Genomic DNA, 242,651 nt, shown 5'->3' on the forward strand with positions numbered 1-242,651 from the left:
CATTTCTCACCCCTCTATGATGCTGCGGAAGTCGGTATTACCGGTGTTATATGGCGTTAAGCACATATCAATTACATTAAGAAAGTATAAAAAAGAACCTTCAAACTTAAAATAGCACTAGGTGCTGGACAGAAGTGAAATGTAATTAGCTCCCAGATAATGTTTCCAGAAGAAGTGTCTGTGGCTAAACCGTTACCCTAGAGGTCATTAAAAAGTTTGTAAGAGCTTCAACTAATGTGCAGACAGTTTTTGTCTTCTACATACCGATTACATAACTTATACACCAGCCCCACAATCTGTTGACTTGTCTTATAGACATAAGACATATCTTGTTTATTTTTGAATTAGCGGTCATGCCCACATTTAGCAAATAAAAAAATCCTAATCTATAATTTTTAAAATACAAATTATCAATTGTGAGTTTGACACTGCAGTTATGAAATGAAATGTTGTGCTGCACACAGCTCTACAAGGAAAAGACTGTAAGATGGGGATTTTATATGTTGTTATGAGAACTGGACAGCCACACTCTAATTAATGGGAAACACTGCAGACAACTTCAAGTGCAATAAACAATTTATGCTGCTTGCAGTGAAATCTAACTTTACAGACCTTAGTAAGTGCTTCACAAATACTGAGCCGACGGGTCTTTTCTTGTAAAATGTCCTCTGTAACCGGTAACACGAGTGGGTGAGTTCTTCGTAGGCCTTACTATTTCCTGAGGAATAAAGGACATCCATAAACACCCACCATCTTTTCCTGTCTTGTGCCCTTCAGTCAAGTTGTTGCCATGACAGCCCTAGCCAGTGAGTGCGGTCACGAGTTAATTAGACACAAACTCAGTCAAAGCTCTGTGCTTTTTTTAAATGGCAAAACAATAGGTTGATGCATAGAATGCACAATCAAACATGATCTCAATAAAATCAGTGCAGTTTAAGTGAGTAAATTCAGCAATGTCAAATCTGACCATTTGAGGTCATGGTAACAATTCAGATGCGGTACGTGGTATTGTGAGGGACAGACAGTAACGAAAGAGGAAACATGATGGGTGTGTAGATTCTTCCTGTCAGTGATTTGGGAGGAGAAAAGCAGTGGCACCGATGTTTTACAGAAGATTAATGTCAGCAGCTTCATAACATGAAAAACATGATACTAATGTTTCTTTGCTGCGGTGTTTCTGCCTCACAGAGTTCATCTAACTGGTTTCATACGTGTCTTTACCACATCATTAACGAGTCAACGAGGCAAGAAAACTGCCGTAGCCTCAGACAAGCTGAGACATGAAGCCCAGCTCTGAAGGGAAAAAAAGGGAAGAGAAATATTCCCTTTTTTTTTTATCGTCCTGGCCATGATTTCTCTTTAAATGAGGGTCTGACTTTCTCCCCAGATTCCATTTTCAAGGTTTTGTGTGACTGTGACCCCTTCAACACCTCTGTATCACTTTGAACGCATCAAGGGTTGTGTTTGTTTTCACTTCCCAATTTCCTTCGATCACCTTTTGCCACTACCACAAACATTCTTTGTATTTGAGAAGTTTTCCTACTAGCATCAGTACCTGGTGCCTGAATTTCACTTTGACAAATAACAGGAAGCCTTTATCGTGGGTGATGGGATCCTTCCCACTCTTCCAAATCCACTCTGGAAATCAGGCAAATAAGATGCAAGTTTGCACTTGTATTTTCCATTTCACTGCAATACAGATTATGATTTTTTACACGTGTCTGTGTGTTTGTTGGTTTGTTTGATTGCCAGCAGGAGTACATAAAAAGTACTGTACCAATTGGTGGAGGGATGGTGCTTAGACCATGGACCCTGTTACATTTTGGTGTGGATTACGTTAAATGAGAAGATTCAGTTATCTTTTTATCACATTCCCCAACATCATGAAATAGGGTATTTTACATCATTTTCATTAAGATCTTTCTCTGTAAACGATTAGACATTTATGGTCTTGATATATAGGAGGTTGTAAATTTGATGTAAATTATCAGACTCCTTCCCTTTTCATTTTGTTTTTTTATATTATAAAAGCTACACTGACCTCTACACAAAGTCCTAGTTTCCATTGCAAATGTGTTAACTTTGTATTTAGCAGCTCAGTATCAAAATGACACATTTGTTTAATTTCTCATGTTTAATGTTTAAGTTAGTGCCATTTTTTCTGGAAACTATTAACAAAGAAAAATGTTAATATTTAATGTGGTGACCTCAGATATCTGAAAGAAAAGACTAATATAACTTTTGTAAAATAAGCCACTTGAGGTCGTTCAGGGATCTGATCAGGATGCCTTCCAGATACCTTCTGCTGGAGTTATTCCAGGCATTTCTAACTGGGAGAAGGCCCTGAAGTAGACACAGAACATGCCGGAGGAATTACATGTCCTCTCTAGCTTTACAAGACCTTGGCATCCCTCAGGAAGAGCTGGAGAACATGGATGGAGAGAGGGACCTTGTGGGTGCTTTGTCTCCTGCCAATGCTGCTGACAGCACTCCTGTGTAGTTCTGTAGAAAATGAAGCAGAACAATTGCATGGAAATTGCTTTTAACTGCTCCAAAATGAACTCTACGCCTACTGCTTGTCCTGTTTTCTGCTTGAAATGCTGCCTGCCTCCATGGATGATTTTGGGGAAAACCACCATGTGAAGCTATTGGAACAGAGACAAGGTGCATTTGTGCAGGTACTTGTTTGCAAGTTTGAGGTTCAAGTTCATGTCTTTTTGTCACATTTAAAACAAAGACAGGACCTGTATAAGACAACCACCAAAATCTAAGGAACACATGGCTAAGCTGAACACTCTTCATAGGGAAATATTCGCTGCCTGAGACCCACCTGGTCATTCAGGTTGGTTGGTTGATAGATACTGTCTGGGTGAGGTACAGTTTGACATTCTTCACCTTTATAAACTAAATTGATTCTCATCCTGCAGCCTCAAGCCTGAAGACAAAATTTTGGGTGCTCTGTGGAGCCATAACATAAACTGCAGCTTATTTCAGCTGTTCAAGGACAACTTCATGTGTTTAACCTCTGTTGTTGAATATAATAAAGCATTGTGCCTGTGAGTGTGTGATCCATGAAGGAGAGAGCATTATAAAACCATCATAAATGAAAAAGAGGCTGCAGATAACTGTCCCTAAACACTGCTGCTGGTCTCCTACTATCCATAATCACTGGAGAAACACTGCATTATCAAGTGTCCAAACACTATGCAGCACAAACACTTGGTCATCTAACCTTCACTTTACATCTAATTCCAGCTACAGAGGATAGATGCAAACTGTGTCATCCAGAGAGGAAAACAGAATTAGTTTAAGATGAGTCATTTTTTCTATTTTCCTGGGGAAAAGCTGAACATCACATCAAACAGCATGTTGACATTCAGTTAATCTCATATGTACATATTCTCCACTCATTTCTAATTTGTCTCACTAATTTCAGCTACTATAAATAATCTTCATCTAGTAGAATTTCACTTTCTCAGTATAGTTCTCTCCCTTTAAGTTGCACTGCTGTTCTTTTTATTTTTACACCATCACGATGGTGCAATTATTGCATATGCATTTATATTCTGACTGAAGCAGCTCATTTGAGCATTTGAGAAATGAGGGCATCTCTACAGGGTCCCAAAGGCCAGATGGGAAGTCTTACTTTACAATTTGGGCTGGCAATTGTAATGTTATATAAAGAATTTGAGTCACATGTAATGTATTTATATTATAATTTTAATTTGATTGTTTTATTTTGTATTTATTTTAATTTCAACACTTTTAGGAATAATTAGAGTTTCATTGTCAATAGTTTTTCTCTCCAATCCAGCTACTAATTCCAAAAACATATGTCTGTCTTTCTGTGTGGAGAAGCCTATTGGTTTCACACATGGCCTGTGTGTTGTAAATTGTCTGAGAAAGTGCAGTGCCTAATTTGTGTGATTTGGACATGCAATGGGGCAGTGTGCCTTCAGTCTGTGGATGGAGCTGAACATATCAGGCCAAAACTATTGTGTCAGCATTAATATTTGGCTTGCTCAATAATTGTGATAATTAGAGTATTTTCATTTCACCATATCGGATTGGCACAGACATTCGCTAGACATTACTTCAAGGCAATAATATTTCATAGAATCACTCCCTCTTGAGCAATTCCTCTACAAAGTAAAAACATGTTTGTTTTGTTGCTGCAATGCTTTAAACTAACATAATTACAGAGCTGTTTTAAATATTGTAAACTATCTGACGTGGGTCTAAAACACCGACATGCAATGTTTGAAAAAACACCAAGTTCATTCAGACGTATGTATAAGCCACATACATGAAGAGGAGTAGCTTACCGCACTGCGCTTGTATGCCTCCAACAAACAAAGTGCAGTTTCCATCTACATTTCCATGCAAAACATTTTTTTCCAGATTCATATAAGGTCATTGCGACATTTGACCACAGAAACATTATCCCTTTATCTTTGAGTCAAAGTGACAAATGTTCAAAAGTTGAAGAAATTCCCCCAAGCAGTCATTCAAAAGGCCAAAATCATGTTTTTTGAGGCTGACTACTGAAATCCAATCAGTTAAGCAGTGAGTCAAAGTGAATTGTGCCAGATTTAATGAAATTCCCAGCAGGCAGTCCTGATATATCACATTCATAGGGATGTGAGGAAACCGTGACCTTTCACCTCCAGGCACCAAAATCTAACCAGTTCAACGTTTGTCCCAAATGTGAAAATATTCCCTCAAGCTGATCTTAAGATATCACATTCAAGATAAACACAGATATTTTTGAGGCCGCTGTGACCTTTGGCTACCAAAATCTACAGATTCAATCCTTGAGTCCAAGTGAATGTTTTCCAAATGTGAAAGTATTCCTTGACGATGTTCCAGAGATATCACCTTCACAAGGCAACAAATTTGATTTGAGAGGTCACTGTGACCTTGAACTCTTACCACCAAAATCTAATCAGATCATCCTTGAGTTCAAGTGAATATTTCTATTCAATTTGAAAAATTCTCTCAAGGCATTTTTGAGATGTGACCTTCACAAGAATGGGACGGATGGACAACTGGTGCTGAGGCATAAAAACAGAATTTGGTTGATCATTTTTTTATTGATTCAGAAAGAAAGCTGCAACCAGTTTTACCACAGGCCAAACCAACAGGTTTACAACAAGCACTGTACTTGATCTTACTTGAATAACTGTTGACGAATAACTGCAGGTTGCTGAAAGACATGCACATTGAGGACTGGGTGTGATTTTGGTTAGAGGAGCTCGGATAATGATTTTTTTGTTGCCGATTGGCTGTAATTGTGTGACAGAGTTGTGGCCTTAGAGTGGGCTGCCAGACCGGCAGGCTGCACGGTGCTGGCCAGTCCAGGCTGCAGATAAATAACAGATGTTGGCTGACAGGCAGAACCATTTGTCATTTTAGAGTCCAAGCAAAACAGGCTAGGGGGTGCCACCATAAGTCAATGTCACAGGGTTGGACAGAAGGTAAGAATCCAAACATTTCAATACTGTTTAAGCCCTTTCGGCTTTGTACCATTGTGTCTCACACAGCCAGCACCACAGCTCAGTGTGACTTGCTGTGTGTTTGCACAACAGCCCCCGCACAATCACTGCGGATACTCACTCTTCTTCTATGATCCTGATAAATGGCTGGATGTCTTGTATCCCTAGAGGGTCCAAAACAGAATTCATGAAACTCAGTTAAAAAGAACTTGCTGGGCATGTATTGCATTGGACAGATTTCTTAAAGGGGACCTATTGTATTTTTCCTTATTTTCTATCATAGATCATTTATTTAATGCAGCCAAAGTTTCAAACAATGAGGTAAACATATATAAATATGTTCCCTGTGAGACAAAAGCTCAGGTGTCTGCTTTCAATACTATTTCTACTGTCGTGACAAGCTCACATCATCTCGTCAGATTTCTTTATACTCATCCTCATTAATAACAATCAATCAATAAACAAAATAATCAGGTAATGGATAAAATATTTTACTGAACATAGACGTCCTGATTTAATCTTCTTGTTGACGTGGATGTTTATGATTCAGGCTCAAACATTTATGTATGGATTTAATACATTTCCATTTTCAGAGAAACTGTGCCCAACAGCAGAGGTTTCCAGCTTATTGTCCAATCAAATGTAGTAATATGTAACAATTCTTCATTAAAATGTCTAAAAAACTCATTTTATATACTTTGTTAACCTGTGTACTTACATTATCCAAAAGCTTCCAACAATATTCAAACACAGATAAATTGCCTTTTATTTGCTGTACCCATGGCTTCCAAGAGGGTCTGTCTGCAGACCTCCACTGTGCTTCTGGTGCAGGCTAGGCTTTCAAGATACCTCCACAGTCAGGACAGGAAATGTACACAAAAAATACAAATTGAAAACTCACACATCCGGTCTAAACTAATTGGTCATTGATTTATAATTACTTAGCCTAATAAGTAAATATTATAAGGGGGAATCTACCCCAGTGTAGCAACGTATATTGCTTCAACTAGCAACAGTATCTTATTTAAATGTGCTATTTATTTAGTGAATCAAAATAGCACATAAACTCAGTCCAGCAACATCAGTCTGTGAAAAACATTGATTGAACAATTGGAGCTGAAGCCTGTCTGTCTCAGAAACACTTTTCATAATTTCCCTTTGAAAAAAAAACAAATATCAGAATTTTATTGCAATCAGCATCATTCAATATGAAAAACCATTCTGCTGCCTTTCTGCACTATCCTGGGCTACACATTGTACTATAGAAAAGAGACAGAAAAAGGGTTGAATTCATATGCTGCTCTATCTATGTTTAAAAAAACAATCACTTGCATTATTAAAACACAAAACAATAAAATTAAAATATACAAGCAATATACCTTATCAGGGGCAATTGTTGCACTAATCCACACTAACTGATGACGTTAACCAGCTAAAAAAATGTCAATGTTTTACACAAGTCGTCATAGGAAATTCAATTCAATTAGAAAAACAAAGTGGAACACACCAGCCCCTGAATTTCTATGATTGCTGCTCTGTTCATTTGTGTCTGAAACATGCCAGTATTATAGAGAAAAACTTGTCTTGTCTGTGCGTTCAAGCCAATATTATAGGGCAAATCCAGCTGGCACCGCTGCTTAAACTCTTAAAAGAGCCAAACACGCAATATAAAAAACGATTGACAGAAAAGCGCTAAGCCTAGCATAAAACTTCAGGAGCAAACGCTAGCCACTGTTGGTGTTACGTTAGCTACCTTTTAAAACTATAGCCTACCTACATGTGTAGCATTTTGTAATTACTGCAATTTAGTGGTACACTTATTGATAGCAGTATCTACTTGAGGGCGAAAATACGCAAGACCCACTCAAAGTTATTTTCAGATAATGCATGTCGGTCACTTGCCGCTGTTACGAATGATGACTGCACCGGAAGCGACCTCACAGTGGAGGTCTGCAGACAGACCCCTTGGCTTCAGGCAACAACTACCATGATCCCACTCTGTCATCAAACTAGGTCTTCTGCTATTGTTTTGATTGAGAGACCCCAAAAGCTGAAGTTATATATCATAGGTTAAAAGAAGCCTCTTAAGGAGGCCTGAATTAATATTGCCTGTTTCAGTGGCATGACTGAAGAACTGTGTAACAGGCAGTTTGAGATAAAGGAGGTCTTTTTTAAACTGTGAATCATTCAAAGCCACTGTAGTGGAGTCCCAGAATATAAATATAGAGCTCCCTTTTGTTGGCTGAGATCCCCATTTCCTTTATCCACCAATTTATACCTGTTCTGTACAAAAATAAAATTTGCTAAACATTTGCTAAATTGTAATATAAAAAAATAAGTGTTCTATTGTATGCTACACTGTTCCCCAATCACTACAATGTTTTAAAATAAGGTCATTGTCAGTTATCTTGGTATATATTTGTTTGAGTCTGGTTCTTCAATCCTTCACCTTTCTGTTAATACTTTCTGTCACCGCCTGCAAAGACATGACTGGCATCAGTGTGCAGCACGACAGCGATTTTAACTGCATACTACTTTAAATCATGTTTTCAAGCAGTTGCTTTTCCAACACTGAGATTTACCACTGCAGTTTAAGCGGATGAAATGCAAGCATAACTGTAAATCGTGATATTTTACTGGCGTGAAATGCATATGCAGTTAAATTAAACCACATTATGCTCAGTTCTTCCCCAGCCCCCACTTCTAATAAACAGCTGCACTGCCTGGAGGGAGTTTAGAGCTCCAGCAAATGTCAAATTGACCATTAATAGTAAACAATAATAAAAAGCTCTGTTGTCTCATGACGGACTATATTTTGGTCTTTTCGTTGCTTTAATAAATGTCAAAACGCACACAGAGTTATGAAATGCATACACCTCTTTGAGCTTCATTTCTTCAGGTTGTTAGGGTACAGGCTCACTGGTGGCATTGTTTTTGATGTTCTGCAAGAATGATGGCTTCTTTTATTACCAGACAACAGCACTACAACATTTCTCATGTTGACAGGAGTCCATATTCACCTCAGCATTTAAGGGGCGCGGCTCAGCCATTTCTTACAGAGCTCATCCCAAGGTCACCATCTCCACTTGCACAAAATCCTTCCCAGTTGTTTTGTGCAACTGCAGCCAGATGAGCTTAACTACATTTGGGTTTTGTTCTATCCCCTCCCCACACTCCTCACAGCATGATTGCATGTTATTTTGTGTTGCCATCATAAAGCATCCTGTGAATAACTGTGACAAAATCCCCACGGGGGAAAAAGGCGGCAAGACATCACGCCAGAGGAGCAGTGACGCAAACAGCTGAATCCCTGCGAGACGGTGAGCCCTGCAGCCACACAATCCACTGCATCAGTCAAATGTCTCCAGCAGCTACATCGTACCACAACTGTCCTGTTACTGTACACATGGAACGTAAACACAGCCAAGAAAAACTAACAATATTATCACTTCTCAGACAGCTGCAAAAAAGGGACATTGATAAAATCAAATTACAGAAGAGATTAGATACAGATATCTTGTTGTATTTGGTTAATAAGATGTACACTCTGCCCAGGAGGCTCTGATGTAGTACTATGAGGAGAAAAGTTCAGAAGACGGAGGGAGAATAGCAGTCATAGTTTGGGCATTGATCTAACACCATTATCCAGGGTGACATATAGTGAGTAAGGGACCGAAAGAATGAGAGACATTATGAGTAAGAGTGTGAGAGTGGGATGACAGCAAACAAGAGTTAAAAAGACTTTAATGAGAGAGAGAAAATGAGAGGGAGAGACAGATTTCAGCAGCACATCACAGTTGGGAATTGGTGGCTTCCTGAGGCTTACAGTTTGAGAAAAAAAATCTTTGAACCGGTTTTTCAAAATTTCCCAGTTCCCTTTATTAAATTAGTCTAATTTACATGAGAGGAATCAAGTCCGGACCCTGATTGAAGTGCTGAAAGGGTGAATACTGTATTATCTTTTCAACACAAAGAGAAAAAGTTGTATTGCAAAGATGTCATGGATTGGTAAAAAAAAAAAAAGAAGAAAAAAACCACAATTGACAAACGCCGGACAGAAATTAGATAAAGGATTGATACCACAAAATGTGTGATAAATGTGAAGCTACTTCCAGCAACGGCAAAATCGTATTAATCCCTAGAAACTTCAAATCTTTTTTTATCCTGTATAAACATCAGACTGTGAAAAGAATTTTAAGCTTTGGAATCTGTACAAAAACAGAGGTGCAAAAAAACTATTTGCTGTATTATGAAGGTTTTTGGTCAGGACTATTTCTTGGTGACAGTCTTGGTCCACCGTAAACAGCTAAACAATTAGTATTTGCAAAAACTTTTGCAAATGGTCAGTAGATCCCTGCTGCCAGCAGCTGCAACATGGTGACAGTGGCTTCAATGTAATCTTATGGGGCAACTGCAGCAGTACAAGAAAATGTTTTTCTGCCTCTTTGCTATGAACCTGGCAACAGTACACATCTCTCTCAACGAGAAGTATAAATCTCAACCGTGCATCAGCTCTGCATTGTGCCTCTCTCTCTCCTTGTTTGCAACCCAAGTCTCGTGTTGCAGGAAGTTGTAGGGAGATGGAGGTGGAAACAAATTCCCTATGCCAAGCGAAGTTAGCAAGCTATTGGTGGTTGATGTGAAGGGGCTCCATAAACCAATAGGAACACTAACATTTTAACAATGTAAAGTACTGCATCAAAAATAAGTCAACAGGTAAAAGGCATTGTACTGCACTGAATAACAATGGTGTTCTTATAATTGCCTCCTGCAGCAGCCACTTTGTGCTCACCTTGCCTCTGCTCGTTGAGAAAAAGTTGTGGTGGTCTGAGAGACGCAGAACCATGTGAACAAGTTCCCCGGTTGACCAGACTGCGAGGACACAAAGCAGAGAGAAGCGCGTCAAAGCAGAGGTCAGGAGGTGACGCTTAAGCCATCATTATTTTCAACTTTGGGGAAATGATGTGCAAGGTTTAAAGGGGTTTACTCTCCTCTCTGTATTGTTTAACAAAGCTGAGAAAAAGTTGGCTTGTTTGTGAGATTAAGGGAATCATTCACAGGCAGGATTACAGCAAGTTACATCAACAATAACATATTAAATCTTCAGAAAATAGGAAGGCAAGATGGTAAACCCAACAGCATCCACCACCTCTGACTAATCATAATAATAAAACAGTTTATGCATCAATCATCGTGAACACAAAACTTCAGGTGGATCCCCATGGCCCCTCATATTCTGCAAACGCTGCAGTCAGAACAGATATCCTCACCCAAGTCTGACTGTGAGCATGGCCAGGGACCTCTAAACAGAATTTGCATATAAATGAGGTTGGGAATTAGTATCAGTTTGTTCTTTAATGTAAGCATTACCTCTTAGAGCGTATCGGGTAATTGCCTGTTGATGACATGTCTTCAAGGGATTTAAATATTTGTGGGCAGGGAGCTATATGTGTGTGTAAGGGAGTAGAGAATTGCACCTGTGAGTCTGAGTAATAAAAATATACCCAGCATATGTAAAATCTAAAAACAAACACCTCGCTTCGACTCATCATAACAGCCAATTTCTGCATCAGGGCTATTTGTTTTCTTGGTTTCATGCCATTCTGTCATCTTTTCATCTGTATTTATACTCATGTTGGGATTTTTATTATTTGTATGCACATAACTAATTTCGCTAAATGCTTGGTATATGATCAGGGACTGTTCAATATTTTCTGGGGTATAACTATCTCATAAAAGCCCCTCTAATTATCCACAGAATAGTATCTCTTTACCAGTATAATTGTTTTTTTTCAGTGTCTGACATAAATTTACTGTATAGAAATACTGACACATTGCTTCAGAGCATCTGCTCTGAGGAAATGTAGTTACTTTCAGACCTGCACTGAACTCCAGATGATTAAATTGTCCAGAGGGGCTGTGTGTGAGAACGCACATGTCCGAGTCAGTTGCTGCAGACTTTCTGCGTGTCGGTCCCCTGGTAAAAACTCTGGATAATGTCTGAGTGAGCCCATGAGAGAATATAACAGAGCTGTGGTGACGTTTCTAATACACAACGAATACAAAACAGAAAGACAAACAAAAAAGAACACATATCTCACAATGAAAAGGAAGCGCTGTACATGTACATGCCAACAAATATGTCAACCAAGATGGACAACAAGACTTGAAAGCATTTGCTGATGTACTGTGAACAAAAACATGTGATCTCCACAGTTAAATCAATATGTTACGTCCTGCCTCCTGCATGCTGTGCCACCCCTCACCTGAATGCTCCAAAGATTTCTGTTTTGTTGTGAACACGTCTGACTTGATAATCACCTGCTGCGTTATTCATATGTGAAAAACAAAAGTTTGGAAAAAGTGCGGACCCCATTGTGCGGGCGTTCTCTGAAGTTCATGTCTGAAAACAGCTACGGCCTATCTGTGTAATTTCGATCTCAGCAAGCAATCAGTTGCTACATCTGGACATGTGTTGAAGATAAAAACATGGACTCTGGTCATTGCATCTCACAGATGTCGTCACCTGTGAGCTGTGTTCTAAAATAGGTACACTCCCTGATTGGCATCAAAAGCATTTAGTGTCTCAGGACTTTCAGGACAACGTAACAAATCAGAAGTGTTGTTTCCAGTGGTGTGTGTGTGTATTATAAAGTCAGAGCCAATCAGTGCTGCCTTCACTCAGTGTGGTCTCATGCTACATGATGAGAACACTCAACATGTGCCTCACTTGAGGCAGGATGATCAGTTTGAGATTTACACTCTTGAAAATAAGGTTGAGTGTTGTTGTTTCCTCGGTCAGCTCCGATCTGTGTGAATAAAGTTGGTCTATATTTATATTTCACTCTTAAGGTAACGATAATAATGATTAAAAAAACTACAAGATCAAATCGACTCATCTTTAGTGAGTGTGTGATACATGAGATCACTGATTGATTTTTCCTTCTCGCTGGCAGGAAACTAATGAAATATGTGATGTCTTACAAATGGTTCCATTATGAGAGACATCTCCTTTTCTCCCCACTTCACTTTTTTCTTCCCAGGTGTCAGTAAGTGGTTCTCAGGCCTATGAGTGTCATCGGCGGCTCTCATTAGAAACCCAGTTGTGACCCTGTCTTAAACATCATCTGCAAACGTCTCTGCAGTGCCATGCATTACTTAAAGAGCTCATTGATTGCCAACAGAATCACTAAGCTTCTGACAGTCAGCCAGACTGATGAATCCAGAGGGCCACGGACATCCACTGACTCCTCCAGCCTCCTGCAGTTCAATCCCCTCCGCATCGGTGCACTGGTCAATAACGCTTTCTATCGATAGGACACTGAGGAGATAGGAATGGGTTTTCATCGCTGAACTACCTGCTGGTACTGACATATGTCAGCCTCTTCAAAGGTAAAATCAGAATTGCAAGAAATAATAATAGACCACACTGAAAATAATATACAGTAGCCCACAAAGACGTCAGAAACCCATGTTTTCCATAAGCCAGGAGTATGGTTACTTACAGGTGATTGGCAATTAATCGAATCAGCAATTGATCATCACCGATCGGTGCAGAGGAGTGCATCGCTTAACAGGATGTGTCTGTGCCTACGCCAATTAGGATCAGCACAGCTCTCTTTTCTTAAAAATACTTTATTTTATTCAAATGTATTTCCCTTTGTGTGCTTCTTTTGCACAAATGTGTGGTTGGAGTGATTGTTGGGTTATGTCTCTATTTAAATTCATCTAGGTACTAAGGTGCCGCTAATAAATGAATATGAAAAAAACCCTGACTTGCTATGAGAGGGGAGCACTGTGACTTGGTGTGCACACACAGTGCAACTGATTGGAGGAGAATGCCACTGATGGAAAATGTGCCAACTGCTGAAGGAAGAGAGCAGTAGATAAAATGGGAGAGATAAATATCCCATCAGCCCCAGGCATGGGATTTAATTTTCCTCTATGAGCATTTCTACTTCAGCTTGGGAAATTGATCATTTATATTGCCATACCAGGTGGAAAAGTGGAAGGGCTTGTGTGCGTGAATGTGCGTGTGTGTGTGTGTGAAATTCAGTGTGTGTGTGACTTGGGCAGAGACGTAGACAGAGAGAGAGAGAGAGAGAGAGAGAGAGGAGGGAACACATAAGATCATAACTAACAACACCGAGCCCAGAACAACGATTCACGGTGGCAATACAGTTGTTACTCAGTTAAATGATTCAGCAGTAACAGGATAAACAAAACAAATATCAAACTGACAGTCAGCGTCGTAGCCGGGGGAAAACCAACAGAAAGTGACAGGTAGATTAACGCTGTCCCACAGGCTGTTTAGCTCCAAAAAACACTAACATGATCATATTAATCATGGATATTGAGTGATTGCCACTCTGCGGGTTGACGTCTCTATCATGCATCACATACTGCTGGACATGCGCGCACGCACATTTCATCACACTACATCTAGTCATGACTTGCTATTCACCTGTTCTGTCTTTCTGTAAAACGGGTGCGTACACACACATTGTTCAATCATGTTCTTGTCAGCTCGTTGTTCATAAATAGACATCAGCTCCTGGTCGGCTCTGCGTGGTGATGTACAAAACAATCACGACCATGCAAGGTGACATTAAGATCACTTGACAACAACACACAAACACTCCCACCAGGCAAAACATGAAAACACATTTGCATTGACTTGACTATTCAGTTGAAATACCTTAGCCAGCTTTAGGGCCCTGCTGGGGTGCACAAGTGCTCATTGTATAGTTTGAGATAATGACCCTGATATACTGTGTTTTAAAACAATTTTACGGCGATGGTTGGAAAATAATTCCTATTTTGAAAACTGCAAATCGGTGTGTTAAAATACTAACTGCACTTGAGAAAACTGTCGGCACATCTTTGGCTGAAGTTGCTGTTTGTTTTTACATCCTGGATTGTTATGGCAGTGAATGAGCAGGGAGCAGATGCATCACGTAAAATGTAAATATCAAAAAGGAAAGAGCACAGGAAGACTAGAGGGAATATCTATGTAAACCCATGCAATTGGCAAATTAAGGTTTTCAAAACAATACGGAATATATAATTAAACCAGTTATTTCATACGACACGAAATATGTTCGCAGTTTTGCAAAAGGTCAGGAGCGCAAATAAGCACATGTTTTTTTAATAGATGATTTACAATTGATTCCATTTCCTTACAGTACAAAACATGTATGAACATTAACTTTTATTTAACTTTATTATTTGCTTCAGTATGTATTCACATTACCAGCAATCTGATGTTTACAGTGTGTGGAGACTGCACCGGCTCTAACTGTGAGACTCATAAGATAATAATGGAAACAGGAAGCCTATGTTCAGAGGGAAACGTCTCTTTGAACAGCAACGGACCAGAGAGAAGTGGAACAGCACTGATCTTGGTTTGGAGGAAAAAAAGATTAAGAAGCATAATTTGTCTTTGCATCCTCTGATTGCAATTCAAGTGATGCCCTCGGTGGTGGCTCCCATGAGAGAGGATCCCTGGGAGCTGGGCTAATCAGATCACTTCATTCTAAATTAGACCTCCAGGGATTAAAATACCCAAACAAGCTGAAACATAAAGTGTGTTTCTCCCAACTAGGAGCGGCGAAGGCTCACCCCAAAGTGCTGATACAATTGGCCTACCTTGTCTCCAGCTCGGCTCGTTCTTATCTTGTCCTGGAAATGTTTTTGGCACATTTTTGTCCTCCTGTAACCTGTAACTATTCTAACTACTTAAAACAGTCTTGTCAGGCACGAGCACCAACAGGAGGCTCCCAGAGTTCTGTTGGTCCAGCTATGAGAGCAGACTATCCAATCAGCTGTCTGTCATTGTGTGGCCGATACTAACGGAGAACCCGGCTTTCCTCGCTGCCACTGAGCGCAGAGGGAGCCGACAGCTCTCATATCTAACCATCCCCACTCAGGCAAAAGGTGTAATTAGTTTCTACAAATTGCAGGATCCTGTTTCTAATTATGTGGGAATTTTTGCCCCCATAAAGGGCTTACATATTAAAGAGAAGACTTGCTGTTCTAATGCATATATTAATGATGTCCAAAAGTTACTTGTTAGAATTTATGCCTAACTTTGCTAAGTATCTTTGCTATGCTAATCACAAGGGATTCTGGACAACATGCAATTTGAATGATAAGTACTGATGAGAGTGAGGGCCTCTGCGATGCGTAGGACCTTCAAAGACAGCATAACCTAACAAGGCAAGCTCATGAGTTGCATTATCCAACACAGATGAATTAAATATAACCTAAGAATCTAAACTTAATCTGTTGATCTTTTAAATTTCACAAAACTGCAGACTAGTGCCAAGATATCCAGTGTTGTTTTTCTTTACACACAGGGAGTTGTACAGCTGTAGATGTTCAACTTGTAGAGTGCAGGGCACACAAACATGACATCAAATGGACATTTAACTTCTGTATATGCTTCGTTATCCTCTCAAAATATTAAGCAGCATGGTATGGAGGTTTTTTCCTATACAGTATGTATTCACGAGGGTGGTCTTTCAGTTCGAGCACATGACTTGTCCCGTCAACTGGGTTCATCCACTCCCACCCTCCACGGCTTCATAAGATGGACTTTCCCTGTCCTTTTATTCCAAGAGGTCATAGAGAAAGCAAGGGGAAGTTCATATAATAAATAGAGCGCCATGGGATGCTCTGAAGTAACGCGAACGCACCCGCAACAAGGCAGGGATCATATCATTCATTTCATTGGTTGATCAACACGACACCTGGCATTCTATTGGTTGGGGCATTTTAACAGGGTTCTAACATTTATATACAGTCTATGGCTGTAACACAACAAAATCCAACAGCAGAGGAGAAATCTGTGAGCAGACGATTCACGAGCGCACAGAAAACAGCCCGAGTGTGGAGAAGGGCTGAAGCTGGAGCGCAGGAAATCCGTGCGAGCAACAATATATCTGAGTGCAAGCACACAGTTTGAGCAGAAGCAGAGCAAAGAGCAGACAGGGGCTATTTTAGTGCAAGGGCAGGGTTTTGATGATAATAATTCAACAAGTCATGTGCTCGAACTGAAAGACAACGCTCTTGAATAAAGATAGGAAAAAACTTTCATACGTGTTAAATGAAAGTTATTAAATCAATAACGTTTTTGTTTTTTATTTGAAAATACCCAGAGCTGTACCAACATGTACAGTAGATATATAGAGCGACACATGCAAGCTGGTTCAGGCAGTCAACTTGAGCTGCAGTGCACCTGTCTCACTCTCTACAATCCTCTGTCACACACACCTCTGTCTATTTAAGCTGCAAAGATTTCTCATTTCTCCATTTGCCTGTCCATTCAGCCCCTCCACCACCCCAGCCCCCACCTTTAGGCTTCAACACGAGGGTATAAGATATTTGCTCATCAGTCCCCATGATATTAATATAATCTCATCTGGAGAAGTGAAGATGTCGCAGTCTAGACACCAAACTATGTTTCAACTATGTTTTGCTGCTGCAAACATTTCAAATGTTATTTGTCTGACTGAATAGAATAATGACAGTGGCAGAAACAAAATACAACTTGGAGATGATCAAAGCATTTAGAAAATGCAAAATCAAAAATATAATTACAGGCACAGCACTTAAAGTTGTGAAACTTAACCGAACGGCAGCAGTAAGTATCTCCTAAGTCTGCAGGCATCAGGAATAACATCCACAGGCTAACAAGCAGGGAGTCTATTGTCTTACTCTGGTACATGAACAAATCCGACAAGCAACGAAGCTTTCAAGCATCTCTTAAGATATTTTGGTGTACGCGCTGCAGTACAGCGTGTTTGGGAAGAGCAGAGGGCCATGCATCTGTGCAAGAGCTGGTATCAGCAGCAGCTGAGTCGAGTATATGGGTTTTGTAGCGCTGAACGGTCTCAGTGCCCACAGCTATGGTAAGTCCCATGGGGAAACATGTATCACTCAGTCACATACCTACCCTGTAAAAAGCTAAACTTTGGGTATGAGCACTTATTCTGCAGAGTGAAACTCAGGAAATCTTTACAAGACAAGTTGCTACAAGGATCAAAAGGGTGACACCTCTATAGACCATATTGCCGCCATGTTGGCACAGTTTTCTGCAGAGTCTTGCAGATCTTCAGCCACCAACTGCTGAGTTTCCGTGTAGAACGGAGGTCAGGACAATGCCTCGGGGGTTACAGGCTTAAACATTTGGGAAATTGGCCTTGCTGCTCTATGCATAATTTACATCAGGACCAGTGAGCACAGATATGGTGAGGAAGAAAAAAGGTCCAGCAGCTCTCACATAACCTGGCTCGAGAAAAAAAAAAAAAAAAAATCGATAATCTCAAAGCTAACATTGGTTGTCAGACACGGCTAGAGCACCTTGATCTTCATAATACTTTCCTTTTTTCAGAATCGGTGGCTACGGGGCTCGGTCCCATGAGTGTTCAAAGGAGACCAGGTTTGATATGATAATTCTGCAGCTCGACTCTCCACTCCATATGCCCGACCTCTCTGTGGGGAGAGGAATGCAGCTGGCTCTTCTCACTATTAATCAGCCTGATGGGGGAGGTGGAGGATGGTGGCTGTGGTGGTGTTGGGATGGGGAGGTACTAGCAGCAGCCAGGTGTGGGCCGATATTTCATTACACACAAACACACAGCAAACTTCTACATGTAGGAAAAGGCTTGTTCAGCATTTTTCTCCTCTCCTTCTTCCACCCTCCATACCTCCTTTAGTCCTCATCTCTTCCTTTTCTCTCCTTGCTCATCTGTCCTCATCTCCTTTCTTCTTCCATTTAAAAGCCGCTAACATCCATCACCCGATCCCAAATACACTCAGCACCGAGAGCAGCGGCTAGGGCCCAGCAGGGCAAATCTACGGAGTGGACAAAATATGAGGATATCAGGAGCAGCTAGTGTCTCCATCAATCAGCCTGCTCATGTGAATCCAGGAGAAAGATCTGATCCCAGATTGATTTAGCTGTTAAATCCACTTTAGTCATGAAGGAGAGATGGAGTTGAAGGAGAAAAAACTGTTCAAGAGCGGTATGAACCAGCACCAAACTGAGATATGGATGGTGCTGCTATGATGCGGACATAATATCAGGCAATGACATAATCAGTCAATATGAAGGAAAAATATGAATGACAACGTCTCAACTAGTGTTGGGAGAATGTTGTGATTATGTGTCAACCTAAACTAAAGTTCATGTTATCACAGTAATTTGGCTTCTCCAAAAACTGGTGAGTTACCTGATGATTTGCTTATCTAAACTGCCCTTTAGCAGCTATGTTGAAAATCAATAACTCATGAAATATTGGGTCCTATGACAGAATATATTACTGGAGCCCACCCCCCCGGCAAACCTAAACCACCCAGCCTGGAAAACCAATTTGACGATCTGTAGTTTAATAATAGAGGAAATGAAAACAAGAATGAAAAAGAAAATGTGCGCTAGAACAAGCACTTTTCAACAGCCCAAAATGAACCACTCCACATATAAGTAAACATTATCAAAGTGACTTATGGACTTTGTTGTGCAATAGAGATGGACAACAGATATAAAAATATGCTGCCTGGAGATAGATACAAAACATGCTAAAAAGGGTAGTTGGTTTAACCTGCTAATTTAAATAGATCTTTTAAAGATGAGATAAGTTACGTTGTTTACCTTTTTCTCCTAGCTGTTTTGCCATATTTCAAAAGCCAGATGTCTGCAACACCCCCTGGACCAGTTATAAAAAAATAAAGGTCTCCACCTTCTTGTTGACTCAATCCATTCAATTTTTTGTATAACTCTTTTATTCTGAAATATTTGCATGAGATACACAGTTTCATAATGTATAGTACTGGTATTTATTTGAGTATATAGAACTAGTTTTATACAAGGAAACACGTTAGTCACACCAGAAACCTCAAAAAGGCTGTAGCTATAGGCTGTTGAAAGTTAACTTAAAGACCTTCAGGTGAGCTTTCTCACAGAATTGATGACACAAAACTTATGGTGGAGACTGAAAAACAGCCTGAGCTCTGTGACCCATGCTGCTGGAGTGAACAACAGACATCCGAGAAACGCAGCCCGCCACCGCAGCCAGTGTGTCCAGGGCGACAGTACACCTTCTGTTCTGCTTGTTGCACCCACTGGAAAGCAACAGAGAGAGGGGTGAAATATAAAGGCTATCCTGATAATTTTGCCAAAAATGGAGAAACAAGTTTATTTCATTTATAACTTGTAAAAAGATGAAATATTTTAATTACATTAACTTAATAATAATAATAGTGTTCTCTGATGGCCCCTGTCTGTGCTGGGCACTTGGAATTGCCCTAAGTTTCCCGCACCTTACGGTGACAGACAATACTGTCTTCAAGTCATACTGTACGGATCATAATTACAAAAGGTGGGTTGGAGGAATGTTCAGACCTACAGGATATGTCCTGATAATAAATTTCCCTCTGGATTAAGAAAGTATCTATCTATCTAGAGGATTTTCTGAGACCAAGACATTTCTCACAACACAACACTTGACAAGAAGATGCTACAAAATACATAGCACAATAAAAACTGCTAATTAAGCAACAGTGTTAATGTTGGATTAATGCAATGTTTCTTGAATGAGAGGAATAGGAAAAACTCAGAGCGTCCATGTCTTAATGAAAGAGGTTTCCCCACTCCTCGCCTTGAGGCCACATCATTTAATGGCCTAAATTAGCACCTTACGTGGCTTAACGATGAGTTTAACAAGTGAAATAAGAGACAAAAAAATGATCCGAAATTAGCAGGATTAAAGGTCCAGTGTGTAAGATTTAGGTGAAAAGGAACTATTGTCAGATATTTAATGTAGAATAATCCTCATGTTTTCACCAATATGTATGAATATAAATCGTATGAATTGTACTTTTCTTTAGCCCCGAAAAGGCCCTTTATATTCAAATACTTTATATTTACATCAAGGGAAACCTCTCTACGGAGGCTGCCATGTTTTTTACATTAGTCCAGACTGGACAAACTAAACACCTTTTAAGTTTTTATTACAACTGAAGCTACCACAGGTTCTTTTTCATGTTTGGAAGGAGAGGGTGACGTGAGGGGTAATTTTGCAAATTATTTTCACAAATTGGGAGACATCATTGCTCTCAGAAATTCCTGATTATTTAGACAATTTAGAATTCATATAATATTGATGCTATTTCCAGGGGGTGTTGGTCCTAATAAGAAAAGCTGGTTCAACATGTCCCCATAATGTATCATGGGCACTTTAAAGCTATAGCCTCACAGCATCAGTGTTGTGATTTGTCACAAGCCTGTTGTCTTGTTATGTCTGAATATCAGTTTACAGGCACTACTCCAGAGGCCACCCATGAACAGACATGGTGGCTATAAAGCAGCTGTGCAGCCTCTATATGGATGAAAGAGAAATGCAAAACAGGTTTATTGCAGAGACGCTTGGTTTCAAAATGATTGAAATTTAACAGAAAATTACATTTTAAGTCCCTCGCCGTGTTTTCTGTTTTGTTTAATTTAGCTACTGTAAGCCACATGAGGCTCATGGCTCAGTGCTTTGGACCCTGCTTCAGTCTGTAGCTGACAGCGAGGCATCAAAACTGATTTAGCGGACTCCTCAGTTAATTTTGTACAGACGGACGGAGAGAGATGCAGGACAGAAGGATTGTGCTTTTGGATGTGTTGCACAGGCTTTTAGAAAAGCTCCCTGGTGCTTTACCATTGGAAATATTTGCTTTGGGAAGGTGGCCTCTAACAGGAGGACACAGCATGAGCCCAGGGGCATAATATGGTGACAGACAGATGGTCTGTTGTGGTTTGTGTGTTGGTGTGTAGATACCATAGCTTTAATGGAATTTGATCAGAGGAGATGATAAGTGTTCCAGTTAGAGGGTGCCAGTAATAACCAGTGGCAATCACTGTGCTTCTTTGTAAGAGTTACATGACCCTTTAACCAGGGAACGTACATCCTCACAACAAGATTGTCTGAAGGTCTGTTTTCTTAGCTTTTTCATTTCTGCAATGTAAAGCTGCTTTCAGACGTGCACTGAGGTCTGGACATTTTCCAAAAATGTTCTGGTCTGGATGTATCTGAGAACGCACATTTCTGAGTTACTTGCTTCTGTCTTTTTCAAGAACTTTTTCTCTCAGCAGCCTAGTAAAGTTTCTGGAAAAAGTGAGCTCAAGCGACAATACAGCAGGAAAATGTCTAGAAAATTCACAGTGAGCAAGTAGATGTGTTAATGATGTTTCGAACACATCACAGTCGCAAAACTGGAGGAATACAAATGTCTCAGTGTGAAAAAGAGGTGCCATAAAGTAATATGCTGAGTTGTCAACTTGAAAAGACAAGATTCAAGAGCTTTTGGTGAACATGGCAGAATGTATGTGTTATGTCCTGTCTCCTGCATACTTTACCCCTCACCTGAAGGTCCCAGAAATCTCCCTGTTTTTGTGAACGGGTCTGATTCAGACATGTGCAAAGGACACAATTTTGCAGTTGATGTCAAATTTTAAACTTGACCCCTAAAACTCAGAAATGGGAAAATGTATGTGTCCTAGCCTCAACACATTTTCCATGGCAGGGTAAAATGCTACATGATGTGCTTGTTTTTGGGGGGTGAGCTGAGCCTGCATTTGACTCATTATATTACTTGTCATTCCCAACTTTTGTAAGTATGGTTGTGTTTTTCCTTTCAAAACATTTTGAGCAGCCACAGCAACAGCTCGCGTGTATTTAAAGCCAAATCGTTTCCATGAATGTCACCTCCTTAAAGGTGGCACGTGGCTGTGAAGGAAACCGAGTGAAGCACATTGCCAGGCGTCCGGACATGGTTAGGATTCTTCTCAGGGGATGAGATATGAAATATTAACCTTGTTTTCCGTACTAATTGGCTGAAGCTTCCGAGAAGGTGAGAGGTGAGGTTGAGAAAGCACTTTGAACGCAGCAAGAAATAAAATAGCAAGGAACATTCCTCCTCAGCTCAGTGGGTTCACTTACGTTAGGATGCTTGGTCTGTGGATACCAGAGAGCACATTAATGAAATTTTGTTCTTTTTCAAGCAGTTCCCACTCTTCATTCATTAGGCTGCTGCAGATGCTTCAGTATCACTTTTCTTTCTGTGCCTGCTCCTGTGTCTGGGTACAGCCCTGTTAATCTACCAAAATATACTCAAGAACAAAAATATAAAGGACTGTTAGATAATGATAATGTGAAAAATGATGCATGACAGCAGCAGGCTGTTCTATCAAAGTTCCTGTAATTTTTTAAAATTCAGATTAAATCCAAAGTCATTGATATCTGTTAATATAAATAATTACTTAGAAGTCAAATACACCATACAAACACCATACCTTTCACTTTCCAACCTTTTCTCACTTAGTGAACACAAACCCACACACAAACTAAGCGTAAATGCATCCGCCCACACACCATTTAGTTCATTTTTTTATTCTTCCCATTCCACGCTCTGTATCCAGATTTATCACTGCTCTCATTCGTGTAGACTTAATATCTTTATGTTTTCTATGTCCGTCTTGTTAGAAATGTTCACCATATTCGGGGGCCGGGTGTATCGGCCTGCTAGGGTTTTTCTACAACATTTAGTATTTCTCCACATTGTCTCTAAAGGGTGTTTTAGTGAAAAACTAAGCTATGACAAAAATCGTCTTTAAATATTTAAACAGCACCATTTCTGTTACAGCACAACAAGATGAAAAGACTTCAGGTAAATATGATGTCAAAGTTGTACATTTAATTAAATTATCCCTCCTTTAGACAAAACCTGCGCCAAAGCAGCACCAGTTATTTATTGTCCTTCATGCTGAATTATTACAGGGGGGAAGGACGGAGACATTAATTAGACAAGGATGTAAGATGTCTCAATGCCAACCATTTGTCTTGCAAATGATTACTTGGAGAAAGGCTTTTTCTTTAAGATGTGGCTGAAAGCCACAGTATTCTCAGAGACTTGAACAGGAATGGAGATAATTCAAAAACGTACAAACCCAAGTTTTGTGTAGCCACAATACCACTTATCTCTTAGAGAAAACAATAACTGCAATCCAGTCACTTATAGCATCATGTATATGTTCAGATGGTTTAACAAGTATTTCTGGCAGGTGATTGAAAACTTTGAACATGCATTTCTGACCTGCTACTACACATAAGCTGCTTTCAGAACTGAACTGCCTATTTGTGGAGGGGCTGTATGTGAAACAGCAAATGGCCAAATGAGAGGCTCCAAACATTCTCAAAAGTTTCTGGGCATGTTGATGTTTCTAAAATGCGACAGTTGTAAAACTGAAAAAAACAAAGGAATTCAAATATATCAGGATGAAAAAGTGTGCTGCAAACAAAAGCAAGCAATCTCTGTAGTGGAATTCATACATCCTGCCTGCTGCACCACACCTCACCTCAAAGCTCTAGAGATTTCTTTGTTGTTGTAAAAACGTCTGATTGGAGAATCTCCTGCTGCATTCTCTGTCATGTGTGGGAGGTAAACTCTGGAGAAAGACTGACTTTTACTATACTAATTCTTGTTTTTTACATATTCTATTAACCCTTTTATTTCCTAACTGATGATTCCTGTCATACTGTTTCGGTATCCAGGGCAGGAATGGTCTTTACCAGCTGCTAACACCTGGGCTCAGTGTTATAGTTTATAAAGCTCTGGCTGTTGAGGCCAGTCTCTCAGTTCCCTGTGACCAAATGTTGGGTTATGGTGCTTTCATTCTGAGTTCGGTTTTTTTTCCGTCGTGTTTCTTACTTTCCTGCAACAACGTCTGTGCACACACTCTCCTCTACATCCTTCACTGCTGACTCTACCAACATACACCCTCCATGGATTCAGTGCTTTTTGTTGTGAATTTAAAACTCTTCAGTTTGTTTAATACATTTAACTGTTGGAACTAGTTTGTCTTCAGCTCTTAGTAATGGCCTGATGAACCGGTTTGGGAAATAACTAATTGTTATTTTAAGTCTTACAATTAAACTTGCATTATGAACTACTGATTCAAGTCTTCGATTGGAATTGTCAAAAGCTCTTCAAATAATACATTCTTGATTTGTTTTATAAGCTTTATGCCTTTATCTGTAATCTTTTTACATAACAAAAACATTTAAGAATAGAATTGTTTCGTAAGACAACTGTTCAGTCAAAAATACTTAATTAGTGTGATTAATGATGCAAATCCTGAAGCAGAAATTAAAAAAATTTAAATTTGCAGACAATACGAGAGGTCTCCACTGCAAATAGAGAGATGTGTTTAGCTAATATATTCTGCAAATTGTAAAAATGTTATTTAATTAAACATGGTAAAGCAAAATATGATCTAAATCTCTAATTTGTAAATTTATTATGATGCAAAACATTATCATCGTAAAAATATTCAATTGCTTTAAGCATCAACATTTAATAAACCACAAATTTATACATTTTGGTTCCGTGTATAAGTTAGTTTTCTATGGAAAAACGACTTAAAATTATTTATTCACATATGATACAATTTATTCATATTATATTTTCACTTAAAAACTCTGGTTGGTGGAGTTGTTCTTTCATACATGCAGTACACAACAGGAGACGGTCTGTGTGAGATGTGTTCACACAGACTGGATATATTCGTTTGGTGGAGGAGAGGGATGGTGCCTGAGTAACATGCCCGTTCACAATAAATTCTCCACTCAATGACAATGCTCTTGTCTGTGAACAATGCTCTGCTCACACAACGGCTTAATAAGACATTAAAGAAACTTTTTACGAAGGAGCTGGCAGTGTCAAGGCAGTTTAATGTCTGGTTCAAACAGTTGGGACATTTGTGTTCACACATACAGCTCCTCCGGGTAATGTCTAGAAAAGTTCACAGATGCACAACATGTGTGAAAGCAGCTTTAGTCACAGAAATGAAACATCAATTATGCAGGTAGTCTTTCAGCCTCATTACCTTACACTCAAATCCCTGCTTCCCTGTGGATCAAAAATTATTTTTGGCTGAGAGTGGTTATTTGTAACTTTGATAGTGCTGTCATTCTCAGCCTATAGCTCATTGGTAAACAGATAGAGCTTCAAATCAAATGCATTAACATATTTTTAACCGAGGAAGCACTTAAGTGTGTTTTTGATACTTTTACCTTTAATTGAATCTTAGTTCCTTTGAACTGTCTTTTTAACATTTGCAACTATTGCCATATAAATCTGATGATTTTGTTTTAATTGCCCTGTGAAGCACTTTGTAATCTTGATTTTGAAAAGTGCTCTACAATAAGAGAGCATTATTATTTGCAAGAATCCAAGGACAGTAAATACAAACAATGTGATTCATCTGATCACATGCTTCCTTCAGTCTTTCAGTAGAACAGGGCTATAATTCCTACGCTGATTACCTTATATATGCACTCTCAAATTATGGCTGAGAGTCTGCACTTTAATCTGGAAATAATAGTCATGTTCTATTATGTTACTATAGCACACCGTATATATTGTCATTGTTATTTGACTGCGTCTCTGACAGCGTTCATGTCTAAACCCCTGCTTGAAATTGGCTTTTCAGTCATGATTAGAACGTGGGCATGGCTACAGAGCAGGAAAGCTATAAACATGCTAATCCACTCAGAAACATAGGTTAACAATGGTACTGCTTTCTCATAGTGTAGTAGACAATAAGAGTGAGATGATGTACTGTACAGTTGGCTGCGTTGTGTGCTTGATACCAGCCAGATTTCTCCCTACAGCAAACTAAATGTGCTTGAATTGTCTCAGATTAGTTCCAAACATTTAAAAAGTTGCATGAAAAGAACTGTCATATGCTCATAGATTAAATAATTAATGCCGCTCTTCATTTATCACCTTCTGTCTGCGTCAGTGTCTTTGCCTGTCTTTCTCCGTCTGTCTATACCTTGGTTCTTTCTTGTCCATCTGTCCGTCCATCTCTGTCTCCTTCTGGTTGCTGTATTGCTATGAGCACCAAGTCTGAAATGTTCCTGTTATTGATGCACACCAATGCACAGCCTCTGACAGGAGCAGACAGCATGAAAAGAGAAGCTGCTGAAATAAATACATATGTAATGAGGTAAAAGGGGCCGCCAAATGGCTTGCCAATTTGTGTTGTCAAAGGCTGAGCTGGGGCTTCATTGACGTATAGATCTATAATGGAGCCACTTTAGTCATTTAGAGAGGTCTACATAAAGCATCACACCTTCCCACCAGCACAGTCTCTTCAGAGAGGTACTAAATTAGAGAGGTGCCCAATCTTCCTTATTATAGAAAATTGTTTTGTCCAAAAGAGACTTGAAGTAATCCCAGCTGTCTTCATGGGGAAAATTACATGCCATTTCTGCCACTGGCTTTGCAAAGGTAAAAGATACAAGGTGGAGTTGCCAAGTTGAAACAGCAATTTCTGGAGTGCTGAAAAGTAAAGCAAATGCACTCACACCGAGTAAGTAGTGCTGCGATTTTCTGGAGGGTCACAGAGCATTACTGCTACAAATTTCCGCATATATCGTTACCTCTTAATCTCAATAGGGCTTGGTCACATGTTTATGTACCCATGAGAGAAAAATGGCACTTGTGTACCTGTATTGATCTGATACAAATGACTCAACTATTTTTAGCAGCAGTGTAGAAATCAGCTTCCTTTAATTTGTTCTATTCATCTAAACTTGTTAAAAGAAAAAAGGTTCTTTCAAAATATACTCATTGTTGCCTCTTGTGGCCATTAGGGAAAAACGCAATACATTGATGGTTTTCACTAACCGTCAAGCATCAGAGTGTTTTCTGCCCAGCCGTCTCAATAATGATCTTATTACTCGGTGCACCACAATAAGGTGATGAAGACACAGCACTACAGGAAACTTACTATGAAAAGCCAGACAGTTAGAATAAACACTACGAGAAAGTTCAAATTTACTAAATAGACTAGATAAACTATAGAAAGAAATGTTCAATTTAATCTGTTGTTAAAAAATATATATTTGTTTTGTTCAAATGTTTCATTGACTAATATATGGTGTTCTTTGATCAAGACACGCCCAGAACTTTTGTCAAACAATTATGGCTAAGAACACTGGACTAAGACTCATTTGACACAGGACTAAGACTTAACACATTAAGACTGAATATTAAGGTAGGACCATATAACTGGCATTCATGCAGTGATGAGACAATCCCAAACAGGGCTTCTTCATTTCAAGCATACTAAACTGAACTCATGACCCATAGTCGTACTCTGGTGTCAAATAGGATATAGAAGTAGAAGAGTAGAAGTTTCTGTGAAAACAACATTTTACAAAGGTGTGATATTTCTGCACAAGCCTGTAGATAAGGTAATGTGTTCAGTGGTGTCTTGTTGAGGAAATGACTTAGATACAGCATAAACTATTGTTCTGTCAGTTTTTGGACATTATTTTCTGTTTGCTGAAATCCAATTACGTAAGCTTTTAGAATGGTAAAAATCTTGGAGCAGAGCCCTTTCTGTTTGAATTATGGAGAAGTGTAAACAAATGAGAAAATGGGCACCATTTAATCAAGAGCGAAGCACCTATTTGTGCATGCTTGTTGGTTATTTGAGAGCTTACAACTTGTAATGATGGCAAACAAGCATGGCCCAGAGCAGGGCTAGGGAACCTTCAGCCTCCAGGCCCTCAATCAAACAGGACAATTATATACTCAAAACCCAACACAGAAATACAAAAAGGATGAACGCCTGTGAGGTTACAGTCAGGGTGAAGGAAACACACACATAGCTGTTTGGTGTCTGACAAGAATCATGGCGACTGTCAAGTAAAGAGAAGTCAATACATAAGCTTGTGTGCATTTTCAAGAACAATGCACACACGATTATTTTTTTGTTGAGTAAAAAGCCAGTGTGTCCAGTTTGCAGCGACGAGGTTGCATTGATCAAAAAGGCAGATCTCAAGCTCATTACTGGAAACATTCAGCTACACTGGAAGTGTTGCAAGGACAAATACTCTTGGATAAAATGAACACTCTTTGGCAGAGTTGGGGTCCAATAAGCAGCTTTTATTTAACCATACTCTGTCAGAGACAAAGTTCTAAAGTCACGTTTTCTGGTAAGTACAGGAAATGTGTAAGTATTATTTAGTCGTTCAGCAGACACTTAAGATCATCATCACTACCACTTGACATCATACACATCGTCAAAGGGAATCAGTTCCATCACATTCGAGAGGTTAGTGTGATATATGCGTCCAATAATTTAATAATATACTCTATAGGGAAAAAAAGGCTCCCCACCCCTGACCCCGAGGCTGCTCTCTGCAGGGGACAGGGAATGGGGAGAAATAGGTGAAGGTCACAGAATAACCAAACAATAACAGCAATGCAAATATAACTTCTGCCCTCAGGGACACTGGACGAAGCTGAATGATAATCATGTCCTTGGCTGTACCTGCATCTTGGCTGAATTTTTTTTTTTTTTATTCCAAATTCAATTATTTTATTGGCATGAATGTTGATTGGAAACAACACAACACTGCCCATGTGGTTAAGAAAAACAGAGTTGCACTTATTGTTCAAAGCTCTTACACTATTCTGTTGAAGGCATGCTGTGCTGCATTTCCCCAGGAGGGTTGTTTGTAAAACAGAAGCTCGCCTCTCTATTAAGCAATGTGACATTAGCCTGGAGAACAAATGGCTCAGAGATACATGAGTTTTATTTGGTTGAAACGTACTTAAGGGCATCTATTGTTTATCCACTGTATGTGTTTGCTGGCCTGTGAGGTGACTGACAGGCGACAAATCCAACATACTCAAGGCATTTAGTCTCAGTAGAAATTTCCACAATAAAAAACGCATTTCTTACATCAGATTGAAAAGACGTGTTCCTGCACATGCATGAATGCTGCAGGCATGTTTAGCTTAATTCGGTGGAGGAAAGTGTTACAAGACTGTTTTTTCCACTTACTTTTTCCACTATATCATTATGGAGCAGCAGCAATTGTTCTCGTTGGAGCCTTTGTGTTGCAGGCAATTTCCTCAAATCTGTGATGAATCTTATTAAGCTTTGTTTGACTATTTACAGACAACTTGTTGAGAAGGAGTGGACCTCGACGTTTTTTTCCCCAAAACTATTTCTTTTGAGAGTGGAGGAAAGACACTTTTTTCCCCAAGTCACAGCAAGAATATAACAGAACATCTGTACGATATGATGCTTATACGCCATCACATAACACATCTTTGTTGAGTCGTTTAGTGCAGTTATTACTTTGGACAGTGATACACCCCCTCCCCCAGAATTCTTTGAGCAGCGGATGAGAATATTAGCAATAATAAAATTACCTAATGGCAAAAAAAACCTACATCTCACATCTTTTCCCAGCATTCCATGTTAACAGGAATCAAGCTCAACCATTTAACTTCTTTACTGGTGGTTTGTTTTATTTACTCAAGTGACCATTCGTTTAAGTTCCTCCAACTATCATATGAGGAGAATTTTTTTGTTTACACTTCAACTACTGCAGTTTACACCTGCTTCCAGACATAAACGCCCACATTTCATTTTGATTTTGGTAGGTATAGCGTTGATTGTATATCATAATTGCAATATTGAAAATATAATAATATTCTCTCTGTATTAGTAAGTAACTGGGGGCATGGGGACATTGGGACGTGTCTAGTGAAGTCATGCTGTGTAAGAGGGGCAGCCTTGCTATTTCATCAGCCTGACATGTGAGAAAATGTTTATTTATTTATTTTGCAACAGGAACCTGTGTGTTCTCTCTAACAGCCTCATTTTGTTCATGCTGTCAATATTCACAGCTGATGTAAAGTGCCTCTCTGAACGCTTCTCACAGACTTGGTACAAATGAGCTGATGTTAGAGTTGCCAGGGCAACAAGCACCATGATCTCTGATTGCTGAACCACAATCTCAACCCAAGTATCAGGAAGTAGCTGGTGTTTATACACATCGGCAAAGATTCTTTGCTCCTTCACTAATCTGCTTACAGCTGCTGCACATCCTGGGAATTCAAATTATGTGTTGTTTTTTGGAGCAAATGGTAATTTCTCAGAATGAATACAGTGAACGAGGCTGTGCATTTTAAGCTCGTAGATAATCAGTAAATCAGAGATACATTATACAGTTTTTACACTGTAGCATGGTCCGTCTGGAGAATTGAGTGTGCATGGTTTACAAACAGCCTGCACTTTGCTTCAGTGGAGAGCGAATCAGATCCCTGAGGACAGGGTGAAAGACAAATCACGCACACACCAAGTTCATATTTTTGGCTGTGCAAGAGTACCTAACATGATTTTTTTTTCCATTCCGGTAGCTTGGAGGCAAGTAAAATAGAAAACCCCCAGCAGCATTTCCTGTTGACGATATTAGCATCACCCTTCAATCCCTCATCCACCCACACCCCCCAACTCTCTTTCTGGCTGTCTGATTAATTCAATTCACTATGCTTTATTGGCATGAATGTCAGGTGAACAATACTGCCAAAGCAGCAGGGATGATACAATTCAATAGTAACACAGGAGAAAGAAAAAAGGGCCATAATTCATCGAGTAAAATAAATATAGACAAAAAAAAAAAAGAAAACTGTCCATCGCTCGCTTTCTCTCTCCTCTTCTGTGTCTTCAGAAGCATTGCAGCTTCACCAGAAAGCCATGCAACAATGTTCACTGACTGAATATCACGCCAACACATGCACACACATACACAGACACGTGACCACTCACATTCTTGTGATGTGTACACATGCTTGACACCACATCCCTGTTGTCCCAGTGGAGCAAAGAGTGCAAAGCAGGGGGTATTATAGGAGATCTGGGACCAAACTGTTTTTATTCATTTCCTCAGCCTGATGGTAAAGCCCAGATGCTGGTTGGAATCCCTGCCTTCCACTCTGCATGTATTCCTCCTCATCAGTCGCCCTTACTGGCAAGTCTGTGCATTGAGCGAGCAACCTCCCAACTCCACCACAACACTAACGAGAAGGGGCCTTTATCTGGAAAGGGAACAGGATCTCATCTACAGAGCTGCCCCCCAGCTACGGTACACACAGAGGCATACATTAAGCCGCAACAATACACTCAGAGAAAAGGAAACAGAATTACTTTTAAAGGGAGCTCACACAAAGACAATGGGAAGGCCTGATTGTGCCTTTGTTTGTCTCTCCTCCTGCCATGTTATGCCGCATCTTGAATGTTGAAATTAATAAGAAAACACGATTTGCATTATGGTGGTCACTCACCGAAAAAATAAGTTTGTTGATAATGAGCAGAGACACAGCAAAGCATCAGTGTGTACAACACACAGCAATATGTCACAAGTTCCATTCAAATTTAGACGTGCTGGGCTAAAATGATTGGCTCTTTAATTAATTGCATTATCATCAGCAAACACAGTGATTTTCTCCAAGCTGTGAAAGCTCCTGAGAGAAGACAGATATAATGTAGTTGAGGCCACAATCCACCCAGCCACTGCAGGAGGAAATCAACAGGATGCAAAGGGCTGCCACATAGTCACAGTGCCCCCTACTGTCTGACAGAGTATCGACATCCTGGGAAAGCACTACCCTTGGTACCAGATCCAGCAGGAAAAAGGCGAGGGGAGGGCATTTGTGCACACAGCAATGGGACACTCAAAGAATGGCATCCCCTCAAAATATGAAAAGGATTTTCCGCCAAGTGTTTGGCAGTCCGTGCAGTGCTCATGCATACTCAATTTCAGGGTTGCATTTGATAGAAAACAGCTTTACATGACAGTGGGATGTGAATGTGTACAACTGAGATGGAAAATATTCAGCCTCCAGCCTCCCAAGTAAAGCATTTGTAGGATGCCAGGCGGAGGATCAGGAATAGAGCGAGAGTGTATCCATGTTTGCTCCACAAAGGTTCAGAGGTTTACACACCAACGGAGAGAAGAGGGTATTAGCATAGCCCAAGCAATTTCAGACTGAATCTACATATTCTAATGTATGTATTACTACATTCTTTTACTCAGCTTTATCAAACTATGCTCAACAAGTTCTCCGTTATTGCATTTTAGTAATACAATCCTGCATTAAACCAGATTTATAATATATTCATTAAGCTGAAAAGCTAAAAGACCTTGTTTACAGGTCATGCAGAGAAAAAAGCTGAGGCGGATCCATCGAGACTGAATAATGAACAACTGTTAGGAAACTGTAAATGAGCAGCTGTGATGAGGTTTTAGTGGGATATCTGGACATTTTGGGATTCACAGCTGGAAGCTACTATTGTATAAAACATGGGTGTGTTGGCTGTCTCAAACCACAACTTGAGAAATCGGTTAGGAATTCAGAGTCAAATACAGAGCATGAGCCCAGCAGTGAAATGAATGTTGTTATGCTGTGATCTCAAGCACTGCTTGTGCAGCATAACATCACTGTCGTGGGTCATTAACTACTGTACAATGTTAATCATGATTTAAGGTGATTCCTCCTTTAACCTCTGCCTCCCAGGCTGTGTTTGTAACACAGTGACTGTCCACATCAATACTACTACAAACAGACTACTTGTGCTGAAGCAATGATGTTTGTTGGGAAACAACAGCAGCAGAATGGGCATATGGGCTGATCTGAGCATATGTTCCCAGTGTTCATGCTTGAGTCTATCTCGACAAACATGGCAGACCCAGGCCAACAACCCCGGGCAAGAGATCTGCTCCTTGCCTCTTGCAGACTGCTACCAAGTGTTAAGAGTGTGCATTGCAATAGCAGCCAATTGGAGGGAGAATACTGGTTAATAGAAATGCTAGAAACACAAACATTACTGTGAATTAAAAAAACAGTTAATTGTGCAGATATCTGTCTGACTTACGGTTGAGCTGCTTTTAAAAACAGAATGCATTTTTTACAGTAATATTAAATAATGGAATACTCGATCTAGGTTCCAAAAAAAAACTAAGTCAATTAATGTAGAAATGTTTTTCTATTTTACTCAATTTTTTTTAAATCTCACTTCTGATTCCATTTATATAGCGTTGTGTTTCTTGAAAGGTGCTACATGCAGCTGTGGCAGTTTGTCTGTGTATTTATAGTGTACTCTAAATGCAGATATTGACAATCACAATAAAGTACATTTTTCTATAAATGTCAGGAAAAGTTAAAAACGGATGGGCCTGCCTGTGTCAAGGCACAGCACTCTGCAATTTTAAACAGTGAAAGAAAAGTAAGTACAGTGACAATTCATTTTTCCATTTTATGGATATTTAACCAAAAAATGAATATTCACTCATTATCTACTCACCACTATGTTGATGGAGGGGTGGCTGAAGTGTTAGAGTCCACAAAATACTTCTGGAGTTACAGGGGTAAACAGTGTGGCAGCCAAATCCAATACAATTGAAGTAACTGGTGAAACACTTCAAATGTGAAAAAAACCTGAAAATGCCTCCATACTGCTCCTGTTGTTTCATCCAAGTGACCGTAAACCCCGACATTCAAATCCCCCTTCAAACTGTGTCATTAACACCAAGTTTTTATTCTAAATGTCCTCTGTGTTCCACGTGCGACTGAGGCTCCAGAAGATGATCACATGAGCAGTATGGAGGCATTTTGTTTTTTCCTGTTCAGTTAAATTTGAAGAAACGTTCACCACATACTTCAATTGTATTGGATGTGGCTGCAACACTGTTTACCCCTGAGACTCCCAAAAAATGTTGTGGATTCAAACAGTCACACAGCCCTTCATCGGCATAGTGGTGAGTAGTGAATTTTTTTGGGGGGTGAACTATCCCTTTAAGCTGTCAATTAAATGATAAATCTGGCTGCAAAGTTTTGCGTAAAAAGTATGAATAAAGAAGCCTGCAGCTTTTGTTTGTCCAACAGGTGTATATTGTTATCATTTTATCTGTGTTGATACCAATGTTGTGACCTGTATTGTGTCCTGTTGTTTGCATGATTATTGAGATTCTCAGCCATGACAGTGACCTGATTATTCAACACAACATAAAATGAGTTTAGCTGGCTCCTCACATTCCCTCATGATTTCTAACTGCACTTGTGATAGAAGCCTAACGCTACCATTATGAATTCTTCAAAGTCAAATGTACACAATGTATCGAACAATATGATAGTTATTTATGTGCCTTATACACATTAGCCACACATCCTGCCCGAGGCACTTAACTTGTGTTGGTTCATTATTTATCAACTGATTGTTAAGTTTGTCAGAAGCTGTAACCCTGTTTCTGTCGTCAAAATTAAATGGACACCTTTAATTTTAACAACACACTTTACAAGTTTGGCATTTGATTATATTGTTGCATTAAAAAGAATATAGCCTACATGGAGAAAGATTAGAAATGTATAAAAGCATTTGCTTTACAGATCAATCCTTCTACTGAGCTGTTTGACCTTAAATAAATCAGAAATAGATGTCATTCTATTGTCCTTGCTGGCAATACTTCAAATGGTTGTGCAGTTTTAATTTTCCAACTTGGAATTCATCTGGGTTGTACAACTTTTTATATTCTCATACATGGAATAAACAGTTTGAAAAGTGTATGAAGTGGTCAGTTTTTAAATACATACAACTACTGATCTATTTATCATCTTTAATCAATCAGGTTTAAAATTTGTTTTTACAATAACTCTGAAAATAACCAAATAACTTGAAGAAAAAAATGGTACAGAGCCTGAAGAAAAAAAGAGCAGCTCTGCACATTGTGCTACACATTGGCTCTTTAAACTACTTCTTTTTTCTGACAACAGTGCAAGCACACTTGTGAAACCAACAAAGCTACCAGCATCTATCAGTTATCTCCTCCTCCCTGGCTGAAAGAGGAGCATTGCCTCTGCTCTCTATGCTCGTTCCAGTCAGCAGGTTCACATGGACGCCATCCAACTTCCCTGCAGTCTGCGGGGGGAACAGAAGGTCTCTGCAGTAATCTGTTGCCATTTCCTTTACAACTCGGCAATTAACTTCACCTGGTGACAAAACAAAGATTATTCTCAATGTAATCCAACTAGCAAATGATTTTCGTTTTGTTGAAAAACACCCACACGGGCCCCCATGGGAATTCAAATGACAGGTAATTGAAGTTTAATGGGTCTCAGTGGCAATAACGAGCAGCAATGAATATTAATATTTTAAAGGACCAGTGAGTATAATCTAAGGGGATGTATTGGTAGCAATGGAATTTTCATAATTATGTTTTCAATCTTGTACAATCACCTCAAACTAGGAATCGTTGCATTTAGTTACCAAAGCTTAGGAGCGAGTCCTCTTCCGCAGAACCTAGCATGATGCGTCATGTTTCTAATGTAGAACAGAACAAAAACAAAAGTCTTGAGGGCCACTGTGAGTTCTCGTGAACGCCCTGAAAGTGAGGGGTGATAGGAGGCGTATTCAGTCAGTTGCATGTACCCCCTTATACAGAAGGCAGGATATGTTGTTGGATTGCTTTCCATCCCTGTGCTTTTCACATTAACTTCCAATTCACTAACATTCATTATGCAGGGAACTAAGGCTATATCTTTTTGTTTAAAAAAACGCATCAGCTCTGCTATGGAGACAAAAAGGTAATAGTATGGATTAGCAAAAGAACAGCATTCTTCATCTGCTGCTCACACTTTCCTCATATATAGCTAGCTACATGTATAAAAAGTGCAGCTGATCATGCTGTAACAGGGTAATTCAGTTGGTTTATTTATTGCTGTTAAACAAACTAATATAACAGCTGTTTACACCCTTGTCATCAAGGTCTGCCGGATCATGTGCATGAAGGTCAATTCGCTGAACTGCTGAGGCTCAGACTGCTGTCCACACTGCCAGCCCCATCTTTAAGTTTGTTTTTGATAATGGCCATCAGTAATTCAATATTTAATTTAACAAGTAGTCATGCAAGTTTTGTTCAACAGAGATTACACAGGAAAACTACCGACCATAGACGAGAGGTCGACTGCCCTTCACCTGATGTTCTATTCACATACAATCAGAAGCTATCACAATCACTGTCAAAATATATAGCCCGTCCTCATTTTTTACTATTCATCGATTTGTCAAAAAATATTCAACAATTTGAATACAGAAGAAAGAAGACTATATGCGCCATTAAGCCATATCCTAAATATTCCATATAGACTATAGTTACATTATGGTGATACAATTACAGAACAATATTTTTCTGGCAACATTTTTACGATATCAAAACTGAACCATATAGTTGTTCGGTACTAACTGTGCCATTTTAAATTCCCATGCCACTCATGGTGCTTTGTATGTGTTTAATAGTTGCACTAGTGTAACATACCAGAGGCTGAAAAAAGGTGTCTGCACACAGCAGCAGCAGCATGACCTGCTGAATGGGAGCAGAATCACACAAGTTTATTCAGACTCAAGTTCACAGTGCAGCCAGATTCAATGCAGAAACAGATGGCGCACTTAGAGTTGAGGCGACACAGAGACACATAAGCCACTGCAGTAGCCTTGCTCTCGCATTCCTATTCAGAGCAGACTGTAATTATTCAGGGAGGGTCAGCTGAGCTGCATGCTGTTTGTCAGCATCACACTGCATTATGCTCACACACTTCCTCACAACAAGCTGGTACCTGTCCACAGGCTGCACCTGTCAGACAAAGAGCAGCCTCACTTCAGAAATAGGTGTTCATGTACCTTGCTTAGGAAAGGGGGTTTAGTTCTTAAACTGAAAAAATCTTTATTTGAGTTGTCTGGGATTTGCACCAGTTGCACTACTTACAAATGTGCTTTACTAATCTTTACAGCAGTTCCTAATCAGAGGTACTTGTACCTGAGGGGTACTTCAGCAGTAGCCATGGGGTACTTAGGATTGTGGAGCAGCTCAACTAATTTGACAAACTAGAAATTAGTGTATTATTAGAAAAATATATCTACATATTGAGTCAGCTGAAACACCTGAAGACTATGTGCCATGATTGAGTCTTAAGTCTATACAGCTTATTAAGTCTAAACAGCTAAAAGTAATCTATGAACAGTTGAAATACATTGATTTATTTAACTGTTCCTCCAGTACTTTCAACAATATTATAGATATGCAGCACAGTTGGCTTAAATTATTGGGGGGAAATGTGTAAGGTTAATAAGCAATTGCATACACAATAAGTTAGCTACAGATTTTAGAATACAATTGTTAAAAAGCAAAAAATTAATTGGATAAATTATTGAAACAGTTTGCTAAGCAAACAGAAAACCCCATAAAAAAGTGAAGGACAAAAAGCTAACGGCATTGGCACCAGAAAATTATGCTTGAAGAAACTAAACTCTTCACATTGCTGTTTTTAACAATTTAATAAGTAAGGCTGTTAACATGATCCCATTAAAAACTCATACTTTTTCAGTCTTAACTATGCTCATGTTGTCAATTGTCACATTATAAACATTATTCAATATGTTATGCAGCAATTTTAACATTTTAAGACATTTCAAGAATAAAAATAGAATTCATGATGCACAGGATTAGGGAGCAGAAATGGAGTGGCCAGATTAATTGATTAAATATAATTAACATGTCCTGCTGCATAGATTCAATGACTTGAAGAAGCAGCCTGTATATAGTACTGTTGAGCGGGTGGTGCAAATTGAATCATCATACTGGGCGGGTGCAGGTATGAAAAACTCACTACGCTACTCATTGCAGCCTTTTAGCTTTTGCATCTTAATAACAAACAGCACACCTTGTTAATCATGAAAAGCTTCACTATAATATTTACATAATAATTTCAGCGAAGCTTAGTCCCCTTTAACTCGTACACCACCTATGGCTAGCAGCTAACTGATTAACAGTTGAACAAGGTAGCAAAGTTATACATATACAGTAAAAGGGGTGAGCTGGGAAAAATGTTAAGAAGCTTAAATAATACATAAATGATTGATATACTTACATTATTCAGCTACAGCCACTAACTGGCAGTCTGACTGCACACTTGACAAAACTGACCCAAACCTTTCCAGTTCAATTATGAGAAAGAAATGTTGTAACAACTAATGAAATTAATAGTTAAATAACTTCCAGTTTAAAACCAGTCACACAATGGGGGTCTTGTGCATCTGCACTCATTGCACAGTTAACGCCCACAACCTACTGTGTGTTTTCTCAAGACCAGGATTACTTGAATATTTAACTTTGGCAGACAGTGGGCCAGGAAATTTCAAAAGGCCTTTTTTTTTTTTTTTTTTAACATTTCATTCTATATACCCATCTCCCGCCAGGCAGAACCACCTTATATGCAGTGAACTCAATTAAACTTTGCCGCTGACCCATTTCCCTGGCAATGAGCTCAGGGAAGAATATGACAAATGGAAGTTCACGCCTGCATGTGCCCAGAGGATTGCAGCTTCAAGGAACACGATCAGATCAAAAGTCTGAGGTAAGCATAATCACATGCAAATGTCGTGCATGCGACAAGCTCAACTAGACAAGGAAAAACATACTTTCACTCACATCCCTTTAAATTTCTATAATATACTAAGGTGACCAGTCAAAACTGCAAAGTTAATGCAAACAGTCAGAATGTGTACTGTCTGCCAAGACAACAACCTGCACCAAGGATATATCTGCTTGCAGAATAACTTGCAGGCTTCAAAGATAATCTATTTGCAGATGAAGCTGTAACGATTTTAGGACACAAGTTCATTAAAAGCCATTTTCTTTTAAGAGTGGAAGAGAAAGCTTGTGGCTCTATGGAGTCCAGTACCGCCCCTATCAACTCCAGTGTGGATAAACAAGTGCACTGGGCCACTGGGAAATTCTTACAAGCCTTATCAGTGCTCCTTAACTATTCTAAACTGACATCAATTGCTGTGCCAGCTTGATCCCAGGGGACCTTGTTAGCTCCATTTAATGGCAAAATGAGAGAACTTCTAAGACCTGCTCTGGCACTTGGGGCCGCAAGTCCTGGCTGCAATGTTGTATTAGGTGGTGAACGTAAAAAGTGATCACACTAATTACTGAGGGGACACAGGTCTGGGAAGGCTAAACACTTGTTAGCGCATGGGACTAGTTTGTCTTGGCAGTCACAGACATACATTTCCATACAGCTATTGCATTGTAAAATACCAATGGCATCTGGCATCACTTGAGTATGTATCACCCATGATTATTACTATGGTGGTCTTTTACATTAACTGTCTTAATGGCATACAGTAGTATTTCCACAGTGTACTATATTTGTCCTATTTTACATTACACAATGTTTTGTTAAATATTCAAATCTGATTATGATGCAGTAACAAATTTGCTCATCCCCAACAATCAGTCAGTGCCAAAACTATTCTTGTGACAGTAATAGTTTGCTAATACAAATGATAAATGCAAAGTGACAAGTAGCACAAATTGAGAGAAGAATCATAAAGTAACTAACTCTGCATACGAAAGCAGATGAATTGAAAGGCTGATAGCTGATGCATTTCAGTGACTATGTTCCATCTCTTTTGCTCTCCAAACAGACTGTTTCCCTGGAGGCAGCCAAAGCCTGCTCAAACACGATTGGTCAAACCAGAAAGAGAAATGAGAAGCTTTTAGCCCCAGAGTCATGTCCCTCGCCTACAGATTCTGCATAATATTATTACTATAAAAGGTAAATAAAGATTTAAAAAATCTTATTTCAAAGTCATCTATGAATAGTCTACACTCATATAGTAGAGATACATGTTGGCTTTAAGTAGACTGCACTGCATCTATAGCATTTCTGGTGAAAAGACAGTGACGATGAGTTTTGTATCTTGCACCAAAAAGTTGGACATGTAAATCTAAAGTACTTTGAGATCAATGAATCCCAGGCACACTGTCATAGGGAAACTATTATGTTGGAGGCTATGTCTGTGTTATCCTGATGATTTACTTAAAAAGCTCATTGCCTTAACAGGACACTTGGCCAGTGTATGCTTTCTTTCCCAGGGGCCAAAAATAAAACATTACAAGTAACACATTTATTAGTTGCTGCATGATAGTTTCTCAGTTTGAAGAACCCCTAGTTTATAATAACAGGGGCTAATCAGGGCTCCAGACAAACTTTTTTTTTTTTTTTTTTTTGTACCATATCTGAACCTGCTCTGCAAAACATTTTAACTGTTTCAAAGTGAATTAAAATCAAGGATGTTTCTTGACTTTGTTAGTGGCATAATAAAAACACAATTAAAATGTTGAGAAAAAATCTTATTGCGCCATTCAAGAAACATGTTTTACACTGATTATGACAGACAAACTGACAAAACATCAGTTGTCATCAACTTAACTGAGATATAATAAATTAGACAAAAAACGTACAAACAAATCTATGTCCTAGTCTTTGTACTGAGGTCTTCGTGCTCTGAAGCCACTTCTCCACCACTAGGTCACTGCTTTCACAGGGTCATAGTCCTGTGCAGGAGGGCCATGAAAAGAGATTTACAGGAGGCAGTTGAGCATCACATTGACAGGCAGGGCCTCCATTCTGACTTGATCAGTGGTGTCTTCTGGCCAGTTGGACAGGTCAAAAAGTGTGGAAGTTGCCACCAAAACACCGGTCTCCAGTCGTCATCAGCATTGGACCTACTGATCTGGACACCCTGCCAGGTCCTTTCCAGCCCCAACCTCATCCTCATCCATGAACTGGTGTAGCCTTGGGCCAGGGTGTGTCTATAAACATGACATGAGCTGTCACAATATAAAATGAAATTATGTAATTTTGAAATATAAATGTATATGTTTAATGACTAATGAAATGTTAATTTATAAAACTGTATTTTACTATATATCAACCTTCAACAGCCCAGCCAGAATGGCATCCAAAATGCCCTAGCTATGGGCATTGTCCAGAGAAAGAGTTGGTTCATTGGTTTGCCATTCATGAGGAAGGTGCTGTAGATTATCTCTTAGTCCTTCACTGATTCAACTGAAATGTCAGACCAGATAGAAAAGACCCCGGCTGAAGACAGCTTTTCCTGAAGCTCCTCAATAAAGCACGAACCAATGGCTGTGATGAACATGTGGCCTGCTTGGTCATTGCCATATGTCGTGCTGAAGTCCAGGCCATTTGTGTGATGGACAGCTTCCTCTATAGTAATGAAGTAGGCTAAGTTGAAGAGTTTCACCATCTTTTATTGCTGGATCCATTCTGTCAATAGCTGCCATTAGCACTGATCTTTCTGGGGGAGCTCCTGCTTATACCGCATCTTCAGTTGATCTGTGTGCAGCTGTGACTGAATGGTCTTTGATGGTCCTCACTCTCGCCTTCTCTTCATTGACCCTGTGAAACAGGCTGTTCCTTGACATCTGAGCAGGACAGCTCCCGCATGTTTTGCAGTTCATTCTGTAAGTTATGCAGTTATTCTAGGGATAAATATAACTTTTCCCATCCCAGAAGTTCTTTTACATTTGGTTTCATAGCCACAGCCCTCCTTCTGTAAAGAAGTGGAAAATAAATCAGTTTGATTCAGTCAATCAAGTGGAAATATTTCACATGAATCATTATAGCATTCTATTATTGCTAGCCATATAGAAAAAGTCACAGCAAAAAGACCATAAAAAGCTTTATCCATTTTTTTGAAAGACATTTCTCAATTTATATTGTCCTTACCTCAGACTCAGGTTTGTGGGCGTACTCTGGCTCACTGAATGTGATGCAGTGCCCTCTTTGGTCTTGGCTTGTGTCTGTGACTGGGGCTAGTAGATGGACCAGAAGCCCGGGAAAATGTCTAAATCTTCATAGGTCTTGCGCCAAAAAGTCAGCCAGTGATATTTGTTACAGCAAGAGACGCTCCATTGTTGTCAGTGCGTGACTTACTAAATGATTATTGTACAAGCATACAAAAATCCTCTTCGACCCAGAGACCTCGAGGAGAACATCTCTGTCCGTCCCAAACATATTTTCTGCCGTCCTCATGACAACTTTCGTATCGAGCCCTGATAATTATTACCATATTCCTGTTGTTAAAGGGTAGACAAAGTTGGAAATAATTGTGGAGATGATGAAGATCTAAGGAAGAAGACTCATCACTGCCCTTTGAAAGGCTTGCTGACATTTACCCCCCATCTTATCAATCAGATCTGCACAATCATTTCCTGGGGGTGGAAGCCTCTGTGCTTCTGTCAGTTCTAACTTTAAAAAAAAAGTTTTTTTAAAAACTGTTATTAGACAGTTTGTCTTTTTGGACTGTGGACAAAAAAAAAAAAAAAAAAGATAAAAAGTAACCAGAGGAAGCCATGATGTAACCACTAGTTGCTCTGGTGTCATTTCATGGTGGATGACTGCAAAGGGCAGGCTCCTAGTCATGGAGGATAACATGGAGCACAGTGGAATTGTAAAGAGGCAAATAATGGCCATACAGATTTGAATCTTATAAGTCACTGAAGACCTCATTGTAAAATTTAGTCAATACTGTGTACTTCAGGAACAGCTTACCTTGCTATCCCAGGTGTTCAGCTTTAAATTCCATATCGTGAATTTTAGTGTCTGAATTTTGCCCAACTAATTTGAGAGGGCTTATTGACTTTGAACAGTTTACATGTAAGGTTTTTATGTTGGTCACTGACTCAATCTGTGAACAATAAACACACACACACACACACACACATATATATATATATATATATATATATATATATATATATATATATATATATATATACCCACACACACACACGTATGAATGTGTATTAAGAATTTACACATCTTGAAATTCAGGATAGAAAATTCATACAATAATTTACTCTGTTTTCAAAGTAAAAATATATCAGTGCAATACAGTTTTCAGTTGACATGAATAAATCGGGTGTTCAATATCTTAAAGGATTCATTATTACTGAATTTATCTTAATTTAATAAGGAAAAACAAATGCATATACAGTTGGGGCTGGGTAATTAACCAAAAATGTATGATCAAAATATATATTTATAAGCTCCAACAGACCCAATCTGGCTTGTTTCCGTTAATACTTTCCCAAATGAGAGCATTCACTAACTGTCTGGTTTCTGCTACATTCATGTTGATGTGGCGGCCCTGGTACTTTGTACAGGGCCTCATGACCATGCTGCATATCGTCCCTCCTCACTCCCCTGTTATGCGCAACGAGAGACAGCTCAAAATAATTCTTCATTATTCAAGGTAAAAGTTTGAAATAATCAGGATATTTATTTGAAGTCATATCGCCCAGCTCCATGCAGAGTAAAAAGAACAAAGGTTATATTTTTCATCCCTGACTTCTCTGTCTGATGAAATCTGTGGGGAGTTGATGTAACACAAGCAAACGTGTTGATCACAGCTCGATAAGCAGCTCTAAGGTCATCAAGAGCCTTCTTTAAATGAGACAGGCTAACTGTTACCAGGGCAACACGCTACACCAAGTGGCAAATATGAGATCCCCAGACAACCTCAACATGCATGTCTCTGTACATCTATAGGATTAGATGAGTGGCTCTGAGGTTGTGTGTTTACTACTGTGCTTTGTGAGTGTGTGTCTGCTAAATGGGTGGGGATGGTCCCCATGTGTCTGTGACAGTGCTCTAGTTCAGTGAGTCTCAACCTTTTCGAGTCACGACCCCCCCAGAATAATCACGTCGGTACAGCACTGGGACATTTAACTCACCATCTGTCTGTCTGACACTTCACCTCTTCAGTAGCTCTTTTGGTGCCTCATCATCTGCCTGTCGCACTCTTCATCCCCTCCGCTCTCTCTCCTCCTGTTCTCCCCTGATGATAGAAAGATGCAATCAGTGTAGTACAACCAATATAAAATCTATTCTTATTTGATTTTATTTATAAACATCTTATGTATAGATGTATATGAAACATATACTGTTATTTGAACATTTCATTAATGCACTATTCCATCCCATAGAGCTAAATAGACATTTCATATGGACTCACAAGCAGCCCAAATGAAAGTAGCTACAGGCCAGTACCGAACAGATGTACATCAATCAGCATTATATTGCTGTTTCTTACTCACTGCAGTGTAATCAGTGGATTCTGTGTTCTGATAATATCCATCTACCATATCATATACCCTAATCCCTTCATCTTTGAGATCTTGTTGCTCTTTCAAGTTCTCTCTCTCTCTCTCTCTGTGTGTTGCATCATAGTTGGTCTCTTCCATCACACACTGGTGCTCCTTAGAATTAGTTTTATTTATGGTAATTCACAAAGCTATAATCATATGTAAATGTGAGCCTCCGAACTGTGTTTTCATAAGTGTTGTCCCTTGTGACAAAAACGTTTGGGAACCACTAACTAGCGAGCAGAAGAGGCCTCCTCTTCACCAGCCTGAGTCCTGACTCATCTGCTGCTACAGCAACAGGAGGTGACTCTTCCTCCACCTCCCCCAGCTTCACCTGCACCTGTTGCCTTCATCCTTTTTGAAAAAGCCTCATATATTCATATCCGTTTAATCCTGCCTTGGTATCTTGAGGTAAACAGTGATCCAATTCACTAACAATAAAAAGTAAAGAAACTGATTTGATAAGCCATATCCTATAATTGTGGAAAGCTTTAATGCATGACTGGAATGACAGATTGATAGTTCCCCAGCTATGTTTAGGTAGTTGTTGTTTAAAGTGATAACAAATGTAGTGCAGAAGACTATTAACATCACAGAAACCAGAAAACACCCTGTATTTTAAATCAACAAGACTCATACCGTCTATGTTACACTGTCCTCCAGAGAGTCTGATATTTTGAGACATTATGCCATGTGATATCTTGTAGGTTAGTGGAAGAAAATCCAGATCAAGGGAATTTAAATGTGGTTCCATAATGGGGACCTGTGGGCCTTGGCTGAGGCTGATGTGCTCTACCGAGTACCATCGTGAAGATTTGTTGTGGCTTTATATTCACTTCTGAAATACAAATCATATTCTTGGTCATTTCAGTTTAAAGGTTCAGTGTGTAGAATTTAGTGACATCTAGAGGTGAACATGTTGCAGCTGAATACTCCTCATCTCACCCTTCCAACCTGAAAGAGAACCTGTGGTGAACTTCAGTTGTCATGAAAACTCAAAAGGTAATAGTTTGTTCCAGCACTAATAATAGTATTTCAGAGGTTGTACTAAAACATAGCGGTGCTTTGAGCTGCATGCTAACATCTGCATGTTTACTTCTTCACTTTGGTAAGGCTAATTTCTAAGTTAAAGGTTTTACATTTATTAGAATTAGGGATACTACAATGTGAGCATTTTTCCAGTGCCATTGTTTCTCATAACACAGGACCTTTTACAAGAAGACGTGTGTCTGCTCAGTGTCTGTGGAGTGCTCACTGAGATCTATAACATCAGATTTTGCTGCAAGCAACCTCGCTCTTCTGCTGCACTTAAGCTGTGTGTTTCCCATTAACAATAAACGGTGGGGGCTCACTTCTCATAATAACACAATATCTATAACTTGGTGTTTGCTGCTATTGCTTCATTGTAAAGCTGTGTGTTTACCTCTGCTCACTCCCATGCTCTCTTAAAACACAAGTCTCTTAAACAACCATAACATTTTCACTGTCCTTTGACGTTAAGTACTCAATAAGTAGTATTTTACAAATCAGATCTTTTTAAATTTGATTAACGTGGACACTAACACTGAAACACTAAAAAAATTGTTTCTATGTCTGTAAAAAAAATTAAACAAACAATGGGGCTGGTGGGAAAGTTAGGTAAACGGTATGTTAGTGAACATGTAACATCGGACACATTAACTGCTGCTAGATTAATTAACATGACAACATTTGCTGATTAGCACTAATACAGCTGAGGCTGAAAAGAATGTCATGTCATTTAGAGGTCATAAACCAAAGGCCTGGACACATTTGACATGGTGCCGGTCTTAGATCAAAAGGTGGTGATCCCCAATTCAACCAGAGGGACACACATGAATATCTTAATATATGTAATGGCAATTCATTCAACAGTTGATATTTCACTCAAAGCAACAAATGTCAACCTCATGATGGTGTTACAGAAAGGGTTATGTGATCACCAAAGTCAATGCATCTACTCAGCATCTGTACCAAATTTCATTGAATTTATCAAATGTTGTATTTCCATCAGACAACCTTTACACAGTATAACAGTGCTTTCACTAAAAAGCATGACTGACAGTTTCACAAAGTATCGACATAATGATCATCAATAGTGAATTTATATCCAGTGTGTATATTTTGTGTAGGGAAACCTTGTATTCAGGTTTGTGCAAGTACTTCACCTGCTGCTTTTTGTGTGGTCTTCAGGTGCGGTAGGGACGTGTTGACTTGCTGCTGTGTGAGCCACTTGAAAAGTAAGTGTGTGTATGTGTGTACATGCATTAGGGCAGGGTCACTGAGGAGTAATAGGATTGCTCGACCCCGCTCCCTCTCGACACCGTGGCAAAGACAGGCCTCCTAAATCATCCTCACATCTCTGAGCAAGATGGAGGACCTGGCATCGTCTCTCCCCGCCCTCCATCCTCGCTGCAGCCATAACCACTCTCCCCACTGTGGCACAGACACATCTCACAGACATGATTTCCCCCAAACCTCCAGGACAACTGGAATAATATCTGCTCAGCATTCTGTAAATATCCAGTGGAAGACTAGTGTACTCTAGTTCATTGCAGCTGTGCCACAGATACTATATACAGGCCCTGCTGCTGATGCTCATCTAACCCTCTTTGACTTCATCTTAGGATTCTTAAGAGGAAGCAGCGAAGTGAAGAAGCCTATTCTGCTGTTATTCATTATTCATGCTCGGCTCTTACTCAGGGTCATGAAGAGGCTCCTACAGTCATGTCTGCACATGAAACCTTTTAGCAGGTAAAAGTTCTAAACTTCAAAACAAGGATTTGTATTGAAAACTTGCTTATACTTTTATCTGGGACATTGAGATGGTCTACTAGAAGTCCTCAGAAAATGTGCCCACAGACCTAAGCCAGTACTATATTGATAGAATCACCATAGTAAAAAGAAATTGAAATTGATTCAACTGTCATGTCCCAAGACCAACAGTGTGTTTTTTATTATGTATTTTATGTGCATTTTATTGTTTCTGTTCTTTTAAATGCATTTATACTTTTTATTCTTCTCGTATTTCAGTTTTTTTTTTATAGAAGAACAGAATTGCCTCTGTATACACCACTACATAATTAAAACTTGCCTTGCCTTTAATATGAAAGTCCCTAACAGGGATATGGCAGTATAGTCACAGCACAGAGCACCTATTGCAGACCATGAAAATAATGGCCAGGTTTTGCTTTTTGACCTCAGATGAGGACAAAGAGACAAAATTTCACCAAGAACAACAACTTATCATAGGATGCTTCAGAAAGTGAGCCTGATTATCTGTCCTTCCCAAAGCAGATGAAAATAAAGTGGGCAGCGGAAAAGAAAAACAAGGGCCTGACCAGACTGACACAAATAACTATTCCAGCCACTCAGCAACAGGGGGCGCTAGAGGTCATACACCACAGGCATCCATTTTGTGTTTGAGTTTACATCCAAATTGTCAAACCCCACTTCAGACCATGCATCAATTTACCATTACAGCATTAGAAAAACAGATAATACAATTTAGCTGCAGTTACAAATTACCCTACATGCAAAGCCAACAGTGGGTAAAATACAATATCACCTGAACAAGCCAGTATGAGTGAAACCAGTCAAGCTCTACAGCAGTGACACCGACCCATTTCAAATCTACTGATCACAGTGGAGCTATTTGCTGCAACAAATATAATGACCCAATAGAAAGAAAGTGTAAAGAACAATATAACAAAGGGTCATTCTGCACAACCAGCATCTTTTCTCCTTTAACATTGTTTTGACTGACAATTCAGTTTCTTTCAGTCAATTTGGTTTGTGCCTACAACTTCACTGTCAGACATTCTTCTTTTTGCCATGGATTTATTTGTGAAGCACTTTGTTATCTTGTTTAGATAAGTGCTGCACAAATAAAGTTACTGAGTTTCACCCTGTTTTCATCACAAATAAGCAATTAAAACCAAACTTACTGGACACATTTGCACTTTGACTAATAATGTGCCAAGGACTACTTAAAATGACAGAAACCATCTTTAAGAAAATGTACTTAACGTTTACTTTCCTAGTTTTTAGTTTGAGCCATCCACCAAAAGGGTGTTGATGGAGAACCTGGCCATGAAACATGCTAGTGCTGCTCCTTACCTGCTAAAAAAGGCAACACTTAGCATGTTAGCATTAATGTTAAAGGTGCTGCAAGTGATTTGGTGTTTTATTAACAACTACTTTCTGCTAGCCACAAGTTGCCAGATAACGCCGGCCATTGAAAGCATTTCTAGTCTCACCTGAGCAAGAGTTCTTTCTCGACCTGTGGCAAACCCGGGCATGAACACACAACCTCCTGTGCAGGAGCACATGTTGGGTCAGGTGTGCAACTCACAGAGGAAGTGATGACACCATGACCAACAGGTGCGACAGAAAACTGGCGGGAAACACAGCGCAGACAGGAAGCAAAGTCACAACAGACAGAGGAGGACAGTCATTTCAAAGTAAAACAGGAAACACACCCAGAGCCCATGCAGACAGTCACTCCAACAGGCAGCGTGACTCCAACAGTGTTTCTGTGTGTATAGAAAGAGCTGTATAGGTTGATATCTATCTCAATATCAATATCACAGTATTATTATTATTATTATTATTATTCCTTGTATGATTGTTGTTCCTGAGTGAAGGTTTTAAACTCTAAGAGCAGAGAATGACAAATACTTGAAGAGCAAAACATTGGACAAATCTGAGATAGATGAATACTGCGTTATACCTCCTCACTGTGCAAAATGCTTATGGAATATATCAACATACATCAGCTTATCTTATGCTACTTTGCTATTGATGGAATGTATTTATTGCCTTTAGTAGAATAGTGATCTAAACTGGTGATGCACCTCATAGCCTTCACTATTTGTATAGCCCATATTCACTCATCACAATTTGTCTCAGGCCTTAACAAGGTACAACATCCTGTGTCCTCAACCCTCAACAAGAGTCAGGAAAAACTACCAAAGAACTATAAACAGGGGAAACATAGAAACCTCACAGAGAGCCACACGTGAGGGATCCCTCTCCCAGGACGGACAGAAGTGCAACAGATGCTGCGTGTTACTGAGAACATCAGCAACATAACAATATTTACAACAGTGATTAGAAGAAACTGTTTTTAACATAATGGGCGAGTGTGTCAATGTTTACGTATTTATACATGTCGTCTTTGTGTACAGTGGATATGTGGGACTAATAAATGTATTTCTCATCAGATTGTTGACCTGCTAACCTCTGACCCCTGTGACTGCAGATTTGAAGCTTTAACACTGTGTCAGTCCCTGTTTCTATTTCCAGCCTCATTTAATTCAGAGCTGTTCTCCAGCTCTGAACTGAAAAGATTTAGTCAATTGTGATTCAACAATAATTAGATCAACAAAATCAAATCTTATCTTACGGCAGGCAATTAATAAATCTGAGTGTAATATGAATCTGCAAATGTTAATCATTATTGACTGGAGCATTACAGACTAATCAGTAGAGGAAGCACTTACAGTCTTTTATTCTTCTCGGACATGTTGTGTTGGTTTTTAATTTGCAATAATTACAGGCAGAAACTCGTGTTGTGATTCTCTCAGTCTCACTCTCTGTTTGTCTGTTTGCAACATCAGCTTGCCCTGTGTGTCTCAGGATCACCATGACAACCAGGAGCAGATGAGAATATCTAGTTTGCTGTCTTTGAATCTCATAAACTTATGACTACACAACTTCTATTTGTGGGAATAATCTAAAAGCAGATAAGGGAACTTTTACAGTTTACTCTGCTCCCTATCAAGCTGCTGTTTCCTTGTTTGGTCTTATCACGTTTCGTCTCTGGGGTTTTTTTTTATGGTGAATGAGCACGATGGAGAAATACTTTGAAAGGGCTGAAAAGAAATCCCACGGTTCAAATGATAAGTTGGAGCTGGACAGCAGTGTGGAGTGATGGGATAGTGATGAATTTGGCGTGATGTACAAGATCCTACAGTTAAGGGGGGGGGGGGGGTGAAAACTCAACAGAGGAGATTTCCAGAGGTAAAACATTGCGGGGTGAGCAGGCAGAGCACTGTCGGCTGAGAAGAGCGTAGAGATTAGTGCAGCTGCTTCTTTATCTACCAGTAGGTACGAATGCTGCTGTGTGCCCGCACTGCTGTCAATCCATCAAGACTGCTGTCTGCATTCTCCTCTGGCAGCGGTGCTCCGACAGCAGCCCGGCCTCTAATGGGAACAGGACATCAAACCATTAGCACAATTGAATGATTACAATTTAATTGGTTCTGAAACACAAACAGTGGATTTATGAGAAGAGTTTTTTTTAATAAGGCAACAAAAACACGTCAGAAAACACGTATGTAGACTACCAATTAGAATAACAGCACTAATTGAAGATTCGCGCAACTGCCCCAAGTCCCCAGACCCCAGGTTTGTCACACAGTTTTAAAACTGTGATTATTCGAGTTGATGAGTGATGATGTGTTGGACTTCCTGTAGTCTTAGTCCAGATCTCAAAACATGCAAAGAAATGTGGCTCATGTGGCTTATTCATCATTTTGTAAAAAATGGGAATGACCAGATGTGGAAAATGGTGAAGTCTCTACCTCCGTAATGCTCTGTTAAGGTATCACAACACAAACATACATTTTGTATTTTATATGGAATTAATGTTGTGAAAATATGTTTACTAATTGAAATTAACGGGTCATTTCAGTTTTAAAAAAGTTGCAATAAATCTTCTTTAATCGAAAATGATCACGACAATAATTCTTGATTTTTTGGTTCATTAGATTTGGGAAAAGTTTAAAAAGTGCCCATCTGTAAATTCTAAAGGATAAAGATAATGATATAGAGAAGATAATCAGGTTACTATCACACAAGACATTAAAAGCAAATGAGCTGGAACCAGAGGGAGGGGATGCTCTTTACAGGCTCTGTAGTTTGTGTTTAATGACCATCACCGCATGAAGACATGAAGTATTCCAGGAGAGGAATACAGCAGATTACTCACTGATCATGTGGGTTCGACATCCCCTCTATGTCCTGTACATGTGGAAAGAAACTGACCATAAAGTTGACATTGAGAAATCATGTGTAAAAAACAACCATACGCACTTTGTAAAGGCCGGGCAACAATAATGGACTCTAGAACAAATACAGTACTGAGTATCTTGTATTTTCAGTCATTGACTGCATTTGATAAAGACATGACATATCTCACATGTCAGTGTTTCAACCACTGATCGTCTTTCTCAGGGAAACTGAAGGCTGATGGGATTAGAATAATCAAACTCAGTACCATTCATTCATCTTCCTCCACTTATCCTGGGCTCAGGTTGTTGATGTAGCGGGCTATAGGGTATCCCAGACGTCCATCTCCCTGGCTACACTTTCCAGCTCTTTCCTGGGGGATCCCTGAGGCGTTCCCAGGCCTGATGGGATATGTAATCCCTCCAGCGAGTCCTGGGTTTACCCTGAGGTCTCCTCCCAGTTGGGGGTGCCCAATCAACCTCCAAAGGTTTATACCAGCAGATTATACATATATAATGCATGTAAGTAATATGTCACAAAGTGAATATGAGAAGCACTGAACATTGTGCACTCATTGTAATGGCAGCTGAGGCTGAGGGGGCTGTCATCTACCCAGAAGGTCGGCAGTTCGATCCTAGTCTTCCCCATCTGCATGCCCAAGTGTTCTTGGCCAAGTACTAAACATTGAATTGCCCCTCCTGGAAAAAGTGCCTCCCATGTATGAAAGTGTGTGTGAATGGGTGAATGACAATAAACTGTACTGTGAAGCACTTTGAGGCCATCAAGACTAGAAAAGCTCTATTTAAATCAGACCATTTACCATTGTAACGTAATAACATTTTGATTACAATCTATCAAGTATTAGTAGATTACTGAGACAAATGATGACACAGCCACCATTTAAAATGTTCATTATTATTTTTTTTATTATGAGTGAAATGTGACTTTACATTGTTTATCACCCAAACGGTGAGAATAAAACATAAATAAAACATTCTTACAAAATGTTGCATTAAATCACAAATGGAACAATTCATTTTTTTTACATTTGATTTGTTTTATACAGAAATCATATTTACACATTTGCCCTTTTTTTTTTTTTTTTTTTACAATGTTGAGAATAAAACAGTTATGTACCACTTTATTTTTATAGTACAAACATTTCCTTCGTTTCAAAGCCGAGGTATAAAAGCTCTCCTCTCTCCTGAGAAGATGCTAGTTTCTACTCTAGTGCATTTTATTGTTAAGATTTAAGGCTACGCAGGGTTCACCTGATGGACACACTCATCTCATGGACAGGCCTATCATCATCGGGGAAGGAGTTCATTTTCCTGACTCGCGTCTACTGATTGTCCCTTACAGAGAGAGGTTTGTGGTTCCGCCCGGTCGCTCCCTCCAACCGTTAGTTCTTCTTTTCCCCCCTCCACATTAAAGCTGCTGCTGACTGGTTTCACTGAATAACCAATTACAATCTCTGACAACTTATTTGTTTCTGCAGTCAATTATAAATGCCGTGGGGAAAATGTCAGAGTGTGAGAGCCCACGCTCATCACATTATCTCTGTATGGCAATGACCCGCTGAGAAAAATATGTCAATTTTGCATAGTAGGGAGAATATAAAAAAAAAAGGAAAAAGAAAAAAAACCCCACACTTTTAGTTGTTATTGTTGTGTAAGAGATGGGTCTCATTTAGTCATAGGTGCAGTGCTCCCTAGTGGTCAAATGACACCTAAAGCTACAGAGGAAGAAAGAAGCCCATTCCTCTCTGTTTCTTTGTAAGGATTACACCAAAGCCATAAACAAAAGACATGAAGCAACTAATTGGCTGGCCCTGTAAGCCTCTTAGAAGACACACTATAATAAACTGCCTGGACATGAAGTCAAATCCTCAGCACGGACAGCGAGTTAACAATCAAGCACTTAAACATGAGACAAAAGAGGCAGTAAAGAAGCAGATCATTGATGCTGCTCTGTAATTCCACAGAGAGAGTCGTTTTTTCCCCCAATCATGTTCAGTTTTTATTTGCTACCTGTCCAGCAGGTAGTTGTGTGGCCCACTACGGGCTCAGTGGGGCTTAAACACAGGCGTAAAATGTTTCCCAGGTCACCTTGGAAACATTAAATAAAAGCTACAAGCCCCATTTTCAATTCTACACTAACTGCATCATCCTTAATGTATTTTAACAAATTATCTCACTTTGGATCATTGTTGCTTTTCATGAGCGTCAGAGCGCTCTACTATACTCCATACTATACAATGCAGATCTTTCATACTGATAAAAAACTAAATGTATCAACATGTTAGGACCAAAGTGCTTAACAACACTGATGTGTGTTGACTCATTTGAAATGATTTTTGTCATTGAACAGGAACCGGTAACATGTCTCTTCTCATTTACGCTAACCAGCTGTGGCCTCCAGTTCCTAGAACTATCAGATGTGTGCATCTACCGGGTTTACTGAAAGAGAAAGTTAAACTATTTAACAGACAGAGGCCATCAGTATGCTACCTGCAGAGTCACATGCAATTAAAAAACATGAAGAAAACCCTGCACTTGTCTGCACTCAGATGAAAGATGAGGGCTGCATAAAAGCCCATTGACAGGCAGATAAAACGAGGATCAAGCTAATATCCGTCCAAGGCTCTACAACACACTAAAAGATATGAATTGAGCCATTAGACACAGGCAGATATGGCTCAATCCTTTCATTGCTGTTAAGTCTGGGAAAAACAGACACGAACATCTGAAGGGTTTCACTCCAGACTGGAGATATCAACAATTTGAATACATTCAAACCTCATAGAGGATCGTGACTGATGGCATCAAATCATTGTCAACGAGTGCTGAAGTTATCATCGCTCAGAAAACTGGAGACAAAGTTAGAGCCCCTAATCACATCTGCTTTTCAAATTGCATGTAAAGGAATGTCAGGCTCCATTTTTCTTTCTTTCTTCAGTGAGGATTTATACAGAAGCACTTTGGAAAGAATCACTGGAACAAACATGGGCAAATGTTGCTAGGACACAGAGTTTCGGCAGATGTGGTTTCAGCCCTCTGTGATTAATGAAGGTGATCAGGACAGAGGCGTTTTCCACTGCAACGTTTACATTCATCTGTTTCAACTTGCACTTAGATGTGTCTGCATCTGTTTATGAGAGGTGAAATCCCCATGATTCTCCAACTTATATCAACAGTGATTTGCGGTCGTTGCCAGGACGGACTGCTGAAAAAAGGCTGAGGAGTTGAGAGTGATGACAAGGCAGTCAGGATAGTTGGTGGAGATGTGGAGGCAACCCACTGTGAGACGTTTCACTGTGAGTTGTCATTAAAAAACATTTTTTTCTTCAAAATCATAATGACTTCTTTGGAAAAGGAAACAGGGTTTTTGGACAAAGACTATCTAAATGTGCACAGCTAATCCATGCTTCCTATTTGAATAAGCTGTGAGTGTATGTGGGCCTATTCTCCTACGATAACAGAATCCCAAAAATATTCTTCTTTCCAGAAACGAAAAAATGTGGTGTTTGATTTAAAAACCTTTTCCTGTGACGTTAATCTCTTATATGATCTAATAGGGAAAAGTAACCAATGAGTCTTTTTAATGTAAATTCAAAGGTGCTGAAAAGCCTGGTAGTACACTGCAGCATTTTGTGTTACTACTGCAAGAACATGTTCCTCTGGATGTCAGAATGGAATGATGGGTTGATGATGATGATGATGATGAGGTACCGCTTCTCTCAGCAGAAGAAGATCTCTCCATCGAGAGGAGGCTCGGGGCGGTGCTGGGCGTCTGTCAGGAGGAGAAGAGTACAGTCAGTGTCATTGGCATAAGAGACGATTCTCCCAGAGAGTGGGTTCTGTTGTAATGTTTATTCTATGGGGGTGTTTAGTGAGCAGCATCAACCTGCTTCATATTGATCAAACCCTAAGCAGAGCGGGCTGCGCCATCATCGAGCTCCATTAAAGAATTGACAGAAGCCGCCTCAGTGAGCAGCTCAATGGAGCTGTTCTCACTGCTCATATGAGAGCCAGAGTCTCATATCCACAACTGTATTTATTCTTTCATATTTATTTAAGATTTAATCAAAACAAATAAAAACTGCTGCTGTTGATCCACAATATTTTCTCTATGATGGAAATCACCATGACAATAAACAAGTGACTCAAATCAGGAAAAGAAGAAAAATACTTGTGCATGGTGGTGAAAGAGATGCAGAAACACTCAAGTAAATAAAATCAACTGTTTGTTTTGTCTGCTGATGCAAAAAGCTTATAAGATATTACTGCCAGACTCCAGACAGGAGAGAGGAGGAGAGTAGTAGTGGTAGGAAGTAAGTGTGTGGGTCATTGCTTTTATATAAGGACATCAGGGGGGGTTCGTCTTTATTTCTAATGATCAGCACAAAGTCTCCTCATGTCACTCTGAGCTGCAGTAATCATGGGAAGAGTAAAGAGTAAGAATGGGAAAAGCATCAAAACTAACTAGTAAAATAATCTTGAACTCAAATCTATGGATTTAAAATGTATTTATTGGAACTAACTCTCCCTCTTTTTATTCAAAACTCTATTTTCAAACCAGAACATCATTTTAGTTTTTGTCACCTTAATTTCAATTCTTATTTCCCTATTTTCTTAACAGTTCAACAGCGTGGTTCTGGAAGTAAAAATCCCACTCATCTTCCAAAAAGAGGTTTAGGTTATCAGCCATCCAATTGTTAACCATCCAATGTATACTTACCACAAGCTACGGTATTGTGAAACAATATTATGTCCTCCTATAGAAGCCACAAGTCTATATATATCAAGTGCGTTTTGAGAAGAAACATGTTTTATTAGCGATGTCAAGGAGAAGTCCTACACTAATCCTCAGGAGTAATTGCTCTGATTCATGGAGCTTGCCGTTACCATGGAAATGTTTACCACAACCATGAAAAACATATCAGCTACAATCGGATGTTTCAGCGTTACATTACTTTTATCACAGAGCAACCGTGAATTTCTGTGCTGTGTTTTTTAGAGATGAGGAAAAGAGTTTATAGGTGAAAATCACAGGTCATGTATTGAAATACAGTGTAAGTGAGGGACAGCTTGTGGTTTTGCAATGGTTTATGGGATAAAGGGTGTATGTCCTTCACTCTTAAAATAACTATGTACAAAGTCTTGCACCTTTGCCATTTTCTTTTTGCTCCAAATCAAATGTTTTATGGTCACAATTCATTTTGTAGCTGGTCGGCCTGGTTCCATAAACTGTTTTTATAAAGATTTTCTGAAACATCAATGGAATAAATTCACTTCAGCGACCAGAGTTGCTCTAAAAGTGGACATTCATCATTATTCTAAATGATTCATCGGTCAGTAGTTGGGCTGTTGACAGGTTCTAATATCATCCTCTGATGTCAGTAATGCAGCAGAGGTTACCGTGGTGATTTACCCTGGATAAAAATGAACCAGCTTCGCAATAACAGAAAGTTAAGCCCTAAGTTAGTGCTGTAACTGTGCAGCAGCGTGGGCTGTGGTAACATTTACAATGAGATAAAGAGGACAAAGCTGTTTCCTTCAAATACATGAGCAGACTGAACGCCCATGAGAAGCTGCACAAGCTGTGATTTGTACTACCAACGATTTAAGTGTTCAACGGTCGGTGAAGTCATATTTCTCTGTGTCATGTGGATTTGATACAGATGCTTTATTGAAAGTGTAATGCTGATGATTTTATAGGTGTCACGCGTAGTTAAGCAGAAATAAAAAATCCAGACACATTAAACTTTAGAGTAGAGCGAGTCGTCCACTAACCAGACGTTTGATGGTTCAATCTAATCAATGAGCACGGTTACTTACTGTGGTCAAGTGAGCCACCGTTTGTAAGAACCTGGATAAATCCATGGCTGCTTAGAATGTGATGCTTGTCTATTTGAGGTGTGACGGTACAGATCACACAAGAAGGAAGAAAGTTTGTGTTCTTCTGAGCACCTGCATCGTAACAACTCATAAAGATACGCATCAGATTTTAAGCTTCAACTGACCTGACTGTGTTTTCTCAAACGACAGCTCCCTTGACTCTACTCGTTTCAGTCAACATCCATTGTCACTCAGCTCTGTTGTGGTTGTGCTAGTGTTGTTTGGCTTTTTAGTCGTGTTGTCACTCTTTATTTATTTTCTGTTAATGCACCTGTGTGAGACTAAATTTAATTTCATAAAACTTTTTAAGGCAAGTTTCAGAACAAGATACTTACTGAATTTTAGGCTTTTTGCCACAAATCAAAGTCAAAGCCATCACCCACTATTTTGGCTGCTTATTTCCTACTTCTTTTGTTACTCCACACTGCTCACTCAAGGTAAGACACTGAACACTAAATGTAAATCCATCCTAACCATCACTCTGTTTCATTCTCTACCTGCCGTCTGTGCACTCCCTCCTTTGCCCTTCTTCTTCTTCTTGTCCTTCCCCTCTTTGCTCTTGCTCTTGGCCAGCTGCAGAAGGCTCTTCGAGATCTGGTTGTTCGCTTCGCCCCCCTTGAGGTTGGTGTTGGTGGAGGATAAGGTGAAGGGATTGAGGCCTTTTCCCTTGGGTTTGGACTGCTGGGGCTGCAGCCTGGGCAGGGAGCAGGAGGAGGAGGAGGAGAGCTCCAGTGAGTCCGACTCCAGAGACTGGGAGCTGCTGGGGAACTGGGATTCATCAGACGTCGTAGAGGGAGTCCTCTGGAGGTAAAAGAAGGAGATTAGACAGATGAACAGTTGTTGTTTATATCTGCAAATGAATATGGGAGAGAGAAGCTAGTTTTAATGTTTGTGCAAGTCTATCTTGATAAAGATATGAGCTCAAGTTTTGGCATAAAAACCTAGAAATTGTACTCTGCTGTTTGCCATGCCAAGAGTGCTTAAATTTAACTTTTCAAGCCTCCCATATTGGCATCCATAAACAAACAGCTGAAGTGCCACTGAGTCACTGAATCCTTCCCGGCTCAGTTCAGTAAGTGATCCTCTGCAGCAGAGGGGGCAACAGAAGAGGCAGTTCTGCTGCATGGAGCAACAAATCATACTATTATTATTATTGTTATGATTTCCAAAGTGTCCTTGCTTACTTCAGCCAGACGGAGCTCCTCCATCTTGTCGACATGCCGCTGCACAGCCTCCCTGTCCCTCTCCAGCTTCCTCTGTGCGTCCCTCAGCCTCTCCAGGTCTTTTTGGTACTCCTCCTTCTTTCTCTGCAGCTCCCTCCTCTCGTCCTCCACCTTCTTGTGCTGCTTCTGCACCTCCTCCTCCTGCAATGGCAGAGCGGTGCATTGATAGATATATTTAAATTATGCAGGACACAGCATGGTTCAGACTGAAAAGGAAGTTTTTGCATCTGTTTTAAAGAAATAAAGGGAAAATGGTCTCTGCAAGAATCAGTTCTGTAAGTTAATATAGGTATCAACTAGTGTTATCACCTTTACCACCACCCTACCAACCAGTCAAGTTTCAGAAATATAAGGTGAGTTTCCTCAAGGACTTCCTGAGATTCCACAAGAATCATAATCTCTGGCTTCAAAATTGGCAAGTGTCTTATCAAAAGGATAGTGGAGGGGTGGTGATGGAGGGGTGAGAGAAGTGTTAAATACACAAAACACTTTAGGAGTATCAGGGGTAAACAGCGTTGCCACCAAATCCAATCCAATTGAAATAAACAGACAAAAAACATAAAATGCTTCCATACTTCTGAATTTGGCTGCAACACTGTTTGCCCCTGTAACGCATCATTTGTGGGTGAACTATCTATTTATGGGCCCACAGAAGTGACCTATCATTCCAGAGGAAACAATCTGACATTCTCAGAAATAAAAAGGAAGACACACAATAGCAAACACAACATAAGTTTCCACAAAAACGTCCCTTTAGGGAAAAAAAGAATGAGTCGTGTTCAGTTTTCAAGCTACTAAAAAGCCCATAAGCTGTAGTGTTTAGTCATAGCTTCCTGTGGTTTACATTAATCTTCCTTGAAATCTGAAGTATCACAGCAGATCTTCAACTGTTTAATAGCAGATCATCCCTCTTCCATTTCTCTGGCCAGTCTCTGCCTCCTCTTTGAGTTTTTGTGAATCCAAGCCAATTATTTGACTGTTTGGTACTGCAGCGTAAAACAGAAATAACCTCTGCTGTTTCTCTCCTCAAACCGTGATAGCAGGTTAAAAGAGAAGTACCCAACTAAGAAAATTGCTATAACACATTCCTTACACTGACAAAATTCAAGCAGGAAAAAAAGAGAGCCCAGGAACAGAAGTGTAACCTTCAGACTGGTTGGAATAGTGACAATAATAAGAGTGATATTTATATGTGTAATGATGTTATTAATAGCAGCACCAGTTAATAGTATTAATAATTATTACTATATATTAAATCTGTGCATCAACTGTTTTCACTTGAGCACGTTTCCTCAAATCTTCATAAAGAAGTAGATCTGCTCTTTCTTCTCAACCATGGTGCAACGAGACATCGAGAAGTGACTCAGAGCAGAACTCGTCAGAGCTGTCACTGAAATTAAGGCTCTAAAAGAAGGAAACACGTCTCTGACGGAGCAAGTGGAGCAGCTCAAGGACCAGCTAAAAGAAAAGGATGATCTATTACATAAAGAGACCAAGAAACGTCAGGCTGGCAGCAAAACCTACATGGACTGCTTGGTCGAGCTCACTGAGTGTAAGACCAAGTCGTGTGAGAGTCTGGAGGCAAGTCTGCAACAGGACCCGGCTCAGCCTGAAAAAAGCTAGAGCAGCGAAGTGGAGGTGGATTTGAAAAAACAGCCTTTTAAGGAGCAGGTTGCTGTGCTCAAGATGGGACAGAGGAGGCTTGAAGATGAGCTCAAAACCAAAAACAAGCTCATCAAAAGTGAAACAGAGAGAAGGCGCACTCGCACCTACGCCTACATTCACTGCTTGGCTGTGCTCATGCTCCAAGAGATGGAGCTGAAGCAGAGTCAGGCAGACTGTGAGAGGCTGGAGACGTCTCCCACTGAGGGTATGAGCAGCGGAAAGGTGGAGGCTGTCAAAACTGAAAATGAGTCTCTCAAGGAGCACGTTCACAACCTAAAAAGTGAGCGGATAAAGCTCGAGTTGGAGGTCCGACATAAGGAGCTGAAAACGAAAGAAGTCAGGAAAAGACAAGCTTCTACCGAATCGTACCTCACCTGCCTGGACAAGCGTGAGATGGAGAACGAGCTGGAGAAGGTTGAGAGGAAGTGGAGGGGAAAGGTGGAGCAGCTGGAGGACGAAGATAAACTCCTGAACCAGGAGACAAATCACTCTCCAATGAAGAGAGGAATGAGTGGACGTTTGTCCTGAAACCTCCTTCAACCCTCCTTACCACACCCACTCCCCATTCCTCCCTCCTTCCAGATGCCCCCTCTCACCCCCCAACTTTTCCTATACTCCTCACCACCAACCCCCCACCCCTAGTTTATGTCAATGATGTAAATTATGTTATATACATATATATATATAAAAATAACGAATGGTGAACATCTACCTTTCCATCCATATTTAAATACCTCACTTAATTTTCTGTTTTTTCAGTTAATTGTAAGTTTAATCATTAAAATTACAGTGATCAGTATCAATGCGAAGCTGTAAATTAACTGGAACATTAAACCAGAGTTTACAGAACTGAAGCTGACACCTTTGTTTACTGTCAACATTATGAAGGTATCAGAAAGAAAAAAAAGGCCATTCCTTCCTCACTACCACATTTCCACTGCTACGAGCTGCTATTATCAGCATTTTGTGTTGATCAGTAAGAATTTATCAAGCCAAACAAACCAAAAAACAATAAATAAACCAACTAGAATTGCACACAGTAGAACGGATACCTTCACAGCTCCATACTCCCTTAGTTCTCTACAAATACCTGATTCTTTCATCAAGAATCATGAATCACGAATTAGACTCTAGGGAATAAGTGATAATGTCTAAAAAATCTCACAACATTTAGTTTTAAAGAACTCCTGGATCCGTCCCCTGATTTAATGGGACCTTGCCTAATCTATACCTCTTCAAGTTTCATGGTAATCCATTCTATAGTTTTTGTGTATAAGCAAACAAACCAACCAATAAACAAGAGGCCAGGGCTGAAAACATAACCTCCTCGATGGAGTTAATTACAGCTGCTTAGAAACACACATAAATAACAACACACAGGACAAGCAGAAAGTAATGTATTGTTACCTGTATGTGCACCAGCAGCTCTTTTTCAGTCAGCTGCTGTTCTCTGATGTCCCACTCCTTCTCCCTCCTCCTCTTCTCCTCAGCATGAGCTGCCTGCTGTCTCTGAAGAGACGCCAACTCCTGCCGCTGCTTCTCTAGGCTGCGCTGCTTCTCCTGCTCAATCAGGGAGCTGGGCCGCGAGGATGGCCGCGTCAAAGACGTGCAGGAGGAGGAGCGCTCACTCAGGGCCTGCCGCTGGTCCTCTATGAAGCTGTCCTGCTGGACCACCACCGCCTGGATTCAACAGGACAAGATTCACAACCAACAGAGATTAGAGTGGGACACATCACTCACGCTATTGCCTGGTGTTTGGCGAAGTATTAGAGACATTCATATTTTCTCTGAATGCACCATATTGGGAGCATTGCAGACTCTGAGGGTCGACAGTTCAGTTTTTAAATTCACACAATCAGCTAAAGGCTGCACAGAGTTGCATCATTTCACATGTGATGTGGAGCGCGTTGGTTACATCTTACCTGCAAGGTGCTGAGCAGCAGATGCAGATTGGAGACACTGTGAAGGACCTGCTGTTGGAAAACAGAGACACTGACTATCACAGAACCTCAAAACATTTTTCTTATCGTTATTTTTACATGGCAGAAAAATGCTATTCAGCTGTATTTGGAGGAAACTGTTTTAATGTTGCTTTGCTTACTGCTGCACTGGACTCCGCTTGTTAAAAAATGCCATGAGTGGTAGCTGCACTCCATTCAAAACACGGCCTTTTTCATTTTATCAGTAATAACAGTGGATTTCATGTAATGTGAATTTAATAGTGCAAGACTAATCCAGCATTTAAACAACTTTAAAATGATGTGTGACCTTTTCTCCATTCAAACAATGACAAAGAGACAAGGCCGCCGAGCGTTCAGCTGCTTTCAGTGTTTATCAGGACACAACATTCTCCAATAAATGTCCGCTCGGAACTGCACAGACAAACATTTATTAACCAGCCCATCTGCACAAGAAAATTATTATCAAGTTGTATAAATCCAGTATCTATTGCTGGTTAATATTTCATAATTACACCCTGTAGCTTCTTGTTTATTGGATTTTTCCTTGACCTTTCTTTTGTTTTGGGTTTAATATGAATAAATGATTTTGTGTATTTTTTCCCCACAACTTTTTACAAAATGTGATTTATTTTAACATACATACGCAGATTAAGTGCAACCTTTTTCACATTATGTTTTTTTTTTTTTTACTTGTTACAGAATCTGTATCTGATCTAAACCATCCTGTCATAATGAACAGAAAAATATTTTTGCACGTCTCATAATATAAGACATCTCTTCATGTTGTGCACCATTGCTGCATTGTATAGTTGTGTGCAGCGCTATTTGCCGTCCATAACATTTTAACATTCTTCATTGACAGTCGAACCTCATAGTTTGAGCTACAATTATTCAGTTCTCTCTCTCACACGAGAACTTCTCTTTCACCCTTTAGTGTGTTTATCTGTCTCTTCTTGCATTTGAAAATGTAATGCTACTGATTCGAACACTCTATAGTATTGCAACTACAACCACTGCTGTTATAGCCTCCTTTTATCGATGCTGCAAACAATGTTGTTGCTGCAGAGTTCTGATTGAATTAAAGAGGCAGGAAGTCCATGTTACCTCACTGTTCCTCTTCAGCAGCAGCAGCAGGTTGGCATTTCCTCCCTGCGCATAAACACAAACACACACTGAGTACAGCTAGAACACAGTAATGCACATCTCTGAGTGTGTGTGAGGATGCATACTGTACAGTATGAATCGGAATGTGATTATAGCTGCACATGTGGGTGTGCTGTAAATTGTAATCTGTATCCGGCTATGATGATGATGACTATGATGATGATGATGATGATGAACAGTTGTACAGTAACACAGCAGTGCTGCAGCTGTTACAATATGTTGAATCCCTTATTTTTTAAAGAAAAAAGTTAAATATGTAGATATAGAAAAATGCTTAGATTAGCTCTGCATTGTATTTTTAATGATGATTGTGGGACTTCTGCACACAGTCCCTTCTTTAAGTGCTTTAACTCTTTAGACCAGGATGAGATCAAGCTGTCCTGATGTGTGAGCTCAGAGACAAGAAAAGTGCATTTGTTAAGCAGCACACTGCTGAAGCTTGGTTCTACTAAAAGATTCAGAAAACAATTATGTGCAGTCCAGCGGCTGGATATATGCAGGATAAATGGCAACAAAAACAAACATCCAGTGCAGAGCCACAGTGGAAGAGGCTAAAGGTGGCTCATTCATTTCCATTCACTATTGAATTGTTACACAACTGATGTTGCCATGAGCAACGGGACCTGGCAGGATAAGTCAAGAGGCTAATTCACTGAAAGAGCAGAAGCGGCTAAATTTATCTTAATTTATTGTTAATAATGTAGACAAACGCACCCCCACACACAGCCTCAAGTTCTCATTGAGGTGTGGGGGTTTAGTGGCTTCATAGTCAAGAATAATTGGCCAGTGAGAAACTGACCTTCTTCAAAACGCTGTCAGACTCCGTCCTGCGCAGATCTCCCGCTGTATCCTCACCCTCATCTCTGTCTCCACCTGAAACCACAGGAAAAAAGATGAGGCAGGTGAAAAAAAATCCACATTCAGAGGCAGGTTTACTGCAAGAGAATATGAGAACAGATGCGGGAAAAACAAATAATCATCTCACATTCTGAGACCATGTAAAGAGATGATTATATTCAGAATAACGTCAATAGGTGTTCAACACAATTGTGACTGCAGATGTGCAACAAATTCACAGATCAATGTCAAAGGTGGTTCTATATGGTTCTATAAAAGAGTATACCAGAGGCTGGTAGATTAGAGCTGGAAAATAATTAAAGAAAATAGTATTTTTTAAGAGGAAGAGCGTCATTAAAAAATGAGAGTTATAAAAAGAATCATATAAATGAATAAAGAGGTATGTGAATGTAAGTCCCTTGCTGATCACACACATGTTGACAACCTCCACAAGGATAAAAACCTCTATCATCAGGGAAAGCTAAAAAAAAAAAATCACACCGGAAATGTGTAATATCTATGTATAATTTGTGCAAGCTGACAATAGTGAATATGTACTTTTATCTAAAACAGATAAGGTACAGATAATTTAAGTTATTCATCTTTCTGATATTACATGCTCTTCATTCACAGCCTAGGCTTTCCGTGCTGAAAAAACATTTGAAAGTTAAAATGTCTTCATTCTACATTCAACATTCTGTGTCTCTACAGCAGAGTGGGAGCCTCATCAGACTCACGGATAAAATGAGCAGGCTATCAGGAGACAGACAGTGGACTTTTCTATGAACCTATACAGTCTGCACCAACGGTGGTGACAATCAACCAACTCATCTTTCTCTGAAGATTAAGATCTGCTTGTTCATTATTGTACCAAGTGGTTCATTGTAGAGTGTAGATTCTTGAACCGAGCCCTCAAGGTTTGGACAAAAATTGGTTTAGTAATACTGAATGGGTTACCTACTTGAGTTTCTACACTTCATGTGCCAGTACTCTGGAAAAACATTAGGGTAGGGTAGACGAACAGGTTTGTGTTGGGCTTAGTTTCCTCTTTGGCTCGGACAGAAACACAGGGCTACACTCTAATTCTTTATTTTTGTCAATAATACATCATGAAGAACTGCTGACCTAAATTTCTGCCCTGTTTGTCTTAATGTTAAATGATATATGTCTTCTGTAAATGATGCTTGGCCTGTTCTTATACTCATTTATTTATTATAATACTATTATACACATTTTGTTTCTCCTTTGCCTTTTCATTTACATCCCTCCACACTCACACAAATCTCTTCACTGCTAAACCCTCCTTTAATACAATTACTAATGCAGTTCATTGGAATTGTATCTATTAATATCATCTGATTTTTATAAAATCTCTGCTTCTTGAACAAAATAATGCGTAAATGTAGTGTTTCGCTGGTAAAAAAGCTATGTATTATTGTGTACTGATTTATAAGTGTGGACATCTTACAGCTAAATATCTGCCACACTGTCAGTAGAGCCCCACTCTGAGTTTGCAACCAGAGCTCAGAGGTATCGCCCCAGGCTATGACTCCCTTTGGAAACTTCAGCTCTACTGTCTTAGGCTCTGTCTCAAATGTTTTATCTAACTGCACTTAACAGGGGTATTGAGGGAAGTGCCAGGTGCAGTGGAGAAAAACTGAAATATTTAACTTTTCTACCCGTGCTGGACTTGGGGCAATTGCAGTCAAGTCATTAGGCCTGTACAGTTGTCCGGATCAGCAGGTGAGTTGACTGTTACAGGGTTCAAAGGTGCAGTTTCAGTGGACACAACATCAACAGACTTACTCTTACTGCTGTGCATCTGGTGACTGTCGAAGCCTCCGAAAGTCTCGGCGCGACGCGGCAGACACACCGGCCCCACCCCTCCTCCTTCCTGGATATTGGCCATCGCTCCGCCCAGACTGCCGTTCACCAGTGCCTGTAACGTCTCCACTGTCACACACACACACACACGCACGCAAACACACAAACACACACAATGTGCAGGTCAGTAAGTGAATTATCCTGGCTAACTGTGTTACACTTCAGCTCTGCACTCATGAATCCCACCAGGCACTCAACCTGGCATAGGCTCCAGTTGCTAAGCAACTATTGGCAATCTGTTTGAACCAGAGAGCTCTTTTACTAAAAGTTTAAACATCCTTTCCTTCAGAGATAATATATATTCTTGATATACATATGCAGTATCCATATGCAGCGTGCAGGACTCTGAATTCCCCAGTGAAAATAAGGAGAAACAAAGCTGTTGATGGTGGATGTGGAAGCAGAAAAAGCGTAAGAAATGACATTACTGCTGCCAATTCACATATCAAATAAGGACAATTACTGCCCCAGGCTTAGGAGGGAGGAGGCGAAAAATACATTCTGTAATACTGTAGCTAAACCTTCTGCTGAAAACCATTTCACAACTTCTTGTTCATAAATGTTTCCTGCATTAGAGCTGCACACAAAATGTCACAGTTACCAAACCTGCAAACTGTCTTTTCCTGCGGCAGTATTTAGACATCACTAGTGTAAGAGACGCATTTATGTGCCCTTTCTCAACCAGCCCATCGCGATTTAGAGTAATTCAACTCTCTCAGGTGACAGTTTGAGAGTTGAATTTCAAGCTTGGCAGGAGTTTTAAAAACCTGAGTGATTTTGAAATCAAGTTCCATCACAAAAATAAAGAGAATCAGATATTCTCCTCAACAATCTTAATCATGTCCACACAAGATTAGCAACTTGCCCTAATGTTAATAAAAAGCAGAAGGCTAAATGAGTGTGGATGAGAAAACGGTCGGGGAGACGAGGTCAGCACGAGTTATCTATTCCTCCGGTGAGATTATTATACAGTAGCTTTCAACAGTAACATGCTAGCGGATGTCAGCCTCAGAATGTTATCCAATCTCTGTCTCTCTCAATGGCTGTTGTGGCAGTATTCACGTAATCATCTGCATTTTAAATCCTAAATATCAAACACGTGTGATAATTATCAAAGTGGCTGCAGTGATTCTGTGGGCAGCTCACGGGGCTTCAGAATGGCTTTCTAACTCCTCGCACTACCAAATAATCTGGGACTAACATCAACGCTGACTAAGATTTTTCTGACTCTTGGTGGGACAGAATCAGGGTTAATTCAGCCTGGAACTCCTGTGGTCTGAGCCCAGCTTTAGTGAGTGTATATTATTTAAAATGCAAAAGCACAGAACACAAGGTAGCTCTTGGTACATCTAATATGCCGGGAGATGTATGATTTATGATTACACAGCACTGCACTGCAAATGACACTGACTTACGACACTAGTTTTTTCTGCAGCTTTTCATTAATGATGAAGACAAAAAAAGTCTTTCATTAAGTGTAGAAGTCAAACTGTCTTGAATACTAGTGGGATAAGTTTCTTCATGATTCAACCTGATAAAATGTTTTAAGGATACTTTCTGACACTCTCTGGCTTGAAATACTCGGTATATAGGTATTTTTGCAGAAGTTTTACTTTTCAAGACCTGCTTATTTGAATTTAAAGTCAATTTCATATGCAGAGAATGCAGCCAGCTTCTTTTCTCCACATTTCATTCTCTCTTTGTCACAAAATAAAGAATCTCTCTCCGTTCACTTCTCAGCTCACGCTGCTTTCTTCTCATACACATTTGATGAACAGGGGCTGCCAAAGCACCAAGCAGAGCTGTAATGAAATCCTTAAACACACTCTGGCTCCTTATATGCTTTCTATACACTCTCTTTAAATCATCCCAAAACACAAACACCATCTTACTCAAACTTCTGCTCCCTCCACCTCTGTTGAGATCCAACTACCACACAGATTGCTTTTCAAATATCGCAAAAAAGGTGAACTATGAAGTACGCTTAAGCTAATGGATTTCAGCTAGTAACCAGTTTTTATTTAAACTAACAGGTGGTCATCTGGCCCTCCACAGGTTGGTCCAAATGGAACTTTCATGCAGACACAAAAACAAATAGTGCAGTGCAACCTTTCGACAGAAATGTTAAGAGAAGCGAATTAGCTTGAAAAACTACAGAGTGGTGTTAAGTTTGTTGCTATGTTACAGTTCATTTACCTATCAATTAATGAATGATATATGATATCTCCCAGACAGCGCTTTAAGCCTTGAGGAAAGACCACACGAGGGGAAAGGGACAGATGGCTGCTGTCATTCAAGGGTTTTGCTGACTTGCCCATGATTTACAATGCAAATTCTCCATCTTGGAGTAACACTAACATGATATGCATATTTTTTAATTCAGTGCCACTTAATATATCTCCATATGACAATGATTTCACTTAGATAAAAAGAATAACAACTTCTGTTACTCTTTTTAAGAATTTAAACTTTTAAAATTCCCATTTATCAAAATAATCCAGTGACTGTGAATAATCGAGATGCTGTTAATGTCCCACTCCAGTAACTTATTACATCTTTAAACTTGTCTTTGTTCCCCAAAATTACATATTCAAAGCATTTGTCATGAATAAAATCCCTTCATGGTGTTAAAATGGCTCAAGTATAACTCTACACCTTCCTTCCCCTTCCTCATTTCGTGACTGGGATCTACCCCTGCTCCTCGTCTCTCCTTTTCTAGCTACTGAGCTCCACTTGCAAGTGGACAGGATGTTCTCCGAGGTTGGTGACGTCACAAACTCTGGCTGGTTGAATCTTAAGAATTTTTCCAGACTGGTATTTTCTTGACTGAATTTGTTTGCTTAGTCATGGCATTGAACGCTTATTTCACATTATTTACAATTTTATGGTGCCAATTTGCCAAAATGTAGTCAAATAGAGGCTGAAAATAGAGGACTCAAGATGCAGCTAAAAGCCCATATATGATAAAGACTCCCTTTCTCTCTTACCTTCCTGCAGGGCATCCTTCATGATGGACGCCCCCCTGGGGGGCTCCAGGCTGCAGGCTGATCTGAAGAAAGGCTCGACCTGCTGGCAGGCCTCCATGGCTGGATTTAATCCCTCCCACATGCCCCTGAAGAGCCGCACCTTCTCCTCCAACAGGGACATGATCTCTGTGTCTTTCTGCCTCAGCAGATCTGACCAGCAGAGACAAGTGGACGGGAAAAGAGAGGAAGATGGTGAGGAAAATGTTTTGTGACATTAGGCAAATTCATCCCAGTTTTCATTCTCTCACCTCTCATCTCCTTGGCTTTAGTCTCTAGTTGTCTCTTGTCATCTTCTGTCTCACTGGGAATCCCTTCATCCTCATCTCTGTCCCTGTCAAACCGAGAAAATTAAATATGATGTATTAGATCTATATCCTTAAACAACACTGGAAAGAATTCTGCAATCATTTAAATTGGGCAAAATCTACACTATTCAAAATATGTATATTTTTATTTATACCGATAAAAACATCTATAACAATGCTGATATTAGTTAGTATAAATATAAATAAATAAACTAATAAGTCAGTTTTATTTATAGTATCATAAATATCAATGCCTCAGGTATTTGATAATTAATTAAAGTTTGTGAGGCAAAAATGCATTATTCACATTTTATGAACTGAGCCAGTCTAATTATATAATTTCTAGCTTGAGGCCAATCTATGATCAATCATTATGTCCAACATTGATATAACAGGAAAACAAATTAGAAAAAGATGAGAGTTCCCGAAAATGTGATAGGTATTATGTTTTTGGGGGAAAAGACCGTCCGACTATCAGTGGGAAAACTTTTTTTTTTAATCTCGTATTCCTGCCAATAGCCTGATCTCAGTTTTATATTTTGATGGAAGTCAGACAGGGAGCGACAGGAACCAAGTATTAAATCTCTCTCCTTCCCGCTGGCTGTAGTGGAATAATCCTCTGCTTATAGAGAGCTGCCCTTGAAGCCAATCCAGCATTAGACTGTCCCTGAGTACATCCCATCCCCAGGTAGAGTAGTGCTAATCCTCCTGACAGCACAGTGCTCTGCTGCAGCTTACCGTATATTACTATCTAGAGACTCTGGCTCGGTCTAACTCCTGGGTTACAACACAAATGTACTGCTGGTGAACTCTAAAAGGCCAAACATGAATGAAAAGCACTATGAAATTTGTTTTGCAATCATGATTATGGGTTAGAGTGAATGGGGTGGGTCAGGTCAGTGTCTATGTTTGGATTCAAAAATTGGGATAACAAAATACTCAATACATAAAACAAGTCTGTGCATATTTAACCTCCAGATGTTTTCATATAATAAACCCTAAATATACTCTACTTACATGGACTGCATGGCGTCCTGGATGAGCTGCATCCAGGTGTTGCGTTCATCTTTGGAGCTGGCCAGGACCTCCATCATCTCTGGCTTCTCGATGCCCGTCGTGATGAGGAACAGGCCGCGCTCTTCGTTAGCGACCTCCCTGATGATCAGCTTCTGGAGGGAGATGACCGTGGAGCGCTGGTCCTGCAGGGAGAGGAAGGTGGAGAAGGATGGGGGAGGATTGGTGGAGAGGCAGGAGAGGGAAAGGAACAAGAAAAGATGACAGTGGGAGGGTCGAGGAGGAAAGGGGGAGGGAACATATGGTGACGGAGGGGAGAGGATGGTGAAGACAGGATGAGGGGTTGGGAGAGAAAAAGAAGGGAGAGATGAAGAAAGGGATAATTAGTGGAAAGGAAAAGGATGGCAGTGAAGACAGAGAGACAGATGGAAGGGCAGTCAGAAAAAAGGGGTATTATAAAATGAAAAAGATGTAGAATAAAGGGTAAGGAAGACAGAATAAGGTTCTGGTTATCATCAACATTAGATTCTGCTGTCTAATAGCATCAACTGAATCACTTTTTAGTGCAGTAACACCACAAACCGCTGTGTCTGTTCTGTCCAGTAAAACTCAGAAAACGTAACCACATCCTCACATTTTTCCTGGTATCTCTCGTCTGAGGTTTAAAGAAATAAATATCTGGGCAGAGATGTATTTTTAAAGTTCAGAGTTCAAGTTACAGACATTTTCAATACAAAACTCTTTTTGTCAGACTATCTTTCCACTGCAGCTCAGCAAGAAACCCTGTCTGTGGCAAGATGGAATTGACACTAAAAAAGGCCATAACCTTGGATGATGCCTCTGATTTGGCTTATTCAGGCTCCTGAAGCTTCATATTATTGACCACAGCCTAACAGAAACATATCATATCTCCTGTCTGGGTGATGTGACGTCTGTTGGTAAACCTCAGAAGTGAAGCTAACCCCTCCCCAAAACTCAGTCAGGGTCACGTGGCTGCCTTCTATAAAGAAACACGTTTTCCGCTTGTTCAATGTCAACAGCCACAACTCAAACACTCAGAGCCTTTTTTTAATGATGGATGTGATTATTATGCCACAGGCCTGCCTCTGTTTTTATCCTCCTGACACAAAAATGTGTGTGTGTGTGTGTGTGAGAGAGGGCGACGGAGAGCAAATGTGGGTTCACAATGCCATTAAACTGTGAATCCTGTAAAAATGGAAAAAATTAGTCAAACCTATATGATTTATCTCATTGGGTCAGTTGCCTGGGGCCGAATCAGCTTTATTAGGTTCAGCTAGCAAGCTTAAGATGATGGGAATGCCGAGCAAATGGCAGCTAATGTGAAAAGCAACAAAAGTGGAATAGGAAAATATGACAACATCTCTGGCAGTGCTCACAAGATCTTTATATTGAGGGGAGGGAGAGCAACAATAAAGGAAGGAGAGAAGAGAGACAGAAAAAGAAGAAGAAGGAAGGAGTGGGGGGAGGAGGAGAGAGAGAGAGACAGAGAGAGAGAGTGAGAAAGAAAGAGCGAGAGAGAGAAAGAGAGAGAGAGAAAGATGACGACAGGATCTTACCAGCATGGCGAAGACATATTTCTGGTCTTTTTCTTGGACGAAGACAAAGACGTCTGACAGGAGAAGAGCTTGAACATCTGGAGAATCATTGGGAGAAAAATCGACACATGTGTATAAGAAAAAAGTTTAAATACAATGACATATTTCACTTACTTAAATAGAGAAAGAGACAGTCGGTAGGGACATACAGTAAAAAGCTGCTTACAGACATACACTGAGGGGCAAATGTCCGAGTGACAGGCTCCGGACTTTCCCCAGTGTTTCTCCAGCCAGCCCCCTTGTAAAAACTCTGGACAATGTCTGTATGATCCCATGTCAAAGTCCGCAACATTCACCGCACATTAGTGGATGTGTTGCTAACATGCGAGAGACGCAAAAATGAAAAAAACAAAATGGAAAAAAAATGTTGATGTGCTTTTAGCAAAAACATGGGATCTCTGCAGCAGAATACATTACACCCAGCCTCGATCTACTACATCACCCCTCACATGAATGCTCCAGAGGATTACTAAATTGTTGTGAAGGCGACTTAGCAGAGAATCTCCTGCTACATTGTTCATATGTAAAACACAAACGCCGGAGAAATTCCCAGACCCAAATGTGCGGACATTCTCCAGAGTTGATGTCTGAAAACTACTGAAGCATGCTCACCCTTTAACCTTCCCTGGCTGTTCTTCAGCTGCAGAGGTCCATCGTGGATCAGCCTCCTCCTCAGCAGATCCTCCCTCGCGAAGATCTGACCGCTCTTTGTCATCATGATGGATTTGCTGTCCATGCGACCATGGAACTCCTTCAGACGCCGCCTTTTCTCGTGCTCATTCACCTTGCTGTCCACCGCTGCGATCACCTCCTTCACAAGCCGCACAGCATCAGTCAGGTCATCGTATTCTTCCTCACCCTCTGTGTTGAAGAGAGAAGTTAGAGTGTGTAGCCCATAGACTGTATATAAAGAGGTGTAGCCTCAGGTCAGACTACAACTAGACCGTTAAACACTTAACCCCATACCTCATTTATATACAGCACATTGATTTAGTAAAATCAAAGCTCACCATCAATTTGATTCACTTGTTTTATGAGATAAATGAAGACTTGAAAGGTTTATTTATTAGTGCAAATCAAGCACAGACTGAAATGCAGGTAAAACTGTTCGTCAAATCCATTTTGTAATTTAATGTCGGCAGACTAACACACTATATCCAGATGGGCTGCGTTTATGAGTTTATGCACAGCAGAAGGTGCAGTGAAACTTTGGTACCCATTTGGCATTTAACTGTGTCTCCTTTTCCACTCGCTCGCAGAGAGAGATGAAAACTTTTCTGGTGTCAGATGATGGAGTTAGACACACACATCTATTAAGTCGTCTAACCTTCTTCCTTGTGACTTTTGCCTTTTTCATTCTGATCTGTTTCTCACACCTGCATATTTTGCAGCACAAACCAAAAATGAAACTCAGTTGAGATTGAGCTGTGCCAACATTGCCCTTGAGGTCACCAGATTTCTGAATATTTGTTTGGCTCGCCCACATCCCTCTTCCTTGACAAAGGGGCAAGAGTTCCCTGTGAAGTTTCCGTTAGCAAAATAACTGCATCTCAAAAATATACAGTTATCTTAAATGTCAGTCCAAATCATTGGTATGCAACGCTGCTGGCAGTTTCTCTGACTGAACAGTTTCTGCTCTTCTGCTTAATTATAATACAGATATTCTGAAAATATCTCCTTCAAGTGTTCAAAAAACGACTTCCCACCATACAATTAATGGGATTTTAAGATGTAGAGTTTAACAATGCAAGCTGATGATTACCTATATCACTGATTGCAGTTTATGCCATATGGATATTTTGAAGTGTATTATGGTCTGAGAATAATGTGTTACACTAGACAAATAGAACATTTTATTAATTTGATTTATTTTGGACCTGACCTGACCTATTGTTTCTGTTGCTGATCAGTATTACAGAGCTGTGCTGCACGTGTCAGTCAATGAGTGTTGCCACTTCTCTGCTGACTTTTCTCCTAAAAGTCTCCCCCTGAAAACATTTTCTAAAACATTATGGAGATGAATGACTAAATGGGGACCCACAGCCCAAAGTAAGGGGATGATAGATAATGTATGGTTTTCCAGAATCCAGAATGTAAACCAACATATATTTATTATTTTTCTCCGTGCAGTTTGAGTAGAATACCACCAACAGGTTGTTAACTTGATGCAGCTGATGTCCTTAAATAAAATGCAGCAGAATTATTGCCAGTAAGAAATAAGGGTTGTATATTCAGGAATAGGGTTTTATTGGTAGTTTTTACTCTTGTTCAGGGTTGAGGACAGAAGATGTCACACCTGCTCAGCCCTATGAGACAAATTGTAATTTGTGAATATGGGCTATACAAATAAAATGAATATAAAAATATATTGAATTTGATAGATGATATACGTGTGACTCTAAGCTAAGCTAACTTGGCTCTGGCTGCTTTATCTGAAAAGCTAAAGAGAAGATAAATATCAGTCTACTATCAAAGTTTCAGCAAAAAGAAGGATTTGAATTTCTCTATACGTCAAATCTCTTATCACTGCCTGTGTCACGATAAATGTTGCTTTTTTATTTAGGATGGATTTACAATGGATAAGCAATATATCGATATATATTTATATATATTGGATTTTTGTTGCAATGCTATTTATGAAAATGTTGTTGCTACAATTATTGATATCATTTTATCAATTTTATCAATAGTCTCATGAACGAATCAGCTGCAGAGTCAATGTCTTAACTTATACTTACCCTCTATATTTGAGTTTTGGACTCTACATGAAACATTTCCTTCCAAAGAAAAATATTTTCCCCTTGAGGCTGCTGTATGTCTGTCCTCTACAGCACCAACTGTACTGTGTTTTATATGTATAAAAAAGAATATAGAGTAAAGAATATATTACAGTTGGCAAGAGAGTCTTCTTGAAGCACCTTAGGGATTAAGTCAGAGCTCATCCCACATGGAACTATAAACAGGCTTTGGGGAAGGATTACAGAGAATGTACACAGTGGGAGGCCAACTGACGAGAGCTGCTTTAAATCAGATATAAATATGGTGTGAAATATTTGTTTCCTAAAACAAGTGACACTTTGGAGTTGCATTGCAGCATTGCGACTTTAACTGCTCAGACCACATCTAAAGTGTTTAGATGTGCTTTAATCTGCAAATCAACTTGCTACTCTAATGATCTATCAAGCTGCAACATTTTCCAGATCCTCATGCATTAATTGGACTTATTCTGTCTTATTCTCTGTCACTGGTTAATGGAAAAATCCTTTAGATGAGAGCATAATTAATGCAGCTCACAAAGAGAGGGGTTCAATTTAAAGACAAAAAACTATCTTAAAGAATACGACAGAATACTTTACAGCCTTTATATCTATGACTGTAAATGCACTCATTTGTTCTGCGTTGACAAGTGGCAAGAGTGCCATACAGTACTTTTCACTCATCTACTTGCCTTTCTATTTATTTCACAATAAATTGGGTGAGTAAAACTACAGGTTTGTGACAAGTAGGTACTGCATCAAGTACTGCACTGACTGTACCTGTGTCTTTGCACACCAAGTCTGCACTCTCCCTATGCATTTTTTAATCTGCAATCAAATAAAAATCATACACAGAAAGGCAGAGAAACCAGCACACTGAGTCTAATCTGTATTCTTATTCTATTTGGTTCAAAGAATTAGCAGGAGATCAAATGGAGTTAAATCACCAGGATGAATTTGTGACCCTCTTACATCTTGACAACTTAAAAAAAGTTCAATAATGGGTCCATCAAATCTGTGGTTATTGAGGTTCTTTACAGTTTAAAGGTAGAGTGTAAGATTTAACTGAAAGGGATCTATTGGTAGAAATTGAATACAAAATAATCCCAGTGATGGTTTCACTAATGCATAATCACCTAAATTGCAAAAATTGGTGTTTTCTTTACTGTAGAATGAGCCCTATTTCCATCAGGAGGGGGGGTCCTCTCTACGGAGGCCGGCATGTTTTTAACATTAGTCCAGACTGGACAAACTTAACACCTTTTGAGTTTTTATGACAACTGAAGGCTACCACAGGTTCTCTTTTGTGTATGGAAGGAGAGGATGAGGTGGGGGGTATTCAGCTGCAACATACAACTTCACCACTAGATGTCCCTAAATTCTACTCACTGAACCTTTAAGCCAAAATCATCTTGTGCACACTGTAAAAAATGGATGAACACATTGACGTGAAGCTAACCTTTAGTGTGCTGTAGCATCCTCTGAATCAACACCGGGTACTTTGTTATCCTCTGGGTCACCAGCAGGATGCATTCTGGGATACCAAGCCTCCGCACAATGCTGCTGCTCATCTTTTTCTGGAAGAACCAACAAAAGGTGCCTTAGCAAAACATGCCCACACAACAGGTGGCTCAAAACAAGACATGGTTTCAAATAACCAATGAGAAAATATAATAAAATATTACAAATGTTTATACAAGCTTTTATATTCAAACATGCATGTTTCATCGAATGAAATGTACTGTGTATGCAAAAGAATAAGAAGCAAGACAGAGATAGGAGAAGCTCCCTGCTCTCAATATTAAAACGCATTGTAAAACAGAAGTTAGACCTGTCATTCACAAAAGCAGAACAATGCACGCAGATGACACTTCTCTAAACAGTGAGCATACAAAAGCATGCACATTAAAATTTGATAAACTATACATGCTGGACAGAAGTGACTAATATCTAGAGACCAGAATGTCCATACACCAATTGATGCTCCCATAGACTTATTTTACTTCCCAGATGGTAAAGTTTCGGTAAAATAAAATAAATTAGTTTATCTAAGAATCACCTAGTGTGCAGACTCCAAATGGTAACACTACCATACAATAAATGTATGATAAACACATCAAGGTCTGAGATGGAGGCCTTACTTTAATGAAGGCTTTGAAGCGTTTGTCTTTGGTCAGCAGGTCCTTGTACAAGTTGACTGCTTCGTTGTGGCGACTGCAGAATCTTCCGTAAATCCTCCTCATACTTTCACCGTTGTAGCCAGAGAACTAGAGCAGAAAATGAGAAACTTCAATTTGCAACATAAACGCCACAAGTAAACGCTAAGGTGGAAAGCTAAAACTCTGTGTATTAGGGCATTTTCTGATTTGAACTGAATTGTTTTGTTTCAAAACTTTAACAATAAGCTAGGAGAAATATAAAGAAAGTTTAGGCAGTATTGAATACCTAAAGAATTTTTAATAAAAAACATGGACATATATGAAGCAACTATGAGGACTACGAGTACCTGGTATACTTCTAAACTGGAAAAGGTCCCAAGAGGTAGTACAAACACACTTGCGCATACACACACACACACGCCCACACTCACATATACACACAGGCATGCACAAGATCCCCATCCACCCACTCCATCCCTCCTCTGACCTGGTTGACCAGGATGTCTCCTATCCTGTTGATGATGAATCCTGCATCCACGTTTCCACCTTCTAGCTGACACTCTCTCTTCCTCTCCAGGAGGCGCAGGAGGTGCTGCGTGTGGAGCTCCAGGAGCTCGTCTAGAGCAGGGAACAGCTTCTCCACTGTCTGGAGCTCCAGCTGTGCCTCCTTCTGAAGGCCTTTACTGAACACTTCTGACATAATGCGCAACGTCCGGATGTGATGCATCTCCGTCTGCATCAGCTCTGGAGAAAATACCAAGAAATGAGACTTAGTCACACAATGGCATAAAATGCTGTTTTAAATGCTTCCACAGATGTGCACTATGTATTGGCCTCTTTCTTTCTCAGAAAACTATAAAGAGTTTAATTGTATTCTTGACAAGATGTTACCACATGTTTTATATTGCCAGGCAAGAGCCACTCAGAATCATTACATCTAAATGTATTTGACACAATTAGATGCTAATCAAAAGCTAAGCTTGTGTGGGCAACTTTACTGAATAACCTTATCAAATGGTCCTTTTTTCCACGTTTTCTTCAATCATAGTGTTGTGTAGTTAACTGTACCGTAGATGACATCTTGTCTCTTCACCAGCTCTTTGTCCAGCTGCTGCAGGTACTGCTGCTCCACACCCAAACTCCACGAATCAGCTTCTAGCTCCTTTGCCTCGGCCTCAAACTCACCCATCAGCTGCCCATCCATCATCTCCGTCCCTGAGTCAACAACACACATTGCACTTTGAATGTTGCAATCTGAAGCTGATTTTATATTGAGTGGATCATATCAAATGCATTAAACAGCTTCTGACGCTTCATTTCACTTAAACTAGTTGTTTGCAAGCACTGTTAAAAGACTAAAATGTTTGGATACAATTTTTCCCCAATTATTCTGACATTGAATTACACTAAATTTCAGATAAAAATAAAGAAGTTGACTCTTTCTGATGGGTGCACGTGTGTGCACGTGTGTGTGTGTGTGTGTGTGTGTGTGTGTGTGTGTGTGTGTGTGTGTGTACTGACCTTCATCAGTGAGTGATTCCATGGACTCTGTGACCTGGTTGGTTCTGTTGAGGGAGTCAGTGGACTGAGAGAGATACCGCAGACCTTTAATGGGCATCTCATCAAACACCGGACTGAGTGGGGAAATAATAATAATAATAAGTTGAATTAACAGTGTTGTTTCATGACCAGTCATGACCACAGATACACATGGAGATGCTTAAAAAAAAAACCCACTGTGGATGCAGTGGTCAAATAAAAATAAAGCAAACTAACACCATAAACTGAAACAATTGTATTTAACTTAATTTCATATAAGTGGAAATAGGAACTTCAGAGTCTCCTCATCCAACTTTGTCTAGATGCACTCAAATATTCACACAGATACACAAACACACATATGCCAGCTCACCCAGCGATGTTGCTTATGGACAAACTCTTGGACAGGTTGTTGCTGTGGAAATTCATGATACTGGTTGGTCTCCTAGACGATGGGATCATCAGAGAGGAGTGATCTTCAGGGGACAAGATGACCGACCACGGGCGCTCCCTTGTCCCACCAGCTGGACCAGAGACAGACACACAGTGCAGTTAGCAGGAACCTCTTAAACCTACAATCATCCTTAAAGGAAGCCCCTTATACTGCCTGTTGTTTTTGCTACAGTTGTATTTCATGAAAAAGTTCAATCCTGCATCTCCAAAATAACAACTTTTAATAAGATTTTAGTTTAGCTAATTAACAAACCAGTTTTGAAATTATCCAGTATGTTTTGAAAAGCTTCCTGAGTCAAGGCTGGTGGATCTGTTCAGTACTGATCAAAAAACACAGAATTTACTATAATTGGAAACACTGGTATTTTCACAAAACAGAGGTAAGGAATCCTACAAAGACAAGTTCTGTTTACTGTGACTTATATTATAGCACAAGAGATTGTATACTTTCCAGTAAGGATCCCTAAATCTCACTACAGCCCCAATGGAACAACTTGTTTACTGAGTTTTACCTACAGAAACTATCGTTTTTGGTAAATTTGGCTCAAATGACTGTTAAAAAGTTCCATTAATGGTTACAGAACATGACGACATATGGAATCAAACTTTGTGTTGGCACTCACATTTGTTCCTCATGGTGACTGTAGAAAAGGAGCTTGAATCTGGGACAGCAAACTGCTGCTTGGGCAACTGGCCAGAGAAACAGCATAAAAGCATAAATGATGAGCTCAAATCAATATTGGCGGCAAGACAACAGAACACTATAGAGTCGGTGGTGGAGTAAGTGTGAGGGAACATTTACCTTCATCTTCACCTTGGCACAAACAGGCAGGCTGTCCCTGCAGCCCTTGTGGACGGAAGCATTACAGTCTGGAAAGAAAAGAGGCAGAACGCTCAGTGAATACTAGCGATCCTGCTGCCGGGGGTGGGGGGTGCTGAGGGTTTTGTGGAAAGGTGGGGGCTAGAAATTCTGACTGGGTTTCATCGGCGGCCAGGAAACTCCACCAGCCCACTAATGAAAGCCAGACTGGAGCAGCGCATGTGATGCAATCGAGATGTAATACTTTGCATGGACGAGGGGGAAAAAAAAGAGATGAGGCTGTGGAATGACACATGAGCATAAAAACTGAATTGCATGGGAACGTTTCAATTATGTAAACATTCCCAAATCACCATTTTGGAACAAGGGTCATCATGCAAGAGCACTAAAATAAGATCTGCTCTGTAATCTGATCCCGTCTAGTCGTCTGTTTTGCATTAGAAGTTTCTGCACTTTTTTTTTTTACAGTCGCAGTGTAAAAGCAGAAAACTGTCGATTGTTCATACAACTGAACAACTGAAAGACCAGATCAGGAAGTGAAAGCAAGAGGACTATCTCAGATTTTTCAAAAAATCTTTGCAGAGCTTCCCCAAGTTTACACTAATTTTCACAGATACATTTTTTGAAGAGAGAGAAGTTTTTTTTAAACACACTTCACAGAAGTAAACCCATAAATTCACTGAATACATAGTCGAACATGTTCAAATGCATAGTGCACTTCCGCTCTTGGGATTACATCAACACAGCTCAGAGCGAGGGTGAGAAAAGTATGCAAAGACAGTGCCACAGTCACTTTTTCATTTCCCCCATAACCTGAAAAATATGACCTTGTTACAGTGAAAAAAAAACATCTGGATAAAAGTATCTACCTAGTATATTATGTATTGTATACATATATATTCCTGCAGTGTTTTTTTCTTAAAATGGTCTTTTTTGAGGCATTTTCCTGTGTGTTGCACCGCTAATTCCAGCTAATCTGAGACAAAGGATCACTGTACTTGTCTGCTGAATGGACACCAGCCAGACATCTGCAAGCACAAGCCTCCAGAAAACACCCACAGACATGTCTGTGGCTCCAACGATCCGAACTAGAACGCCTGAACACAACAAGAGCTGTATCTGGCCGTCTGAAGTATCAGAAGCAGATTGTGGCCATCAAGAGGGTCGCTGTGTTGCTGTTGTTTATTGCAGAACTAGTTTCTCTTTTTCTCTCTCTGGGGTTCCGCCAAAATCTTGTGCAATAAACTACATCCTCTTCAGAGCTGCTGCTTCAATGGAAAACAATGCAGAAGAGGTTTTGCTGTCTGTAATGAAAGCCTGACTGGGAGATTAGAAGTGGGCCTTTAGGCATTTCGACTACTTCATACTGATCATGAGGGTGGTGCAGACTAGTATGAGCCATTTACAGACAGTAGTCACTATTCAAGCCATACAATGTATTGAGAGGTACTCTTAATATAAATGAATGAACATTTTAAGTGTTTTCTAACAAAGGTGTAAACCTTGTAAACAGGCCGGCAATTTTATTTACTAGAGCAGTGGCTGTTCTAAATCGTCCTGTATGGAATGTGTTGTTTACTTGGTGATGCTGGTTGCAGCTTTCTTTCTGAAACTGTAAAAGTGACCCGCAGTAATCCAGCCACAGCAAGTTAAGACCTACTGCTGGACTCAGTCCACACAATCTTGACGTGGTTCGCTGATGGACAAAAAAACTGTTCACCTGTTTATTCAAAGTTCAGTGATGCTCGACTTAGTACACTGAACCCTGAACTGGAGAATCAATAGTTGTTATTGTGGAAGCGCCATTATCATGAACGACAATAGAAGCGTTTTCAGACATGGCCTACGGGTAAAATCCGGAGAATTGGCTATGCACAGACGTGTTCACACCAGCATCAAATCCTCGGCATTAATCAAGTGAGAGGTGGAACCGCCTAATGCAGCAGAGGCAGGGAGTGGTGCATTAACTCCACTGCAGAGATCACGTGATCATGTTTATAGTGCCCCAACAGTGTCATCAGTTCTTATCACCACAAACCCTCTTGATGTCATTGGTGTCTTGTCGTTTTTCACTGGAGGATATTTCACACACACACACTCACTAGTGGTGAATCCAGCGGAAACTGCTGACCTATTTTCAAAGTTTATTTATATTGAGCGTATATCCTGTGTCTAAATCAATCACTGCATTTCCTCGGGCCATTAAAAATACACATTAAGTATGGCGTTCCATAGTTAAGTGTGAAATCGATAAGATGAATGGTTCTTGAGAAATGTGAGACTTTGTAAGTAGATGATCAACGACCAAACAAAATAATAATAATTTTATTTATCTGTAAGTTTAACTTTTGACTGGTAGGCTATATAAGAATATTAATGTTACAATAATTGCAGGGTCCAAATGTAGTGACTGAGCCTCCAGAGTGAGTTGATCTCCCCTGCAGCATTATTCATGCCTAGTGATGTACAGTGCAGTGAGTTCACTGAGGATGTTTTCTTCTCCACTGTGTCTTCTTCTGTGTTTCTCCTCATTGTGTTTCTAACAGTGCAGAGAACTAGGCCTTGTTTTCAGATAAGAAATTAATTTGTGATGAAATGAATACTTTTAATAAAGGATCAGAGGATTTTATGGGCTTTAAACAGACATAAAACAACAGGAACTAACAAAGGAGAATAAAAAATTAAAACAACGAACAAAGGTTCTTACGTGTGCAATGGAATGCCTCTTTGCTGGTGATAGCTCTGCTGCACTGGGAACAATGAGAGGCGTGGCCCGAGCCAACTGCTGTGAACAGGTGACCGTTCACTGTCTTCTTGTCCTTCTCTTTGCCTTCCTTGTCTTTCTCCCTCTTGTCTCGCTCCTTCTCCTGCAAACACAGAATCATCACAGTTACAACACACACCCACTACGAACTTTCTCAATAATTACTTAAACTTTTTTTTCTCCAGCCAATTAGAAGTTTAGATAAAAATAACACTGTAATTAAGATTACACTAATTTACCAGACATCAAGAAAATGTCTCAGCATTGGACCAGTTGCTTATGTTAAATTCTAATCTGAATCCAGCAGAGCAACATTATTACTTTGATGTACTACACAGCAGGGGGGCTTTGCATATTAAGTGATGCATTATTTATGCTGACAACAAACTGTCTCATTAAGGGACTGTTTTAAATGTTGCATGTTTTGTTACAGGAGGTTTTTTATGGTCTCTCTAACACCGACTTATTTGATACATTTTACAGGATAACATGTAGATGTTTATAATGTTGGAGACGTTGGTAAACAGCACAAACAGTTAACATATTACCATATTAATATCCACATTACATGTTTTCTCAGCTGCTGCAAAGCTCTATTCAAACCATCGTATAAGACGCTCCTGTCGGATGCATGACTACTGTCGGAGACACGCTGTCTGGGAATCAAACCTTTGACCTTTTCTACAACAGGGCGGTCTTTCTGCTGCCTTGGCATCGTTGGACAAGGTCATCCTCGGCTGTTGGTCATATCTGACACTGAGCTGAATCACAATCCCATGAAGTGATGCCGAGAAGAACAGAGCTCTTGTTCTCTTGGATTTACATCACAGAGCCTCCACCCAAACCCAGAGGAAATGGGAAAATGGAGTTTCCAGCTCCTTTTAATGACCAGCCCTGGGCCTCTTGGTTTGAGGGCACCACAAAGCTCTGACACACTGGAGCTGGTTTGGTTCAGATGAGTCGGGATGCCATAAGACAGACTGGATGACAGCAAACCTATGTGTTTATAGCCATTACAACACTTTTGTGTCATTTGTCTGTAAAACTGCTTTTTAACCAGTGGTGGAACACACTGAAAAAACATCTATGAATGAACTTGAAACTTAATAAAGTAGCTAGAAACAAAAACCCCAAAACAATTCCACTTATTAGTATAACATAGGAAGCAAAGGACGATTCTCAGCACATTTTCTACAAGCTAACATAATGGGAGAAGTAATCCCTTGTGACATCTAAACCAGAGATTTAAACAAAAAAGTGAAATCTAACGCAACTTGCTTGGCTTCAGTGGAATAACACTTGAGCCCAGAAAGGAACAACGGTCACTTTTAACACAATATTGTGACAGTCTTTCTCTTTGCAATTTTAAAAGGGGAAACCAGAGCTTTCTGTTCTGTTAGCCTACCTCCAGCCAACTTTTCCATCTCATTGAGAAGCTATGGCTCCCTGTGAATCTCCTGTATAACATCTCTGGATGTGGTCGAGCGGCTGAAGCTACAACCAGTGCCAAGGCTACGTCAGGAACACCGAAATGAGGAAATGACTGCATGGCGACAGGAGGTGCTATTTCTGCAATGACCCTTCGGTCTAGCAAACACACAACTAGACACTATGACAACACAGCTCAAACTAGTTCCCCAAGAACAGTTACACTTTTGATTCTGTGCTCAAACTTATCTGGGTAGTGTTCAAAACCAGAACAGTAGTCAGTCATTATTTTAATGTGTTTAATTCTGCTTTTCTTATTCACATAATTCAGTCAAGAAAAAACATGTTTAATGTGATGTATGACTATGGTTGCTGAGGGGCCTCTTTAACTGTCACTAAATACATTAGTCAATTATGGATGAATCTCAACAACCTCAATAAGGACATCACCATTTGCTAATTGTCTTGGATTCTAAAGGACGTGTTTAATAATCATTGAACTTTGATGTGAAGCGAGCAGCTGTAAGTGTGTTCCGTCATAAGCCTGTTTCTTTAAAAGCAAAGCAGCAGCCAAGTTTAGAAAACCAAAACCACCTTCATCTTCCTGTTTTACTTCCTGTTCCCCCTAAGTGTCTGTTTGCAAGGGCAGACGCATTTTCCTGCTAAAGGTCTAATGGTGATTACTGAAACGCTGAAAGACTGCACAGCTTTCTTTGCACACAACGTCCTGTCACAACAGTCCCACTTTTAGCTTACAGCCATGAAATGTCTCCTGACAGCCTGCAGGTCGATACAAAAACATTTTATAACATTACAACCTGTTGTGGGCAAGAGGAAATATGTTTTACTTTAGAAAATTCTATTTAAGACTTTTAAAGAAACTGAATTCAAGTGTTTTTAAGATTTGTAATGACCTGCAGATATCCTGCTATCAGTGCAATTTAAACGGGGTTTAGGATTATCATCACTCATAATGCAATTTCTTAAGTCTTACAGATAAATTACATTAAGGTAAATCCCCTTACATGCTTTGGTTCTGTATGTAAAAGAAAGATGACTGTGACCACATCTTCCACCTGAGATTCAGGTCTGTGATAAGAAAAATGTTGTGGTCTCAAAAACAAACCCACTGGGGAAATGTGAATGTCGGGACATTAGAAGAAACACAGACTTGCCCTAGCAAGACATATAACCCCCAGTGACACAACAGGAGCTGCTCAGAGACCAGCAGAGGAAGATGCACAGGTCAGCTTTCAATGTGAATGTGTGCACACATACGAATGTGGAGCAGTGTGAGGCTGAGAGGCAGCCAGGTGTTCAGTCATCCTTGCTTGAACAAATAAATGTTTTAGGAGGAGGAGGCCAGGAGAGGACAGAGAAGTTTGACCAAACAAAGTGCAGACATGAAGACTCAGCACTGAGGAACAGTGCATTAAAGAGTATATAGAGTTAAAGTGAGTTAAGTAAATATAAGCTACATTCAAAGTCCTGCTGCAGTTCTATTAAGGAGAACTAAATGAAACTCCATGTTCTCTCACCCTGGTTTTTTTGTACATCTTGTTCTTGAGGTAGCTGAAAGTCCGGCTGACTTTTGTCACACTCTTCCCTTCAGTGTCGCTCCGCAGAGGCCCAGGCTCCTCCTCTGATATACTGAAACAAACAAACAGACACACACACACACATTATCTTTAAACAGCAGCACTTACAATGCATACCTGTTCTCTCATTCTGAAAATGGTTGTTTTTTGGAATGGAATTTTGTCCCATACAGCCTCTATATAGGACTATAATCATCCTTGCTACAGTAAAAAACTAACAAACTGTTTTTTTATGGTGATGTGTATTTGCAGGACTGACCTGTATGCTAGTGACCCAGAGGTGCTGGAAAAAGACCTCATACCTGGAAAGAAACAGGAAAGGATGTAAGCAGTAGAACAAAGATTCAGGAGCTGGTATAAACAGGACAGGTTTTTTTTTTAATTTGCTGTATCTAAGAAGGAAATGATTCCTCTGTCTATTTTGGGCAGTGAAAATCTCTGTTTAGGGGTTGAACACACTTTCCACTGTGCCGTCCTGGTTTCCCCTGAGGTAACTGAACAACCGTACAGACCTGATAGTTAAAAAAAACAGTCTTTAGTCCAGAAGCCTCTCAGTTCATGTCCTGGTTACAAGAGCTGGACGAGGAACACAATAATGCCCATGAGCAATGCACTTCACCTTTAGGTACCCTCGGCCAGCCTGTGTGGAAGCTGACAACAAAATGGCTCTGGCACAGACGAGAGTGGCAAGAAAAATAAAGGCCAAAAGCTGAAGCCAGTTCTGCCTTTAGATCCAGTGCCATTAATGGCTGCTAGATATTGGCTCAGAAAAGTCTCTGGCTGCCAAACACCAATGAACTCTGAAAATACAAAGTCATTTTTTCCCACAGTAAATGATGGTCATTCTGTCAAAGACATGCTGGCTGCCACTACATTGTCTGACCCGAGCTCCACCCACAGTCCCCTACGGATGATCTAACTCTAGTAACTGCAGAGTTTCGCAAAGGATTAATTCTATAGCAGTAACAGAGTGCAAGCAAGTATCTGGCAAATAGTGCAGCAACGCTCTACACGCCACATTATCTTGTACATAATCTTGTGTTATTATGAGAAGTGTAAAAAATGTCTGGTGTGACAAACTGTGGTGGGACAATTTAGAATATGGTAGGGTATGGTAGGAATATGGCACAGTCTAGATAATTAATGGAAACAACACTTAACTGTCACTGTTTATTCTGATTATGGAATATATGGACAAATAAAATACATTTTAAAAATAATTAATAAAATAATAATTAAAACAGAGACCAAAAAAAAGTCTCAGTTGGCATCAGCTGATCAAGGAACTTATCTGCCTCCTTCTGAACAGCAACATTTATACCAAATATTCTGTAAAACAGAAATATGCAAAGCATTGCTCGCCCTGCTCTGCATCAGAAAGTCAAACTCCAGAACCGGATAATGAGGGCAAAGTCTTGGCCTTCCTGTGTTGCTAGCAACATAGTCAAGGAGACGGAGAACACTAATGGAAATATCTCACAGATAAGAAAGGGGAAGGAATGGCTCAGCGACTTTGACTAAAGGTGACAGGCTCACATTTATCTGCAGGGAATGGAGAGCTTCTTCACTTCACCTGCACTGTTTACAACCATTCCTTTCCTCTTTCTCTGCTGATTGTGTTTAAATTTTTGCAAAGAGACAAATCCAAAGACTAATCTTGGTAAAAGGTCAGCTAAAAACAGGGCCAGGTAGGGGGACAAGAGACGGCATGGTCTTATTTAATGTTGTCAACTGGAATTATTAACACAAAGCCTGCTGCCTATGTGATAGGTAGTTTTCTACACCAGTGGCTTTGCTAGAAACTAATTGCACATTCACAAGCAGCTTAATATGGGCAGTAATTAGGGGTTTCCTTGTGAAAAGTTTGCTGCATCTGAACTTTTGGGCTTCATCTGCCTTCTGCATCGAGCTGTGTTGGAGCCGGAGTGCAAGTCTGTTGAGGAGGCATAAATCCTACAGAGAGCACTCACCCTTTACAAAAGTGTTCAAACTGAAAGGTCGCAGCAAAGTTTAGGCTGTATATTTCTGCATACTCTCTAACAATATGTAATATAATCCATTAATTGTATTTTGTGATTGAATGTTAAGATTTATTTTTTCAGTATGGCAGATTTCCTTCAGTCGACCTTGTCTACCTCTAATCTGAGTGGTTACAGAAATAGTTTTGATGCATTAAGACAACACTTCCACTCATCGGTGACCATCCTACTATGCTAATTATTTGAGGGTGGAGCTGGAGCCAATCCCAACTGATTTGGGGTGGGGTACACTCTGGACAGGTCACAACAACATACAGAGGCAAACAACAATTCACACTTACATTCACACCAGTTGTCAATATAGAGTCGACCTAACTCTTATCTACATGTCTTTAGATTGTGGGCAGAAGTAAACAAAATGTAATTGATTATCCATGTTACGTTCCACACTGGTAGTCAAGGCGAATGCAGGATGTTTTCTTCTAGAGGGGGATCATGTGATAGAAGCCGGACGAATGAGTGAAAGCTACGCCATGACAAAAGACCCAATCACCAATTGGTTGTGAATGTCTATTTCATCATATCCAAACATCTGAGTTTCTACCCATCCAGACTGTGACTAAAATGGGATCAGCAGCATTCTCAAACTTCTCTGTTTAAGCAGCTCTAAAAATCTGGAGGAGTGCAGACACCTGGCTTATCCGTAGCAGAGCTGATGCATTTTCAAATGAAAATGTAATATTATGGATGTACCCACAGAGAGAACATGCACACTCCACACAAAGTCAAGCTGGGATTCAAACTGGGAACCTTCTTGCTGTGGGGCGATAGTGCTGACCACCACAGAAAGGGAAAAAGAGAGAATTACCACTGGAGCTATCTACCTAGTAAACTATTGCTGCACAAAGGGTGGACATGTGAACACAACTAGTGTTTGGATTCCAACATCACAGCTACTTCCTACTGCAGCTACTGTGCATTTACAGTACTCACTTAAGTTATCCTCATCGTCACTAGATGAAGAATCCCCATAAATGAACTGAGACTTAGATTTGGTGAGGATTGGGGAAAGGTTGAAAGAGAAGGAAATTCGCCTCTTACGTCTCAGGTGTCCCACTGCTGAGCAGGAGGAAAGAACCAGAGCAGGATGAATTCACTTAGGAAAATATAGTAACTTCATGGAAGCAGTGAAGAATGACGGAGGATATGAGGTAGAATAATCAAGATGGGGAAAAACCTACATTTCTGAAATGGTGTACTGACCAAATGATCTAGTAGATAATCTATCAATTAAACAGGAACCTTTCGATTTTACTCACATATTTAAATTAAAACATTTTTATCGAGCTAGGAAACAATGATTTCTCTTTGTTTTAAAATGACTGATCAAATATGGTAAAGCAAGACAGTACGATGACCATATGAAAGTCTCTTTGAAAAACACATTTGAAATCCTTTATCTATTAACCACCTCATTAAATCAGGAAGTATAAACGAAAGGAATCTATTGATGGGGCTGAATGTTACAAGTATTGGCCGTGATCTGGATCACAGCCTCACAGCGTGTCACTCACCATCGATGTCTCTCTGGCTGATGGCGAGCATGGATACAGACTTAGTGAGGGGCAGGGTCATGGGAGAACAGCTGTTTCGCAGAGGCCGATATCGCCTCGATTTCTGCAGGAAGAGACACAAAGTTTAGTGTTTAGGTCACATGACAAAGTGTCAAATAAGGACAGTAAAGCTGGCAGATATGACAGATATGGAACAAAACATCACCAGTCGCTTCATGGGAAACAGGAACGATGAACTCAAAGGGGAAACTAGACAAATGGTTTGTGACGTTGTTTTGACAATTTGTTCTAAATTCAATGAGAGCGGAGTGATGCTCCCTGAGGAAAGTAATGTTTATTAAAATCTTACTAATCCCCGAACTGAAAAGTCTGAAATTTCCCCCGAACTGTTTATGAGTCTTGTTTATGTGCGAGCTTTCCACATCCATTTCTCCTCTCCTATGAATTAGGCTAAGCAAGTTTTTTTTGAAGATCCCTCTGGGCCGACTGTGTGACAGCGTGAAGATATGACATCTAAAGGACAAATCTAATGGGTTTGTGTGTGTATTTGTACTTATATATTTGTGGAGACTATTTTGAGCATGATCTTACTGAGTGAGCACATTTTGGCCTGTTCTCACTTTCTCAAAGGCTCGTTTAAGGGTCAAGACTTGGCTTTAGGGTTAGGCTTAGAATTAGGTTATGGTTAAGGTAAGGGGCTGGCAAATGCATTATGCCTATAAGTGTCCTCACTAAGATATACAACAATAGGTGTATGTGTGTGTGTGTGTGTGTGTGTGTGTGTGTGTGTGTGTGTGTGTGTGTGTGTGTGTGTGTGTGTTTGTTAGCTGACCGCATCGTGTAGTCTTCCATGATCCCCCAGCTCCTCCTGCTCCTCTGTCAGAGAAACCAGTGAGCCTCTGTCGTCGCTGTCTTGTCGGGCCATCCTTAGTGGCTCCAGGATTCGGGGCCCCTGGGGGGTAGGGCCCCTAAGTTCTTCTTGCACCCCACTGAGCCCCTCCAAGCTGTAGCTGTGTGGACAAGCAACAGGCAGAGGTGACCTCAATATACACTCTTGTAATCTTGTCAAGGTTTACTGGTTACACAAAACTACTGTGCTGCATCGAACAAAAACAGACATGCACACATGCACCTGTTGATGGACACACCCGCACATACACGCACACATCACACAGAGCTGGTCCTTGGTAGCGTTTAGCCAGCTGAGTTATCACCGGGCTCTGCAGCAGATTTATAACAGAAGCAGGTGCAAATGATTCTCAACATCAGCATCAACATAGAGAGCTGTGATTTACAAACCCAATTACATCGATCTATGACTGGAAATAAGAGGCCTTGAAGAATCCAATACAATGATTATGGAGAAGTAAACTACAGCTACATTTCAGGATGAGCTATGCTACGGCTCCGGCTGCAGCTCTATTCGCTTCAGGACAGATTCGGTGATAGTTAAAGCTGCGGCAGTAAATCTCTGCTATCTGCAGCCCGTGGCTCTATATGGCACTCCATTATCCAGCAAATCATCAGTCCAGCACATTCAACCATCAGTAACCTAAACTGGACCGAGAGAATCATGACTTGGTGATTATCAGTGACCAGCGATGGAGCAGCACTCACCGAACCTCAGGGCTGTGAATGCAGATGACTACATTTGTCATATTAAGGTCTCCAAGCTGCCAGTATTATTACATACGAGCCTACAGAGCCAGAAGGTCCCCGGCATCGACACATAAATAATACCAGCAGCTGCAGGAAGTGACTGACTGACTGACAGATTGGCTGATTGACTTTCTAGACTGACTGTCTGTCTGACTGACTGACTGACTAGGGCAGTCATACATTCACATGGGTATATACACACACAGCAACGGCAAATTCAAATCTAGCATCATTTAAATATGACCAATTCAAAGTAGGTCATGTGCTCTTTGCAAGTCAAAGAAAGAAAAACACACAGCAAACTCACAACACACACACACTGTACCTGAGGGATCTAACTATTTCCATAACGTGAGTGTGAGGAACATCGGGAGGGCACCAGCTGATGCTGACAGAGTGTTAAGTGGAGCGGTTAGTCAGCAGAAGAATGGAGGTGGACAGGAGAGATGGGAAGGTGGATAAGTGAGTATGGCAGAGTAATAATAATGATGCAGATAGAGGTGGATGTGAGGAGTTGCGGGGACGTTGGAGGAGAGTGAGGATGTTCTACCATCACAGGACTACTGCTCAGAGCGTAGCATACAGTTGACAATGTCACACCATCACACACACACACACACACACACACACACACACACACACACACACACACACACACACACACACACACACACACACACACACACACACACACACACACACACACACACACACAATGTAAATGTTTTTGTGCAAGATGTGGGTCTACTGATGACATCGTTGAAGCCACTGCTGCGGTGACCAGTGTTATTTCATTCTGAACGTGAAAGATAACTTCCAGAGAGCAGTGGGCTCTGACAGTAACAGTCACGTCACAATTATAACCTGACAGGCTGATATTAGTGCTCATCATTTTCTTTTCACAGTCGCACTTGCAGTATGTCAGCTGGATTCACAGCACGTAGAGTAAAAGTTAAAGAAGCAACAATAAGCTCTATTTTATGTTGATGCTTATCAGAATGCACGTAATCCACAATACGCGGGCTCTAACAGTGATGCTAACAAAGCTCTGAATAAGAAGTTATTGAAAAGAAACTGAATATTTTAGGTCAAGATAAGAATATTTTAAAAATCTGCGACTCCCATATCTGACCTCTAAGGCCATGTCTGACCTAATCTCTTCCATTGGCTCATTCTACAACAAATGGAAACCACTGATACAGAGTACAGTAGATGACAAAATACAAACAGTGATACCTTTTGTAGGTCATTTTGGCTAATCTCTATTAACAGATATCTGTATATGAATGCAGATCAATTAAAAAGTCCCTAGTAATACTTTCAGTGTGTTCTGCTTTTTTTTCTCTCCAACTGACTGTTTACCTGCGGAGCATACAAAAGCCTGCTCAATCGTGATTGGTCAAGCTAAAAACAAAAACCAGAAAGCTTTCGGGCCCAAAATCGTGTCCATCACCTACAGATTCTGCACAATCACATGCAGGATTTCTAACATATGTAAGGATTGACTGCGCTCATAGCAGATGGCTGAAACCTAAAAATGATATGTTGCATAATTCCCTTTACCAAAGAACTAGACTACACTGACACCGCACTACACTTGGGTCTGTTCTCATCTATCATCTATCTTAAAAAACAAAACAAAACAAAAAACAAGAATTTCCCCTCGGGGATGAATAAAGTATTTCTATCTATCTATCTATCTATCTATCTATCTATCTATCTATCTATCTATCTATCTATCTATCGATCAGCCTTAAGTGTGGATGCTTTGGCCAATTACAGGAACAAAACTGTCTCCATCTTCAATAACCATCGACAAGTCTAGGTCAATAGTTTGGCTCAGCCTAAAGAAGAACAGTCACCAGCTGTGGTGCATACACAAGCCTTAAGCACAGGCCGGTGTGGTGCCACCGCAGGTGCAGATCTTAACTATCAAAACTTTGAAGGCTGAAATGGAGAAGGGTTCCACATGAACAGCAATTGAACAGGGGGCGATGACACTGACTCCTTCCTCATTGCTGCGTTCTCTCCCTTTCCTGCTTGACTTTAGTGCAGTTTTCTCGCATCTAACCATTCTGCACACCAGCAGCAAAACTTAAATCTTGTTTTTACTGCAGTGGCACACCGCCTCCTCCATGTTAAACTCGAAACTCCACTGATGTCTTCACAGTTTAAAAAAATTCCCTACAGAATGTTGGTACACCAAAAAAAATTCTCTATTGTCAGTCTCTGGCCAACACAGTCCTGTGAGCCTCCAGAGCTAAACTACCCTCTTTCTGTGTGGCTGCTTGTTATTGCCACTGCAATACAAAACACCAGTGTGTCTCAACCATAGATTTGCCACAGTACAGTGTGCACATTCCAGCGAGTGAAAAGAGCAACATTTTTCAGAGCGGTAGCCTGCAGGGATAGAGCACAGTGCAGCAGAAGTTCAGCCAGCATACATTAAAAACAAAGTGGGAGATCCACACACACAGACGTACACACACACACACACACAGGTTACACCTACATGAAAACTGTCATTACATGTCACCTAGCAACAAGTCGGCGTTTAACTGATTGATGTGATTTATTGGTACCTTCTCCTGTGAAAGGTCGGCTTCCCCTCACCAGGACTACGGATGGAACTGCAGGTGATCAATGAGACAGAGACAGGAAGTGGTGGATGATGTGTGGAATGAGTCAGGATATGAGGGGATGGCAGTTCATTAAGAGCATAATCAATAAATGAACAATCTATTTTACTGATGATGGGTCTATAAATATTCTAAGGATGTAGCTCTGAGGCACACGCCACCATGTTGCAAGAGTCGTAACACATCACATTTATCCAGAGTAACAATCCTAATAGATTTAATCATTAATTAATATGATTTTGAGAAACACACTGGTTTGCTTGTTTGCCACGAGTTTGATGATAAAAGTGATGACTGCAGACGAAAGCTTGGTGACAATGGCTGTTTCTGCTGAACCTGAATGTTGTAAAAATAGCAGCTGTTAAGGAGACTACAACAGTTGCTTTTCTATTTTCACTCCAACATCGTGTCACAGGCCTTTTATTGCCAGGCAACTACTCTGCAGACTTTCATCGACAGGCTGCTGCTCTGACATTGTTGATGTGTCAACATGTGTGAAGCGGTATGTGTTAACTGATGACTACTGTACGTGATGCTGAGCGTGTGAAGAAGTGTGTGGCTTTAAGTGTGTGTTCAAGTTGAGGTGTGTATCTCTTGTCGCTTTGTGCGCCTGCATCTGTGTGTGTACAAATTCGGCAGCTCCCTACCAACATCAGACAAATGGCAACACAGCTGGTCACAGCAGGATGAATAACTCAACATGGCACAGAGGGAGTGACATCAGCACGTCCTAATAATACATCTGCCATCATCAGGTCTGCTGACGTCTTCTGACAAACACCAGAGTAACACAAGCTGCTAATGTCTGGGACAGAGAACTAACATTGCTCTCTCCAAATCAGTTAACCTTTGTCCACAATGTAATAAGAAATCATTCATCTCAATGAATGGATTTTATTCTAAATCTCTTCACAATCTCACCTCCGTTGATTCATCTCCGCGTCTCCCCCGTTGTTCTTTCCAGGACCCCAGCTGTGGCGGCGGAGAGGCGACAGGGAGCGGATGCTGTTCCGGAGGAGACAAGAGCGCCGCGGCACCTCTGTCACTCTGTCTTTGGCCTCTTCTTCAGCTTCTCCCGCTCCTCCACCTCCACCTCCGTCCAGAACTGCAGAGGTAGCAGCCCCTGTCTGAACACTGTCCTCTGGGCTCCAGCTGCAGCCCAGGTGCTGGCTGCCTTCAGGACTGGAGCTGGACGGGCCGACGCTGGCGGTGTCGTCTGTGGAGGAACAGGAGATGGACACCTCGCTGGCACTGTCTCCTCCTGTCACTGGTTCATCATTCTGCAGACATAACAAAGATATAAATATATATATATAAAACCCTTTATACTGTATATTAGTATAATAATAATAAAATAGAATAAAATAATAATATAAGCAATATATTTATATTCTTAACATTCCTACTGCCCTGCATTGTGTACAGACAGGGAACTGTCAAAGTAAAAGAAAAGTGATGGTTTACCATGAGCCGCAAGAATAGCTTCACTACTTCAAAATTGGCTGACTTAAACTCCAACAAAATGTTTATTGATTTATTATTTCAGGGACCAGACATGTGTACAAGTAGTGTTTTTTAAGCACTCACTTACATCGCTCATTTAATCAAGGAGTGCCTTTGTGGAGAGAGAACTATAATTGGCAGCGTTAGATTCATGCTCTGCTCAGACACAGCAGAACAGAAACATTTAACCCTGAACAAGAAAATAACTTATTGGACTTCAATAAAGTTTCAATTCTGTCAGACACATAGGGGCAGAATAGAATAGAATAGAACAGTAAAGAAAAGAATAGCCTATCACACTGTAGCCTTTGCATTTCTTCACTGACGCATGAGATGAATTAGGAGAAGGTTGGAAGAGCTATTTAACCCACAGGAATGGCATATAATTAGGACCAAATGGCAAGGCTGAGGGATAATGAGCCAGAGCCAATTTATAGCAACACTGACATTAAAACAAGCACCAATAAATAATGGCTACCATGTGAAAACAAATGTTATTTTCCAGGAAATGTTTTTACGTTTCTGAACTGTCTTTTCTAGGTTTATACATGCCTGTTTGAAAGGCTGTCATTGTGATACGATATTCGTCAACTAATATGCATCTTTGCGAATAATACATTCCAAAATGTATGGTGGATAGGGCCAGTTTTACCTGCCTGACAGCTCTGTGACAGGTAATGAGTATAACTATGAAAGGAAATATTACTGTAATTGCAATATGGCCTGACTCTGGTGGGAACCAGCTCCTGTGTGCGCACACAGGTTTGGGACAGTCCCTTTAGAGCTAATCTGTAGGTGTGAGCTTTAACTGGGACTATTGTGCAGCCAGCTGCAGTGTGAGAGCAGAGCATAGAGCTGCCTCTGTTGGGAGGGTGGGGATGAAAGATCTGCTTTATGCTGCACACACAACTTCCTTTGGGAGAGAGGACGCATGAGTTTATTTGTGTGTGTGTCTGTGTGTGTGCGTGCGTGCGCGCGTGCGTGCGTGTGTGTGTGCGTGCGTGCGTGCGTGCGTTCAGTCTGCATGTGTCTGCAGTGTATGTTTATGTGTTTGTGTGACTTTCGCTTCAGAGGAGGATTCAGCTCAAGTTTTAGACTTGATTATTTATTTGCTCACATCCTCTCACATTATAATTAATGAGCATGTAAAGTTACAATAAAACTGACATTTACAGTCCTGCATTATGTAAGAGAAAGACAATTTCCCTACAGAGAGACATCAATCCTCTGAATTCAGTGGCTGAAGTCTTTGTTTGGGATCAAAGCTTGTGGACTTCATGGCACATTTCACCCGTCATTGTCTCTCTGCAGAGCTCTACCCCTCTCAGCATCATACTGTAAACTCCCAGGCAGCTGATTCCTTGCACTGACTCTTCCCATTGTTGTTTACAACAAAAAGGGACATGCGGTTTTACTTACCATAAGCATGTTTCAAGTGCTCAGCACAGCAGAAATTGAAAAATACCAGTATTTCAACTTTAACCAAAGGGTGCCCGACTTCAAACAGACTTTCAATAGCAGAGCCGAGTGACAGTAGGGACCCAGGCTTGCACCTCCCTGGCAGCAGCAGTGCGGAGCTGCTGGGCTAAAAAAGATGCTTAGCAGATGTTTGGCATCTCAGCCTTGGGTGCTGATATATAAAGTAGCTGAGCACAGACTGACAAAATAGCTTTATATACAGCCTATAATCCCTATAGGACAAGTTGCAGGGGCAAACACAAAATGTTTTCTGACTGAATGTACTGTATGTTTGGACTGGAGCCATTAAAGGTGAACACCGCAGCAAATTTTGTTTTTATATTTATATTATATTTTTACATTTACTGGGCTCTGAAACAAACTGGTTCAAACTCATACAGCAACACAGTTTATATTACTAAGGATTTGAACCTCAGATAAACACTATTAGAATTTATCTCAAATGTTTAAGACAACACTGATTTTCAGGGAGTGGACTGTCATCTCCCCTGCTGGTAAAATCAATGTAATTGGTAAACCAGTCCACCTTGTTTGTCATGGAGGTGGCACTTTCCCACCCAACCCTGGCTATGAAAAGAAAATTCATCAGCAGTGTGTCCGACCTTTCTGAAGACGCTGTCATATCCAGGTTCTATGTTTAGGAAGCTCTCTATGTCGCTGCTGGAGTCTTTGTGAGCTGTGGAGGGACAACTGGTGGTGCTGTCGGTCCTACTGGGCAAACTGGGAAACGCTGAAGACTGTGAAGATCCTGAAAGACACAATAATAATCTTTTAACAACTAAATGGCAGAGGTTGACAGGAGGAGAGAAAAGAAGGAATGTTAACAATACATATTTGAAATTAGAGGAGAAATCTTGACATTTTGTTCAAGAAAAAATTATCTTTGTGGGATTTAACTTAAATTCCATGTCAATATTTTCTCAGTGAGAACACTCAGCTGTTAAACCCCATGTTTCCAAAATAATATGTTTTCATTCCCTGCTCTTAAACACAAGCAGGTCTGTTAAACATCAATGCAGGAATTTGAGAAGGTGTGAAAAGCCTGCATGGATCAATGGCCAACTGTCCTCACTAAAGCCGTCTGTGCTGACTGCAAAGGCAAACAATTACTATTTGTGTGTTCCAAAAGGTCTAAGGGCAGAACTGAAAATCTCACTTGGAGAAAAATCGCTGAAACTTAAAATGCTATTGATGCCACGGAGAGTGCAGCAAAAACAGTTTTTTATGACAGCGCAGCATCACATATACCATTAGTCACCCTGAGGCCAACTGCACCCTGACGTTAGAAGTAATTTACTCTTAGTAAACAGTTGTTTGCTGAGGAGGAATGAGAAATATCATGCAGGCAAGTTTGAAGTCTGCAAACATCAGCTACACTGATGTGCACTTAAGTAGGTCACTTTTCCACCTGAACCACAGCCAGCGATGTATTACATTTAATATCTTCTAGACACAAAAGCAGCTTTAACAGAATTGTCTCGTAGTAAACTTTTAGCCTGAAGTCCCAGGTCGCTGCTTCTGAGCAAGACCTTATGTTTCTTAACCACAGCAGCTATGCACTAGCAACGCACCAGGAGCCATTTCTAAGTTTGGGCACACTATTTCAGAGATTCTTTTTTTAAAAAGCCCCCTTACCCGGCAATAAGCAATCCATCCTCAAGTCTGCACACAGAACAACACTTCTGATGCAATGGGGTTTTGCAGCTGCAATTTTTCTGTACATGTAAGGACATGTAGAGATAAGTATCCCACAGCAAACTAAAAGAGGAAGTTTGTTCCCTGCAGCCACAAACGTAAACCAGCAGGCTGACTTTAGCTAGCTGCCAAGAACAACTGGATGAGATCATTCACCAGGGTTTGTTATTTTGCATCATTTCTCATGTCTATTTTCTCCTGAAAAGAGGAAGTCGTTCTTTATCCCTCAGGAATATTTATTGTCCCCTGCAGTCATGTGAGCAGGAGGAAGTTCCATCTGTGCACATGCGTGTCCTGTATATGTGGCCATACAATGTAGCCCCTCTTCCACTAGTCAAACCACCCACTAAAATCTGGCTTTTGTCTGCAATGGGATGGATACAATCAGCATTAACTCCCAAGTCAAATGACTCTGCAGGAGACACAGGTTTTATCAGCTCTGATTGGCAGTGATGAAAATGTGACACTCAGGCGAACACACTCATTTCTTCTTCTTCCTCTTTACTTTGGCAGTCTAGACACTGTTCCTGCACTTTTCTGCGCAGTGTCATGGCGCTGATTGAACTTCTGGGCATTGGCAGATAAATAGCCCTTTACGTTTGTGTACTTATTGCTTTCTACATTTTGGGAACAATGTGCAACAGCTACTTTTTACTTCATATCGTGCAAGATGCCACGCTGGCAAGACACCAAGGTGAGAGAGCTGCTCAGAAATGATTGCGACATCGAACAAGACCCACAAGACAAAAAAATTCATAAATGCAAACTGCTTTTGGCAATTGGCAAGGAGTCAATCACCTTTATTTAGTGGATTTGCCAGCAGTTAAAAAAACATGCCTATACCCGCAAATGTTGGTGTAAAAGAGGTATATGAGTGTCCTCGGAAAGGTGTGCACTCCCACCAAAAACATCCTGAGTAGAGAAAACTAAAAATGTCAATATATTGCCAAGTTAAGGGATTATGAAAGTTTCTATCAACTGCAAAAATCTAATGTGAGTGATCATGAGAGATGAAGAAAGATGGCAGCAGGTTTCCACACTTGATGAACCAGCTCAAAGGTTGCAGTCAAATAGTTACTGTTGTTGGTGATTTGAATGTGTTTTATGAAGAAAGACGAGGCCAAGTGGAACTCAGGAGGAGAAATACTTGTTGTTAGACAAATTCAAAAACAGAAAACTAGACACTCTTCCTGTTCATACTGTTAGTCGTCATAAGTCGCCACTGAAAGCCTTAACTGAAACTGAGATGTTTGGAAACGATAACCTAGACACTCACAACCGCTTAGTGATTTTGTCTTTATGGTCATGACATAGCTTTCGCTGATTCTTCAGCCTCTTATCCCATTACCCCCTTCCAGAGGAAAACAACCTGCATTACCCTCAGCTACCAGTGTAGAAGCCAACATGGATAATCATCTACAAGCGTTGCTGACCGTCATGGCTCAACATTTCTGCTTCTCGATTGTAGCTTAGCTGTTTCTGCAACAAACAACCAAATGCTTCCTGTGGACACCAATACGTGCATGAGTACAACGTGGTCATGTAATATGTGTTTTCAGGTGTGTTAGCATGGACAGGGATAAAAACGGATGTGGATGTAGCCGCAAACACAAACGTTGTGCTGCACAACAAAATGTGTGTGTTTAAGTCTGAAGAAGCAGAGCAGGTCCTAGAGTAAATTACCTGAATCAGCTTATCAGCTGTTTTCATAATTGAGCAGAATTAAAATTGTGCATCTCAATAGTACTATGTTATATTTTTGAACTGATGATATAAAACACTAATCAATTAATTACAGAGTTTGACAAAACCATGAAAGGACATTATATTAAATTCTGAATCTGAATTTAGTCTTCAGAGGTCTCAGCCATTCAAATCTTATTATGGAAATTAACGTCTCTCTATCTACATCCAACACTGTAGAGGTTTGTGACTCTATTGGCCACATTGTGACATGCAGAGGATTATTTTTGTTGTTTTCCCTAAGGACAAGTATATAAGAAAATTCTGCAGTAGAAAGGTTGCAAGTTTAATTGCTGCAGTTCTGCCCATCAAATAATCACTGAACACTGTTTTCACAGGGCCCTGTGTATTATGTTGTTTTATTAAATAGTCTGTTACCTCATGGCTTCATTAAAAACAGGTTTCCTGTAAATTATGTTGAATAAGTCCAAACACGGAAACTACACTGACCTTTGACTGTAAGTGCTGCAGACAGTGGAGCATTAACTTCCACAAGGTGGTTGTGGAAGTTAATGTAAAACCATTTAACCTTTAGTTCTTCATCTGCTCTCTGTTCCTCTATGAATGTGTGTGTTGGCTGGTGACCGTGGTGGATGATGGGAGTTTTTCTTTATCCACCACCTCACACCTGTCCACCAAAACTAGCAGGGGACTGTAAGTTTTGTCAGCTGTCTCCCTCCCCCCCTCTCTTTCTAACACACACCCACACACACCCACACACACACACACACACACACACACACACACACACACACACACACACACACACACACACACACACACACACACACACACACACACACACACAGTGAGAACAGGTGTAAAGCTCTCTGATGACTTAGTGGGTGGTTGTCATTGTTAGTTAATGTAAATTAGTTCACACAACTGGAGACATTATCTTAACACATTTATTTATATATCATTTATTTGACTTTCATTTGGAGAAAACAGTGGGTCAACCCAAGAACAAGATACAATTTCTAGATCTCAGGGGAAAACGACCAACAGCTAAAAAAGCTATAAAAGAAACATATCTTCATTTTGAAACACATAAGCTTTTTTCATAGCTCAGGAGACGCTGTCAATGCGGAACCTACTCAGGTCAAAACAACAGTTACTGCTGTTGGTGTTTTCAATGCGATGTTTGGTAAAGAAAAAGGAAGCCAAGCACAACTGAGCAAGAGAAATGTTTGTTGTTAGATGAAAGCAGCAGAGGAAAAACTGAAAAGTCGCTATGATGCAAAAAAATCAATTCATAGCAATGAGATGTGGTGATAAATAACATACAAGATAAAGTATCTAAGAGGCCTCCCTGTCTCAAAACACTCATCCCTACATTTTCCTACTGTTAGTCCAGATAAGTCACCACTGAGGCTACCTTAACTGTTTCCCCTCAGTGCAGATAATATCAGCAATTACACGCTTTTCTTCCCTTTTACCCTTACATTTCCTTGTCCTGTATTTTCTGAGAACATGGCAGATTAAATGTATGTCTTTGTGCGACTGGGCTGGCTGTTTGCAGACGGGGACAGCACCCAGTCTGTCATTCTACAAAGCAGAGAAACCACGAGGGACCCAGCACACACAGGTCGGGCTGCACCAGCTCCTTTTTTAGTGTTCAAGTCTGAGGGAACAGAGCAGGTCCTATGCAGTAGATGGACTGATTCACAAAATTATATAACAGTTGAATTGTTGTATTGGAGAAGGATACATTGTATATACTAAGGACTCTTATTTTAATAGCCTATTACATTATTACAAATAACCTAAATCTCACTTACTAACATATGACCAATGGACCCAAAGACGGCTGTTATACTGTACCTAGTTAACTTAACCAAAGAATTTGGGGTGAATGAAATATGTAAATCCTGTCATATGTCTACATCTTTCCACTTATTTAAATGCACCAACAAAATGTTTGTATATAAAGCTGTTTGAGATTTTTTTCAAGGAACTTGTTTCATTAAATGTATTAAAGAATTTAAATACCTAATGAAAAGAGCTTCTCATTTTCACTTATATATAAATCTCTCCTTCCTCGTACACATTTGAAAAAGTGCGCTTAACCAAAATGTAATTTCAACCTTCACTTTTATACATGTCAAAACCACCTTTTACTCCCAAATCTTTGTCTACTCACTGTATTATTTTTGCATTGAACGCAAGGCACACCCAACTAGTCTCCTTCTTCATAAATGAAGGGTACTGAATTGAGTTTAGCTTCACCCATGATAAATGTAATATTCAACATAACAAACAGCAGTGTGCAGCAGCAGAAGCCTGACTCTGAACACAGCCTAGTGAACCACAGGCAGCCGGGCAAGCTGCGGCCTTCCAACAACACATTAACCATGTGAAGCTGGTCCAGCTCCATCCTAAATCACAAACTAGGATCTGCACACGTTGAAATCCTGTATTTAGTCTGTTCTGGATATGACAAACCAAGTGCTCTTGAGTCATGTTTTTGATCTGATCCTACTCCATATCTGTACAGTATGATCTGCTTTTGATATTAACAAATACAGAAAGAAGTCTTGGCAACGTAAAACGGTCACACACTGACAGATAACACACAAGCAGAGCATCACTGTGGTCGCTGTTGTGATTTTAATCTTGACCTTTACTTGCGAGTCATGTTTCCGGTTTGAGTCAGCCCATTTACAATGACCTTTGACAGCCGAGGCTCAATTCCCACAACTCCCTCCCTCACCATATGGTTGACTGTTCTCTAACCAAGTCTCATCTAGGGTCTTGACTGTGAGGGTTTTGAGCTATGTCATCAGCACAACATTATAATAAGTATTATAATTTGCTTCTGAATTACCACTTAATTCTCAAAATATTAAGAATTTATTCTGAAAAAATAAACTTAATTAGGTGTCACCAATTAAGTTTGGTGAACATTAATAACACTTGGATGCACTATAGGTGGGAAGGCTGTCTACTGTCACTTTAAGTAAATCAGGCACTGATTTCAGATACAACTTTAAAAATGTAGTGTTTCTTGTACTATACTGTCTTCGGCTCTTCTGAGTGAACAGTAGATGAGAGATTTACAAGCAGCCTGCTGTGGTTACGTTCTGTTGCTATCCTCCATAAATAACCAGAAAGAGAGACACAGCTGGAGAGAACCAAAGACAGAAACACAGAGATAAAGAAAGAGTTTGATGGAGTTGGGTGGGTTAAGAGAGAGCGGTATATTTCCACCAGAAAGGAAGTGATGTTGACTTGTTCCAGTTGCTGCACAGGAAATCCCACCCTTACATTTAACTTCCGTCTAGCACTCCTGTTTTTTTCTTTCTTTATCCCTCTCTTTTCACCTTTATTTCCCCACTATTCCTCTTCATCTTGTCCTTTCCAACCTATTTTTTCCTCTACTTCTCCATCTGGAGGACGGGTGTTTCAACTGTTTTCCACGTACATAAAACACAGTTTGTTCTCAGTCTGATCCAGTTCATCGATCTGTTGCCCTTTTTTTTATTGAGACTGGTCTCTGTTGACAGACTCATCTTATGGAGGTCAAACAATCACTTTTTTCTTATCTTTGCCATAGCTCTTCCGCAGGCAGACATATATGTGTCAACATCTAAAATTTCTCAGATTGAGTTTCCTCTTCAAGTCGTTCCCCATATACTGACTGAAATAAAGTCACAGCTGCAGAGGCAACAATCAGCTGTTTGCTTTAATGACACGTTGTTTTTAGCCAGAAAGGCAGAGAAGCTCAAGGGGACCTCAACATCTTGTCACGTAATTTGGTCCAGAGTGAAACCTCTTGACAAATAGAGTGGATAGCTATGAAATGTACACAAATTCATGGTCCCCAGAATAAAATGTAAAAACTTTTGTGAGACCCTGTCAGCACAATTGTTATCACCATGATCACAACTTGGTCAAACTTCAAATCCATGCAATACTTTGTTTTATAACTGAAGACTTGCAAAACATGCATCAGTCTCTGTTGTGTCTTTTATGCTAATTAGAGTGGTATGCTAACATGCTAAAGTGACCATGGTATCATTTTCATTATAAGCTTGTTAGCATGCTTACCTAAGCATTTAGTTGACTGCTTCACCGCCTCAAAGGGCAAATAATTTGTAAGAAAATTCTTGTTACCAATTGAAAAACATTCATTAAAATTTGAATATAAGTGAACTGGGATTTAAATAAAATTGAGATAAAGACGATTTGCTTGTATGAAACACATAAAAAGTCAAGTCAATGTATCTATATTTTCAACTATGAGAAACTTGCAGAAAACTACTGCAGGGCTAAGCTCACATATCTGACTGCAGGATTTCTACTGTCCATACTACTGTTTCTCTTCACCACCACTGGTATCAACATTAATTAGCTCTGTTACATGGACTAGGTCTCTTCCAAACACTCGAGGGTCAACTGGAACAACACTAACTTATCCACCCTGAGCTGTTGGCAAAAATATGTATCAAATGATTGAAATGCGAATGGCGTTCATCCACATCCTTGTGCACATACTGTCTGAGCATGAGATACAAATACATACTGTGCAGCTCATCAAAACTTTACCTTACAATGCCAATGTTGTTTAGATACACAGATGACCCTGGCTACGAGATACTGGCTACTGACACATACTCTTATTGATCCAATTCCCTAGCCCCATTCTGCTCAGTAAAATAATCACCAACTATCAGTTCATAACTTTGTGAAAAGTCAGTTATCCCAATGACATTACGTCACCAACACAGGACTCACACATATACATTATGTTAACGCTTGACGATGGGCGTGCCTTAACCCTGGTGCTGGCACAATCTTGATAATGACATCGATCATGCTCGAGAAACACACAACATAGTTGGCTTTTTATGGTTATTTCTCAATGCTAGATTACGAGAAGTAAATGTACACACAATATGAGAATTACAAGGAAAATGACCTGATGACCACAAGCAGATGAACCACAATAGAGTTCTTAACACATGCGGTCACTACATGCAAAGTGAATCAGCAACATTTCTGTCAAAATTTCCAACTCATACGTGTGAGTCCAGCGTAAGGCAGCTTAGCCACAGGTCATGGTTAATAAATGTATCGGCAGATTTACCGTCCAAACAACAACTCAACTGTCGGTAGACAAAAGGCTAAAGGTTACACAGAGAGAAGCAGAGCTGATTATAATTGTCACCTTTGTAAATTTGGGTGTACTTGAAATTCTTTGGCTCGAGTCAGGCCAAACCGTAAAAGATATTTAATGACAGCAGAGAAGCAAAATAAGAGGTTATCAGGCTCCAAAAAACACAAACATTTAACATCCAAACCTCATCCTGTCAAAGTCTTAATTCAGTATTTCACACATTTTCTTTTGAGTAGAAAAAAAGAGGCAGACATCGGCTGTTGAGCTACAGTATTGAATATAACAAAAAAAGGCTGTTGTCAAAACACAGAAGCTCAAACGATACAAGTGTCTTTGCCTTGTGTCAGCGACATTCAACCAGACTGCTTGAGGAGTCACCGGGCCAAACATAAATTTGCCATCGCATCAAACAAATGGGCTCCGTGAGACAAGGGATATAAACATCTTCCATAAACATTAATGCATGACTGACCCAGCATGACACATTTGTCACTGATGGGAAAGTAACCTCGCGGTAGAGCTTACAGCAACAGACACAAATCATTTTAAATTGAAAAAGCAAAGCCCAGAACAATGTACAAAAAGGATGGTTAAATACATAACACCTTTGAGACCAGAAAATGTGGACAAATAGTGGTGAGCGAGGACTCTTACCTGAGTGCTGAGTGTTGCAGGGCTGATGGAACGACGCCTCTCTGTCTCGGTGGATCTACAGAGAAACAGGAAGACACTGAATCAGCCTCAGCAACATGTGATTGTCACCCACAAAGAAATTATGATGCAGACTGATGCGTCTGTTAGGAAGTGTTGCTCGCACACAGGATGGTAGGCAACGATAAGGCACTCTTTATAAACGCGGGCTTAAGAAGACTCATAGGATTTAGCAGCTACACTCCGGTTCCATCTCCTAGAGGAACTGTTTGCAAAGATCTGACTTTGGCCTGTTTTTAGCCTTCAGAACTAACAGTCACACTGACACCAAGTCAAACACACTGACACACACCCACTCACTCACACACACACACACACACTGCCTGTCAGAGATCTGTGGTTGGCTGTACACACACACACTGGGGCTCTGCTTCCTCTGTGGTCTGAATGTCTATAAAACAGCTGTGTGTGTGTGTATGTGTGCGTGCGTGCGTGCATGTGTGTGTGCGTGTGTGTGTCAGTGAGTGAGGAGCAGGATTTAGCTACAAAAGCCACAGGCAGCCCCCCCCCCCCACTTCGCAGGAAAGACAAAAGCTTCGACAGTTTGGCCGAAGCTGTGCAGACGTGACTGACAGCTCTGAATGTGAAGCTTACAGACTCAGAGGAGCTCATTGTGTTTTAATGAGCTCCATCAACGAGACGCAGATAAAGATGATGAGCTTTGACTTTGAATGTGTCTCTCATACAAACCAAGTGAACTGAAAACAAATTAATAATCTATTAACAAAACCAGAATGCCCAGACCAAGCTCTTCAAGAGAGACCCCTGTTACAAAAACCCTACTGGCTGAAAACATGGCTTTGTTTTTTGTGATTTCTGAACTGCAGCTAAAGCGACTGTAGTGGAGAATTGATACTTCTTCCTTTAGAGATGTTTATGGTCTGTACTCCATCAATGGTTTTCCTTTTTTCTATGTTGCTACAGTAGCTCGTTACACCCCTCCTTAATTCTTCCCATTTAACTCTGAACCCCAGTAAACCCAGGTTAAGCCCAGCTCAGATCAACAGGCTTTAGCGTAGCCCTTTAAACCTCGCTGTGTACGAAGGAACCTCCAGACAAAGTATAAATAAGTCACTAATCTAAAGGTCACAACCTTGTGTGAATCAGGGGAGCAAAATATGCACTTCCACCATGGGCCACCGACTCAGCTTTGAGTTTCACACACATATGGATTCCAAAATGACATTTATCAGGTAGTTGGGTGTGAACATTCCTCAAATTCATTCAAGTTATGCAGAGAAGTTGTCATACAAAACCAATAATGTAATGTCAAAATGTAATAAGATTTACTAAGATGTAAGTCAGTGTTGAGTTTCCTAAATGAGAAAAGGGAGCAAAGGAGCTAAGGTAAGACAATATAAGGATAACAAAACAGTGGTGCAGCAAATGGTTTTTAAAGGATTACTCTGATATTTTGGGAAATATGCGTTTTTACATTTTCCAGAGAGCGTCACACTGGCCTGATATTATAGAGCTGGGCGATATGGCTAAAAACTTGGTTAAAGCTAGGGTTGGTTATCCTGAAAAAGCAATCAAGAGCCTGCTACACTTGTGCAAAATGCAAACAATACATCCCAACGCACCCATCAACCCGAAACACAAACATGCACTGCCTGACAACTGCGAGAAGCCCACTTTCCTGTGACTCACTCACTAACTTCGGTCTATCATAGAGCGGAGTGAGAGCAAAGGCGTGCACTTAGTCACGTCAGTAAGTGACAGACAGGTACGCCAGCAAAGATGGGTCATGTTTATTACATTTCTGCAAGATCCACAGACACCGGCTGTCTTACTTTCTTAAGAAACTTATTTATTTATGCTGTTGGGATGTGAGAAGGATTTGAACAAATATGATTAAACATGTTTCAGAAACAAATTGTCGATCTGACCTTCAAGATCAAACTGTTCACATCTGTTGATATCGATCATTAAAACATTTTATAAATCTAATGAAAATGATATCGTAATAATTATTTTTCATCGTCCTGCCCTACTTGATACCACTCTCAAATCTGTTTGCTAAACACAATGCAGGAGACAGCAGCTTAGCTGAGCTGAAAGACTAGAAGCAAAGAGAAACAGTGACCATCTGCTCCTTTAAAACTCACTGATTAAAATGATTTATCTTGTTTGTTTAACTTGTATCATTTCCCTGAGCGCAGAAAGATCTAATGTTTTTTTTTACATAACGTCAGTCCAAGATCCAAATATATTCAATTATCATTTACATGAAAACAGATAAAAGCAGCAAATCCTCACATCTGAGAAGCTGGAACCAGAAAGTGTTTAGTATTTCTGCTTGATATGTGCTTTAAAGCTATAATTAGGATTTTCATCAGGTCAAGCCGTGCATACAAATTCATGGTCGGCAACAGCCTCAAAATGTGTTTACATTCTGTAGTTGCCTTCTCATTGTAAAAGTTCACCATTTCCATGTGGGATTAAAATTGCCCACCTACGCCTTATGGGACAGTTTCACAAAAACAGAGAGCTGGAGAGAAAGACGTCTAAAGTGGATGACATGCACAGCAGTTATTGAAGAAGAGAGAAAAGAGGCCGAAATAAAAGGAGAGAAGTCAGAAAATTAATAAAATCAAATCACTAACAGAGAAAGGGATGAGTGATTCCCAACCAACGGGCAAGGTTGACACTCCCAGAATGCTTTGGGGGTGAGGGGGCTGAGCATAGTTTCTAAACAGCTAACTCTCAACTGTCCCAGTGGAGATTACTGACAAGCCTGCAGAGAGCCAGAGGAACACTGAGCTCAGTTGTCCTGGCTGGGGAGTGGTGTGTGCATGTGTGCATGTGCGTGTGCGTGTGCGTGTGCGTGTGTGTATGCACGTGCACATGTGTGTGTGTCTCAAAGCAACCACTGTGATCATACACTTATGCATTCCCACACAACTTCTTACATACCAACTGGCACCGTGTACATGCTCCCCCATCAGTCAGCATCCACTCACACACATGTATCACAGACTCACTTGTGCTCCTTTATTTCACTCATCAAGCGTCACGTGCACCCCACAGTAGAAATCCCACACACAGTTGAACGCACAGAAAGTACACACAAGCTTTTTTTTTTTTCTTTTCTCACAGCTGTGTTCAGATATCAAACAGAGCCCACTGAGAGAAAACAAACAAACTGACGAGGAAAGATTAGCTGGTCACAGAGGGCGCAAGTACACAGCAGACTAACACACACACACACACACACACACACACACACACACACACACACACACACACACACACACACACACACACACACACACACACACACACACAGGCTCAAAAGAGAAAAGATTGCCAGTGATTGCTACAAATGACAAAAGGCTAAAAGCAGAGAGCAGTGACAGCAGAACTTCAAACAGAAACAAGGGAACCTGCATGAAACGCAGGCTGAAGCCAAAGTTAAGGAAACAGCAGCTCAAAGTATTTTCTCTTCTGACAGTTTCCACACTATGAACCATCAGAACAGCTCCAGTTTGTGTTGGTACTGATTATACAATGGACTGAACTCTTAGGCATGATGGGATATGAAGTTGATACTAGAGAGTGGAGGTTCTATGTGTGGAAGTACCTGCTATAGGATTTACTAACATATTTTATTTGTATTCAACAACTGTATAAAACACACACACTTCAAGTGCAAATACAATAACTGCAACATTTTACAGAAATTCAGTCTTTTACTTCCAAATGTATTTGTTCATATTACATTACATCATTATCATTTAGCTGACGCTTTTTTCCAAAGCAACTTCCAATAAGTGCATTATATCTTAAACTGTCTTCTTATTTTTGTGATTGTATATTTTATTTTCTACACATTTTATTCTGTTTTTACCTCCACCATGGAGGTTACATTTTCACTCTGTCTATATGTGTTGGTTGGTTGCTTTGTTTTTAAGAAAGGTTATGCATAATGGGTGCGCGTTCGGGTGGCTACGTCCGCTAGCATCGCCACTTCCGGCAGTGGACTTTAAGCTTTAAAACAGTGTAAATGATGCCATTTCAAGTTGAATAGGAATGTTAGGGCTTGCAGACACTTGGATGACACCACACAAGCAGTATGGAGGCATGTTTTTTTTATGTTGTTTGATTACGGCTGAACAAGATCACCATTTACTTCAATTGTATTGGATTCTGCTGCCACACTGTTTACCCCTGAGACTCCAGAAGTGTTTTGTGGACTCAAACACTTCACCCACCCCTCCATCGGCATAGAGGTGAGTAGATAATGAATGAATTTTCATTTTTCTGTGAACTGTCCCTATAAAGGTTCAGTGTGTAGAATTTAGTGATATCTAGTGGTAAAGTTGCATGTTGCAGCTGAACACCCCTCGCCTCTACCTTCCTTTCCAAACATGAAGGAGAACCTGGTGTAGCCTTCAGTTGTCATAAGGTGTTTATTTTGTCCAGTTTGGACACTGTAAAAAAACATGGCGGCCTCCGTAAACAAGACCCACTCCTGATGTAAATATAAAGTATTTTGATACAAACACCCATTCAAGGGTAAAGAAAACAACAATTTTTACAATTTAGATGGAGCACTAACATCACAATTTCTGCCAATAGACTGGTTAGCTCTCAATCTTACACACTGAAACTTTAGCTACTTTATTTCTTGAATGAAAGGTTTTCATATTGTTGTACTGGTATAACTGTGACAATAGACATCTCCACTCTTAAAGATTATATAAAATAGTGAAGGGATGAATGGGGACCAAAGGACTGAAGAATGAAAGAAAACCGATCAGTCTATAAAAAAACTGAAGCTTCTCAAATTTCCAAGCAACAACTTCTCCTCACTTAGTTCAGCTCGGATGATTACAGAGCAGCCCTGACGCTGCTACAAAAGTGATTATCTTAAGGAAATGTGAACTTGAGAAAGCATATTTTCCGGAGAGAAGCCCAGAGGACATAAAAGAAAAAAAATGTAGTGAGATCAATGTGGTTGTAAAAACATTTTATTAAATACAAAAACCAAGAGGAATAGAGTGTGAGCCACAAATTCCTCGAGCGAGCGTTCCAGCAAGTCATCCAGCCTGTGAGCGAGGAACCGCCCCGCCCCCCCGGCAAACTGGTAACTTGAATTCAGAACAGCCCAGTGCATATTTGTAGTGTCGGGGGAATCCAAACTGTACCCAGTAAAAACACATCTGGTTTAAAAATAAAAAGGCAGACTAGTGTGAGTGTGCGCATGGGCAGAGGGGACTTGGGCGGGTGCCTTGTTTCTAAACAGGCAGGCGGCCAGAGAGGTTCCGCAGGGCTGAAGGATGCCATGGCGGACTGAGTGACTGTTTCTAGCCAGGTATGTAAACCCAGTTTGATCCCTGAGGGCGGCTGGTTTCAGACGTGAGGACAGAGCAATTCTCTGTTGCACACTGGAAGTGCTCGAAATTCAAGCAACCAAACACTTAAAACAGTATAAACGACACATCAGCCCCTTAAAAATGACCCAACTGCTGAAGGTTTTTGCTGTGAAGTCTGAATTAGTTTTTTAAGACCACTTCCGAAGTGCTGCTTCTACTGAAATCCTTCCCTCTCACTGTCCCCCAAAGGGGAGGTCAAAGGTCACAGGCAACTACAGAACAGTGCTGAAGCTGAACTAATAGGAAGTTTTGCTTAAGAACATTTCAGGGTAAAGGAAAATTGAATCTCAGTCCTCTGGTTGTTCTAAACACCAGAAAACTTGGAATTGTTTTATTCAGAATAACAACCTCTGAGTTCGAAAGAATTTCTTTGACTTTTCCTTTGACATAAAATGATCGAGAATATTAAAAATGTGCTAAAGAGGCAAACAAAAGTCCAATAAAGCACAAGTAGATTTGGAGCAGTTTGGTTTCCTGCCTATATGCGACCCATGTGCTAAAACCACATGAGCCTGTATATACAGTAATACTATGCTATTTAGTGTAAAGGCGTATTCACAGTTACTGTTCTAAGTAAGTGGAGTAATGATGTGTTTTGTGACTCAAGGCCAGCAGAGATGCTGGGATGTGAAACGCTGGTTGGAATGAAGTCATTTGGCCGAACGCCTGTTTCCATCTGAGGCTAGAGGAAACCGTTAGCCCGGCACTGCCTCTTTCCCACACCATCCCATCTCTCTCCCTGTCCCTCTTCCTCTCTCTTTCACTCACATACACACACATGAACACACATTTTCTCTCATCCTTGCTATTTATTAGGAAGAGCTGACATCAAGAACAAGTTTGGAAAGTGACAAAAGACAAGGAGAGGTGTTACATAAAAGAGTGAAATCCACTTCATGCATATTTTCCTCTCAGTACCTCCAACTCTGCCTTGATCTAAGGGTAGATGTCACATTCAGCAGACAGTTTGATGGTCCAAATGACGTAGGACATAGTTTAGTTTGTGCATTATGATGACGACTCATAGTTAAGAGTCATCAAACAAGAGGAAATATTGAAGATTTGAGTTATTACCTTAGTTTAAATAAAAATCTAACCAGACTTGTTTAGTAGTTTAAAAACTTGTTGGGGCATTTTGCTCCTATTGACAAAACAGTTCAAGCATGACATGGAGGGAAAGAATGGGGACAGAAAAGACACAGAGCAGGGGCGGATCCAGGGGCGGGGGCACTGGCCCTATCCGAAATCTGATTGGCTCCTGAAGTGGAATTGTTTACAGATATTGGCCATTTAATTGGCCCCTCTGTGTAAATTGTGGCCCCCTGATTCCTGAATCCCACCTGGTAGTGTGGGCTATAGCTTTTTTGTTTGATGGCTGTTGGCTGAAACTTAGTTTTGTCACCTTTGTAGTTCATATGAAAATGAAATCACTTGTCCAAGTGAATATCTGGCTTGGTGCAGATGGCTTTATGATTTATACTTAAACACCAACAGAACTAACTACTGTCCTGTAAAACCAAAAGGAAATTCCGCTATGCACGTGGTGTTTTGAGAGGTTCTATGTTGGGAGCAGGGAAACTGCCACTTGGTCTTTAAATAGCGCAACTTTTTTTTCAACTTTTTGGCTATAAAGATCCCATTTAGAAAGCACTCATCAAACACCCAGTTCACGTGGTTTGACATGGAACTTTATGGTACACTGACAGAACTTTTCAGAGAAACAGAACCACTCTTTTAATTCTATAGTTTGTCAGACGTGCTCACTGTCCTGACCAAAATATGCCTGAAAGACCTGAAACTGTCTGAGCCTTGTTTAGTTCCATACACAGTTATTCCACAGAGATGGATCAGGTGGAGGCATCTGTCGTGGTGTTACTTACAACTGACCCATACAGAGGCACAAAACCACACTCCACCCCAAAATAATCAGCACCCTGTGTCTGGAGGGCCACTATCAACAACCATGCAATCATTTCTGTTGATAGTGGAGCAACACAGCAAAAACCAGTCACTACACAAGTGGAAGTCGACAACTAAAGCACATTGAAGCACTTTGTGAAAAGTTATGATTATGTTTTAACTAAGAAAGAACTATTTTCCAGACAGCTTTTTATGAATAAGAGTCATTCTGCTTGCTCTGCTAAATCACTTCATGAAATTCACTTTCATTAATTCATGAATCATCTTTGACCTTCCATTTCTGGTCAACTTATAAGATTTCAGTCCTGCTTTTAAACTTCTTACCTCGCCGTTTTTGCTTTTGCCTTTACTTTTTTATTAGTTTTAAGCACTTAGCAACTGTTTTTTACGCTTCTCTCCGAATGACTGTTATTACTGTAGCAGCAGCATGACATTACATTTACTAAACAACTTTGTTTCAAGTGCAGATCGGAAGCCTACCTTTATCAAAACCACGTCTACAGCTCTTTCTCCTTTGGCACAGAGACTGTACCTCCGCTTGTGTCGTTCGTACATTTTCCTTTAAATATCCAGAGCAGATTTACTGAGCAGAAGGTTAAAATCCAGGGGAAACACCACAGAGGAGAGGCGAAGCTGCCTGCTAAACTTCACATCTGGCCACAGAGGCAGCCTCCTACCAGACTCCAGCTCTGCTCTCTCCCTCCCTCCTTCTCCTCTTCCCTCCCTCTCTTTTCCTTTCCTCTGTCGCCTCTTAACTTCTCTCCTCACTCTGTCTGACTCATGCCTCTGTTGTCTCTATCTGTTTCTCTCACTCACACTCTATGAAGGCTGTGAATGTCGCTCCCTCATCCTGTGAATCAGCCATCCAAAGTACTACATTGTCAGTATGACGGATGACAGAAGGACATTATTACTTCAGTTAGTATGATTCAATCTTGAGAATTTATGCTGTTGAGATTCAACACCCCCTGCTGGACGAGGATATATTTGAGGACACCAGTAAGGAGCTTTCTGCTGTTGACTGCATTTCTCTCACACAATGTCCCTCTAACTGGATGCAGCTGTGCTGAAAGATTTTGGGAATGATGTAAAAACACATGATCAGACTTGCATGTGTATCCAGAGACAGAGGTTACAACATAGTGCAGGGCACACTTAGAATCTTTGCATATGGATTATATCCCATGCAGGTCCAGATAACATGTTTTGAAATTAAGAATATTATTATTATTATTATATTAATACTATATTTTTTGATTTCAATATTCAAATATATGTATACATGAAAATTTGGCATGTTCACACATATAACTAGAATGGCACATACCTCCACTGAGGAACAACATACCTCTTAAATTCACTCAAGCTGCACAATATTTCACATACTTAAGAGACCCTGTGGGGGAAATTGGGTCTGGACTTTCTCCAGAGTACGCCTTTCACACATACACAATGCAGCGGGAGATTCTCAGCCCAGACCCATTCGAAACAGCAAGAAATCCTCTGGAGGGTTCAGGTGAGGGATGGAGCAGTCGGCAGAGACAGGATATAACGGGTTAATTCTGCTGCAGAATAATGTTTTTTTGTTTACAGCATTGGTGTCCAACCTTATCACCAAAAACTCTCTTGACATCTAATCGTTGTCTTCTACACACTGTATATGGCACCACTTTGTCATCTGTTGAAAATACAGAACTCAAATCACCATGGCCTCATTATTTCTTCCAGTAATTAGTTGTCTCAAAGGGAAAACTCTTTTTCCAAATGCTCACAGGAAGCTATGATGCATCCCAAAACAGACAGGAACAATAACAGCGAGGTTAACGGTGGATGAGCTCAGACTTCTGTGTGTGTGCACAGATAAGTTCCATGCATGTGCAGATGGTGAAATTTATGCAGACCCTCACTGCAAAACAGACGTGAGAAGTATAATTTGGGTTTGAGAAGGAGAAGGAGAAGAAGTGCGATATTGTGAGTATGGATGGTTTCCCCTGCCATGCTAGGATTAAAAAAATGATTCTTTAAGAGCATGAAAGTATGCTGCCCCCCCTCTCCCACTACTCAGGAAAGCAGCTGGACAAGAGTTTACTAAATCATCTAGGAATGTTCTGCCCCTTCACTGCTGTCGTCCATCAGATCTCTTAAGGTGCCTTTATGTTCCTTTCTAAAAATCATGAATAGCATGGAAATAGTCTCACATATTTTTTATTATGACAAACAAGATCAATGACAAAAATCTATGATATTTGTATCCCCACCACGTTTCAAATGAAATGTACACTCCTGAGTTTAAGAGACGACCTGGTTGAGCACCTCCTGTGGGATATTCAGATCCATGTAAACGTGTGGTTTGTGGGCTGTACCTGACACGAGAATCTGTTCTGACATCAGGTCCTGGCCACAGCTGGCCAATATCACAAAGGCGTGAATCCCTGCAGCCACAAACAAATCAAACCCTTCTCTAATCAAAACTCTGACCTTCACTGAGTACCAGGTGTTCCATAGTCCAGGGGAAACACGGCGATCAATCTGCTCAGCTAAAAGAGCCACAGAGTTTGAACAGAAAATAGAAAACTTTAAATGTCTCCCAAATCTTTGTCATTATTATTGGGCCTCAAATGTTCAAAAAATCATGCACTGGCTCCACACTCCTGATACGGCCTGGTGCTATTGTGAAGCTGCATCTTGCACTTCAACCTCTCTCAGAGCAATACACCAACAATCCAGTAGTCATAAATACCCTCAAAATATGGTTTCAACTTAGACATAGCTTCGGGCTTAATAATCTTCTCCATATAAGTCCCATACACAATAATCATCTTTTCCTTCCCGCTAGATTAGACTCCGAATTTACTCTATGGCAAAGACAAGGCATTTACAAATTTAAAGATATGTATATAAAAAGTATTTTTGCTAGCTTTGATGACTTATCACATAAATTTGGCCTCCCTCGGTCTAGCCTGTTTCGTTATTTCCAAGTCCGCCACTTCCTTCAACATCATGACCCCAACTTTCCATATTTACCATCACCTTCTGGTTTAGATGATCTGTTAGAAACTACCTTCAGCTTTAAATGACTTATTTCAAGAATCAATAACTGTATATCCTCTTTTAAAAATACAACTCTTGCAAAGATCAAGGCAGCTTGGGTAGATGAGCTGGGAGAGGACTTGGAAGAAGACACTTGGGACAGCGCTTTACTAAGAGTGAATGACAGCTCTTCATGTGCCAGATTAAGCATAATACAGTTTAAGATCTTACATCGCATCCACTACTCCAAAGCCAGACTTGCTAAAATATACCCTAACACGGATGCAAGCTGCGACAGGTGTCGAAATACTCCTGCCGACTTAACCCATATGTTTTGGTCGTGCTCAGCCTTAACATCCTATTGGTTTGCAATCTTTAAAACACTGTCAGAGGCTCCTGATATTGATCTACAGACCAGTGCAGTAATGGCCATATTTGGTACTACTGATAGATGATACTGTACAATAAGGAAAAGATATAAAAACATCATTGCTTTTACAACACTGCTGGCACGTAGAAGAATTTTATTACATTGGAAATCTAAAAATCCACCTAGTGTGTCTCTGTGGTTTAATGACCTAATGCAGTTCATACAGTTAGAGAAAATAAATAATAATTCATACAAAATGAGGTGAGCATTGGTCTACAGCTTTTTTGTGAATGTTGTATCATGTACAACTCCTGTGATATGAGTGCTCAATAAAAAATATGTTCAAAAAAAAAGAAAACTTTAAATGTAAACTGCTGTTTGGTGGGATGAAAAACTGATGATCTCCATATCGCTCTGCAATAGTTCCTTGTGTACAGCCAGAAAAAGTAAGTGGAGCACATTAACTCTCCACACAACTCCCCAGCTTGTCTTTTTCCATCTTTTCTTATCAGGAGGGGAAACTGCATGAGTGCACACACACAATTATTCGAGGATTCGTATTATTCTATGTTAAAAGAAAAATGCTGCTCCATCATATAGCCTTCACCAGTGACCAAACAATAGTGTTCACTCTCTGTGAGAAAATATCTCCATATTTATCTGTCTGCAGTAGCCACTGAGTGAAATTTCCTCATATCACTGTGCATTGACACACATGCTCCACCTGTAACTGATATCTCTTCAGCACTGCGCAATACCACGGCGACCTGATTTAACCAATTGATTCTTTCATTGTATTTTTTTTTTTTTTTTTGCAGTTTATGAGTATTGCATTTTTCTTTGAAACCGCTGGATTTTTGTGTTGTGTTATCTGTTTGGTTTCACACAGTTCCTGAAAAATGCCATTTCGTTCCACTGTATGTTTTACAGATATGGATGGAAAAGTATATTCACCTTGACTGGAAGCAGCTAAAGAACTGAATTCTCACTTGATTTTTACTTCTGTATAAACACACCAAAGGTTCCGTCTTTATAGGTAATAAGTTACCTCCTGTTTATAATACCGCGTTATAGAGGCTGTATTACCGATAGCTTGCATATCGTTAAACATAAATCAGTACTTCATACCCTCATCTTGCTGAAAGCATATTGTTATTTCTTCCTTTTCTGACCCCTGGCTGTGAAGTTCAATCATTTAATTATTTGTTTTACCAAACAGCAAAAACGGCAGCTAAAATGTACTGAGCATCTCCAAGGCTACTGCTGCCAACAGCCTTGTTACACAACAAGACTGTGAATGCAGCCACTCCCCACATAAATACAAGCAGCATCAGTGCCCAAATGTGTTTACCGAACAGCCTCTCGACTGCAGCACATTTACATGGACAATTACATTCTTCCTCTTTGGTATGACTTCCCTGCACATATTTATATGACCCCCTCCCGCCCTAAAAACTTAGAATAATATCAATTTATCTCATGCTTGTGTGTTGGGTGTTTTACACTCTTTGGCACTTGGACAGGACTTGCAGCTGCAGAGGGAAAGCGTGTTATTCTGCTCTTGGGGTGTGATTTAAGAGAACTTTGAAGCTGCTGCCTTTTCTCGTGAACTATAAGTTCCCGTACTCCAAAAATATGAAACACAGATGCCTCGGCTGCTGATTCATCCACCAACAAATTATCTGCTGTCTAAACAGCTTACATCTTGTCAAAACACCAACGCACTCTTTGTGATTTTAATTACTTCATTAACCTTACATGTCATTTCAGGCAGCTAGCTGTTGTTGCTGTCATTAAGATTCTGTTATCCAGTCAGTATTATTCTCTGCTGCTGTAATAACCCATGACATACACAATTTTCTTTGCTTTATTGTATTTTTCAAATAGTTGTATATGATATGAACTATTCCTCTTCCTCCTATACTCTTATTACTGCAATGAATGTGTCTCAATTGATCAAACTGTTTAAACCAAAATACTATTGGTACATGCCTCAACATGACCTTCTCATCATAGAAAGTACATTTTAAACAGGATAAACATGCAGGTCACTAAATTGACACTGCGGTTGAGGGGAGTGCCACTGATGCTACATTGCCCTCTGCTGGCTGCATGACCCTCCTGCACACGATGTGTACATCCCCCTGCAGTCAAACATCTGGCATTCAGAATAAGCCACTGACCCAGACCACAACCCAGGAATAAGCAGAGCCACTCCAGTCTATGGCTGCTGAGGAATCCGTCAGTCAGCAACATTTCAGAGTAAAGTCCCGGCCTGTGAAGATCACATCCATGTGCTCAGTGGCGGGTGAGAGAGAGAAAACTAACTACATAACATGACTCCCATTGGACGAGACAGAGAGATTCTGTTGGATTTAATGGTAAAGTAAATGTAGAGGTCGTACTTAAGGACACTCCAGCAGGTAATATATTCCTTGTTGAATGACTGCACTAACTAGAATTACAAAAAAAAACAGCTGACTAAGCTGCAAGTCTTCAAACTGAAAGCTTTTACTCAGAGGGGAAAATGTTCCAGACAGCCTTCTACCTCAACTTCCTGCAAATCGCTCAAGCTTCTCATGAGCAAACCCTGCCTCCACCTTCTCTCCCAAAATATTTAACTACTTTTCTCTGCTTAAAATTAAATTCTTAGCAATTCCTGCCAAAAAAGAATTACACTTTTACAAAGATACTATAGTTTGTGACTGTTAAACCATGGAAAGAACAAATACAATTCATCTGCAGTAATGGCTTATGAATAATACAACATGATAAAGTACCTGAAACTCTGGAAGTCATCAGGACAGGCTTTAGTTTCTACTCACACACACACACACAATCAGTGACAAAGTTGAGGAAACTACAAACAAAACCAGCCCAGTTGAATTTTTCTGGCCATGAACTGTGTTTCCTTTCATGCATACTTTCTCATTAAGTTCTGTTGTGGACTTAACAAATGCAAGTTTAACTTCGCCTTGGCTTTTTCAATCTGTTGTGCCCACCGGTCATGCAAACAGGATGCAGAATAATTCAATTATAAAACAAAGGAAATGAGTCACACCCTCATCATGTGAGCTCTGGATTAAACTCATGTCCAACACTGCAACTTATAAATGAGCTGTATTCAGACTCTGAAGAAGCAAAGAACGGTGGCAGTTAAAAACATGCAGCCACATTAACAATTGAAGGCGTCATGTACTTGTATTACACTCAATGTGTTTACTCACTGTACTTCTCTGAATAATCCCACTGTCATTGTTTGCAAATTAATATTATGTTTATCATCATGGTAACGCCTGCTGTAGGGTTTCAACAAATACATTTTTACCTCGACCAAGGAGGATATGTTTTCGAATGCGTTGCAGGATTAAGCAAAACTACTGGACGGATCACCATGCTGAGGTAGAGAAGAAGAACCCATTCATTTATGGTGCAGATCCAGATCAGGGGGTAGATCCAGTAAAATGTTATTCACTTTCTTTAACATGGTGAGATGGGACATTTTGCAACATTTGTGTTGGGAATAATTAATGAATCTTGATGAATGGACTGATATTAATGTGTGCAATTTGATGCACAGCCACATAAATATACAGATCTCTGAGTGACGTTTTAGAATCACTATTTCACCACCATCTTTTATTATTAGTATGGCTGTTTGTATTATTTGTTGATTTATTTGTATATACGAAGGTGGTGAGTTGGGTTCAAAAGTGTTTAAAAGTTTGAAATGTTCTAAAAAATGTTGGATTTGGATATAAGTGTATAGTTTTAGGTTTGGAGTTACTTTGTCTTACATGCCAGACTTTTGACAAACGCAAATGACACAGGGTTCTCCCACTATATTAAAATTTGTATTTGTGGATTTTACTGACATGTTTGCTTGATGAGCATCACCTACATTTCTTTCCTGTCAAAAACCTGTCCCTCTTGTACTGTATGTTTTGTTGTTTGTTCTCAATTCATCTTGTTAACCAGAGTTTGCCTGTTTGCATCAGAGCTCTCTTGTGGCTTTGCAGTTCCTCACTGAATCTAACTCACAGAACTTTTCCACAGCACACGTCATAACAGGAGAAGCACAGTGGCTACGTCCTATCAACAGTGCGATGAAGCTACATGTGTGTTTGACGAGTTAAAATATCTGCTGTAAACTTAAAGACTTCATGCCAAAAGGGTGTTTCAAGGCTTTAGCAAACAATGACTCAACTTGGACTCATGTTAATCCGACCTGCGTTGACAACAAAGCAGAGTCTGATAGCTGACAACCACAGCACAGACTTGAAGCTTACCCTGGAGAAGTCTGTTTCCTCTGCTGTGTCATTTTCTTCCTCCCCTGCAGCAATTACAGTGTCTTCAGACTTGATGACATCTTCCCCTGGAGAAATGCACACAACACAATACAATCAGTCTAAAGGCAAAGCCTCCAAATACAGGAATCAATAACAAGTGTTCAAAGCAAAAAGGAACTGAGACTCCTCTATTCTCACTTCAGATACACTGATGAGGTGGACGTTGTACAATAATGATGTGGTAGCTTTAGTTTATAGCTTTTATTTACTACTAAAACTCTCTTGGAAAAAAAATCCCATTGGGAGCACAACCATTTGAATGTGAATGAATTTGTCATTCTTTGATCATAAAAACAGAAAGCAAACAGTCTAGTGATGATATCATATAATTATTTGAGATGGATTCTTCCTCTGGAATCTGTCTTGGTGCGGTTATGTAAGTGACCATGTCTCAGAAACAACTATCCATAATGGACTTTTAACTTTTTGTTTTTAAGCCTCCACTAGAATTACAGTGGATATTTTACATCTTTATACTCAAAACTTGAAACAACAGAAACCTTGTCTCTGGCAGCCTCATGATGCTCGGTCGCTGTCAGGCTGTAAATACGTTCCCTTGCTCATAATGACACCCCGCTCTCTGCATGACGCACAGTGCCAGCCGTGCCCTTGACCTCTCTTTATTGGACTTGGGTCCAGGACAATTATTCCTGATGAGTGAAAATTGCCAGCAGAGGAGAGCTGCAAGTTCACTTTAGAGAAGACAGACTCTGCGGATCTCACTTCCTGCTTTGAGCTCACATCCCATGTATGTTTGTTCTGGAGAAACCCAGCCTTCTGGCTCCCCGTGTAAGACTCGGTCACATGCGCTGGTAATGTGACTGTGTCTGCTGACATATACTGCAGCAAGGGAGTGCATGTGTGCATGAGACAGAGACTTAAAAGGAACATGTGAATATAAAGGGAAGTTTTGTCAGACTATACATGGCCTTAGGTGCCAAAGATATAAAACGACTGTTACTTAACATGTCACCATGTATCCTACAGTCCCGACATAAGCTGATGTGGCAAATTGAATGTGCTGTCAAATTTTGGGGAAAGTGTTTTAGAATAACCTACTTTTTTTAATTAAAACAAAACACAGCCATATATCACGACAGGATGTCTCACAAAAGCCAAATATCTCTGCGAGCACAATTATGGTGGGTGACATTGCACTTAGCTTTGTGGAGCTATTGCCATTAATCACCAGGGGAGTTCAGAATCTGATTTAGCATATTTGTTTAGAAAAAAGACTTTGACAAGCACATGGCCCAGTGATGTATTTGAGTGTCACACTAGAACAAACCTGAGATCGGACTGAAATAAATCAGTGTTTGCTCACCTTGGATTGCACTGTTGTGGCTTTCTGAGGCTCCATCCACTGCATCAGATGTCTTTGAATTTTCATTCAAATCATTCTCAACAACAAGTTCATTGTTTTGAGAACGTGGTTCTGCTTCTGTACTGTCTGAAAGCAGAGTGATACTTTGTGATGAAGATACACTGATCTCATTCTCTGTGTGAGTTAATCCATCGTCAGGTGACGTTTCTTCTGCTGTGGTCTCTAAATCGTCCTGTTTCTGTTGCTCTGGAGCAGATTGCACATGCCCATTCTCCTCTCCTGAGGCAACCAGAGTTTTATCACTGGTCTCTGTTGACTGAGGATCACCTCCAACTGGGACATCCACTTCGATCTTTTCTGCAACAGACTGACATGGTTCACTTAGGACTGTACAGGTGATCTCCGATGCTGAATGCTCAATCTCTGCATTCAGGACAGAGCAGTTGGCATCTCCAGAGTCCTCACTCTCTGACAACATGGGACCCAATGACAGATCCTCTTTGGAAAGTTCTGGGACAAGTTCCTCTCCTGTCCCCTCTGGGTTCAAAGGCTCCATTGTCTGAGGGCTGGGTGGCAGTTGTGACTCAGGCTCGGTGCCAGTCTGGTTGCAGTTGGTCAATGTCGCAGCCCTGTCAGGGGTCTGCTCCGAGATGAGCCCCGCATCCATCATGGATCCTTCTGAGGACAGTTCTGATATCTTGCTTTGAACCAAGTCCTGCTCCTCTGCTGTGGCACTGTCTTGAGTGGGGTGGAAGATTTCCGTTGTGGAGCTTCCGACTGACCGGAAACTGCCATCGTCATCACTGGAGAGGCTGTGGGCCATGCAGTCAACTTGGTCAATCTGTGTATCTTCTGTGGAGTTCCCGGCGGTCTGATCATCTGCTGTGTTGTCAGATTCATCCACAGGCAAAAAGGAGCTTTTGATACTTTGTCCAAAAGTTTCAGCTACATCCTGACCATCCAGTTCTTTACTCTTTGCTGTTCCAGTACAATTCTCAGAATTGGTGTCTGGAGCCAAGCCCTGCTGCTGCTCTGTAGCGTAATCCCTCCCAGCTGTTTCCTGGTTTTGTTCCAGGCTGTTTATGTCTGGTGGAGGTTCCCCCTTGTGGAGGCCTTCTATCAGGAGACTTGAAAAAGCAGATTCAGGCTCCTCGCTTACATCACTGCTGTCTATCAGTGATGGATTGGGGAGGTCCCTTGAGACTGATACAGGGTCCGTTAACCCTTTATTCTCCATTGTCTCCTCGTCTAAAGAGAGTCCATCACAGAGTTCCTCACTAAGTTTCATGTCTTCTGTCCCAACAGTTTCCTCTTCCTGAGCGCAGTCTTTCGTTTCAGAATCGGAGTTGTCAGAAACCTCTGAGCCTTCCAACGACAGACTCTGGCCCATGACTAAAGCTTTCTTGTCTCCACCGGGCGTTATTGGATCTGTTGACTCTGAGTTGGTCTCCTCCTCCTCCTTCCTCCTGGCTGTGCTGTGCTCCTCTTCCTGCTCAGATCTGTCCTCTCCCTTTGTGGCCTCCTGTCCTTCCCGGATCACAGCCTCTGCTCTATCAGTTTCCTCTGCCTGTTTACCACAGCCTGCTGGTGGTAGGATTCCCACAGTGAGTTCTGCCCTTTCTACCTCACTCTGAGCTCCTTCACTCCTGTGACGCAAACTCAAACTTTGGGTGGAAACAACAGGCTGCTCTCTTCCCTCCTCCTCTGCTTGGCAGTAATCTCTCCCAATGTTTGAACTAAAACACACCCGCTCCTCTGGGGAGTGAAGGCCATGGTCCTCAGGGCGTACATCTGATGTTGGAGTACTCGCAGACAACCTCCCGTCTTTCTCTGCCTTCCCAGTCTCACTGTGTCCTGAATCAGTCCTGCTGCTTTCCACTGGGCAGTTTTCTACCCAGCTGCCTTCAGCTGTTGTATCCAAACACTTCGATGCTGTGGCAGCCTGCTGTAGTTGCTCCACGCAGGTTATCTCTGTTTCTATGCCATCACAACATTCGGCAGCTGTGTGCAGACCATCAAACTGCAGCTCCAGTACAGAAACTCCCTGTAGAATATAGAGAAGGAGGAGGATAAACGTTAGCTTTTCCCTCAGAGAAACCAACTGAGCTGCTGCTCCTTAGCTCTTATCAATCGGCAGCTCACTGATTGCATAAGGTGTTCCACCGGTTATACAAACTAAGGTTGAAGGTTAGAAAAATGAGAGCAGAGAAAAGACAAACAATCCAACAATGTTCGGTGGCTGCAGAGCTCCTGGATGAAGTCAACGTGAGCAGAGATAGCATGTTAGAAGGGCAGGGTGGTGTGACTCACCTTGGCATGGAGATGGCATATCAGGTGCAGCAGCTGCTCCACACTCTTCTGAAGGGTCGGAGGTTCGCGGCCAGGGTGGTTTCTCAGTGTCAGAGTGTGTGTGTTCAGCCTGGGGAGGTGACAAATTACCCGGGCATCTGTAGAGACCTGGTGGACACTGTCAGCCCCTTTCTCTGTGTCCGTGTCAGCCCTGTTGTGAAACAGACACTAGCATCACTCTGAATGGTCTATACAGCCCGATTGGCTAACACAGCACAGCACTTATTACAGTAATATCAGCCGATCCACGCTCACACATTTTCAACAATAATCCACGTGCTTGCTGTTTTTACGAAAAGGCCAATAGTCAAATGCTGTGGTTGTTATTTTCATCTATTTTAGCCTTTAGCCTTAGCAGGTAATTGGCCAACCTACACAGATATTATCAAGTAATAAAGAAGCTAGTAAATGTTAAAAAGTTCCAGACGTTGTAGTTCTAAAAAAGTGTTTTCCTTTCCTGGTAAAATACGCCCAGTGATAAAAGACCACTCCTTATCGATAAGCTTCCCAAGAAAACCTGCCCATGCTGCATTTGCTCGAAGTGCTGAAGGTAAAAGTATGTGCAGTGTTTTTGTTCATAAAGATAGTGCTGTAAATGGGAGACACCTCCCAGTCAGGCAGATATGTTTGCGTAATCCTGGGTGGGTTGCTTGAGCTGTGAGGCCGGACGCTGAGGTCACCAGCCAGGCTGCGAGTGACTTCACTTTTCATGAGGGAAATGTAATTACCAACACATAAAGAGAGAAAGAGCTGTAAGTTGTAAAGCAGCTCAAGTGCATGCTTGGCAGTGAGCGTGTTCACTAAGTGGGGGCTGTCTTTCAGTTTGTGGCATCTTCATTTTGAGTTAAGTGAAAACTATTCCGCAGCAGATAAGTGAAGTGCTTAGAAGACATAAACGGGGTCCATTTCCACTTTAAACCGTGTCTCAGTTCATTTACCAAAGAGCTGCCTTTTCCTCTCTGCAGTTTAAGGTTTCATTATAAAAGGATGAGAAGAATTTGATCTCACGAGTCACTCAGAGAGAAAGCATTGTTAGGGATAATACCTGTCACATCCAAAATAAAATCACATAAATAACCTTGCAATTAAACTCGAGACGGACAACACTGCAGTTTGTTTCGAATTACAGTTAAACATAGTCAGTAGATTCAGGAGTTGTAACCAAGGCTTTTGTGTTGAGGGAAGATTCCCATCCATCAATTAAGTTCCCTCGGAACAATAATGGAAGCCCATAACTTTTCAATTTTCCCTCAACTCTCTCACTGCAGCTCAGAGTGCTGAAGCTAGGCTGCAGTGTGGCTTTGTGGTGATGCTCTGTGGATACTTCCATTGTTCCATGAAAACAACAGACAAACTATTTTGCCCCACAGGAGGAGGAACCTACGCCATCCACCCTCTGATATATTGACATGACAGTGTTTGTATGGAGAGGAGGGCAACGTTCACTGAAACTCTGAACTGGTTTCACTGTCAAACACTGAGGAGACGGTTCAGTCGTGTTGAGTCTTTTAACGTACAATTTAACACCATATGTGATCAATTCTATCAAGAAAAGGAAACAACATGTGTCTACATATCACATTTGTGTATTTTTTTTTACTTTCTACGCCTCAAAGACATTTCATTAGTTAATTTGTATACTATGTGTGTAGACCATATTCACACTGAACAGAATAATGTTGTAATGCTGGGATCCAGATTCATAAGTCACCAGTGCAGTACCTGTTCTCTTGTCCTGCGCTACTTTAGAATTATTCCTTGTCATTAGTTAGTCCTCCTCAATCAGTTCTAAAATATACTGTCACTTGTTATTGTGTGTGTGCTGGACGTTGTGTGCAGACATTTTCTACAAACAGTCGATGGTGCAGAGTGAAGTTAGGAACTGTATGTTCATCCTATCTGATTATCTGCATCGAAGATGTTATAGTCAATATTTTTTATAAAATGAAACAGATGTGTGCATTGATATATACATAAGTTTGAATGATTTACTTATTGGCTCATGTCTTCGTGCTCAAGAGCTGTTCCAGTATACAGCTGTTATTATTTATACATTACATGTTGCCTGTTTGCCAGGTCTGTTAAACAACCAACACAATCGTCAGACCAAAGCTCACATTTTTTCTAAATAACAGCTCTGCATATTCGCTTATTATAAAGCACTGCAGCAACAAAAACATTGTTTTTTACTTTGAAGGCAAACAGGAAGTGATACTGTAAAATTTTGTTGGCATGATGGACATCAGCACCCGTCACGGGTCAGACCATCTGTCTGTCAGTCCAATATGGTGAAATAAAAATAATCAAATGATCAAAATGATCTGGCAATGCATTATGACCCCTGGTTTGACCCAGTTGCAGACAAAACAACATTTGAGGGAAATGGCCAACGTGTGAAAATGGTCTTTAGGTTAATGTTTTTGAAGCAATGTAAAACTGAAAACAACTACAATTCAAAGGTTTACCTAAAATACAGTGGTGTTGTTATACAGAAGCCGTTTATTGTCATAAGGAAACCAGTTTGTTGCTTACTTTTCTAAAAGCTTGTGGAGACGTTCATGTCCTCGCAAAGCAGCAATGGCGGATGGGGTGTGGCCCTGTCTGTTGACCAATCGCAGGGCTTCTGTAGCTCCAGGCTGCTGTAACAAGAAGCGTGTAACCCGAAATAGACCTCGACGAGCGGAGAAGTGCAGCAGAGTCTCCTGAGGATTCAGTTCTGAGGAAGAGAGAGAGGATGACAGGTGTAATAACACAAAAAGAATAAAGCTAACAAGAAGCAGAGACAGACTGAGGAGAGCAGGGGTCCAGGTTGCCAGTTTGTGGTGTGGTAGCTGACATACCATCACCCGCTGCAGCTGGGCAACCATACAGTGCCGCCTAATGACACCAGTACAGGATCCATGGTGACCCAGTAAACACACAGAGCTCTACACATATACTGACTGATAAAACCACAGCTTGGCCCTGTCTATCTTTAACAGCGGATCAGTGCATGCGTTTGTAGGCCAATACGGTTGTTTATGAACCAGCATCTGATGTTTAATGTCATACTAAAAACCAACAAATCATAGCACCAACAACAATAATAATGATGCATCCACAAAATCAAACAACATTATTCCATCGAATCAAAGGTGAACCCTATTACGTGCACTAGACATCCATTCTTAATTTAAGTCCATTATTGGCCCCATATATCAGCTGAACTCCTAAAAACAAACACTGAAACCCTCCCTTTACACATTCATACAGACAGTAATAGAGATTCATGGACACACACAGGTTTGCGCAGCTACCCATATTCAGACATTACATTGACTTCCATTCATTGTGAACAGCCTAATCAAAACGTATCAATTCATTCCTAACTCTATCCATAACCTAACCACAATTAACTTATTACACCCAACATTAACCAGGACCTCAGAAATAACTTCATGCATCATCAAGACTGGGTTCGATCCCCATAATGTCCACTGGTAAAGTCAGTGTTTATAGGTCCTACACAGACAATGAAGACAAGTAAACAAACAAACTAAAGAGGCAACAAAGAAAAGTACACACACTCTATAGCGGCAACAAAAGACAGTTAGACATTTGTGTACTCACAAAGAAAGACAAGCACACACGCCTCAATCTTTCTGCCAAAGAAACCGGTTGTTGCTTCCATGTAAACCAGACTGCATGACGTTTGGCTATTCCAGAAATCCTCTCATCTCAGACTGAATCTGTTTTGTTGCAGTCAGCTGCCCAGTCCCTCATGTTACTATTAGTATCTTTTACTGCCTGACCTCTGGCAAAAATAAAAGGGCATCCTAAGACAAGAGGTAACCTTGTTTCAAAAGAGTGGGAAAGTAAAGTGAACTAAATGCTAATTTCCCCATGGAAAGCAGAATATACTGATTGTTAGAGAGGAATAAAAACGTCATAGATAAAAATCTGGTATTTAACACTGTACATGCTAGGGGTTCAACATGGTGTGATGATTGTAAACTTAACATCCAGAGTCAGTGCACTACAGACAGAATGCTCATGTTTATCAAACTAAGCTGGTCAGTACTTATTTATATAAGGCAGCAACTAGAGGAACAAGAAAGATAAACCATCTACAAACCTGTTGCCGAGTCCAGATTTCTTTATTCTAGGATTTTAAGCTGTGGGTTGAGCAGCTTTCAAAAGTAGGATCAGTTCAAAGTTAGTAGAAAGGGGCAAACAACATATTTTAGTGTATGTTATCAGAACCACAATAATCATTGGGGCAACATTTACAAGGCTGGTCGTCTCTGCTGATGAGAGGTTTCACTCCATTTACCGCGAGCCAGCCTGCCCTGATGGACCTCAAGATAATTGGTCAAATTTAATGCTCCACTTGGCCAAACTATGCAGGGCTGGAATGTGAGGTGCCGCACAGCAGAAAGAATTGCTTCGCTGTCGGGTTTGACAGTGGTTCCTTCAAACCAGCTGCCATAACAGCCACGACATTTTTGTACAATGGCATCCGGGAGGCTCAGCTGGGAAACACATGTAATTACAGCTATGTGCTGCAGCACAGGACCAACATGAAGGGGCTTAACACTATGTTGGGTCACCATGAGTCACAGAAATAGCTTCACTATTCCTTGGCAGAGATCCAAACACACTGGCTGCTATAGTTACTATAGCTTTAGATACACAATGGCCTAATGTTTTTCTTACTTTTGGTCAAATAGCTAAGCAAAAACTAACATTAACAAATAACATAACACATTTAAATTGTCAGTATAAACTGTTAATTGATGAATTAATAATTTGGTATAAAATATCAGAAATCTAAAGTTTCCTGAGCCACAAGTGACATTTTGCTACTAATGTCCAACCAACAGCCCAAACCCCAAATGTATGAAGAGGAAAGCAGTGACAGTCGTTTGTTTCACCACTTTGGTCCAGACTGGAATATCTCAAAAACTATGGGATGAATTATCTTCAGATTTGGTACAGAAATTCTTCCACTATCCCTTGAGGAATGACCTGTAAAATAGCAAATGCGATTGTGCCCATCAGAGCGTGCTGGTCTTAAAATGAGGTGTGGTCAGGCACATTGTTTCGTGTGGAGTCAGTGGTGCAGTATTAGGGTTATTTTAAGAGCGCATTATCAAGATAGAAATGTGTGCCAACATGAGCAGGCACTCACTGTACAGACACTGTGCCTGTTACACACAGGTGGTCTGCTTGTGTGTGAAGGGAAAGCGTTTTCTTACTTCCTGGCAAATCCGCCTTTATGATAGCAATCTGTTTAAGTGGAAGGGCACCTAGCTTTAGAAGGCAATGGGAGATGGCACAATGACATGATTAAAGCTAGGGTTGGCAATCCTGGAAAAGCTAGCATATATCAGGCTACAATATGAAACCGATACATCCCACACCCTCCCATCTGCCCTCTCGTTAAAGCTACACCCCCAAAACACATGAACGTGCACCGACTGACAACTGCTATAAGCCCACTCTTCAGTGACTCGCTCACTAACTTCTGGGTACCTTGTCTGCCTCTCCAGCTTGTGCAGACTCTGGTCATGTTCAGTAAGAGCACAGGCAGGGTGCGCACAGTTAGTTCAAACAACCGTGCGAAGGCCACAGACATTGGTTTTTTCTTTCTTTTTTTTTTCCAGACAACTTAATTGATTGATGCCGTTTTTATGTGAAGAGGTTTTTAACAAATAAGATAAAAAAGTGTTTCAGGAACAAAATACCAACTCTAGCTTAAATCAAAAGACTAAGCCCAACCTTTCAGAACCATGAGCCTGGTGCAACAACCTTTTTTTTTACAATTTTAAACAAACAAAATTATGGGCTCAGATTGTTAAAATGAAGTCCTTAAGCTTGTTGATGACCAAAACAATCCATGATCAAAAAAGGTGAAAGAAATAGAATATGGACTTACAGTGTCCAATAATTGTTTCAGCAGGAAACAACAAAGGCCTTTGGACACCAGTATTCATTCATTGAACAACCAGCACATTGGTATTGATTGACAAGCCACAGGCTACAGATAATGTGACAGCAAATGTTAATAACTGTTCAAAACTGATGAATTAAGGGGGTGTTGTTCACCATTTTTAATGACAAGCACTGTTCTTTCAAGAGAAGTTAATTTTCCGGAGGACAATAAATGACTGGCAATGCTGAGATCATTGACTGCTGCATGTCCACAGCGTGAAGGATGACTGAGATAAACCACTGCCACCTCCACCTATAGTCCGCCGCTATCCATCATCCGACAGATCTGATAAATGGAGAGCAGAACCGTACTCCTCTTCCTCCCCACAGTCCACTGCAGCTGAGCGTCTTGTATTGAAGTGCTGACATATTGTGAAGCAGAGCCTATTAGAGCACACATCACTCACCGCAGCTGGAAGCCGCCTTCCACATCAGCAACATGACAACAGACTTCAGTGCAAGGAGACAGTAGGAGTGTGTGCGTGTGTGTGCGTGTGTGTGTCCATCTCAAAACAGCCATAACACTTTTCACAACATTGGATCTTATCTAATCAGGAGGGAGTTCATTACTGAGAATGCGATTTGATGAGTTTTCCTTCCAGGCTACCAACAATGAATAAAACATTTGAAACAGTGTGGAAACTTTCAATATCCGCTGTACACTGACTGAGACATCTCCGTTCATTTTTTTTGTCAGTTATTTCTAAAATCCTGCTGGTTTGGTCTCATCTCCAAGTACAAGCTAAACCATGAGCTATTATCTTAACAACAGCCAGAGGCAGCAGCAGTGCTCAAACTACTCCCCAATGTCTTGTTTACGCCGCTTCACAGAGAGCAATTATCTCACAGAGGTTATCATCCACATCAACTCATTTCACTCCCTTTAACTGATTAAAGTCATCAGAGTCAACGGCAACGGAAAAAATTGGCACTTTCATTCTGATAAAGATGTATGTTTGTTTAGACTGACATGCCCGTTTCTCCCAACTGTACTGCTGTGACACTAGGCTCTGATCATACTAATGACAGAGTCAGATGAAAAGTCCATTCACTGACATATTTTCATGTTCATGTCGTTCTGTGAATAAAAGCTATCAACTACACTGAGCTCACTGGCCTCCTGTTTGTAAGAGAGGGATTCGAATGGGCTGCATTATATCCACTGAGTGTCAACTAAAGATAACACGAAAACATAATTAAGTCATTTAGTAAGTACAATTTCAATATATTCTTACACAGATTCAGTGATTATTTGTTTGGAGATATTTTCTGGCTCCTTCTCCAATTAGAGCTGTGTTAATAAGTAAGTAAGTTGTATATTTTTTAAAGTGCTAGGCACCAAAAAGGGCCCAGTCTGCATGGGGTTACAAGAAGTGCAGAAACAGACGAACAGATATACATGCAGACTGTCAGAGTGTCACACCACCAGATTAGAGCACAGTCCTTCTCCTTAGATTTTAAGAATGTGAAAAACGAGCATTGGTTTTGACTTTAACCCAGCAAATCAAAGCACTTTTTGTGCACTGTTGGTACGTATTAAACACAAAATGAGCAAAGTTAAACACTTTGTATGTAAACATGAACTCACATTTCATATTAGTCATATACCTCTTATACTCTAAAATTAGTAGGTTCACCGCTCATCCCACTAAATAAAGACGATTGACTCCTTTCCTATTACCAGTAGAGGTTGCCATTCTGTCCCCCAACCCCCGAGTCATGTTCGATGTAAAGAACGTGTCTGAAACTGAGAAGCTTTCCCACCTCGCTGTTGCATTATACAAAGAAGAAAAAAATTACTGTTGCACATTGTTTCCAAGATGTCAAAAACAAGAAGTACACAAATGTTCATGGCTGTTTACAGACCAACGCCTGGAAGTTCAATGCATGTCGTAACATTGCACAGAAGACGTGCAGCGCCAGTTTCTAGACTGCCAAAATATAGAAGAAGAAATTAGCACATGTATTGGAGACCTGCTATACCAAATGTTTTCAGTAAAATATTTTTTGTGTTATTAATAAATAAATTAAATCAGTGATGATAGCATCACTGCAACGCTGGATGAATATCTCGGGCTATATTGTGCTCCAACAACATTCCTCATACTATGTTTACAATCCATCATTCACATGCAGTGGAGATGGTTTTCCGATATGTGTGTTATTGAAAAGGACCAGATAATCTCCGCTGGCATTAGAAACATGTGAGAGAAAATCGGCAATCACAGCTCTTGATGTATCAAAGTGCTATCAGCCGGAGCCTTGACCTGCAGTTACATTTCTCAAGGGACATACTCAAGCCAACAGGGTCTACTTGTAAACATAATATTAACAACATATCAAACATCTGAGCGGCTGTAGCTGAGGGGTGTTAGAACTGTCCTTGGGCAAGATGCTGAATCCTAAATTGCCCCTCAGAAAAAAGTGCTGCCCATAGATTCACTGTATGGATGTGTGTGTGAATGGGTGAATGGCAATAAACTGCACTGCAAAGCACTGTGAGTGGTCATAAAGACTAGAAAGGCTCTATATGAATACAGAGCATTTACCAATTACAATTAACATATCATTAAATTATTAGATTCTATATTATATCAAACTAGGAATGGAACAGTGACAAAGTGGTTGGAACTGTAGATCTTGGATCAAATCCCAGCGTCTGCGTGGATTTACACTGGGTACTCTGGCTTCCTCCCACGTTACAAAAACATGCAGATCGGGGTTAGGTTAATTGGAGACTTGAATTTGATAGTGAGTGTGAAATGTTGTTTGCCTCTGTATCTTGACCCTGTGATGGACTAGCAACCTGTCTTGGGTGTATCCTGTTTCTTGCCCTTTGATTGGCTGTAGCTCCCCCACAACCCTTAAAAGAATAAGTGGTATAAATGATGGATGGATGGATTGATTATATTACATTTTAAATAGGCTATTATAAGATAGTAATTCCCTACTAGTACACAAGATGTAAAAAAATAAGTATATATATATATTGCAGACATACTGTAGACAGACAGTCTTCAGTTTAAGTGCCCTGCAGTCTGCATGGTTCTGGTAGTTGGAAGACTCAATGAGTTCTTCCATACATGGAAAACTCTACAAAGAGTTTCTACAGTATCATGTGTTTCCAATTTATTTTAAAATGATGTTCTTTCTCTAATTGCATTGGAGAGATAACGGCATCTAATGATTCAACTTAAAAGCTAGCAAGTACATCAAACTGTGGAGGTCAGACAAAGGTAGTGTCATAGCTGATTTCAGACTATAGTGTTTTGAGACCTGAATAACTTACGCATCCATACAAACTACCTTCATGTGTTGGGGAGGGTGACGGCAGACCATGATTAACAGCAGTATTTTACAGTTAATGTAAAATGTGTTCATTCTGTCACTGAACTGGTGACAGTGACAGTGTTTTAGTACAACACAAATATATATATATACTGTATATGTAATTGTAGCACTACTCTACTACTTTTTGACAGGTTTTTTGACTTGTAAATAAGGACTTGCCCTCCAGTCTCACCAGTGATGTTGGTTGGTTTGTTTCCCAGTAAGGTCCATCCCAGAGGCAGGGCGAGATGCTGGAGGGCCAGCGCCAGGCTCTCATCCAGACGTTCACACTCCCGCAGAGGAATCTGACACTCATCCAGCAGCAGCGCTCCATCTAGGGCGTCAGCTCGACCTGCCGTGCTCACCTGTTTGGAGGGTGATACAAACATGAGTCAAGTTTCCAAAGCTGAGGCTTAGTCTTGAAGCACTCATTTTAAGGCGCTCAGCATTAGCTTCAGCATAGAGCATTAGCTAAATGACTAAAATGTATTTGTATGAATACATAAGATATGAAAATCCACATGCATGTATCACACTAAACTCAGAATTGTGCTGTGTTGAAAAAAGCAAATAATATTCAGATAAAAGTAAAATTTGTCAGACATCAGACATTGTCAGAAAAAAACTGTGACATGTTAACCTCTCGCTCTATGACAAACCGCAGCTTTTCTTGTCATTTTACAGCCGATACAGAAATGGAAATGACTCGTCTTGTTGCTCACCAGAAACTGGGCCATGTCAAAAGCCAAATCCTGGACGAAGCTGAATCGTTGCTCGCCCAGTGGAGACACACTACCCAGGCGTAGGTCTTTCTTTGGGGCCTCAGGGACAAATCGGCTGACAGAGCACAAGGTGACCAGTACCCCCTCGCAGCAGTCATGGGCTACAAGATGATGCAATGAGGAAGGAGACAGGAAGAAAGGAATGAACACGGAACAGAATAAAATGGATATCAATATGTGTATATTGCAATGTCAACCATGTGCTTTAAACAAGCCTTTAATAATGTTATGTGTAGTTGGCATATGCATTTTTTTATGTCCTTGTGTTGCATGAACATGAATAGTTGTTAGCTAGTTGTGGCTAACATGGTACAAAAACCATGAAAGACCTGTAATGGGGAATGTGCAGTGGCTGTGACCTGTGAAGAAAGTCAGCTGAAAAGCAAAGTAAATACAAAAAGCTTGATATCGATGATGATCCGAAGCAGCTGCTTCAGACATTTTCCGGAACTTTTCCTGCTCCACTCACCATTGTAACAGATGGTGAGTGGAGATGCAGACAAAAATGTCAAATTTCAAAGACAATGAAATTCGAGAGCTGTTGGAGATGTTGATTTGCTGTAAACAAAAACAAGTCTATCTGACCCAAACATCTCCTGATGCGTCCTTTATATGTGAAAGGCAAACAGTTCATTCACATAATACATGTCTGAAAACAGCTCGATGTTCTGTTATCTGACTAAACTCTGTACATTGTACAGAGTTTATCTGGAAGAGGTGATGAAACCTTCATACAGACACAGTAAATAGACATGCGTTGAAACCTTACATTATTATTCATTAGATTAACAATTCTTTACAACTCTTTAACAATAACCAGCTACAGCACAGTGTAGACTGGTTTGAATATAATTAATTTCATACAAATAAAACATAATATTTGACTTAATTTAATGTTTTTCAATTCATCTCACCACAACCTGTTCAGCAGTCACAAATCAGAGTTGACCTACCAGGAAATTAACAACACAAAACATATTCACCAAAGTTCATTCTTATGAGTTTTCCGTCACAACAGATGGAATGAACAAAGAGGACTGTAGTGATGTCAAAACACAGCTAACAGATTGTAGAGGCTCTATGTTGTAAATGCAAATGTATTCAGTGACTTCCTGCTCAACATGATCTTACTTGTTACAATGATTTTACTTCTGTCTCAGAGATTGCAGGAATATTTTCAAAACTGCAGGAGGTAGAACATGACTTATAAATTACACTGCAGAATAAAAAGGTTTTGTTTAAAGCAAATCAACACCAGTGTCAGACCATATCACTTTCAGTTCTCCAAATTTGTTGTCATTCAAAGCTGACATTGTCTGCATCTTCTACATGTATGACACCTCCTCTTTGTCCGAACACATTGGTGTTTTTTCAGTTTTGCATCCCTCATGTGTAATTAACATGCCCACTCAAAAACATTCCTACCGTATTCTCACATTGGGTCACTCTGAAAATTTGACGGATTTTACTAGGGGGCTTGCAGGAATAGTCCCGAAAAATGTGTGGAGCAACTGACTCAGACGTTTGTATTCTCACATACAGCAACTCCAGAAAATTGCATGTTTCAGCACATGTCTGAAAGCAGCTTTATTATCTCATTAAACAAACAGGCTCAAGTTCCTTGCTCAAACTACAGCGCTAACTCCGGGTATCTGCAGCTAATTTCCCAGGCCACCTGGGTATTCTATCCTGCGAACTTCTGGTTGGTCACAGGATCGGCCCTTTGGAAGAAGCAGCAAAGCAGAGCTAATCTGTTTGAGGAGTCACACCTCCTTCCACCCACCTTCCGTTGGCGTTAATTCAGGCGAGCTCTTAACAAGATAACAGTTTATCATGTCCTGCTTTCTTTATTCCTGTCAACACGCAGGCTCAAAGAGCTCAACAATGTCTTTTTAATTTGTCCAATTTAATATTTTTGTCTTTCTCAACATTTGAGAACGCAAACCATGTTTATGGAAGGATCACAACTATTATACATTTTTGCCACCTATTTTCTGTGCCCTGTGACCTTTGCCCCCTGATCTCAGTGCCACCTGTTGTTGTTCATTCAACTCAGCGAGAAGTATCTCTGAGTATTGGAGAACTGGGTAAAAGTGGGATGTGCTCAGAGGAGAGTGACGAAAGAACCAGGCTCAATGAACTTAGGTACAGTAAGGTGATTTTTCTCTCTCCAAAACACAATATTAGTTTCAATAACGAGGAAAGTGGTGGTGGTAGTAGATGATGAATCATGTATCACTTAGACTTTCCTCCTCCCCTACAATAACTCCTGACTGCCCCATGATCCTGTTCCTAAAAGAAATAACTGTTGCACTTGATCACTATAGAGGATCGACCTTTACAGGAGATGTTGTATTTTTTTCACCTTTTGGTAAATATGACTATATTGTTGGGGGGGTATTGACTCTCTCTTATATGTTATTGATCTGCAGCATATGAGTTTGCAATGATGCTGCATTCAGAGAACTTTCCTTCCATGTTTTATTAACCTAGACTGAGCTAAGGTGCCTACAACAATGACTGTCTTCAGAATTTAAATAGATTTATTATTAATTCATTACTGTAGGTGGAGCCACTTTCCCACAGGTCCATTAAATATGACAGTGAAGCTGCAATGCATTGTGGGCGGGGTGGCTTACCGGGACACACCGCCTGCAAGGTGTCATGACTGCTCCTTAGGGTGCTGGTCAGGTGCCTTTGTGTGCTGCCAGCAAACAGAAGGAAGTAGTGCACGCCCTCCTCATCCGCAGCCAGCTCTTCATCAGCGAGCTGCACCGTGACAACACATTGCCCCTGCAGAGACAGGCAGCCAGCAAGAGGAAATGACATAGAGAAGAAAACAGCACAGAGAAAGAGTTGTCAACAAAAGAGCAGGAGACAAATACCCCTAGACAAAATATATATTAACAAATCTATGCAAACACTAATTGAGAGAGATATACAAATTAATTTGCATACTGTATATTATTAATTCATCATATCAAAATGTAGCACATGAGTAGTGTTTGTAAATCTGCTGTCCTTTTTAAGCTGAGGTAATGCTGAACTTCTGCAGTTAAAATTGTGTAACTGGAATCAGTTTAAGGAAGAACTGCCCCTTTCATGATTGTTTAATGAAGAAGAAAAAAGACCCTGTTCACATTTACTAAAATCCAACTTGGCTGATTCAACAGATGCTGAGAGACAGCTCCAAATGTAGATAAACTAAGGCCCGTAGACACCTGGTCTTAACATGTGGTTTTAGTGATCCGATTACAAGTGGACAGCTCTGAGTGCATGCATTCACACCTGGCATTAAAATGTGGCCCCACGTGCGCTTCATGATCGGATCTCAGATCGCTTCCCCTATTTGAGGAAAGTATTGATCATTATGGTGATCATTATGTGGTGATCAATGTTGATACCACCTTTGAATGTGGTCTGGCATGATCAGATCTATACCCGATCTGAGTGTGTTCACACCTGTACTAAGAGCTGTCCACTTGAGATCGGATCAAAAAACCCACATGTTTATACCAGGTGTGTAAGGGGAACAATACATTTGGATTTGAATTATTAGACCACAACAGGAGTTAATCAAGGAAGCATGCACCTATTCATAAAGCACTGCCATAACAAAAACGGTGAAGGTTACGAATGCACCCGACTCCATTAAAGACTAGAAAGATTAGAGAGTGTGTACGACAAAGCTGGAACGTGTGTGACAGTCCACATATTTAAAACCACAAACAAAAACTACCACTGACTAACTAACTCACTAACTAACTACTACCTAATTAAACTCAACCCTGCTTCTCTAGCGGCGCAACTAAGCAAGTTTATCTGTTCAGCCATAGTCAAATCAAATAGATTGAAAACTGCCTTATCATTCAGCACCAAATTTTATTACCTAAAGATACAAATTTCACTAATGTCACTTAGCCAGTAAGCATGCAGCATGCTTGTACCATGATCTAATAATGCTGGTGACTGTCTGGCTAACTAAACACAACCACTTTGTAGAGGTATGCAAGAAAAGCACCATACGCCAGCCCCAGACCCTGGTATTGTGTGTGTTGTTCTATTTTCAAAGACTTGCTACAGTGTGAATTTCATAGTGTTTATAAAAACCGACTGAAAAATGAGAAATGTGGCTCCATTTTATCAGGCTTAATGCCAATAGCGCACAGTAGAATGTAGAATATGTGAAAAGAGCATTTCTGCCAAGGCCGTCAACACAACAACTCTGTTGAAACATCTGAACATGCATGGAAACATTTTTATAGCAGAAAGCAAAGAAAGCCATTCTTCAGAACAGAATTCTTCACAATCTCCACCATTAGATTCCAGCGGCGCTGACTGGGGGCAAAATCCAAGCACCATTGATCACTTAAGCTGCATTAAAGTCCAATTCATGGTGTCATTTGTGAACTATTAACCTTCACAACTGTATCATCTAGGACCTAAATATTAACAGGGCCACAAAGTCAAAAAAATTGCGGAGACTTCCAGTTTTCACACAGCCATACTTGTTTGCTGCAATTACACTAATGCCTCAAAGTTAATATGATAATGATTTATTGATTCTGAAATGAAGCCCATCACATCATTAACAAACAAACACAGAGGCACAGGACAGGGATGAAAAATGGAGGAGCAGCTTGACTATTTGAAGAATTAATGAAAGAGCTCTGTCAGTTTCAGACTACGGAGATAGTGGAGGATAAAAAGGTTTTACAAAAGGAGGAGGCAACATGATCAACAGCATCACTTCTTCATATGTTATTTCAAATCAACTATTCCAGCTTTTTCACTGGGAAATTAAAGACAATGCTCTTTGCCAGAGCCCTGCTTCATACTGGAAATTCTCTTCAAGTCAACTACAGCAGTTATGGAAATAAATGCTGGTTATTGAGAGCATTAATTCACTTTCCACAACCATCTGTTCCAGTTTGGAGCACATGACACAAAGCACTGACCTTCAGTTTTCAGAGTTGAACAAGAGTGTTGAGATATTAAAGAAGATACGGTGATGGTGGGATTTCTTTTTTGTCTTTAAGCAACCCAAAACAACCAAATGTCAAAGAAATGGATTAAAGCGTCTGTTTGTCTGCAATGTTAGTTTAAAGCTAGGATTGGTATTCCTGGAAATGCAAGCAAGAGCCTGATACACAAAAAAATGCATCAAAGCTACGCCTGAAAAACAAATGAATGTCTGACAAATGCTAGAAGCAGACTTTTCATGACTTGCATGTTCTGGTTGTCGTCTCTGCTTTATCGGTGCATGTCTCTCTGGGGAAAGTCTGGTCATGTGCAATGAGAGTTATTTATTTCGAGACAAAGCTTTTTTAACGCTTTTGGGGCATGAAGAGGATTTAAAAAAAATGGGGGTTAAAGTACCCGTAGTTTGCCTTTCACAAATGCACAAAAAAGCGCAAGGTTCTCTGCATAGACACGTTCACAACAGCAACAAATCCACTGTATTATTCAGGTGAGAGGTGGAGCAACCGGGTGCAGTGGGCAGAGGCAGGAAGTGACATATTAACTCTGCTGCGGCGATCACATGTCGTCTGTGTCTTCTAATTGTAAGACACCACTTTTTCACTGGGATATATTTGTTTTCTTTTTGTTCCTTTAATTTTGCATCTGTCGCGCTTTAGAAGCGTAATAAATCCCCCACTCGCTTGCGGTGATTCCAGTGGGAATCCCCTCTGTGTTCACCCATCAACTTCTTCTGGATTTCTACAGACATTATACAAGGAGGCCAGGCAGAGAAACTCCGCAGAGACAGCGAAGCGTCTGACACTGACATTTACATTCACACATGCACCTCACACATGAAAAAATATGGAGGAACTGTGGAGTTCAGTGCATGCCTGAAAGCAGCTTATTTGAACAACCCATTTTCAACTAGCTCATACACTGTTTCTACATTTATTTCCCCCTGTTAATAGGGTTTTTAGTAGTTTTTCCTTACTCTTGTTGAGGGTTAAGGACATGGGATATACAAGCAAAAATTTGATTGAATGATATGTATGTGCTTTGCTGCCTAATGCTGTCGTTGCATATCAGGTGGTTTGCTGGGTTTAACGTTTTCAATTTTGGTTTTGGTTTATTTGTTGCCCATGTGCTCGCAGGAAATCTTACCAAATATTAGAATCAAATTCAACATAAACTAAGTTTAAATACATTTTGTACAACATCTTGTCTCAGACTACTGTACATTTTTCAAACCAAATGATATAAAACGTCTTGCCAAAGTACTTATTTTCCAATGTCAAATTCAATTATACACTGATCATTGTAGTGCCTCCTTTTTTCCAAAGTGACAACTGGACGCTTTGTGGGTGAGCATTGTTGGATATGATGAAGTGTCATCTGAGGACAGACTGAGGAGGAGGAGAAGCAAACAAAATAGGGATATTGTTCGAAATTAGCTGTTTTCCAATGGGGGACTGCAGCTTGTCAACAGCGAGGAGGAACAATGGGACATTTCATCCCACTTGATGTGACAAATGATGCAGTCCTTTCATCAGACCAGTCTAACATGAAACATCCCAATATGGCAGCTAGTGAAGGCTAGTCTCAAGGAGAGCTCAACTGTCAGGGTTAAAGGTGCTTCTTCCCGCTCTTATGAGGCAGTAGCCTCAAGGCCTTGCTCCATAGCGGGGGGACAGCAGGGAGGCTAACCAGTAGCTTTGGGATTGTCATGTCTCTGTTTGGCATGCCAATGCTGCTGAACAATGTGAGGGAGAAAATGTGCTCAACGCTGACCACACAGCCAGAGGCCACAGGAAGAGAAACAGCCTGCAGTAACCTTCTGAGAGCCAGGACTAAATGCACCGAATTGCATCATAGAGGATGCATGCTTTGCTATGCACAGAGAATCTCAGCTTTAACCAGCCGAGGCACTGATATAAATTAGTTGTAGATGGATGGAAGCTAGCAGGCATGACATTATCTCCATTAAAAACTCATCTCAAGTCAATTAGCAAAGCCTGAACGATACATAGCCTGTTTTCCAATGGTCAAAAAATACACTAACACCCACTAACATGGCTTTTGTCTGCATTGTGAATGGATACAATCAGCAATCACTCCCAAGTCCAATTACTGTGCAGTGTATCAGCTCTGTCTCAGATAGAAAACATCTTAAAGAGGTATATCAGTCAGACAACTTTATATGTTGGCCAATTAAAGATATATACTCTATTTGTGTATATTTGATCTAACGTGTAAATATGAAAACCTTTTTATACAACATAATGCAGAAAGAGATGCTTGAGATCATTAAGAAATTCTGACAATTAATAGATTGATCGGAAAAAAAACAGAAAAAATGCTTACCAAATGCTGCTGCTAGCCATATTAAGAAACAACAAAACACTTCATAAAAACAATCATCTTTTCTGCAACTACAAATCAACACTAAATGGCCCAGGGTCCTTAAAATACAGTCTCGTTCAGACTCTAAATTGCGGTTTGAGATACTAAGGGGATTGGAACCAGAATGCATTTGTGAATTGGCACTGTATTTGAAAATGAAGACGTACCAGTGTGAAATACCTTCATATCCTCTACAAAGGAGAACAGGTACATTTTGACACAATAGCTGCTAAAATTATTTGTGATAGCAGAACAGCTGCCTCACACTTTGTCCAAAGTAATAGTCATTCATTAGAAATGCTGTTATAACCAAAGATGACACAAAATTTATATTTTTTCAATTCTGTTACTTTTTACCTTCTCAGTTATGATTGCTTGTAATCAATCCCCTATGAATTGAAATGTATTCATAGCAGATTGATTATATATATATATAATACAGAAGAAATATTAAAGAGTAGAAAACAATATCAACAGATCATTGCCAGTCAGAAGGCTCCTGTGGTTGAGGGGTGTGGAGGTAGAGAAACAGAGATGTGAAACATCTGCCAGAGCTGCTGCAGGAAACACAGCTGCACAGAGCAACCTTTGCACCCCCCCCCCCCCCCACACACACACACACACACACACACACAACTACTGACAGTAACAATAGCTGTGATGCAAAAGAGATTTCTGCAGAGTGCATACACAGTCACAGCCCAACAGCTCTGAGAAATCAATGAAAAAATATCTCACAATTTTGATGAAAGTGAAAAACAATTCTTGTATCCACCCCCGGATCTGCACAAAGGTTTAATGGTTTCTTCTTGACCCATATCGCATCCACCAAGTTCCGTGGAAATCAGTTAAGTAGTTTAAACTAACTAAAAAACAAATAAACCCCGATGAAAACATAACCTCCTTGGCGGGAGTGTCAATTGCATGCATAAAAGAAAAACCTCTATGAAACTCTTAACTCAGGAAAGTAAACCAGCCGGTTTAAAGCAGTGTGACATGCACAAATAGATTTCTTTCAGCCACACCGTATGACCGACGCTCTGCTGGTAATAAGTACTTAACAAAGTGACCTGCTGAGGTATTGACCTGCTAATCACAGAACTTCAGTGGCGAACAGGCAGCTTTAGAGCAGCATCAAAAGAACAGCTGGAGGCTATGAACCCAACCCCCTCTTTTTAAATATGCATGTGTGAGTGTTGCCCTTTCCACACATCTTGCAAGTGTACTGGGTTCAGCTAACCAGGTAAGGCAGTGCTTGGTTTATTATGATTTCTCTCTGAGGCTGCTTTTAATGATGATTTTAAGCTTATTTGCAGCCTAAATTAATAATTCTCTCCTTGCACGTATAGACAGCATAATGTAGAGATTTGTTGTGAAGGACTCCTGTGACATGATCACATGTTTATTTCTCATCAGTTACCTGAACACAAGAGATATGTCACGTGTCCTGTTGCATAGACACTGCTGGCACTCAGTAGAGTGCACACCTTCAAGGGACAATTCAACCAAACTACAACAAATTGCACTGAGATCCATAAATGATTCCCTAGGAACTCATTAAAAATACATCCCATCACACAATGCTTTATTAAGTTTATGGGTTCTTTCTTGGCTCATGCCCTATCCTTCCACCAAGTTACGTGCAAATCTGTTTGATATATTTTGCGTAATCCTGCTGACAATCAAACTAACCAACAAATGTGTGAGTCCTCTTCTGCTAGCCTTCATACATACACAATAGCCGTTTTCAGACATGATCCCCGGAGGTCCTCTGGATTTGGTCAGCACTGTCTCCAGGGGTTTCCCTTCACACATTAACAATCCAGCGAGAGGTTCTTCACTCACACACGTTCACAACAGCAACAAATCCTCCAAATGATTCAGGTGAGGGGTGCAGCAGACAGAGACAAGATCACCGGCATCAGACCTTGTCACCTCAAACTCTCTTGATATATTCATCAGTGTCTTCTACGTGAGTTGCAATGCTTTTTCATTCGTAGATACGTTTTCTTTTTGCATCTGTGACATGTAAGAAGTGTCATCAATCCAATTTCGAAGAGAATCTACCAACTAATTCCACCTGTCTGTATTTCTGTGTCTGTATGCGGAAGGCATATTTCGCAAATCCACATGTCTTATTGGCTTTTCACATGGCACGTATAGTTAATGGCCCAGGAAAGTGCAGTGTTGATTTTGCATGCAGAGACTCTCTTTGTTATTAAAGAACACCATCATTTTTAAAGAGCTTCATAAATTAAATGTAAACAATCAACCTTTATTTAATTTTTATACAGATTACCTGCTAAATAAAAAAAAATCTTTGGCCAAAATCATTCTTGAAGAACAATAAGACATTTACCTTCAGCCTCATTAAAATGGAGACAGACAGACATGTTCATAACAACAGGAAAATGTCCAGTACATTCAGGGGAGGGGTGGTGTATGGTTCGAGCATGCAGGAGGCAGAACACAATGTCTAAACCCCACTGCAGAAATCACAGATATTATTTCAGCACATTGCCAGCACATTGCTAATGTTGTCAGCTCTTGACAAACGCTCACGAATCTTAACTGTTGCATGTTAGAAACATCATCAACACGTGCACTAGCTTTCTGTGAAATAGACTCTCAAAACCTATTCCAGATATTTTCTCATACATTTTTGTTCTCACATAAAGCCCCTTTGGACACTGTCTGCAGTCCATGTTTGAAAGCCATTTTAGTGAATGAGAAATTTAGACAAACAAACTGGGGTCATCCTCTTAAGTCAGTCTGGATGGCAGAATTCATGAAATGTGTCTTTAAAAAAACATAATTACAGGTCAACTACTTAACCCCTATGAGTTTGTCCCTGTGAACTGCTGTGATAAGTATCCAAAATCTGATGCCTGACTAGCCTTATTACACGCCTGGTTCCACTGAAGAGTCAGACTGTAAATCACAGATAAGGTTGTCTGGGTGGTTAATGTATGAACCAGTCTAGCCTTTAGAGACACACACGCACAAACACACAGATGGTTCTGACTTATCTCATTTCCTGTGTACCTTGCCTACTAGACTATTCAGATATACAATATTTTTCCCAACTCAACACCCCCCTGGGTAAATATGAATCAGTGCAGATTACACAACTCAAAGTGAAGACATTTAGGGATTTGTTAAATGCTACCATATTGTGTTTAGAACCAATTCAACCCCCAAAAAGCATTGAGGTAAAAATGTGTTAAAAGTTCAGTGTGTAGAAATTAGTGACATCTAGTAGTGAAGTTGCATGTTGCAGCTGAATAGCCCTCACCTCACGCTCCCCTTCCAAGCATGAAAGAGAACCTGTGGTAGCCTTCAGTTGTCAAAAAAACTCAAAAGGTGTTTGTTCGGTTTGGGCTACTGTAAAAACATGGAGGCCTCTGTAGAGAGAACCCACTCCAGATGTTAATGTAAAGTATTTGAATATAAAAGGCCCATTCTAAAGAAAAAAGACAATACATACAATTTAGATTTTCACACACTAGTGAAAACATCACTAGAATTATTTAATTTCTGCCAATAGATCAATTTTAATTAAATCTTACACTGAAACTTTAATAGAATATAACCTTTGTTTCTAATCTAACTATAATTCAGAATTATAAATGAGCCATAGATTCTCCTCATACAAAAAAGGAAAAAAGGAAAAGGTGTTTTCCTGGGAAAAAACATGCCATACTCTACCAGGGGAAACAAAGTATTTGGGGCTTTATATACACTGCTCAAAAAAATAAAGGGAGCACTTTATTGTCACAGCTAGTCAGTTAAATTTCAGGGATATCAATCTGTCCATTTGAGAAGCACAAGTGACCAATTTCACCTGAATTGGTCTAAATGAAAGCAACAACAGGTGCAATTGAAAGGCAAAAGCAAGACAACCCCCCAATAAGAGAAGGGTTTTGCATGTGATGGCCACAGACAATTGCTCTCTCCTTATCCTTCCTGACTGTTTCTTCTCTAGTTTTGTGTTCTGCTAGTGTCCTTGTCACTCCTGGAAGCACGAGGTGGTAGCTGCAGCCCGATCAGGTTGCACAGGCAGTCCAGCTCCTCCAGTATGGCACATCCATACGAGCGGTCACAAGAAGGTTTGGAAGCAGCTATAGTGGGTACTTCAGCGATCTGAGATGGCCTCTGCAATTAACTTCATGTCCTCCACCGGTACAACTTTATCGAGCTTCACTGGTAAGCAGACAACCCAGGCGCCTGACTCCAGAGATGTTCCAGACACAATCAGATGAGAGAACAACCTGAATTGGACGCCCGCTTCCTCGAACCCAAGCCCATATAAGAAGGAGGATTGCATCAGCAAAAACATAAAAAACATTAAACATAAGTCAACTGTGGCAAACCCCTGATGGTTGCAGCCAAACGAAAGGAAGTATATTCTAAAAAGGTACATATCCCAGTTGACCAGGGAATGTTTGGGGAGGGTCAACACCTGGGGGAAAGATAGATCACATGATCACCATGTTGAAAGACCCTAAAGCCCAGGTAAGTGGTTACAACAGGGACGAATCAAAATAAAAAAACGCTAAGCTTTGAATGATATTATCTGCAATTTGACCCTTAACTCATTGCACATGATCAAAAGGAGGCATAGAAGTTTTGTTGAGGCTTATGAAATTCATCCACCACATCCACAAAGGTTCTCTTGTTGCTCCGCTCTGTAGGGAAATTAACTGCATAAAATCGTTGTTTCTGCAAAGTAAAGGCCTTTTACTTCTTTGTCAAACATCCAATACCCCAGGAGACACAGTAGCTGAACAAAAGTAACTTTGAAGTAGGCTACAGACTTTTCTTTCTCATTCACACACACAAATCATATGAATGGAAGAAGCCAACATACCAGAAATAACCCCCAAAAATGTTTCATATCAGTAGTCTTGTTTTTGTCTCATGTTAGTCATTTCTTTGGAGATTATCTGGGTCTATTTTTATAAAATCATCAGACCATCAAGTGGTTCTTATTTCATCCAACTGATACCATGTAAAACATGATCACTGAATGGACTACACAGTTGAGGGCAGTGGGATGAGTACAAACATTTGCACCCTGCACACCCACACAGCTGATTTTAGCACTTCCAGTTAAATGACCCGTTCCTGTTCCAAAAATGTTTGGCTATTCCAGGAATTACATGAGATCATCGAACTGAATATTAACAATGATGCTAAAGATGGAAGTTGTCTACATCTACACAGTCCTGAGAAAAGGTCAAAAAGTAAGAACACCTGTGTGGGTGTTAAGTGGCCTTTGGAGAAACTAAAAAGTATACACTACAGAAACTGCTGCTTTTGAAGTATGAATGGTGATACTTACATACAATGGAGCTTGCTGTGGATTGAGTTTCATGTCCCTGGACACTGTAAAAAGAAGAACCAAATGAGACGTTATAGCTTTGTGGTATATAATACTATATAACATACCGCATAGCACTATATATATATAGATGTAGATATCATACAAAATGAGATAATAGATAATGTTGGCCACTTGGGGTACTACAACAAGCTGTTAACATAGTATTGACATACAGCTGATATGGCTAACATGTTACCTGTTTAGCAGCAGATACAGAGCAACATTAGCATTCATTTTAAGCCATGTCTCTGGCCTCCTGACAAATTTTCACTCTCATTGTTTTACTGGCAACAATCCTCGTCTTTACTAAACTTCAGAGAGAAAATGAATAAGCATATTTCTCAAAATGTTAAGTAAAAAGTTTTCATTGCCATGGCTTCAGATAATTCTAGTCAACTTAATTGTTAGTATTGTTCTTTTCCCAGTGGAATGAGCTGCTGTAGTGTTTAACTGGGACAAAACCCTGCCAACAAATTGTTCTTGATTACATGAGGTACCTTTTTTTCAACAAAATGCATCTAGTCAGAACATTTTTCTCGACAAGGTGAAAGTTAAGCTTGATCCTGGCAGTAGTCCTAACACTGTTAATAGTGCATGAGTACAGAACATGCACACACTGATTAACACATGGGAGCACACGCTCTCCTCATCATACCTATCTGTGCTTGTTTGTATGCTGCAGCAGCGCCTCAACCAATCACCAATTAACTTTTCATTAAGCATAAAAAGCAAGGGAGCTAAACCACTAAGCACACTACTTTGCCTCTTCTACATGGGTTTATGCCGGACAGATCAGTTAGCAGGATTTAGCAGCTCATGTTCACGTTTGATTTCCCACTCCCAGTCTGGGACAGAGGCCTCAAAGCTGTTTTCTGGGCACAAGGTCAGGAGCAGTGGGTGTGTAATTAAATTCAAACAAATATATATTACAGCTGTAGACTTGAGGACAAATGGATTGGAAACCTTTGTATTTAACTTTTTGAAGAGATATTGCATGCATTCATCTATGAGTCAAGGGACTGGCCAGCTTTGAGAGCCTGTATTCTCCTCAGTTATTTGGAGAGACAATTTTCTTTTGTTTGCTGTTCTCTGGCACTAAAACAAGTCCTTGCTGCTGGCCTCAATGGTCAGCAGTGCATTAATCACATGCACCCTACAGCGGAGGAGTCGGCGACAAAAGGCCAGGACCTAATGAGTTCAGCAGAGTACACCAAAAGAGTCAACGCTGGACTCAACAGTGAGCTGAGGCACAGCAAGGCCAATTCACATTGTTCAGCCCAATCAAAACATTTTTTTTTTGACTTTTCTGCTAAAATAAATGGGCTTGAGCTAGAATTAGGCGGCTCAAGTAAGGGGATAATCAGTAGCTCTAATAATACTCTGGAGTCTAATCCTCTTGCCTTAAGTGCACTGGGCCAGGGACCAGCTTCCTCACCACATGCACGACTTTGACTAATAAGACTCTCACATAACGTCCCCAACAGGCTCACTGGTTGTTCTACATTTTGATATTTGGGACATTTGTCATTTGCTGTTGCTCTCTATGTGACAACTCTGCAGCATGTGACCACACATGGGTTGGGCTCTTGCTTCAACAGGACAGATCACCTTTAACATTTCACCTATGTGATGTGTTATTGGCCACCAGGTTACCTGACCTGCTGTATAATAAGAACAAATTTGGTAGAGTACTACATAACGTTTTCATTGTTTATGAGAAAATCAATAACATTGTTCATCAAGGAAAGGTTTGCTGAATTCCATATATATATCAGCTCCACTCACTCTACTCTGTATATTCACACCTGGCAGGTGAACACAAGAGCTCTGCTGCAAGGCAATGATCACTTTCAACAGTTGTTAATTGTATTACATATAAGAATGTGAGGCAATCTGCTTGTAATCACGTTTTATATGTCAATATAAGTGTTAATAGATTGGAATGTAAATTATCAAGGAAAATCTTATGGATGGGATGTTTAATGTCTGCTTTCAAGTGCCTAACCTCAATGTCTCTCATCTGCTCCCCTACACTGCTAATACTGTGCGACATGAGCTAACAGAGCTGAGAAATAGAGTTTGCTAATGTCAACAAAGGACCAGCTCCCAGCACAATGCAGACTCCAAAACAAACTCCACGCATGTACAAAAAACCATGAGGCAACAGGAATCTATTATTCAACTTTAAAAGCCTAGGTTTTAATAGCTTATCAGCTGATAACAATATTACACTTAACAAATTATTTTTTAAAAACAACGTCTTGCATAGCCCAATCAATCTCCACACCTATACATGTAGACTTAGTCCAAAAAATAGTTTAAAGACAAAACGTCAAATAACAGTGCAACTTTAGTTAGCACATTTATGATGCTTGTCACTCATGTTCAGTCTCATGAATGTGACCTTTTGGCTGATGGTCAGTAAGCTTGCTTGTACATACCGACGGTGTAAAAGCATGATCCCAAGCAACAAGATACTGAATGGAGTTCACTTCCAAAACTGTGATTGATAATACAGTTTTTATGAATATTAATCATAGAACCTTAAAAGGCAGCATGATTTTCCAAAAGCAGAGTCTGCAGCTGCAAGTTCATGGTTAAAGACACTTCAGCAAGTAATACTACTCTAGAATGCAGTATTCTTTTGCATAAGTCAGTGAAAATTAGTTGGGTAAAATACTCTTTAGGCCCAGCAGTGAGTGACTGAGTTCAGAAACTGTGGTTAGAAAGATACACAGGTTCACTAAGCTCCAACAATAATAATCATTGGCAAATAGGGGTAGAAAACATTATTTGGTTGTGAGAGTTGTTGCCATTATGATAACAAGCGTTGAAAGCAGATTGTCATATCAGCTGTCACCATTTACTCATAGATGTTGTTGGTTTGTGTGCTCTCTATACACCATTGTATCATTAGTTTGTGTGAGAAGAATTGTCGTACTGTAAAACCACAAGTGAACTGCAGTTCCAACAAATCCAACAGAGTGGATTCTACTGGGTTGCCACATGTCACAGTCATGGGTGCTATTCTCTTTCTTTCATATTCAATGGTATATATTTGAGAAATTAGATCTTCAGAATTTGGGTCAACCAGGGCCAAAAGGGACAATACATTTTGAAGGAGGAATAATTTAATTCCTACTATATTTCTATTCAAATAAAATAAGTTTCTCATTACTAAAACAAAGAAAAATTTTCATCATGCCCCAAAAGGTTCTTTATGTGCTCCTAAATTTTTCAACTGAGGAGTGTGGTCCTTGGGAGAAATGACGTGGTGACACTGAATACACTGATTTCTGTATCACAAAAGGCTGCGGCACTTTCACAGAGGTAACCAAGTTCCAAGAAATTAACTGCAACAAGATATATTGGAGCTGTGGAAAATGCTTGAGCTTGGAGGTCAAGTTTCAGCGTAATTCCATAAAAATGAAAAAAAATGTAGAAACGGAAAGGATCGGAAACCAACCATTTCTAAAATGTCTCAAGTGATGAAAAAAACAGATGAGGATTAAACTGCACAAAGTTTAAGTTTGAGTAAGTCCAACATATGCCAATATTACATTTTGGACTTCTGTTTTAGTTAAGAGAGGAATGGGCCTGAGAGACAAAGACATATCTAGACAAAACCCATTACCACACAGAAGCTCTATATGAAACATGTAATCTCATCAATTCTTCAAACAAGGTGAGTAACCTTAGTTAACAACTTGTGCATCATCCTTGTAATTTGGGAATAAGATTAGATTAGATTAACTTTATTGATCCCAGTTGGGAAATTGTTAAAACCTTGTATCCAAACCACACTCAGTTCATTTCTCTGGTAACAGAAGAACCTTGAGAAATGACATTCCCCAAGCTCAACCTACGGCCACCCGACACCTGCTTATAGACATTGCACAACCCATTAACTCTACCTAAAACATTGGGTGCAGCCAGCCTTCAGCCAAGCTCCTTAGAGTCTTCATAATGGCAGAAACTCCCTTTTGAACTGCTACTAAAACAGGATTCTCTTCCTATGCTGCATGAAGGCCACAAAGAGGCAGGACATCAGCTACATTCAAGTGCATAGCCATCACAAATAGACCGTTAAATCAAGAGACAAAAGCCCCTCAATGTTGCAATAGCAGTAGTAATGCACCGAGTCAGGGGTGGGAATGGATCTGTTATGGCTTCCATGGGTCCCCTGGCTATCAAAATAAGCCATAATAGCCATGTGACTGTAACGTGAATGGGAGGATGAATAGGATTAGCTTCACAACTCATTAATCGGACTGTCTCCTACACCTTTCCCAATAATCAGCTGAGGCTGAGGATTCCCCAACACAAACACATGCACAGGACAGATTGTGACAGCAGCTCATTAGCTAATATGGTTTTTGCAGCTCTGTCTGTCAATGTAGTGCCCATGTCTGTGCATGTGTAAAAGTCAAAGTCAAGTAAAAACCATTGTGGGTCCAATATTAGCCACAGGAACAGCTTCATTTCCTTTTAATTTAATCATTCAAATCTTTCTTCTTTTTTTTTTTTATCTATTAAGTATTTTTTGTGTATGCATTTTATTTATTTATTTATATTTAACAATACATGTCTATGTATCCTCTTCAGTCATGAGTTGATGATCATTTCTAATGTAAGTTTGAAGCAAAACAAAACAGTTATTTACTTTGTTGCGTGTAATCATCTCACAAGATCAACTTTTTTTAAATCCTTCTGATCAAAGGCAGTCTACTATAAGATCTGATGGCATTAAAACATGAAAGTAACCCAATGAATTGGTGCGAGGAACAGTAGACCGTTGGTAGATCAGAGGGAACTGGAAGACTGTGACGGCATCAACATAATCTCTCCGTCAGCACCACTCCCTCAGGGACTTCCTGTAAGAACATCTGAGTCTTGTCCACAGGCCACAACTCTTTAAAATACTAAAACAAATGCACGTGTGCATTGCAGGTCAAGGTTCAAGCAGTTGGTAAGAGCTGAAGATATATTAAACATCCAAAATGCATCAAAGGCAGTACAGTTTCATGCATGATGCAAACTACAAAAGTACTCCCAACCCTTCCCAACAAACATGATCCATGTGCCCTACTGCACTTTAAAATGTTGGTGAAACGTGGTCATTATCACACTGTTTGGGTGATCTACCCATTTATCTTAATCAACAAACTGGCATCAATACTGGGAAGTACATTTCCTAATGACCACAGTCTGTGCATTTCATTGTATTTTCTGAACTTCATCAAGAATGTGTTCACCAGTTTGTCTCGTTAAAATGCTTAAGATAATTTTTAAGATTTAATAATTTAAACAGCTGCATCTACTTCTATTCTATGACATGTTTCTTTGAGGCTCACCACAAGTGCCAATGAGTTGTTTACAATGAATGTTCACAATGTTGCAAATGAGAGTCAGCACCCTGAGCTTATAGGAGCTGCACACAACACCAACTGATTCTTCATAAGATATTAAGAGTTATCAAAGATTTATCTCAACAGCTGTCATTGAGCAAGGCATTAAAGTCATTCTTCTTGTCAATGCCTAGTTTTTAATATTCACATCTGCTGCAGGAAATGACCATTATCCTTAAGACCCAAAAACAGAAAGAGTAAGCCAGTAGCTGCTTAAATGTCCAGTGTGTACAATCACAGCAGATACTGAAATGAAATAGGTCAGATTAAGTGAACTCGGTGAACATAACAGGCAGTGTTTTATCACCTCAAAGCTTCTTACTGCAGTCTTTCTAGGTCAAAAACCTCCCAATGGCAATTAATTAACTTGACGAATGTCAGTGCAGATTCGTATTATGGGGACAGAAGTTTCACTGTGAAGCTTTTTGAATTTGTCAGTGCATAGAGAGCTGCAGTCAAGGACATGGAGAAACCTGTAAACAGGGACAGAAGCCCAATATAGACCTGAGATGTCATCCAATACTGAGGCTCCATGATGACAACAGAAAAGGAAGGTCTAAGTGAGGAGCTGGACTGAGCTTGTACCCCACCTGTGAAAGGCCCATCCCTCTTGCATAAACTAGAGAAGGACAATCTGGCCTGGATTCCTCACTTTGTGCCTGTTTTTGGTCTATTTTTGTATGCTACCCTTTGATACATGCATATGCCAAACATGACTTGTCTTAACATCACCTCCACATGTGATGCTGCTGGTTTTCAAACTGTTGTTGAAGAATTGTCCAAAACAATGCCAGTTTTTGGGGTTCAAGACCCATCTGTGTCATTCTTGCTTTAGATGTGAGGCCTAATGGTGCCTTTTTGGATAAAAAACCTTGTTCCCACATGGCAGAGGTGCCATGGAAAGCTTTCAGGCGGTTTAAAGACTATTGGGAGACATTGTTCATATGAATTCTCCCATAGTTAAATGATCTTTATTGTCACTCCTCTTAATCTCCTCCTATTCTGTTATTATCAGCTTGTCTTTTTTACATCTTACATATTTCATTAGATTGAAAGTCCTAGTGCTTGGGTTGCATGGTTGCAGACATATTTAATAACCACATGTACTTTGCCTTTAGTTTTATTCCAAACATGAACAATGTCTCACACATAAAGTAAGACTTCTAAAACTCTTGATCATATCACTCAGACTCGTGAAAACAGCAATGTCTCAATTATCTAATAACAGAGGCAATCAAAGTCTTCAAACATGGGACACTGACAACTGTGGTTCAATGTGACTCAGAGGTTTGATATTTAACTCAAGACATTTGTTTAACCTCTTCCGTGTTCTCTCAATAGTCAACCATTAGTTATTGGCCTATCACTACAACATGACGCACACTGACTGCACTCAGCCACAGCACAAGCCACCATAGTAACAGTGTGTCTGCTTTGTGTTGAACACTCAGCTGATTCTTTTTACGGTTCACTATCAGCTCTGCTCTTCTGAGGCTCGGCTAAATTGGTCAGGGCTACATCACATTCTCAACAATGCCACCACAGTAACTTGGACACACCATGTTGACTACCATTTAGATAGTCACGGCTGTTTGATTTAATCTAACCTAGCTATTGTCTCAATGGACAGATATGAGGCCTTAGTGGTGACGCGACCTCACCCGGCCACACAAAAGCTGCCTCTGTGCAGAGACTGCACACAAACGCTGGCTGACAACACAAGGCCAGGGGATGAAAGGTCTCCTCAGTGTTTGGTGACAGTTATTACCCTCTCCACTGAAACCAAATACCTGTGGGCCCAGATAGCATTATCTTATTGTGAGGTGCACTGGGGGTCGGCCTGTAATCAGGGCCTGAGCCTTGATCAGCGCTCCTCCCCAGGTTTGATGCCACCCCCTCCCCTCTGTTTCCACCGTGAGGCTATGAAATGCTTTGAGTCTGCATGCATATTAAAGGAATAGTTTTTTGCAGAAGATTATATAACATCTCTATAAAAAGAAAACACCAGAAGTCAACTAACAAATATTATCACAGAGATTGGAAAAATAGGGAAATAGGTACAATAAATCGTCAAGATATCTAGGTGCAAAAACTGCAATTTATAATTTGAAAGTGGGCATAAAGTAACTTTTTTCTCTGCCTTAAAGTTTGATTTTTGTATAGATTAAACAGATGCTACACTGTGTATTGACTGCTGACCTCAAGAAGTGTTGGAGGGCAGTTTTATTACCTTTTTACAGAGCAAAACTAGATGATTCCCCTTGTTTACAGTTTTAATGCAACGCTAAGATGGCTGGCTGGTGTAGGTAGCCTTATATTTGCTTCACAGATGATGTGAGTGGTTTTAATGTTTCTAGCTTGCGTTTGGCAAGAACAAGAAATAGTTGATTTCACAAAATGGCTGACTTTACATGTGAGCAAACTGAGAGCTGCTGCTACAGTTTTAGCAAAGAGCCTCATTCACAAAGAACAACCTTGGGCTTATATTTAGAAAAAAAGGTTTTTAGAGCCTGTACCTTTGCCTGTATTTAACATATTAAATTGTGCAATTTCAGTTGTTTGAATTTAGCTGCACTTGGCCACTTATTTCTTACAGTATCCTGATGAGTGAGAGCAAAGGTTAGGCCGATTATATTGTGTTGTTCAAATAAAATTCAACAGTTAAAAGAAAACAAAATATAAGCGCAGGAGCAGAGAATATACATAGAAAGACTGTGAGACAGATGAGTTTTAGAAAAAGAAAGTGGCTGCTCGTCCCATCTGAGAGGTAAGAGGTTTAACCTGGAGAATCCTGAGCAATGTTAACCTCAGTCTCATAGCAGGCCTGATCAGATTAATGTATCCTCCCCACTGCCATAAAGGCTGTGTGTTTTTAGGTTACATCAATTCAATTAACAAGCTGACTTCAATTGATATGCATCAATAAGCAGTTAAACAACAAGAACAATAAAGGTATGTATTACATACATTCAAAGCTCTTAAAGTGACCAGAGTGGCTTTGTGCTTAGTTGTTGCATTATAGAGCAAGAAGGTTCAGAGTTTGAATTTCAGCTCCACTTCCATCTATGGGAAGCAGAGATATGCAAGTTTGGTCAATCAGAAACTCTAAATTGCCCACAAATATGCAGGCATTTGTGGGTTTACCCTGGGATACAATGGTGACCTCCCCAGGGTCTTTTTAATGAGTTACACTTCAACCAGACAACACATAACCATCAAGAGAAATCATTCAGAAGTGGTTAAGATTCACATAAGTGTGGAAGTAAAAACACTTCAGTGGTTTAAGGAAGTGCAGTGCTGTAAATATCCAACTGATGCAACTGTGTATGAAGTGCTCACTTCCTACACCAATTCCTCTTCTGAGTAACAAGCAAATCAGCACACAAGAAAACTTTATGTCCCCAACAGATAACTCCATGTAAAGAGGACTCTTTGCTAACATGTGTTGTTATCACTGAAACACAGGTTGCTAAGCACAGTAGATGCATCACAGTCAGACTTTGCCCTGGAGGATATCATCAAAACAACAACAAGGAAGAATATCTACTTGAATTCAAGATGTATCTTAATACATATTAAAGCTTCAACCTAAACACCTACAACCTAAAGCTATGCTTATTTAATTTTCCTACCTTTGTCAAATCAAACTACTGAGACACTTTAAAAGCATTTGTCTAAGCTAATACACCACACATGAAGACATCGATGGAAGCCTTACCCACAGTCTATCTGATGAACACTGCTACTAGCAGACTCCTTCAGGTGCACATTAAATTCATTTTAAGCCCATCAGAGAGAGCAGGTGTGTTTATACTAGGCAGGTATCGTCAGCAGTGGGCATGCAAGCTCTCACCACACTGATTACACAGAGCTAAATATGGCTTTGTGCTAACACAGACAGTACGCAGATCAAAGCGCTGATGTCAGAGGGGAGAGGCGGAGTCTGCAGGCCACAGGTCAGGTGACTGCTGCAATTGGTACAGTGGAAGTCCAACTATCCTGCCTGTGCTCTTTGACCATCTTCTTCTAGCGTTGTAATGTAAAGCATGGGTAGATTCACACAGCCGCCACCTTTTAAAGCAAATGACAAGATTTTGGAATTGATTCAGTGGCAATTGTATTGTACTTTATTTGGCTAGCCCCAATCATCAGCATGCATTATCTCAAGGCCTTTCACATAGTAAGGTCGAAACCTTAACATGTTGGTAGAAAAGGCCGACAAAATAGCATGTCAACAGCTGCTCAACCGTAACCACTGAATTACAGGAAAGGGACTTTGGTAATGATTCGTTTTTCTAATTTAGTACAATAAATATATTTGTATATTGACCCGAACTGTCAAGTAGTGGCAAAGCTATTCAAATAATTTACTTGGCAAATAGTAATACCACACATTTAAAGCACTTCAGTATTTGCTAAAGCTCTGAATTCAAAGTATTATTTAAATAAAAGTATACATTTAGTGGCTATAAGACATATTTTAGCCTATGATAACTCCATTGACAGAGAACTAAGCTGCAACAAATGAGAATTTAAGTCATTCTTCAACCAGACTGAACTGAAATTCTTGGTCTTAATTATTATTTTGGTGTTTCGACTGTTGGTTGGTTAAAACAGAAACCTAAAACTCTGAAACTGTCCACAATTGATATAAAAAATCCCCCAAATAATTCCTGAAAATCTACTGTGCGCTGGACAGAAAGCTTTTCTTAACAACAGCATAGAGGAGTCTGGGTGTTTTGGGATTTACAAATTGAAATAAGTAACAAGCTGCTAGGCCTTTTCAAATTTTCTTTAAAATCTGTCCATCTGTCAGAAGTCTTACTCTAGTCATGGCAGGTTAACATCTGCTCTGATCAAGTAACACATCACAGAAATATATCAAATCTCGAGTATTGGTGAGTGACATATATACAATCAACAATAAGTAGTGCAGTGATAGAACCTACACCTACTAAGTGTCACACAAAAACCACTGCATGCAGCCATACTGTGCGTGGCTGGATTAGATTCACAGGCAGGAAATTACAAACATTACCTGTATATGTACTTAAGTCTGATTTCAGTAAACATGTGTATAGAAGATCTCCTCCAAATGCCTTTAATCCAATAAACCAATTCTATACTAAAAATCCTAACCCTAACAAGCCAAACAAAGTGATTAATTTAACTTTTTCCCCAGAAACTTAGTACTGGCACATTATGGAAAACCTTTGCATCAACCACAGGAACGTTAACAATTAACCACAAATTCCGTCTGATAATTTCCAGCTGAAAAAAAACACAACTCCAGGGCACAGAGATTGAACAAGATGCAGAGAGGGCGACTGTTATAGAACAGAGAGCGTGGCTGTTGTTTGGCATGCTGAGAGGATTCCAGCAATTCCAGTCTTAACAAAAACTAAGTCAAGGCTTTATTGTGAATATCACTAGGGAATTCAGCAGTCGTCCTCCCAGGCATGCAAAACCCATCCCCGAGACAGACCTAAATCACGAACTATACCTGGAAAATTTTCTCTAATGCCTCCATTCAACAGTAAATACAGTGTAATTACAAGGCTGACACTGTGCATATCCGCCATCATCATTAAATTAGGGGGTTTGTGAAGATGAGAAATTGGCTGGGTTCAGCTTGGAGCCAGCAGAATCCTCATGGTAATTTACAGTACTCTGAATGGGAAGCCAACTCCTCTTTCATTTGTTTCTTGCACTGGAGCTAAATACATATTTTTGACTGGGACGGCCTCACAAGTGAGCCTAACATTTGCTGGAGAGAGAGAACAGACTAATATGTTTTTGTTTAGTGCAGGCACAGTGTAGATGTTCCCTCCTGATCAGTCTGTCTTGAATTAATGCAAATGTATCTGTGGATGGATGTTTATTGGTTTGTTGAGTGTTGACAAACTAACTGCAACTGCAGCTTAGCATACTGTAGCACCCACAAGGTTGAATATTTGGTAAACAAGCTTATTGCCTTTCTGGCAATACGTCTGTGCATTACATTTCAGGCTACATACAGCAATGGGTTAGCTTAGTATAATGACTGGAACCAGGGAAATGCCTTTGTACCAGGGGGGATCTAAGCATTAACTTCCCAGAGTTGTCACTGGTTGCCTGGAATTGGCTCCCAGCCAAGACAACTTCTGGTACATAATTCTCCCACAAACCCACTCATTTTTATATTTACATTTCAGATTTTTGGAGAGTACGTTTTGAACAAGCTAAAATATATTTTTGTCTTCATGCTATGCTAAACTAAGGCTGTAGCCTCATAGTTTCTGAACAGACTAGAAATGATTATCTTCTAATTCTAGTTTAACTGAGTGAATGTCTGTGTGTTCTGAAACTTATGTTTTAAAATGCACTTTATCATGTGATTCAATAATAATAATCTCAATTTAGGACTAAGAAAGCTGACATATTGAAACCTGACAATATCAAATTATGCAAAAAAACTTGTATATTAGCATGGCAGCAAAGAGTAGAATTAAATTGTGGCAGAGGAATGTGAAAGATCTGCATCAAAAAGGTGGAACTGTTACTGAAGGTAAGGGTTAGTAACACTTGTAATTCATTATCCATATTGCATTCACCACCGGCGAACACTGGTGGTCACAGCTGATGCCACATGATATGGCATCAAGGTGTCACATGATAGAGGAGTGTGACCTATCAGGGAAGGCTACATCATAACTAATAAGATCCATCCATCAGTCATCGTTTCCAACAGTGTCGGTTTCTGCCTGCAGACTCACACACAAGCATGCAGTTTGAAAAGTAAAACAGGGCCAGCAGCATATTAAAAAGTCTCCTTTCAGGGGCATGCAACTCCACTGTAGTATGGACACCAGGTGTAAATGTAACAAATGCAATTCTAAAACTATAATGTATTGGGGATGAAAAACTAAAAGTCAAATTTCCATTTAAACATTAAGATTAAAAATGATCAAACTACTTTGAGTGATTCTGTAAATCTGATGCACCTTTACAAAGTAAGAACAGGTGAATTCCCTTCTTTTATTAAGTCCCCTTCTCTGCATAACCAACTGTGATACAAGGGTGGAGGAGGGTTGGGATATTGACATATGATGATATCTACATTGAAACATCAATATGGATGATAACATTGAAGATGGGGTGGCACAGCTTTACTGAGCTCCTACGCTAATATTCATTAGCAAAATTCATTAGCATTAGCAAAGCCGTACAGAAAACATATCTTCTCCACTATTAAAATAACAAACATATTGGTTATTTGTCATATCAGCTTGTACTGTAACTTGTCATCTTGATGGCAGATCTAAATTAAACACATTGACTGTCTGTTCAACACACAACACTTTCAGTATTTGTCAAAGAAGACGGCTTTATCCATCTTAGGCTTGTGTGGTGTCATCCAAGCATCCACAAGCCCCGACATTCATATTTGACTCGAAACAAGGTCATTTACACTGTGTTTTAAGCCTAAAAGTCCACAAGAAGTGGCTAAGCTAGCGGACGTTAGCATTTCCTACGGCCCCTGTATGCACATCATTGGAAATATCAGAGGACTTTTAGGCTTTAAAACACGGTGTAAATGATGCAGCTTCGAGTCTTATATGAATGTCAGGGCTTAGATACACTTGGATGACACCACATGAGCAGTATGGAGGCATGTGATGGGTTTTTACTGTTGTTTTTTTATGTCAAGATAAGTTTTTTGTGGACTCAGACACTTCACCCATCGGCATAGGGGTGAGTAGATAATGAGTGAATTTTTGGGTAAAATGTCCCTTTAAGACTGACTGTAAGAAGCCCCTGCAATGACAGCAAGACACACAGATGCTTGTCACAAACTGTCTGAGGAGTCAAAACTGAATCCAAGGCTCATGCCACCATGTTAGAGGGGTGATAACAACTGAATCCAGTATATAAAATCTATCCTCTCCAACAGCAAACACAGGTAGGAGTTATTAAAACAAAGGTTGTAAAAACCTGTCTTTCCAGCTGCTCCCTAACAGTGTTTATTTCCTCAGGGCACTGGTTGTAACTGATGATCATTTAATATGAATCATTAGTGTAGAATCCAAAGATCCAGTATTATAATGGTAGGGTGCAGGGTGTAGGGTACGGTAGAGTTCAGAGTGGGCATTAAGAGAGCATAAAGCTTACGAACACGAGGTCCATGATGTGACTTCTGAATAAACCTATGAGTGCGTCACAACATGGGAAACCAGAGGGCGGTTATGTTTATACACCCGGTCCTTTGAATATGTTTAAGTGGGTGAGGTCAAGCGAGTGTAAATTAATTAGTAGGCTACTATGTGTGCAGATTCTCCCACAGGCATGAAGAAATAAAGCATGAAGTGAAATCAGCACATGTATCTGGACTTCCTGGATGAGAAATAGCCCTACAGAGTCCTGAAATGCTTCCCAACAGTGGGTTTATAATGGTCTAAGTGAAGTTTTATTTGGGATACTGTCAGTGTAATGATTCCCATAAAGACAGTTGAGCTGGGCAGTATTTTTCATTATATCACTATTGTTGTAAAAAGTACTTCTATTGCACAAAGTGGATTTATATTCTTGATTAATGAAGCAATTTAATGAATGCTATTTCTCACATAACTGCTTGTGAAATCCTGGAGAAGCTGAAAAATGATCCTTTGTTTAACTTAATTACTATGGAGAGCAGCATAAACACCACATAACATATTAAAAAACATATATATGTTTATCAGCTATTTTACTCTCAAACTGTGGAAACCGGAAATGCATTAATTTAGAGGTAGGAAGCGGATGTGTCCAATGTGCAGAAAATTAGTTTCATTTTGTTTTCTAGTGTGAACTTTTATAAGATGAGAACTTATATGGATTCTGTAAATATGGGTGATGTGCAAAGATTGAGTTGGCTGTTTACGTATGAAACTTATAAATTAAATTAAAAGCTCTTTACTCAGTCAGTTTATAGATGTGTAGTAGTTCTGTAAGCATAAGCTCATTTGGAATTTCTTTTGATTGTTCTTTGTTTTTTGTGTGTCTTCCCTAGTGTCTTTTTTCCCACGTTTCATTTTGTCATCCAAAGAAGGCATGTGCCAAATACATTGACATGACACAGAAGTAAAACAAACATGGATGTATATTTATCGTAAGGCCTTGTTATATTAGTTTTTTACATTTATATTTATAAAGCCTTTTTGTCCAAGTGCTTTTTTGACTCACATAAAGAAAAGTCCTTAATGGCTTCAACAGCTTTTTAGTGATGTTGGCAAACTTAAATCAAATTGTTATATACATGTCCCACACTTTAAAAATACAACGTATATAAGTACTTCTCAACTTTAGTTTGTCATTTAATGTTTCTGTTCTGTGACTTTCCACATGTTTTGTATGGCTGTCTTGTCATCCCAAGAAGGGATGGGCCAAATGCATTGACTTGACACAAGTAAAACGTGTGTGTGTGCGCGCATGTGTTATATTAGTTATTTACATATACACATAAATGTATTTATTAATTTCTAACGCCTTTTTGACGAAGTGCTTTTATAAACTCTCATAAAGAATATAGCCCCTAATGGCTTTGACGTCAGTTTAGTGAAGTTAGCATACTTAGGTTTTTTAACAAACACGTATCACAGACTTTGACTTCATGTCGCAGATTACTCCTCCTGAGCTTCTGCTTCGTATCTTCTTCCAGTTCTGTGGGGCGGCTGAGTTCACAGAAACTCGAGAGGTTGCCACATTGGCCCTGAATGAGGAAGGATGTCATGGCTACCAAGCAACAAGTTAAAAGAGCCATGGAGCTGCTCGTTGAACACAGGGACAGACGCGCTAACGCCGCAGCTCAGTGGAGTTAGCTTGTGGTAGCAGCTACATGTGGAGATGACTCCTCTTACCTTAAGCAAAGGAAGCAGCTTTTGGACGCATAATAATCCTGCTAATGGCCGAAGTTTGAGCGTTAGAAGCGTGCGGGTGTAAAAGTCCGAGACTAGAGCTCAGAGTAGAGAAGTGTGGGAGCTTCTTCTTCTTCTTCTTCTTCAGTCCCCGGAGAGAAACATGAGAAGTGAGACTTTCTTACAGTTGTTACTGTTTCCCAGGACAACTCTGTGGGAGGAGCCAGCAGCTATTCTGAGCCGCTCACTCTCTGCGACACTTTTACTCCAAAACCAAAACCAAAAGATAAAAACAGAGCCGCTGCGATCGATCTTTATTTATTCATGTGCACATTCATCTGACTGCACAGGCGTGTGTGTTGTGATTGTGACTTTTCCTCATAAGGACATTGTCGTGGTCACACTTCTAACGCAGGATGAAGCTAGCCCACACTTTATCAACTTCCTCTTTCGGTTTTTCATTTTAAAAGACCTCACACGAGTTTGACAAATCACGAGCTTCACTAACGATCAATGTTCATTAGATGAAAAATAAGTATAATTTATTATAATATGTCTTTTTTTAAACTAACCACTGCTTGATTTTTCACTTACTCTATTGGCGTTCTACCTTTTCACCTTGTGTCTTGATTCTTTGTCTTTTTACAGGTGCTCATGTACATTTTTGGAGACCAATGCGTGAACCAGTATTGTGGAGTGAAAAATGTCCAATATATGCATACCAGTCGATAAATATATATGTTTCTTTAAAGATGGGGCTGATTCCTATGATTAAACCAAAACAAAGAAGAGCCTGCAAACTTGTGCAACAGAAAATTGTATTAAACAACGTTTCCATGCAGAGTGGGTTCTTCGTCAGGTCCTCCTTGTTAAAACTGAGAATCACACATGGGCTGGTGGGCTCTGTGGTGGCGCATGTGGTCATTTATTTCAGCCACAACAGGTAAATCACATCTACAGCACTCACAAATACAATCATTCAATCGGCCAATACAATTCAGAGAAAACTAGGATAATGTATTATATAGAATGTACAATGGAGTGATGATGTCTTCTTTTTGGCTTTTACCTAGTTTGATATAGGAATATATATATTCCGACCACCTTGCACCATGCGATGTGTGATTAGTTTTTTTCTTCAATGATTCCTATAGTTACACATCTTTTTTTATTATTTACTCTGTGATATCAAAGTTTTCATATCGGCACCTATCAACAAACATAATTGAAATTCTCATATCGGCCGATATTATCCTCCAACCGATATAGTGGTCAGGCTCTACTTTTTAAAATACTTTAAATTGCTTCAAATTAACATAAACAACATTGGACTATTGTCTGTGCACCATCACCATCACTTTGTAGCACAGCTCATTGTTTTTGTGCTGTAAATGAAGAGACTTCATGTCACATATGTGTTGTGTTGAAGTCTGTTTGTGTTGAATATATTTCCTTTTAGATTGTTGTGAACCTCCCATTAGCATAAGCCTAACCACTGTGATCGTGTGTGTCTGTGTGTTTGTGGTGGCGATAAACAGCTTGAAGTAAGAAAAGTATTTCCATATTTTCTGCAGAGGTAACAGACACCTAGCAGACAGAGCAGAAAAGACCAGCTGCAGCAGAATTGTTGTCATTTCAACTTTAATGTGCTTTTATTGTGAAGGTAAAACTGTAATCCACACAACGTCCCTGTGCCACCTGCCAGTGATAAAGAAGTTTCCATGTTCCCAATAAAGGAAGACAGATGTGGAAATAGTGTTATTGCACAACATGTTCAACTATAAAAACTAAATACATGAACTGAACTGATGTGCTGTTCGAACTCTTCCTGCATCCTCCTCCCCTGCTTATTCCCCCAAACTGTAAAGGATAACTGTTTTTTAACCTTGTAAAAGAGCAACTGTAAACCACTCCTTGTATTAAGGGCTTCAGTATCACTACACAGGGACTAAAAGGCATTAAGGACGCTCATTTTAGCACATTAGGACTGTGGGAATATAGGCCTCAATGCTACCGTGCATGTCGGACATGTGATATGACTCTGAAGCAGCAGGGTGTTCTCTCTTTCCTCTGTAGTCGTCCATATTATGGGCCAATTACTCAGAGGTGGAAACTGCACCTCACTGTCATTATTGTATGAATCACATAATCTTGGTGTGTCCAGCGGTGCAAACATTGGCTAGGTGTGTGTAATGCTCTGCAGGGAGGTTTCAGGGCTGTCTCATCATGATAGTGCGTCACCTTTTAGCCAAGGGACAAAGAACACACTCGTGGTTTGAACTGCCCTCTGCTGGTTCAAAAGGGTCCTGCAGTGACACATGACAAAGCAACTCACTGAGTGTCTGTACTTGACTGAGATGGTTTTCTTATATTCAGATATGATGGCCCTGTTTAACATTCAAATGTCTCCATTCCTCAGTGGCCCACTGGTGTGAAATGTATTCTACTCGACACACACAACTTGATTCAAATGAGTAACCTTACTTTTCATCAGGTTTCTATGCAGAAGGGTATCTGGGAGTGCAAAGCGCTGAAAAGGAGAATTCATTTCACCAGCATAGGGCAACCAAGTTGAGTTTTTACCTTTAGTATTAGTTATTGCTTCAGAAATCAATCAAATTCAGCACAGCCTCTATGGAAAATGGATAATGTAGGGAAATGGTGTGTTCAAACTCTCCAAATTCTGCTTATTGTTGATCTTTTGAGTGGCAAGAATTGAGCGGAGCTTTTATTACGCGACTTTGAAATAAGAGCATCCATCGGCATTCAGTCAAGCCTCGCTAGCATGTGAGCCCACACGTCCAGATGAAATCACTGTTAATAACTTAGGAGGAGTCCCTGGGAGTCCAGATTGACAGCTTGACACTGTAAGACGAAGAGTGACCTATCGGGTTCCATTCAGACTCAGCGGACCCTCCGCTCTCAGCATAGCTTATCTGTTGTTATGGATCGTAACTGTGACAAAAAGCATTACTGATGAATCACACTGCTGTTCTCGCGCTTTTCCAAATAAATGCCTATTGCTGTATCGAGAGAAATCACAATAAATACGTTGTCTTCTGCCATGGAGCATCTTCTGCTGCAGCAGGTGAACATAAAGACGTACATTTAAGCCTGATGGATAGAGGGGTACAAAATACATCTCAGCACATTTGTGGAACAGTTGGTACAGCTCAATTTTTGTGTATGTGCGGGAAGGAGCATTCTGTTGATTTTGGAAAGGACGCAAGCTGTTATGTCACTGGCTAAATCATACATATGCATATTGGAAGAGCAGTTATGGCTACGGTGATATAAATACAACAAACTGCATCACAGTCTTTAAGATCAACCTTCTGCAAAACAAGCTGCTACGTGGCAGTCATCAAGCCAGCATGCACACAGTTATCACCACACCAGGTGTACACTTTCCATCACTACTGAACCACAGTAAACGGCCCGGCACGCATCCAGGCCTTCCTCCCGTCAACAGCATGAGCTCGGAGCATTGTCTGCCATCTCCAACGGGAACCAGACAACGCTTAGATAAATGGCAGGTGGTACTGAAAAGAGTCCTCGTCCACCGCCATGCTAAGCCGCCCTCAGACACATTATTGCAGTTTGGAGCAGGAATGGAGGGACGTGGGGGGAATGCTGAAGCAGGGCCTGTCCACCGGCTGCCAGAACATGAGCGAAACGGGGAAACAAGTACAAAACAAAGAAGTACATAGCTGCCTTTGTGCGGTGATAAAAAGAGGTTTTGTAAGTTGGAGGACTTGGATGGAAGAGATAGTCCTGAAAAAACCCAGCCAGAGTAAACACTCCGATGGAGACAAAAACACACTAGTTGTGAGGGGAGGGAGAGAGAGGGCCGAGAGGCATATCATTTGGCTGAAGTGCTTTCAGAGTGCTTCATACACTGTCTCACTATTCAGTGGAAAGCTTCTTGCACTCAGCAGTACCATCTGCAGTCAAAGTACCAAGTCCAGAGGAGTTAGGAGGAGAATGGATGAAAGTTTCCCAAGACACAACATTCTGACCTGCCTGCAGTCAGTCAGATACTGTTAAGTTGGTACTTTTTTCAGTTCAAGTGATTTCAAACCACTGTCATGAATGTTGTCCGTTTATGTTGATGTGTATTTTTTGCAGTTGGTGGTAGCAAAATGGCTTCTTAGCGCCCCCTAAAAAATGTCAACGAAGCAGCCCAGGCAGCACGTTTCACTGACATGTATAAAAATCTGTCGGTATATGTATCATGGCCAAACTTACAAAAGCCCTCTTGGACCTATATCCTAAATTTTACAGGACATTTGCGATGTTGATTGTAATATTCAGTGTTTTGTTTGGTTTTTGCGATTTATAGGGATTCTATTTTAATGAACTCCTCCAACAGAATAATCATATCAACTTCAAATTTAGTTAATTAATGAAAAGTTGTGCTAATCGGAAGCCATTTACATATTTTCTAAATGTAAGACTGATTGTTAACCAGCAAGTCGCTATTTGATACTTAATGCTTGGCAGCAGCACAGTTGGTTGTCAGAGTTTTTTTTGTCAGAGCTGCAAACAGCTGCCTGGAGCAAATAGAAACCTGGTTGATGAGTGCAGTGATTATAAACGAAAACATTAAAGTAATGAAACGTAAAACCCAGTCAGTAACACAGCTAATACATACTAATAATGTCAGAGCTGAGTGAAGCTGCAAGGTCAGGTAAATAATTCACTATGTGTACATCACTGTCTCTGACCCTTCTGACGTTATACACAGTTGTTGATGCAAAATATTGATTTTTGCAGCTTTATACTAACTGCATCTTCTTGAGAAATGTATCAAGGCAAAAGCAAAGAAAATAAACTTGTCTGATAAAATGTTAAAAGATAGTATCTGATACCAACACAAGATTTAATAACCTGTTTTGTTTCCATTAATTTTTAATTTTGCAATGTTGACACATGTTCAGAATATAAATTCTGAAACCTCGAAGATTAAGAAACTCTCTTGAAGCTGAAGCTTTTGGTTTTCTTTGGTAACAAATTTCATTCAACTGCCAACCACCATTTGTTTAAGCAGCTTTTTATTTCCATACTAACCTTTCAGGTACAAGTCTCAGAATATTTTTTAGGTTTTCTATCTGTTCCCTTTTTTCATCTTTGTTTGTAAAAATATATTGTAATTCAAAATTATCTTGATATCATGTGGCTTTATTTCACAGTTAAGAACATACCAGTTATTTTGCTGTGGTTCAGCTGGTTGGATTTTCACTGTCAATCTACTAAATTATTGATGTTTTTAATTGTCAGAAGATCCCATGAAAAGAAAAAGAAATGGATACATAAATGAATCCTATTACAAGTCTTTCTGAATACAGCTTATTTCTCTCTTCACAGACCTCTATTGTTGTTCAGGAACCATTAAAAACACATCAGTGAGCCACTGTTGAAACCACTGGATGAAATGTTGCTTCATTAAAAAGCTGAATGTGAGTTAATAAGTGCACCACAAGTGTATTCATCCACAGCTGAAAATAATCTGCAACAATGGAATCATTTACTCCTCTTTGAGCAATGTTTACCAAATACTGGTGCCCTGCTGTTTGAGGAAATTACTTTGAATTAAAAAAATTTTAATTGTGACAAAGTATCAAGACTTTCAATAAGAAGACAATGAGAAAAATATAGAAACACCTTAATTCTTATTCGAAAGACTAACCACTTATTGATTGATGCCTGCTTATTAAAGGTATGCAACTAGGTTTATAAAGCATTAACAGACTGACCTTTGGAATATCAGTGTGATCAAAATGTTGTTGCATTAATTCTGCCACTTTTAGCTTTTATTAAGTGACTTTTATTTACTGACATTTTCTTTTTTTAAATTCCCCTTCCACTATTCTTCAGAAATGTAATTAATGTCCACAGCAATTTATATAAGGCCCTAAAACTCTTCCATTTCCTCAAAATTACATATTCAAAAAGGTTTGTCATCAAAAAATTCTCAACATGGTCTTAAAAGGGCTTAAATGTAGCTTTAGCTTCCTTCCTCATTTTGTGACTTGATCAGCCTTTTCCAGTGACCAGAGCTCCACCCATGAGTTGACAGGATTGGCTTCTTAGGTTTGTGACATCACAAACCCCGGTTGTTAGAATTTTATTTAAGACTGGCAGTTGTTAAGTGCAATGTTAAGGTGGAAATACTAAGATGCTTATTTCACCCAAAACTATAACAATAATAACATAATATCAGTCCCTTTCACGTCCACAAGATGTCAGGGTCTGTGGAGCTGCAGGTCAGTAAATCCAGTTGATCCCATCAGCTGGGATTTGTTCAGTCGAAACACACCAATATACAAATCACTATCACACAAATTATCTCTCTCTCTCTCTCTCTCTCTCTCTATATATATATATATATATATTTGTGTGTGTGTGTGTATAATATAAAATAGCTTTTTCATTGTATTTTCAGATGAAGTACAAAATTTAGGTCAAAGTTTATCAACCAATGCATGTTTGTCTAAGTCTCCATGTTTCCATGCATGTACCGTGTGTGTGTCCATCGATTCAATGCTGGATGCACGCCACAGAGCCGGTCAGCTGACTTAAGCCAAATGGGCATGTCCAATCCAATGAGAGGGATGTGGGGAGTTCGGACCCACACAGCCTCCCACCCACTTCTACATCCCACCGCCGTTCACTAAAGCCCAGCAGATTACCTCCGGCAGATCTCTGCTCTTTAATTAGGAGCTAACAGTAGGAGTGAAGGCGCAGTGACTCCACACACATAATTCAAGGATGCATGGTTTGGGAAAGAAACAGGAAGGGTCTGATGTATTGTTGCTGACAAATCTCAGTGGTTTTAGATATAATGTGTAAAACACAGTTCAACCAGCAAGTGAAATAAGAACTGTACACTTCATATCTCTGCATTGCAGAGGACACAGTCAGATAATCACTTCTTCTAAAAAGTATCTTCATCTTAATTACATTTTGCACTTTCAATCACATCAGAGAGGCTGAAACTACTAAGACAAAAGGACAAGAGCCAAAAACCAAACTGTAGGTGTGGTTCAAGCCCTGAAGAACTATTTTCAAAAAAATGCAACTCTTCCATTCAGGCCCAGTTAGCAGAGGAAAAACAGCACAAAAGTATGTTTCAGTAATTGTACCAGCAGGGCTTTGCTTACTGCCTCTGCCTTGTTTTCTTAAAGTTATTTTCCTCCCACACACACAGGACTCTGCACTGAAGAAAGTAAAGAGAACTGAAACCGGAGCTGGTGATACAGAAACCCTGAGGGGCTAATAAATGATATTTCAGAGAAATCTAACAACGTTGACGTCAAGTGTTCATTTAAAACAAGAAAAAAGCAGGAAAAGCAAAAAATTCCCTCAACCCAAGTCAACATAAACCATATTCTGTTCAACATAATGTGCATTTCTCAGAGTCTGTACAATAAGCTTTAAATCCCTGATCTTCAATGAGCAGTTGCTACAGGGGATGTCGAGTGTCACAGGCAGACACAAACATTCACGTGACCCTGAAATCATTGTGGAATTCACTGGAGGATAATAATGAAGCTAACTTGCAGGCAGTGGTTTCAAGTTAAAGCAGGAACTGAAGGGACGCAGGGAGTGGGTTTATCACTCTCTCCCAGAATCCTCCCTGTGGATGCTATTAATTTCCTGGATGCTTGCATGAGACGTTTCTGTGATGCAGTATGCTCGCCATTGCAGGGATTGTGCGAGCCGGCATCGTAATCCCAGTGTGTTCGCCAGAGGATGGAGCTGTGCAGATGAAGGGCAGAGACGTTGGGGAGTTAGTAGCCACAACTCTAACTTTCCCCTCACAGGAGAACTGACACCAACACAATCTCATAAAGATGTGATTATTTACATTGACAGGGTGCAGGGCCTGGCTGTTGGGCCTAAATACTGGATTATATGGCTGGACAGGTCCAAGAATGTCATGATGGCATAATGATGCACTGCAGCGTGCGATTGGTGGAGAGCGTGCATGGATGGATGGGTAAAGGGCGTGATGGGCGGAGCTTTGAGGAGGGGTTAAATTGAGACTGGTGAAGACAGAGAGTGTGGGGGCTAAATTTAGCCAATGGCTCTGCTGGGGTGGAGCTAATCCTCTTTGCACTCGAATTATCTGGCCTTCGGATTAGAGAGCTTTGCCTCTACGCAAGACATCTACTCTCTATAATGATGTCCCATAGCAGGACATACCATGTCTCCGGGTGGGGGTGTGTGAGTTGGCATACTGGCTGCTGTAGTGGATAAAGAACTTGTTCAATGGCACATAGACAGTCACTTTTTATAATGTAGTGTATGTATGCTGTCAGAGCCATTGTATTGTGTATAAAATGCTACATTTGTTGTGAAAAAGAATAAAAAACACCATTATTTTTTTTTTTTTAAATATTATTGTAAAATATAGGCCTTGTGATTTGCTGGTGCCCGGTCCCGGGTGTACTCGCTGCCCTCTCAAAGGATAAGTGCTAACAATAATGTTAACTGGATCTGTATTTATATAACTGCCTTTCATTTCTCAAGCTCTTTACAGTACAGTTTTGCCATTCACACACATTCATACAGTGTATATATGAGCATCACGTTCTCTAGCACACATCACTCAGGAATAACTTTGGGTTGAGTGTCTTGCCCAAGGACCCTGCGTGGAATAGGGGAGATGACGATGAAACCGTGAATATTGGAAGACCCGCTCTAACTCCACAACTGCTCATGGATGGATGATAATTGTAATTACTGTAATTACTACAGTGATATGTGTTTCCGTGCATACAATTATTTTTATTGTAAAATGAGGGAGTATCTGTAAACACATTGGAGTTGGTTGGATCTAATGATAAGTGCTGCTACATACTTATGAACATAACAGTTTAATTTATGTTTTACTAATAACCAGGTAGATCCTGTAGAGTGGACGAGGTTTCAAGATGATTACTGTGAAATGAAGAGTACTATTGGGTAGTTAGATTTCTGTATTTGGCGCTTTTGATCAAGTCAATCCACAGAAAATGTATAATCTGAGTTATTTTTGTTGATAAAATGTCAAATAATCCCTAGTTTAAGCTTTTTACTTGAGATTTTCACCTTTTCTTGGTCTTGTATGAGAGTAAATTCAATATCCATCCTTTATCTATATCGCTTATTTCTTTAGGGGGTTGTGGGGGGAGTCACTCTCACCTGACTTTGAGATGGAGTACCCCCTAGACAGGTCACTGAGGTATCACAGGAACTAAATGTATCGTCTTTTCTGAAAATTTGAAAGATTTCATGAATTCACAGCTAATGATCAAAGCATTCAAGTTCAACTTTTGAACTGTAACATATATAATGTAATATAATTTAGGAAAAGGCTGTCATCAATCCATCATATCCTCCAAATAACTGCTGTTCCCTCTGTGGCGTCAGGCCGTCCTTCTCTCTGATTCTGTATATTTTCTGTATGTAAACCACAGGGATGAGATGTGGTGCAGGAGAGTTATGATTATCCATCTCCAGCAGGTGCCACTTACACTCGTCCATAATCACGTCTGTGCTCACCCACACCCCTTCCTGCTTTGAGGGAGAAAGAATGCGTGTACCATTTTCGCTGATGCTTGTGTGGAGTGACTCATATTGGATGAGCAGCCACTGTAGCAAGTCAGAGTGTCATTCAATGACTCTATGACAGTACATGCAGCTACTGAACTGAAGTACCTTTCTGTTTATGGGACAGCAGGGCTCATCTTGACTGGTGTAACTATAGGCAACCGTTATCCAAACACCCCATCATAGTCCACTACTTGGATGTTAACAACACTTGGTGTAGTGTTTAGGTGTTTTAATGGAATCTAAAACATGCACACATGGAGATCTCTTCTGACGATTGTGGACCAATAAAGGCCCAGGTTTAAGTCTCCATGAGGATCTGCCCCTCTGAAGTGTCTGGAGTGAAAACATTTAAAAAAGAATCCTGCTGTCCTGGAAGCTGACACTGACCTTTGACCTCTCTGTACATGACCCGTTTTAGAGATCAAGAGTATCACAAAAAACCCTGTACAGTATCACCCAGTCTGTACTCAGTGTCAGTGGAGCATGTTGCTATTTAAACCTTTTGGACTGTACCATTGGCTCCCAGATGTGTGTGTGGGGGGGTTAACTTCCGGGGAGTTTCCTGTGGAGATGAGCCCTGCTGAGGGAGGCGGTGTGTGGTTTCGGGGGGTGGGGTTGGGGAGTTGGATCCTAATCCCTCAGGCTTGGCTGCAGGACGGCCTTAGGATAAACTGACATGTCGGCTTTGGACATGTGAAAATGCTACTTGGACTTTGACATTTTTTAGATTTATGCTTGTTTGTTAATTTTTTTCAGTAGATACTTTCATAACAGTGGAATGCCAACTCAGGTAAGATATTATATACTATTTAATGTTTGCTACACTGTGCTATTCAACCCAGCTAGTGCAATTTAGCTTGTGCAGAAGAGAAAGATAATTTAGTTGTTGCAACAACATCAACATGTCGCAACAGTTGCTTTTCAGCCATCAATATTATTTTGAATAAAATGAAAATCCATATACTTACATTTAGAAGTCCCGTTCTATTAATAAATTAATATATGGTCAATCTTAACTCACCCTGCTGCTCTTTGTTAAAATCTAAAAAATATTTTTATGAAGAAACTTTCATTGCATGAAGGATGAATCTAATGTCTCTGTTATTAGGCTCTATTCAATATAACATGTTTTTATGGATACATATGTGACATACCCAATTAAATGACATGTCTAATAAGGCCCAGGACAGAAACCCTTGCACCATGACTTACTGGCAGTGATGTATGCAGAATGTAGTTAATAATAAATGCATTTCGATGGTTAGCACACAGGTCGTCATCAGAAATAATTAAAGACAGTTTTTTGACCTGTTGAGGTCAAGGAGGAGCTGAGATTAAAATGAACTAAATGCAGTGATAGCCAAGTTTCAAATGCATTGCATATAAAAGATGCAGTCTGATGCAATGAGATGCTTTATCTACAGAACCAGTATATGCAAAGTACGGTCCAGGAGTTGGTGCAAACATTGTGTTATCGCTCCACAAATAAATGATGAGGTAAATCAGTTCTTGGATTCAGGTCAAACACCTGTATTATGGCTGCATAATAGTATGGAGTACATGGCAAAGGTCCCAGGTTTTATAGATAAAAGTGGAATTGAAAGTAAATTGAATCAGAGAAAAAAGTTCAAAATAAAGAAAAGCATCTACGTGATAAAAATGCATACTGTACATACATTCAGATTAATTCATGAACCCTGACTGTGCCAAAGCATGTGCAGTATAGATGATCAATTATTATGATCATTTCTACATTTCCCAATTGTGATAAGGAATTACCTACAAAAGGAAAAAGTTTGAAGCTGGATGTGAAAATATATACATGAAGAACATTTTCAATGCAATAATTGCAAATGAGCTGCCTTTAAGCAAGGCAGCCATGTTGAACATGGCATTTGCAGACATCAGCAGAAGTCTGTGTACTGGGTAGTTTGAATTATTGTGTGTGTGTGTGTGTGCGCGTGTGTGTGTGTGTGGGGGGGTGTGTGTGTATAGTCTAGGTATTACATGTGGGGGCCTAAATCTGTTTACACAGTTTGATTAAGGGGACTTAAAGGTTCAGTGTGTAGAATTTAGTGTCACCTAGTGGTGAAGTTGCATGTTGCCTGAATACCCCTAACCTCACCCTCCCCTTCAAAACATGAAAGAGAACCGTTGTCATAAAAACTCAAGAGGTGTTTAGTTTGTCCACTTTGTAGAGAGGACCCACTGCTGAGGTAAATATAAAGTATTTAAATATAAACGGCCCATTCAAGGATAATAAAAACAACAATTCGTACAGATTAGGTGAAACACACAAGTGAAAACATCACTAGGATTATTTTATATTCAATTTCTACTAATAGATCCATTTCACCTAAATCGTACACACTGAACTTTTAAGGTTAATGGTTAGGGTAGGGTTAAGTTAAGGTTAGGGTTCAGGTTAGGCAAGTAGTAGTCAGCAGTATGGTTAGTCATGGAATACTAAAGTCATGGAGACACGACTGTGTGTGTGTGTGTTTGTGTGTGTCTGTCTGGTGTGTATTGCATTATTACATCAATATGTGAGTCCCTAGTGCAAGTGCCTGGTTATGTTGCTCTCTGCAGAATAAGCCACAGGAACTGATGGAGCGGAGACGGCAGAGTTTGGCTCAGTCAAACTAATAAATGATGTGAATAGGAAAAAGGTCAGTGGCGAGATTGAAACAGCTTTCTGTAAATTACACAGCGACCTCTCTGCTTCTGTTAAACCTCAGACCCACATTGATTTTCATGATTCAAAAGAGCTCTTTGACTTTTGAACACTAGGACACTCTCAGCGGAAGGCAGATCATGACCTATTCAAACTCTGCACAGGCGTAAATACTGATTTGACATCTGAAGTATTGTGTGTGTATGTGTGTGTTAGGTTTAACTGGGATAAAATTGATACAATTCATACATTTTTACACAGTGAGAGAGTGACAGAGGGGAGAAGCATGAGTGCAGGCAGTCTCACTGTTATGTAAGTGGCAGCTGTGTGAGTAAAGGAGCTGCAGCAGGATGATGAAAGCGTCACGGATTCCCTCAACCACACTCAGCATCCATCCTCTCACTTTCTTTCCTGAATCATTCATCTATTATTCAGATTACTGAAGGAAACAACAAATGGAGGAGAGGGAAAAAAATCACACCACATCATGGCACTGCAATGCCTCTCATTACCCCCGGCAACAAAACAGATCCAGGCATATATTTTAACTCTGACGAGGGGATTTCAGTGTGGAAAGAGAAGTGACTACATTTCAGTGCTTCAATCAAGACACCATAATCCACTGCTGCTATCAGCCACCCCTGTGTGTTTCGTGATGAAACAACAATGTGAAGCAACAAGGGCAAAATGAAAAAAAAAAAAAATCTGCAGTCTTAATCTGGATTAAATTACAGTGTTCGTCATCCGGGCTCCAAACCAGAACAGACCTGCCCAAACCAAACCAACCAGTGTCACATGATAAGATTGTCAGACTGTGTCTGTGTCTGTCTTGTCATAAGTAGCTTCACAATAAAATTTTGAAATCTGATGCAAAATACAGCAAGCTCATAAAATCTGTGCCTTAAACCTGATGTTTGAATAGGTCTATTATTATGTAACATGAGTGCGTGTCAGGCAAAATGATGAAAGTCTGGAGCAGTGATGTCATACTGAGGGAAGGCTAAACCAGTTCTTCCACTGCATGGTTGTAATTACAATTCCAAACCACCTGTGTTAAAACTAAGACTCCATTTCCCACAAACCCTATGGACAGATAGATAGATAGATAGATAGATATACTATTACTGCTACTATTACTACTGCTTCTACCACCACTACTGCTATTACTAATACTAATAATAATAATAATAATAATAATCATAATAATTGTTATTTCACTGCAGCTTTTTAGATTCTCAGGGACACCTATAAATAAACATACACAAGTAATAAAGATAAAACCAAACGATCTGGAGACACAAACACCTTTCAGTACATATGTGACACAAGAATAATCCAATAGTAAAACCAGATAAAGCAGCTAAAACAACTAACAGTACCTCATGTGAGCATAAGAGTAACTAAAAGTAAAACCAGATAGATATTATGAAATAAATAAGTGTGCCCTTGAACAAGGTACACAGTTGCTCTACCTCCAAGTGTGAATGTAAAACAACTGAGAGGAAGTAAAACCTCCTCACAGTTGTACTGAACGCTGACATGAAGGTTAAATGAAGGTTTGCATCTTACTGTCGTGCGCTGTATTTAGCATTCAGCTCTGCAGCTTGGTTGACACGAAAAAACATTTCGACAATGCACCCTCATTTGTTATCTCTGTATTACAGAGGATCCAGCTTCAGGCCAAACAGTTGCTTGATTTTCTAGGAATATTCACTTCGCTGTTCAGTTCCATGAAATTGTGTCAGTAACGTATGTGTCATCCAGAGAAAGTATGCAGCTCTGTGTGTTATTTTGTTCCCATTGGCGTTTTTCTGGCCTTTGCTCACCGTAAAAATCAAGACAAATCTGAACGTGTCATCGCCGCGGCAGAGCTGCGTGATGGATCAAAATGGCGTCAGAGCATTTGAGCGGGGGAGACGATGAGATTATCTGGTTGTGTGGAAGGACAAGCAGCCTGCGGGGGGAGAGTGGGACTCCTGAGCTGCTCCCTCCTGCCTCATAGCACTTCATTTCTGACTGGAATCATATGCGGGGTTTAAAGTGCTTTACAAATAGTAATAAATTACATGAAATAAGATAAATTGGTAGAAAATGGAGCTAAAGCGAAAGAACAGAGAACCAGGAAAAAACAATCAATGTCAATTTTGGGAATGAAGTAAAAACAATTAAGATGATAATAACACAACATTGTTCTACGGTTGTTATGTGTTTTATTGATACATTGTTTTGTTTTTCTGGGAGTTAAATTTGCACTATCAATACTAATATCTCTGCTCTACAACCTTTGCTTTTATGCTAACAGACAATTTATTGTCTTTTAGGTTCGACATGCAGCACTGTGCACATCAAGGAAGATAATTCAACTCAGTTGCTGAGGCCTTAAACCTGAGACCCAGACTCTTACAGAAAACCTGCAGTTCCCTTTGGACACCTGGAACACTGAGAGCAACTTACGGCTCCCAGGGAGGATTATGCCATTATAGCTGACGACTTGAGCTTCTTCACCGTACCACGGCTACACTGCAAATCAGTCCTGCTCCCCTGACACACGGCAGGAACCATGGATGACCCCTATCACAACAACGTGAACCAGCAGGTGACGCAGGGCGGAGAGTACACCTACACCCAGGATGGAAGCGGTCAGGATGGCTACCCTTACCAAACGGACTACCCTCAGCAGGAGGAGGATGCTGCTAGTGATGACACCGAGGGGGCAGATGATGACGAGCAGATGTACGAGGGGGAGTACCAGGGCATCCCCCACCCCGACGAGATCAAGGAGGCGCGTCGGGCAGCTCGGGTGGAGGCCAGGAGGAAAGCCCGCCTGGCAGCTCAGCAAGAAGAGGAGGAGGAAAACCTGTCAGAGCAATACGAGACGATCATGGAGGACTGTGGCCACGGGCGCTTCCAATGGATGCTGTTCTTCGTGCTGGGCCTGGCGCTAATGGCCGACGGAGTGGACGGCTTCGTGGTGGGCTTCGTCCTTCCCAGTGCTGAGAAGGACATGTGCATATCCAACGCTGACAAAGGACTGCTGGGTACGTGACAGACAAGGGAGGGAGGTTGAGAAACTGAGGTCACTGGTGTGAGCAGAGGTCTCCCCCAGGAAAACCTTCCTAGTATTTCATGCCAATATGAAATAAGATTAATTTATAGAGTTTAGTTTTTGTGAAATCATTTCCAAGATTACTGTGCGGGGGAAGTACAGCTGAGCTGGGAAATTTGGTCATTAACTAAAGTACTGAATAAATTAAAATTGACCTGACCTGATGATGGTGCTGGAGATGATGTTCTGATCGACAGGGGCAGATCCCAGTCCAGGGTGGGCAAGGGCCCCAGCGGAACTCTGATTGACCCCTGAAGTGCCTCTGTGCTGTCAGTAGTCTTAAATTGATATGGACATTATGTTAAGAATTTTTTGTACTTTTTAGGTTTCAATAACACAATGTGCTTGAATAAGGAACAACTTCTGAAATATATCCAATGATTTGTTCAAAGCTACAGAGCTAATAGTCAAACAAGGAATTACCTAAATGTGCATCTTACTGTTTATGACCTTTATGGCCCCCGAGTTAGAAAAGTCATAGATCTGACACTGCTGATTGACCAACATTATCTAGGCCAGGCAACTAGCATGGCTGAAAACTGATTTAGTGCACACATTTCTCCAAGACAGATATACAACCTCCTGGAAAGCTAGCTAATTGCAATCATCTGTCAGAGACTTCCCATCTCTTCTTCCTCCAAGAGAAAAGAAATCATCAGTGAAATAATCTGCCGTTGTTCTTGGCCAGAACAAAATCCTGCATATGGCTCTTGATGGAAAATGGTGGCAGATCAGTTTTCAGCAGAAATAACCTCCAGTCGCTGGTATAAATTAGGGTAGAAAAAGGCTTAGATCTTTCTGTGCAAAAGCAAAAATAGAGAACATTGACTCAGGTTGGGCAATAAAACATAATTGATAATTATTGCAACATATTTTTCCATCAATAGCAACACAGCAGAGGTTCAATAATCTCAATGTAATCCTTATAAGTTGTGTAAGCACAGTGAGAAGGTTAAACATATAATCAATGTTTTTCTGTTGTATATGTGTTTGTCATTCTCGCCTTGTAAAAAAGAGTTTAAACCAACAACCTCACTCGGGAGTAAAAATCAGTCTGTAAACTTAAAAGAAATTCTAATGTTAGATTTATAATGATAATTATCGATATCAACTGAAATTTTTATCTCAATATATATTTCGGCCACATCGTCCAGCTCTAACATTAACCACAACCAACACTGTGTCATAATAGAGTATGGCTGAGCCAATAGATTAGCTTCACTGTCCAGATAAAGAAGTAAAAACCTGCTTATATTTTAGTGTGAATATATTTTGCTTTAAGCAGAGTTTGTATCAGTTACATGTTTGTTTCACCTGCTCCATATTCACCACAAAAGGGAACACACCAAAAAAATATTGCGAAGCATAAACACAACTTAAGGGCAAATGTTCCTTGAAAACATCTGCTCCTCACTTTCTGCACAGATCTAAACTGCAAATTAAAGCCTCTCACCTTATTTCCCAGGCCTCGTGTGTAGCCGGGCGATGTGGCAGATTGCACATCGCTCATTTCATCTTAACAACGGGCTCCTGGGATGAAGCGAGAGATTGATGAGGAACCTGGTGGTGATTGTATTCAGTGTGTGCTCCCAGGCTAATATGGAGCATGTTGCAGCAGTCAGAGAGCCTGGCGGCCTGCGGTGCCCGGTGCAGAGCTGTCAGAGGCACTTCAGGCCTCTGACAGGTGCTGGTAGCAGGAGGAAGGCCTGGCGAAAATGAAATCCCAGCATCTGTTTGTGCAGAGCGGGAGGAGAGCACAGATCATTGGCTGAGAATATGAAGTAGATCTGCAGAATGACGCTGTTAGAGTCATGCTCATGATCTGTTCACCAGACAAACGGCAGCAGAAAAGTGTTTAATCTTAACCTGACTCTTGGAGAGCTGACAGACTTCTAAACATTTTGTTAAAAGAGGAGGGTGGTTGGTGCCCTTACCTTGTTCGATCTATAGAATGAAAATACAAGAGGCTTATAGTGGGAGACAATACAAATGAGTGGGAGAATACAAATGAGAGAACAATGTGTCAGGCTTTAAATCCCAGGCTTGATCTGTTTGCAGAGATTTAACCACCAACTATTTCAAGGAAATTGCTTGTGTTTTATTCATATGTATGAATGCAGCTAATACATTTTGGCGCTTAGCATTCATTTCTATAAGGTTTTTGCACAGTAGCTCTCAGACATCATGTCACTCAAGCAAGATGTCCAGATCCACCAAGTTTTATTCATTTTGATAGAACTTTGTTATCTGTTTAACAACAGTTACAAGAACATTCATACAAATGATCTATTTTAATATTTCCTTCAAACAGACTGTTATAACTCTTGCATGACAAGTAGGAAAATGCATCACTTCTGGAAATCCGGTGTGTGCAAAGGCTTTGCCAAGTTCCATGTAACGAGGCTATTAGCTAGTTTCAATTTACCAGCCCAGATTATTCCATTAAATTTTAAATTTGGCAGTACTTTGGTGAACATCACGGCCAAAGCCTTATAAATGTGGGACTGATTTTATTTTGTTTATAAGAGCTTACATGCAGAAAAGTATCAGATATTGAATGTTTCAAATATCTTATTATAAAGTAACTGGCATCATTGAAACTCACTGTCAACACATTTTAAAATTTCAGATACAGTTTATCATATAAATATAATTTAAAAGATTCCAGGTTCGTATCAAATTTGAGATTTTTATGAAACAAGCGATGATCATAATCCATTAGTATTCTTCAGTCTTAACAATGAACATATTAGCGGCTGGCCCTGGACCGAAAATGAACAGAAATGGAGCAGCACGTAATCTCTTCTAGCTGGAGAGAAATTGAATTTTATACAATTTATATTCACTGAAAGGCTTTAGCTCTGTTTAAATAATGTAGGTAGTATTTTGACACAGCTTACTTTATATAGGGTCAATTTATGGCCTGCATTTATTTGCACTTTAAAGTCAATTAATCGTTTCTCCATGTAGATGTGGAAAATGCATAGTGTTTTCACTTAATCAAAAAATAATCTTTCCCCTGAGGGGATTCATCGACTTCACTGTGCTCAAGGACACTTCAGCAGGCAGACTGAAGCGTGTTGCTGCAGGGCCAGATCCTGTGTCTCCCTGGACCTTGTGGCTCTCAGCACACTTTCTAATCACAAGGCCATCCTGTCAACTTGTCAATGCACATTTCTGAGGTGCGCACATTGCCCTAAGCAACAACTAGGCCAAGATAGTGGGTGACATGTTAGCCTTGACTCTTTGTCTCCTCCGGGACCCTGAGCAGTCACTTGTAGAATGCGTTAGGGATGTGCAGCTTGGCGTGTGGAACTCCAGGGCATTTGGATAGACTAGTAATCCACGGGGAAGGTGCACACTATGGCTCCACGTGCCGTTAAGCTGCTTAATCCCTCTGTAATTAGTGCTGTGTGTAGTAAAAACACTAGAGGAGGCAGGAGGAACAGGCCGACAGGTTTAAACTGCACCACCTGAGGTTGTCGGTTTCACCAGCAGCGAGGTGAGAGACTATTGCTCTCCCCAGAGATATAAAAAGAAAGCTCACACTCTTTATTATCTTCTCGGTGCAGTAATGGGCAGCACAGTTGGTCACTTTTATGGACAGGAAGTGGCAGATGACATCTGGAGGTAAAAATGATGAAGAATGTCAGTTACTCACTAACAGCAAAGACAAAAGGAGAAACTCATTCTTTGGGTGTGAGTGGGAGTTGGTGTCATTAGGAATATTCAGAAAGGTTCATCAGAGAACACAATGCTGCTCAAATGCATCACAGTGAATTACAACAGGAGGTGTGGCGTCTTCTTGCCTCCTGTGTTCATAATCAGGTAGAGGGAGCCCCCCTGTGGACAACTGGAGTTTTGTCCATTTTCTTTCTTTAAACAGTAGCTTATATCAGTAATATTTGCTGTGTATTGATTTGTATTCAAATATTTGATTATAATAATAATTTCATAAAATACAACATAATTTAAATGGTAAAAGAACGGGATAAAAAATAGAAAAAAATAAAAGCCAATGGGTAAAAGCAAAAGTGTTGAGCCTTCATGTTTGTTTCAGTGAGACCAAGTGTGAATTCAGAGTAAAACACAGAAGTGGATTATAACTGGACTGTGTTACTGTGTTTGTGTGTGTGTTTGCAGGTCTTCTGGTGTATGTGGCCATGATGGTAGGGGCGCTGGTGTGGGGGGGACTGAGTGATAAGATGGGCAGGAGGAAGTGTCTGATCTACGTGCTGACCATCGACCTGGTCTTCTCCTTCCTGTCCTGCTTCGCTCAGAGCTACGGCTTCTTCCTCTTCTTCAGGTTCTGCTCAGGCTTCGGGTAAAAACACTTTTTTTTCATTTATGTTTCCATTTTCAGGAGCCAGTTTAAACGTAGGCTTTTTATACTGGCAGATCTTTTCCATGAGTTGTGTAAACGTTCAGTAGAAACAAGTCAGACGGGGCCTCAAACATCCTTTTGTTTGTGTTGTGCTATTTGCTCCAAAATAAGATACTTGACATTTAAGTATAATGATGAGAAATGGTCTGTGTCTAGATGACCACTCAGAGTGTTTTATACTCTTTTTTTGCCGTTCGTTCACACACACATTCATGCAGTGCATGTATGTGCAGCACTTTCTCTATCATACATCACTCAAATTGCCTCAAACACGCAGCCATCAGGGCCAATTAGCCGTTCAGTATCTGAACATAGGTACCTTCATTAAAGATGCAGTTCCTCAGGAACATGGCTGGAGACAGTAAATATTCTGAACACAACATTCAGCTCACTACAGTTTTTTCTCATTAATATAACATACGTACATTAAACAGTCTCGATATTTCTGTTATTATTCTGATATTATGTTTAGTACATTCTAACTAAATAGAGTTATTCCTTGCTTCACATGAAGGGTTAGAGCCTGTGGCCGAGAGCTCTGATATAAACCAGTCACTTTGCTTCATGCTGCATCACACACTCGCTCTGTTTTAGCAAAATATATGGTTATTTACTTATTCTTATACCCATCCTACTCAAAACAAGCTCATTATTTGTGTCTCATTGCCGCCGCCCCCCGCCCCCCTGGGATTAGGTCTGACAGCACTTCCTCTGCTATTATGCAGCCAAAATAATGCTGATCCATCGGTTCCATCCACACGAGAAAATGCAGAGAAGCGTTGTTCTGCGTTGTTTGTCCTCGTGTCGTGTTTGTCCAGATGATGCATGACAATTACACACAACAAAGGATGGTTTTTTTATGCAGCTTTTAAACGTTTAAGCTGTCATGTGCTACATGTTGGAACACATCACTGCACAGTCACATACTGTGTTAATGTATTAGTACCAACTCAAAGACATGCTGACTGTACGCTGCACAACAGGAGAAATCTGCTTATTCACCGTAACAGAGCATTTCTTTATGAGACTAATTAAAACCAGAGAACACTCATCTGATGAGCTTGTTTTTTATGTTAGTTTTATTGCTGTGTTCCTGCTGTCGCCAGCACCTTGGGTGAAACCTTTGTGCACACTTGCCTCTGCAGCTCTCAAAGACACATTTCTTTTGATAATGACTGCAGAGTATACCCAGACCTGCAATCCTGATGTTTGAGCTTTTTGCTTGGACACATATAAAAACACAAGGTCACCAAAATTAAATGTTCAGCTGTTGCTGATTCGCAGTGATAATGAGCCTCATGTTACTTGTAAATGCTCACATCTGCAAAAGACTTTAACTGGCCTCACAAAACACAAGGAGCTGTCAGGCTCAACTGCTATTTGAGAAGATCCTCATAATAAAAGAGAGAGATCTGTGGACCAAAGGGCCGGTGATCATCTTGATGTTAAAGGTTCAGTGTGTAGAGTTTAGGGACATCTTGTGGTTGAGCTGCATATTGCAGCTGTATATCCCTCACCTGACCCACCCCTTCCAAACAGGAAAGAGAACCTGTGGTAACCTTTAGTCATCATAAAAACTCAAAAGGTGTCTCGATATTATTATAACATATTTGAATATAATGTATTTAAATACAAAGGGCTCATTCTAGAGGTAAGAAAACAACAATTTGTAAAAATGTAGAGGATTAATACACACTAGTAAAAACGTCATTTAAATTATTATCAAATTTCTGCAAATAAATCCCTTCCACCTAAATCTTACACAGTGACCCTTTAAACATGTTTCACTTATAGATATCAAATTCAACATCTATATTGTAAAAGACACAAAGAGGACGTATTTTTACACTCAGCTCTAAATAGAAGCTTTTAATGGGAACTTGTCGAGAGTTACACATTTTTCACTGCGTGTTAATCTCTCATCAGAGCATAACACCACTTTTTAGCCAATGCAGACATTTTTATGAATAATCAGCCAATTATTTGTATTTCTGACGCACCTAATACTTTTTCCCCTCTTTGTTATAATGCAAATATAATAAAGCACTGTCAAGGTGTTCAAACGCTTCCAACACATAAATACTAAACATTTCTTTGCAGCGTCCATGTTTTTCCAAATTCTGACTTCAAAGCACATGAACTCACTTAAATCGGAACAACAACCTCCACAATAATTTATATTCAGGTAGAAATATCAGAGACAGAGAAATCTGGATTAAATAAAGCAAAATTGTCTGCATGTTGAGATACCCAGTGGTGAGTGAAAAATCAGTGAGTGAGGATCCTTGTAGTGAAGACAAAAATGAAAGAATGTCAAACATTAAAAGCAACTGATGGGAAAGAGCTCAAATACCAGAGATCGTAGTAAAAGTTCCTCAGAAGATAATGGATGATTTACATATATAAATAAAAGATTCTCAGGCATCTCATGATTCCTCCTCCAGAATTGGCGGCTCCATCCCGATAGTGTACACCTACTTCACTGAGTTCCTGCAGATGGATAAACGTGGAGAACATCTGAGCTGGCTCTGCATGTTCTGGATGCTGGGAGGCCTTTACGCCTCCTTCACTGCCTGGGGAATCATCCCTCACTATGGTAACACACGCGCACACACACACACACACACATGCAGAATATTGAGGCACATGAAGGCACACAGACGTTCAAATAAACCAAACATAAACTGGGAAAACAGAGATAATGTAATGTTTATTTGACTTTTAATTAAAATTCAAATAACTGCAGGAGCTCCCTGAAATGTCAGCCTTCTTCCTTCAGTCTGCACGAACAACAGGATGCAGCTAAATTAATTTCTGAGCTCAGCTCTGTGCCTGCTAATACACCTCATCTTAAGAAGTTATCTCTGCAATTACTGGCTGTATATGAATAATTCATATTAAAACAAATGAACGACTTGGACCAGAAAAATAATTTTATGGAACTGACACAGGCCCACGGTTGCTCGTGTGTTAACTGTCAGCTTTATAATCAATGCAATCACTCAGATGCAAATGACTCATGGGAAAATAAACTGGTGCATAGCAGACGTTTTGTACATAAAATATAACAAGATGTTTTTTGTGCTTTAATTTGTTCCTTACTGGATGTTTGGTTTTCAGGTTGGGGCTTTGCCATCGGTACAGAGATCCAGATGCACACCTGGAGGATGTTTATCCTGGTGTGCCTCCTCCCCGTGCTCGCTGCTCTCATCGGAGTCGTCTTCATGCCGGAGAGCCCACGGTTCCTCCTGGAGGTTAGACACTGGACCATCTCAGATTGATATAAGAGCTGCATCCTAATATTCACGATGTGAGGGTACAGTATTAAACATCAGGCTGTGATTGGTTAAAAATGTTGAGTCATCAGCCACCAGAGCAACATGCCACTGCTGTGCAAAGGTAGCGAAGGGCTGCTAAGACAACACCAGAACACCACCCACCCCTGTTTCTCATCCAGGACATTGTCAGAGCTGTAACCACATGTGGTATTGTGTTTGTATGTTACTGCTCCGACATGTTCATATCACACACCCCCAAATTATCACACGTCGCCCATTTCTGATAAGCGGCAGACCTCATGAGAACCCCTGGCTACACGGTATGTGGGAAAGTTAGTCGGCAAACACAAAGCCATTTCAAAAATAGTTGTTCTTATAAAAAGTAAATAACATCATTTCCACTAAACATATATAAAACACTGGTGATGTAGACATTCATCAGTAAAAGATTTGTGTGTGATTTTTCTGTCTGTTTCTTTTCAGAATGCCCGTCATGACGAGGCGTGGATGATCCTGAGACGAGTTCACGACACTAACTGGAAGGCCAAGGGGGAGCCAGAGAGAGTTTTCACTGTAAGGCTCTGTGTTTATACCGTCTATGTACGGCTTTATTATATGCCTCATCATAAGAAATGCTATGAATCAGTTTCATTCACCCAAATTAATGAGTAATCATCCACAAAAAAAAAACAAAAAAGAGTTTTTTCAGGGCAGCATCGCAGCCCAAATGCAGATAAATAGAAAACTGCAAGTGCTGGAATATATTTAGTCAAAAATAAATGCTTACATTCAGGAGGCTGGAAGGTTAGGAAACACAGGTGATACAAAAAGTGAAGCTGGAGTGAACCAAAGCAAACTGAATACACCAGCTAACAAAGACCAAAGCTGTTTTCAGACATGACCTCTGGAGGAAGTCAGCAGAATTGGCTCCTGACTGTTTCTCTTTCACACATGAACAATGCAGCAGGTGATTCTCACTGAGACACATTCTCAACACAGAAATCTGTGGAGCCTGCAGGCGAGGTGCGGTGCGGCAGGCAGGATGTATCGTGTTCATTTTGCGGCAGAGAACATGCGTTTTTTTGTTTTTTGAGAACTCCAAGAGTTCAGTGCATGTCTGAAATCAGCTAAAGGGAAACACAGAAACTTTATAGACAAGGGAGGCGACACAGGTGAAACACATTTGGACAGGTGCAGGCAATCTCAAGACAGGAAATGGGACAAAAACAGGAAGTAAAGCAAGGGAGACACGTAAGTTTCACAATAAAACAGGAAATTAAGAACTCAGAGTGCACACACTAACACAGAGCAAATCCTGAAATCCAAACACAAGGAAAACAACATAAGAAATCAATACAAGAGAAAGCCTTTCTAAAAGTTTGATGACATAAACAGTCTTTCAAACGTTCAGAAGAGGGGCTCAATCATGACCCCAGAGTGTCATTAATAACAGTGATGGTGGCTGCATGCTGCCTCACTGATGCACTGTTAATGTAAACGTAAATGTAGCTGTCATTCACGTCAGTCATTACACATGTGTTTCTCCCACTGTGACAAATGTCTGCTGTGAAAAAGGTAGTAGCATTGCAAAGTCAAAGATTGACCGTCTATATGCGTGTGCCTTTAATGCAGCACAGTAGATTCATTTCTCATGTAATGAATGTCCCAATGAACACACTGTACTGTACTACATGGTGTGTGTATATGGTATTCATTTAAACCAGTGTTAAAAGGGGTTTGGGGAAAAAATAAAGAAAGAGGTTAAGGCCTGTAATAATCCTAAAAAATAATGAAGAGGACAGTTTTAACCATATGTTCCCACTTCTGTCTCTATGTGAAGGTGACAAATATTAAGACTCCGCAGACGCAAGAGGACGAGTTCATAGAGATCCAGAGCGACACCGGCACAGCCTTCCAACGCTGGACCGTCAGACACATGACCATGCTGCAACAGGTCTGCAAATCATAAGTGGACGTTTGCAGTGCTTATCTCACCAAAACATATCCACGTTTTTGCCACTTTGTGTAACGGAATGTCTTTCCATCCTCCAGGTGATGGCTAACATCATGTCATTATCAGCTCCAGAGCTCAGACTGCAAGGCCTCTTCCTGGTTATTGTCTGGTTCTGTTTGGCCTTCAGGTAAAAATTTGCAATTTAACCCATGCTGACATCTGGGCTTTGAAACCTTTTAGAATATAATTGTAGATTCACATCATATTCATGCATTTTCAGAATATCACGAACACAGCCTCTCTAAGGCAAAGATAATCTGAAGATAGAAAGAATCTCACTGCTATAATACTTTGTCTCTAGTGTTAAGTCTTGTCAAATGTCCTGATTCTATATGCATTAGCTACCACGGACTGGGCGTTTGGTTCCCTGATATGATCAAGTACATGCAGTACGAAGAGTATGAGTCCAAGGTTCGAGTGTTCCACCGGGAACGCGTCGAACGCTTCCACTTCAACTTCTCTCTCGTCAACCAAATACACCGCGAGGGAGAGTACATCCATGACAAGTAGGCGCTCCCCCCCCCCCCCCCTTCAATATGTCACAATCTGTTTAGTCACCATTAGTTTCTGCTGCTGCTTAGTGTCCTTTCTTTCTTTTTTCCTTTAGGTTTGCAAACATTGAGATAAAGTCTGTGAAGTTTGAGGATTCTCTATTTGAGAACTGCTACTTTGAAGATGTCAGGTCGACTAACACCTTCTTTGAGAACTGTACCTTCAAAAGCACCGTCTTCTACAACACAGGTAGTCAGCGCAAAGACTTAGTAATGAATGGTTGTAAAGTGGTTTTAGTGACACTTTTGAAACACTGAGGGCCGGAGTTACTAAAAGATTAACACTGCACTAAAACAGTCATCTGCTAAGTATCTACAATTTGGCACGTGCTTATCCTCTACCACTAAAATAAGTGTGAAATAAGTCAATATTCTGTAAGCATCACCTCCTTCTTCATCTTTCTCTTCTCTCCAGACCTCTGGCAGGAAAAGTTCAAAGACTGTCGAATGGAGAACACCACCTTCCTCCACCCGAAGAAAGGCTGCCATCTGAACTTCCAGGAGGAGAATGACATCGTCATCTACATGGTCAGCTTCCTGGGCAGTTTGGCTGTGTTGCCTGGCAACATCCTGTCAGCATTATTCATGGACAAGATAGGAAGGATCAGAATAATAGGTGAGGTCATCGGAAAGTGCCAGTACAGTAGACGTACAGTAATGTAGGGCAGATAGAGTTTTTGCTCTAACTGTTTAAGTGATTAATCTGTCTGTGTGTCTGTCTGTGTGTCTGTCTGTGTGTCTGTCTGTCTGTCTGTCTGTCTGTCTGTCTGTCTGTGTCTAGGTGGTTCTATGCTGGCATCGTCTGCCTGTACCTTCCTGCTGCTGTTAAGTTTCAGTCAAGGAGCTGTAATATGTTGGCAGTGTCTCTTCTACGGTGCCAGTGTAGCAGCCTGGAATGGACTTGAGGTTATTTCTGTGGAACTCTATCCAGCCGCTAAAAGGTACAGATAGGTGTTTAGCAAACGTAGCTTTATTGAGCCTCCTCTTAACTCCTAATTTATCTCAGAAGTGGCCATTTAAAACTATGCATCTAATCTTTTTTCTTTCTTCTGACTTGACAGAGGGACAGCGTTCGGTATCCTGAATGGAATCTGCAAGTTTGCAGCCATTATTGCCAGCTTTATCTTTGCAGCCTTCATCGGCGTTACCAAGATCATCCCCATCTTCCTGGCCTTCGCCGCCCTCGTCTGTGGAGGTCTGGTGGCTCTCAAGTTGCCCGAAACCCGGGAAAAAATCCTGTCTTGAAAAGCCAAACTCCTGCAGCCTCCAGGCCCCAAACACAGTCTAGCTATGGGGAAAGCTTTGGTGGAAAAGTATCACATTTAACTGAAGTGAAAAGACAAGAAACAAAGGCCACACTGTGCTTGCTGTGTTTATCAGTCTGTCATGGTTATACTGTCTGAGTAAAGTGTTGGAAAAAATACCTGTTTGGTTGCCTACATGGGCCTTAGGTGGCTTCCTGACCCCTCAGTGAGCCCCTCAGGCTGCCCAGCTTTTCTGACACATTGTACCAAACTAGTGTTTGTCATTTCCTTTTCATTATTTACTGCCGTCCCTCTATGCACACACACGTACACACAGCGTAGCAACCTTTGTTTTGTTTGAGGTTTGTGTAAATGAAAGATTAATAAGAGATGAAATTGTGTCTGTACTTGAAAGGTCATGTAGTTCATGTTACCATGTTGTGCTTTGATTTCATTCCCTGCTGAAAACAAAAGGAGAGACAGAGGTATATAAGTTGTGATCATAACTGGAAATGGATTGGACGCCTCACTTCCGTGGCTCAACAGCAATATCACTGCTGGTGTTGTTCAGAGAAAACACAGCTACCATCCACTCACTATTTATTTACTCTGCACTGTCCTGTGGTGTCTATAGTCTTCTTCATACATATTATTGCTTGGTTTGTTCTTTCTAGATAAAAACCTGTATCGACCCTTTTATTATATGTAGGAGGTCTTTTAGATCAAGTCAACTTCTGTTCATTTCTCCCACTTGATCCAAAATCCAACCCGAACAGCCGACTGCATTTCCCTCCTGTTTGTCTTTGTCTTGTCCTCAACTCTAAGACGTTTTGTCTGTCCTTAACTGTAGCACTGTGTTCTGTAGCTGGTGAAAATAACGTAGACGTCTTATCTGTCACATCTTGCCATGACAAAATATAAGGAATTGTTCTGTTTGTTTATTGAATTTTTTTCTAAAATGACACAAAACTGTGAGATTAGATGTTTTGATATGATGCTCTCATTTTAACATTCTGATGAAGAACTGTTTTACAGAACCTGCCGCATTTCTGACAACACGTGTCAAGATTTCTAAGGAGCATGTAACTGTTTTTGGCGTGACTGAGTTGTGTGTGCATGTGTGGGGTTGTTATCCACATGTCTGTGAATTTAATGAAACACAATAGTCTGATTACCAATACTATATTTGTTGTTGTACATATTGTAGACCTGTGTATATTAGTTATAAAATAGTAGCTCCATCATGACTTGAATAAAAGCTGAGGGCTTGTGATCCAGTTTTTCCTGGTTAATGCAGAATGTGCATTGAAAACATAAAGTACTAACACACTTGAATGCTTTGAATGTCACAAATTTTCAATTAAGATGAATGACTCCACTTCCTCCCACCCGGGTGCTGCCAAAATTAGGAACCAGAGTCTGCACAGTAGTTATCATGGTACAAGCGTACAAGTGCCTTCCAATTGCAAGTCAGTCTCAGCTGTAAATCCTGATGTTTCACAAATAACCAAACTTGAGGGAAAAACGACTTTGGTGTTTATTTTGCCAAGCAAATGTAAAGACCCCATCAGATACATATTCACCTGCAGTGGCACAGACATACACCAACAAACAGCCATGCAAGTAAAAATGATTCAACTTGAGCAAAATATGTTCACGCATCCAAGGGCTTGACTTCATGGCGTTACAGAGAAAATAGAAAAAAGGAGACTGGAGGTGAATAATAGAAAGAGTTGGAGTTAAGGGTGAGTGCTGAGATCAGAGGCAGAGGTAGGACTTTGGATCTGTTGCCATAGCTATCAAAAGCTTTCTCTTTTTCTCTGTATTCACCTTGAGCTGTAGCTTTGTAACTTTTGGACAGAGAATGCGTGGTGTTTCACAAAGTTTCCAGTCTTTGTGGTTGCTGTTTGTAGACATATATGCATGCAGATGGCCCCACACTACAGAATTGTTTTTGCAGATGTCTGGTCTGATTTGAACCACCACAAAGGTGTTTCTGCAAGTCTGACCGCATTTATTATCTGCTCAAATAATCCTGCAATGCGAAGGGTTTACTCATAAAATCTTAATGCGACTGACTGGATCAAAGTGTCTGATTTTGAATCATAAATAATCTTTCAGCTGTAACTTGCACTACAGCCTCTAACAAAAACCTTTATATGTAACTCACCTGCTGCTCATGCTGTAAAATGCATTTTTAACTGCTTCTCCATCTTCTAAATCCTGACATAATCCACAGTTTTATCATAATTATCTTTTTTGGTTCAGATTAGTCTGCTGCCTACATGTTTGTTTCGCACTTAAGTCCTGTTTTTTATCATGCAAACTTTAATGAGATCCCAAATTCCTGCAACCACCACACTGACGGTGTGTGCGTTCTTATCAATACAACATTAAATATTTCATTCTGGTCCTGGTCTGCCACACTTTTGAAATCAAGCAGGTTTAATGTTTGAGGGAAGTGACAACAGATCAGTGAAGCCTGTACACAAAACCAAGGAGATAAAATCACAATAGAGGCAAAGATGCATGTTCACTATAGTCCTGAGGAAGTGTAAAGACAACAGAGCAGGTTAGAGTGCTTAGCAGGAAACTTGCTTTTACAAGTTTTAAAATAAGTCGAATTTTTGGAGAGTATAGCATTGCAGTGTCTCAGTCTTTACCAACACAGAGACATAAGAACCTTGAGATCATTCTGTAATTTTACAAACTGTAACTGAAAGTGTTTTAGTAAGAAAAGTCAGAATCGTGTTCTTCCTCATTTGTCATGCTCTGATATCGTCCTGACCTCAGCTTACATTGCACAATAGCAGTGAGGATATTACTGTTCCCATGTCAGAGGCAGCTGTGTGTGTGGGGGTTGCAGGTCAGGAGTGCTTGTGAAAACATAGTAGAACACAAGAGTGAACAAGTGCTGGTTGTAGGAGGATGTGTTTACTCTGGCAGAGGTGTGAAAGAAACTGTTGATCGCACTGTCAGCCTGTGGAGGTCAGAGAACACGGGATTCATGTTTTCTCTGGAATTATTATTTCAATTTCATCTAGTTAACTGTAGAGTCAGTGTTGCTGACACTGATGAGGGATATTTTTACATTAAGGAGGGATTAGTGACAGACACTCAGCAGTTAACTCTTTGTTTTCTGCTTGGACGAGATGATTACATTTATTCTAAATTTCAGTTCTCTTCTGTTGTTCTGTGTCATTCTGTTAAGTCACTCTGTGAATGTCACTCCTACAATTAGAGGAAATTTACTGTCCACCTCTGACTAACCCCTCCAGTGGGAGCTATGTTTCACACCTAGGGTGCAGAATGTAACCCCCTCACCTGCCACCTCACCCGCTGACATGGCACACACACACACACACACACACGCTCACTCACACACACACACAGACACACACACGCTCACTCACTCACACACACACACAGACATTATCACACAGATTTAAGATAGATAAAAGAGAAAAGATTCAGATAAAAGTGATCCATCCACACTTGTAAAATTAAAACAATCTCCATCTGTATCAGAAATGAGCTGATCCCTCATGCATGTGCCAGTGTAAACATGAAACTGATTGTTGACTCTGCAGTATGTAAAGTAGACATACATGTTGCTTATGTAGAAAATACTATGAATGAGAAACAGCTAAGTTGGAAAATAAGTACGGGGATTTTAATGCTTGGAGCGTAGATGAGGTGGAACTCTTACTGACAGTCAGGGTTAGCAGCACCTTCTGTTTAGTGCCGGAATTGCAGTTGTGCCTAATCGAGTGTCAGAAGTGATGAGGGTGATTGCGTCATCATTTCTGTAATATCATTGTTTCTTCCTGGCCACACTAAACAAAACCCAGGGGTATAGTTCAGTATTGGATCAACAGGGTTTCCAGGATTTATCCATTTAATAATGCTAAGCACTCTTGTGGTCCAAAATATCAACCAAAGCAACATATTGAGATAGTTTATCCCTGTGTCTTTCTAAAGTGCCTCAGTGTAGGAAAGCTTGTGTCTGTGAGGGTTCTCCTGTCTGAACTGGTCCCAGATTAGGTTTTTTATTCACAGAACTCCAGGGACATTCTCCTGGAAGAAATTCAGGGACAATTTTAAAAGAAAACTTCATCGATTTTAAACATTACAATCTGTTCTCTGCTGTGAGGAGCCCTTGAACAGGGAAAAAACGTGTATAAAGGCCTTTTTGTCTCATTAGGCAGCTATGTGACGTTTGATAAATTGCCTCAAACGATGTCACGAAAGGCTAAGGCTTTACTCTCCGCAGCCATAAATAAAACAAGGTGCTACTCTGGTCTCAGTAAAATAAATTCCATCATCAGAAGAGACAGGTACGTGAGGCTCTGTGCAGACATCTGTGTACCTTCCAGTTTCTGCATGGCCACTCCACTACAAGGTCACCAACTGTGCATGAGTTATTCAAAACCTGGTTATACCAAGGTGAACCTGGTACTGGTTCAGAATTGGTTCAGCTTCATCATCACATTACTCTATATGTCACTCTATACATCTCTGATCTCACAACAACACGAGTGCCAACTTAAAGCAGACTGCACACGATACAGGCTCAGTTTAAAGAAAAAAAGAAAATGGTGTTCACAGTGTCATAGATGTGTCTTGTTGGTCACGATAATCCCAGCTAAGTGTTGGTGTCAGAGTCGAGACAATTTTTCTGATCAAGAGCCAGTTCTTTTGCTGTTGAATGACAAAGCAAGTTAACTAGAGAGTAGAGCAACTAAGTGTTCTTTTTAATGTTCAGTGTGTAAGATGTGGGTGAAAGGGATCTATTGGCAGAAATTGTGATGTTTTCTTTACCCCAAAATAGTAATAATATATTTAAATACTTTATATTTACATTGGAAGCGGGTCCTCTCCACGGAGGCCGCCATGTTTTTTACATTAGTCCAGACTGGACAAACTAAACACCTTTTGAGTTTTTATGACAACTGAAGCTACCACAGGTCCTCTGTCATGTTTGGAAGAGGAGGGTGAGGTGAGGGGTGTTCAGCTGCAACATGCAACTTCACCAGTAGATTTCACTAAATTCTACACAATGAGCCTTTAACATGTTTTACTTTCCTTGATACACTTCTATCTTGTGTGATCATCTGTTTTAAATCCTTCCTCTGATCTTTTTTTATTCATTGGATCACTATTTGCCATGCTGCCAACCCACAATCCTCACAGGAGTCATTTATATACATTGTCTAATTGGATTTTATTCCAAGCAGAGGGAGATCACTGGAGGTCGTGCTGGGGTGGATAGACATGGGAGGCTCAGACAGGTGGCAGGCGGCCCAGCCTCAGAGAGAGAGAGAGCCTGCTGTGGGTGGGCATCCACCCAGAGGTGCCAAACTCGCAGCCAGGCTCCCACAGCCTCACCTCGGTCAGGGTGAGCTGCGGGGTCGCACAGCGGGTTCAGCCCCAGTTCACCCTGCCCTCAGCCTGACACAGCACACTCACATTAGTATGTATAGAGCATCACATAACTTATCTTCAGCCCATTCACTAATTTAACACATCTCATTCCACCTCTCACTATTCAACCTCTTCCTATGTTTCATCATTTAGGATCCCTGGAACAGACCGGTCTTCAGTGCTGTGGTGAAAGCAGCTCCAGGCTTCTATACAAACCAGACAAACAGCATTATATTCAGTTTTTTACCTGATTCCACAGACTGCAAGCCGGTGCTCCATCAGACAGGATAATACCTTGATACTAAGCCAACCACAAATTGCCAATGCTTCATGGAAACTGAGCTGAGAGAAATAAAACGCAGTCCTCCCCTGCACTGAACAGGGTTAGGATTCAGGTTAGGTTTGATGTTAAGATTTAATAAACAATAGACAAAGATGATGAAAAAAAGATGACTGCTTGCAATCAGACTGGATTTGGAAAATAAAATGAGCATCACTACATTCACCCAGACAGGAAGAGCACTTGTTCAAATGTGTTTTAATGTTCACAGTAGTTTTAGTTATAAACTATATATAGATATTAATACATACAGTACATAAATACAGAAATTAAAAAGTATCACTGTTTTTGTATCTAAATAATAATAATGATAATACTTATACTAACATTAGTACTACATCTACAACTACTGCTACTACCACTACTACTACTAATACTACTACTGATTTTGCTACAATTACTAATAATAACTTAAATTCATATAGAGCCTTTCAAGGCAACTTGAGTTACGAAAAAAACAAGGACAGAAAATATGGATAAAAATGCTTGGTGGGGGATAGAGACAATGCTAGTGGTCTCCGGAGGGTAATGAGAAGTATTTTTTTATATTATTATTTTTTTATTTATCTGAAGTTGTCACCAAATGATCTTTGGTTGCTCTACATGGAGAGAAAATGAAAGAAAAACAGGTTGAGTAAAACAGAAAGGAGCAGAGCGATAGGGACAGAGAAGATCAGCAGTGCCACTATTCACCAGCATTACCAGGTTCTCACAGCTGAGGTGTGAAGTGACGCCTCCAGACTCATCAGTTCTCATCAGCGTGAAACCCTCACACCTCTGCATTAACTGGATAATACAAGTCATTATGCTTCATTAAACCTCAGAGAATTAACATTGACATTTCAAGCACATAGGACATTGGTTTTCTTGTCCAAAGCATCAGGGAACAGCAGCAGTATAATCAGCAGTATAAGCCTCACATCTCTATCAAAGGTAAAGAAAAGCAGAGGGTCAGAGATGACAGCTCACGTCTGAGTTGCAGAGTCTATAAAACGATTGTGCTAGTGAGAAATGGTGGGAAATAAAGAAGAGAAGATGAAGAGAAGTGTAGAAGACGGTGCTTTCAGGTTCAAGGTTGGAGTGAGGTGAGGAGAAAGAAGAAGAGAGTTACAACCGCATCATCTCTGCTCTCTGAATAATCAGAAATTTGCAGACTTCTGAGCCACTGACATGATGGTATCTTGATCCCAGAACAAAACAAAATAGATCAGTGTTATTTACTCATATACCAACACCTCATATATCACAAACGATCCTTTGATAGTGTTTCTCTGACACAGAATGTACAGTACACTGTGTACCATAACATTATACTGCATATTTTAATCAAAAAGGGTTACCCAACATATTTAGCATCTATTAGTTATGGCTTGGTTGCAAGTTAGTGATGAAAAAGGACTGAGACGATCAACAAAACGTGCAGGGCAATAAAAGATATCAATAATTATCACACTATAAAACTCATAAATAGTTCAACATGTATTGATATATTGATTATGCGTTTTATTTTAAGCTTGAAAAGAAATAACCATGACACATTTATCGGGAGAATTATCATCTGAAATCAACGTTTTGATCACGATATAATTTTTGGTCACATTGCTCAGCCAAATATAAGCAGTATTTTAATAGTTTAGCTTGATATTGATTCATGTTTATTTAGTTTTAACTGCTCTACTGATCATTTTTTATCAGCTGGTTATGTGTTTGTAAAATCTAAATTTGTCAACTGAAGACAGAGGCACCGAAATCCCCTGAAATGTAGTAAATGGAGTAAAAGTAACTTAAAAAAGTATCAAGTAAGATAATATTAAATATTTAGGTAAAATAAAAGCACATGAAAGTTGTATACAGTATTTGGTAAAGTGTATTTATTTTCCACATCTGTAACTCATTAGTCTATTTTATAACATTTACATATTTATCCTGCACATGCACTTAAACCCGTTTTGTATTTTTGACCGATGCGAAAATTCCAATTAAGTTCCATATATTACCCCGATTGTAAACATGGGATTTGGTGTGAAAGTGTATGATTATCTTAATATAAAAATGTTTGGTTTTGGACCCTTAGCTTTCAAAATATAAGGTGAAGTATACATGTACTGTATATATCTGTATTAATTTGTGTTGATAAAGATTTTAGTGCAGTTCCATCCTTTCTGTGTGGGTTCATCACTGTTTCAGGTTGTGCAGTAAACACTCTTCACACTTTCACATTACATTACTTAGTTTGCTGTTGTGGAAGAAAAAGTGAATGCGGGATCATTCAAAACAAACTCTTCAACATGTGCAAAATGCATCTGAGTTCCTGCAGGGGGAAAAAACCCAAAAAGCAAAACTGTTTATTGTTTTGAGCAGGAGTCAAAATTCACACTTCCGCTCCTGCAGCTGAACTTTCCCAGACACAAGCAGAGGAGAGGGAGAGATACAGAGGCAGGGTCCCACTGAGGGCGTGTGTGTGTGTGTGTGTGTTTTCAGGGGCTGTGGCCTCAGCCTTCAACACTGATGGTTTGTGAGAATCTGCGGAGGTGTCACTTAACACCTCTGTGGCCTGGGCCGCACTTATAAACCAGTGTGGAGGAGCTGAGCAGCACTCACAGCCTCAGTCCCATTCTCTCCAGTCAGACCACAGAGCCCCTCCACACAACATGGATACCTCCTCGGTGCCTATGCTCAACTATGGCTTGCAGTACCAGTGGTGCTCCGACTCCGACCTCTCCAGCATCTCCTCTTCTGAAACCCTGTCCCCTGTCCACTCCATGGACTCCAGCCTGTCTCCTTCCTACCAGCAGGCTCCGCAGTCCACCCTAAAGACGGCCAAAAGCGGATATTCTCAGAGCCTCAGGTCTTCTCCCTGCTCCCTGTCTGGACGTGGACGGAAGTCGGGTCGAGCCACACGGATCCGCAGCAAACAGAGGGAGAGCGCCAGTGAGAAAGAGAAGCTGAGGATGAGGGATCTGACCAAGGCTCTTCATCACCTCAGGTCCTACCTCCCCCCCTCAGTGGCCCCTGCAGGACAGAATCTGACAAAGATCGAGACCCTCCGCCTCACCATCAGCTACATCTCCTACCTGTCGGCCCAGCTGGGCCTCAGCGAGGAGGTGCTGTTCCAGCGAAGGGAGCAGGGAGACCCCTTGTCCAGCGACACCTCCTCACCTGACATCCTCAGCTACTTCCAGCACGGCTCCATGGGAGGTCAGGAGGCCCAGCTCCAGCTCCAGAACCTGAACCAGAGCTTGTACCCAGCCCAGTGTCACAGCCAGAACGCTGCGATGCACTCTGGGAGCTGTAGTTTCGGAGTGGATCAGTACAATAAGCAGTACAACGAAGCTACTCTGGGAGATATCGGCATGGATACCATCCTCCACCAGTCTCCTCCAACAACACAGTCCTCCTGTCAGGTATGTGAACATTTACACATTACCATTCATGAAAACCTACGTCTAAAAATCACACATTAATTGTCATTTTGTGCAAAATATTAAAAAAATGTCCTGTTTTTTTTTTTATACAGATGTACAGCAACGACTTCTACATCCCGTTGGTTCCGAGAGAGTATTGGGGTTAAACTCTCCAACACTGTATGATCATCATCCAACAACAGACACAGACTACTTCACTGTTTTTTACTGCCTCACTGTGAATCAAGTAATTTATTTGAAATTTAAATGCTATTCTACATTTTATTTATTTGTGTCCTATGAAATGTTCCTTGTAAATATTCATATGTCTAACAACTATTTTTTATATTTCTTTATACCACTATTTATAATAAAATATTCAAATGTCACCATGTTTTGTCATCATTACTTCCCATCATGCATTTCAGTTTCTCTCATTGATTATTCATGCAGGTGTTCATTATGTGTGTACATCAGCTTCACTGGGAACTGTGTTAATAGTTAATAGTTGGGAATAAGGGACTTGTTAAAGAAAGGTTACTGGTTCTAATCCGGTGAGATTGTGTTTACTTACACAATCATACGTACAGTAATTACATGAAACAGGATGAAACTGGTGCTTATGGAAAATGTCAGAGACACCAGAGACACCAGACACAGTCAACAGTGGCTTCTAATCTGGATGAAAACATCTGTGTCTCACGGCGATGAACACAATTAAAACAAACTGGCAGGTCTCACAGTCACGTCTTCTTAGCTATGTTTTACTTGCCAAGGTACTGATAGGTAGGTGGTACAAGATATAATACAATATCTTATGTTATGACACAACACAACTATGGAAAGAATCTAAATTACAGGGAATAATGATTTTCAGTTATTTCTTGATTTTATAGTTTCTATCGACGATTCAGTTCACCACTGAATTACTGCACCACAAACTGCATGTCACTAAAGCTGTCAGACAGAGGTGAACACCCCTTGAACTAAGGTTTCCATCATAATGCTCATAGAAACCATAAAACAGTTAATGTATGTGTATGTGATGAACTTAACAAACTTAAATTGACAAGAAAATATTTCATTGAAGAGGGTCAATTCCATAAGACATCATACTAAATATTATATTATATTATTATACAGGAAATTATACAATTAATACAAGTGTCACAACTACAGAAAACGATATACAGAGAAGCAATATACATAATTATGATTAAATCGGAAATTAAATTTATCTTTCAAGTATGGTTTATTTTATCGCTTCATTTTATCCATTATCTTTCATTAACTTGTTGATGAATTTGTAATTGCACTCAATGTATTTTCTATTGTCTGTGAAGCACTTTGTTAAAACTGCTGTAGATTAAGTTTATTATTATCATATTCATAATTACTACTACCAATGACAAACTGTACATGATATAATTACCTCAAACACTAGATCAAATCAGAGGGATAAGTCAGACATACAGTATATAGAGCAGTTTAAGTAGTCTCCTCTCGTGGTCTGAAGTCTTTGACATGTGAGTATCTCAAGGTGAGCAGACCTGCGACCAGCCTCTGCCACAGGTTATCTAGTTTATTTAGTGTATCTCTGTTAATGTGGTTCAGCAAACACAGAGAGGTCCCTGGCACCGCTGAGTCTAGACTAAGATGTAAGATCCTTCCTACGCTTTCCCCCCTTGCTCTCACCTCTGGCCTTAATAACCCTCTAAAGCCAACGGAGAGTGCTTTAATATTCATAGAGAAGTGTGGATCTGCATATCAGGCTGGAGAATTAGAGCCGAGTGTTTAGTTTGCCACATACATGCAGTTCATTTGATATGCAAGCAGCAAACCCAACACAAAGCCTTAATATACTCACTCAGGTCTTTCATCAGTGTAGAGCTAATAAACTTCCCGGGCTAAAGGGGTTTGGGATGAAAGGGTTAGCACAGCGGTGCTGATTATTCACTCATTACATGTGAGTAAACACCATCAGAGCTAATGTGGATTAAGAGAAGGAAGATCCCCTCCATCATCAGCCTGGGAGGGAGGAAGACAGTTGACAGCTGGGGAAATTCATAATGCTGAAATAATTAACTGATAGCAGTCTGTAGATTATTACAGAATTAGAATTAAAGAAGAAGGAAATAAAATGATGAATATAGTAAATCTCATGGGTTTTTTGTGCCTAAAACCAGAAGGATGCCATCTGCACAAGCTTAAGTTTAACTAACTATAGGCTAGAATTAGCTGTACTAAGTTATATAATTCAATCTTTTATTAGATTATAAATTAAATCTTACTAACATTTATATTAAAGCAGCCTGTATTTACAGGGTAAATAGATTTACAGTACATGTAACAAAACATAGAGTAATAGTGGGAATGACAGAAAAATATATGTTTTTCAGGGATTCATCTAATGTCATTCCACAAAAAGATTGTGGGGGTTCAAAAGTCGCTGTGAGAACTAGTCCTCAGGTCAGCTGTCACGTCTGGTGTCACCTCACACACTTTCCAGCTCTGTAAAAATAAAAAAAACTTAAAAACTGCTTCAAATCATTTGTACCAGAAGTTCAACAGATCTTATCCTTAGCCAAACTTAATTTTTTGCCTTGGAGATGGTTTTAATGATACTGACATCTTTCATTATTCTTTTCTTTCTGTTTTTGTTGCATAAGTGAGTTGGGGGAGAGTTGGGGGAGAGCTGTGTGAGACCGATTCACACATCCCAATTATGGGTTTCACCAGGAGTCAAATGTGACGCGGTGGTTTGTGGGAACACGGCTCAGGACTCACATCCACAGTCCACACCTGACGTTCTAATCCACAGACTTGTCAGAGAGAATCCAGTGATAAAGTATCGACATTCAAAATAAATTGAAATGACTGAGAGGGCCTGGACTGATGCACTAATGTATCTGTGAAATGGATACCATACATGGTGACCATACAGTCAACATTAAATACATTAAAAACATTAATATAGCAAAATGTGCAAATTAGTTTCAAATGAAATACGAATACGAACTGATACAGATTATTTATCAATGTTTTCCCTTTAATTTGAGATGACATGCATAGAAAGTATACTTGTATCAACCTTTGTTCCTTTTTAAAACACTACTGTGGAAAAACCAAGTGATGATAAAGGTTTCAGAGATTTTTAATGATCCTTCTACCACTGAAAGTGGAACTGGCTCTGAGAGGCACACTTACGCCCGGTAACTAATATATATGACGCTGGTCGTTGTTATTGATGCTGCACATTCTTTCTCTATGAGGATCCAGGTTCCCAGAGCAGTGAGGCCTGCTCCTGTCCAAACAGGACGAGGTGTAAACTCCTCACACCTCCCAGCTGCCCCGGCACACTTATCCAGCCTGACCACGCAGGGATTCAGATACCAGAGCAGAAAGAGCAGGATTCAAACTGATGAATTATGTTCAGGGTCACACTAAACAATGTCTATATATGGATGATAGTGATTAGTGGTGGTTGATAGGACACATGATTGATTATGGAAGTTGTGGTTCTTCTTTTTTCATTGGAGCGAATGATCCAATATTGTGGCATCTGTGTCTGACAGTGATTGTGTCGGGATATTATTGGACATGTCTTGGTTACAGATAAATTAGCAGCTTCCAATCACATCCAGTAAATCCCTAGATTCCGATCCCTCAGGTTCAGAGACAGACCTGTGACCCAGGTGGAAGCTCTGTCATGGCAGGGTCGTGTTCCCAGGCCACAGCAGCGCATGGTGTGAATCTATCGACTTTATGATGCTCGTGCGAGCTGCCGGGTCACACTTTGTCCTGGAGCTGGCCTGTTTCCCATGGGACCCCCGGCCTAGGTGTCAGCCCTGCTCCCAGAGCCTCTCAGGAGCAGAGGAAGCTGCCAGAGGTGCAACCTCACACCTCCCACCACATATATGGAGCAGCCTCCCTGTACCTCCTCACTATCCTCTGACTGCCTCACCAGCCACACACTGACAGCTCACTGCTCAGGGAAGAGCCTTCAACCACAGCATCGACCTCAACTGAAACTACTACAGCAGCCATGGACATGTCCTTCTGCTCTCCTCTCCAGCTCCAGGAGAACTCTTTCCTGTTTGACTGCGAGTCCCTGCTGGAGAAAACTTATGATCCTGTGGCCTATGATCCAGCCTCAGACCCTGGCTACTTCAGCGCAGGCAGCAGTCTGTCTCCCACCTCGTCTGTGGACTCCTTTTGCTTCTCCCCCAGCTCCATCCTGTCTGCAGGAAGCGAACAAGATGCCTTGGACCGCTTTATCTTCAGCGAAGTTGAAGCACCTCAGCCTACCCACAAGACCCAGGCTATGCCCTACGCCAGACCCTCCACAGCCACCTCCTCCACAGCCACCTCCGCCACAAAGAAGTCAAGGTCCAGGTATCCAGGGAAAAAGCGTCAGACCGCCAGCGAGAGGGAGAAGCTGAGGATGAGGGATCTGACCAAGGCTCTCAATCACGTCAGGACGTACCTCCCGCCCTCAGTGGCGCCTGCAGGACAGACCCTGACCAAGATCGACACACTGCGCCTCACCATCCGCTACATCTCCTACCTGTCAGCTCAGCTGGGCCTCAGTGAGGAGGTGCTGGAGCAGAGGAGATCCCCGGGCTTCATTGAGCAGCCACAAACTCTCTGCCAGTTCCTGGGTCAGCCAACAGCCAGCTGCAGTCCACAGGAATCAAGCTCTAACATGATGAGTGTGGCCCAGCCGTCCTCTCTGCAGCAAACTTATCAGGTATGTTCACATCTTTGTTATGTGGTTTAAAGAACATTTACATTTCAAATACAAGATGCTTTATATCAAACACTTTGATAAGATTTCCAGTGTTACAGCTAAATGAGATCCTAACCAAAATCTTTTTCCTGTTGCCAGGTTTCCAGTGGAGTTAACTTCAGCAGCCAGCAGCACTGGATGCCACAGCAACCACTACAAACTGTCACATTCTCTGGACACTGCTGAGTCGTAACTGACTGTGAATCCACTTGTGTATTTTCATTGCAACAATGATCTGAATTTATGGACAAAACTCATATTTGTTATTTTGAACAAAATAATATATCTGTCCTTTTGTGTCTTTTTGTATTTATAACTGTTTATTTATTAAGCTTTCAGAATTTGAACAAAATAAATATTATTATTCATAATTTTTGTTGTATTTACTCACCCCCCCCCCCTGTATTTACACAAATGAAATGATGCAGACTTGGTGCTTAGCTTCACTTCCTAACACAAACACTGCAGCTGTCAGCAGGACGATGAGGTGTTAAACAGGGAGCACATCCCCTCTAAATACTTTAAGGAAAGACCCTGCTGAGCGAGGTGGCAGCTGAGCCACAAGCTGTTAATTGGCACCTTTTCTTTCCGTGTAAACAGGTCTGCTGCTTCAGACCCTGAAAAAAAGCCTCATGATAAATAAACTTGTTCAGGTCTGAGTTTAGAGATTTGATTCATATGCTGTCAAATAGGTTTTATTTCCGTCCTCGTCCTGTTGTGGATCCATACATGACCCACAACTTAATATGGACATAAACTATGGCAGTGTGCGGAGGATGATGTCTGCCTCACTTTGTGATTTGAGTTTTACACTGCTCTTATGTCAACAGTGTGATGTGTGATGTCTGGAGCTGCTTTACAACCTTAAATCCCAGTTTGGTCTCAGAGAAAGTCTGTGTCCCCCCAGACATCTGCTCAAAGTGCCTTTAAATGTGTACAAAATAGTCACAATTACATTTTTATTTCTTAGATATGCATCCACAGAAGATGCGAAATCTATTTCATGACCTCAGAATATCCCATTTGATGTGTCTACTCTAAAACAAATTCTTAAAAATGACTTAATCATAGACGTGGTAACCTGTGGATTATGTTATCTGCACAGATGTGATCTAATTGTTAAATGGTACATGATTTCACTTTACAGGCTTTTTTTTTTGGTCTTTACTCACATCCAAAGCTGAATCAATATAAAACATTGCTGCATTTAGCGACTTTGTTTCAACGCCTGTTAGACCAGTCACACACTTTTCATCATGTCAGTGTGTGTGTTCACAAGACGACACAAGATGTCACCAGTGAGTTAAGCAGGGTCACTCAAGCATCTATGAGCACAGTAGGTCACAAATATTTACTTCAATCAATATAGCAATTCAGATTTTGGCTTTCCCAGAGAGCGTGCAAAGCTTATTTTGTAAAATGTAGACCTCTGGGTTTTGAGGTCTCCATTTTTTGTGTTTTGGCCTGTACACAGGTTTAGGTACGTACTGCACTGGTACAGCATTGGTACTATGGATACTCTGTAACTCCTGAGAGATAACTTTTTATTACCAACACTCTGTGTCACTAAACTGGGGAAGAGGCTTCACTGGTGAACCAGTCAAACACCTGCTTCTTGTTCATGTTCACCCACTTCATGTTGGCCTTGGTTTTCTCCAACACCTGCTCCAAAGCCATGGTGGCCGAGCCAAACTTCCCTGCATTGTTTTCTTTGAACTCCAGCAGCTGCGGAAAAACACAGTGAAATAATTGGGATTTAAGTCTATGACGTTTGCACGTGCAGCATGTACTTGATATGCAGTCCGCTATAGTTGAAATGGAAATATTGTTTTCACTCCACTACAATGACTTGACAGTTATAGTTCTAAGATTTTGAGATTTTACATACAAAACAAATGAGAACCATATGAAATCAACAGAAAGCTAATAAGTTGTCATGTTTCATGCAAAAATGCCAAATGTTACATGATTCCAGTTTCTTAAATGTGAGGATTGGCTGATTTGCCTTCTCTCACATCAGAGTAAACTGATTTGGGGGTTTGCAGTATTGGTTGGAGGAAACTATCAATCTGATGTCTGATGCTTTAGCTCCGGGGAGTTATGGGTCAAACCAAGCTATTAATTGATTAATTAAGAAAAGAAAAGTAGATAGATCAATCTTTAAATTAATATTTAAATGCAGCACCATAGAAAGTTGTTGAAAGTTTACTTTATCTCAACTACAACAGTGAAATTCTGCTTCCACATTAAAAGCATCAGAATAACATGATGATCAAAATATATATTAGCATCAGTCACATGGGCCGTTTGTGCTATACACATATTATATTTTTAGTTATGATACTTAAAATACATTATGCTAAAAATGCACATACACATTTAACATTTAAGCAACTTTCTCACAGTGACACATCGCTATACTTACATGAGAATACACTTATAGAATACACATTACTTCCCTCAGAATTTATGAATGTGAATCAAAAACTGGATGCTGCAAATACGTTGAAATGTCTGAAATATAAGTGAAACTGTACCTGCTGATATTCAAACTCAGTGGAGAAACGTGTGGTCACTCCTTTAATTAGTCTATCAAAAGAAAGTGATCCACCGCCATGCCTAAAAAAGCAGAAAATAAGATTATTTTGTACACACGAACATACTGTGTAAACAAAGCTGTTCCTGCTGCACTTTTCTTATTTATCTTGCCTCCATAGCAACCAAGCAACATGCCAACCCTTGCCATCTGATGACGCTCGGCGCAACTCATATAAATATGTGGACAGCTCCCTTACTTGAAAAAGTGGCTCCATTTGGCTCTGATAAAGTCCCAAGCCAGAGGCTGTCCGATGGGGTTTCCAGAGATGTAAATAATGGTAATGGTGGCATCCTGCTTACGGATCTTGTCTGGGTCCAAACAATAGTCCAGATACCTGTAAACAAATTCACCATGAGGACAAATGCCAAACATGACCCCCCAGTGTCAGCAGACACTGGTTATAATGATAAAAGTTGAATTTAAAAAAACAAGATGCTTTTTGTTTTCATTTTTGAACATGTTGCAGAGTGTAATATCACCTTACAGCTGCAAATGCACAGAATAAGAGAAGAAACATTATCCAGCATGATGCCACTGCTACTGACCTATTGAGCAGCCATGGCTTTGTGGCACAAGACAGAGCATGCATGAGTTTATTAGCTTCAGAGGCGATTGTAGCTTTCTTGTACATGGACCAAGCAAAGTCCCACTCCTTCTCTCCTCCTTCTGCTAGTGCATTGCAGTACACTGTGGACCTCAAGTTGGGACTAATGCTGGGAGGTGGGAAAAAATGGGAAAAGATAAAGGAGTTGGGGACAAAGTAATGGACAGAGAAGGGGGAGATATAATAAATGGTGTCTGTATCGAAAAGAAAGCAAAAGAAGGAAAGAAAGTGTGGAGCGTGAACATACTCATTGTTATCAGGGCTTTGCATCCACTTTTTGAACCAGCTAGTGGTCAGATCCTTACAGGCTTCCACCCCAGTCTTGCAGGCCAAGGAGATGGCATTCACCTGATTGTACCTGGACAGGAGGAACACAACATGATTAAGAGAAGGGTCACACAAATGAAGAAGTTGGTTAAACAAGGGATGAACAAACAAGAACAAAGAAACAGATATAGTGGCTTTTTGGACAAGCACATGGGGCTCAAGCTAAATGCAAAACACGCTGATGTATAGCAGGTACCATTTTTACTAGCATCAGTATTTATCAAACTGCATTAGTTAGATAATACAATATACTATAATAATAATAACAATAATACATTAATATACATAATACATAATAATACATTTAAGAATAGTTATCCTACCATTTGCATTTAAACATTAAGTAGGATGTTACACCATTTTCCCCTTTTCACAGGTGCACACAAACATTAACAATAGCAGGAGTGTTTTTTTCATGGGACATCAGGGGCCCGAGCCAAATTGGACTTTGGGGGCCCTACACTGAACCAAACCAAACTTCCCCCCTGTCGCAACATCCCTGGACAAGAGCCTCATGCATCAACCCCAACCCGGCTACAGTGATCTTCCCAAAGGTAACAACAGGACACATGTTCATAAGAGTGAAGCAGCCTCGGTTGTTAGCAGACAGCATGTTGACGTACTTACTGGTCAGTGTGATTTTCAGGGATCTTTGTCCAGTCGGCAGTGAGAGTTCTGAAGTAGTTAAACAGAGGAGTGACCTGTTTCTTTAGGTAAGCCTGATGAAGGAACAAACAAACATCTAGTTATATGTTACACTATATGGGAATTGCACATGTATGCTTCACGAAGTGCCATAAAAGTGTTTTTTACAGTGGCCATGAGGGTTCACCGCTATACAATTTAAGGAGCAATCTGACAAGACATGCATGGAAAATACAAACTACTCTACATACTCGTACTACTGTACATACTCACAACACAACCAAATACAATAATCAAGACGTTTTCTCCATCTGCATGTGTTGTGTCTACTTGTGTTTTCTTAAGCTGCAGTGAGTTCTCAGGGCCACCATACTTTTATTCTTGATTATTGAATGTTAAGCATTCTTTACTAACCTGCATGGGTCCATAAACTTCACTGCGATCAAACATGAGGAAGAAGTAGTTCAAGTTGCGCCTGGCTGCCTCCCATGGCACGTATTCTACTTCTTTACTGAGGAACGTGGTCGTCCTCAGAGCCAAATTTGCGTTTACAATATTTGCCCTGAAAAGGTCAAATACAACTGCTCAGCTTTGTCAATAAGTATTTAACAACAATGTTTGGAAAATGTGAAATATGATCAGACCTTGCAAGATTAAAAGCATCATCAATAATCGAGGCCCGGTTGATCACTGGAATATCCTGGAAAGCGAACAGGGAAATTAGTTTACAGGGAGGGGTCATCATTTAACTACAGTGCAGAGGTTTTACAGTTGAGCTCTACCTTATGTTGAGAGCTCAACTTTGCGATGAGACGCTCCCAGTTCTCAGAGTCATAGTTGACCCTGTAGAAACCCTTCATATCTATGTTGGCCACCAACCACTCATCAGCACTGGTGATCACATCCTTGTTTGTGGCTGTTTGGATGGAGATAAGGAATGAATTCATCTCTTCACAATGTGCTCATGACCCTGACTCTGCTCTGAGCTGAAATCAATCTTACCTTCTTTGGTAATAAGCCAGTGGTGTTGTTTAGATCCACCAGTGTGAATCCATGTAACAGGGACAAACCACTCGTAACTGGAATCACATCCACCCATAAATTTAAATGTGCATAAAGACGCAGTATAGAGACAGGGTTATTTATAAGCACATATTCAGCATGTTCACTGAACCGTGAACAAGTATTTCCTACTTGTACACTGAAGGTCTGTCCACAACAGAGTTTGGATCCAGCAGGAAGTGTTTCTGGGTGATCTTTCCAGTTTTGGTGTTGATGGTGACCACAGGGAACCCCATCTGTAGGATCCATCGGTTCATGATAGCCTCCACAGAGTCGGGCAGCGTTATACCAGCTTTATCCACTGCCTGGTAAAAAATTACATTCTAATTTCATTAATGATTTATTATATAGAGTAGTCTCTTTTACTTTTTGACAGAGTTGAGTGGGTATAAAACATGATGGATGATAATTTAGTCCAAGACACATCATATACACATTCAGACATTCTAGTCTTCAGCCAAACCTTTACAATTACAAAGCTTTTGACAGAAGGCAAGTAACTCGTGAGGTGGTGATCTCGAAAAATTGTTGTTGCTGTGGACTAATGTAATCAACCATTCTCAGTGGCCTCTCACCTCAGGGTTGCAACAGGCTTTGCCGACCCTGTTGCAACTTCCCCATGGCAGCACCAATGTTAATGACCTCCCTGGACGTATTGTAAGGTTTGCATATTCATTACCTCAGCAATTTGCGGATGTCAACTAATTTAGAAGACATTCTTTGTGAAGAGAGCGCAGTCATGATGATGGTGCTATAACGTACCATTTGGAGATGCTTCCAGAGGTCTTTGTAGACTGTGTTTTTGTACTTGAACTCCTCTAAGTATGTCTGGAGACAGATGATAAACCAGTAGTTATACTCTAGTCGTTGTTTAGTGAAAACATGAATCGGGTGGAGGTCAGTTTCTCCACATGGAGCCTGCTCACATGGAGACCTTGGGAGAAGACCTTCTCAGTGATAAAATCTGAGAGCATCCTGAGGACTGAACCTCCCTGTAATAGAAAACAGAGATATTTTAGTATTAGTGGGTGACACGTCAGATAAAACAAATTTACAATCAGTGATTCATTTTACTCATTGGTCAGCATAGAAAGTATGACGAGAACCTGATGGGGGCCAGCGCAGTTTCACTCAATCTTATTTTGTGTACCTGAGGTCTAAGTGTTTAGTTGTAGTGAATTAAACTGCACCTTGCTGTATGTGATGGAGTCAAACAGTTCACTGATCTGCTCTGGCAACATGATGTCCTCCTCTTTGGATGAAAGTGGATGGGAGGAGGCCAGAGCATCCACAGACATGGCACCAATGACCTCATTCAGGACTATTAAATCAAGCTGAAAAATATAGAGACATTGTAATTCAGTATGACCAGAAACTCAAATGCTATGAGCATTTCAGAATCATAAAATGTATTCAGTGGACAGTCTGTTATTGAGGATGCAGCAAGTTAACTGTCAGCAGAGAACAAAACCCACCATATTCCACGTTGGTTCAACATGGTTGGCTCCAAGATAAGAAACATAGGTTGCAAATCCCTCGTTGAGCCATAAGTCATTCCACCACCTCGTGGTCACCAAGTTTCCAAACCACTAAGAGAACAGACCATCATTTTACTGGCAAGGCAAGGCAGTTTTATTTTTAAAGCTTGTTTCACACAAGGAGGTAGATTCAAAGTTCCAAGCAAAATAAAATACATGGAAAAGAGTAGAATAAAAGACGTTGAGAAATTAAAAGAGGTAAAAGATAGAAAAAGGATAAAATCTGTATGAAGAAATAATTAAGTTAAAGGAGTAAATAATGCAAATAAACACAAATGGGTGTTCAGTGTGATACCATATGAGCGAGCTCATGGGCGATGGTGGATGCCACCTGCTCGTTGTCTCCATTGGAGGACATGTCATGATCATACAAGAGGGCGGTCTCTCTGTAGGTGATCAAGCCCCAGTTCTCCATAGCTCCAGCATTAAAATCAGGAAGAGCAATCTGGTCTAAAAACCATTACAGAAGTGTGCATATGTAAAAAGTGGTTACAAAGCCACATCGTAAGTTGTGACAAAAATGGAAGATGATTCACTCTCCATGTGTTGGTGTGTTGGATTATGTTCCTACCTGATTTGTCCAGAGGGTAGGGGATTTTGTAGTACTGCTCAAAGAATTCCAGTATGGGCCCAGTCTTCTCGAGGGCATAGTCGCCCTGTCCCTCTTTTATGGCCTTCCTGCGAGCCCAGATCCTGATCTGGACAAAAACACTGCTTCATAAACGTGACAGAAAAACAGGTGATGGACCAGAGACCTGAGGTGAACTTTGAGTCCAGCAGAGGGCAGCATAGACCCAACCAACCAAACAACTAACAGGCAAGTGCTCCAACAACTGATGGACTAACACACAGGCATCCACGATTGTACTCTGGTTGTATGAACTGGCTGAGATTAAAATTTGCTGGATTGTAGTGGTACTAATGAGAGGTGGTGGTGACAGTAGCAGGGCTATATAAAACCATGATTCAATTATAATAATGGATAAAAACTGCATAGAAATCAACTTGTCTACAATCAATAATACAGCAATACGGTCAAAACCAGCTGTAGCCCTGGAGCCTACAGGTGGCTGCTGGGTCGTTGGAGGGGCTGAAGCAACTGGTAGTGATACTGCAGCAGTAGTGTGAGCAAAGGGGTTGATGGGAAATGTCTCTCTGCTTAAATAGGCTGCCTAATAAGGTGGGTGTGTATAATAGATGATTGTGGAGAATGAGGTATATCACATGATTGGAGCAGCGCAGCTCGAGTTGGCTGCCTGAACTAGCTTGCAGGGTTCACTCCATTAATAATAATAATACTAAATAAAATAACAACAACAATTATAAAAATAATAACAATAATAGTCATCATCACCATCATCGTAAATTCAAATGTAAGATGTAATAAATAATTACCAAGACGCCTGTAGTCGGTTCCTTCCCAGCGAAAGTAAAATCACTCACAACAAAAGCGAGCAAATAGGTTGACATTTTTGCTGTGGGTTTGAAACTGGTCTGGATTAAATTCTGGCCATCTTCAACAATGTCTACAGGGTCTGTGTGGGGACAAAGACAGCAGCAGCAATTTAAGTTTGTAGCTGCAATGTAAACAGTGTGTTATGAAGTGGGGAAACATGGTATAAAATTGTTGCACTGAACAAAAACAACAGGAACTTGCCGTAGTTCCTGGAGTTGGACAGAGCCACGGTCCCCTGGGGGTGAATGAGAGTCATGTGGAAGACAGCTTTCATAGCCGGCTCATCGAAGCAGGGGAAGGCTTTCCTGGCATCTGTTGCCTGCATTTGAGTTGTGGCCACAACTCTGACAATAGCAGACCCACATCAAGTTGACCAATGCCATCAGTCATACAGAAATGTAATGCCTGTTAATGTCTTCTGGATGCTAGTTTCTAATAAAGAGATTTACTTTTTTGTTGTATTAACTTTCCCTAAGCCTGTTGTTGGGACCTTCTATTGGTGAACAATAGCTGGGCCTACATGTGTATCCAAAGCCTGACCACATGTGTCTACACCTAGATGTAAAACCCGCCCCTTGACCCAACTTCTGGCTACTATTGGTTACTGCGTGCGTAAGGACCCATGAGGTCACCAGGCCGCCCCAGTTCCCCCTCTGCTCTATCATTTTTCTTGGAGGAGAAACAAACCTCTCCTGCTCACCTCACCTACACCCTCTACACTGCCAAGAACTGATGTGGTCATTTTGTTCTAGTTATGATTTAATTATTCCAAATTTGTAGTTAATTAATTTAATTAATTTTATGAAACTGAATAATCATATTGACTCTCTTTGCCCTTCCTTTGAAGGTCGGTGCAAGGTAACTTTAATGTGAATCAAAGTTAGTATATAATATTAATTACATTGATATCAAATATTTTTCAAATGTATTGAATGTCCAAAGGCAAAACATTTACTAGTGCCAAGTTGAAGGCAGAGTATCCCAACACTGTCTTATTTACTTCTAGCTAGTTTTCAGCACCTAAGCATCAGTGTGTTTGCATCCTAACTATGGATTAACTCTCAAACTATAAGGAAATAGAATTTAGACCATACTTTTTCACTCCATCTTCTGTGTATTCACTCCTGTAGAATCCTCCCAGCTCATCGGACAGCTCTCCAACAAACTCAGTGTAGAGCTCGTACTTGCTGCCGACCTGCAGAAAGCTGTTGAGCTGGACCACCAGGTACTGGGTGGGGACCTCCAGCCAGGTTTTCTTCAGGTGTGGTGCAGTGCCTCCATTTAGGCCACTCAGTTTGACATGGAACCCCTCAAAGGTGGTGAGGTTTAACTTCTTGGAGTGGATAAGGATGAAGTTGGTCGCAATAACACATTCGAAGACCACTCTGGAGTGTCCGGTGAAGATGTAGAGGCCATGATCGTTGGGCTCCAGCCGGGGCCTCAGGGTGACATTGTAGGATAAAGGAGTGAGGGACTTTGGAAGTCTGTAGCTTTGCCAGAGCACCTTCTGCTCAGGCGTGATGACTGCCTTAGTTTCAGACTTCTTAGAATAAGACACAGACAGGGCTATGATGGTGACCGCGGCGCTGACGGCTAGAACCGCACAGGCTATCGCCACCCTTTTGCTGACGTATAAGCCTTTTCCCATTTCTGCAACAGCAAAGTAAGAAAGAGTAAACAGATACCTTGATATTCAGCACAAAGATAAAGGAAGTATCTCCTGGGTGGGGACAGCTTCATATTAGAAACACTGAGTTGTATAAAGACCTTGAGATAAGAGAGAGAGAGTTCTGCCTCATCTGTGATCTGTATAACTGCAGAATGAGGGAATAAAGGCTTTTTTTGTTCTGACTACTGTGAATTGTGTGGTGAAGGAAAATTAATTATAGCTTTATTTTAAAAGCAGAAAGTAAAAAGCTGCTGACACAAATCCTGCACAGACCAGACTGTCTCACTGTGGTTATATGCCACTAACTTTTTGCTTTGTTCTATTTACACTAATTCAACTACTGGACTATCTGTGAATGTTTTTTTGAGATCCTTGTTAAGATCAAGGTTAGGTGTGTATTGGTCATGGATATGGTAAGGGATAAGGTTTTGGTTATGCTTAATAAGGATAGCTGCGCAAATCTGTGTGTGTGTGTGGTATTAGTCATGTTGTGGGGACCTAAATCTGATTACACAGCCACAATTTAATGATGTTATTGTTACATTTTAAGGTGAAGACTTGTTTTAAGCTTAGTTTAAGACTAGGGTAAGGTAGGGTTAGGGTTAGGCAAGTAGTAACTATGGTTAAGGTTGAAGTAAGTCTTGAGGAAATCTATGTAAATCAATGCAATGTCCTCTGAAGTCACAGAAACTCAACTGCATGTGTGTGTGTGTCTGTCTGTCTGTGTGTGTGTGTGTGTGTACACAAATCTGGTTATTCAAAAGTGAGGACAACTTCCATGATGAAATGGGCACATTAAACAATGGGTGTACAAAACTTTTATTTGGCCTCAAATGTTTTGAAAAACCTCAATCTACTCAGGTTGACCTACACAAAATGGAGACTCAGGTCTGAGCAGAGAACTCTGTCTGTGTGCAGACACAGAAATGCCCAGTGGTCACCCACCGTGCAATAGTTTTTATCATGTAAAAAAGAAGAAAATAAAAATATGTACATACCTAAGTGTGAAATAGAAGCCATATGTGTGTTGTCAGTTGTATTGATTAAAATTGTTCCCTTAGCCATGCACACAATAGTTAAAAATGCAAGTTGAAAATGCAATAAAATACTTGCAAGCACTCATTCAATCTAAATTACTCTGTAATGTGAACATGATGATTCTGGTGTCTAGCTCGTCAATTGTTGTCAAGTGGAAAGTTGTTGCAGTGTGAAAACCTGTCTCATAGAAACCTCTGTGCAGTATCTTGATGTCCAGTATCATGATTTGATGTTGGGCAGTCACTGGTAACTGATGCAATGTGACCTAAAAAACTAACTTTTTCGTTTTTAAGATACAGAGCTATTTTAGGTCTGAATGACATGAGCCCCCAAAATGTGTCATACTGCTCTAAAGAGCCAAATCAAACACACACACACACACCGAATGACAGTTAGATGCAGCAAAACATTTTTACTTACCACGTATTCCTTCTGGCATTTTGTCTGTGTTGTCTGCAGATTGTAGTCACTTTAAAGCAGCGTGGTCTGCCACTGGCACACATTAGTTGTACCAGGTCAGGCAAAATCTGCAACTTCCCAGTCCTTCCAGGTTGAGTCTATATATGGAAAAACACTGCTGGAAGTTGCACAATTCTCAAACCAATGATTGGCAGTAGTTTGTCCTAAACTTGTTGAAACTTGTCTTTAAAGGTTAATCAAATGTCATAGTTCTGAATATCAACAGTTCTCAAGAGGATTTTTGCCACAACACTGAATGGCATTGGGTGAAACCCAAAAAACTGGAGGCTTTTCGAGTGCTGACTCTTTTTCTCAAGTTTTACTAAGTCGTCGTAGACTTGAGACACAATCATCAACATGAATTGAGATTGTTTACGCTGCAATGCTGAAAAAAGCTGTCAAACAGCGGTAAATATTTTTATAATATCACTGCTATAATAGCCCTGTTATGATAATATTGGCAATCAGCAGATTCCAATCAGGTAGAAATCAAAGGAACAATTTGTTTGAAAAATCTGTTGACAAAGTTGGGTTTGTATAATTATTCGCAGAATTAGTCTGTTCCATTCAAACTGTATGAGAACATCCACCACAACTGATTTAAGTTGTACATTTATATATCATCAATTAGTACAAGTTTGAGGACAAATGACAAACAAGCCTAATAGAAATCAGGGTATTTTATTCAGTAACTTTTTACAATATCAAGTGCAAAACGATTCTCAATGTAAAGATACCCAATTTACAGACTTAACATGGAGGGAGCCTCAGGAAATGTTAGTTTCCAGAGGAAAAAAGCAGAGCAAAGAAAACTTTGAGGTACACACCAACACACAGTCACCCTGAAATGAAGTAAGAAGTTTGCACGGTCGGGCAGTCAACATTCCTCCATGATGACAGTTACTCATCATTGTCTTGTGTAGGATGAGTCAGCGATCACTGAAGCTGCTCTGGTGTTCTACACACAGATTTATGGCTCATGTTTGTGGTTTAAATAGATTTGATTCACTGCAGTAAGCAAGAGATATAAAGTGAAGTATGAAGAAAAGAGGATGAAGCATTTTTAAGAGTAGAAATAACTGTTAATAGAATCAAAGGACAACCAGAGTTGACAGTTCAAATTATTCATCACCACTGCGATACACACAGTGAAATATGTAGTCAATTTATTTTTATTATTATATTATTTTTACTTTACACTGAAGTCCTACCAGTTGTCTTAAATTTGCACGTCACTAGAGAAAAGGGACCGGTCCATTATTATTACATATCCCTGACAGTAAATTCAACAAGACAAATTGTAGTTTGGATTCATCAAGTCTTCTCACATGGACTCTTCAGTAAACCACTGCAGCACTTGGGCTTTGTTCTCTGTCACCCATTTGATGTTGGCTGTGGTCTTTTCTATCGCCTGCTCCAGGGCCAAGGTGGCAGAGCCAAAACCAACATGGAGGTGGTCCTCTTTAAATTTCTTCAGCTGCAAAGAGAGAGAGGAAAACAAAGACACATGAACAGAATTCATGCATTTGTTACCTTTCTTTATGAATACACATCCCCAGTAAAGTGCAGTGTGTGGGCTGCAAACCTCCTGCAGCTCGAATTCTGTAGAGAATCTGCTTGTAATTCCATTGATAAGATTGGAGAAGGAAAATGATCCTCTTCCATACCTACAACACAGAGAAGGATGCTATTCACTGGTAAAGATGAAGTAATGATGGCGATCATTTCATTCACTCTGTATTCTTTTCCAGAGAACCCTCCTCTAAGGAACAAGCACTTACTGCTGGTAAATGTAGCTCCATTTAGCTCGGATGAAGTTCCAGGCCAGAGGTGTTCCCACAACATTTTGTGAGATGACCTGAATGGTGGAGGTGGCATCCTGCTTGCGGATCTTAGTCGGGTCCAGGGTGTATTCCAGATACCTGGCTCAGCCAAATATTGTAAAAAAAAACAACAAAAAAAACAACTATTTTAATATATTTAATATTTAATTCAATATTTTTCACATTTGTAAAAAGGATGACACCACAATCTAGAAACCAAACCAAAAATAGTTTAGACATGCGGGTAAAGTCTGGAGAATTGTATATGGACAGTCTGCCTTTCACACATGCACAACGCAGCCGGACAGACACGTTCAGCGACACCAATGAATCCTCCGCATTATTCAGACCGATGTTGAGTTTCCATCTTGACATCTTCGTCTGTGTCGTCCACGTGTACGACACCACTTTTTCTCAATGAGATATTTATTCTCTTGGTTTTTTTTTCATTTTTGCGTCAGTCGTACATGTTGATCGCCTCCACCGGAGAAAATACGAAGGCTAAAGCCAAATGATCTTTACAATTGTGTTCAAATTAAGCCTGAGTGATATGACCAAACAGTTAAAATCTCATATCAGTCGACATTGGTCATTCTTTCAATTAATGTCACATTATTTTTTCTTCAAGTGTAAAGACTGATTTTTGCTCCTGAGTAAAGGTTGAGGTTTTAAACACCTCTTCATGAACAAAGAATGGCAAACACCTGATAAAAAGGAAAACATTTTATAAATCTGAGGAAAATGTGTATTTGTTATATTTTCTCATTGTGCTCAATGCATAAGCATTAAATCAATACATAATGTAATTTTGCAATCGATTAAAATTCTATTGCAATAATAATTAATATGTTTTTATTGCCAAGCCCTTATTCTGATGAATGCATGATTGCATAAAAGTCAACAGACAGATGTGAGTGGTTGTGGACAGGCAAAAATGAGCATTAGTCTACAGTTATAGATTCTCATCAAACAAATGTAATGGTGAACTGATTAGCTACAAAAACAGATCCTTGCTCAAATCAAGAAACTCCTCAGTCCTCTGTAATGGTGAGCTCTGTAGGCCAGATTCAGTTTGGCTTTTGTGGACTTTATAGACTGAGTCCTGCGAAGGAAACAGAACTCAGACACAGCCGTTGTTTCACTCTAAATCTTTCTACAGGAAAGATCCAAGTTAGACTTTTGTCAAAATGAGGTTGTCTTGTTTTAAAACTGACTCCTGATCAGTGTTTCACCTTTTTCAAAAATATGAGAGATACAAAAAACAACAACTGTTCATAGTTTTTCAATTGAAAGCTACATGTTAATACAAGAGCATCATCCACACACACAGCAAACTTCAGCAACAATTGAATGTAGCATATACCTGTTCAAAAGCCACGGTGCTTTGGTGCAGCTCATGGCTACCCTCAGCCTGGAAGCTTCAGTTGCCAGTGTAGTGTTCTTGAACATGGTCCAGGCAAAGTCCCACTCTTCCACGCCACCAAAAGCTATGGCATTGCAGTAAACTGTGCTTTTCAAGTTGGGATGGATCCTGGTCAACATCGAGAAAGCGATGAGGTGAAGTTGTGGAGTTGGTGGTACATTGCTAACTGCCTGTAGTTAATGTTTGCTCAGATGTTTAACTGTAAAAACACTACAACCAACTACACAAACAAGTTTGTGTGATTATGAAATGTGAAGAGATGAAAGAACTGACGTACACTGCTTTGTACTCACAGGTTGTGACTTGGATGCCTCATCCAATCTCTGTACCAGCTTTTAACCAACTCTTTACATTCTCCCACACCCATACTGCAGGCCGTACTGATAGCATTGATCTGATTGTACCTGAGGAGGAAGACGATTTAGAAAAAGGAAAACTTCAATTGAACAATGATACACAATAAGTTAGACTAGATCACAATATGATGAGTAATTAGCCTTTTGTTTGCTTTAAAAAGTCTTACTGGTCAGTGTGGCCTGTTGGTATTTCTTTCCAGTTAGATGTAATTGTCTTGAAGTGCTCAAAAAGTGGCTGTATTTGTTTCTTGAGGTACGCCTAGAAATACATTAACAATAGTATTACACTTTGCTTTTACATACTTTTATTGGTATCACAACTATTTGTTTTACTGTTCTTGGTAAAGCAGTACAAACCTGTAAAGCTCCGTAGACCTCAGTGCGATCAAACATGAACATATAATAGTAAAGGTTTCCTAGAGCTGACTCCCAGGGGATGTAGTCTCTCTCCTTGTGCAGGTATTTGGTAGTCGTCAGGGCTAATGTTGTACTTACTATTTTAGCTCTGCACAAAGAAATACAATTATTCAGATAATTTGCAGACACACCATGTCTGGAGTGTTTAACTCTTTAAATCCTTTCTTTACCTTGCTAGATTGAAGGCATCATCTATGATCTGTGCTCTGTTGATGACTGATAAAGCCTAAAAGAATTGACAAACTATTACAAGTCCAGATATTACACACAAACAACCATTCGGTAACAGCTGCTGCTGTGTGATAACGATGTTGTATTCTTCCCTCATCAGTCATAGTATCTACAGTTTCTAAAAAACCGATTCATTGGTTTCTCGGACACAAGTTTAAGAAAATGTAACAGTAAGAATGAATTCTAAGATGCCTGAGAATAGGCGTAAAGCACAAGCAAAACAGCAAATAAATTCATATGGAAATGTGTGTCACCTGATGGTTGGTGCTGAGCAAGGACAGAAGACGATCCCAGTTGTCACGATCATAGTTCACTCTGAAGTATCCAGATACGTTGGTGTTTGCTAGCACCCAGTCATTTCCTGACACCCTCATCAGACTGTTGGTGTCTGGTGCAAAATAGAAAACAAAGAGAGGCTTAAGATTCAAAAGATTCAGTAAACACATTTACCGGTGTTTGAGACCACCAATCAAGTAAAACCAGAGGTGGGTGAACCCGCCTTTAGCCCCCACCAGTTCCCCTTGGTGGTGTGCTGACTGGTTTTATATTTTTTTTTAAATACTTCACAGAACTCAGAAAAAATGCAACAATGTATCTTTATTGTAATTTCATATTCATAGTATTATGAATGAATTGTGGTTCAATTGTTCCCATTTTGTAGAGTGGATACTGTACAAAACAGGGTATGCTAGATTCCCCTGCTCCTCCATTCTCCCTTCCTCAGTGGAAAGATGTGAGGTCAACCTATCATCACATTCAGCAAGATTAATTGACCCACTGAGACATTTTATCATTTAATGAGGGATAGAAAACCACTACAGTGAATGGAACCATCCGTTTCATGTATTTTATTTGGTGCATCTGCCCAGTGCTGCCCATGTTGCCCCTATCCAAGCCCCCCACTGGGTAAAACGTTACACACTGCAAGTCCAATGTAGAAGAGGTAATTGTACCTGTCTTCTGAAGGAGCCAGTACTGTTGCTGCTCCACACCTGTCTTCATCCATTTAATAGGGACATACCATGTATAACTGGAACGAAGCACAGGTAAAGACAGTGAGACAGTTTAAAAAGTGGAACATTATTTATTTATTTTAGCCATTTATTTTATCCCTTCAAGTATTTCATGGATTGCCACGAAATTTGATACAGACATTCTTTGTCCCCAGAGGTTGAATCCCCAATGGTTTGTATCTGACATTGACATGCTAACATGCCAAAATAAACATGGTGAAAAGGGGAAATATTACACTTAACATCCACATTGTAGCTATGCCAATACACGCATGTGCATCAATTAGCTCAAAGCACCACCTCGCCTAAGTAAAGCTTCACCAAGCTGCTAGCATGGCTGCAAACTCTTGTGAAAACTTGGTGATTTATGATATCACAATTCCCAGTCACAGCAATTCAATTTGTGTTTCAAACTAAAGTGATTGAAGTAGAAAAGTATCCAAATGGAGGAAAATGCATTTATTAATCTCATAATCTATCATCTACATGGAACCTACAGAATAAGGTAAAACTGATTCCTACTTGAACTCAGAGGGCCTGTCCACTACAGATTCTGGATCCAACAGGAAGTGTTTCTGAGTGATACTTCCTGTCCGGGTGTCAATAGTGACCACTGGAAAGCCCATCTGGAGAGTCCAGCGGTTCATGATGTCATGGACAGTGTGTGGAATATGAATACCTGGTGTGTTTTCAGCTGCCTGAGAACAAACAGAGGGCAGCAAGGATTCAGAAGAAAGACACATTTCCAAGTAAAATTTAGCATAACACATTTTTTTTTTTAGCAGAACCAACCTGTTGGAGATGGTCCCATAGGTCTGTATACACTGTGTTGCTGAATGCAAATTTGTTCAGGTAAGACTGCGGAGAGAAAAAACACACAGTCGGTTATTCACACAGGAAATCAGAAATCTTGAGTTAAAATAAAATCTATTGGTATTTTGTAGGTTACACAGTAAAAAAAAACTCTAAAACAAAACTCTCTCACCACCACAGACAGAGAGTGGCAGTTATAATTAAGTTTTGAGGTTGTGAAACAGGGTTAATTCTCACGCTGAGTCCTCTGGCAAACACGGGCTCTGTGAGAAACTCTGACAGCATCTTGAGCACGGCCGCTCCCTAAAGGCAACAAACATAGAAACCACAAGAACTTGGTTGACTTGAATTTCTCATAACAGTGTAGTTTTTTGCATTCACTCCAAAGCAACTACTAAAACATTTTGCTCTGATGGTGGGACAGGGCTCGAAGAGAAATGGCGAAATCAAAATCAAGCACAATAGAAAAACGGGTGTTTCTTGAATTTGCCTGAGTGACTTAAACGCAAGCGTATTTTGAGAGTTCTTGTGTTTCCTATCAGAGGATCAGACCTTGCTGTAGGAGATGGAGTTAAACATCTCGCTGATCTGTGGAGGGGTAATGACCTCCTCTTCTCGGCGGGACAGTGGGTGAGAGGAGGCGAGGGCGTCCACTCTGAAAACCTTGTGCACGTCTGATAGAATGATCTGGTCTTTCTGTAGTCAAGCAGAGAGGTGAGTTAGTGCAGGTGTTTTAACCAAAACATATCTGTGAGTTTGTTGATGTGTGAAGTGGTCACAAGGTTTCCTGTCTCACCATATTCCAGGTGGGCTCAGCATAGTTGGCACCCAAGTATTCAACATATGATGCAAAGCCCTCATTCAACCACAGGTCATTCCACCATTGCACTGTCACCAGGTTGCCAAACCACTGACAAACAAACAAAAATACACACTTTACAGAGATGAAGAGATAAAGAAAAGAGATAAAGCCAGACTAACCACTTACCCCTCATTTAACCTTGGCACACTGTCAGGAAACTAATGTTTCTACAAACTCTGTTTGGGACAGTGAATTAAAGCTTTTGGCAAACATAGATCCCAAAGTTTCATCCCGAGAAATATATTTTAAATACATCTACAAGAAGGCAAGGTCAATTTGTCCCCAGGTGGTGATCTGCCCTCTTTTCTTTGGCAAATGGAGGTTGAGTACTCTGGCTTAAAATGTATTTTTAATATTTCTGTGTTATTCATTAGAGTGGTGAAAGAGCTGAATGAGATGGATGCTGATTATAACCCCTACTTTTTAACTCACTCATTCTTTTCTCCTGCTTACGAAAACTGTGATGACAACCATTTGGCGGTAATGTGACAGCCTACCATGTGTGCAAGTTCATGGGCAATGACGGTTAGAACTCTCTCTTTGTTTCCAGTGGAGGATTCGAGGGGATCATAGAGCAGAGCAGTCTCCCTGTATGTGACCAGACCCCAGTTCTCCATGGCCCCAGCATTGAAGTCTGGCAGAGCTATCTGATCTAGAGAGAACAAGGACGTCAGAAATTCAAGAACAAATTGTGTTAGAAATTAACCTTAACTACAATAGTAGCCCTAGTTATGATCTATTTCTACTTGAATGAAGATGATGTCTTCATTCAAGTAGAAATACACAATTGGAAGTCAGAATTGTTACTTTGCATGTCTAATAAAACAGTCTTGTGAATTGTACCTACATCTGATTCACCAATCTGTGTTTGAAATTCCATTTGCTTGTTTGTCCAACATTCCCAAGACGTATTCGACAGCGTTGGTGAAAAAACTGTGAGTACGGAATATTAATGTAACATTTATGTCGTGTTTTTGCTTTTGGCCATGTTGATTGGTTGGTTGGTCTCTTATTTGTTGGTTGGTTGGTTGGTCAAACTGACTGCCTACCACTTGGTCCAGACTGAAATATCTCAACAACTATCGAATGGATTGTGAAGAATTTTGTCCAAACCAAAGTCTTGTTCACTTTCTTGCGAAATATGTAAATGTACTAAGAACAACATTCTTTGCTCAGGGCCAGAGAAATATAACTTTCCACATAATGTACTGTGTAATACACACACAACACAGATTTTTGTGCTATGACATAGACATGCGCTTTGTTTAGTGCTTATTAAAAATGTTTGTATGCTAATATGCGTTGCTGCAGCATTTTGGTGCTGAGTTAACCTGCCTGACTTGGAGAGCGGATATGAAGCGTTGTAGTAGTGCTCATAGAACTTAAGGATTGGCCCTGTTACATTGAGAGCGTAGTCTCCCTGTCTGTCAAATACGGCTTCTCTCCGAGCCCAGATTCGGATCTGCAAAGATTATTAAAGACACAACAATGGATCAAAACAAGAGAAAATCTCCTCTTTTAAGGCTATTAATTTACTTCTGTAGTCACAGGGAGATACAGTCGGATGATGTGACCTCTGTCCCTTTCCTTCCTAGGATTGGTTTTTGTACTTCTGGTGTTCGAAAATTCCTATCGTATGTATATATTTACATGTATACATAAAAATGAAAATGAAGCTATGAATAATATGATATTCTAATACATTTCTTACCAGCAGATTGTTGTTTAGGCTTGTCTGAATGCTGAAAAAGTCACTGACGATAAATGCCAGCAGATATGTGGACATTCTCTCTGTTGGCTCAAATCTTGTTACTGTGACAGGAATGCCGTTGATGACAGAGTTTGCAGCTTCTGTATCAGAAGAGGACAAGTCACACCTTGACACTCTGTTAGTATTAACAGCATCTGTTGTCCATGTTATTAATTATTTACAATGACACAGTCTCTGACACTCTCACTAACACGTGTGCTAAGAAACTTACTACTCTGTTCCCATTTCTGGTCTTTACATTGCAGTTACTGAAATTATACCATTTTCAGCATGTTTTTCTGTTCTTATGGGATTTTACAAATTTCTTCTGCGCTCACCTCAGATAAATAAGATGTAAGAAAAAGTCAAAAGTTTTAAGATTTCTAAAACAAACCAATTTCCATGCCGTTGGACAGAGCCACGGTGCCTTGGACGTGAATGAGGGTGACATTGAAGACAGCTTTCATGGCTGGCTCGTCAAAGCAAGGGAATGCTTTCCTGGCATACGTTGCTTGCATCTGCGAGGTAGCAACCACTCTGCAAAATGTTTTAATCCAATATTGCTCAACAAAGAAGAACATTGGAACCATGAAAATAAACTCTCCATGATTATGTTAGCATGAATACAGAAATTCCGATATTAAACAGATCAAGCCAATAGTCTGAAAAAGACACTGACATGTAAACAGCATTTTCTGATCACCTTAACCTGAATAAGGGTCATAATGGAATTAAGGCACGTGAGGTATTCTGTCCTTGATCACATTATGTAGACATATGTCTTTAAATGTCCTATTAGTATTTTAACCGTATTTGTGACATTGACATATGGCAGTGACATTACAAACATACATTACACAAAATTAGAAAGAAAACAACATGTTATACGGTAGCATCGTACATTAAACGTTTGCAGGTTGGGCTCTTAAAACTAGTGGAATAATGTCAGACATAATGGCATAGTGGACTTATTGACGTGTCATTATCTATGTTCATAAGACTATGTCTGATGTGAATGGAAATATGAACAGAATATTCGACTAGCAAGTCCTATAAACATCATAATCAAAATAATGTTCTTCTGAATGAGGTCAATAGTCTGAATATCGGTCTCCATGTAAACGTAGTCAAGAAAAGGAAAAATGGTGCACCACTCTGCTTTGCTGTGTCATTGCTTACTTCTTCACACCATCCTCAACGTATTCACTCCTGTAGAAGCCCTCCAGGTCGTCCGCCAGCTCTCCCTGAAATTCAGTGTGAAGTACATAGGTTGCTCCTGCAGATAGTCTGCTGTGCAGCTGAAGAACCATATACTCTGTCTTCACCACAAACCAAGTCTTTCGTACAGCAGGCGCAGGGACTTCACCCAGGCCACCCAGCGTAGCATGTTTCCCAGTGAGGTTCAGCTTATTGGAATGGATGATGATAAGGTCTGTTTCCTTCACACATTTGAAGACCACCGCTGAGTGTCCAGTGAAGATGTACATGCCGTCTGCGTTAGGCTCCAGCCGTGGCCACAGGGTCACATTGTAACTGACAGGAACCAGGGAGTCTGGAAGTCTGTAGTGGTCCCAGGGCTCCTTTGAGGCGAAGGGTGTAGTCGATGGTGATGGCATGCTGGTGTTCTCTGTCGCTTCATCTCCAGGTCCGCTTGTATTCTTGGCTCTTTCCTTGTTATAAGCAATGGACAAAGCTATAATTGTGACCAATGCACAGAACGCTAATACAAGCATTGCAAGGCCCACATTTTTACTGATGTAGTAGACTTTCCCCATGTCTGATTCAGGAGGTCAGAGCAGGACAGTCAGGGGTCTCAGTCTGTCTTTGTCCAGCACAGCAGGTTTCTTTCCTCCTCAGTTAATCGTTGAACTATTAACATGGCAGAAAACACATTTTCATAACACCTAAGGAGAAATGGAAACATGAGATTGGTCAATTAGTTTACAACTCAGCTGCTTTCAGATTTGTAAAAATCAAGCAAAAGTGCTGCTTTGTTCAAAACTGGCATTTTAGTTTCATTATTACTGTGTGTTCCAACTACAATATCATGTAATATCAGTGAATGCCAAAGACTACATAGAAATTCTCTCTGGTCAGTGGTGTTGGGTTTCCAGTTGTTATTACTCCTACTCCTGCTAGAAGTGGACTGAATTGTGGAAAGAAAATAGATAGTGGACAGTGTGGGAGCAAAAACATGCCAGTTACATGATGTGAGAGACAATATAAATGGTTTAGTAATATGAATTGGTTAAAAACGGAACTAGAATGGAACACGGCCAGTGAGCACAACTACACCGACGGCCAACACGCCCCTTAAATTCAGTCAATACTTTCTCACACGTATCAGTTACCTAAATGTGATCCATGAATTATCCCCTGGGAAAATGGTGAAAGTGAAAAAACACCTTATCTCAAAATGTGAGTAAGAAATAAAACACCTACATTTGATTTGTCACTCCCTGGCCCATTTGCATCGTCCCACCAAGTTTCGTAGGAAATACATTCAGTTGTTTTTGTGTAATGTTCTTTACAAACTAACTAACTATAACAGACAAGGGTGAATACATAACCGCCTTGGCTGAGCAAAATTGGACTTGTCTAAAAAATATAGTGACAAAAGTCAGTTAAAAGACTGTTGTGATATTGCTGAATATGTTAAGAAATGCTAAACAACATCCATCTAAAGTGTGGGGCACAGGCTCAGGAACTCAAGAGGCTATTGTGGCCCTGGGTCAGATTTACATGTGTCTGCCCAAAATCAACAGTCCCATTCCCTGAAACTTGTGTTGACTTCTGTCCTTTGAACAAAATGTTCACTTCTCTTTGCATCTTTATACTATTATCATATTTGTGTTAATGGTTGTACAAACAATGCTGTAAATGTTCAACCCCTGAGTGTATTGGATTGAGCAAGAATGTGTCTTGCCAGTTCAGCCAAGCAAACGCACAGTAAACAGGGGAACAGAGAGCTTGGCTCTGTCTAACGGCAACAAAAGCAGGAGCTCAAAAGAAAAAATGTTCTTATTGCTTCAGCTCTATCTTTTAAACTTTCTCTATCTCTTAACTATTGGCTATTATTGCAAAACTCTATGCTGATAGATGCGGATAGATGCTGAAAAACATCTATCTAAAGTTTTTTAACTTGGATCTACCACTTGCAGTACTGTATCTAGGCCTGTTCAATGTCCCAACAAGCCTCTTCATGCCTCCTCTAGAAATACAATTCTCCTCCTCATCCTTCAATGCTCTCTGTCCAATATTGGCCTTCACTGTTGTCAAAGCAAATGTTTACCTGTGGCCTATTTATATTGAGAGACGTATTATCTGAAAGTGCTCTCACATGTGTCAATGAGGCACTTGACAAAATAGAGCAGCAATGAAAAGATCAATGTTTATGAGCCACCCTAAGTTTTAAAGCACACAAAACCATGTGTGAGCATTACAACATCAAGTTGTGGTCTCTCTGAGGGATACGTTTAGCTTTCTGGATTGCGCACAGCCACCTGTTGTGGTTTTCTTGTAACGTCATGGTGATGACTCCAGTTTGCTGACGAGGGTATTTTATTGCTCTTGGACAGAACCAACATGTTTTTCTCTTGTCTTATATGCTTAACTTAGTAATCCAGTGGCTGGTCGTTAATACAATCCAAATCTTGTAAAGAACATACATGTATTTTCCCAAATGTTGAGCATATATATTTCTAGTACATCATGTTGGGCAGGAAGCTGCTGGCTCAGTATGAGGAATGCACTCTTACTCCAAGTAAATTCTGCACATTATCTTTGCTTTTTTCTCTTCCTAGTACAAAACAGGATAGATGTTTTTTGTTTTTTGTTTTACTGCAGTACCTTTAGTTTGTCAAAAGCTCAAGTCATTACTGTTATTGCTTGTCTCATGCTCTGGCTTGATATAATGGTATTATAGATTTCTTCTCCTTTGTTATTATTACTCTATCCTCCTATAATAATTATAGGTTATTCCTACAGCAACATCTTTTATTGTACTTTGTAATTAACTCTGGGTCATTTATTTCTAAAGACTATGTCTAGAGGACTTTCTATCAACAAATGTACAGGGAGGAAACAGTTTGGATCATAAAATGGACTCTGGTTATAATACAATAAAATGACATCTTTTATCTAATGAAATTCTTTATCCAGTTGTTATGATTCTACCAAACTTCTGCTTCTGTTGTTTAAAAGTCCTGAAGGCCATAGTGGACACCACAATCTGCAGGGTGATTAGCCAACTCCTTTCACCAAGTGAAAAATAATATTGCTTTTGTCAGGGCTGGGTAAAAGCCAACATCAGCCGCCAGGACTGACTCCTGGCCAACGAGAAACAGCACGAGACTGGGAGCTGTAAGTCAAATTGGGGAGTTCACAAAAAAGGCTGCAACAACAAAGCTAAGGCCGGACATGGTGCTGATCTTGGAAGTCTCCAAGAAGATCTTTCTCTTGGAAGTCACTGTTCCCTTGGAGGAATAGAATGAGCAGGCCAACGAGAGTAAAAGTGCAAAGTTTGCTGAGCCAGAGGAAGAATGCTACAGAAACTGTTGTTGAATGATCAGAGGCTTTGTTGATAAGTCCTTCAGCAGGGTCTACAAGATGCTGGACATCACAGGTGCCAGTAAGCGAAGGCCATTTAAGTTATAATCACTGAGGCAGCAGAAATGTCTTCAAGATGACTCTATTTTGGGAGAAAAGAGTTGAGGGTGAGATAACGCTACCTGGACACAAGCTGGGGCTTTATCACCCACCACTGAATCAACTGGGCAAAACTCTGAACTCCCAATGACCATAGGTAACTGAATCCTATCTTAAATAATCTGTGGTGCCTGTATTTGGTTTATACCCAGGAATCCTGGAATATATACTTAGTAAAAGAAACTGTACATTATAGAAGAAGGTAAAAGATTTGAAGCAACAAAGCTTTCCTAAAAACTATCTCATGTGACTTCACTTAAGGTTAGACGTGAAATAATTCTGCTGGACTTAATGTAAGATCAATATGTTTTTCTTCTCTCCAGGTAAAAATGAATGACTTTACCAGTAGTTGAGTGGTACACTAACATACATCATAGAAGCAAAACCAGACCAACAGGCATGGGGTCACATGATACCATGTTACAGATGTCATTTGTCAAACAAAACCTCACTTTGACTTCCTCAAACTAGTGGGAGGCTACAGCCGAAAATAAAGTTTCATTTGTTACAGGAACAGAATCTATACATTTGTTTTTGTAGACAGTGATAAAACACCCTTAATCCCATTTCATGTATTTATGTATTTGAAGAATGATATGGGGCTGAAAAGTTCGATGAGTCCTTCAGTCCTTTTTACACATTAAAAAAAGATCATCCACAGTTATTGCCATGTGAACTTCACAACCTACAGGTAAGACAACATCTGGAAATGATCTGATTAAACTCCCTGCAGACCATGACCACACAGGCGAAGACATGCAAGGATTCCTTTATAACACAAAACATTCTCTCATCCGTCTGTGCCTAAAGGATGAAAACATCTTAAATCTAGTGTTAATGCTGTAGTTATGCCCTGTGTACACTTACACACCAAATAACAACTACAATTACTTTCTAAACTACTGCTACTCTGCACCACTCTCTCCCACGAGGGCAGGATGCAGAAAACATTGTAAAATGTTTTCAGGCTGGATACCCTGAAACTGTAGAAAAGTTGTAACTACTTAATTGTATTCCTTTTATTCCAATTATTACACCCTAAACAAGAATTGTCAGAGAAATCCACATAATCTATATGATATTAATAATCCTCACAAAATTAAGTTTTAATAAAAAGTTGAAAGTTTAATACAAGAGATATGTGATTGTGAACATTTTTTTTAACCACACCTAGTCAAATTAAAAAGCTAAGTAAATTTTTCTCCATTATAGTAGGATTATGTTTCGTGAAATAGCATTACCGAATCACCAAAATATACTTTTCAATTGCTGATAACTCCGAGAATTTCATAAACATTTAGTTTTACTTCAAGATACAGTGTGTAGAATGTTGTGATATCTAGTGATGAAATTGCATGTGGCAGCTGAACACCCCTCACCTCACCCTCTCCTTCCAAACATGAAAAAGAACCTGTGGTAACCTTTAATTGTCATAAAAACTCAAAAGGTGTTTAGTTTGTCCAGTCTGGACTAATGTAAAAAACATGGCGGCCTCCGTAGAGAGGACCCCCTCAAAGTAAATATAAAGTATTTAAATATAAAGGGCCTTTTCTGGGGTAAAGAAAACTACAATTCATACAATTTATATGAAACAAATTAGTGAAGACATCATGAGAATTACATTTCTGTCAATAGTTCCCTTTCCTTTCACCTAAATCTTACACACTGGACCTTTAACTAACAAAATTAACTTTTTACATCTGATGTTGAAAACTGCTAGCTCAGCAGTGACAATAAGGCACTCCCCACAAATTCTTTGGAAGTTTCGCAATTCTTGGCCATTGGCTTACTCACCACAAAACTTGTCATAACATTGTTCCTGTCAGAATTCAGTCGAAAGGGACACAATTGACTCATACAAGTATTTAACCAGTGAAATCAGCAGAAATCAGTCACTTTGGCTGCATGTTTCCAGCTGTAATGAGGCTGAGATTGACCGTTTTTAACACTGTAAGCACAAGTCTGTCTTTTACTTCAACAATACACTTACTTCTTGTGGATTTCTCCTGGAAAGTTCCACATTCTGTATCAACAATACATCTATAAATTCATTTGTGGTAATAAAAAAAAAAAAGAGTAGTCTACTGTAACTCACGAAGCAAGAATCCATCATGATCCCCCCAATTTCCAGGATTACTATTAGTCAGCACAGTTGCAAAATTCAGTGTCCAGGTCACTGGAGAGACAGAATGCCCTGTGGGTTCAGATGGAATACTTCTTATCTTTGGACTCACTTACCTTTATAAAACACTTTAATAAGATAAAGAAACATGGAGAAATATTGCACTGTTATTGACACACTGTTAGTCTGGAAGGATTGTACTGAAAAACTTGGAATAACCATTTGTATTTCTATTTACTCTCCTCTCCTATCCATCAGAATCCTGATCCAAGAACAGATCAATCAATATATATATTCTTATAAATAATGCAACTTAAATCATTTATTGACTTAAAGGTTCAATGTGATGTTTTCACTAGTGTGTTTCATCTAAATTGTATGAATTGTTTTCTTTACCCAGGAATGGGCTCTTTATATTCAAATACTTTATATTCACATGTTTTTTACTGTCGTCCAAACTGGACAAACTGAAACCTTCAGAGTTTTTATGAGAACTGCAGTTCACCACAGGTTCTCCTTCATGTTGGGAAGGGGAGGGTGAGGTGAGAGGTATGCAACATGCAACCTCACCTCTAGATGTCACTAAATTCTACACACTGAACCTTTAAGAACAGAATAGCCATTCCAAACACAGATTTCTTTAAATATTTAAATTCATCAAAGAAGATAAATTGAGTTTCGGATAATCTGAAATAGAGGAAATATTAGTTTAAAATCTGTGAATTGTATGACATTCTATCTAAAGGAGGTCATTCATCTTTCTAACACTTCCCTAAAGATTTGGGAAAAAGATTAATGGTGATTAATGGGATGGTCATGGATGAATGATAGTTGGCTAAGCATATGTGAAAGAAGGCATTTCTCATTTACAAGTCAAATGAGAAAGGAAGCTAACTTTAAATACATCAAATTCTATCTTACTCCTATATAGATAAATAGGAGACAATTAATAACTTGTGAAACTATAGAAGGAACATGTTTGCATCTATTTTGGCAATGTGACCTGTTTGATTCACTCTTTTACCAAATCAATTTTGGAGAAAGAATTTGATTTAAACCCATGTATATATTTATTAAATTTGCCTGATTTAGTTGATAACAAATCCAGATTGCTGATTAGGATAACATATTTTGCTAAGAAATGCATAGTTTTATTTTGGAAAAAGTAATCTTGTCCAACCTTTGAGCCCTTTTTATATCAAATATTAGATTTTTTGCCATTAGACAGATTAAATAAACATAACCATGGATATATCTTTCAAGTCCTTTTTAGGAGCCGCTATGGAACGTACACCATAAACTATAGACTCATAGTTACAATTTGCAGTTATTTATATTTCTATCCCTCTTGATTTTATTGTTTATTTATTATTATTGTCATTATGAATAACTTTTCATTTATGATGCATGTCAACGATGACAAGTAACAGCAATAGGTGTGCTTCCTTCACCCTGACCATGACCTAACAGGAGCACAGGCACCAGACTGGAAGCCATGTTAGTCTACTAGCTGTTTTATGTTCTCTTTTTTTTACCACATAAAAAAGTAATTGTTGTCATGGGAAAACGTCCTCATGGGCTTGATCAAACTGTTGTGCCGGTCCTGTACATTGGATATCCAGTGTGTAGCAGAGCATTGAATGAGTGCCTGAGTGAGTTCTACAGTCCAGCAGTCCACCAACAGTGTGCAGTTACTGGGGTTTGGTTTTTACACAAGCTTGAGTTTTAATATCCTGAAACAGACCAGAGTGGTTCTTTACCTCATAGATGACTAAAGGTTAAAAAAATAATGGTTGTTTTTCAGAGTTAAGCACAGTCAGCTTGTGAAAAGAGTGAGTCGAGGTTCGTAAGAAAATAGTGGAAAATAATCCGCAGTCTGTTGGCTGAATGGTTCTAATCATCCACAAAGTTAATAAGTAATACCAGCCAAAGGAATCACTGGTATTTCCCCGTGCCAGCAGAGAGAGATAATCTTGTGAGTGGGAATGTTTATCTTGGGGGCCCAAAGTCACATATTTTCATGGAGTAAAAAACTATAACAAAGAGCCATGTGACCGCGCCTGTTTCATGGTGTGATTTTAACACACTCTCTTCTCCACTTCCCTGCAAGTAATGCGTATAAGTATACAAAGGCCATGCAAGGTGGCATGCACAGGATTTGAAATTATTAAAGATTTATAAGCATAATTTGTATGTTTTTTTTCTTTGTAAATTAAAATAGGACTAAATAGTAGAAGAAATATTGTTTTTGCACTGCACTGGTGACATCTGGTAAGTCCTGAATTAAAGCTTAGTCTGGACAATATGGAGAAATACATCACCAGCCTGTATTTACATCATCACTCTCTTCTTACACTAAAGTTTTCCTTTCCTATTTCAACAAACTTTTCTGTGCAGGCTCAATAAAGTTAATCTTGTCTAAAAAAAGAAGGAAGGTAAACTACTACACACCGTGGCACACTTTTGCATCTACTACTGTATCATTCCTGCACATGGACCTGTATAACCTGTAACCAGCTCTATGGTCTCAGCTCCACGCAGTATTGATGAGCTTCAGCCAGCTGGAGAAACTGCAGAGTTTACAACCAGTGCAGCCTATGCTGGATATTGGCAGACGATGAATATATCCAAACATGAGCCAAGAAGTCAAACTGGGACTTTACAGCATATAAACCATTCCCTCTAAAAACAAAAAGAATTGTACACATTAGGTGATATTTACTTTTTGCACAAGTGTGGTAACTAATCCTGTTATATGAAGCTTTTTCTTAGCAATTAAAAGTGGTGGAGCTGCGAGAGGAGTAACGCAGAAAGAGAGGCAACAGCTGGATGCTTTATATTAGTTTTGGCCTTGATCGATCATTGGTTTTCACAAGCAGCATCACATACCTGCTTTGATGGTGTCTGTTCTGCATTAATACACCATGTGTGATCAGTCAAGGGAAAAATCTTTTGTTGTTTCGTCAGTGTAAAAGTCTTCCCCATCTGCATGCCCTAGTGTCCTTCGGCATGACACTGATCTCATAATTGGCAATAAACTGTACTGTGCTTTGAGTGATCCACAAAACTAGAAAAGCTCTATATAAACACAGACCAGATCATTTAAAAAGGAACAACAGAGATGCCAAAGATGTAAAAATGAATGCACAGGTAAACATTGCAAACACAACTTGCTACAAAAAGATTACCGTGGCATGAAGCATGTTGGATAAATTCAGTACATACCAAACCCTGTGTAGCTGGATGTCCAACGCAAGCCCTGGTGTGAGTCTGCATGAGATGCACAAGTTGAGCTGGAGTGATCATTGCTGATGTGAAACACTCAGTCTGCATCTGTGAGGGTGGAGGTGGGAGGTGTTGAGAGTTACTCCCTCAACCCCCCCCCCAAAACAAATTTCGGGAACGGGAGGATGAAAGAATGAGGCTGTATCAACTGTGACCACATTGTGGTTGAACAGACATAAGTCGTACGATCCTCAAAGGTGGAGTGGACTGAGCATTTGATGATGACTTTCATATGATGCTGTCTGACCACGCTGACACATCTGGTGTGATGATACGTGAAAAGAATCTTTGCTGTTACTGTGAACGGAAAAAGCAAAGTCACTGTGTAATTTAATTTATTTTAATATCTTGACAAGGAGCGTCTTACACATAGACATATTTCCTTCCTCTGGAAGCTCGACAGGATTAGGGAGGGTTTATATACCAGCAGACTTCGCTCGGATGTGAGCCCGATTCTATCAAACCACTAAATAAAAACATGTGACACAAACACACACCAAGAAAGGTCAACATAAGTTTGAACAGATGTTTGCTAGCTTGTATCATTGACTCGTCAAAACCTACGTACACTCACACAGTTTTTACATTTGCCACACTGAGCACAATCTGCACCCAGGAGAACAACAGCACTTTACACAAATCACAAGGATGTCAACATTCACAATATATTACAGAGAAGGAAAAATAAATTGTGAAAGCAGCCAAGCAGAGGAGTCTAATCCCAGCTGGCATGAACACCCGCCTGGAACAGAAGATAAAGATGTGTTTAAGTAATTATAGCCCGATGCAGAGGCCAAAGGGTCATATTACAGTGAACTGTGCTCATTCCTCCAGACAGGAGGGAATGTTTTCAGAACAGAGCCACCTTTGATGAATGTCAGGGATCTGGATGAGTTGTGTGGATAAATACGCACCGGATCTATGGTCATTTTTCTTTTGAAAGGGGGCAGGAAATCAACAGGACAGCTACAAAACACACAAAGAATAACAGAAAGTGTAAAGATACCGATATTAATTCTTCTTGTGGCTTTATAGACACAAAATGTACATGATTGTGCAAATCCCTCATAACTGTATTTGCATACAGCAGAACTCAAAAGCAATCCACAGCTTATCTCCTGTACATGAAAAGACTGGAATGAGGGGGAGAGTAAGCTGCTGTGGTTCTTAAGTACATATATAAAATCAGTTTTCTCCATTTTAGCTGCAGGGCTGGGTGGATAAGAACAGCAGAGAAATGGTGAGATCAGTAGTACATCGGCCCCGCAGAGCTCAGCTGAGGTGCTTCTCAGAACGGGGAGAGGCTCGGCACTTTGATATTGATGTCTCCGATGTTGATGTTGCGGGGAATCTCCGGCAGGTTCATGTTCTTCACAGCAGAAACAGCGCGAGCTGGAGCCGCTGATAGACCTCCCTGCCCAAACGAAACAACACAGAACATAAAGCTACAGTGGAAGTCTTACATGATTAAAGCAGCTTCTACATTATTCTGATGACAGTTGTTGTTTAGAAAGAATCCTGATGAAAGAAAACACCAACAGTGTTTTAATGCATACCAATAGATTCGTTGAAAGAATCCAAGTCATGGGAGCGTGAGTAAACGACTCACCCAGCTCTGTCCAGAGGGGGGCGACAACATTCCAGGAAGTCGCTGTTCCCCGCCACTATAAAACTTCAATCCGACACTTAAAGGCTTTTTTAAAATGAGTTTTAGATTTACAGGTTGAATATGAACTTAGGACAGAGCCAGGCCTGGCTCCTGGCTGTATCTTCAGGTGCAGCATACAGGCATTACAGTGGATTAATGCTTTTATTTGACTTTTAGCAAAATGTCAAACTATTCCTTTAATTTCAGGGTGTTGATGATGCTTCTAACATGCAACAGATGCACAAATCAAAAAAAGAAAAAGGGAACAAATATCTCTTGGGGAAAAAGCGTTGTCATACACGTAGAAGACACCGACGAAGATCTAAAGAGAGTTTGAGGTGATGAGAGGCGACAACGGTGTGTGTTTTTAAGAAAACCATGTGATCTACACAACAGAATTAATGTTACCTTCGGCCTCTGCCTGCTGCACCCGGCTGCTCCACCTATCGCCTCAATAATGCTGCGTTGTTCATGCGTGAAAGACAAACTACGGGTATAGTCTGGGCCCAATTTTCGGGACTTTATACGCAGGTCATGTCTGAAAACGGTATTTGTTGTATTTGAAGCATCGTGGAGGAACTTGTTTAAGTAGAACATGTGGTGGAAAAAATGGCAAATTCCTCACAAAAAACCCAACTAAATCTGAATATGTGAAAGATAGTTTAGAATCTCCGACGGCTCCAGACAGAGCTGTGTGAAGTGTGAGAATTCCCTCAAGTGAAGTCAACTTAAAACTACAAGTTTGACAATGAAAGAAACACGGATGTGAAGAGGTGAGCAGATCAGAACTCTCTCTTTTTATTTATATATCTTAATTAATCTAGCTACTTAACTTATTTGGCTATGTGGAAAGGTGACTCCCCCATTCTTAGCAACTTAGCCTATTCATCTCTGATTGGACAATTGTTTCCTTAATGACAGGAGACTGGTGTCAGTGGGCACAACACAAGACACATTTGAATTTCTGACCAAATCTGAGACGTGGACAAAGATTCAGAGGTCTGTTCGTGTTTAATGTGTTCAGTGTGTTAAGTTTCATGTCTGCAAGTTGATTTCAATGGTGAGTGGTATCTGATGTGGCAGCCTGGGAAGCATAGCTCTCCCTTCAACCTGAGCTTTGGAAAATTTGCTTTAATAGTGGAAACTTTTATGGGCTAAACTGTGCAAAAACAAAATCCCTGGTATGGTTGGTACATGTGGTAATACACTGACCTCAGACTTCTCCATGCGGTTCTGCACCTCCACCTGCGCCACAATCTCGTTCATGTTGGTCTCCAGCACCATGCCTCCCATCACCACTTCCTGCAAGATATAATGGACCTGCAGACAAACAACACAGTGGTGATTGTGAAAAAAAATGACAGCAATTAAAAAAGTCTCTGTGCATGCTCGCTGTAACTTAATAATTAGGATGACACTGCACTGTCACTTTATTTGTGAAAAGAAAATTCAATAATAACACATGGATTAGACACCAGCACACACTGGCTGCTCCACACAGCAGCCAGATGTAACTATCTGAAGTTTTTTCTCAGCCCTTGTGTGTTTCTTTTTTACCAAAGACATGACAGAGGTATAAACGAGTCCAGCTCTCTCTGGAAAGTAGCTGCCACTGAGGGCTCATTGGGAGACAGTCTTCAGTTTCAGTCTGAAGTTTAGATTTGTGGTTGGAAAACATTTTGGGGAACATGACACTGTCTTGCATGGCAGACCTTATTTGAGTTTAAGGATGATAAACGGGAAAGAAGTCCCTGCAAAAGCTTTGAATCTTTTAGTTATTCACAAAGCCTCATTCCTGATTTTTCTCCTTGTGAGATAAACAATTGGAAAATATCTGTAATAGCAGTATAAGTCTCTTGATTTGTTCATCTCCACATGTGCATAACATGTTAATAATACAAGGTTTGTTTTAAAACCCTGCATGGGTATATAAATTATATATTTATGATGCATGCCAGTGGTGTCCAGCTAGCAAGGCTTTGCAAGAGCAATGGGTTTTCATCCTTGCAGAAGTTTTTCCAAGTTTCATCTTGGGAACATTCCTCAGGCAAAACCCCACAACACCACATGACATCAATTTCCTGCTGGGAAAATTCAATCAAGATGGCCGAAAATGTTTCTGATTAGACTCCAGCAACACTTCCAGCTCAATTCCAAGTTCCAGGGAGAGAAAGGAGGCCTTGTTGTTGCCTGAACAATACAGAGCTTCATTCTTAAAGGAGCCCGTGCAGAATTTAAATGTATTTTTCAAATCCAACATCTGAAAAAGAGGAAACCTTGAACTCTAATGTATTTCTTTTTACCGTTCTTGGAACAGGTCCCCACGTTAAAATATTATGCAGCTCCCAAGCACAGACGTTTTCACGAGGTTAAAAATTTCAGAACTGCAGAATCGCTCTACATCATCGTGTCAGGAGGCTGGTTTGACTTATGAGTACAAATCTTCTCCCCACACACCAAAGAGAACTGCACCATTTATAGCAATGCAGCTGTTCCTGAAAAGCAGCTGGGTGCACGGAAAAGACAGAAAAACACCTCTGCGCTGCATAACTCGAGATATGTTTCCCTGTAGGTCCTTCATAAAATAATGAATCCATATTAAGTTGCACTCGTGTGAACCTTTTGTTGAATATGAGAAGTAAAAGCATTTATATAATATTTCTTTGCTAGGATTGGAGCACACAAAAATATGTAACTTTTTCAACGTGAGGTTTTTAATTTTTTTGGTTGCATGTAACAGATCTAGAGCACAACGCCTCTAATATTCCTTGTCTCACAGATGCTGGTAGAGTCTTAAGTCTGAATCACTGGCAACAGCAGGACTGGATAAATGATTGTCCTCAGTTAACCACAGTTATGTTACCACTTCCTGTAGCTCCTGCACAAGAATTTTGATATTTTTATTGTGAACATGAAGTGCTGATTCTGCATTAACAGCAAATTAACAGCAACTACAGACTTTTTGTAGTTTCTGACCCACAAATTAGAAATAACAGTGAATGTTGTTCTGAGACTGGAAAGGGGCCATGATTCAGAAGGTCAACATGTCTCAGACAAAGCTACTTGTACATTTCTGTAATGCAGTGTGGCACGTTCAATACTACAATGGCTGCTTATCATTATTTTCTTTATTGATTCTTAAAAATATTATTTTAAAAAGCAAAAATCAGTCAGTCCAAATTTCTCTGATCACATAATGATATCTCCAGTTGGCTCATTTTGTCCAATCAACAGTCCAAAACAAAAGATATTCAGTTTAGCGTCATATGTGACAAAGAAAGGGTTGAAAAATTCCATCCTCTATTCAGAGAAGCTGAAAACATTTGGTCTTTTTTAGGATAACTGAAACCATTGGTCGCTATCAAACTACTAGTCAATTACCCAACTGATCACAACAGTTCTACACAAAAACACACTGTGCCTAGGAAACACTATTGAAAAGGCTTCCTTCATTGCCACTCACCTTGTCCATGTGGAATATGAGGTCCAGCTCACAGACGTTTTCAAAGCATTTATCCAGTGTTTCCACAAACACCTACAGCGGAGAGGATTCCTTTAGTCATCATTTATAAAACAAACACCAACATGTAGAGAAGAGTGAACCCACATATGTTACTAAAAAGGGTCATATGGGGAAGATTATAGTTGGAAATTATAATTACATTGGAGGGCAAAACAAATATTGGATCTCCTCAGGGATTTATATTGTCTTCTGTTGCAATGACTTCTGCTTCACACTAAACATCCAACTACAGAAACAGTGATTTTAGATATGATTCCTGTACTAATGAAGATTTTAAGGTTTACGCCATACAGGGAGATCAGAACAAACATTTGGGTTTGATAAAGGTTAATGTCTTTAGTTAAGAACTGTAAAGTGAGTGCACTGATGAAAAGAATGAAGGAGAGATGTTTAAGGAAAATGTTACGGCATGAAAATATCTTTCCTGAGCCGTGTGTGGAGCCTGTGTTTGTGATCAGGGTTTCCTCCTTTATATTTTGTTAGTTCACGAGTTTTACATTCAAAAAGATTTCAGTTGATCAAGAGAAATATTTTTATTTCCAAAATGACACGAGAAATTAAAAGTACGTAAGTAAAGGGGTCAATGACTCCTCTTTATCAAGATAAATTAAATACAGCATCATGTGATGGAAAGCAGTTTGTGTAGTAGTTCAAGAAAGAGACAGTGTTCTTTTCAAGCTTTGGCATTTTTGTATGATGGAACAAAGGGTGATGTGGAAAAGGGGAGGTTTTACCTCAAAAACCACATATTCAATATACTTATGGAGCAGTAAAATAAACGGAAGCTGACCTGGATCAGGTCCAGAATGCCGAGCTCGCTCTCAGATGAGTCCACACAGAAGACAAAGTAGAGAGTTGCATAGTGTCGGTAGATCAGCTTGTAATCGGAGCCACCGATGAGACTGAAAAGAGATAAAACCTTTACATTCCAAGAAAATGTTATGTATTGTGTAACTCTATATTAACAGACAGGTTAATCATCATCATGTGAAGTAGCTGATCAGAGAAACGGTATGTGTGACAACTTTTGTGTGTTTGCCTCCATCTAATGGTTAAAATCGTGATACTGCATCTTCAGTCTGCCTCTGGCTCTGCTTTGATGCCAAGAAATGTCAGCTTCTGTATTGACATCAAAGTTAGTGAAGGAAAGAAAAAAAAAAACTGACCCTGGGTTTACAGTCTTTTACATTCTGTTCTGTCAAGACGTCATAACATATCATAACTGAAATTACAGGTCCGCCTAGAAGGCCCCGCCAATATAAACTTGAATGTCTCCAAATGTACATAATCTTATATCAATCCAATTACGTCAGTCTGTCCATTAAAAACAAATCTGAACATTCAGAAGTTTAGCTGCAGCTTTTCTGCAGCTGTGCATCGAACAAGCACATCCAAGGAACTTTTTAAATATATTAAATAAATATCTGCTCTGTTCCTCACGTCACTGTGTCTTTATACAGATCTGTTGTGAACAGCAGGGGCGGAGAAAGTATCCAAGCATATTCCTTAAGTGACAGTTCAACTAAATAGACACAAATGTACTCAAGTAAAAGTACAGCATAAACTTTTCTATTGAGTAAAAGGAAGTACTTGCTTTTAAATACACTTTAAGTATCAAAAGTAGAAGCACTTGCAGAGTGTAGCGCATTTCCTGACGCAATGGCCAACGACATCATTAACTGTGCCTAGAGTATTATATATATATATATAATTCAGTTAAATATAATAATGATACAGAGTCTGTCATATTAATACACAATGATGCTACTGCATACATTGTCATTGTCATAATAATGAATGGCTAAATCTCTGCAGTAGCCTCAACAACTATTAATCCATCTCTTTACTCTCATAATAAAATAACCTGTCGGCTCTGATTGGATGAGAGGACTTTTTATTCACTTATTACTTTTAAAATATTAAAAAACAACAAGTATTTACCATAGAGTGTAATGAATATGTAGCGGAGTGTAAATTACAAATATTTGCTTATATATGTAGTGAAGTAAAATTGAATACATATTTTTAAGTACAGACACATGAAGTAAATGTACTTTGTTTCCTCAAACCATTGGCACACAGCGCTACTTGCCTTCCACCCTCCAGGAAGTTGCAGACATTATCGTCTCTCTTGGAAACCAAATGGAAAGTCTCTCGAATGATCTGCTGCTGCATGTCCTCTGCCTGCGGGACACATGTGGCACACTCTGGTTAATATCCTGCAGGCACGGCCCCCCATCGAGCTGACTGATACAGTTACATAGGGACCTTGTGGCACCAGAAGACAACACAGCAGTCACACGCTGCGACAACGAGCTAAGATCTGACAGCAGGAGAACCCTGAGCCAACATCGTTAACATCTCTACAATGTGTAAACGATACGTGTGTTACATGTTTGTGAAATCACGTCTACTGACACCGTTACACGAGGGAGTGGAGACAGCTGTAAATCCAAAACATGCTAATGTTGTGAAGATCAGCCCCAAACATACTCACAAAATACTGATAGAATCGAATCAGCCGCGGTTTCCCGTGGTTGTTAAATATCAAAATGGCCTTAATCATTGTTACTGTTTCAAGTTTTCAAACCACTATTAGAAAAGATTCACAAAATACTATGACTTTGTCTATTTTGACAGCGTTAGCTACAATGCTAAACTTCCTCTTAGCTGCCCGGATGACTAAATTGGCAACATCCGGTTGCGTCGCCACATTCGGCCTCGAACGAGCAACACAAATCTTTCGTTCCGGACAGAGATTTTTTCCGCCATTTAAATATCCCTGTTGCACCCAAGGATGAGTTCAATATGTGTTAAATAATAAAACGTTTTGTTCCTCATTATGTAACGATCTAAGTGAGTTTACAGCACACGTTATGGCTTAAAACCACTCACAGAAGGTGTAATCCTGTACATGAATGTTGCATTGGTTCTCTGACTCCTCCAAACTTTACGGTTATCTCTATGTCTGATGATCATTAGACACCATGTGATGTTATACATGAGCCTCGTAGTGAATGAAGCTCATTGTCAGTTTTTGTTGAAACAGTTTTTGAGACTTTGAGTAGTGTTTTCGAGCCAACATCCCAATGACATAACCTTAGTCAACACTGTTGAGGGTTTACATTGTTTCTCTTTTCTTTGTTGCCCGTGTGTCATCACAAGTTCTGAGACCTTTACCACATTACATAATTTTGCAGTCTTTGTGACTAATGCACCAGCAACTGAGGCATCGGGTAATTAGCGGACCTTTTGTACCTTTTGTTGCTGCCGTGAAAACTGAAAGCTTGTGATGTCACACCGGCGGTACCTTTCTTTATCATGATGTTGTAAGCTGGAAAAATAAAGCTGAAAGGAACAAAGTTCATAACCCTGGCTGACACTCAAACCACATCTAAGGCCTTAGAAATGGTTGGGTTGAATCATAATTAATTGATTAAAGTAATATGGTTATTTGACTGACAAACATATTTTAAAAATCTTCAATTCAAACATTGCAGTTGGTGATATCTTGACTAATCATTTATCCTCCATACTTAATCAGGGTTATTGGGGTTCATATGGGATGAAAAGCAAGTTCTAGCAGAACTGATGAGAGTCAGGGATGCAGCTTGGTCTCCTTCATGGGCAGCAAAGCAGCCACATGATTTATCCCACACACTCCCAACATGATGCATGTTCCTGTAGTTTTATTGTGGAGTGTCTAAGCGCTCTTCAGCTGTGCAGTGATTTTCTTCGGTTGCCCTGCCATGGACACCATGCTCCATGATTTATGTATATTAGACTCATGAACCGAGATGTTAACCATCTCCAATGATTCCTTTAAGCCTTTAACTGTTACCCCACTCATTATTCTACATTGTGCCTTTGAGTCATCATAAGAGTTTACCCACAGGACTAAATCATCCTCTCGACAATTTGTCTAACTGTGGACTTTTGTTTTATTCTGTATGTTTTAATCAGATGA

The 242,651-nt window shown here is 40.2% G+C and overlaps 7 protein-coding genes and 2 long non-coding RNA genes across 20 annotated transcripts; 3 read left to right on the forward strand and 6 right to left on the reverse strand.

Annotated features, from left to right (window-relative positions):
* Positions 1-35,009: 35,009 nt before the first annotated feature.
* LOC109624914 (uncharacterized) lies at positions 35,010-48,859 on the reverse strand. The gene is made up of 3 exons (XR_002202413.2): positions 48,703-48,859; positions 44,015-44,118; positions 35,010-35,396 (listed from the first exon to the last, which is right to left on the reverse strand). It is a non-coding gene; the product is annotated as an uncharacterized lncRNA (long non-coding RNA).
* A 3,497-nt stretch (positions 48,860-52,356) lies between these two features.
* Positions 52,357-162,873, reverse strand: LOC109625058 (A-kinase anchor protein 13). 10 transcript variants are annotated; one of them, XM_069538191.1, is made up of 40 exons: positions 162,510-162,873; positions 147,185-147,228; positions 137,115-137,268; positions 134,416-134,576; positions 133,887-134,058; positions 126,923-127,106; positions 124,352-124,541; positions 122,042-124,085; positions 120,658-120,743; positions 105,614-105,668; positions 97,005-97,150; positions 94,342-94,700; positions 93,364-93,411; positions 89,955-90,132; positions 89,123-89,225; positions 88,542-88,667; positions 85,829-85,871; positions 85,510-85,621; positions 82,487-82,646; positions 79,762-79,829; positions 79,583-79,649; positions 78,880-79,030; positions 78,489-78,601; positions 78,036-78,182; positions 77,455-77,711; positions 76,950-77,075; positions 76,268-76,385; positions 72,665-72,913; positions 72,014-72,090; positions 70,440-70,621; positions 69,366-69,448; positions 69,079-69,267; positions 66,014-66,160; positions 64,170-64,243; positions 63,311-63,355; positions 62,168-62,215; positions 61,653-61,925; positions 58,542-58,721; positions 57,855-58,158; positions 52,357-55,249 (listed from the first exon to the last, which is right to left on the reverse strand). In XM_069538191.1, the coding sequence occupies exons 2-40, from the start codon at positions 147,215-147,217 to the stop codon at positions 55,197-55,199; spliced, it is 7,305 nt and encodes a 2,434-aa protein (XP_069394292.1). In that variant the 5' UTR covers positions 147,218-147,228; positions 162,510-162,873; the 3' UTR covers positions 52,357-55,196. The 10 variants fall into 10 exon arrangements, with proteins under 10 accessions (XP_069394292.1, XP_069394108.1, XP_069394160.1 ...); XM_069538007.1 differs by having other exon boundaries at positions 62,168-62,218; XM_069538059.1 differs by lacking the exon at positions 162,510-162,873 and adding an exon at positions 156,353-156,524 and having other exon boundaries at positions 62,168-62,218.
* Positions 162,874-172,732: 9,859 nt separating this feature from the next.
* Positions 172,733-190,630, forward strand: sv2ba (synaptic vesicle glycoprotein 2Ba). Of its 2 annotated transcripts, none has more exons than XM_020079811.2 (13): positions 172,733-172,896; positions 177,102-177,818; positions 182,030-182,210; positions 184,715-184,866; positions 185,391-185,524; positions 186,032-186,121; positions 187,389-187,502; positions 187,601-187,689; positions 187,904-188,068; positions 188,170-188,303; positions 188,529-188,729; positions 188,895-189,054; positions 189,175-190,630. In XM_020079811.2, the coding sequence occupies exons 2-13, from the start codon at positions 177,341-177,343 to the stop codon at positions 189,356-189,358; spliced, it is 2,082 nt and encodes a 693-aa protein (XP_019935370.1). In that variant the 5' UTR covers positions 172,733-172,896; positions 177,102-177,340; the 3' UTR covers positions 189,359-190,630. The 2 variants fall into 2 exon arrangements, with proteins under 2 accessions (XP_019935370.1, XP_069394710.1); XM_069538609.1 differs by lacking the exon at positions 172,733-172,896 and adding an exon at positions 174,755-174,775.
* On the reverse strand, positions 184,125-187,337 carry LOC109624892 (uncharacterized). Its single transcript, XR_002202411.2, has 3 exons — positions 186,336-187,337; positions 185,373-185,566; positions 184,125-184,861 (listed from the first exon to the last, which is right to left on the reverse strand). It is a non-coding gene; the product is annotated as an uncharacterized lncRNA (long non-coding RNA).
* Positions 190,631-197,729: 7,099 nt separating the features above from the next.
* Positions 197,730-198,692, forward strand: LOC109624938 (mesoderm posterior protein 2-like). Its single transcript, XM_020079872.2, has 2 exons — positions 197,730-198,525; positions 198,639-198,692. Exons 1-2 carry the CDS (start codon positions 197,773-197,775, stop codon positions 198,690-198,692), a joined length of 807 nt encoding a protein of 268 aa, XP_019935431.2. The 5' UTR covers positions 197,730-197,772.
* A 3,742-nt stretch (positions 198,693-202,434) lies between these two features.
* mespaa (mesoderm posterior aa) lies at positions 202,435-203,623 on the forward strand. Its single transcript, XM_020080363.2, has 2 exons — positions 202,435-203,275; positions 203,414-203,623. Exons 1-2 carry the CDS (start codon positions 202,571-202,573, stop codon positions 203,498-203,500), a joined length of 792 nt encoding a protein of 263 aa, XP_019935922.2. The 5' UTR covers positions 202,435-202,570; the 3' UTR covers positions 203,501-203,623.
* Positions 203,624-204,259: 636 nt separating this feature from the next.
* LOC109625216 (aminopeptidase Ey-like) lies at positions 204,260-214,767 on the reverse strand. Its single transcript, XM_020080360.2, has 21 exons — positions 214,673-214,767; positions 212,640-213,195; positions 211,747-211,889; positions 211,485-211,624; positions 210,661-210,787; positions 210,385-210,539; positions 210,027-210,140; positions 209,742-209,885; positions 209,478-209,543; positions 209,314-209,379; positions 208,684-208,856; positions 208,492-208,568; positions 208,272-208,405; positions 208,134-208,189; positions 207,904-208,051; positions 207,472-207,563; positions 206,765-206,875; positions 206,459-206,626; positions 206,110-206,247; positions 205,852-205,933; positions 204,260-205,039 (listed from the first exon to the last, which is right to left on the reverse strand). Exons 1-21 carry the CDS (start codon positions 214,689-214,691, stop codon positions 204,881-204,883), a joined length of 2,868 nt encoding a protein of 955 aa, XP_019935919.2. The 5' UTR covers positions 214,692-214,767; the 3' UTR covers positions 204,260-204,880.
* A 609-nt stretch (positions 214,768-215,376) lies between these two features.
* LOC109625221 (aminopeptidase N-like) lies at positions 215,377-233,599 on the reverse strand. Of its 2 annotated transcripts, XM_020080370.2 has the most exons (21): positions 233,454-233,599; positions 224,579-225,303; positions 223,794-223,936; positions 223,361-223,500; positions 222,985-223,111; positions 222,147-222,301; positions 221,584-221,697; positions 221,340-221,483; positions 221,025-221,090; positions 220,767-220,832; positions 220,497-220,672; positions 219,915-219,991; positions 219,216-219,349; positions 218,901-218,956; positions 218,671-218,818; positions 218,481-218,572; positions 218,251-218,361; positions 217,898-218,065; positions 216,493-216,633; positions 216,297-216,378; positions 215,377-216,188 (listed from the first exon to the last, which is right to left on the reverse strand). In XM_020080370.2, exons 2-21 carry the CDS (start codon positions 225,172-225,174, stop codon positions 216,036-216,038), a joined length of 2,889 nt encoding a protein of 962 aa, XP_019935929.2. In that variant the 5' UTR covers positions 225,175-225,303; positions 233,454-233,599; the 3' UTR covers positions 215,377-216,035. The 2 variants fall into 2 exon arrangements, with proteins under 2 accessions (XP_019935929.2, XP_019935931.2); XM_020080372.2 differs by lacking the exons at positions 215,377-216,188; positions 216,297-216,378; positions 216,493-216,633 and having other exon boundaries at positions 217,925-218,065; positions 218,235-218,361.
* Positions 233,600-233,837: 238 nt separating this feature from the next.
* ap3s2 (adaptor related protein complex 3 subunit sigma 2) lies at positions 233,838-241,396 on the reverse strand. Its single transcript, XM_020079598.2, has 6 exons — positions 241,182-241,396; positions 240,777-240,868; positions 239,475-239,586; positions 238,625-238,696; positions 236,374-236,481; positions 233,838-234,927 (listed from the first exon to the last, which is right to left on the reverse strand). The coding sequence occupies exons 1-6, from the start codon at positions 241,248-241,250 to the stop codon at positions 234,802-234,804; spliced, it is 579 nt and encodes a 192-aa protein (XP_019935157.1). The 5' UTR covers positions 241,251-241,396; the 3' UTR covers positions 233,838-234,801.
* Between the last annotated feature and the right edge of the window lie 1,255 nt (positions 241,397-242,651).

Source organism: Paralichthys olivaceus, chromosome 1 (assembly GCF_024713975.1).
Source record: "Paralichthys olivaceus isolate ysfri-2021 chromosome 1, ASM2471397v2, whole genome shotgun sequence".
In the NCBI taxonomy this organism is placed as follows: domain Eukaryota; kingdom Metazoa; phylum Chordata; class Actinopteri; order Pleuronectiformes; family Paralichthyidae; genus Paralichthys; species Paralichthys olivaceus.

Coding starts and splice junctions, on each gene's coding strand:
- LOC109625058 (XM_069538007.1), bottom strand. CDS start 147,217: ATGAAACTCAATCCACAGCAAGCTCCATTGTAT. Junction 93,412..94,341: donor GCGGAGATGAATCAACGGAG/GTGAGATTGTGA, acceptor GATCACCTGCAG/TTCCATCCGTAGTCCTGGTG. Junction 88,668..89,122: donor CAGCCAGAGAGACATCGATG/GTGAGTGACACG, acceptor CCTCCTGCTCAG/CAGTGGGACACCTGAGACGT.
- sv2ba (XM_020079811.2), top strand. CDS start 177,341: ATGGATGACCCCTATCACAACAACGTGAACCAGCAGGTGACGCAGGGC. Junction 182,211..184,714: donor AGGTTCTGCTCAGGCTTCGG/GTAAAAACACTT, acceptor TTCCTCCTCCAG/AATTGGCGGCTCCATCCCGA. Junction 187,690..187,903: donor TGGTTCTGTTTGGCCTTCAG/GTAAAAATTTGC, acceptor TATATGCATTAG/CTACCACGGACTGGGCGTTT.
- LOC109624938 (XM_020079872.2), top strand. CDS start 197,773: ATGGATACCTCCTCGGTGCCTATGCTCAACTATGGCTTGCAGTACCAG. Junction 198,526..198,638: donor CAACACAGTCCTCCTGTCAG/GTATGTGAACAT, acceptor TTTTTTATACAG/ATGTACAGCAACGACTTCTA.
- mespaa (XM_020080363.2), top strand. CDS start 202,571: ATGGACATGTCCTTCTGCTCTCCTCTCCAGCTCCAGGAGAACTCTTTC. Junction 203,276..203,413: donor CTCTGCAGCAAACTTATCAG/GTATGTTCACAT, acceptor TCCTGTTGCCAG/GTTTCCAGTGGAGTTAACTT.
- LOC109625216 (XM_020080360.2), bottom strand. Junction 211,890..212,639: donor ACAGAAGATGGAGTGAAAAA/GTATGGTCTAAA, acceptor TGCTATTGTCAG/AGTTGTGGCCACAACTCAAA. Junction 209,544..209,741: donor ACTCCATCACATACAGCAAG/GTGCAGTTTAAT, acceptor TTTCTATTACAG/GGAGGTTCAGTCCTCAGGAT.
- LOC109625221 (XM_020080370.2), bottom strand. CDS start 225,174: ATGGGGAAAGTCTACTACATCAGTAAAAATGTGGGCCTTGCAATGCTT. Junction 220,833..221,024: donor TGTTTGCCAGAGGACTCAGC/GTGAGAATTAAC, acceptor TTCTCTCCGCAG/TCTTACCTGAACAAATTTGC. Junction 218,573..218,670: donor AGGTCTACGGAGCTTTACAG/GTTTGTACTGCT, acceptor ATGTATTTCTAG/GCGTACCTCAAGAAACAAAT.
- ap3s2 (XM_020079598.2), bottom strand. CDS start 241,250: ATGATTAAGGCCATTTTGATATTTAACAACCACGGGAAACCGCGGCTG. Junction 238,697..239,474: donor GCATTCTGGACCTGATCCAG/GTCAGCTTCCGT, acceptor TCTCCGCTGTAG/GTGTTTGTGGAAACACTGGA. Junction 236,482..238,624: donor TCATATTCCACATGGACAAG/GTGAGTGGCAAT, acceptor GTTTGTCTGCAG/GTCCATTATATCTTGCAGGA.